The sequence below is a fragment of the Gopherus evgoodei genome, chromosome 3 (genome assembly GCF_007399415.2).
Source record: "Gopherus evgoodei ecotype Sinaloan lineage chromosome 3, rGopEvg1_v1.p, whole genome shotgun sequence".
NCBI classification, from domain to species: domain Eukaryota; kingdom Metazoa; phylum Chordata; order Testudines; family Testudinidae; genus Gopherus; species Gopherus evgoodei.
Genome location: NC_044324.1, coordinates 47,728,074 through 48,016,431, shown reverse-complemented (window position 1 = coordinate 48,016,431; position 288,358 = coordinate 47,728,074). Strand labels below are relative to the sequence as shown.

The following is a 288,358-nucleotide window of genomic DNA, read 5'->3' as shown; positions in this document are numbered from 1 at the left end:
AGGAACTGTTTGTGGGAGAACAGTGGCAGAGGGAAATGGAAGCACCAGAAACATACATAACTTCAAATTTCTTTGTGGCTTAGTGTTGTGGCATGACATATTGTTTGAAATAAATGTTGTAAGCAAGAGACTCCAAGGTGTTGATCTTGATATATCTGGAGCAATGGAACAACTGGACAAAGCAAAGTCGTACCTACAGTCTTGCCAGTCAGATGAGGGATTTCAAAACGTTCTGAAGAGTGCACAGAAGTTGTCAGAGGAACTTCACACTGATGCTCTTTTCCCACCCATTCAAGAATACAAGAGTCACCGAAGAAGAAGACATTTTGATTACAAGACCTGGGATAATCCAATAAGAGACCCCAAACAACAATTCAAAGTTGAGTTCTTTAATCAGGTGCTACATTGTGCAATACAGTCAGTTAAAGAACGTTTCATGCAGCTCAAGAAACACAGCAGTATATTTGGGATGTTGTATGATATTCCAAAACTCCTCACTATACCTGAAGAAGACCTACACCAGCAATGCAGGGCACTAGAGACAGTGTTGACACATGATGACATGCGCAATATTGATGGGAGTGATTTAAGTGATGAACTGAAAGCCCTTTCAAGATACATTTCAGCAGGATCAACTCCAAAGGCTGTTCTGGAATATATGTGCACAAATAAGATGACCACTTTCTTTCCAAATGCTTTTGTTGCTCTGTGTATACTTCTAACACTTTCTGTAACAGTTGCCAGTGGAGAACGCAGTTTGTCCAAGCTGAAGTTAATAAAAACACTTCTACGCTCCACAATGACAAAGGAGAGGCTGATCAGCCTTGCAACCATCTCAATAGAGCATGAGCTGGCCCAGACTGTGGACCTTCAGGAAGCAGTTCAAAACTTTGTAACCAAGAAGGCACAGAAAAGCACCACTTTGATTATTCAAACAGATAAAAATGCCAGTGTTTACTATGCAGACAAGAAAAGTTACATTTGCTGTTCAGGCATTTGAAAGTTAAGTCATTTTAAGTTGTTAGTTCTCCTTTATTGGAGTAAGTAGCAGAGCAGTTTCATGAGAGGAGTAGAACAGAAAGAAGGCAGAATTGAGACCTTTCAACGTTTTGGCCCAAACGAGGAGGTTTGGTGCCGTATTTGCCTCAGGTGCCAAAATGTTGTGGGATGGCCTCGGACAGAGGGTTTTTTTAATTTGTTCTCATTTGTTCACTCCACTTGACTCAGAAGATAAATTATAAGGCCTCTGATGTGTTTCCCAATAAACACAATTCTTTTAAATCCTTATCTCCTAGACGGTCTCTTATATAACGTCACCATTTTTTTAGCATCCACAGAGAGAGTACAGGTACTGTGTACTCTCTACTTGATGTCAAAGTTCAGAAAGGGGGAAATTTTGACTCTAACATGAGTCCAGGTTATTTGGCTTTATGGGATTGTCTTAGAGAGGACTTGAGGGGAAAATTAACTACTAAACAGACCAGGAAACAGAGCTGTGCCAAACTTTAGTATGGGTTCAATGTTGAAGATGACTTTGAGTAAGTGGTTTCAGTCCATGTTTGATTAATTCATGTGAAATGTTCAATTTGACTTTGACTTTGGGTACAATCTCTGAGTTTCAAATGGTTTTTATCAAAACTGGAAGTACCTTCTCAGAGACTACAAAGCACCTGAATTAGACTAACTGCAAGGCATATATGTATGTATTTAGGCAAGCTAATTTAACCAATTATACATACCTATCTAATCCTATAGCTGAAGGGGGAATATGATTCCACATGCTGGACTTCCTAATTTTTTGTTTGTTTTGCTTTAAATTTCAACATTACTTTCAAAAAAATGAAACTAAACTACATAACCATGATTTATTCCCAGAGCACTGTCCATTCTGTCACTATGTCAGGGATGGGTCCTGTGGAAAACCCATGTATGTGATCATGTAATTAAAGACTACATTCTAAAGCTGGGCAGGGTTATTAGGAATAATGTGCGGTGAGGAGAGCTGAAGATATTGAGGACAGCTTGGACCAAATCCCTCTGTGTAGGAAGAACTCATACTGGCATAAATATTAGAAGTTTTAACCAAAAACATGTTGGCATCTGAAAGACACCTAAAGCTGTTTGTTCTAGAATAACAGCACTGCAGAAGTAAAATTATCCTAGGCATCCCGGCAGTAGAAAAATAGAAAAGGCAGTAGAAAAAGTTCCAATGTCACCTTGTTTATTAGCACAAAGAATGTCACTTCTTAGGAAGAGGCAAAATGTGATGTGGTTCCTATCCTCACAGCACAGATGGGGTTAGTCATGCTATGCCCCAGAAGGAACAATGGAGGTGAATCCGCAGAGTGGCCCAGAGAGTTGCAGAGAACAACCAATCTTGGCCCATGGAGTAAGGACTGTGTCCCTGGAGGCGTGAGGGAACTGTGAGCACCTTGGACAGAGCAGTGGCTGTCTGCTGGGACTGAGCAGTTAAGGGCCTTCAGGTGAGGAGGAAGAAGGTGCTAGGACCATGGGGAAGTGGTCCAGGGAAATAGAGAAGCAGCAGGAGGCTGCTATTTACAGGGTCTCTGGGCATAGGCCTGGAGAAGTGAATGGGCCTGGGTCCCCCCCACTCACCACTGGGGAAATGGCTGGACTGTTGGACAGAGGTACCCCGCCCCTGGAAGTGGGAACATAGATGATGACATAAATGGAGGGCTGAGTGACAAAAAGGGCGCTGTGATTCTGGAAGCTGAGAGAGAAACCATAGATGGGAGCAGAGACAGAGAGGGCTTGCATATTGCAGATGATGGTGTTGGCCTTGAGCTAAACCTGAGAACAAGCAGGAGGAGATGCCAGTCTGGTGAGGAGGGCTGCACCCTGTGACACCAATCACAAAGAGCATGTTCAGATTTCAAATGTACATTATATGTTATGGGTCAGCTCCTCATCTAGTATAAATCTTTTTACACCAGAAGAGCATCTGGCCTTATATTTTTAAATATATTTCAGTCTATTTATCATGAGAAGAGCTTCTTCTCTTTTGAACTTCTGATTTCTAGGCTGAATAAATGTCAAGTTTTCTTGTAATGTATATGCATGTTAGTAACTCAAAGCTTGGTGTTCATGATTAGACATCCTGTCAAATTCTCTTCTCATTTACAATAGTATGACTCTAGAATTATTCTACTGATTTCTCTAGAGTTCCTTTGGACATATGCTTGTGCAGTTCTGACAACAGAATTTGACCTAGTGTTAGGTTTTTCCTCCAGTGCTTAAATGAATATCATATGTAATATATTTCTTTATTAAATATGCATGGCATGTGGTAGACTGAATAAACCTACTACCTATCAAGGTCCATCATTATGAAAATCATTCCTGTACTGTAGAGAACTTCCTGGGGGTGCTAGTTCAGAGCAAAGCAGAGAGCAATTTCATTTGGCTCATATTTAATTGCCTGGCTTACTCATCTAAGCCAAGCTGCGTAGGTATATTAAGCACCTGAGCCTGTTTAAATAAAAGATTGTTGACAAATCAATCTAATGCTTCCTATCTGACATTTATATGTGGCTGATAAATTGTTAGCTAAAATGTTATTAGTAGAAAAAGGACTGAGAGTCAATAATGATCATGTTAAATTAATCCCTTAGACTCTGATCCTGCACCTAACCTCACACAAGTGAACCTCTGTGCACATGTGGAGCCCTGCTGAAGTCAATGGGCCTCTGAGTAAGTGTAGAGGGCTGCCTGCATGCAGGCAATTGTAGGAATGGGCCAGATGTACTCATCCACCTTTTTGAGTACATAGAGCTTATCATCTCCTAAATATAACACTGTTGCTACTCAGTCCTTCTCTAGTGTGTTGTTGCTTTGTTTCTTGGTATGATCCAAGTAAATCCAAGTTTTGGTGATGCATTCACTGATCTCACTATGTTACTTGCCAAATGTGATCAGTTTTGGAAGACTATCACCTCAGCTCTGTTTTATACACACAGGAAGATGACTGAATGGATGTTCATTTTCGTTAGGTGGCAGAGTTTCTACCTTAATCTAGCTGAGCTCATTTTTTTCTTTCAGTTTAATAGATTTTTTAATGGATTTTAGGAAATTATGCGTAGACTTATTATACATGCTCTTTCCAAAAGTCTCTGTGGGGAGTGGAAGTGCCATGTTCAGTAATATGTAGCTGTTGTGTGCAATTCCTCATTTTTTCCTCCTCTTTATCAAGGCTTTTGTCAAATCTTGCTGGTTTTTCCTCAACAGTAGCTTCAACAATTTGTCCCTTTCTGTTTATCTCTATCACAAAAATCACAGTCCATGATGTGGACATCTTGTGCCTTGACTTCAGAAACTTCCTCCTCACTGGTCTCAAACTCTTGTATGTTACATCTCAGGCTTACTCAACATGCTGCCCTTTGCCTCAGTTTTAGAGCTGACAAATTTCTGCTTTGTTGCAGGGCTGGTATGGTTTGTGGATTACTGGGGAGGGGAAAGGGCTTTTATGTTGCACAAAACTGGAATTTCATACTGGATTCAGTTTTCTGTTATCTAATTTGGCCAGTGTCTGACATTGCAGCTGTGAATTAATGAAGTAATGTAACCTCACCTAGTCAACCATTCACTGACTTCTGTTGGACAATTACTCAGAGAGTCCATTGGTACTTAATTTGAAACCTTCTTGGTGTACTCATATGAGTAAGACAATCAAGATTTGGCCCAATACCTACTTGTAGACTAGTGGCACCAAAGACATAGGGAAAGACTAGTTGCAAGGGAGTATGGAATTAAGAATTTACTTGGGTGAATTATAAGGAGAACAGTGCAGTGTTCTTGAAACTAATCCAATTGATTCCCATGTCTTTTGATCTTTTCTGTTTTCCATGTATCAGGAAAGTCAGAGGCATAAAAATGTTTCAGGTTCAGCTCATTCCAATTCATTACTGCATTTATCTGTATTCTACAGAGTCCCAAGCAGGGAAGTTAATCTTTTATTTATCTGAGGAACATTTTATAGGTATTATACAGTAGCAGCCTTTTCTAACACTACAATATTGAAAATTCTATCATTGGTGCCATTATAAACCTATTAATAAAGATTATTAAAATGTTGAAAAAATATGTTGTGGGCTCAGACTTGGTACACAATGGCAATTGATTTTTTTCGCTTCATATTTTTGAGGGAGTAATTAAACGAAGAAAATTTGAGAAGTAGGGCTAAAAAAAAAAGACCAAGAGGGAAAGCAGAGGTGTCAAGAATAAAAGAAGCCAAGAACAGCAAGTGTCAGACATGGAGACAAGCTTGAAGGCCATTAGATTTTGAGTTTTCTGTTTGCTGGACTTTTCTGTTAATCCCTGGAAGGGGGAATGGAATGAGTGGTGACTTGGCCGAAGGGCTAGGCTATGTACAATAATAGACCACTCTGACACCAAAAGAACTACAGGGAGTGCTAGACCAGAAAGCCCTGTGACACTGCACTAAGGCATAGGGATGTGCTTTAGAGATGAGAGGTGTGATGGCAAGTTACAAAAAGGGAGTGAATTTAGCCCATTGATTGCATAACTAAGGCCCAGATTATCAATAATATTTAGGTGCCTAAGTCCCATTGAGTTCATAGGACTTAGACACCTAAATACTTTTGAGGTTCTAGGCTTAACTCCCCATCCACTCTAAGTAAAATATTTAAATCATCAGAGTCACTAAGCACCCACAACCCTCACTGAAGTGATTGAAAAGTGACTAGGAGCTATGATCTTCTACAGATGCCTCAGTGGACTCCCCTCCAACCTTGTTCGGTGTGTAAATTAAGCCAGAACCATACAGTAAATTTAAATGCTCTCAGGATGTAGATAAGATCATTATAACAAGCTCTGGCACTGGCCAGTGTGCTAGGAATAACCTCTAACACTTGTGAAACCAGCGCAATTACTTTTTTAGTGAATGATGGTGTCTAGGGTGATTTGTGATACTTTGCATTAATGATGCACGTAAAACATTTTTTCTTAAATAGGCTTTATGTGATTAATAAGTTCTCTTGGTATGTGACTTTTATTCTTTTTTGTGTGAAGAATAAGCAGCATTTGAATATCATGTTTCAAACTCAATGTGATTTTGTTGTTGTTGCTTGTATGCTATTACATTAGCAGTTTGAAATTAAAAGCTTAAACCTTATAAGCTTGATTAGCTCCAGTGCTTAGGACCTCTAGACTGGCACTTTATATAATTCCTACAGGTTTAGGAAATAAAAATCTTTGGTAACAATGCATATGGGACTTCAGTAAAACAGATACACGAAAATGAAACAACTTTTAAAACTGAAAATATGAAAAGGTTAAATACAGGCTTCTTAGCTCTCCTGAAAAATTACTATCTGCTACTAGAATCAAGCCTGGACCAGAACAGAAGATATTGGCCTATATGCCCAAATTGCAGCTCATTTTAAGGGGATACTTTGAAGAAAAGTTTCTTTCACTATATCACAGTTCATAGTTTTGCTCCTTACCAGAGCTGCTTCTAAGGCAAAATTAGTCCTGTTCTCTTTGCACGCGTGTTTGAGATGATATGGAAGAAAAACTGAAAATAAAATTAAAAAACACAACAGTAGGTACTACTGAGATACAAATACATAAAAATTAAATGTTTTAATTTACAAATCAGTAAGGAGGAATAAGTCAGTGTAATTTACATTAAAAGAGCATTGGAAGAAAAAGGAAGGAAAAAACCCTAAATCTCAGTGTGGTACAGTCATTATAGCTAATATACATCACAGAATAGATGGAGTTTGAGAAATCTTTTCAACAAAGGTTTTCAAAGCCCTCCACTATAGTGGAGTTTGCCAAATCTAATCATTTATTGCAATCAGTCATATGTTAGAACAGTTCAAAGGAATGCAGATACAGATGTCAAATGCACTGTGCTGCCTGTTTGACTATGAGTGAGCTGTGTTTCTATGAAGGACTGAATAGGTCCATATAATTTATAAGTTGCCTTACATTGTTGATACTGCTAATGGAAAAAGCTAAGTGATATTCTGTTTTATATTAAAATGTCTCCCAAAGTGAAAGACCAGGGCTTTGTTCCTTACTCCCTCAGGGTTTTGTCAATACTCCAGTACTATTTCCCTTTAAATTAACAGGTGCAGGGCCTGCACATACTAGAATCTAGGGGCTCAGCATCAGAAGGACTACTGTAATTGAAACTCATGTAACTTGGGATATGTCTACACTACTCACCGGATCGGTGGGTAGCGATCGATCTATTGGGGATTGATTTATCGCATGTAATGTAGATGCGATAAATAGATCCCTGATCGCTCTCCCGTCAACTGCTGAACTCCAGCTCAGTGAGAGGCAGAAGCAAAGTAGACAGGGGAGCCATTGCCATCGATCCCGTGCCACGAAGACACAAAGAAAATAATTCTAAGTCAATCTAAGCTACGTCAACTTCAGCTATGCTATTCTCGTAGCTGAAGTTCCATATCTTAGATTGATCCCCCCCCACAGTGTAAACCAGGCCTTAGTGTGGAATTTGGCCTCTCCTTCTTTCAATAACTCTAGGCCTGATTTTCAGAAATGCTGGACACCCTCAATTGCAGGCCCTGGGAGCTGTGGTTTGTAGAACCTCTGAAAACCAGTTCCTCTGTTGTCCAGGGAACACATTTTTGATAATGGGCTCTGAAATCTAGCAGAGAAAAGTATAACAAGATCCAGTGGCTGGAAGCTGAAGCTAGACAAATTCAGACTGGAAATAATTTTTAGCAGTGAGGGTTAATTAACGACTGGAACAATTTACTAAGGGTCATGGTGGACTTTCCATCACTAGCAATTTTTAAACCAAGACACACTCTAGTTCAAACAAGAATTATTTTGGGGGTGTTCTATGGTCTATGTTATATAGGAGATCAGACTAGAAGACCGCAGTGGTCCCTTCTGGCCTTAGCATCTATGAATCTTTTCAAATGGTTTTGTGCCTTATTTTAATCTGCACACTGCATTTGTTTTCTTCTGAATTATCTTTTCTATTGTACCTGGTAACATGGAGAAAATTTGAGGCCAATTTTATCAGTGAAATTTTTACTATTCTGCTGTATTTGGTACAAATGAATTTTTGAATTAAAGTACAAATACTGCTAAGCCTTTGATCCCAGAGCATCAGTATTGTGGAAGCAACATGCTCAACCCACTGTGGGTTAATGTTGCATTAATGTTCTCATCATGAAAAGGCATCAGGCCCACATTGGCTGGAAAGATGATCAGTTATGATTTGCAGGCCTAGGCGCTGGAATTAAATAAATTGAACAGTATGGGAAGATCCTTAGAGCACTGAAGATCCCTGAGAGTAAAAGGGAGAAACAATAACAAACTAGTTATCATTCTGAAAAGAATGGGGAATTTTGGTTTTGCAGATATGAAAATATTTATAGGGACTACAATAAATCCTAGGTTTAAAATGAACAGTTTTTTATAGGGAGGATTTAAGAAGACCTGAGCAATATATAAAGATCCAGAAGATGAAAGGAAAATACAGCTAACCTGGTAACAGGCAAACTATAGTCATGACATTCTCTCTACTGTGATGCATTTTCTTTTAGTGGAAATTGTGTTTCTTGCCAAAATGCCCCATGACATGGGCCCAGGATATCTAATAGATTTCCTAAAGCTCCAGGCTGAAGACTGGTTGACCACTTTGCTCCTCTGGCCCAAGGGAATTCTTTACAATAAGGGTAATTCTCATCTGTGCAGGAGACAGAACTTTCTCGGGAGTTGGGCTGAGACTGTGGACTGAACTCCCCTAGGAACTGAGGACCATCACAAACATCACTACTGTCTGAAGAGCTTTGACCTGGCCTTCTCTAACATAAATACAAACCAAGATTTAAAAAAAAAAAAAAAAAGCTGAAATTCTATCAAAACAAGACACTCTACTGCATTCATCTTGGGGAGAGGATGAAAGAAAAACATGTCAGATACTACATAATGAGCACAGTATAAGAACTTGAAATAGAAAAATAATAGTATAGACTACAGTCCTCTTCTGTGACCTGGACAAATGCAATCTTGCCCTGCTCATGTCCATTCAAATACTACTGCAAAGATCATTTCTGCACCCTCTTGTTTTCAGTGTGGCACTCCTCTCTTTGCAGCCATCCACTGGCTCCTCTGGCTCCATCACATCAAATATAAGCTAGCTGTGTTCAATTTCAAGACCCTTCATAGCCTAGCTGCATTCTACCATTCATTTGTCATACACTAGTGAGATGGCAATTCTTGCCCACACACACTCTGCCAAATATGCCAACCTTTATTGCCCACTTGTTAAATTTTCAAACAAGCACTCTTGCATTTTGCCCCATGCTGCCTCTTGCACAAACCTCTACAAAACTACGTCAATGTCCTCCTTCAAATCCCTCCTTTAAAACCCTCCTTTCCATGATTTCTATAAAAAACTTGACAACGATTAGGCCACTGGTGTGCTGAAATCCCTGCTTATCATGCTCACCAATATTGTCACTTTGTGCTCCCCTCTCTGTCTGTGTCCACCTATGGTCTTATACTTGTCCATATGGTCTTGTCTTATACTTCAATAATAAGCTATTAGGTGGCTACATTATATATTCAGGCTATATATAGTCCTTTTGCTCTATGCTTATACAGTGCTTATACAATGGGGTACTGGTCCAGGAGTGGGGCTCCTGGGCAGCACAGCAATAAACTAAACACATTGAGTCTAGGGAATGGTGGGGCAGGACTTCGGGTTTTTAGTCCTAGCAGTGTAGATACACTCAAAGCTCACAGCTGTGTACCTTATTACTCACGGACTGCCAGTGCTCTGAGTCAAAGGAGCTTCCAGTCACCTGGGACACGCCCCCTGCTACCTGCTTTCCCTGACAATGATTTGTTTTATTCTTTTCTTTCCAAGGTGATAGAAGCAATATAGGAGCTACATTAAATTGCTCTAACCTTGTCTCTGTAGACGTAGTCCTGACAAAGACAGACTAACAGTACTGCTCCAGGGGTGCCAAATAAACACAATAAGAGACAATTGAATTAGCAGTGAGGGATGGAGAAGAAAAGTTTGTATATAGATCTAAACTCCCACCATCAGAACATACTGAACAAAGTGCTTCCCAAGAGAAGACAATATAACTTCAGGAAAGATATGATATGCCAAACAAAAAATTACAAGATGGCCTTATCCTCCAAATAAATCTAAAGAGTCATTTTTCCCCCCGTCAGTGAGAAGCAGCTGTTTGAGAAACTGAGAGTCTGCAGCAGTAACAGCAAAATCCATCTTGATGTTCCTTTAGAGCATCCTGTTGCTTCGCATTCACCTCTCTGTAAACACAAAGCACAGCAGACTTTTTTTCACTTTAAATTGGCACTTTCTGAAGGAGTATCCAGAAAGCTTTACAAAAACATTGCCACTGCAGGCAAGAGCCCTTTGACTCTGGGCCATATAACTTGAGCATGACTATTCAAGATGTCATTCTGGACTTGGGACGCAACATGATGGCCATGGACAATAAGTTGATGGGCTCTCTTTTCTCAGATCTGCTGTCCCCTACTCCAATTGTTTTTTGGCACTTGACTGTCACTGTGAAGATTGATTCCCTTGGCTTCATATAATATTTTCCAGGTTTCCATAAATGGCTGTAACATGTGTCTGTTTCCCTCCTGGAGGCTGAGTTTGATAAATTTGGCAGACAAGGAAATAGGAGGTGAAATGAAACATGTAACAGAAAGTATCAGAGGGTAGCCGTGTTAGTCTGGATCTGTGAAAGCAGCAAAGAATCCTGTGGCACCTTATAGACTAACAGACGTTTTGGAGCATGAGCTTTCGTGGGTGAATACCCACTTCCTCAGATGCATGTAATGGAAATATCCAGGGGCAGGTATATATATGTGTGCTAGCAAGCAAGCTAGAGATAACGAGGTCAGTTCAATCAGGGAGGATGAGGCCCTGTTCTAGCAGTTGAGGTGTGAAAACCAAGAGAGGAGAAACTGGTTCTGTAAATGTAACAGAAAGTCAGGCAAAACTCAGCAGAGCCTATTGATTTTCTGTGCCTCAAGGTCCTGATCCCCACATGTAGCCCAGGTATATGGGATGTGTGAGAGGGGATCCCTGGGGTCTGTGAGGAGCCAGACTCCTCCGGGCTATAAACGTTGCAGCTGCTACATTCCTGTTTGTAGGTGGAGAAGGTTGACTGGCAGCTCAGTACAGTTGCAGATCCACTTGTAACTCCACAGTCCTTCTCAAACCCAACCCAGCCTCCCTATGCTAGGCCACAGAGAGCCCCCACAGAGCACAGATTTGGAGATGTGGAAGGGGGCATACCCAGTGCATGGAAGAAGTCTCATCAGTCTGTGACAGAAATACCAGTTCCCGTGGTTTCCAGGGCTTTTCACAGCTCATCTTGGGCTGGAGAATTTGGCTTTAAATATATATAGTTCTCCTTCTTTTGGGGAGCAGATGCCTGAGCTGTCAGCTTGGCATAGGCAAGCCAAAAGAGACCACTGTTACCGTAAACCAAAACAGAAAATTGAAGGGTAGATTGTCAGAAGTACCCAACTAATTCTGTCCCATGGAGTCAATGGGATTTGAACATTGTCTTGAAAGACTATTGGCTCAGGCGCAGAGTGACTGGCAAAAGTCACACAGACTATGACAGAACCAAAGTATATGTATATAATGATTTTTTGTGTTTTATAATCCTGCCTTACAAGATTGCTGCTTGTACTACTTATTATATTTATATTTGCATATTTTTCCATTGTATTTATTTCATTAATGATTAAAAAAACTGAATCTGGCAACTAGGAATGATCTATATTTGAAAAATGTGAAGGGTGACATTGGTGCAGAACTTTGTTGTTTCATTTTTAAACCATCCATGGTATTTAGTGACATCTAGGGGCTAACTTTAATACTACACTTTCTGAAACTTTGGTATCAAAGGTTAGTATGTACCTACAGACAGCAGTCAAAGATTTGAAACCTAGCTCTAGGGTTACCAGATAGCAACTGTGAAAAAACAGGACAGGGAGTAGGGGGACTAATAAGAAAAAGTCCCAAAAAACAGAACCGTCCCTTTAAAAATGGGACATCTGGTCACCCTACCTCAGGGGTTCTCAAACCGGGTGTCGTTATTACATGAGGGGTCGCGATGCCTCCAGCATTTGTAATGGTGTTAAATATGTAAAGAAGTGTTTTTAATTTAAAAGGGGGGTCGCACACAGAGGCTTGCTATGTGAAAGGGGTCAACAGTACAAAAGTTTGAGAACCACTGCCCCACCTAGTGTGGGCACATGTAGTCTGCAGATATACATTTCCATCTTTATGATGATTGAGAAATAAAATAGTTGATCATCCATGGGAATAAATAAATGCTCAAACATTACATTATATCTGAAATTAAGACTTCTAAGTTATTTACATCCTGAAAGTTATGACTGCAACAGGAAATTTCCCTGCGACTTTGACTATAAATTTTTTCTTCTATGAAATTACATGCCATATTCCACTTGCGGGTTACTTTTAAAGAAATGCCATAGTAATCCTAGAGACAAGGTGGGTGAGATAATGCCTTTTAATTGATCCACTTCTGCTGGTGGAAGACACAAGCTTTCAACCTGAAGAAGAGCTGTGTGGAGTTTGAAAGCTTGTTTTTTCCACCAAAAGAAGTTAGTTTATTAAAAAATAGTACTGCACGGACTTTGTCTCTCTCATATTGGGGCCCAACCCAGCTACAACAACATTGCAACTAGTAATCCTATAGTCTGACTAAGCTATTTATATTTATTAAATATTTGCAGTGGAGAATGTGTTGTTTCTCCCCATAAGTCTGTTGAACAGAAGAAATAAATACTTCCCCATACAATTCCAAACTTCTGTGACCAATCAGTATTTTCTTCTGAAGCTAAAACAGCTGTCCAGGGAATTCTGAATTGCATATATATGTTAGGTAAAAAAAAATGCAGCAGAGTACAGACTCACTGGGATGCACTATGAAAGACACCATACATGTCCATTGTAGTTGACTATGAAAAACATTTCAATTTTAGTTCAAAGAAACAAGATTTCTGTGCTTCAGAATCTTAAAATATGAATAACCTTTATGCTTATGAGTATGGATCAACTTTATTTTATTATATGAATTAGATATCAAACAACCTAAAAATATTGTTACTACTTAGGCAGCCACCACATTAATGCATAGTGACTCACAGATTGTGAAGATTATTCAATCTATTTTAATCCTCCATAGTTTAGAGAGACACTGTTATGTTAAAAAACATATTATAGAGAAGGCGAGAACTCCCTTTTGGGCTGAACACAGAGCTAAGAGCCAATTAATGATGAGAGCTAATCTCAATGATTTGCAGTGTGGCCATAAGGAAGTCATTTAATCTCTTTGGTCAAATTCTGTTCTTAATTACCCTGATGAAAATAAATTGAAGCCAGGGAGGTTGAACAGTGGGATTAAGAGAAGAATATAGCCCACTGTATCAGTGTTTGTTTAAACAGTTTCTATCATCTGTAAAATGGAACTAGTAATAATCCATTTCCTACATCACAGGGTTGAGATCAGGGTTACGTATGGTTATATCATATAGTGTTTTGAATAAATACTGTATGTGCTAAATGTTAGTGTTTAAGAAGGAGCATATATGTGTGTGTGTGTGTGTGTGTGTGTGTGTGTGTGTGTATGTATACACATTCCCTTAGTGGTGCTCCTACAACTACCTTAAATTATTAAACATAACAAATATGTCTAATTTTCTTTTCACTGTTATTTGTCTTGTTTTCCCCATCACACCACTCAGCTGGGACAATGAAAATAGCAGCTATCTTTCCTGTGTGGGTGTACTGCTTGGGTAGGGAGTGCTAGTCTCTCCCTAGAGCCTTGCTGCAGAAGTCAGCTGATATCTGGCTCTGAGAATGGGGAAGCTCAACGGGCATCAAGTACCAATTTATCCCCAACTGCTGCAAAATTTGGTGCCTAAGATTGTAGCCTGAAGGCTAGAGCTGCCATTAATGGTAATCAGCAGAGAACAGGCATTTCTGGGCAAGGCAAGACTGAGGGACTGTCTGCTCACACCCAAGTATCAGAATAGTTACACTGGAGATCCCACAGGCTACACCTGTCAAGTGTAGCAGGTGTTATGCCTCCCAGGCTCCTGGGAGCGCTAGGCCTTACACAGACATAATGTCTGCAGAGACGGATACTTGAGCTGCAGGCCTTCTTACCTTCCCAGCCAGTATGGCATAGGCTTCCAAGAGCCATAATGGAGTTCCAAATGTTTTGCTTCTACAAGACCCCCACCAGAAATGTTTTTCAGTTAAATAAATTAAAAAATGATGCAGGGATATGGGGAAATCTTTTTGAAGCACTTACATGGGAGACCTTTACCATGTGACAAGTTTTCTTTAAAATCAGGAATATCTTTCTAGGAAGCCACTTGGCCTATAAGTGAAAATGTTAGTGTGTTCAAAGCTGGCATCCGTAGTCCGTTGTGCTTGTAGGAATACCAACAATTGATTAAACAGAGAGGTGAACCACAGATGTTTCCAAGGGACAGTGCATGATCAGAACAATAATTATTTGTATCACACCTGTAGGGCCCAACTGAGATCTGGGCCCCATTTTACTGCGCACTAAACAGACACATAATAAGAGTGAGTCACTAGCCTGAAGAGTTTACTATTTAAACGGAGCCACAGACAAAGGGGAAATGGAGGCATGGAAAGGGGCTTTGTCCAAGGTCACATGGCAGAGCCAGCAATTGAAGCCAGTTCTCCTGAGTCTCAGTCCAGTGCACTAACCACTAGACAAGGCTGCCTCTTGAATTTTCAGTGAAGTGTTTTTTGTTTTCTGGACCGGTGGGGGGTGTGTGATATCTTTTGTGTTTAAAATTCAACTGTTAGAATTCTTTGAGGGTGTCAACAAGTGTGTGGACAAGGGTGATCCAGTCAATATAGTATACCTGGATTTTTAGAAAGCCTTTGCAAAGTCCTTCACAAAAGGCTCTTAAGGAAACTAAGGGTATGTTTACACAGCAAAGAGAAACTCCCAGCTGACTCAGGCTCATAGGGCTCAGGCTCCAGTGTTTCATTGCTCTGTAGACTTCCAGGCTCAGTCTGGAGCCTGCGCTCTGGGACCCTCCCACTAGAGTCCCAGGGCCCAGGCTCCATCCCAAGTCCAGACATCTACACAGCAATGAAACAGTTGTTATCTCTCAAGAAAGAGATTGTGGAGTCACTCTAGACAGGTCTATGAAAACTTCAGCTCAGTGCACAGCATCAGTCAACAAGGCTAACAGTGTTAGGAACTATTAGGAAAGCAAAAGGATAAATCATAATGCCACCATATAAATCCATGGTCTATCCATACCTCGAATAATGTATCTAGTTCTGGTTGCCTCATCTCAAAAAAGATATAATGGGTCTGGAAAAGGTTCAGAGAGGGGCAACAAAGATGATCAAGGGTATGGAACAGCTTAAACATGTGGAGAGACTAAAAAGATTAGGGCTGTTCTGCTTAGAAAAAAGAAAACTAAGGGGGGACATGATAGAGGTCTATACAATCATTAATGGTGTGGAGAAAGTGATTAGAGAAGGGTTTTTCACTCTTTCCCCAAATATAAAAACCAGGAGTCACCCACTGAAATTAATAGGTTTAAAAGCAACAAAAGGAAGTACTTTTTCACACAATGCACAATTAATCTGTGGAACTCATTGCCATGGGATGTCACGGCCAAAAGTATTAAATGGGTTCAAAAATGAACATGTAGGATAGGTCCATCAATGACTTATTAGCCAAGGTGATCAGGGAATGCAACTCCATGCTTGGGATGACCCTAAATGTCTGATGAGTGGAAGACAGGGGTGGATCTCTTCAAAATTGCCCTGTTCTGTACACTCCCCCTTTAGCTCTGGTATTGACCACCATTGGAGACAGAATATTGGGCTAGATGGACCATTGGTCTGACCCAATAGAGGTGTTCTTATGTGCCACTCATTTTCTGAATGCCTTCTGTAACAGCATACTACAATGTCGGGGCATGGGCAGTCATGCCTAGTGGTCAGAGCAGAGGGTTAAAACCAAAAACAGCATCAGGTATCACGCCAAAGTTCAGAGCCATAGACCATTGGATCTCAATCTTTCCAAACTACTGTACCCCTTTCGGTAGTCTGATTTATCTTATACACCTCACTTCAAAACTACTTACAAAAATCAGATATAAAAATACAAACGTGACACAGAACACTATGATTGAAAAATTGATTACTCTCTCATTTTTACCATATAACTATAAAATAAATCAGTTAGAATGTAAATATTGTACTTACATTTCAGTGTATAGTATATAGAGCAGTATAAACAAGTCAATGTCTGTATGAAATTTTAGTTTGTACTGACTTTGCTAGTGCTTTTAATGTAGCCTGTTGTAAAATTAGGCAAATCTCTAGATGAGTTGATGTACCCTTGGAAAACTTCTGCATACCCTCTGGGGTACGTGTATCCCTGGCTGAGAAGCATTGGTGTAGACGGTGTCAGGTGTCAAACCAAGTGTCAGAGCCAGAAACAAAATCAGGTGCCAAACCAGGGATCAGAGCTGGAAAAAATGTTAGGGGCATGGCAGAGGAGGAGGGAGATGGGAATCTTGGATAGGAAGACAGGAACCAGGATCAGGCAGAAATGTAGGGCTCAGGTGTCAGGTAAGCAGGAGACCGCACAAGTTTTCCACTAGTTGCTAAGCCTTGGTCTTGCTATAACCGCATTTGCTCCAACCCCTCAGACAGAGACCAGCACCTACAAGATCTTCACCAAACATTCTCAAAACTACAATACCCACACGAGGAAATAAGGAAACAAATCAACAGAGCCAGACGTGTACCCAGAAGCCTCCTACTGCAAGACAAACCCAAGAAAGAAACCAACTGAACTCCACTGGCCATCACCTACAGTCCTGAGCTAAAGCCTCTCCAACGCATCATCAGCGATTTACAACCCATCCTGGACAAGGATCTCTCGCTTTCACAGATCTTGGGAGGAAGGCCAGTCCTCGCCCACAGACAACTCACCAACCTTAACCATATTCTCCCCAGCAACCACACAGCACACCATAGTGACTGTAACTCAGGAACCAATCCATGCAACAAAACTCGATGCCAACTCTGCTCACATATTTACACCAGTGACACCATCACAGGACCTAACCAGATCAGCCACAACATCACTGGTTCATTCACTTGCACCAATGTAATATACGCCATCATGTGCCAGCAATGCCCCTCTGCTATATACATCGGCCAAACTGGACAATCCCTACGTAAAAGGATAAATGGACACAAGTCAAATACTAGGAATGGCAATATACAAAAACCTGTAGGAGAACACTTCAACCTCCCTGGAGACACAATAGCAGATTTAAAGGTAGCCGTCCTGCAGCAAAAAAACTTCAGGACAGACTCCAAAAAGAAACTGCTGAAATTCAGTTCATTTATAAATTTGACACCATCAGCTCAGGATTAAGCAAAGACTATGATTGGCTAGCCAACTACAAAAACAGTTTCTCCTCTTTGGTGTTCACACCTCAGCTGCTAGAAAAGGGCCTCATCCTCCCTGATTGAACTAGCCTCGTTATCTCTAGACTGATTCTTGCCTGCATATTTATACCTACCTCTGGAAATTTCCACAACATGCATCTGATGAAGTGGATATTGACCCACGAAAGCTCATGCTTCAATACTTCTTTTAGTCTATAAGGTGCCACAGGACACTGTGTCGCTTTTTACAGATCCAGACTAATACAGCTACCCCTCTGATATTAAAGTAAGTTACTCAAGGCTCAGACTGAAACTATTCTTCTTTGAACCAAGAAGGTACTGTGACAGACCCAGGCCAGTGTGGTACAGGAGTCTGGCAGAGGGCAAATATACTAGTCACTGGCTGAGTAGTTTTCTGTTCCCTGAGTGACTAGAGCAGGGGCTGCAATGGAGTAATCAGGAACCTGCTAGAACCAATTAAGGCAGACAGGCTGATTAGAACACCTGCAGCCAATCAAGGCAGCCTAATCAGGGCACCTGGGTTTAAAAAGGAGCTCACTCCAGTCAGGGAGGGAGTAGCTAGAGGAGAGGAAGTGCATGTGAGGAGCTGGGAGCAAGAGGCACAAGGAGCTAAGAGTGAGAGGGTGGGCTGCTGGAGGACTACGGAGTACAAGTGTTATTGTACACCAGGAGGAAGGTCCTGTGGTGAGGATAAAGAAGGTGTTTGGAAGAGGCCATGGGGAAGTAGCCCAGAGAGTTGTAACTGTCATGCAGCTGTTACAAGAGGCACTATAGACAGCTGCAATCCACAGGGCCCTGGGCTGGAACCCGGAGTAGAGGGTGGGCCCGGGTTCCCCTCAAACCTCCCAACTCCTGATCAGACACAAGAGGAGTTGATCCAGACTGTGGGGAAGATCACTGAGGTGAGCAAATCTGCCAATAAGCGCAGGACCCACCAAGGTAGAGGAGGAACTTTGTCACAGTACATTTTGGAATTGATTGCTGCCTTTGATTTATACCATTCTATCTTTGACATACAGACTTATTGCTTCCAGAAAAAAATGATATATCCAGTTTAAGTGACCAGACTGTGACTGGGTAGTTCCAAACCTATCTTCAGATGACTGCCAATTGTTTCAGTCTTAATCTAAGAATTTCAGGCATTAAATGACATTTGCTAGCAACTGGAGCATCTACCAACAGAGAAAAATATTAAAAACCTCCCTGTTGATGACTGGATTTAGTGTTCTTTGTTATTTTTTAAAAAATATATTGGCTAGGGATAAAAAAGTGTAAACGTTACTGTTAGGTTGCTGCTTTACAATTTTTTTTAAGCGAAAATGTGAATCTGATTTTGCATTTTTGTTTCCCATTGTGGAATTCTCCCCTGCTCCCCCCAGTAACAATGCCTCTTGTCTGTCCTGCTCTGAAGCTCAGCAATTGGAGTTCTATCCTCATCTAAGATGTTCCATATAGAGTGTCTCATTACTGAAAATTAAGTGGCTCACTTTTGCTTATATGCCAAGAAATCTAGTTCAGACCTCAGTACCTCATAGAAGCTTCTAAAACTTTGTTTCAGTGACCTATGTCAACAATTTATGTCTAGTTCTTGAAGAATTTGGCATAGTTCATTTATTTCCTCCATATGCAGGGGAAGGATTGTCCAGTGGTTAGAACACTAGCCTGGAACTCAGGAGACCTCAGGTCAATTCCCTGTTCTACCACAGACTTACTGTGTGACCTTGGGCATGTCACTTAATCTGTCTGGACTTCAGTTTCCATCTGTAAAAGGGAGATAATAGCACTTCCCTACCTCACAAGGATGTTGTGAATCTAAATACATTTGGGAGTGGAAAGCACTTAGATTCTCTCATAATGGGACTATAAAAGCATCTAGATCAGTGGTTCTCAAACTTGGGCCACCACTTGGTCAGGGAAAACCCCGGGCAGGCCAGGCCAGTTTGTTTACCTGCCGTGTCCGCAGGTTCAACCGATTGCGGCTCCTACTGGCCGGGGTTCACCGCTCTAGACCATTGAGGGCTGCAGGAAGCAGCGTGGGCTGAGGGACATGCTGGCTGCCCTTCCTGCAGCCCACATTGGCCAGGAGCGGGGAACCACAGCCAGTGGGAGCCATGATCGGCCAAACCTGCAGACCTGGCAGGTAAACAAACCGGTCCGGCCACCAGGGGCTTTCCCTGAACAAACGGCTGCCCAAGTTTGAGAACCACTGATCTAGATTGCTACTTCCCATTCTTTGGAGGTCACTAAGACCTGAATTTTTGGCTCTTCTCCTTCCTTCTGGCAGCTTCAAAGAATCTTTTCTCATGCTAATGACCAGCCTATTCATCTGCTTATGAATAAGATGGCTTGTACCCCTTCACTGAATGCTCACACTCCAAGGTTCCCTCAGAAAGAAACCTTTGCCCAGTCTCAGTGCAAAGAATTGCCCTAGCACCACTGTAATAACAAAACAATGAACAAACTCTAGACTATTGCAGTTTAGACTACCCATCTTATCTTTTTGATGGTCTGCTTTACAGTCACTGTGCGTCTACTCTGTGGAATAACTTTTTAGAATTCCTTCTCACAGAGAACGCAAATGATTGTTAAACACAAGCCACGCTATTGCAGTTACATATATTTCTTAGCTGACTGATCCCCTCCAAAGACACCCACCACCAACCACAATGGAGCAGGCTCCTGGATAATAATAGTTAGGGTATTTTTGCCAGCACTGACAATTTATAAATACCAGTCAGCTGATCAAAGATTGTATCCACTGGAAAAAATGCCAGAAAAGAGAACATGATGAATTCTTTCACTTACCGTGCAGTGCACCCAGGTGTCTGAACATCAATGATAAGATGTGCAAGAGATTTTCTTTAGCAACTTCAAAGGCAAAGTACTATTGGGCTGTCTTAAACATAAAACATCCCTGACTTTGTTTACTCCATTGCAGTTCTGCTAACAATTGGATTCTCATATTTTTCCCTTTTGACCTGACAACTCATAATAGAGAACTTAATCCCTAAGAGACAAATTGATGCTCTTACATTGTCATGAATAAAAACTAACTTTATTTCAGTCTCTAGTCTAAGAGTTGTGTTAAAAATAGCACAGAGCTCTGGACATACAGGAGATTTTGGTACAATATAAACAGGTTAATTTTGGTTGAATGCTGTTACCTCTATGAAATTTAAAAAGAAATTGGCAAAAATGAGTTCCCTTCCAGTTAATTTCAGATTCTTTTTTTTTTCTTTTGAAGACAAAAAGGTTGTATTCAAGAAATTAAATATTTATAGCAACTTTCATCAACATTGTTTAATCTGTTTGCCCTATGTTTTTAAAAAGTCTGTTTTGTTATGCTTTCAAAATTCCATTTTAAAAAATGTGAGTTCTCTGTAAAATAAGACAAATGTGAAGAGACCAGATGAGTGGTATTGTGTAAGCACACACACAGGAAAAGTATGATTTAATAATGTTAATGGTTTGTCTTAAAGATGGCAAAAACAAGCACTTTCTGTACAGACCCCAAACTTCTGTTCTTATTTCACACTTGTGACATGATATTCAGGGGCAGCAAGCAGCGGGGGGTGCTCTGCGGGAGGTCCGCCAAAGCCACAGGACCAGCAGACCCTCCGCAGGCAAGCCATTGAGGGCAGCCTGCCTGCCGCCCTCGCGACGCCGGCAGAGTGTCCCCCGCGGCTTGCCGCCCCAAGTACACGCTTGGCGTGCTGGGGCCTGGAGCTGCCCCTGATGATATTGCAGCTAGAGAGGTGTGTGAGATCATCTCCTGGTCTGACTTCTTTGCTAAAGGTACACACTAGCTGTTGCAATACGCAAACTTAAACCAGAGTGAAAATCAGGAATTTTCTGGCTTATTTTGCAGCTTAAAACAGAATTGGTGGGCTATATTTTCTCCTCAACTCTCATTGTTATTAGAGACCAGGTGGATAAGGTAATATCTTTTATTGGACTAATTTCTGTTGGTGGGAGAGACATACTTACACAGAGCTCTTCTTCTGCTCAGTGCAAAATTTGAACAGGTTGTTTAGTATAAGTAGTTAACACATATTTCAAGGGACAGTTTCCCAGACCTGAGGAAGAGCTCTGTGTAAGTCTCTCTCTCTCTCTCACCAACAGAAGGTGGTCCAATAAAAGACATTACCTAATCCACCTGGTCTACCTAACATCCTGGGACCACCACAGCTACAATACTGCTTATCCCATTACTAGAAGATAGTACATAACAGTGATTTCCTGTAGGAGGCGGCTGTAGAGGTCCAATAGTGTGGAGATTGGGGAGAACTAGTTGGGGAAAAGTTGGGAGAACTAGTTATTTACATGTTCTGTGCTGTTGACAAGTTATTTATAGATCTGTTTGCCTGTCTTTGTCTATTCAGATAATAGGCTGTTTTCTACAGGTGAACATCTGGCCCTATTGAAGTCAATGACAAAACTCCTAATGATTTCAATGACCTTAAGCTATGACTTCAATACAGCCAAGATTTCAACCTTTGTGTATAAAGGTACTAGCACAATGGGGCCCTAGCTCCTGACTGGGGTTACTGGTGCTACCAGGACATTAATATGATATAATGTATAATATAATAAATTAACTGAAAGGGAAATTGTACCTAAATTGTGTTTACATTATTTTAACAAACTATTTTGTATGGATTTTATTTCATATTTGTTTAAATAAAATAGCGAGAAAATTTGTTTTAAAAATCATTAAGAGAATAATGTTCATCAGTGGATGAAAATGGAGGCAACTTCTTGCAAACCTGTCTATAGTAAAAACATTTAAAAGTTTTTGCAGTCCATATTTGGGAAGTTTAAAAAAACCATTATTTACTGCACAGACTGAGGATTTAAGGGCTAATTCAGCTCTTTGTTAAATGCATAAATAATTAATAGATTACAAGGCTAGAAGGAACTATTATGATCATTTAGTCCAGTCGTTCTCAATCTATTTACCATTGTGGGCTGCATACGCAGCTCTCTAAGTGTTATGTGGGCTGCATCCACACAATATATATACTACATGTAGGGCCCTGAGGCTGCCAAATGGGGCCCAGCTGTGTGCTGATTGGGCCTGCAGGCAGCGAGTTGAGAATCGCTGATCTAATCCAACCTCCTACAGAACACAAGCAATAGAGCATCTCTGAATTAATTCCTGCTTCAAGCCGTATAGCTGTGGTTGAACTAGGGCTTTTCTTTTAGAAAAACATGCAGTTGTGACTTAAAAAGTGCTAATGATGGAGAATCCACCACAACACTTGGTAAATTATCCTCACTGTTAACAATTTATTTCTTATTTCCACTCTGAATTTGTCTAGCTTCAACTTCAAGCCATTGGATTGTATTAAACCTTTGCTAGATAGATGAGCCCTTTAACAAATTTTTGTTCCCTGTGTAGGTACTTAAAAACTGTGATCAAGTCACCCCTTCACCTAGTCTTTATTAAACTAAACAGATTGAGCTTCGGGAGTCTTTGGCCTGGTCTAAACTGGGGTGGGTGGGGTCAATGTAAGATATGCAACTTCAGCTATGAGAATAGCATAGCTGAAGTCGACATATCTTATTTCGACTTATTTTCCGTCCTCACGGCATGGAATCAATGGCTGCAGCACCCCTGTCAACTCCACTTCCGCCTCTCACCATGGTGGAGTTCTGGAGTTGATGGGGAGTGCGTTCAAAGATTGATTTATCGCATCTAGACAAGACGCAATAAATCGATCACCGATAGATCAATCGCTACCTGCCGATCCAGTGGGTAGTGTGGACATACCCTTTCTCTATATGACATGGTCTCTAATCTTTTTCACATTCTTGTTGCTTTTACATAGACTCATAGACTCATAGACTCATAGGTCAGAAGGGACCAATCTGATCATCTAGTCTGACCTCCTGCACAAGGCAGGCCACAGAACCCCACCCATCCAATTTTATAACAACCCCTGTCCCAGGACCGAGTTATTGAAATCCTCAAAACTGGTTTGAAGACCTCAAGTTGCAGAGAAACCACCAGCAAGCGGCCCGTGCCCCACGCTGCAGGGGAAGGCGAAAAACCTCCAGGGCCCCTGCCAATCCGCCCTGGAGGAAAATTCCTTCCCGACCCCAAATATGGCGATCAGCTAAACCCTGAGCATGTGGGCAAGAGTCACCAGCCAGCACCCAAGAAGGAATTCTCTGCAGTAACTCAGTTCCCATTCCATCCAACATCTCCCCGCAGACCATTGAGCAGACCTATCTGGTGGTAATCCAAGATCAATTGCCCAAATTAACGATCCTATTATAACATCCCCTCCATATACTTATCAAGCTTTGTCTTAAAGCCAGGAAAGTCTTTTGCCCCCACTACTTCCCTCGGAAGGCTGTTCCAGAACTTCACTCCCCTAATGGTTAGAAACCTTCATCTAATTTCAAGTCTAAACTTCCTAATATCCAGTTTATACCCATTCGTCCTCGTGCTTACATTAGTACTAAACTTAAATAATTCCTCTCCCTCCCTAACGTTAACCCCCCTGATATATTTATCTAGAGCAAGCATATCCCCCCGCAGCCTTCTTTTGGCCAGGCTAAACAAGCCAAGCTCTTTGAGTCTCCTTTCATAAGGCAGTTTTTCCATTCCTCGGATCATCCTTGTAGCCCGTCTCTGAACCTGTTCCAGTTTGAATTCATCCTTCTTGAACATGGGACACCAGAACTGCACACAGTATTCCAGATGGGGTCTCACCAACGCCTTGTATAACGGTACTAACACCTCCTTATCCTTGCAGGAAATACCCCGCCTGATGCATCCCAAAATCGCATTTGCTTTTTTAACAGCCGTATCACATTGGCGACTCATAGTCATCCTGCTATCAACCAGTACCCCAAGGTCCTTCTCCTCCTCCGTCGCCTCCAACTGATGCGCCCCCAACGTATATCCAAAATTCTTATTATTAATTCCTAAATGCATAACCTTGCACTTTTCACTATTGTATTTCATCCTATTTCTATTACTCCAGTTTACAAGGTGGTTCAGATCTTCCTGAATAGTATCCCTGTCCTTCTCCGTGTTAGCAATACCCCCCAGCTTCGTGTCATCCGCAAACTTTATTAGCACATTCCCGCTCTTTGTGCCAAGGTCAGTAATAAAAAGGTTAAATAAGATCGGTCCCAAAACCAATCCTTGAGGGAATCCACTAGTGACCTCCTTCCAGCCTGACAATTCACCTTTCAATACGACCCTCTGGAGTCTCCCCTTTAACCAGTTCCTTATCCACCTTACAACTTTCATATTCATTCCCATCTTTTCCAATTTGACTAACAGTTCCCCGTGCGGAACCATGTCGAACGCCTTACTGAAATCTAGGTAAATTATATCTACCGCATTTCCTTTATCTAAGTAATCCGTCATCTTCTCAAAGAAGGAGATCAGATTGGTTTGACACGATCTACCTTTAGTAAATCCGTGTTGCAATTCGTCCCAATTACCATTGATCTCTATGTCCTTAATTACTTTCTCCCTTAAAATTTTTTCCAAGACCTTGCATACTACAGACGTCAAGCTAACAGGCCTATAATTACCCGGATCACTTTTATTCCCTTTCTTAAAAATAGGAACTACATTAGCAATCCTCCAGTCATACGGCACAACCCCCGAGTTTATCGAATGCTTAAAAATTCTCGCTAACGGGCTCGCAATTTCACGCGCCAGTTCCTTTAATATCCTCGGATGGAGATTGTCCGGGCCCTCCGACTTCGTCCCATCGAGCTGTTCAAGTACGGCCTCTACCTCAGTTGCGGTAATATCCACTTCCATATCCACATTCCCGTTTATCATCCCTCCATCATCGCAAGGTTCCTCACTAGTCTTATTAAAAACTGAAGCAAAGTAGTTGTTTAGATGTTGGGCCATGCCTAGGTTATCCTTAACCTCCATTCCATCCTCAGTGTATAGCGGCCCCACTTCTTCTTTCTTTGTTGTCTTCTTATTTATGTGGCTGTAGAACCTTTTACTATTGGTTTTGATTCCCTTTGCAAGGTCCAGTTCAATGCGGCTTTTAGCCTTCCTCACTTTATCTCTACATGTTCTGACCTCACCAAGGTAGCTTTCCTTACTGATCCTGCCTTTCTTCCACTCCCTGTAAGCTTTCTGCTTTTGTCTAATCCCCTCTCTGAGTTGCTTGCTCATCCAGTTTGGCCTACAACTCCTGCCCATGTTTTTTTTCCCCTTTCTCGGGATGCAGGCTTCCGACAGTCTCCGCAGCTGCGACTTAAAGTAATTCCAGGCCTCCTCCGCATTTAAATCCACTAATTCCTCCGTCCAATCCACTTCCCTAACTAATTTCCTTAACTCTTTAAAATTAGCCCTCGAGAAGTAAAAAACCCTAATCCCAGATCTACATTTGTTTATCCTTCCATCTAGTTTGAACTGAATCAGCTCATGATCACTCGAACCAAGGTTGTCCCCTACCACCATTTCTTCTACGAGGTCCTCACTGCTCACCAACACCAAATCTAAAATGGCATCTCCTCTCGTAGGTACTTCAACTACTTGATGAAGAAATCCATCCGCTATCACATCCAGAAAAATTTGACCCCTATTATTATTGCAAGTACTCGTCCTCCAGTCTATATCCGGGAAGTTGAAGTCCCCCATAATCACACATTTCCCCTTTGTGTTTACTTCATTAAAGACATTAAACAGGTCTCTATCCATATCCCAATCAGATCCTGGCGGTCTGTAGCACACGCCAAGCACTATCTCAGGGGAAGCTCTAGTTGCTTTTTTACCCAGTGTGATTTTTGCCCAGACAGACTCTGTCTTATCCATTCCATCGCTTCTTATTTCGCTACAGTTAATTTCACCATTGATGTACAAGGCTACTCCACCACCTTTGCCTTTCTTCCTGTCTTTTCTAAACAGCACATAGCCTTCAATAACCGTGCTCCAGTCATGAGTACTATTCCACCAGATTTCTGTTATCCCTATAATATCCGGTTTCACTTCCTGCACCAGTAACTCCAGTTCCTCCATCTTGTTACCTAGGCTCCTCGCATTAGTGTACAGACCTTTTAATTTTCGGCGTTTGGCGTCAGTGACATTCTTTCCCCCGTCGTGCAGAGACCTTGTACCACCAGCATCACCCGTTACTCTGGTTTCTACTCCACTATTCCTCCTTGGATCAATTCTTGGGACCGCAAGGGTATCCCCTCTCACTTTGTTTACTTACATCTCCAGGTTATATTCCGGCGTGGAGATCTCCCGAACATCTCCCAACCATCTCCCCCAACTTCCTAGTTTAAAGCTCTCTTGATGAGGTCGACGAGCCTCCATCCTAGAATTCTATTTCCCTCCTTGCTTAGATGAAGTCCATCCTGAGCGAACAGTCGTCTATCCGTAAACGCTTCCCAGTGACCGTACATCCCAAAGCCCTCCTTATAACACCACTCCCTGAGCCATCTGTTGATCGCCATAATCTTGTCACTCCTTCGTCGCCCTGCTCTAGGAACCGGCAGAATCCCACTGAAGATCACCTGAGCCTCGATGTCTTTGAGCCTCTTCCCCAGTCTGGCATAGTCCTCCTTGATACAGTCCAGCGAGTAACTAGCCGTATCATTCGTTCCCACATGAAGGATAATCAACGGATTCTTTCCCGCTCCCGCTAAGATCGTATTCAGCCTGAGGTCCACATCCTGTATCTTAGCCCCTGGCAGACAGCACACCCTTCTGTTCTCCCGATCAGGTCTAGTTACAGGCCTATCTATTCTTCTCAGTAAAGAGTCTCCAATCACGTAGACTTGTCTTTTCCTGGCGACAGTGCGATTCTGCGGTCTATCCCCCACAGCAGGTGGTCGCAATTCCTTTCGATTTGTATTCGCCCTTACAATCCTCCTAGGGCTCATACTTGGTGTCGCCTCCATCGACTCCTCCCCTCCTTCTGCAGGACTAGCTGCTCGCCTCTTCTTCCTCGCCCTTTGTCCTTAAGCAGCCTGCTGTGCTCCATCTTCATTTCCCAACTCAGCAAACCTGTTCCTGAGTTCTATTTCTCCATCGCTGGCCCATCTTTTCCTCTGCCTGGTTCTCCCAGTCACATGCTTCCACCGTCCACTTTCCTCACCCAGCAGCCCCTCCTCAGAGTCCTTTGGTCCTGCTTCTATCCGCTCGTCTGAGCTTGTCCCCTGTGCCTCATCATGTCTGTGTTCCATCATCTGCTCAAATCTCCTTCTAAACTCAGCCAGAGTTTCCACTTGCATCTCCAGTCCCCTTACCTTTTCTTCCAGCAGCTCTATCAGGCGGCACTTCATGCAGATGAAACTCCTTTCAGGTGCTCCCTCTAGGACCATGTACATGCCACAGCTACCGCATCCAGTCATCCTCAGTGTGTCTGCACCTGCTACCCCTGCCTCCATCGTAGCGCTCCAACTCTGTGCCTGGCAATCCACGCCTCACACCACACCGCAGGCCACCAACAAGGGTTGGGCTGCTGGCAGACCCCTGCCTCTTCCCTAGTCTGCCTTCCTGGTTCCTCTGCCTTGGTCTCCCCTGTAACCTCCCCCTGGAAACTCCCACTGAAACTCCCCTGTTAGCCGCTCTGTTCGCCGCCTCCTGTGCCGCTGCCTGAGTGCCTGGCTCCTTATATAGGACCCCTAATCAGGTAAGCCCCGCCCCCAACTCAGGGCTCAGCCTCGCTCCCAGCACACAGCCCCTAGCAGCCTGCACACACACTCACTCACACACAAACACCACAAACTACACAAACCTGCTCCTCCAACAGAACTCACACTGAAACTCCCCTGTTAGCCGCTCTGTTCGCCGCCTCCTGTGCCGCTGCAGCTGACCCTTTCCATTTTATCAACATCCTTCTTACGTTGTGGACACCGGAACTGGGCACAGTATTCTACTATTGGTTGCACCAGTGCCAAATACAGAGGTTATATAACCTTCCTCCTCCTACTTGAGATTCCCCATTCAAAGACTGCATTAGCCCCTTTGGCCACAGCATTGCACTGGGAACACATGTTCAGCTGATTATCGAACACAACCCTGCAATCTTTTTCGAATCACTGCTTCCCAGGACAGGGAACCACATCCTGTAAATATGGCCTACATTCCTTGTTCTTAGATGTATAATTACATTTGGGTCACATTAAAATACTTATTGTTTGCTGGCACCCAGCTTACGAAGATATCCAGATCCTGTCCTCTTCATTATTGATCACCCCCAAAACTCTATGTGATCTGCAGAATTTATCAGTGAAGATTTTATGTTTTCTTCCAGGTCATTGACAAAAATGTTAAATAACGTAGGAGCAAGAACCAGTTTGATCCCTCACACAGGACACCACATCAGCACAATTATTCCCCATTACAATTACATTTTGAGAGCTGTCAGGTAGCTAGTTTTTAATTCATTTAATGTGTACAATGCTAATTTTGTATCTTTTTAGATTTTTAATCAAAATGTCATGTGGTACCAAATGCCTTACAAAAGTCTATGTATATTACGTCAACCCTATTAACTTTATCAACCAAACTAGTGTAACCCTTCTGCCCCTCTAGTTGGCAGCAACAAGGGCCGGGTTCAGTATCCAGGGGATCCGTTTCAGTAACACAATGCATAACCGGCTCGAGCCCCCACCCAGTGACCTGGGACACTCACATACCACACCCCCCTGGGCGCCTCTAGGAGGCAATACTTCCCCTCTCGCAAGCACGGAGTCTGAGTGTAGCAAAATCTTTTTTAATAAAGGAAGGAATCAATGCGGCATCCCATTGGAGAAACACCACAAACAGGGTTATAACACAAACCATAAACAAAAACCCACCTCCAAGTACGTTTACCACTGTCCTTTTTCCGCTTAGGGTTTTAAGTCCAATCACCCCAAAGTCCAACAACCCAAAAGTCTCTGGTCAATGCCACCCCAGAGTTCAAGAGTCTATCTGTAGAGGTCCCCCCCTCCCCCAGCCTGGGTAGAAAGGGGCACCTTACGTGGTCCGGGGCCAACTGCCCTGCCTCTCCGTGGGTTCTGCTTCCGCCTTCTCCACGAACTGCTCCGCTTTACCAGCTGCTCCACTCTGCTCCTCCAGCCATCCTCAGGAACTGCTCCGCTCCACCAGCTGCTCTGCTCCATGAGCTGCTCTGCAAAACTGCTCAGCTCTGCTCACTCTGTGAGCCGCTCCACCTGTCCCACAGCTACTCCGCTCTGCTGCCACCAGCTGTCCCATGATCCGCTCCAGCCATCCCCGCAACTGCTCCGCTCCACCAGCTGCTCTGTTCCACAGCATATCTTCAGGCTCCCCCACTAGTTAGCACAATGGTCAGTGCTCTCAGCTCAGTCATTTCAGCTTTTTTGTGATTTCAACTCTTAGTGATTCCAGCTCATAGTAGGGGAGCCCCAGTGCTAGTGCACCATTAGCCCAAAGTGATTTCAGCTCAGTAACCTGTATCTGGATTCTTAAGGAAATAAAAAATCAACTCTGACATTCCACAGTGGAGAGAGGAGGGGGTGCAACTGGTGCTTCTAGCTCCACAAGGTGCCTGCACCACCCAGCACAAATACCTGTCCCCAGCCTCTCTCAATTCTCTGGGTTTTGGAACCCATGTCCCATGTCTAGCCAGTACCACCCAACTGAGGGTGAGCAATTTGTCACCAAGCAATCCCACAGCTTGGGAGTCTGGGATAGGGTGGGCGTGCCTATGCAAATACACTCTCTGACATTCTTTCCACCAGATGTCAGGGTAGAGCTTATCCTGACTCTGCTTACACTAGTAATCAAAAAAGATATCAAGTTAGATAGGATCTATTTTCCATAAACTCATGTTGATTGACATTAATTATATTACACTCCTTTAATTCTTTATTAATCCAGTCCCATCTCAGCCATTCCATTACTTTAGCCAGAATCGATGAGTCTGACAGGCCTAAAATTATTCATGCCATACTTCAATTCTTTTTTAATATTGGCACAACATAAGCTTCCTTTCAGTCTTCTGGAACGTCCAGAGTGTTACAAGAATTATTGAAAATCAATATTTACTAGACCAGCAAGTTACCGGGCCAGTTCTTTTAGAACTCTCACATGTAAGTTATCCAGGCCTGCAGATTTAAAAATAGCAAAGAATCCTGTGGCACCTTATAGACTAACAGACGTTTTGGAGCATGAGCTTTCGTGGGTGAATACCCACTTCGTCATTTACCTACTTGTCAAGATGACCCCATATATCTTTTTCTGCGTATGTGCATGCACTGAGAGGAAGCAATGTGGATTAGTGGGTCCACCACTGGGCTGGGGCTCGGGAACTCTGTGTCCTGTTCCTAGTTATGCCACTAGCAGACTGGATTGCCTTAAACAAGTCACTTTGCCTGTCCATGCCTCAGTTTCTCCATCTGTAAAATTGGGATAGCAATAGTGACCTGCTGTGAAGTGCTTTGAGATCTACTGATGGAAAAGTGCTATATGAGAGCTCAGTATTATTATAGACTTGGTCACTTTTCGGCCACCATCCCACTCCTCAGTATGTCTACATTCCATTTTGCCCATCTCTTCCGTTTCTGTGTATTTCTCTGTTTCCTCCATAAGTGGAGATCAGTGGCTTTCTTAAGTAGTCCTAGGCTGATACCCTTGAAAGGACAGGGCGTGAGGCAGAAAGAGGGAGATCCTTTGTAATTCAAGACAACAGCAAGAATGAACGACTTGCTTCTCTCTCAGCGCCAGGCTGACTACAATAGGCTGACTACAGTAGTCTTTGGGAGGTGGGGGTAGAACTGGTAGAAGTTTGCTACAGGAGGTGGCTCCAATCCAGAGAACTTTGCATGCTATCTTTCTCCCTTTGCTGCACACTTTCTCTACAGTGCAATTAAATAATATGCAGAGATTATAGGTTTTCACTATGGAAGCATGTTTTTAAATTATTTCAATAACGGTGAAAGCAATTGCAGGACTATGTAATCAGTGAACGCTCCTGCACAATTCCCATTTTGCAGCAGAAGTCCGCACAGCAATGCTGCATAAATAGATGTGCAGGGGTAGTCCATTATTTTTTGTCACGGTCCAAACTTCTTGCTCAAGGTATTGTCGAAGTCCAGCTGTCAGCCCCACACCTGGCAGGGCTCCCACTCAGGGGTGCCACTTAGGAAGCTGATTGGGGCTCCAGCTGTCAGCGGGGCTCCAGCAGATGCATGGGGCTGACAATGGGAGCCCTGGGGGATGACATGAAACCCAGGGAGGGGCAGAGACTCCCCCACCCTCCCTAAATGGTGATCCTGTGACTCCCTTAGATCAAGGGCACACAAAGAATGGTTGCCACAGTTGGGTTATGCTTTGGGTGAGGCTGAGGGCGGTTGCTCCTTCTGGCCACTTAAGTGCGCTGTGGCCCCTGAGGAGCAGGCAGTTGGGCACCTTGGCTTGTGCTGTTCCTCAGTTGCAGGCCGGTGGTGGCTGGAGGATGGTGGAGGTGGCAGCAGCGGGGTAAGTGTTGGTGCCAGGCTCCTCCATCTTACCCCACAGCCCCAGCTCCCCTAAGCCCGCCAGCTCGCTGCCAGTCACCTCTCTCCCCACACTAGTCCCTTCCCTGCACTAACTGCCCCTGGCCCCCAAGAGTTTCGTGATCTAGTCAAAAGGATCTGGTGGTCTGGATTTGGCCAACAGTCTGCTTATTGACTACCCGTGGGTGGGTAGGAGAGGTGTGATTTTGTGGCATAATTTAGATCTAATGTGTCACATAGATCCTGGACCTTGTCTATGGGAAAATTAACTATCTGGAGTACCCACAGGTAGTTGGGAGGGCTCAGCAAGCCTGTGCAGGTACATCTCCAATTGTCCTTTGACAGTGAATGGCCCATTTGTTGTAGTTTGTCCCAGTTTAGGGAGAAATCAAAGGAAGTTTGTATTTGTTTAACAAATGGAGACCTGCCAAGCAATTCCACAGCTAACTATATCAGGAGTATACACAATTTCTTAAGTATTTATAAGGGATCCAAGGAGAGAGAAGTTCTATTCTTACACTCAACATGTGCCAAATGGAATTGAAATGATGGCACACTGGTGAATATGAATAAATTGCATCTGCAGTTTTGGCATTAGCCCTGCTTTTGAAAGGCCCTTCTGGAAATCAAGAACGTTTGTTTCATGCAATTTTCTTAGACATATTGTGCACAGAAAAGGAACAGAAAAACAAGCACATTCTTTCTAGACAAATGAGACTGAGAGTGAAATCTGACCATACTGAAGGCAATGGTAAAATTCTCGTTGACTTCTGTGGGTTCAGGACTTCACTCTTAATTTTTGGCAGTTCTGGGATGATTTAGCTGGAGATTGGTCCTGCTTTGAGCAGGGGCTGGACTAGATGACCTCCTGAGGTCCCTTCCAACCCTGATATTCTGTGATTCTAGGATCTGAGAACTCCCCTAGACTTCTACTGGAATTGCGGAAACCCAGCACCTAGGAAAATCAGACTATTATACTATATATGTCTATTTACTCCTTCTGCTTATAATGCTTCTAGGACCGGATCATGCAAACACTTAAAACTTACCATAATGAGTGCTCAGACTGACTTTGGTCAGGGTCCCATTCAGAGTAAGTGCTCAATGGGAATTAATAAGAGGGGAGGGCAGTTAGCACCTCATCAAAGCTGGTCCCATAATGGAAATGAGAAGCAACACATGAACTGATTTTTAGCCCTTTTTCAGTCCTGTTTTCCATTTTTTCTTTTCTTTCTCATTTGGTCCATTTATTTTTATTAGCCTTTGCCTTTTATGCTCATTTGCTTTTTGACAGTCTGTTTGTTTGTAGTCCTTTTCCATGGGTTTAACTGATTTTATGATTCCTACTTTCAAGTGGTTTTCTTTGTAACCATTTAAACAAAATTGAAAATAGGTTAACGGTTTCCTAATCTCCATTTTAAAATTTTTCTTTGTCTTTTTCAATGTTTTGAACCTGTTTGAAATTCTTTCCCTTTTTCATTTATGTGCTTTTAGAGTGTCAAACACTTTTCCATTTAGTGCTAGTTCCTATAGGCCCCAATTCAGCAAAGCACTTAAGCACATGCCGAACTTTAAGCACATGCTTATGTCCCACATAAGCACACGCGTATATGGATTTCTATATAGTGATGGACTTGAATGTGTTTGATATTTTCTGAATCAGGGCCATAGCTATTTACACTAGTACTTCCATCTGCCAATATCCCTCACTTTGCATTGATCCTTCTCCTACTGAAGTCAAAAGGACTACCATCGTGTACTTTAGTGGGGAACAACATCTATCCATTTAATACTTGTTCAATATGCATATGTTGGTGTATGGAACTCTTCTTCTGAGGAAGAAAAAATCTAACAGAATATAATACCACATGAGGAATGTTAAAATTAAAAAATAAATTAACAGAAGTGGGTCCCACCACTTATCTTCTGTCTGAATCTTAGCACGTATTTGCCTTTGTGATAAAAGAGCAATTCAGAAACTCTGCATTTTATTAGCCTTTAAAAAGATAGTACATTTATAAATTTAAGGTACAAATTTAAGTAAAAAATGAGTTTTTTTCCCAAATAAGTAATATCCCATTGTAAGTGCAGTGTATGGATACAACATCTTCAAACACACTGAAGCTCTAAAACCTTCCTTTCAAATTCAGACTTTCAGTCTGTTTCATTAGTGCAAAGTTTTCATCAGAGTAACAGTGGATAAAAAAGCTTTCAAAACTGTTTATCAATCAGAATTGATAAGGAGAGAATCCATTTACTGTGGGATAACGTGACCACCCCATGTTAGTTGCTCCTGACAGATCAGAAAGTTTAGACTGCTTGATAACAAGAATCCCACTAAAATGAACTGAGCCAATTTTACATTTTTGAATGTCAGCCAAACTATAATCAAAATTTACTTTTATTCTGAAGGCTTTGCCCTTTCCATATACTTTTTCCTTAGTAGATCTTGTTATTTTAGAATTTGAAGTACTGGCATTTTTCATTCAAAAGTTCACTAGGGCATGTAAACAATGTAGAGTATTATGAAATAATGAATCTATAGAGAGACAAAGTGGGTGAGATAATATTTTTATTGGACCAACTTCTTTTGGTGACAAGCTTTCAAGCTACCCAGAGCTCTTCTTTATGAATCTATGAAATTCATATTAAGCTCAGCTTATTGACAACATATCAAGTTACCAGAAAGGCTGTGATGCCAAAAATGGTCAGTGTAAAACAGTTATCTTCAATTTTGAGTAATTTAAGGATAATGTCAAATGCTAATATGCTCTTCAGGTTTCTGTTTGTGAAAACCTATGTCTCCAAATCAATGTTCCCTCTAATTTTTTTCCATCCATGTGCAGAATAAATTTTGTTATGTGCACTGAGGTATGTGCCAATGTGCGCCACCAGTGTAAACAACAAACCTAGATATAATATATATTTTTAAAAAGTTACCATAGGGATAATTACTCCATTCAGGACAGGTTAGGATTTTAGATCTCACTACTCAAAGAATTAAATTTAAGTGTAAGAGAAATAAAAATTAAAATAACACACTTTGAAAGAATAAAATTACAGAGAATATATATGCATTGCAGAAAGTACCAAGAAGTACCAACAACAATAATAGAAGTATGTGGTGGGAGGTGAGTGTGACACAGAGACTGTCTCTGTGTGTGTGTGTGTGTGTGTGTGTGTGTGTGTGAGAGACTGAGACAGTGTGTGTGGTGGTGCTGAGGAAAGCTGTACACTGTCGCTTTAAGAAAGGCGTTCAGCCACTCACCATTTAGACCGCAGCAGCTCCAAATTCTCCTGAGCCAGGCTGTCCCCTCTGCCCTCCTCTGCGGAGATGGGATACAGGAGAGGGGGACACTCTGACATCAGCACCCTCCTCCCTCCCCTAACCTCTCACTCTGCACAGCCAGCAGGAGGGTCCCGGGAGCAGCTGCAGGATGGAGCAATGTTGGGAGAGTGGCACCTGAACACATGTTGCTAGCTCTGGGCTCAGCTGATCAGCTGGGTGGCACTTAAATCTCTCCTGTGCAGCCGCCCAAGCACACAGCTTACAGGGAACACAGCTCCAGATACATATATAGACTCATAGACTCTAAGGTCAGACAGGACCATCATGATTATCTAGGCTGACCTCCTGAACATTGCAGGCCACAGAACTTCACCTACCCACTCCTGAAATAGACCCCTAACCTCTGGCTGAGTGATTGAAGTCCTCACATCATGGTTAAAGTCTTCACGTTACAAAGAATTCACCACTGACACTAGTGTAACCCTACAAGTGACCTGTGCCCCCTGCTACAGAAGAAGGCAAAAAAACCTCAAGGTCTCTTCCTATCTGACCCAGGGGAAAATTCTTTCCTGACCCCAAATATGGCAATCAGTTAGACCCTGAGAATGTGGACAAGTCCCAGCAGCCAAAAACCTGGGAAAGAATTCTCTGTAGTAACTCATAGCCCTCCCCATCTAGTGTCCCGTCTCCGGTCATTGGGGATTTTTGCTACTGGCAGTCGCCGCTGGGCCACATACCATCATAAGCAGTCCCATCATATCATCCCCTGCTTAAAGTTATCAAGTTCAGTCTTGAAGCCAGTTAAGTTTTTTGTGCCCACTGCTTCCCTCAGAAGGCTGCTTCAGAACTTCATTCCTCTGATGGTAGAAACCTTCACCTAATTTCAAGCTTAAACTTGTTGATGGCCAGTTTATAGACACTTCACTTAAATAACTCTGCTCCCTCTTTGGTATTTATCCCTCTGATATCAGAGGGTAGCCATGTTAGTCTGGATCTGTAAAAGCAGCAAAGAATCCTGTGGCACCTTATAGACTAACTCCAAAACGTCTGTTAGTCTATAAGGTGCCACAGGATTCTTTGCTGCTATCCCTCTGATGTATTTATAGAGAGCAATCATATGACTCCAATCACCATAGTATTCAGGCCCAGATCTGTAAAGGTACTTAGTCATTACTTCCACTCAGCCTAATCCCTAAGGGTATGTCTACATCGCAATGTAAACCCAAGGTTAGTGGGACTTGAGTCAGCTGACACTGGGTTAGAGACCCCCAGGCCTTGAGTGTCTACACTGATTGTTAACCCTACGTTAAAAATTTTCAGATCTGGGCTCGAACATGGGGCTCTGGTATTCATACTGTAGCATTTAGACCTGAGTCAAACCAGCCATATCCCAGATTCCCCTCCCAAAATGTGGCCATTCTAGCCCTTTGACTGTGGTATACAGAGGAAAAACTTTACTATCCACCCTGCCTGCTAGAGGAAGTCTGAACAGCCCACCAAGCAACATGGTGGAGGCACCTTTTAAAAACTTCTCTTGCTTGCACTTTCACTCCATACTTCATTCAGAAATTGGGTAGAGCTTCTGAGAGGCACTGGTGGATATTTTGGTGGTGTTTTCTGACCCACCAAAGACACCTGACAGAGTTTATTATGGAGCAGCAGAGAAGAACCCAGGCATGGCAGACTCGAACTGGTTGATGCTGCTCATGATACTCCATATAGCCACTGATGTTCCCTATGTATACTGGTCCCACGAAGCACAGACTGGTGGGATCACATCATCATGCAGACCTGGGATAACCAGCACTGGGACCAGAACTTTCATATGAAGAAAGCTACATTTCTGGAGTTTTATCAGCAGCCTGCCCCAACCCTCCAGAGTAAAGATACACACATGATGCCACCCTTGCCAGCCCAGAAGTGGATTGCTATGGCCATCTGGGAGTTGGCTACCCCAGACTGCTATAGGTCCATTGCCAACCAGTTGATGTTGGAAAATTGGCTGCAGGTAAAGTTGTGGTGGAGGCTTCTGAGGTAATCAGGCATGTGGTTTACCCCAATGTGGCAGGTACAACAGATATTCCTGAAGTAACTGCTGGCTTTAAGAGAATGGCGTTTCCAAATTGTTTCAGTGCCATTGATGGGACTCCATAGTTTGCCCTTCTCAAGGCACACATGAGTACAAAAACTGCAAAAAAGTACTACTTCATTGTTATGCAGGCCCTCATGGACCTCAGGAATCTCAGCACTAGCTGCACTGGGAAAGTGCATGATGCCAGGGTTTTTTGCTAATCGGGAGGCTACATTGATGGATAGATTGGGACACTATTCCCACATTGTCATAAATGGAGTTACTGTCCCCACCGCTATTCCTGGGGACCTGCATACCCCCTTTTGCCTGATTTTAGAGGTCCTGGCAAAGGACAGTTTAATTACACTCTCTGCAGGTGTAACATGGTTGTTGAATGTGCTTTTGGCAGACTGAAATCCCGTTGGATATGTCTACTGTGACTTGCTGTGCTTTTCACAATCTTTGTGAAGCCAGAGGGGAGTCATTTCTCCCTGAATAGAGCTATGACAGTGAGGGGCTACTGAATCTGCACCCTCTGCCATAGGGTGCACTTGCCATTGCTGGAGCAGGATGCACCTGCGCAACAGAAGTGAGGGCTGCTTTGTGCTCCCACATTATGGACTTGCATGGCCCAATGGAAGAAGAGGAATAGTTCATCTATAAATGTGTTTGTGTGGGGCGGGGATAAAGTTAATTGACTGTGGGGGGTTCAGTGCTTGAGGACAGGTAGGGCTTGATTGCCATGAAATATATTTATGACTGATATGACCACTTATGAAATGGGGGATGAGGCTGATTCACAGTTTGGATTCATATAAGGAAATGATTGAAGTGTGGATTGAAGTACATAACTGTGTAGAGGAGTAATATTTGCTTGCTCACTCCTAATTGTCCCTGATCATGTGTTTACCTTCATTATTTCAAATACACATTGCATGATGAAATACAGTGATAGCAATATACTTGCTTGGTTACATAAAAAGCTTTATTCTTTAACATATATTAGAAAAGTACAGCATTCACCCACTGCCAGGCAGGCTAGCTACCACTGCAACACCAAAACACCAGTAACAACAGAACCTTTTTAAAACAAAACCAAAAAAGGGCATAAGCAAGTACAAACAGTGAAACAATGTACAAGAGGGAAACCCCCTACCATTACATGTCCCCTGGCCCCCCCATTCTCCTTTCACTTCTTTTTCCATTTGCCTTGCACTTGGGACCAAGAGAGGGCAGTGGAAGCATCCATAGAGGAAGGAGCTAAGATGGGGAACTGTATGGGGCTAAGTTGCCCTGCCCAGCTGCTCATGGGGCCTGATTGTATGGGCCACCCAGCCATGGAGTTTTCCAAACTGTTTCTGGCCTGCATCCCAGAGCATGGTGCAGGAGACTCAGGATTTAGTGTGGGTGATACAGCAGGAGCAGGTACTATTTCCGCCATTATTGATAGCAGCCACTCAAAACAGTTGTCTGCTGAGCTCTGTCGTCCTCCCTTAGAGGCCATGTCTGTTCCAGAAACAGTGAAGCATGTACCTGCTCCAGTACTGAAATCCTGTTCTCAAGCTGTGCAGCCAGTCTCAGCCTTTCCTCTAACTGTAAGTGCCTCTGTCTTTTGGGTAGTGGACATGCTTGTTGGCCCTCTCCAGAACTTCAGCCATAAGTTCATCAGGGTACCTGTGGAGGTATTGCAACTTGTAGAGGTCAAGGGGCTTGGAATATGACAAGATACAGAGGGTTATTGTATCAAATACCCCAGTGCAGGAGCATGGAAAAAATACTTCGGAAATGTCAAGGACAGAAAATGTTACTTTTTAGAACTGAATTTCAGTATGTTGTGAGAGGGAGACTTCAGTCCACAGAAGCTCCTTGGGCACAGTCTGGTTAATCACAGTGAAAGAGGTACAGAGGCAGTGGCAAGTCAAAAATTGAAAGCTGATTTTAGTTTCCTACAAATTAAAGAACTACTCAGGTTGGGTTGGGGATTATGGGTGAGGCAATCAGTGGCCATGCTACAAAAGCTTTTCCTATTATTTCAGGCCTTCCACATTTTGGAGGACATAACAGGTCTTGTGGTGCCTGACTGGCAAAGGGAGATGTTATTCCAAAGTGTTGGGGGGTGCTTGATGCCTTGCTTTGCTCCAGGTCCTGTCCCAACTCCACCCATTCCCCCAAAGCCTGACCCACACCCCACCTCTTCCCATCCTGTTCCCTCCTCACCTCTTCCCATCCAGTTTCACCCCTGTCCCCCAAGCACGCTGTGTCCTTGCTCCTCTCCATCCCTCCCAAAGCCTCCTGCACATTGTGAAACAGCTGATTGCTATGGGGGGAGGGAGGAGGAGGTGCTGATCTTTGGGGCCTGCTGGCTGATGGGAAACACTGGGTGGGGGAGAGGTTGGGGAGAGCTAATGGGGGGCTGCCGGTGGGTGCTCCAGTCCCAGAGCACCCATGGAGTTGGTGCCTATGGCACCCAGGATTGGGTCAGAATTCATGAAGGAATCATCAGGATGCTGCATGAACTTCAACGTGATTTAGCTTGCTATGGCTGCATGCAAAGACAGAGAACTTCACAGCCTTCCTGCTCCTTACCCTTGGAAGATTTCTGGACAAAGGTTCAAACCTCCGTCATATTTTATCATCTATGGATTGCATGGACTACCTCTAACTGAAATGGGCTAGATTTGTAAATGGAACACATTTCAACCTCCCCCATCTCCACACAGGTCACTGTTTCCAGGCAGCTCAACAGATCATTGAATGGTTACAAAGTGGCATATTTATAGTCATGGCAATGTACGGTTATTATTATTATTATTATTAAGAAACAGGAATGGCCCTAGCAAAAATCTGTGCCGGTCCAGTAAAAATAGATTTTAAAGATGTTCTTTACTGTTTGCATTTCCCAGACGCCATTCTGAACTCCATGTGGTGGGGGAGAGAGGAGCAGGGAAAGCCAAGGAACTGGCATAAAATCCACCATTAGCAGATATACACTGCTAGATGGGGCTTCCCATAACTTTTGCGTTGGTTTACAGAGTGGAAATCCCTCCCATTACTCTATTTATAAACATTAAAATGGAGCCAGAAATGTACAGGGCTCAGGGGCAGCTTCTGTCCGTTCTGTGTTTGCTGCAGGCTTCATGGCAGTCTGTTCTTCATGGGGGGCATCAAACAGCTCCTCCCAGTATGGACTCAGACTGTGCTACTACTTCTGCTCTGATACTGGTTTCAGCAACAGAATGACTCCATTGTCCTCAGTCAGTGCCTGCAGCTGGCTCCCATTAGTCCTCATACTGGATTCTGGGGCCAGCAGGACTGTCCTGGCTGACTAGATCATTATGCACCACCATTGGCTCCGTGCTGAGTGCAGTGCTCAGCAACGGGTCAAATGCCTCATAAAATGGGCGTGATGTCAGCGAGGTGGCAGAGGTGTGGTTCTGATCCCTGGTTTTCTAGCACTCACTTGTGAGTCACTTAATCCACTCCCTGCACTGGTTGCTGATCTGGTAAATTTGCAAAGCTGCCCGCTTCTTCAATATTTACTAGTATGTGTGGTTATTCTTGGTACTCTTACTAAAATTCAGAGTTTTGCTAGCCTCACACCAGAGATATACCAAAATCTGGCTGTGATCCTGTAACCATGAAGCAGCACACTTTGCAAAAGGCTTGTTCTGGGCAATATCCATTGCAAATACAGAAGTCTCTGTGCTGCTGTGTTTGCAACTCAGGGGTGAGAAGACAATGGGAAGGTTAATGCTGACTCACTGAGCTGCTGCTGTATGCCAGTGGGGGGTCAGAAGTAGGGGCCTGTCTCAACCACGAACCATCGCCTGGAGTGAGGCACCTAAGCCAAGTCATAGCTAGCAGCCGAAACCATCTGTCTCTTGCTCATGCTTGATAGCTCTTTCACATTCACCATAAATTTTTCCCTGTACTCCCATGTGTCTCTTGTGTGGGTGCTGTGCTGTCCCTCCCCCTCATGCAGGGGCAGACAGGTAGCAGATGATCAGTCTGCTCTGCACACACCTACACAATTGGGCCTCATTTTCAGGATAGGCATTGCCTCTCCCCTCCCCCCCCAGGTTTGAGAATCCCATTTTGGGGCCTTCGAGGTGTTAGGCTGAGCTAGGGCTCCAAGCTATTCATTAGCTGTGGTGTGGCATCAGTGCTTAGGCAGCTTTGTAATGCTGACTGGTGGAAACCATGGCCAATCAGAGGAGGGGGAACAGGAGGTCCCTTTGACCTGGGCCTCAAGCTCAAAGGGGGCCTCAAATATAGACACTTGTTAATTTGTTAGCCTTTGATAAGTTCCATAACTTGTTTTTATGCACTCACTCAGCTTAGAGCTGCACATTTAAGCCAATAAGAGATGTGATTCACTAAAAGACATATTTTTTTCTGTTAACTGATCTAGATTTTGTCATATTAAAGAGTTTAAAATGTTCATAAAATTAATAAAAATATATCGGTTCTGATGGCACAAGATTAGACCGTGTGTCATCATCTATTATGTTTATTATGGCTGGATCCCCAAAAGCTAGAAGTGGCCTGGGCCTCTCTGGACTTCTGAGAGGGCCTGGTGGAAACATAGGTGCCCAGAGGTCTTAGGCCCCTATAGGGCGAGACAGCAGCTGACTGCTGGCTTTGGAAATGTCAATGGCACCTAAAAAGGCAGATGAGTGCCTAAGTGCCTTTGAGGATCTGCGCCTGAGTGTCTCACAAGTATTTAAGAATAGAAATAACAAGCCTTCTCGCTAGTCTGGAAGATAAAGGGTGTTTTTCTCTGAGGAAGCAAGCAGGTGTGTTGTGCGCAATAAGGAATTATTCAGGGAATGCCAAGTTTGAAAACAGGAATTTTATATTTAGATCTCATGGCTTGGGAAATCACAGATTTGGGGATATGTATACGAAGACCAAGAGGATAATTTCTTCACTGCGATCTGTACTTTTTCTTACTAGCATGTTCGATCACAGCTGAATGCTTTCTGTTTACTATTAATTCCATTATAGCTGGGATGCTTACTTTAGTTAAAGCTCATGGCATCTATTAATAATCAACAGAAGGCAATGTTTTGCTATTGAAAATTACAAACAGTTCTAGCTGAGACATTATTTCTCTTCAGAGGACCTCTGACTTTCTGGGTTTATGAAATGAGGATGAGCAGGAAAAGAAGGCAGTTTTATGGGATCCAAGTCCTGTATTGACCAACAGGGTTCTTTCTCTACTTAATTATTAATATATGGAAGGAATGTGACCCTATTTTTAATCAATCCAACCCCATCCCACCCCAGTAATGGAGAATGAATCCCAAAATGAAGCAAATGAGATTTCCATGCAAGTTGAAAAACACTGAGCCAAATTAATCCCTGTTATCCTTTGACAGGTCTGCAGCTGCTCCCACAAACTTGTATCTCCTCCTCTCCTCCAGCTCCAGCTCTTCATTTTCCCACCCCTTACCAGCTGGTGCACCACCCTTCTGATGGGCATGGCTGGGACACAGCTGCTGCTTCTTATTAAGGCCAGCTGATTAATCCCTGTCAGCTGGCCAGATGCTTATTAGTCTACCTGTCCATTCTGGCTGCACAAAATGCTGTTATTTCCACACCTTACTCTTCTTCTCCATCCCCTTCCATGTCTCCCATTCCACCCCATTCTGATCTGTCACAACTCTCTCTTACAATCTCCTCCAAAATACCTCGCCCTATTTATCTGGACATCTCCTTCAGGAAGTTCCCTGCTAGCATTGATTTTACTCCCCCTCTTTGCCCCTGAATTAAACAAAGTGAAGAAAAATGAAAAGCTTTACAATACTTCAAATACTAGTGCTCCACCCTTCACATTTGCTATATTGTATGCCCAGTCATCTGGCCCCTTTTGGTTAATAGAGTCTTGTCCATAAAAGGTTTTATGTGCAGAGTCCCACAGAGCTCCATCTTCTGACTCCTCTTGTGCAATGTATGTGAGGAAACAATCAGATGTTTTGTAGTGTCCTATATGCATGATACTTAGATCTACATCTGATCTGCTTCTCATGCAGCCAAGTTGTTTTCCCCATGTCTTAAGGAAGTGGAGAGATGGAGATGATTAAACTAATTTAAACTTAGGTAAAATAGTAGAGATGCTGGTAAGCAAATGAAAACCGCTAGCAGTATGGACTAGAACTGTGATTATGCATTCTGTTCTTCCTGCGGAGGCCTGATCTGTGCCAATATAGTCCATACACTTGTGTGACAAGGTGTGCATACCCCACACTGGCCCGGAAGGGGTTAACACCACACTATGGGCAGAGGAAGTCCCGCCCCTCAGACCATACTGAGCATGCTCAAAGTGCCATGCTAGTATAAAAGAGAGTGGTCTGGCTTCTTTGGTGGAGTCTCCAGTTGAGGAGCTGTCAACAGCCCTTGCTTGTAGGAGCTGAAGAATCTTAGAATTGGACTGGAGATCTGTGGCCAATGGAGCCCCAGGGAATTACCTGCATTGAGCCCAGTGATTGTGATACCCCATGGACTGCAGCTTCAGGAAGCATGGTAGGAAGTGACCCTAGGGAGAGTGAGTGAGTGGTATTGCCCACCTGTGTGAGATCAGCATATTTTAGTGGGATTCCCTGCTGACCCAGTGGCAGAGTAGTCTGCCACTGATAGGCACCTGGGTCAGGGCCTAGTGGAGTCAGGTGGGCCTGGGCCCCCCTGTTGGGGCTGCCAATCCCTTCTCCTCCAGTTTCAGCCCCTTGGGTATTGGCCACTAGGTCACACTGCCCCATATTGGAGGGCTGCTGTATTGACTCTGGCAGCTAGGCCATGCTGCCCCGAACACCAGGGCTGCTGCTTTCACTCTGACCCTTGGACCTCAGTGTGGTGGGGTCTGAGACAGTTGGGTAGATGGTAATCGCAGTCTCTACACACTCACTATCCATCCCGGCAGGAGATGGAGTGTGCATACACCACCACAATTTTAGATACTATTGAATCCTTTGCTGTTCTTCACAACATTGATGGTCTTTTACCATCTGTGGTTTGCCTGGGGCTGTGACCATTCCTTGTATTAGGATCTCATCACTATGACCTATTCTGTTTAGTTTAACAATCTATTTATCTTAACAAAAAGAAGGTTATGGTGGTAAAGATCAGTCTGTAAATACCTACATGGGTAATAAATATTTAATAATGGGGGTCACCATCTAATAGACAAACATATAATACAATCCAATGGCTGGAAGTTGAAGTTAGACAAATTCAGACTGGAAATGAGGCATACATTTGACAGTGAGGGTAATTAACCATTGGAACAATTTACCAAAGGGTTGTGTGGATTCTACCTTAATGGCTATTGGATTGGATGTTTGACTAAAAGCTATGGTCTAGGAATTATTTTGGGGAAGTTCTATGGCCTGTGTTCTACTGGTCAGACTAGATGATCATAATGGTCCTTCTTGGTCTTGGAATCTATGAACCTACAACTTTGTAAACTAAAAAGGCCAGATTAAAGTGCTTTATTTTAAAATGTTCCCTAAAATGTCCGCCTAGTGCTTAATGTAGTGGCTTGTTTCTTAAGTGGAGCATATGATTAGCAATTGATTCCAAGCCCACTGAAATCAATGAAAATGCTGCTACTGACTTCAGTGGGCATTAGATCAGGCCCTATAAACATATCACATCTGTTTTCCCTGATTCCGACCGTGCAGTTCAAGGCTTTGTTTAGGATCTGTAAAGCCCTCAGTAGCAGGCGGAGGGTCCCATCCATTTGAGAGCACATCCCTGCTTGAATACTCAATAGCAGTGGAAACTCATTTTTCTGGGTTCATGATGTTACAGCATTTATGGAGTATGGCAATTTCCTGATATCAGTTGTTTTAGGGTAGATCTTTCTATAGTAAAACAGGGTGTGCATAGCAGAGGGTTCATCTCTCTGAAAATTGCTTTCTCTTGCAGGCTGCTAGACCCCAATGTTGGCAAGCTGTAAGGTGCAATGTAAGATGCAGCTCTTTAGTCAGTCATCCCATTGGCTGTTGGACCATTTTAGTAGCAGGAATGGAGATTTGTATAGTCTTTTAAAAGGAGCTATTTATGTAGAGGTTTGTTTTACTTAGTATAAAGTGGACAAGTTTTCAGGCAACGAGTTCACCTATAAATAAATTCAGTACATACATGACTGGACTCTTTGTAGATTTTTCATATTGTTGCAAAGGAGAATTATTAAATTCACTTTCTTTTCTTTTTCCCCCTGCAGGTTCCCACAGTTTTTGATGCTTATTTTAAACTTATTTTCCTTTCCCATGTTCTTGTTTCTTTTTGATAATATCCATATAATTATGAAAATAAAAAAGGGCCAAAGGGTTGCTTTTGGAGCGATGGGTGTCTATGACAGCTAGCGTTTGCACGAGATTGCAGTTCTACTTGAGGATAAGGTTTTGTTTATAGTGTGGGAATGTAGTAATGCTGCAAATTCTGTAATGTAGAAAATGTCCTGTGAAATTTAGGTCTGCAAACATGTGATTAGTCATTGCAGGGGAGGAGTGGAGTTTTGTACAGTACCTAGTATATCTCTTTGCATCTCATACATTGGGCATCAAGTTTAGATGTACAGCATAATAGATTGACTGCTCATAAAGCCTAATCCTAAAAGATGATGAATGTCCTTACCTCTTATTGACGACATCAGTGCTTAGGGAGCTCAACGCTATATAGGATTGGACCCTAATAACGGACTTGTCAGGGGTAGTGTAGAGAGGTACTATGCAAACTTGACAAATCTTGCAACTTTGCTCTGTCATCTACACAGTAAAATACAATAATGGTTCATTACAAATAGACAGAATGAAATGATGAAATAGCAGTAATGCATTGCACATAGCAATTTTCATCTTAGTTCTCAAAGTGCTTTACAAACATGAATCAGTATTTTCCTCATTTTACACATGAGGAAACTGAGGCACACAAAGATTAAATGTCTTGGTCGACATCACACATCTTGTAGTTGGCAGTCAGAAGCTGAGGACAATGTCTAGCCCCTTTCTCTAACCATGTCACTGATCTGCAAGCACTCTGGTATTTCACTCCTAGATCTCTTGAGCAGCGCTTACCAATCATAGCCAACTGCACTGTGTTTTGGTGATGTAGATGCATTTCCCCTGGAGACTAAGATAGCAGCTCCCAATTCATTTTCACTTGTGACCAAGGCAGGATAAGACCCCAAAGTACTCAGATATGCAAAATGGTGCATTAATTCACACCACCATTTAACCCCCTGATAGGTGAAAAACATTTGTTTAAATTTTGTATTGTGAAAGGAGCCATGCTGTCAAGCCTGGAAAAATAAGTCTTTTATTTATGTATAGATCAGATATAACTTTATTAGGGGCAATATGAGTCATTACTCTTACCTAAAGGACTACCTCTATGGATAAATGAGAAGTTCATTCTCCATATCCATTCAATCCTTGATGTCGCTGCTGAGATGGCTACTGCAGTGCTAATTTGGAAAGATGTTTCACATTTGGTTAAAGTATATAGGTACTGAAATGGATTTTTGAGAATGGCAAACAAAAATCATTGGTCCAGTTCTGTCCTCGCATACACAAGTGACTCTCAGAAAGGAGTTGTGGGCTTATTCTGCCTTCAGATTTATGGGCACAACATATCAGCATCCTGAGATCATTATCATGGCAAATCCCAAAGGGATAGAACTGTCTTGCAAATCGAGTGTCACCCAGATGCAATGGTCCATTTGCAAGGTTTCTTTGGTCACTTTCATCTTAGTGGGAGAGAAACTCTTGACTGTTTGGACTACATGCTCAATTGACCAGATTGTTGCGGGCTTTAGCATAAATACCATCACAACGTAAACAGACACGAGAGGGCTGTGTTCTGAGATGTACTTGACAAATGGAAAAGTATTCTGAGAGTCATGAAAAGTGCCTCTGGACATTGAAAATAAAAATAAAGGCTTCTGATACTGTCTCATATGACCCTGTCATAAACAAACTAGGTGGGTGCATAACTGGTTGGAAAACCATTCCCAGAGAGTAGTTATCAATGGTTCACCGTCAAGCTGCAAGGTTATATCAAATGGGGTCCCACAGGGATCAATTCTGGGTCTGGTTCTGTTCTATATCTTCATCAATGATTTAGATAATGGCATGGAGAGTACACTTATAAAGTTTGCAGATGATACCAAGCTGGGAGGGGTAGCAAATGCTTTGGAGGATGGGATTAAAATTCAAAACGATCTTGACAAACTGGAGAAATGGTCTGAACTAAGTAGGATGAAATTCAGTAAGGATAAATGCAAAGTACTCCATTTAGGAAGGAACAAATCAGTTGCGCATACACACAAAATGGGAAAGGACTGCCAAGGAAGGAGTACTACAGAAAGGGCTCTGGGGCCCATTGTGGACCACAAACTAAATATGAATCAATAGTGTTACACTGTTGCCAAAAAAGAGCAAACATCATTCTGGGATGTATTAGCAGGAGTGTTGTAAGTAAGACATAAGAAGTAATTCTCCTGTCCTACTCCGTGCTGATTAGGCCTCAACTTGAGTATTATGTCCAATTCTGGGTACCACATTTCAGGAAAGATGTGGACAAACTGGAGAAAGTCCAGAGAAGGGCAACAAAAATGATTAAAGGTCTAAAAAACATGATCTATGAGGTAAAATTGAAATAATTGGGTTTGTTTAGTCTGGAAAAGAGAAGACTGAGAGGAGACATGTTAACAGTTTTCAAGTACATAAAAGGATGTTACAAAGAGGCAGGAGAAAAATTGTTTTTCTTAACTCCTGAGGATAGGATAAGAAGGAATGGACTTAATTTGCAGCAAGGGTGGTTTAGGCTGGACATTAGGGGGAAAATGTTCCTAACTGTCAGGGCGGTTAAGCACTGGAATAAATTACCTAGGGGAAAAGTGGAATCTCCATCATTGGAGATGTTTAAGAGCAGGTTAGACAAACACCTGTCAGGGATGGCCTAGATAATACTTAGTCCTGCTATGAGTGCAGGGAGCTCGCATAAATGACCTCTTGAGGTCCCTTCCAGTCCTATCAGTCTATGACAAGGATTCAAAATGTATTGATATTATTACTATATACTTTTTTAAAGGCAAGCATAATTGGTGTTTAGAGCCACACTCAAATTTTAAACTGGGTCATTAACCTTACAAATGAAGGGGCACAAGAATCCCACCACAAGATTCTTTTGTGGTCTACTTTTTTTATGAGTCAGTCTCTTGCTGACTTTCCAAGCATCTTACAGTGTAAGTTAAAGCTGAACCCTTAATCATGCAAGTAAATCAGTGTAACTACTTGTGTGAGTAAGGACATGTGATTAAAGTTTGTGTGATTAGGCCTTTAGAATTCTGATGACTTTTAACCATACAATCCCCAGACTTAACACAACTCTTCCATTCTTCTCTTTTATCCCATTACTAAGGTACATCCCCCCACATATTACAACATTGTATTTAAAACAGGCTTTTGTTTACACTGTCGTAGTAGAAATACAATTATGAAACAAAGTAAACATTAGTTCCTAATATGAGCCAGATACAATACAAACAACCAAGGATATTCATTCTGGCATTGCCTCTTTACAAAATATCACTCACAATTAAAGTGCCACACAAAATCTACCTTTTCTCCCCTGAAATCCCTCCTTACTACATACCCTTGCAGCAGAGTGTTTTTACATTAATTTAACAAATCAATTAAAAAGTGTAGTTTGAAGGACTTTACTGTTCAGTATCAGAGGGTAGCCGTGTTAGTCTGGATTTGTAAAAGCAGCAAAGAATCCTGTGGCACCTTATAGACTAACAGACGTTTTGGAGCATGAGCTTTCGTGGGTGAATACCCACTTCCTCAGATGCATGTAATGGAAATATCCAGGGGCAGGTATATATATGTGTGCTAGCAAGCAAGCTAGAGATAACGAGGTCAGTTCAATCAGGGAGGATGAGGCCCTGTTCTAGCAGTTGAGGTGTGAAAACCAAGAGAGGAGAAACTGGTTCTGTAATTGGCAAGCCATTCACAGTCTTTGTTCAATCCTGAGCTGATGGTGTCAAATTTGCAGATGAACTGAAGCTCAGCAGTTTCTCTTTGAAGTCTGGTCCTGAAGTTTTTTTGCTGCAGGATGGCCACCTTAAGGTCTGCTATAGTGTGGCCAGGGAGGTTGAAGTGCTCTCCTACAGGTTTTTGTATATTGCCATTCCTAATGTCTGATTTGTGTCCATTTATCCTTTTCCGTAGAGACTGTCCAGTTTGGCCGATGTACATAGCAGAGGGGCATTGCTGGCATATGATGGCGTATATTACATTGGTGGATGTGCAGGTGAATGAACCAGTGATGGTGTGGCTGATCTGGTTAGGTCCTGTGATGGTGTCGCTGGTGTAGATATGTGGGCAGAGTTGGCATCGAGGTTTGTTGCATGTTTACTGTTCAGTATACACAACTCCAATTGACTTGCATATGCTGCATATGCTGTATTGATTGTACAGATTTGAACTGTGGTGTATCTGAGCTAGCTCACAATCAAGACAGTAGGCAACTTCCTCTGTTTGTTCAGTCTTCAGCATACCATTAATGCTCAATAAATAAACATTAATAACTAAAGTGGCTAATGACACTGTATTGCAAGAAATGTGTAAAACTAAATCCCGCTTTAATACCTTGTGAGCTTGATTGTATTTTTCATGTACTTTTTATATTTTGTTTTGTACTACACAATATATTTCCTTCTATCTGCGTATGCTCTCCTAACGTCATTCATTGGGAGCTCTGCTGCAGTGGCATATACTCCTCCATTTCACCTTTGAGGGTCTCCTACCTGCAGTCTCAGCAGTCAGCCAAAAAGGGAGGAGAGAGGGAATAGTAATAGCTGACTTCTTGCTGGCTGAAAGTGAGGCTGCCAGCTTCTGTCTCTTAGTGTGATTGACAGGTGTAAAGCCCACTGAGTAGACCAGCGGTGAGGAGGTCACTCTGGGCATGAGAAACTGAGTCAGCAGCTCTTAGAACCAAAAAGGCAACTATGAAGAGGGTGGGAAATGCAGACGACTTCAGGCCAGGGCAAAATTCATTCTCTGATGGCTGTGGTGAGGGGGTGGGGGGATGCAATTCTGTGTGGGCAAGGAAAGGAGAAATGACTATTTGAGTTAGACAGGAAAGGGAGAAGGGGAACATGATTAGTAGCAGTTTATTTATAACCAAGTCGCTGAAGCAAATACCTAATCTAGAAACTTCATTCACTTTTCCTTTGACTACGGTTTTTTGACTTGTACTCTACACAAATCCAGAAATGCATAAAGACACAACTTGTAGCAAAACTAAACCCCATAGCTTTTATGAATGAGAATCATTGTACAGTGCTCAGTGAAAGTACTTGCATCATGCAAAAAAACCCCCAAACAAACCCAAAACTATTTAAATAACTCAGGTTTTCAGGTGAAAAATGAAACCTAAAATGAACAAATTAAAGTTTTTTCTTTGTTTTTTTGATTTTTTTTTTAAATATAAGAAAAGGTGTCAGTCACTAAAGCCTGTGAAGTAGAGCTGGAAGGGGAGGAAAGGCGAGGGGACATCTGGGAAAAATTTTCAACAAAAATGGGGGAAAAATGAATTAAAAGAGAAACTAACACTTTTTGGCTTTGTCAAAAAACAAAATATCAAACATTTTTAAATTGCTGAAAACCAAAATATTTTCAGTTTTTTGGTTAAAACTCTTATTTTATGCAAATAGATTTTTTTTAAAGCAAAAATTTCCACTTTGTTGAAAACAAATTTTCTGTCCCTCCCCAAAAATAAAAACAACCCCACCCACCACAGCCATTTTGTTCACCATTTGGACTTTGCATCCTCTTGGTTATCCAGAAATAAGGCTGTAAACTGGAAAGAAAAAAATGTTTCATACACAGTGAACCAAAGAACAAAAGATCTCACGGTTCTGAAATTGCTGAACTTTTCATACTGTACCAAACTGTGAGGTAAACTTTCAAAACAAAATGAAACTCTGTGAAGCCCACCTGCTTTCTGGTGACATTAAAAATTCAAAGCTTTGTCCAGGCTTGTCATGATGTTCATTAAGGTTTGTGAGCTTTTCAAGTGAACCCAGATCCAATTCAAAGTTAACCGGAGTAGATTTATGTTTTTACATTCAAGCCCATCTGAGATTTTTTGGTTTTCCATTATTTGGGTGCAAAACTATGTCATAATCTGCAGTTTTGTTGGAATTTTGTTTTGAGGTTTCTTTGAAATTATACATTTAAAGCAAAAATGAACAACGCCTTCTTGTGTATGCATCAGTCGATATCTACATTCAGAGCCAGTGCAAGGAAGCTTCGCGCCCTAGGTGAAACTTCCACCTTGCACCCCCCCAGCCCTGCAGCAGCCCCTGGGCCGCTGGCTGCCGGCGGCGGCGCATTGACCCAGGGGAGCTCCTGGGCTGCTGGCAGCAGCTCAGACTCCCTCTCCTTCCCAGGGCAGTGGCCGCTCAAACACTTAAATTTTTTTGGGGGGGAGGGGTGCCACTTTTTTGTGCCCCCAAATCTTGGCGCTCCAGGCAACCGCCTAGTCCGCCTAAATGGTAGCATTGGCCCTGTCTACATTGTTCAGCTATCTAACTGCTGCATCATCAAGGGCAGAATCCACTGTCAAATCTTCTAATGGTGCACTTCTCAACCACATTTGACCATCTGCATTGCTGCCCTATAGTCACACTGTGAAAATTGGGCTAAATCAAATGGTGCACTTGCCTTCTCGTGGCATTCCCCTTGAGGAGCATAAAGTGAAAGGACAGTAGACAAAATGCAGAACACAGACTTGCATTCTAAGTGAACATGGTATGCATCTGCTTGAATCAAAAACAAAGAAAAGATTTCTCTGAACCTAGCCTGCAGAGTTTCACCCAGTTTGGTTTAACTTCTCAGTGATTTAATGATCTGCATCCCACCTACCGTGCTCTCTCTGTTTTAGGATTTATAGATGCTTATAACCCAATTAAGACAACTGAAGACTTCCATACACTAGTGTCCTAGCCAATTCTTCGGATGAGCTGTCAGTTCCCTTTTAGAGTTTAATTCACCATTCTCAGATCTGCTCCCCAAGAAACACTCTGTAACATCCTGGATGGTAGCTTAGTAAATATTTAGACACTGGCAGAGTGCTTTGTGAAATTCATGCACGAGTTCTTCCATTTGCAAAGTCCATAGCACTCTGTGGAAGGATAAGGTTAGAAAGGACAATTCAAGGGCTATGTTTCCAGAAGGATCCCACATTTTCTCAAGAGGCCCCAAAATGTTGGGATTCCATCCTCCTCAGACTCTTAATATATATGTGGGTATGGTGCCCTGCATTTCTGCTTTCTTCATTCTAGACTATACTTTTTTCAGTTTATAGCCCAACCCATAGTATGCACCTACCCTCCACATCTGATACAGTTGTAATCTCCTCTATGATAGAAATTCTAAGTAATTAAGAGAAATGAGTAATTAGTGGCAAAATATATTTGTGAGGTAATCTTATTTTGCCCTGCCCCACAATGTTCTATTTGCCTTTATAATGGTCTTCAAACTAAAAATAAAATATTTTTCATGTTTGTGTAAAGTACATACGTTGATGGGGTTTCCCCTCTTTTTTTTGTTTTTAAACTTTACTGGTCCTTTACTCTGTCGTGCTTCCTCTCTTCAGACAGAAATAAGAAACAAAACCCTTCTTGCTAGCAAGTATTACCCAAATACAGCATTCTCCTTACTTCATCTTAGGGACAATGATTCTTTTGCCTTTTCCTCTGGATTCCCTCTGCCTAGTGTTAATTATTACTTCTTGGTGGGAGAGCAGAAGATGTATTCCCTTTATCAATCGGATCTTCAGTCTTCTTAGCATATGCACAACTGCCTCATGTGTCATGTAACCAGGATTCATCACTGAATTTGGTCAGTAATGGTCCCAAACAAAATACTAACACTATTGCAAGGTATAAGACGACAGACCATTTCTGTAGATTGTTTTTTTAAAAATAGGAAATCTTTGCTGCTGATTTTATGGAAAGTGATCCACAATTCCTCTGGAAGAGAGTATTGAAATAATGTAGTCAAAACTCTGCTTTCCATACCACCCACATCACATTTAGACAAGATAGGTTCCTGTCTCTCTTCTTACTAAGCAGAAAGTTTAGGTGCAAAGCAAACATGGTGACAGAAATCTAACTAAGCATCTTTTATTTAACAATATCATTAAAACTTTGTCACACTGCCCCCCTGCTGCATAATTCAGGGCAAAAACTTTACAGAAGACAATAACTGTAGTATCCTGCACCTAAATCTGGATTCACACAGAGATTCGTTAACCAAGCATCTGCCCTATATGACCTAAATTAAACAATCTGTGACATGAACCAAACAATTCTAAAAATTGGTGATAATGTATATACCATACGTAGAGGTAAAATAAAACCGCACTAGTAAAAGCAAGATTGGACAGAGTTTAGTGGCTTCAACTCTCTACAGTCATTAGAATATCAATGCATTTGATATCTCACAAGGTTGATCTATTACTGTATTAAATGGTTTTGCCTCTCTGTAATATTTGCCTTCCTTTGTAATGATCAATGAAATACAACTCCAGAACACTGACTGTGGGCAGTTAGGGCCTGATCCAAAGCCAGATATGCTCCATGGAAAGACTCCTATTGATTTCAGTAGCTTTGGGATCAAACGCTTCCATAATGCTGAAGAATGCAGTTTGTCAACCCTTACAGAAACAGTCCATTAATAAACCAAACCATTTAAGTGAATAAAGGAAATAAAATAATTTTGCTTAGGGAGTGCAGCTTGGGGTAGAAGATAATTGGAGAAAATCAATACATGTTCTATATGAATGCCTACTATGATCTTGCTTTTCTAAGTTTGTCACACTTCCTGGACTATGTCAATATACATATACTGAATAAAATACATGTATTAATAACAATTAGTGAGTAACAGATGCACAGACCAAAAAATAAAAAAACCAAGCCAATACAAAAACAAACCACCCACACCAAGGAAGCAATTCACAACCATTTCATTAATTACATTCAAGTTAGTCCAGAGACGGGGATGTCACTATTCTGGAGTACTCAATATTTTATTAAAGGCCTGCTTGCCAGTCAAATCAAAAATCTCACATCCTGAAACAGGCTTCTTTTGATCTATCTATCTAGGTGCATCTTTAGCCCCATTGTTGTTGTATCTCAGCACCCTACAGCTTTATCTCCCTCTTCAGTTCAGGCCCTCTTTTTTATATTTCATCACCATGGCCAGTCCAGTCTGGGATTAAGCTGCTCCATTTATAGCTTCCTTTAAGTCAAACACTTGCCCAAACCTTTTAACATATGTGTGAAAGATTTGTTTAAAACACATTGTCACTTTGATGAAAGTTAAATTTAAAATCAACTCAAAAACATGTGGTAATAGTCCATGTCACTATTAACATTTTATAGTCTCAGAGTGGGTTTACAAGGAAGGAACAAAGGGCCCCTTTCTGCAAGGTGCTGAGAGTTTTCAACTACCAGTTACTTCCAAAAAAATTGTGCCTTAAAGCTGAAATTTTCAAAATTACCTGTGGGATGTGGATGTGCATATTAAAATTAGAGTGAATTGGGCATCTAAATCACCTGGATGGTGTGGAGAATAACGGAGCTATTAGTACTTTTTTTTTTTTTTTTAAAGGATAGCATGAATCTCAGTTTCCCTGCTTGATATTATTCTGTCTGACTACAGCAAGTTGAATAAAAATGGTCTGTTAGGAATAGCAAGCAGGAAAGGAAACAACAGTACAGATAAGGCATATGGGGTAAACAATTTCACAGGAATTAAGTTGACAATGGCTGGACCATTAATTGGGAAGATGACGTTTTCAAGTGCCAGGACAGTTACACAGCTGTTTTGCCAAGGCCAGAGCCTAGAGATCATAAAGATCACAAGCAGTTAAAAGCACCCCCCTGGAGAGAGTAGGACTGAGGGTAGGAGTGGGGGTGGAAATTGAGTGATCAGCAGCTACTGGGGATGTAGGGGAGAGAGAGAGTAGCTGCAGTAAGGAAGTCTCTCCTACCCTAGAGAAGGTGGTATCCGGGTTAAGTGGAACTTACCAAACTTGCAAGGAAAGAATAAAGTTCAGGTAAGATGTTCTTAACCTTTTACAGGTAAAAGAGACATTAACCCTTAATTATCTGTTTATGACAATCATGAAGTCAATCTGAGAGGAGTAGGGGAGCTCTATCTGGCTCTGACTAAGCCATATGTTCCTGGATTCCCATGTGGGAGATAGTGCAACTCGGACCTCCCTAGGTCCGCTCTGTGGCTGCTGGTGTACATCTGGAAACAGATACAACCATTAAGAAGATAAGATGTAAACAGATTTTTGTTGTTTTAACTCCTTCTCTGCTTGCTACATACATTTGGATGAATAAACAATAAGTTTGTTTTGAAGTAACTGTTCTCAGCAACTTCAGCAAATTGTTAATCAGCAACTGGTCATAAGCTCCTAGGGGGAAGTTTCTTGCAGATACCAAATACAGTTGGGCCTGTCATGCGATCAGAGGTGGGGAACAAGCAGGCTGCAACCCAAGGATCCAAACTAAATGTGATAGAGTCACAGGGTTTTAGTAGCAGTACCAGACGATTAAAGGTAGCAAAATCGGATCCATGAAGGGTGCACTCAAGAGGGTCTGCAAAATGCCCAAGTGCAGCTGGCCTGTCACCATGACAGGTAGCTTTGAAAAGCTCTCCATAATTTTCATGTAAAAAATTAAATGCATGCTGGTTCCATGGACTTTCAGGACCTTTCCATCTGACCCTGCCTCCACAAGTGACACAGAGGACAGGAAGTATTAATTCCTCTTCCCTTGTGCTGCTGCTGTTTGCCATAGGGAACATTCAGAACTCTCTCTGCCAGGAAAGTCTTTGTGATATTTAATTGAATTCTTGGGCAGCCCTAAGCTCCTTTCCACTATGCAGGGCTAAGAAGAGCGAAAGAGTGAAATACAGGCTGAAAAGAAAAGGAGGGGAGGAAGAGGAACATGTGTGAGATGCAGTGGCATCCCTGCAAGCACAAAGATACTCACTTCATCATAGCATGTTCTCTTTAAAAACTGGTATATTTCATAGTGGAACTGCTGCAGGAAGTTATTGCTGCTGCTTGTAACTTTATTTCCCCCTTCTGAACTGAAGGCTCTACTTCCTGCAAAGAAGGTGAACCAATGGTACCATAGCCATGTTTCTCCATGGCTCCCTGCCAGGAGAAACAGGGAGCAGGTGCTTCTCAGTAGCGATCCAATATCTTGTATGAAGGAAACCAGATTCCCTTGTGGATCTCAGGACACATGCCTAGAGGGCCATTTCCCATACGGAAACCTGAACCAGGCAGCAAAGAGAGCCTGAAAAATTGATTATTTTCCATGAGTTAGTCTTTCATATATATTAATTAGTGAAATGAAATAAACTGTTTTGTGTTCTGTTCTCTAACAACCTATTCTATCCACATTGAAGCCCATGGCAAAGCTCCTTTTGACTTCATTTGGTATTGGGTGAGGGTCTATCTAACTGGTAACATGGATGATAATACAGTGTATACTTCATCAAATATGTAGGGACCAGGGCTGGCTCCAGGCACCAGCACAGCAAGCAGGTGTTTAGAGCGGCCAACAGAAAGGAGCTGCAAGTCCCTCTCAGAGGGAAGGGCCTGCCACCGAATTGGTGCCGAAGAATGAAGCAGTGGCAGTAGAGCTGCCACTGAAGTGCCACTGATGGTGGCTTTTTTTTTAATTTAATTCTATTTTTTTTGCTGCTTGGGGCAGCAAAAACACTGGAGCTGGCCCTGGTAGGGACCTAGTGACCTACTGTATAAGGACTTCAGCCATACTAATATTTTGGTTCACTTTCAACTAATAATTTAGTATTCTTTCAATCCAAATGGTGACCTTTAGAAACATTTTCTTAGTGAAGTATAGCATATAGATATCAATCTATAGAAAACACCTGAAATGCTGAGGTTATGTAGGTGAAAACAGTTATGTAGTTATTGAAGACAAATGGTAAAATTTTACCAAGGGCCATCTTTTTACTAAGCCTACTAAATTTATTTTTTCCTACTCTAATTTTGTTCCAACATCTACTGTTGTTTTTTAGGAAGTAACTTGCAAAATTATTTCATACAAATCTGGAAAGGAACTCATCTATTCTAAAGATAAAGAACTTTATTTTTTTAAAAGAAACAGCCTAGGATTTACTAGTGAAGAATGACTTTTTACAGTTGTGACAAAAATCCTGTTTGACAGCCTTGTTTATGTTGGAGGAAATAATGATTGCTGACAGTCTGAAGGACCACACAGTGTTTTATTTACATTTGAAACATTTGAAATCAGCTCTGTTTAGATAATGTTTACATTCTGCATCTGGCTTGCCTGCACATGTTGCTTGCACGCTGTATTAAAGTTAGTATATCACACTTGAATTGTAATCAGTAATGTCAAAATTTCACACTGTCACCTGAGAGCTATTAATGTCAAGTTGTTCAGTCTTCTGTTAAACATTTTGTTCACTTAGATCTTGGAATCTAATGGAAATCGCTTCACATTATAGAAAATAATTGTGGAGGTTTTTATTTAAGAGCATGAAATACCTACATTTTGATTTATTTCATATTCCTGCTCTAGAGAGCCAAAGAAATGTATTTATTACTGTAACAATTTGTACAGAAAGGGATTCCAAGGTACACGAATCCCTAGGATTTGGAGAGCACATTTCTGAATACATATTGTAGAAAATTAGCAGTTTAAAATTAAGTAACCCTGGGTTAAGACCATCCATTCAGCAGCACAGTACTTTTACAATTACTTAAATAAGAAAGTATCAGAGGGGTAGCCGTGTTAGTCTGGATCTGTAAAAGCAGCAAAGAGTCCTGTGGCACCTTATAGATTAACAGACGTTTTGGAGCATGAGCTTTCGTGGGTGAATACCCACTTCGTCAGATGCATCTGACAAAGTGGGTATTCACCCACAAAACTCATGCTCCAAAACGTCTGTTAGTCTATAAGGTGCCACAGGACTCTTTGCTGCTTAAATAAGAAAGATGCTTTGATGTGATCTGTACCAATGAAGAACTTATCCCTTCATTTTATATTGTTTATCTCTTTGTTTTGCCAATCAGTTCAGAAATGTTAAGTGAAGAGTAACCTGCTGCGTATTCTGGCAATCTGAATGAAAGGCTTGGACACAATTCTTCTTAACATAAAGAGCCAGGGGTTATATTTTTTCCATGCAGTTTCCATCTTAGTAACAAACAAAAAAGTAATAACTTTAATGTGTCAAAACAAGCAACAGGAATTAATTGCCAGTATCCTGTACCATTTTCTGTTACTAAAATAGATATGAAATTATTTTTCCCAATATCTTCCCCTCCACTGATTTTTTTTCTTTTTTTTCCCATTCTTCACGCTGGTTTGCACTAGTATATCAGTTTGATGTATGATCCAGCTTTGGAACTCTTGTTAGTAGGAGGACCTTGAAATGAGGTCGCCTTGAGCAACCTAGTGGGTAATGTGAAGAAGAAAGGATGGCCATGCAACCTGTACATCTGAACTGATAGAACAACATTTGTGTATGGCACTTATCATGTAGACTGATCTCTTAACTGGCTGACGAAATGACAGTGTAGAAGGGCAAGTAATCTTCAGTATTATAGGCTTTGACACTGCATGTTTCATGTAGCAGAAGTGCTCTTCTTATGATGCTTATACTTCACTTCATAGCATGAACAAAACTGAATTACATTTATTGCAATTCTTGAAATTCTTTCTCAGGTATGAGAGCACTCAGCAGTATACCAGACTAAAAGCAGCCTTTTGGATACTCACTATCATAAAGCAAACCCTTTACCTGACAAAGTGTGGAGGAAAATGGTACCTTGATTGTTTTCCCCCAGCCCTTTATGGTGAAGACAAAGAAAACACATTCTTGCTCAGAGGGCAGCTGCAGAGTGGAACGAAACTAGTCAGTATTTTTGACAGATCTTCAAGTTCTTAATCAGCTGATAAATATTTAACTGCAGAGGATAAATATCAAGCTGGGTACCTTCAAACACTTCAATGAGATGGACAGAATTTATTCTTTGGTGATGCAAGTTCCAGCCTAGAGAATAAGTAACAATTTGACAATATGGTGGTTATAACCATTCAGATAAAGGCTAGTATGTAAACATATAGTGAGGAAAAATAAATACCTTGTCTGCTACTCCATGTGAGATATTGGAAAACTAAATTAGTACACAAGGCTAGTGAGTTTGCTAGCTCTAAAAAGTATTCTGATTGGATGGGTCCTCAAAATTATGTCAACAGATATCAATGATCTTCTCTATATTCTATTTACTTGAACAGGATTGTGCTCCCATTGAAAACAGAAATAACCACAGATTCCAATGATTTAGGGTTTGTTCCAAAGCCAATGAAGTCAATGGAAAGAATCCCATTGATTCCAGCTGAGTGGGATTACATCCATACTGTTAGTTGTTTTAGTTTTGCTACAAGGAAACTTAAGATCCACATTTGAAAAGAATTAAATCAGATAGGCAAAAGAAGTGACCCAAAACATATCAGACACATTTTATGGCTGCTAAGATTTATAAAGGGACATGTTTGTCAGAATCTGATTGCTGACTAGTAAGAGTGCTGCTTTGGTTTATGGCTGAAATGTGGCCTTAATTTTGGAATTAAATATGAAGGAAGGAAATTAGGAACATTAAAATACAAAGGACACATTGAAGGAAATGCCAGACTGAGCGCAACTAATAATGCGAGTCAAATTTTAAAGTGTAATTGGCAGTCTATGTTTCACAGCAAATGAACTCTGAAGGAAGTCTCACTATAATTTAAATCAAGATCAATCCTCAAAAAGACTGCATCTCTGTTTAAAGGAAATTTGTTTTGGCTAAAACTTATAGTTAATGAAAACAATGTTCAATGGTACTCATGTATATGTGATACTTTGTAAACCCAAAATATCCCCCAGAAAGGTGTATGAACTGAGGCTGTCAATAGTAAAAATACATTTGTATCTATATATTTCCTCTTATGATGCTCAACAGTATTGCTCAGACATTTTGTGCGATTTAACTCATGTTATTAATTACTTAACCAACAATTAGACTATAAAGTGATTTGAAGTATGAGGATGAAAAACACCATGTAACTGGATAATGAAGAGGAGAATATTCTCCAAGTATAAGCAGACACTGCAAGTATCATGGAGAAAATAAATTTACAGAGCCCTATAATCTTATTGTTTATGTGCCCAATGGATGACTTGGTTTTTAAAGGCCACAGTTAGCATCTACAGATAGCCTATGTACTTCTTACCATTAGTAAGAATTTATTTATTTAACCAAACTTTTCAGGAGAACTGAGCCACTCCAATGAGTAAAAATTACCTATTCACTGCTGAGAGGGGAAAGAGGAGTAGTGTTTAACATTTATACTGGAGGCCTCAATAAAAATTGGAGCCCCATTGTGCTAGGCACCATGCCAACATGCAGTATCTAACAGCCTCTGCCCCAAAATGCTTACACAGTCTACAAGATCAAAGCTAACAGATGGCTGAGAGAACAAGTGGGTAAAAGAGAACACAGGATAACAAAAACAATAGGAGGTTTAAGCACAGACTAGCTGTGTGTAAAATTCTTAGCCAATCAGTAGTAATCATGGATAGACTACAATATATGGATGAAGTTTCAGTATTCAGCTTGTGTTATTTATACCGCTTATAGCAAAATTTCATAAGCCTAAATTCTTTCAGACCCACATCAGAGGTGACATCAAACTCACACCATCCTCAAACTTCGCAATCAAGCGATTCTCTACCATGAAGCCTGGATCTTTACTCAGCCAAAACTTTTATTGGTGTAAAATATAACTGCATATCAAAATCAAACTCTGCCTGTAACTTTCTGCATTTCTTCTTGCACTTATTATAGGGATTTGTATTTTGAACAAGATAGAGATTCTCAACCTTGGTGTTGCAAATGTGCAGGGGGCAGGGACAATCCTGACATTTCCATATGGCTAAATGAAAGAAGGGGCCCAGCTAGATAAAGGAAGATCCTGGTAGGTAAAAGGTTGAGAATCACTAAACTAAGCAGTTATACAGCCTACAATGCCTTTTAGTTGCTGAAAAGTCAGATCTAAAGACTGCCCTCACTGATGCAGATGTAATTATGGAGTAACTCCAGTGCAATCCATGAAGTTACACTGTATTTACAGCCGTGCCACTCCTTCATTTGCGCTATATACTTTAGCTATAAAAAATGAATAAAATCTATTTCAGTATTAGGATTAGAGGTAGATGAATTGGTGTGTTCTGAATAACATTCAGACCCAATATTTCCACAGAATTCCAACCAAAATTTGTGAAGGATGAAGCAGGTTAATTTTTTTGCTTACACTTAAGGCATGGACAAAAAAACCAATGAGTTAAAAACACTAAGAAGCTTTCTTTGTAATATTTTGAACTCAGCCAAGACCAAGAACCAATGGAAATCTCATCGACACACCTATTCCCATGACATTTTTGGACTGACATGTTTCTAGTAAGTGTTGGATAAGTCTGGATGCTCAGCCAAACTGTTTATAACAGGGGTTCTCAAACTAAGGGTTGGGACGCCTCAGGGAGTCACAAGGTTATTACATGGGGGGTGTCACAAGCCATCAGCCTCTACCCCAAATCCTGCTTTGCATCCAGCATTTATAATGGTATTCTTCTATATTAAATGTATTTTATTTACAAGGGGGTTTGCACTCAGAGGCTTGTCATGTGAAAAGGGTCACCAGTACAAAAGTTTGAGAACCACTGGTTTATAAAGTCATTTTGGCCAAGATTTTCAAAAATAGATGCCTAGGCATCATAAATAGGTGTTGTGATTTTCTGAAGTGCTGAGCACCCATGACTTCAATTAAAGTAAATGGAAGCTGCTGGCTATGCAGCTCTTTTGGAGATCAGACAACTTATTTATGTGCCTAGAATATGGATTGAGGAGTTTAACGAAGGGCACATTTTTTAAAATCTTGGGTTTGAGATTTGTACAAATTTAATTACAGATATGGTACACCAACACATACCAATCTACTGAAAAAATGCAATAGATGGCTCTCTGGGGAAAGGGCAAACACTCAGCACTGAAGATCTTGCCAAGTATTTTCCCTTCTCCAACATCCTATTCCTGGGGAAACAGACAGTCAGGATGTTGTTTAAAGGAACATTAAGTAGGTTTGAGCAAACCTCTATTAAAACACAATTCTTAAATAATTATTTATATGAAGAATAATTAGGAAAAGTAGATCTGAGAGTGATATTTTTGTGTAAATTCCAATAGATGGAATGCTTGCGTTGGCATGAATGTCATGGATGGGATTATTTGTTAATATGTTGCTGAAATGCAGGAGATGTTAGCCTTGTGGAAATTTAAGCCTGTATATAAGGAAGGATTTGTTATCAAGATTATGAAAAGACAAAATCTGATCAGAAGTCATGCAATGTTTATGTTGGTTTATGATTTAAAACTAATATCCAAAGAATGACAATGCTTCAACTCACTGAGGACAACTCTATGTAATTAACATACATTGCAAAGAAGAGTTTAAGCATTCTGAATGCTTTAAAATGTGTGCACACTTTCAAATGTGTTACTAATTAGCTATATATTATTATTAAGGCTACATTTTAGTCCATGAGTATTTTTAGTAAAAGTCATGGACAGGTCACAGGCAGTAAACAAAACTTCAGGGCCTGTGACCTGTCCATGGCTTCTACTATATATCCCTAACTAAATCTTGGAGGAGGGGTGGCCTGGGGGTGCTGTGGGTGGCAGTCCAGGGGCAACGTGGGTGCTGGGGGAGGGGTGCGGTGGTGGTGTGCAGCCCAGGACACCCGCTGGTGATGGGGAGTGTGTGCAGGGCTGGCAGGCTCCCTACTTGGCTCCCTGCTTCCCCAAAAGCAAGGACATCCCCTTTGCTCATCTCCTAAACTGAGGCATGACCAGGCAGCTCTGCGTGCTGCCCCCGCCCCAAATGCCGGCTTCACAGCTCCCATTGGCCAAGAACTATGGCCAATGGGAGCTGCGGGGGTGGTGCCTGCAGGTGGAGGTAGTGCACAGAGCTGCCTGGCCATGCCTCTGTCTAGGAACTGAGTGAGGGGGATGTTGCCACTTTTGGGGAGCCCTCTGAGGTGAGTGCCACCCAGAGTCCACCATGCCCCAATGCCCTGCCCCCTCCAACGCCCAAACTCCTGCTGTTGCTGGGGAAAGGGGGTGCAGTGACCTGAGATTGCCCCAGCAGTGGCCTGTGCGACTGGTGCAGGGGCTGCCTGAGCTGTCCCCAGGCCAGGCACACCGGTTGCTGCAGAAGTCATGGAGGCCACAGAAAGTCATGGAATCTATGACTTCCATGACCTCTGTGACAAACTCGCAGCCTTAACTATCAAAGGCATAGGACTTGTGACTATGACTAACAGCCTTTCCCCTCTCTCCCTGAACATTTAACTAACAATACTACAGTTGGGTAATGTAAGTATTTCTAAAGCTCCCAGTTAAACATGGCAAGACCTCAGTGTGGGACTGAGGGGCCACAGATTGTCAATTCTGTTTACCAGATCACACTATCCTGTCTATTCCTATTACTCTTTGGAGAAAGTACTTTTTGCCCTCCAAAAAAATAAGCAAAAGCAAAACCAAAACACATGCACAGATTCAACTGAACTTGAGTGTGGTGCTGTCTGAACAAATCACGAGGGTGACATTTGAAGAAATCTTCTCCAGACTAGGAAATCAATCTTTGTTTGACTTCGGTGGAAGGAAAGATTGAGATAATGAATGCTAAAATGAACTGTAGGGACAGGTTAACTCATCATGTGGCACATACTGCATACAGGGATGATTTTGTTTTTTTTTTCGTCTTAATTAGCTTCTAATATGTACCATTTAACAATAGAGAATTTGGAGGCTCTCTTTCTACCTATTGCTGGATGGTAAAGCAATCCTTATGAAGGCAGTCATTTCTGTAAATGCTGTGTGAAATATTGCGAGGATGTTTGAGTCCCAGTTTTTCAAATATTGGGGACAAGTCTTGAGCACTGCAGAGGACATGTCTATATCTTTTTTGCAGCTCTGGAGCCAGAAAACTGGAGAGCTTTTCCATCGAAGAAGCTAAATTGACAACCGGAACCCACATATTTACCTCTGCTTCCAAAATAGCAAAACTCATTGTCAGAAACAGTGAACCCAGTTGAGAGAAAGGATTATAGCAACCTTTGCAGGTGTGACTGAAATAAAATAAAAGTCCTAAGGATGAAGGAAATGATCTCTCCTTAACACATTTTTTTTGGCTGATAAAGAACAACCTATAAGGAAGTGTAATTATATCCTTTGATGCATTAGGAAAAACTTACTGTCAGGGTGGTTAAAGCACTGGAAAAAACTGTCTACGGAGCTTGCGGACTCTCCGTAGAGGGCCGGTTCCAGGCCCCAGTGCGCCAAGCGCATGCTTGGGGCAGCATGCCGCGGGGGGCGCTCTGCCGGTTGCTGGAAGGGCGGCAGGTGGCTCCAGTGGACCTCCCGCAGGTGTCCCTGTGGAGGGTCCGCTGGTCCCGCGGCTCTGATGGAGCATCTGCAGGCATGCCTGCAGGAGGTCCACCGGAGCCGCGGGACCGGCGAGCGGCAGAGCACCCCTGCAGTGTGCCGCCGTGCTTGGGGCAGCGAAATGGCTAGAGCCGGCCCTGTCTCCGTCATTGGAGTTTTAGAGACCAAGTTAGACAAACACCTGTCAGAAATGGTCTAGTCATTCCAGAGGACTGCCGTGAGTGCATGGGACTGAACTAGATAACCTATTCAGGTCCGTTTCAGACCTACACTTCCATGATTCTATGCCAGAAATTAAATAATGTTAATTCAGCATGGCCCAATGGATAGAATGCTGAATTGTTAGTCAAGACCTGAATACTATTTCCATCTCTGCCACTGACTTGCCATATCGCCTTGGGCAAATCACAATCTCTCTGTGGACAAAATTTCTTGCATCTATAAAATGGGAATTATTTTACTTACCTACCTTTGTAAATTAAGTGGAGATCTATGGATGAAAAGTGGTATGGAGATGCTACGCATTGATATTTAACAACATTACTCATACACAGGGCCGGCTCTAGGCACCAGCCCTCCAAGCATGTGCTCGGGGAGGCACCTTCTAAGGGGCGGCACTCCCCCCCCTTTATTTTTAATTTTAATTTTTTATTTTTTTGCTTGGGGCCTCATTGTCGGGAGCCAGCCCTGGCGCAGCCACTCGCCCGAGCCCGGATCTGTGCCCACTGCCCAGCCCGGCGGTGCCCTGCACAGCCCACTCGGAAACGCGGCGCCGCCGGGAGTGGCAGCGGCAGCAGGACCCCTCGGTCCCCGGCTCCTCCACAGTCCGGGAGCCCCTCTCACCGCCGCCGCAGCCCGGGCTTGGCTCCCCTCCGTCCCCGGCTCCTCACACAACCGAGCCCGGGCTGTGGTGGCGTGGAGAGGGGCTCCCGGAGTGTGTGAGGAGCCGGGGAGAGAGAGAGGGAGGTGGGGTCCCCTGGAGCCGAGCCCGGGCTGCGGCAGTGGCGAGAGGGGCTCCCAGAGTGGGGTGGCAAGTGAGGCAATTTTCCCCAGGCTCCGGGCCCCGCAGGGTATGTCGCAGGCTCCCCCCGCCTCCATCTGCCACATCCCCCGGTGTCTCAGCTGGTGAGGGGGTGGTGGCAGTGCTATCAGATCTAAGCTGGTAATTAAGCTTAAAGGATTCAGGTGCTAGTATCTCATTTTCTGAATTCTAAGGTTCAGATCTGAGAGGGAATGCTATAACATGGTTGGCAGCTGAGTGGGATAGATAAGAATCCAAAAGACAGTAAGATTATTAATTTGCTTCTCTGCTAGCTGGTTATAAGCAGAGGGAAGGGGTTTATTTTTTTTAAACTGCAGCCAGAGAATTTTTGTCTTCCTTGCTCCGTTCTAGCTGTGCATAGGGAGGGCTATTAAGGTTTAACGATGGTCATTTGTTAAACAAAGCAGCCTTAAGTGGTCAGCAACGCACTCCAGCCAGGACACATTTGTAAATGAAAGAGTTTTCTTTTGCTTTTTAACTCTTTCAGGAGAGGCTAGTAAGTTAAAAAGGACTCTGTTGCTAAGCAACCCCAGGAGGCCAGCAGAGAACCAGCATTTCAGGCAGTAAACACCAGAGGGCGCCTCAGCACAAGAAAGCAGGAAACATGACTTCCAGGGCAAAAGTGGACGCAGAGGCACAAATCAAAGAGGCAGACCACAGGCAAGACATGGAAAAAAAACTACAAGAGATGGAGCTGAGAGAAAGAGAAAGAGAGGCAGCCTACAAAAGACAGCAAGCAGCCAAAGATGCAGACTACCAAAGACAGCTGGAACTCCAGAGGGAGACCTACCAGCAGGCCCTGGAATTAGCAAAGGCTAAGCAACAGAACCCAGCCAATCCTAACAACCCTTCACCAATAATTGTTCCACAGCACAAGAAATTTCTCACCTACAAGGCAGGTGATGACACTGAGGCCTTCTTAGAAAATTTTGAAAGAGCCTGTCTTGGGTACAACATCTCTGAAGACCTGTACATGGTAGAATTGAGGCCACTGCTCAGTGGACCCTTAGCAGAGGTGGCGTCTGAAATGCCTAAGGAGAAAATGAACGATTATAAACTTTTTCAAACCAAGGCCAGATACAGTATGAGGATAACACCTGAACGTGCCTGCGGCGGTTCAGAAACCAAAAATGGAAACCAGATGTGTCATTCCCCTAACACGCCTACCACATTGCAAAGAATTATGAAGCCTGGATATCAGGAACAAAGGTTAACAATATGGAGGAGCTGCAACTCCTGATCCAAATGCAGCAGTTCTTAGATGGTATTCCTGAGGAAATAGAGGTACATCCTAGATGAGAAACCCAAAACGGTAATCGAGGTGGGGGAGATCGGAGCCAAATGGATGGAAGTGGCAGAAAAGAAAAAAGCTACTGTCAAGGGGAACGAATACCCCAGAGGGCACACCAACAATAAACCCTACAACCGAGGGCAGCCAAAGACCCCACCTACAACCCAAGGAAAGCCACAGACGCCCTATTCTTCCACCTCACCAGTCTCCAGTAACCCACCTCGACCCAGTGACCAGGCAGCTGGAAGATGCTTTAAGTGTAATGAACTGGAACATATAAAGGCCAACTGCCCAAAGAACCCCAACCGAGTGCAGTTCATTACACCACCATCACACCAAAGATCCCCAGGCCCAGATGCCTCTCAAATACCCTTGGAGCGAAGGGAAATTTTGAGAGTGGGCGGAAAGAAGGTTACTGCGTGGAGAGACATGGGGGCACAAGTGTCAGCTATCCTCCAATCCTTCGTCGATCCCAAATTCATCAACCCAAAGGCCCAAGTGACAATTTACCCCTTCATCTCACAAGCTGTAGACTTGCCTACAGCTGAACTGCCTGTCCAGTACAAAGGCTGGTCAGGAATGTGGACTTTTGCAGTCTATGACAATTATTCCATCCCCATGCTACTGGGGGAAGACTTGGCCAACCAAGTGAAGCAGGCCAAGAGAGTGGGAATGGTTACCCGCAGCCCAGCCAGGCAAGCTTCCAGACCCATTCCTGTTCCTGAGCCATCCACAGAGGCCCCGTCTGTGTTACAAGAGACCCAGACAGAGGTAGTGGACCCGAATCCCATGCCAACAACGGAAACAGCCACAGTGCTTCCAGTCCCAGACCAGGAACTGAAAGCAGCCAGCACCAGAACCGTTGCCAGCACTGATGACAGTGCTTGCAAATCCAACTTCAACCCCAATGCCAGAGGGCGCCAGCGAGCCTGAACTGGCAGAAGCAGCAGACAACTGCACCCCAGAGGCTCAGCCAGAGCCTGAAATACCCCCTGGCGCACCAGCGGAGAGCAGTTCACCAGCAACGGAAACAACCCCATCACCTACATCGCTTCCAGAGGGACCAAGCCCAAGTCCACAGTCTAAGGAAGAATTTGGTGTATCCAGCTTCAAGGGAACAGTTCCAGACTGAGCAGGAAGCAGATGACAGCCTTCAGAAAGCTTGGGCGGTGGCACGGAGCACCCCACCGCCTCTCAGCTCTTCTAATTGATCCTGTTGTAGAACAAGGACTTTTGTACAAGGAAACTCTTTCTGAAAGACTGGCATCCACAAAAACAGTTGGTGGTTCCAACTAAGTACCGGGAAAAGCTCTTAAGCTTAGCCCATGATCATCCCAGTGGCCATGCTGGGGTGAACAGAACCAAAGACTGGTTGGGGAAGTCCTTCCACTGAGAGGGGATGTGCAAGGACGTTGCCAAGTATGTCCGGTCTTGTGAGGTGTGCCAAAGAGTGAGAAAGCCCCAAGACCACGTCAAGGCCCCTCTACAGCCACTCCCCATAATTGAGGTCCCATTTCAGCAAGTAGCTGTGGATATTCTGCGTACTTTCCCAAAAAAGACACCCAGAGGAAAGCAGTACGTACTGACTTTCGTGGACTTTGCTACCCGATGACCGGAAGCAGTAGCTCTAGGCAACACCAGGGCTAAAGCTGTGTGCCTGGCCCTAACAGACATTTTTGCCAGGGTAGGTTGCGCCCTCCGACATCCTTACAGATTCAGGATCTAATTTCCTGGCAGGGACCATGAAAGAACTGTGGGACACTCATGGGGTGAACCACTTGGTTGCCACCCCATACCACTATCAAACCAATGGCCTGGTCAAAAGGTTTAATGGAACTTTGGGGGCCATGATATGTAACTTTGTCAAGGAACACTCCTGTGACTGGGACCTAGTGTTGCAGCAGTTGCTTTTTGCCTACAGGGCTGTACCACATCCCAGTTTAGGGTTTTCACCGTTTGAACTTGTGTATGGCCACGAGGTTAAGGGGCCATTACAATTGGTAAAGCAGCAATGGGAGGGGTTTATGCCTTCTCCAGGGACTAACATTCTGGACTTTGTAAGCAATCTACAAAACACCCTCCGACACTCTTTAGCCCTTGCTAAAGAAAACCTAAAGGATGCTCAAAAAGAGCAAAAGGCCTGGTATGACAGACATACCAGAGAGTGTTCCTTCAAGGTAGGAGACCAGGTTATGGTCTTGAAGGCGCAACAGGCCCATAAGATGAAAGCATCATGGGAAGGGCCATTCACGGTCCAAGAGCGCCTGGGAGCTGTTAACTACCTCATAGCCTTTCCCAATTCCTCCCTAAAGCCTAGACTGTACAATGTTAATTCTCTCAAGACCTTTTATTCCAGAAACTTACAGGTTTATCAGTTTACAGTCCTGGGAGGGGATGACACTGAGTGGCCTGACGGTGTCTACTATGAAGGGAAAAAAGACGAGGGCGTGGAAGAGGTGAACCTCTCAACCACCCTGGAACGTCTTCAGCGGCAACAAATCAAGGAGCTGTGCACTAGCTTCGCCCCATTGTTCTCAGCTACCCCAGAACAGACTGAACGGGCATACCACTCCATTGGCACAGGTAATGCTCACCCAATTAGAACCCCACCCTACCGGGTGTCTCCTCATGCCCAAGCTGCTATAGAATGGGAGATCCAGAACATGCTACAGATGGGTATAATCCGCTCATCTACCAGTGCATGGGCATCTCCAGTGGTTCTGGTACCCAAACCAGATGGGGAAATACGCTTTTGCGTGGACTACCATAAGCTAAATGCGGTAACTCGTCCAGACAACTATCCAATGCCACGCACCGATGAGCTATTGGAAAAGTTGGGACGTGCCCAATTCATCTCTACAATAGACTTAACCAAGGGGTACTGGCAAGTACCGCTAGATGAACCTGCCAAGGAAAGGTCAGCATTCATCACCCATGCGGGGGTGTATGAATTTAATATACTTCCTTTCGGGCTGTAAAATGCACCCGCCACCTTCCAGAGGTTAGTAGATGGTTGTCACAACCTAGTCCCAGATTTGGACCTTAGCGTCCAAAATATGGGGGTTAGCATGAAAACCTCCAAGCTTAGTTACCAGCTTGGACCTGGTACTGCTGCCACCACCCAAAAAATTAGTGTTTTGGGGCACTCTGGTCCCCACAAAAACCTTCCCTGGGGACCCCCAGACCCAAATCCCTTGAGTCTCACAACAAAGGGAAATAAACCTTTTCCCTTCCCTCCCCTCCAGGTGTTCCTGGAGAGATACACAGAAGCAAACTCCGTGAATCTAAACAGAGGGATTCCACCCTCCCCGTTCCCAGCCTGGAGAACAGAATTACCGAGAGTCAATCTCTCTTCCCCCCTCACCCAGAGGGAATGCAAAGTCAGGCTAGTACATCTAACACACCCAGATTCCCCCCTGACTTCTTCCTCCCACCAATTCCCTGGTGAGCTGCAGACCCAATTCCCTGAAGTTCCCCACTAAAGAAAAACTCCAACAGGTCTTAAAAGAGAGCTTTATATAAAAAGAAAGAAAAATACATACAAATGGTCTCTCTGTATTAAGGTGACAAATACAAGGTCAATTGCTTAAAAGAAATATGAATAAACAGCCTTATTCAAAAAGAATACAATTCAAAGCACTCCAGCAACTATAGACATGTAAATACAAAAACAACAAACCCTTTTTGTACTCACAGCTTAGAAACAGAAGATTAGAAAGCAGGAAATAGAAATCACTCCTCATCCGAGAGAGCATACAGGCAGACAGAAGAACCAAGAACACAAGACACACACACAACAAACCCTCCACCCAGATTTGAAAAAGTCTTGTTTCCTGATTGGTCCTCTGGTCAGGTGGTTCAGATTACTTCTTTCCAGGTGAAAGAGATGTTAACCCTTAGCTATCTGTTTATGACAATGGTCTACTAGCAGGACTGGGCGAATATGCAGTTGCCTACCTCGATGATGTGGCCATCTTTTCTGACTCCTGGCCCAAACACCTAGAACACCTGGAAAAGGTCTTTGAGCGCATCAAGCAGGCTGGACTAACTGTTAAGGGCAAAAAGTGTAAAATAGGCCAAAACGGAGTGACCTACCTGGGACACCAGGTGGGACAAGGAACCATAACCCGCCTACAGGCCAAGGTGGATGCTATCCAAAAGTGGCCTGTCCCAAAGTCAAAGAAACAGGTCCAATCCTTCTTAGGCTTGGCCGGGTACTACAGGCGATTTGTACCACACTGCAGCCAAATCGCTGCCCCACTGACCAACCTGACCAAAAAGACCCAGCCAAATGCAGTCAAGTGGACTAATGAGTGTCAGAAGGCCTTTACCCAGATTAAGGCAACGCTCATGTCGGACCCTGTGCTCAGGACCCCGGATTTTGACAAACCATTCCTAGTAACCACCAATGCATCTGAGCGTGGTATAGGAGCAGTTCTCATGCAGGAAGAACCGGATCACAACTTCCACCCTGTCGTGTTTCTCAGCAAGAAACTGTCAGAGGGAAAGCCACTGGTCAGTCAGTGAAAAGGAATGCTACGCCATTATATACGCCCTGGAAAAGCTACGCCCATACGTTTGGGGACGGCGGTTCCAGCTGCAAACCGACCATGCTGTGCTAAAGTGGCTTCATACTGCCAAGGGAAACAACAAAAAACTGCTTCAATGGAGTTTAGCTCTCCAAGATTTTGATTTTGAAATTCAACACATTTCAGGAGCTTCTAACAAAGTAGCTGATGCACTCTCTCGTGAAAGTTTCCCAAAATCCACTGGTTGAAATTTGTTCTTGAAATGTATAAAGTCTTGTAGTTTACATACTTAGTAGTACATGTAAAGGTGCATGTGTTGTATTAATCTGTTTATTTTAGAGTTCTAGGAAGAAATCGCCGGCAGTGAGGTTCCCCACTGTCTGCGATTTGGGGGGCATGTCATAAACAGATTGTTAAGGGTTAATGTCCCTTCTACCTGTAAAGGGTTACAAGCAGGGAACTGGACACCTGACCAGAAGACCAGTCAGAAGACAAGATACTTTTAAATTTGGGTGGAGGGAAGCTTTTGTGTGTGTTCTTTGTCAGTTGTGTTTTTCTTCTCTCGGAGGGTCTGAGAGAGACCAGACATTACTATAGGCTCTCTAAGTTTCTTTTCAAATAGTAAGTAAAAACAGGCGGTTTAGGCTTTTTGATTGTTTTACTCTATTTGCAGTTGTGGATCTGGCTGGTTAACTTTTATGTCTGTAGTTGCTGGGAATATTTTGATTTGTATTGGTACTAGGGGGAAAGTCTCTTTCTGGTGTAATAGTAATAGGATGAAATTTAATAGTAAAAAGTGCAAGGTCATGCACTTAGGAATTAATAATAATAACTTTAGATATAGATTGGGGACGCATCAGTTGGAAGCAACAGAGGAGGAGAAGGACCTTGGGGTATTGGTAGATCGCAGGATGACTATGAGCCGCCAATGTGATATGGCCGTTAAAAAAGCTAATGCGGTTTTAGGATGCATCAGGCGAGGTATTTCCAGCAAAGATAAGGAGGCGTTAGTACCATTATATAAGGTGCTGGTGAGACCCCACCTGGAATACTGTGTGCAGTTCTGGTCTCCCATGTTTAAGAAGGATGAATTCAGACTGGAACAGGTTCAGAGACGGGCTACTAGGATGATCCAAGGAATAGAAAACCTGTCATATGAAAGGAGACTCAAAGAGCTTGGCTTGTTAGTCTAGCCAAAAGAAGGCTGAGGGGGGATATGCTTGCTCTTTATAAATATATCAGAGGGATTAATATTAGGGGGGGAGAGGAATTATTTAAGCTTAGTACCAATGTCGATACAAGAACGAATGGGTATAAACTGGACATTAGGAAGTTTAGACTTGAAATTAGACGAAGGTTTCTAACCATTAGAGGAGTGAAGTTCTGGAACAGCCTTCCAAGGGGAGTAGTGGGGGCAAAAGACATATCTGGCTTTAAGATTAAGCTTGATAAGTTTATGGAAGGGATGGTATGATGGGAGAGCCTAATTTTGGCAATTGATCTTTGATTATTGCCAGATAGGTATGCCCAGTGGTTGGTGATGGGATGTTGGATGGGATGGGATCTGAGTTACTGCAGAGAATTATTTTCTGAGTGCTGGCTGGTGAGTCTTTCCCACATGCTCAGGGTTTAGCTGATTGTCATATTTGGGGTCAGGAGGGAATTTTCCTCCAGGGCAGATTGGCAGAGGCCCTGGAGGTTCTTCGCCTCCCCTGCAGCATCGGGCATGGGTCACTTGCTGGTGGATTCTCTGCAGCTTGAAGTCTTCAAAGCACAATTTGAAGACTTCAATAACTCAGGCATAGGTTAGGGGTTTGTTATAGAAGTGGAGGGGTAGGGTTCTGTGGCCTGCTTTGTGCAGGGGGTCGGACTAGATGATCACATTGGTTCCTTCTGACCCTAGAATCTATGAATCTATGGTGTCTGTAAGCTATAGGACCCTGTAATATTTACATCTTGAAGTTACAGAGATAATTCTTTACTTTTTCCTTTCTTTTATTAAAATATTTCTTTTTAGAGAACCTGATTGATTTTTTTTTCTTGTTTCCCTTGTTTTATTCCAGGGGATTGGGATAACTCACAGGACGGGTGGGGGAGACGGGAGGGGGGAGAGATAGACTCTCTCTCTGTTTTCCTTGAATCTGTTTGCCGCTTTGTGGAAGGGAAGGGAGATGCTTCTCTGTATGGTGATTTAAGAGGTTGGATCAGTATCTCTCAGGATAGCCCAGGGAGGGAAATTCTGGGAGGGGGAAAGGTGGGGGAATGGTTTATTTCTCCTTGTTTTAAGAACCCAAGGGATCTGGGTTCTTGGGGTCCCCAGGGAAGGTTGGGGAGGTCAGAGTGCCCCAAAACACTATATTTTTGGGTGGTGGCAGTGCTATCAGATCTAAGCTGGTAATTAAGCTTAGAGGATTCAGGTGCTAGTATCTCATTTTCTGAACTCTTAAGGTTCAGATCTGAGGGAATGCTATGACAAGTGCACACACAGTTCTCCTTCTAGGAAGAGGATGAGAGAGAGAACGAATCACATACAACAGATATTAGTCACTTATTTTTATGCACTACTGGAAAGTACTTGGATACTACAATGATTAGGGCTACATAAGAATCTGCATAGAATTATGTCCTATAACTAAATATATTGATATTAGATTTGTAAAAAAATTGTTTATCTAACCAGTACATCTTGTGATGAATGTATTGGAGATTTGTAACTAAAAACATTCTTAAAAAATGTCCAAAATGATACATAAGAAGAAAAAAGGAAATGTCTTCTATCATATATACCTTTTTCCACAATCTCCCGTGAAATAAATGTTCACACATTTTCTTAGAGTCAAGCAAAACTACAATGTATAGGCAGCTTGAATAGAGTTTATTAGAGAATATTTATTATGGATTAAGGAAAGAGAACATCAGAGACAAAATAACTTATTAAAAATCAAAGTATTCTTCTAATATCTTTTTATATTTATAATTTTTTCCATACAAAAATCAACTCTAAAAAATTTGTCATAATTGGAAGCAGAATAAAAACATTTTTATAGGACATTTTTTAAAAAATCAAATTGTAAATTGATTGTACATCATCCAATGGATAATTTCAGAAGAGAAGTTTAGAAAAAAAAACATTAAGGCCACTGAATGCATTTTAGTTACAGTTCGTGGTAACGTAATTGGCTGGGAAGATACCAGTTTGTCCTCGGATGCTTCCTTCCCACCAGTCAAACTGTGAATTTGTTTTGGTTTTGACAATGATTTTATCTCCAGCTTTGAAATTCAAGTCACCTGGTTGCTGTCCTTCAAATGAATAAAGTGCTGTCACTTCCACAGGTTTACTCCAATTCTCTAAAAAGAAAGATAAATTGAAATCTTATTTTATTTTTAAAAGATTTTATTAATATGTTGAATTTCATGTACAGTACATTCTCAAATTCAGTATCCCTAAAAGATGGAAATAATCACTAATAAGGGTAACAAATTCAGTGTATTATAGTTTTATACACACAAATTCTCTTGCTCTCTAATTGCAGATGTGATGAAGCTCATTTTCAATACATTCTCAAACTGGTCTATCATAGGGATGGTGTCTCTGGCCTCTGTTTGCCAGAAGCAGGGAATAGGCAACAGGGGATGGATCACTTGATGATTACCTGTTCTGTTCATTCCCTCTGAAGCATCTGGCATTGGGCATTGACAGAAGACAGGACACTAGGCTAGATGGACCTTTTGTCTGACCTAGTATGGCCGTTCTTTTAATAAATATGTCAAGATGCCATGAGCACAGTGAAAACAGAACTTCAATACACAGATTGCTGGTCTTCCTCTTCAAGGGATCAATCCTGCACCATAAAGTGACTGGGAGCAGGACAAAGCCCCAGGGTGTTGAACAATCTGCATTCTCTAAGACATAGCTGGACACAGTGTGGAAAATTTTAAGAGCTATTATGGAATAACATTAAGTGTCAGGTACATTTTTTCAAGCCCTGACTCCACTAATACCCAAGTAGCACCCCATCTCCCAAATAATGAATGGCTCTCATTCCCATGATATTGGGTCATTATTATACAATCAAATCTATCTATACAATAAGACAGGAGTATGTGTAAGAAGATGTACATAAGAGCTATTCCCTCTATTTAGGTGAACCTGGCAATGGAATGATATCTAAAATAAGGAATAATCCAGTAATTAAAGGAATTAAAACAAAATAATGACAACAAAAAATTATTTTGCATGCAGACCATATCACATGAATATTATCTTACCTGAAAGTCTTTGACAAAATAAAAAGAAACTGAAGGTTCTAAAGAGTCTAATTTTAAAGTAAATTATATAAAATTGTGGCCGCTAAGGCTGTCAATTAATCACAGTTAACTCAAAAAAATTAATTGTGATTACTTGCAGTTTTAATCACACTGTTAAACAAAGAATATCAATTGAAATTTATTACATTTTTTTGATGTTTTTCTACATTTTCAAATATATTGATTTCAATTACAACACAGAATACAAAGTGTACAGTGCTCACTTTATAGCATTATTTTTATTACAAACATTTGCACTGCAAAAATTATAAACAAAAGAAACAGTATTTTTCAACTCACCTCATCCAAGTACTGTAGTGCAATCTCTTTATTGTGAAAGGGCAACTTACAAATGTAGATTTTTTTTTGTTACATAACTGCATTCAAAACCAAAACAATGTAAAACTTTAGAGCCTACAAGTCCACTCAGTCCTACTTTTTGTTCAGCCAATCGTTAAGACAAACAAGTTTGTCTACATTTACAGGAGATAATGCTGCCCACTTATTTACAACGTCACCAGAAAGTGAGAAAAGGAGTTTGCATGGGACTTTTGTAGCTGGCATTGCAAGGTATTTGCCAGATATGCTAAACATTTGTATGCCCCTTCATGCTTCAGCTGCCATTCCAGTAGACATGCTTCCATGCTGATGATGCTCATTAAATAAATAATACGTTAATTAAATTGGTGACTGAACTCTTTGTCTTCGGCTCTATTTTACCAGCATTCTGCCATATATTCCATGTTAGAATAGTCTCGGATGATGACTCAGCACATGTTCATTTTAAGAACAGATCTGACAAAATGCAAAGAAGGTACCAACGTGAGATTTCTAAAGATAGCTACAGCACTTGACCCAAGGCTTAAGAATCTGAAGAGCCTTCCAAAATCTGAGAAGGATGAGGTGTGGAGCTTGCTCTCAGAAGTCTTAAAAGAGCAAAGCTCTGATGCGGAAGCTACAGAACCCAAATCACCAAACAAGAAAATCAACCTTCTGCTGGTGGCATCTGACTCAGAAGATGAAAATGAACATGCATCCTTTGGGTTGTTATCAAGCAGAACCCCTCATCAGCATGGACACATGTCCTCTGGAATGGTGATTGAAACATGAAGGGACACATGAATCTTTAGTGTATCTGGCATATAAATATCTTGCGACACTGGCTACAACAGTGCCATGCAAATGCCTGTTCTCGCTTTCATATGACACAGTAAACAAGAAGCAGGCAGCATTGTCTCCTGCAAATGTAAACAAACTTGTTTGTTTAAGGGATTGGCTGAATAGGAAGTAGGACTTAGACTTGTAGGCTCTACAGTTTTACATTGTTTTATTTTTAAATGCAGGTTTTTTTGTACAAAATTTACATTTGTAAGCTCAAATTTCATGATAAAGAGATTGAACTGCAGTACTTGTATTAGGTGAATTGAAAAATACAATTTCTTGTGTTTTTTACAGTGAAAATACTTGTAATACAAAATAAATATAATGAACACTGTACACTTTGTATTCTGTGTTGTAACTGAAATCAATATATTTGAAAATGTAGAAAACATCCAAAGTATTTAAATTATACTGTATTCTATTATTGTTTAACAATGTGATTAATTGAAATTGAAACGGGTGCCTCATTTTGTGCAACTCTGAGGAATATTCTAATGAACTTTGATAAATTGCAAGAAGTGATATCACAAATTAATAAATTAATAAAATCTTGGCAAAATCGAATACATTGAAAATGTCATGGTTAGGAATGGTGGCTACAATCAACATGGAATTTCTCCCTATACATGGCTTACTATTTCTAACTGTCCCTTTAGAAGTCCCCAGATTATTTTAAAATATCTGCTAAATACTATTTCTAACTTTGTAAAGAAGGATAAAGGCCATGAGACGTTACTCAATTTGCTTGAGCCTAACTGTGATACCCTTACACACATTTGGTAGTACCTTACTCTGCAAATAGTCCAAATGGTATCAATGGTTTTCACACCAAGTATCGTACTACTCAATGTGAGTAGGGTATCATATTCTGGCCTTTTATGGTCTGATTTTTACTGGCGGCTTGAGAGGATGCCAAGTAAGTCAAACTGGGTTTTTGATGGAAAGCAAGACAGCTTTAATTAAAGCAGCTACCACAATACATTTTAGCACACATCTCTTAAAGAATGTTTTCAGCTTTAAAATGCCCGATTGCTTTCTCATGTAGTACATGTTTGCACTGGTAATCAACAAAAGCACATTTACAATTCTGTTCTGAGAGAAACTCACCAACTTTTTCAGTCAACATTCTGCTACTGATATGACTCAAACCCCAATAACATGACATTCTTATATATTTTTTTACTTTAGAGGTTTCACATTCCTGAACATTATGGTGGTTTAAAACATTGAAGAAAAAAGGTGAGTAAAATATCTTAGAGGGGGAAAAATAGAAATGCAAGTGTCACCTAACAAATTACATTCTGAAGAATTAAAACAGTCATAACTTCTTTTTAAAGGCAGTTCACATTTAAATGTCTAATTTTGTCTATTAAATGTAACAATAACACAAACATTAAGCATTGCTTAGATGATCTACTCTTATAAATGTAGAAATCATGCTCTGAGCTGTTTCTCCAAACACAGTGTCATGTCTCATTTGCTATATATTTAATAATTTCCTCCCATTTCCCTGCTCGATCTTCACAGTTTACAGTTAAATGTGTCTTTGGCCACTGAATAGCCCATTCAGAGTCTGCTAATGGAGACAGGTGATGCTATTGGGTAAAAGAAGAGACCTCAAAGGGAATCGTTAACACCTATGTGGCCTCCACTGGGCCCCTTCATATCATTTGTGTAATCCTGCTCCCACTGTAGTCAATGGCAAGACTCCTACTGACTTCAGTAGGAACAGAATTAGGCCATAGGTTTTCTCCCTACCTGCCATTTACATCATCTAAATACTTGTGGATAATTATCATGTCTCCTCAGCCCTGTTGTCATTGTTTAGCCAACATATAAATATTTTAGTACTTTTAATTTTTCCTCATAAATTAATCCTTCCAACCTCCTAATGATTTTTGTTGCTCTTCTCTTAACTCCCTGAGCTCTGACTCTGGTCATCTTTACACAAAAAAGTTGCACTGGTTTAACCAAAATCAGTTTTTAAATTGAGTTAAAGAAACAAGTGCAAACCCTCTGTGTGAACACACCTAAATCAATACACAACTGGCTCATATCAATTAAGTTTATCTCAGGGAGTTCAGAGAAGTGCAAGAGAAATTATTAGAAGGTTGGATGGGTGGATTGACTGAAGAGGAAAGATTAAATAAACATTGACCAACCAATGACAACAGGGTTGGGAAGACATGATAATTGGCAATAAAATCTTAAAAAACATAAGCACTTAGGGAGGAAGTTCATGGCCACATCCTGCTTTCACTGAAGTTGATGGGAAGTCTTGCCACTGACTTCAGTGGGAGCAATACTCATTTCTTAGGGCTTGTCTATGTTACCCACTGGATCAACGGGCAGTGGGGGTCGACAGCTGCGTGGAAGGGACGGGGGCAAGGCTGGAGGCAGTACAGCTGTGCCGGAGGAGCTACCAGCATGGGGCACTGGCTCCTGGGAGTGGAAGCTCCACATTCTGCTCCTTTCACCACTCTGGTTCTGGGGAGAGCCCTGCAGTTCCGCGGATACTGATTTATATCTGTGGATATCCACACCTGCAGATATAAATTTGTATCTGCACAAGGCTCTACTGAAGTCTGCATTTAAAAGGACTAACATCCCTGTTTCAGACTTTACTGACTGTACCATATTCAGGGCCTAAATCAATCTCACTTTAGAAGACCATGAGATTTTCCATGTCTTTTTAAAGAAAAATATTTACTTTTGTAAAGAAAACATTTTAAAATGTTCCTTGGCAGTCCCCACTTTTAGGTTCTCATCCCTACACCACAACAGTGCCCAAACTCAAACTTCATGTACACATAGGCCACTTTTGAAACTGACTAATTAACTACAGCCTTATTCTCCATACCCATCACAACCTAGCTGATCACCACTGCCATGAGCCAGAACTGTCAAATTCTGTCAGCTACTTCTGGTTTTGCTCCCAGTCTGCCTCACCAGACCCACTCTCACAGAGCAAAGGCAGACAGGCTGAGCAGCAGGGGATGTAAAGTGGGCCTTTAAGGGAGCACAAGGGCTGAGCAGGGCTGTGAGGGGAGAGAACAGAAGGAGTGCAAGGAAGCTAAACTGTGAGAGCTATGCTGTGCAAGATGGGCTGGAGTTTATGTGCGGGAAGAGGTACTCTGGAAGGTAGAGGGGACCCAGTATGTATGCACCACTACCCCAACTCTTACAGACAAAACCATCCCTTACCTCTGCCCTTCAGAACTCTTCAATGGGCGTTTGCCCCACAACCCTCCCTGGCTGTCCCTGACACACCACTTGAGCTGGCTGCATGATATCCAGTTGGTCTAACTCCAAACTGCACCCAGAGAATGTCTGTATGTTCTCGTGCCTCATACCATCCACTTCTTTGCCCTTATGTCCTGCCCTGATACCAAGTGATGGTACCTCTTGCCACTTAATGAGGGCAAGGAACCCCAGTGGGCAAGATTGTACTCCACTCAGTTCCATGGCTCACCGGGGAAATTAGATGGCAGCTTCTCCTCAGAGCCATGAGCACAAGTGTGTACCTGGTGTGGCTTATGAACTCCACCAACAGCTGTCCCTTTTGTGATGAGAGGGAGACCGTGGAGCACATCTGTGTAGAATGCATCCGGTTGCAGTGCCTCATCTGGCTCCTCCAGAACCTTACTGAGGTTCTGGCTGCATTTCTCCCAATGTCGTGACTTATGCATACCACATCTGTGGCCCCACAAAGTATTGGGACCTCCTCATCAACCTACTTCCGGCGCTGGCCAAGGTGGCCATCCATCACATCAGGAGGAGAAAGTTGGACAGGGGTCGGGGGGTGCTCTGGTCCCTTACTCAATCATGCCTGTAGGCAGAGTTCATCTGGGCAGTATCCACTGACTCCCTAAATGCCTTTGAAGAGCAGTGGGCACTGTTGGGGGTTTTCTGCTCTGTGTCCCCTTCTGTTTTTTTTAACCTTTGACCTCACACCTTTCCTGTTTTCTCCTTTGTTGTCCCTCGTAATCAAATGGAGCTTGGACTTAGTGATTCCTCTCCCTTAGCTGAGGGGCAGGGCATTTAATTTTGGGCAGGCCTAGACTCATCCATACCAGTACTTCAAATAGTACAGACAAATTTCTATCTCCTTCAGTGTTCCTACTGTGCCTGGTACCTGAGGCAGAAGTATCTCATGGATACCTGGAAGCGTGGTGTTTCATCACTGCTGCCTCAGCTCTAGGTCAAGTCACCCAAGCAATTCAGGGGGCAGAGGGAGACAGTAATGAATGCATGTTTATGGGGAATCTGTACCTCCATTAGTTATAACTCCATTTATCCTTTCCGTCAGAGAATAAAGGCAAGATATACCTTTCACCCCCTGCACTCTTTTTTTAAACTTCTCTGTATGGGCATTCTTCCCCATACACAGATCCTCAGAGTACTACTGCATTTGGATTATTACCCATACTGCATTGCAAACTCATAGACTATTTGTTATCTGCTATCTCTCCAAAGCCTTTTGCAGCTTTATTTCTAACTCTCTCTCATACATTTAATGCAGAATTATTCTTAAATAATTTATTTCCCCTGAGCTTGCATTTTCCTAGTTCTTAATTTCATTTTATTTTTTGATAAATCTCTAATCTCACTCTTTGCCTTACTTATCTGTCCTCACTTGTTTTAACAGCACAAAAAGAAATAATTCTTGATGATATATATTTGATTACCTGCAACTCTTGCCTAAACATTGTGTTGAACCGTGTTTAAGTTCTGTGCATTTTAAGAAGTGCTATATATGATGATGTAAACTGTGAGGAAAAACAGGAAAAATCTTGAACTTGTTTTTCCTCTTCATTTCCATTAGACAGAATATGGTTGGAATACCTACTGCACTGTATATTAGTTTGCCCAATATGATATAGGCATAAAACACTGATATACTACAATGGAGAACATTTGTTTTATATTTCACAGACTCAATTGTAATAAAATATTCTAAAGTTTACTGTCAAAGTTAACACTGTTCATTTTATAGTGGAAAAATGAAGATTTCTTAATACTTGTAAACCTTTGAAACAGGGATGCATTTCTTGAAACATCAAATTTCCAGCTCACACAAGATGGTGCTACAGTGCTACAGTGAGCATAGGATGTCTAGATCCCTGAGACTTTAGGATCTAATACACTGATGGTTGCAGATGAAATAATGGCTAATTATATTACAAAAACTCTCTATTTTAATTAGACTATTTTAATGCACATACTATCCCAACAGTTCACTTTTTAAATTAGGAGTTGTTTAAGTTAATATAAGGTCCTATACCAATGGAAGAAAAAAATCCACAAGATTCAGCTTATTTTTAACTGTATAAGAAAGGAAAGACTGGAAGGCACTGTGAATGAGCAGGACACCACCTTCAGTAAAGACTTAAGGACTATGCAGATACATAGAACCCCGTGCAACCAAGAACCATGTATTTTGTTCACATAAGCCTGAAAGTCAAAAACTCATTTTAAATCAGCACAAAGAAAATATTTGCACAATGTACCAAAAACTCTGAGTTTCACACAGCTTTCCTTGTCATATATTTTCCTCATTTCTTTTAGTGCTAGAGACTAACTCAAATACTACTCATCCCCACCTAAAGTCATGATCTCTGTTTCAAATCTTTAAAGAAATAAAATAATGTTTTAAACCAGAAGAAATACAAAATTCAACACACATAGGATTGTCTTGAAGTAAGATGTTTTCTTTGAGCAGTCTGAAGGTTTTTAATGGGCAATTGTTCAAGATTTTTGGATGGCCTTTAGTATGTGTGAATAGTGTTTTGTTAGTCTTGAGAAACAGCATTCAAGTTACTAATCTCTACCTCCTCTACTGTTATGAGAGAAGAGGACTCAAATGGCTGGCCCACATGTTTAGTATGCACATTTGTGTTTAAACAAAGTTAATTGTGTCTCCAGCATCAGGATAAGAGGAGCTGTGCAGAGCACTGAACCGTACAACCTCATCCCAAAGTGTCCAGGTACAGGAAAGCTGTAGTGGAATACCCCATTAGCCAAATAGTGGCCTACAAAAACTGGAAATGTGGGACTCAGCAATCTGTGCCCTTGTGTGCCACATAAATAAATAATTTTCATAAAAGTAGACCTAATATATTAAGCCTATAGCAAGAATAATCTTTTAACTACACTAGTTCCTATTCTACTGAGCAAACAGAATTAGCAAAAAGCCCAGTGTTTTCTGATTTTGCTCTAATGTTCAAAAATTTTCAAATGGTTATCAAGCGTTATCAATTGCATTTATTGCATGAATGTGGACTTTCACAGATATCTAGTACTGTAACATGCTTTCTCATATGCCAGTATTAGGATTTAGATCTTCTGTGCACTATAACCACTAGAAGGTGATAATCACACCTATTTGAACATGTCCAACATTCTATCCAGTAGAAGATAGGGTACAAAACATTGTGAGGGAGAATAGATGGAAAACAGGCACTGTGGTAGATGTAGAGTACAAACAGACAAGAAAAAAGTTGTGCAGAGCCTTGAAAAGGAGAAAAGGATTTTAAAATCTGATAAGAAAGGTGACTGGCAGCAAGTAAAGGGAACTGAATGGCCTTTTCAATCTGGCAGACAAAAGTATAGTACGATCCAGTGGCTGGAAGTTAAAGTTAGACAAATTCAGATTGGAAATGAGATGTACATTAACAACAGTGAGGTTAATTAACCATTGGAGTAATATACCAAGGGTCATAGTGAATTCAGCACTGGCAATTTTAAAACCAAGATTGGATTTTTTTAAAGATATGTTCTTGTTCATAGATCCATAGATTTTAAGGCCCAGAAGGAAAAGACAGTTACCTTTTTCCGTAACTGGTGTTCTTCGAGATGTGTTTCTCATTCCATTCCATATTAGATGTGAGTGCTCGCCACATGCATCGGTGCCGAAGTTTTTCCCTCAGCAGTATCTGTGGGGACTGGCTCTGTAGTGTGCACATGCTGCGGTACAAGGGATGCTGCCGGCTCCCCCAGCCCTCAGTTCCTTCAACCTGAAGACGTAGGTTAGATGCGACCCTCTTCAGTAGTTCCTGGTGAGCCATGGTGTCATCCTGAGGAACTGAGGGGGCCCCATGATAGCCTTGTCTGGCGATGCCGATGCCGATGCCAGTGCCACGGGATCCTCAATGACCACTGGTGGTGCAGCAGCTTGGTCCCCTAGGTCCTCTTGGACCTGTGGGGTCTTTCCCCCTGAAGCCTCAAGCACTGAAGGGGGCCAAGATACTGAGGCTGCTGGCCTCTCTGAGGCTCCCAACACTGAACAGGCAGTCTGGAAAGGTTGGGTGAACACCCAAGGGTTCCATGGATACCATGGCGCCGGCCACTGCACTTGGGGACATGGGACAGGTTTCCGTGCTGGTGATGTGGATGGCACTGCAGGCATCGGAGCTTGTCCTGCAGTCAGGGAACCCTGCTCCGTGCTGGAGCTATAACTGGAGCAGTTGGTACCAGGCAACCAAGCTCGGGCAGAGGGTTGCTCTTGCATGACTGGTGCCGGTCACCGCACTTCGAGGTCAACCTGTCTGAGATACACAAATGTCTTAGTTGGGGCCTCAGGGACCAAGTGCATTAGGTGGATCGGCGTCAGATATCCAGCAATCTACACCTCATGCTACTCAACTGGTAACAGGACATCGAGTGGGACCAGGAGCTACCACGAGCTGGTTCCTGGGAGGATCTTCCAGAATATGGCGATCTCCGTCTCAGAGACAAATGACAACAGGTTGGTGATTGGTGGCTTTAGTCCCCTGATTGGTCCCCCGATGAAGCCCATGATCTGTACCCCCTTAGAGACACGAGGGTTCTGTGTCGGTGCTCCTGCTGGGCGCATGTGCCTTGGTGGGTCTGCGCCAGGCTACTGGCGAGGTACAACTTGAATCCCGCTGTTGGTGCCCAAGGTCTGGGGACCAAAGAAGGCTCCGCTGAGCCTCTGAGGCACGATGGCTTTGGGCAAGTGAGCAATGGCGGGGCGTCTCTTGCGATGGGCAACGGTGCTACTGAGGTGGGGATGTACAAGGTGGTCCCTAGGCGAGTTTAACCTGAGACCAAGGTACTGCTGGAACTGGTGTGTGCGGCACTGGAAGTGTCAGGATCTCCTGAGCTGTCTGTAGGGCTTCAGGCGTTGACAGCACTTGAATCTGACAAAGGCCTGCACCGCTGTCCAGAGTCTCAGGCAAGACGTAGGATGGGCTGCACCACTCGACTTGAGCTGGGGCCCGACTTCATGAAGGAGGCGTTGAGCTGCCTAGCACAGGTCTTGGCTTGCCATCAGCTCTCTCCTTTCCCTTGCGGGAAGTAGGAGATCTTCCTCTCACTGTACACTTTGGCTTCTTGGCCAGAGCCATGGAGGGGGATTGGTGCCGGCTCGTGAACGGCGCCAGCTGAGCACTGCACACTGACGCTGCGGTGCTCAGTGCCTAGTCAGACTGTTGCTCTGGTGCCGGAGTGAGTGCCGACTCCATCAGGAGCGCGTTAAGGCAGTTGTCCCTCTCCTTTTTCATCTTGAGTTTTAAGGACTTACAAATACAACACCTGTTGCTTATGTGCCCTTCTCTAAAGCACCTTGGGCAGCTACTATGTGGATCACTCATGGGCATAGGCGATTCGCAACGATCGCAGGGTTTAAAGCCTGGGGACTGGGGCATGCCCCATCCCCCGGCTGAGTCCTGTTCGGGACTAACAAAGCCTTTAAGAATCATAGAATATCAGGGTTGGAAGGGACCTCAGGAGGTCATCTAGTCCAACCCCCTGCTCAAAGCAGGACCAATCCCCAGACAGATTTTTGCCCCAGATCCCTAAATGGCGCCCTCAAGGATTGAACTCACAACCCTGGGTTTAGCAGGCCAATGCTCAAACCACTGAGCTATCCCTCCAACTACTATTAAGGGTAACTAATTCAACTACTAACTATATACAACTATATTACAGGTTTTATAAACTTCACAAGAATGGAGAACAAAACAATGTTAGCTGAAGCAGCAGACGTTTTAACCGTCACTGGCGGCAAGAAGGAACTGAGAGTTGGTGGAGCTGGAGGCGCCCCTTATACCGCGACATGTGCATGCTGCTCCAGAGGGTGCCAGAGCTGGTCCCCTACGGATACTGCTGAGGGAAAAACTTCTGGCACCGGTGCATCTGGCAAGCACATACACCTAATATGGAATGGACATGAGCAAGCACTCAAAGAAGAACCATTGTGATCATGTAGTCTGATCTATACAGCACAGGCCACAGAACTTCCCAAAAATACCCTTCCACCACAACCCTTGGTAAATTGTTCCAATGGTTAATTAATCTCCCCCATTAAAAAGTTACACCTTATTTCCAGTCTGAAACAGGAATTATTCCAAGGAAGTTCTATGGCCTGTGTTAAACAGGAGGTCAGACAAGACAATCCAACAGTGCCCTTGAGCATGGCAATCTATGAAAACGCAAATAAATAAATAAATAAATAAATAGATGCATTTGAGCCAAGGTGATCTTTTATGTTAAAAAATTCCCGTATTGTTTAGGTTTTGTCACAAGTCTTTGTTTAAATGATTTTTGATGTTTTAGGTGTTAATCTAACCAAATTTTTGGATAGAAGATTTAGAGCTCACAGTAATTGCCTTTGGTTCTTAGACTGGCATCATATAACTGTTCATAATATACTATTTAAAGATGGGGCAGAATGAGGATTAACAAAAGACTTGCTAGTAACAGATCTGTGACACACTAGTATCACTGGCCAATTTGTGAAGATAAAGACTCAAAGTATACATAACATATACTGTTATCTTTTACACTGTACTTTATACTAATTGTGAAGATAAGGTAACATACAGGCTTCTTTTATCCCTCTTGCTTGTGGATCTGTGACTCTGGTCTCATCCCACCACAGTGCTGCTGGCAATATCTCCCTTCCCCTGGCTTTGTTTGTGCCTCTAATATACTAATATAGTTCATTCAACTGCTTTAACTTCATTGAAAATTTGGTGCAGAAGCCTTTGCTGCATTCAGGACTATGAATGCAAATGATGCTACTGCTAGAACAAAATACAAGAGATAGTCTGCAGTTTTGGCGTGTACCTTTCTCATGTTGAAACATGCTGTAAAGCAGGCGGGGGAATTATTCTGTTTTAAAATTCAATTCAAATATTTAGAGATGATCTGCAACATTTTTTCTCTTTTTTTCTGATGACATTGACAAGTCTCTCTGTATTTTTTCTCAGTACATATCTAATTTATAGTCATCCTGTAGCAATTGCTGACACTGTTTTATAATGAGTCTCAATTGATGTCCCAACTTTGCTGTCTGCTTCCTTCACTCTCCCTTTCTGAAAACCCCATGTTATGTCTCTGTAGAAGAATCCTATTATAATACACAGTAGGATGACTTAGTTCAGATAAAATAAAACACTTTACCTTTGCCCAAAACCTGAACAGAACTTCCAATTTTTTAGGGTAAAAATAGTAGGGCTAGCTATTTTATTTTATTCATTTTAATTTCTGTTTAATGTACTGTAGTTAAGCATTTGATACTGTAAATTATGAAATCTTAATTGAAAGATTAATTCAAGTACACCTGGATAGGAACACTTATCTGGACTCAAAATTGGTTAAAGAACAGTACATAAAAGTTAATTATAAATGGCATCTAGCTGTAATCCTGTGGCATCAAGTTGATTGATGTGTACAGTTGGCTACTTCAGGGATCTGTGCTAGACCTTGTCTTAAATATCCCCTTTAATTATTTGAAAGAGACAATATATGGCATATTAGCTAAATATGTACATGATACTAAATTGGGAGAAGTTGCAAACACCGGACTGAGAAATAATACAAAGGTATCTAGAGACATCAGAAACATGGGCAGAATATGAACAGTAATTCAACATGGGAAAATGCAAGCTAATACATCCAGAGAAAATTAATGCATAATACTGTTATTCTGTAGGGGGAAGGAAGCCCTGAGAAACCTAGGGGCTACAATGCAGAGCAAACTTTATGTGAGATTACAGTGCCATATAGCTGCAACTTTGGGCAGAATAAGTAAAAGCATCACATCATGGTATAGAGAGGTATCAATCCTTCTGGCCAACTGCCCCTGAAATAATCTTTTTACTGTGGCCTGTGACATACAGGAGGCCAAACCAGATCATTATAGTGATCTCTTCTGGCCTTTAACTGTTTGAATAATTCTATTGTAATACAGAATTCTATAAAATTGATAAAGTATAAAGCTATTTACTTACTAAGATCTAAGTTCAAGGAATTAAAAACCTCCTTCCCCCACCACTGCGGATGACTTTTTTTTAAGAGTTAACCAGAGTATTCCTTGTCTTGCTTTTTCTATTCCATATAGGCTCTTTTACTGTGCCCATCACCACAGTATCTATATCAGTTGTTTCGCTCACTGTCACAGTTCAGAACTCAGTGAAGCACAAATTTTCAATTATAATATACAAATCTTCATTTAAAAATTACAAATAAGTAGGTTTTAAGTCTACATTTGCATTCAGTTAATTAGCCAGGATATTCAACAACTTTTTGTATTTTTTAAGATGGCATTTCAGATCACCTTTAGCAATTACTTAGCAATACTGACACCAAAAATAGCATTAAAATTTATTTTTTTCCATGACGGTAGCATCACTACTAAATATTGTGGATCTTTTCATCATAGTAATAGAGTGTAATTCAATCTCATTGACAACATCCAGGAATCCAATTATTTCAAGTATTACAAATAAGATTTCTTTTATATTTAGTTGAAAGCAAAGTGAAGAAATGCACCAAAAGTAGCTTTTAAAAGCTCAAAAGTTTACTGAAAAAGGTGATGATATTATTATAACACCTCTGGCAAAGATAAATGAAACAATCCACAGTTCTCCTTAGGATTTCAGAAAAAAATGTCAAAAAATCTCAGCCTACATAAAACCTTTAACACTGTTTTCTTGGTGTAGTTGGCAATTTAATGGATTTAAAAATGCCATTTGGGTATATACACAAGGGGTAGTGACAAAAGATTAGAGATGCTCTTGGGAATAGGGGAAATTTCTATCAGCTGTATTACTGAGGGAAGTCTAGCTAATCTTAAATACTGCTTTCCTAGGTGAAGGGAAGACTGCTTTAATTTTACCTTCTTCCTGCCCTTACTTCAGATATTTAACAAAATACAAGCTTTCCATTACATTCATGAATCAAATTTTCTAATTCTAGCATGTCCTGACCTCAATCTCTATACCTTATAATCAGCTAGCTCAGAATACTATATGTGGTTTATGAGGTATTTGCTCCAATATGACTGAGTCCCACATGTTACATATTTCTGCTCAGTTTACCACAACATAAGCCAAAAACTATTTGATTTGACGTACTGCATACAACCTAAGTGTCCTGTGATCCTAGTAAAAGTGAATCCCAAATTAAGAGAGTCTCTGAAATAGTTTCCTGGGATTTCCTACTTTACTATTAGTATTAAGATACAGTTCTTAACAGCAACAAAATTAATACCGAGGAACCATCAGATGGATGTTTATTATTCCTGTAACTAAATATAAACATGTCACAATCCTGGCCAGGAAACCACAAAAATAGATCAGGCTTGGATAAAACCTTTAAAAACTAAGTACTTTCCGGGGGTTAACTCCTGAATGTTTACTAAATTTGTACATATGTCACTAAGGCTTATGATAGATATGCCACATTATCCCACTGTGTAAGGATCTTCCAAAACAAATATCTATTAGTCACTTCGAGCTGGCTTGTTGCTTTTACAGGTTATAATCTGCTATAAATTAACCCACATATTTCTATAAAAAGGAAGAAGATACTACTGCATAGATTTGTGTGTGAACACTTTTGCTTCCATTATGATTATGAAGTGCTTCTGTTTGATTCTGACATATATTTGTTCTTTCCTTGAGGGTAGATTTATTATTCTAAAAACATTACATTTTCCATAATTCTCCTTTTTAGTCTCAATTTAATATGCAGTTTACCCAAATACAGGCATATGTCCTATTTAAGTGCCTGTGTACTTAGGTACAAATTACTGTTATGAATATCAATAATTTTATGAACATATTAAGTAGTGATACTAAATATTTGATTCAACTTTCACTGAATTATTGTTATTGTTAATCATCCTATTTCAAAAACATCTGCTCTGCTGCACCTTGAAATTATACAACAGAGATGACAAATTTATTTACAAAATAAAATGTAACCAATACATCTCCTATTCCAAAGTAAACTGTAGCCAGTGAGTAGCAACAACAGACAGGAATGACAGAAAAAGGTTTATGATAAAGTTCATATGCCTACTATATATGGCAGAATGGTTTCAGTTTTTTTATATAGCACCTATAGGCCTAAATCTAGTCTCATACTTATGTTAATCAGGAGTAAATACACTGAGATCACTAGTTTTTTACAACCAATGTAATTCTATAGTACATGAGAGAAAATTCAGACCCATCATTTCTGAAATACCTACCATCCTTGATTCTATAAATAGATACATCCTAATCATATTAACAGCCTCTTTTTGAATATTACACAGACCTAATCTTATGAATTCTCATTTACAATTCTGTTTAATGAAAATGATTGCATCTCCCCCAGCTTAAGAAAGAGATATGCTAGATTTTTCAAGCATTTTGGACTTTTCCCTAAGATCTTTAGAAAACCGGTCTTCTACCATAGTGATTACCACATGTCCGGTCCAGATAAAAATGCTTAAATCTCAAATAGTCATCTAAGCTGCACCTGTTGCCATGCAAATGCATCTGCATTTCAACTTTGACCAATCTTAGTTAGTACCGTTTGAAGCCACCATTTTAAATTTCTTGGGCCAGAATAGAGAGAGAAAAAGCCATTCCTCTCAAAATACTGCTAAACTGACTATGTTCTGTAAACATGAAAATTCTCAAGGGCATGCCTTCTCAGGATACAAGGTGAAACTCCAGATATCAGATGCTACAAAATCTGGTGCAAAACAGACAGTCCCTGGGCATTTTTTGCTTTGAGGAGGCAAAAGTCTATACTAGGCATCAGAACCTATGGCATGCAGCCCATCAGGGAAATCCGCTGACGGTCTGGGACAGTTTGTTCGCCGTTCCAGGCCAATGGGGGCTGCAGGCGAGGGATGTGCCGGCTGCTGCTTCCCACAGCCTCCATTGGCCTGGAATGGCGAGCCATGGCCAGTGGGAGCTGCAATCAGCCAAACCTCTGGATGTTGCAGGTAAACAAACTGTCCCACCAGTAGATTTCCCTGATGGGCCACGTGCCAAAGATTGCCGATCCCTGGTCTATATGCTGACTCAGGCAGAGTGGAGCTTAGCCATGTTCATGATCAAAATTCTAAAGTCCTGGGAGGAGGCTGCCAGCAACACAGAATTTGCAGACACTTGCATCTCTCCCATAGTGATCTTTGTCACAGTGAAAGTATTTGTACAATGTGGAACCAGATGACTGAGAATAAATAGATACATGCTGGATCTCTAGTTAAATCTCTTCCCAGTTGGCTCTGAAACTTGCCAAGACAGTGCCAGAGTTGTCATACATAGGTTAGGTGAGCAGAAAATAAATGCTGGAGCAAGTGAAATAAAAAGCATGCCATCTAGCCCCTTGTGGAGAAAGCCTACTTTCAAATTTCAGGAATGTGGAACTTCTGGGAAAAGAGTATTACTGTCTCTAAGGTTCAATATATAAATGTTGCCTATACCAAACTTGCAATGTACTTCATCAACACCACCAGTACATGTAATTAGAGGTATTTGTAAATGGAAGAAATACAATGCTCTCAAAGATCCACAGCACATTTGGTCTTCCCTCTGAATTTGCCCAGTGGCATCACCTAGGAGAACCATTTCAGCTTTATCCCAGATACTATGATGTCTGTGAATAGACTTGATCTTGACCAAAAAATGCAGAAAGGCTGCTGGTTTTGAAATAAAATTGGTTCAGAGAAAATTTAAAGAACAAGTGGCTACTAATTGTAATTCTTCATCAGGCTTTTCAAAATTTAAATGCCGTAACTTTGTTATGGAGAATGCCAGTGATTAGGAGCTATTTCTCCCAATATAAATGCAATTATGATTTTCACCACCCCAAGCACACTAAATACCAGAAATTTCCAATCCATGTAAAGTCATGAGCAGGATCTTATGACAATGGAGGTTTTCCTAGAAGGTTTAAGGATAACCAGACAAGTCATTTGTGAGATGCCAGAGTTCAAAATCTGAGGTGTAATTTGCTTCTGGGGAAGCTTCTGAAACCCCTCTCCTCATTTATTTTTAACTTTGTGTCTCAGGGCCTGTCTTCACAACCGGGGTAAGTTGACCTAAGTTACATTACTCCAGGTATGTGAATAACATACCTGGAGTCACCGTAGCTTAGGTAGACTTACCTCGCTGTCTTCACTGGGCTGTGTCGACAGGAGACATTCTCCGGTCGACTTACCTTAGTTTGCCTTCGATTTAGCTGGTCTTCACTAGACCTGCTAAACTGACACCTGCTGCATCGATTGCAGCAGTGTCGATCTCCCCAGTAGTGAAGATTTAGGGATATTAAAGAGAGTACTAACAGTGCTTCCCCCAAGTGACAGTGACCCCACCAGTTTCACCAAGTGCAGAGGTCTTTTAGTTCTTCTGTTGGGGCTTGTGGGCTCCTGTCTGCAGAAAACACTGAGGGCTGGTCCACACTACGGGGGGGAAATCGATCTTAGATACGCAACTTCAGCTACGTGAATAACGTAGCTGAAGTCGAATATCTAAGATCGGATTACTCACCCGTCCACACTGCGCGGGATCGATGTTCGCGGCTCTCCCTGTCGATTCTGGAACTCTGTTGGGGTTGATGGAGTTCCGGAATCGATATAAGCGCGCTCGGGGATCGATATATCGCATCTAGATTAGACGCGATATATCGATCCCCGAGCAATCGATTTTAACCCGCCGATACGGCGGGTAGTCTGGACGTAGCCTGATTGTATCTGTCCTGTGAAAGATACTCTATTACTATGTAAAACTTACAAACAAGTTAATTGACTTTGTTCTTGAAGTAAACACTATGCTAGCCTTAAGCTGTAAGTGATACAATGTAAACAAACAGATCCCCACCCTCTGTGATTAAAGGGACGGGAGTCTCATAGGAATTAACACACACCCCAAAAGTGGTGGAAACAGTAAATTAAAACATGGTTAAGATATGGAATGTATGTTGATGAATGTTTGATATACATGAATGGTTAAGGAGGTGCCAGCCTAGAAAGGATCTATCGGCTGAAGAATGTGTCAAGTGGACCACTAGACAACCCCCCGAGGGTAAACTGGGATCCACCTCAAACACCTGGAAGGAATGTGCCACTTTAGATAGTGTGGAGCGACCAGGAATGTGCCATCTGCTGATTAAGCCAGCAACAGCAGGATGAAATGGTTCCCATAGACTAACATAGGAATTAATTCCTATAAAAATGGACTCTAAAAACTGAGGACTTTGAGTCCCTAGTTCTGCTGACAGCCTCCAGGAGCATCAGGTGCATCTGACAGAGACTCGGATCCATCCTCATGACCAAGATACCTGGCCAGTAACTTGGCATGAGCAACTTCTAGGCTGGTAATTATAACATCTATACAGAACTTGAATGAGTGATTGTGTGAATGAATATATATATGTGTGTGTGTGTGTATAAGGAATAAGTAGTAAAACAACGTTTATTTTTATCTTTTGCCTTATTATTATGTTTTCAATAAATGTGGCATCTTTGCCTTATCCCTCTTAATAAGATCCTGCTGGTTTTTATTATATCGGTATAACAAAGACAAGCCCTTAGAAACAGCTAGGCCTACAAACCTTGTTGGTTTCTGTTGGCCTTAATGAGCATTGATTAGTATTAGGCAGTGTGGGGCAGCAGATTAATAAAAATAATTTGCAGATTGGGAACCTTGTATGCTGCCAATGAACTTTCTGAGACACACAGTGTTTAAGGAGACATTAAAGCCATATGTGTCTTTGCATACTCATGACATATGGACTTGAAAACACATATTGAGCCTGCATCAAATCTGGGATTTCAGAGACTACTGAAAGGCTGCTAAGAAAAGAAACAGACAGAGAAAAAAACTCTTCTAACATGATGGTCTAGTGAATTGAACTTAGGGCAGCATCGATTTCAGCATCACCAATATAACTCCATAATGAAGACATGCCCTTAGAGCAGGGGTTCCCAAACTTGGTTCGCAGCTTGTCCAGGATAAGCCCCTGGTGGGCTGCAAGACGCTTTGTATACCTGAGTGTCTGCAGGTATGGCCACTCGCAGCTCCCAGTGGTTGCGGTTTGCCATTCCTGGCCAATGGGAGCTGCAAGAAGCAGTGCGGGCCAGGCCACTGCTTCCTGCAGCTCCCATTGGCCGGGAATGGCGAACCACAGCGGTACCTGTGGATGCTCACGTAAACAAAGTGTCTCGCAGCCTGCCAGGGGCTTATCCTAAACAACCCACGAAACAAGTTTGGGAACCCCTGCCTTAGAGTCACTTCTTACTGATGCTTCTTTGGTTTCTTTTGCTTTTTTGTCAAGTCACTCTTTCTTACTTTTCTGACATAACATTTCTTTGTCCTTCTCTACATGCTCCTGTTGCAGCATGCATTGCTCTTCTTGTTGCACTACCTGGTCTTGCAGTCATCTAGCATTCCCCCAACTCCTCCCAATCAGTCTTCCTCTGATTTCAACTTCTGGTCTCTCTTCTTCTCCTCAAAATCTTCCACACTCACTCTCTGTGACACCAACTTCCATGTTGATGACCCATTCAACTCTTAGATTTCCTTGCTATCACCTCTTAAGTCAACCTGCAGTCGTGGTTCAACTTGCCCACTCACCAAAAGGGCCACTGACTTGACTTCATCTTCATCAGCTCTCTCCGATTTCTTTGTTGCTGAGTTCCCCCTCTCTAACCATAACCTGGTCTCTGTCAGAATTGCTCATTAGCCCTTTCCTTAAACCCTGTGACTCAGTCTTTCCATGACTTCCAGTCCATCAATACTGATGACTTCCGATATGCTCTGAGCCTTATCCTCACTGCCCTCTCTTCCCTTTCTTCCATTTATATGGCTGTTGGTCTCCTTGCTTCACTCTTCTGCATTCTTGCCCTCTTACACCCAAGTCCTGACTCACCGCCCACCCCCCGCCAATATCTCCTTCTTCCACTCCTGCTCTCTCACTGTGGAGAGTCTCTAGCAGAAGTCCTGTAGCCAGGCTCACTTCCTCTATTACAAATTAACTCTCTCTTCCCTCAGTTCTTCCATCTTCCTTTCTAAATAACACCACTACTCTAACTTAATTGAATCCCATGGCCACAATCCCAATCCCCTTTTTGCCATCTTTTACTCACTCCTCAAACCGTTTTTCCTCCTACCTGCACTTCTCTCTCTGCACAGGACTTGGCTGATTTATTCCAAGGGAAAATTCACAAAATAACTTCCTCCCTCCCCTCAGCTTGACTGGGCTTTCTTCTTCCTCTCCAGTCTTGCCTCCTTTGTCCCTATCAGAAACATAAACAATTCTCATCTTCTCTTCTCATCCAACTTTTCTCTTGCCCCAGTGTCCCCATCCCATCCAATCTCCTGATCTCTCTTGTACCCTCATATTCCCCCTTACTCTTCTTCTTCACTTCTCTCTCTCTCCTCTGACTCTTTCTCCTCACAATAGAAGCATGTTTACATCTCTCCTATCTTAAAAATCCCAACCATGGATCCTACTTGTCTCTTCAATTACTACCCTATTTCCCTTCTCCCATTAATCTGTAAACTCATTGGATGCATCTTCTACCACTGCTTCCTGCAGTTCCTCCCCTCCAATTCCATCCTAGACCATCTCCAATCCAGCTTCTTCCCTTTGTATTGCACTGAAACTGCTCTTGCCAGACTCTAATGACTTCTTCCTAGCCAAAGTGCAGAATCAGTACTCCCTCCTAATCCTCCAGGACCTGCCATGCACCTCCTTCAACTCACTCAGCCATGCTCTTCTTAAAATCTTGTCCTCCCTTGTCTTCTGTGACGCTGCTCTCTTTGTGTTCACTTCTCCCTAACTACTTCTTCAGCATGTTCTTTGGAGAATCCTCCTCATCCTCCATCACAGGGTGTCTGGCCTCCTAAAGGTAGATGGGCTCCAGTGCAGCCGTGACAAACAATGCACCTCCCCAGGTGTGGAAATTGGGTCATGTGACTCAATCAGGTCTCTGATAAGGGAGAGACCTGTGAAAAGAGAAAATGAAGGAAGGGAAAGACTCCTGGGTAGTCCCTGGGGAAGGGAGCTCGAGTGGGAGTGCCAGGCAGGACAGAAGTCTGGAAACTGCAGCTGGTCTGAGACAGAAGGCTGCAGGGAAGTGCAAGGCTTCTCCAAGAACCCTGAGTAACAGGAGGAGGGTCAGAAGAACAGCAGAAGGGGTTGGCTGCTGACTTATGAGTAAGAGAAACTTGGAGAAGGCTGCAGGGAGTGGCAAGGCTCCTGCAGGGACTCAGAGAAACCCAGGTCTACACTAGAGGGGGGGTCGACCTAAGATATGCAACTTCAGCTACGCGAATAGCGTAGCTGAAATCAGCACATCTTAGGTCGACTTACCTGGCATGAGGATGGCGGCGAGTCGACCGCTGCCACTTCCCCGTTGACTCCACTTCTGGCTCTAGCGAGCTGGAGTTCTGGAGTCGACGGGGAGCGCGATTGGGGATTGATTTTATTGCATCTACACTAGATGCGATGGGAGGACCAGGAGAAGGGGTTGGCCTGATGACCTCTTGTAAGCAGAGAGTTGGACGAGGCTGGCAGAGGCCTGTGGAAGGAATCCAGTCAGAAAGGGCTGGGAGGGGCTTATTTTGGAATTTTACTCTGAATATAATTTTGAACAGTTTTGTTAATAAAACTAGGCCCTCAGAAGGGCTGGTACTGTACTCATGAAAGCCTTTTTGTGAGTTACTGAGGAATCAGGAGGGAAAGTTAAGGAAGGGCACCACAGAGCCACTGAAGGCCACCAGGAGATCCTTGGGAAACAGACAGCCTTCCACTTCAACTTTCTGTGTGGAGAGGAGTTCCACAGATCTTAGTCCTTGTCCCCCTTCTCTTCTTTCTCTTTGGGTAATCTCATCTGCCAACACAAGTTCAACCACCATTTCTATGGTGACAAATCACAGATCTACCTCTCTACTCCTAACTTGTCATCTTCTGTCTAAACTCAAATCAGCTAAAGCTCTACATAGTCCATCATTTTCACCATCTACCCATCTTTTTCTATGTCTCCATTGGCTCCCCTTTCTCCATTGCATCAAACATAAACTGCATGTCTCCCCTTTCAAGGCCCTTCACAGCTTATCTCCACCCTACCTATCATCTCTCATTCACTACTGAAACATCACTCCAGCCTCTACTTGGCCCATGATGTCAGCCTACTTGTTAAATTTTCAAACAAGTACCTTCATGCCTTCTCCTATACTATCCCTCACCTTTGGGAGGAGCTCCTGGTAAACATCTGCAACACTAACTCATCATCTTCCTTGAAAACCCTCCTTAAAACTCTTTTCCATGATGCCTACAAAATAAATACATAAATAATAATAATAAAAAAACTTGACAGTGGTTAGGCTGCTGTTGTGCTGAAAACACTACATATCATGTTAACCAGTATTAGCTCATTGTTTCCTTTTACTCCCAATCTGTCTATATCCATCTGTTGTCTTGTCCTACACTAAGCTTGTCAATTAAACTGGAGAAGATGGGGATTAGTAAAATGACTAAGGAACTAGCCAAAGGAGAGATGAAAACAGGTTGTTCAGAAAGGGGGACTATCGGGCTAGAGGGAGGTTACTGGTGGAGTTTCTAAAGGCTCAGTCTTAGGGTTGATCTTATTTTTTTCACTGATGACACCAAAGGTACGTCCAGACTACCTGCCGTATCGGCGGGTAGCGATCAATTTATCGGGGATCGATATATCATGTCTCATCTAGACGCAATATATCAATCCCCGAACGCGCTCCCCATCGACTCCGGAACTCCACCAGAGTGAGCGGCGGTATTCCCGTAGCTGAAGTTGCATATCTTACATCGACACTCCAACTCTAGTGTAGACCAGGCCAAAGCAGGAGAGTGCTAATAAAATATACTGATGACACGAAGCTGGGAGGCATCATCAATACAGAGGAGGACTGGAATATTATAAAAACAGACTTGGATGACATAGAGGACTTGAGTAACAGAAACAGGATGAAATTTAATAGTGTTAAGTACAAGTTCATGCATTTAGGGGCTAACAAAACTATGCTCTAAACTGGTGGCTCATCAGCTGGAAATGACAATGGAGGAGAAAGACCTGGGGTTATTAATCAATCACAGGATGACAATGCGCCACCAGTGTAATGTGGCCATAAAAATAAAAGCAACTGTGATCCTAGGATGTATCAGGTGAGGTATTTGCAATAGATGCAGGAAGTATATTAATGCCATTGTGTAAGGCTCTTGTGAGACCTCATTTGGAATACAGTGTACAATTCTGGTCACCCATGTTTAAGAAAGATGAATTCAAACTGGAACAGAGAAGGGCATTAGAATGAACAGGGGAATGGAGAGCCTATCCTATGAGAGGAGACTAAAAGAGCGTGGCTTATTTAGCCTAAAAAAATTAAGGCTAAGGTGGAATCTGATTGTTCTCTAGAAATATATTGAAGGGGGAAGGAGGGGAGAACACACCAGGGAGGGAGAAGAGCTTTTTAAAATAAAGGACAATGTTGGCACAAGAACAAATGGGTACAAACTGGCTATGAATAAATTTAGGCTGGAAATTAGGTTTCTAATCATCAGAGGAGTGAGGATCTGGAAAGGCTTTCTAATATGAGTAGTGGGGCCAGTGGCCTAATTAGTTTTAAGATGGAGCTTGATAAATTTATAAATGGAATTATATGGTGGGGTTGCTTGAGAAACCCAAGGGACTGGACTTAGTGACACAGGAGGTCTCTTTCAGGCCTATATTGTAAGATCTTTGGGCCAGGGCACAGTGTGTGTGTGTTTGGGGGGATATTTCTCCATGTTTATTCCTCCCTCTCCCCCATTCCTCACAACTTCTTGTCAACTGCTGCAAAATGGACCATTTTGATTACCACTACAAAAAGTGTTTACAAAAAGTCTCTCTCTCTCCTGCTGGTAATAGCTCCCCTTAACTGATCACTCTCGTTAGAGTGTTTATGGTAACACCCATTGTTTCATGTTCTCTGGGTGTATATATCTTCCCACTGTATTTTCCATTGCATGCATCCAATGAAGTGGGCTGTAGCCCGTGAAAGCTTATGCTCAAATAAATTCGTTAGTCTCTAAGGTGCCACAAGTACTTCTGTTCTTTTTAATGATTCACTACTATTTCTTTGTGAAAGGCTTATAGCTAAAACAGCGTTAGGTGTTTGGATTTCTTGGATTATCTTTCACTAACACAAGTTTGCCTTTGTTTTGGCTTTTGGGGGAGGTGCACAATGTCTCTTTTCAATTTCTTCTAATTCATTAAAAAAGTTAAGAGATATTTGACAAATGCGAAAGCATAGAATTTTAAAATAGTAGCTTTGCCCTATGGTATCATTATTATAGGATTTTCATGTTCATAAGTATCCTATGAATATGAGAAATGACAAATTAAGACTGAGAGAAGGCAAAATGAATCATTAGTTCTATTCATTTTTCAGAATTAGAAACAGAAAATCAAAGGACAAGTACATAAATCATTTATGTACAAAGGACAGCTGAAAGTGATACTATTCTTGGTCACAACACTTTCTATCACGTCATTTGAAAACTACATTTTCAGACTTTGCCAGAAACAAGATTCTCCTTGGGCGTTCACAGCAGTAATCAATCAGGAAACCACCTTTCATTTTCAAGTCACTAAATATGAGATGTGTCATTTACATTACCCAGTCCTACAGTCAGAATCCTTAACTTTGAGGATCACAACAGACAGAGCCAAAATGAGGCTACTATGCCTTGGCCTTGTTCCAGTTGATCTTTGAGCTCCCTGGACTAACACAGCTTGGGGGAGAAAGGCTCTGAAATTATTCCCTTTTCTTTCCTATCCCAGCTGTTGCCTGATGGTTTCATAATTTGGAAAATAATCATTTCAGTCTGTCAAGGCAAGAGCCATTCCTCCTCAAGTAGTCTGAGTTGGAGCACAGAAGTTTAAAAACAACTCCAGCTTCAGATCCCATTCCCTGGTGGTCAGTTCCCTCCTTGTGAGTCAGTCCTCTTAAATTTCAGACCTCAATGCACTAGTGGGGACACTCGACCATCACCAGCACGAGAACCCCAGCGTGATATATGTGAAATCCTGCTCTGTTATCCTTTCCCTTGTGTGTTTCTTTCTGTCCCCATTATCTTTCTCCTGTCCTATCTCTTGGCTTTTCTCCAATGTCAGCCATATACACACCTCCTGAATTTTACTGCTGGTGGTAAAATTAAAGTGGCTTTGTCTTCACTATGTGTTTAGCTCAGGATCGCTCATATGCATTAAAAACAGATTTTTTTAGCTGTAAAGAGAAGCCCTAAGAGAGCAGAAGAAACCCATCAGATGTTGTTTGTGCAGTTGTAATAAAAAAGCTAGTGTGTAAAGGAAGATTAGAAACAGTGGTAGGTCTCTCATAAGCTCAGGAAGACAGTTGGGTGTCAAGCTGGAACACAAAGAAACTGAAAAATCCTCTCTCTACAAATCTCTGCTTCTAGTAGGGCAAGGAGACACATATGGATGTTCGGTCAGTTGGCCTATGTGCAACTATAAGATCTCTTTTCTGGTCTTATCTCAATTATCTCCAAAGTACTCTACCCTCATGGGGTGGAATAGGGTGTTAACATTTGAGGATGTGAATCAGAAACACCAAACTTCCCATATTATGACAAATGCTTCCAAAACAGACTAAGGAGGAAGTTAACGGTCTCATCATATGAGTTACAATTGACCATCATTTTTGTTTCCTAGCTATTTAGTAGAGTAAGACATGTTACTTTATGAGAGAGGAGGTATCGGTGCTTTTATTTGCAAGACGGCAAACAAGTAGGAAGACAAACAAACAAAAAAGGCAATATGTAACATTTGTCAAGAAGAACATGTTTGTTAAAAACTAAAAGGTAACAACTCACAGCTTCTTTTTAAAAAGTCAGATTAAAACTCAGTGACTTTTTCCAGTAGATGGAGAACTGGTTTATGCCAACCACAGTGGAATTTGCTAGGACAAAGAATTTCAAAGGACCCTAAGAGAGTTGTATGGCCAAATTCATGAGATTCCTTTGATAATACCAGCCTATTTAGTTAATAATGGTACTACTAATAATTCCTGGTGATTTACAACAGTTTAAAGAAACAGGCACTAAACTCTGTAATATTTCCCATTTCTGATAACCTTCAAAATCTTCCTTTGGAAACACCATTTACACTTTAGTGTATTAATCTAAGAATTACTCCTGACAGAACTGAGCTGTATAAAAACTCAGTCTGCTCTGCTTGCATATGAATCAAGTATCACAATATCAGTTTAGAGACACAGGTTTTTAATTTAATATTCTGTCTTGGACTTGAAACAGGTTATATTACTTTACTCATCAAGATAACTCAGAAGGTCTCCATAGTAGATAATTAAAAATGTCTCAAACACAAATCAAATTCTTCTTTCATGTAACATAATAGAAGTATAAAATGTTTCAACTCTTCTGTTACTTTTATCTTTTTTTTTTTTTTTTTTTTTTTTTTTTTGAGTGTGTGACAGAGAGAGACTGCTGTGCAGAGAGCCCAGGGAGGAGGCAGGGGCTGATCACAGAATCATAGAATATCAGGGTTGGAAGGGACCTAAGGAGGTCATCTAGTCCAAACCCCTGCTCAAAGCAGGACCAATTCCAACTAAATCATCCCAGCCAGGACTTTGTCAAGCCTGATCTTAAAAACCTTCCCCTCCCCCTGCCTCAGGACTGGTTGGTTCCTGCCGCTGACTGAACTTACAAGGCAGCATGTTGACACATTCTCTGTCCCTCAAAACACACTTTATGGAGGGCGGGAGACACACACACACTCTCCCTTACCACACTTCAGTTGAAAAACAGCTGGCAATGTAGTAGGATGCCCATGAAACAATGGGATTGGGAAACCTGCATCACATGACACCGTGCCTTCCCTGAGGCATTGCAAACCCTTTCCAAAGCACCCTGCTGCCAACTGCACAGTGGGATAGCTACCACAATGCATTGCTGCCTTTGCCGTTGCAAGAGTTGCTAATGTGGATGCGCTCCAGCATCACAAGGAGCACAGTGTGGCCACACAACAGTGGTTTAATTCCAGCATTTTAATAAAAGTGGTATAACTTGTAGCACAGAAACTTGCCAGCGTAGACATGCCCTAAGACAAAATATCACCTACCCTTAACTCCCTCTCGCCTTCAGAAGAGACAGAACTGAACATTCTGTTTTAGCAGCCTGACTGTGAAAAATGTTTGCCAAGTCCCAATGTTTCTAAAAAGGTTAGAGAAAGTGTGATGTTTCTGTGGGTTTCCAGAAGCCAAATATTACAGAAAAAGTTAAATTTTCCTATCTTTTTTCCACCTCTGTCTCTTTCTCTGTGTGCATTTGTCTCGTTTGATCTTCAGAAGTAGGACTGGAGATTGCCAATGAAACCTGACACCTATCTCCTAAATTGAACACTTTTCCCCAACAAGTATATGTATTACTCTCAGAAATTACAAGAAATAGCTTTTCCTTTTAAGAAACCTACAAACAAAGAGGGTACAGGTGAAGGAATAAGGAAGGTGGTTAAAATAAGGATTAAATATTTTTTTCTCTTTTTGTGTGTTTAAAAATGCATCGTGTTCATTCATTAATGATTTGTGCACATGAGATAACATATAATTGGGGTATTGGTCAGGACTTTGAGGTTAAATTAAATCATATTTAGTGGATGTTGCAAACACCACAACTAATTTGTTTTTAATGTAACTGGATCATTGTGGTTATTTTTACTTGTCATTTTTTAAACTGAAAACACGCTGAAACATTTTAGTGAAAGATTTTAATTTTGCGAAGCATTGTGTGTATGTGAGACAATGTGTAAGTTTATGCAGTGCCAAGGTTTTGGGTCTGATCCTAGCACTGACCAACACTCACTGTCTGTATAAAACTTAATGGTTGACAAGCAGGTAATGTATTTTATAGATCAAAATGTCTATCCAATTTATTTGAGGAAAATATTATATTCCACTGCCTTGCAAAATAGTTTGTGGACCTTATAATTGGTTACAAGGATCCACACAGACTTACTTTTTCCATTGGAAGGGTGAGACATACTTGGGGAAACAAAAGCCATGTGGGCTTACACATTCTCTAAGTGAATTTACCAGGTGCAGAACAAAGGCTTCAAAATTAGTTCTAATGATCTGCGATGCCAAGCTCTGACAGTACAAACTCCATAAACTACAAGTGGTGCTGGGTTCAACAGAATCATAAATGAGTTAGGCCCTCGTTTTGACCTCAAAAATTCTGACAGTCCAGACCACAGCACAAGTGATCTCTGTGTTACACCAAAAAGCAGATTTATAATCTCAAACCACTGAATAATCCTATGAAAAGATGTAAATGCAATGGCAAACTAATCTTATGATGGTTATCAGATTTGACCATCGTGGGTGTTTGTTTATATAAAACAGGATTTACACTACTTTGTGCACAGAGAAGAGAGGGTAGACTTGGAAACAGGTTGTTATGTCATAGTGATCTCTTTTGCCTCATTAAGGTGGTATCATCAGATATAGTCTGACTATTTATAGGATTGGACATGTATATTGAATAGGGAAAAAGGATTTTTGAAATGTAAGAAGTTAGGCCACAAGAAGACAGAAAGGAAGGTAAGATTCACCTGCTGTCTGAGTATAAAGCCAGGGAACAAGATACAGGTAGATGTTTATAAAACATTTCTAAAACATAAAAAAACCAGAAGGGAATCTTGATTTGTTTAACTCCTGGGATAAGTCTGGATAATAAAGATGACAAGGTGATACAAACACAGAATTTTTTTCAAAAGTATAATGTTTTCCAAAATATCCCCATGTGGTCTCACACCCATTGCATGTGGCCTTTATAAAATAAATCCGAAGTGTAGTACTTACCCTCAGTGGCATGGTAATTGGGAAGTTCAGGATAAAGTTTGGGTGGATTTTTCACAGCTGCAGAAAAATAATTTATATAATTTATATAACATCTCAATAGGTCAATTTCCTTTGTTTTCTGCTCTTGTAATATATGTTCAGTATTCACAAAATTATTGTAGTTAGCCAAGAAGTAGTGGTGGAGAGCAGAAATAGCTATTTACTGAACTAGGACTGAGGGATGGAAATCTTAATTCATGTCTTTCCCAATAGAATAGGAAAGGAGCTGCAGGGAAAAAAAATATCAGAAGGAGTGTCACATACCCTACTTGCTGTGTGGCAGAAGGAAGACTAAAATAGAGTAAGGAATTAAAACACTATCCTAGTGAAAGATTCATCTACCTATTTGAAGAGGATGATGAAAAGAGGCAGCCCACTGGACCCAGACCAGAAGAGATTAACTTCCTCCTAAAAGTTAGCAGTTTTTACAAGAAAACACTCCCCTTAAACAGGAAAAAATTCCATCATATGAAGTGGACTATTATGTACCCAATTAACTTTAACATCCCTTCTCAGCTATTACATAGCTGTAAAACTGGCACTAATTTCTATATTCAGCTGTCATCTACAATATGTAGTAGTAATACAACCAGCCATTTTGTAGTGTCTGTTTAGTAAACATTTAGTTGCATTTAGAAACTAGATAAAAGTAAATTAGAAGTTAAAAACCATAAAAACTTCACCCATTATCGTTCATGAATCTATCCCAAAATAGACTCATAGACTCTAGGACTGGAAGGGACCTCGAGAGGTCATCGAGTCCAGTCCCCTGCCCTCATGACAGGACCAAATACTGTCTAGACCATCCCTAATAGACATGTATCTAACCTACTCTTAAATATCTCCAGAGATGGAGATTCCACAACTTCCCTAGGCAATCTATTCCAGTGTTTAACTACCCTGACAGTTAGGAACTTTTTCCTGATGTCCAACCTAAATCTCCCTTGCTGCAGTTTAAGCCCATTGCTTCTTGTTCTATCATTGGAGGCTAAGGTGAACAAGTTTTCTCCCTCCTCCTGATGACACTCTTTTAGATACCTGAAAACTGCTATCATGTCCCCTCTCAGTCTTCTCTTCTCCAAACTAAACAAACCCAATTCCTTCAGCCTTCCTTCATAGGTCATGTTCTCAAGACCTTTAATCATTCTTGTTGCTCTTTTCTGGACCCTCTCCAATTTCTCCACATCTTTCTTGAAATGCGGTGCCCAGAACTGGACACAATACTCCATTTGAGGCCTAACCAGCGCAGAGTAAAGCGGAAGAATGACTTCTCATGTCTTGTTTACAACACACCTGTTAATGCATCCCAGAATCACGTTTGCTTTTTTTGCAACAGTATCACACTGTTGACTCATATTAAGCTTGTGGTCTACTATGACCCCTAAATCTCTTTCTGCCATACTCCTTCCTAGACAGTCTCTTCCCATTCTGTATGTGTGAAACTGATTGTTCCTTCCTAGGTGGAGCACTTTGCATTTATCTTTATTGAACTTCATCCTGTTTACCTCAGACCATTTCTCCAATTTGTCCAGATCATTTTGAATTTTGACCCTGTCCACCAAAGCAGTTGCAATCCCTCCCAGTTTGGTATCGTCCGCGAACTTAATAAGCGTACTTTCTATGCCAACATCTAAATCGTTGATGAAGATATTGAACAGAACCGGTCCCAAAACAGACCCCTGCGGAACCCCACTTGTTATACCTTTCCAGCAGGATTGGGAGCCATTAACAACTACTCTCTGAGTATGGTTATCCAGCCCGTTATGCACCCACCTTATAATAGCCCCATCTAAATTGTACTTTCCTAGTTTATCTATAAGAATATCATGTGAGACTGTATCAAATGCCTTACTAAAGTCTAGGTATATCACATCCACCGCTACTCCCTTATCCACAAGGCTCGTTATCCTATCAAAGAACGCTATCAGATTAGTTTGACACGATTTGTTCTTTACAAATCCATGCTGGCTATTCCCTATCACCTTACCACCTTCCAAGTGTTTGCAGATGATTTGTTTAATTACCTGCTCCATTATCTTCCCTGGCACAGAAGTTAAACTAACTGGTCTGTAGTTTCCTGGGTTGTTTTTATTTCCCTTTTTATAGATGGGCACTATATTTGCCCCCTTCCAGTCTTCTGGAATCTCCCCCGTCTCCCATGATTTCCCAAAGATAATAGCTAGAGGCTCAGATACCTCCTCTATTAACTCCTTGAGTATTCTAGGATGCATTTCATCAGGCCCTGGTGACTTGCAGGCATCTAACTTTTCTAAGTGATTTTTTACTTGCTCTTTCCTTATTTTCTCTTCTAAACCTACCCTCTTCCCGTAAGCATTCACTATACTAGACATTCCTTCAGACTTCTCAGTGAAGACTGAAACAAAGAAGTCATTAAGCATCTCTGCCATTTCCAAGTCTCCCGTTACTGTTTCCCCCTCCTCATTGAGCAGTGGGCCTACCCTGTCCTTGGTCTTCCTCTTGCTTCTAATGTATTGATAAAAAGTCTTCTTGTTTCCCTTTATTCCCATAGCTAGTTTGAGTTCATTTTGTGCCTTTGCTTTTCTAATCTTGCCTCTGCATTCCTGTGTTATTTGCCTATATTCATCCTTTGTAATCTGACCTAGTTTCCATTTTTTATATGACGTCTTTTTATTTTGTAGGTCACGCAAGATCTCGTGGTTAAGCCAAGGTGGTCTTTTGCCACATTTTCTATCTTTCCTAACCATCGGAATAACTTGCTTTTGGGCCCTTAATAGTGTCCCTTTGAAAAACTGCCAACTTTCCTCAGTTGTTTTTCCCCTCAGTCTTAATTCTCATGGGACCTTACCTATCAGATCTCTGAGCTTACCAAAATCCGCCTTCCTGAAATCCATTGTCTCTATTCTGCTGTACTCCCTTCTACCCTTCCTTAGAATTGCAAATTCTATGATTTCATGATCACTTTCACCCAAGCTTCCTTCTACTTTCAAATTCTCAACAAGTTCCTCCCTATTTGTTAAAATCAAGTCTAGAACAGCTTCCCCCCAGTAGCTTTTTCAACTTTCTGAAATAAAAAGTTGTCTGCAATGCAGTCCAGGAACTTATTAGATAGTCTGTGCCCCGCGGTGTTATTTTCCCAACATATATCTGGATAGTCGAAGTCCCCCATCACCACCAAATCTTGGGCTTTGGATGATTTTGTTAGTTGTTGAAAAAAGCCTCATCCACCTCTTCCACCTGATTAGGTGGCCTGTAGTAGACTCCCAGCATCACATCACCCGTGTTTTTTACCCCTTTTAGCCTAACCCAGAGACTCTCCACACTTCCGTCTCCTATGTCCATCTCCACCTCAGTCCAAATGTGTACATTTTTAATATATAAAGCAACACCTCCTCCCTTTTTCCCCTGTCTATCCTTCCTGAGCAAACTATACCAATCCACACCAACATTCCAGTCGTATGTATTATCCCACCAAGTTTCAGTAATGCCAATATCGTCATCGTTGTATTTATTTATTAGCACTTCCAGTTCTTCCTGCTTATTACCTATACTTCTTGCATTTGTATATAGGCATCTAAGATACTTCCACTTTTTGACAAATCAAGCTGTTATAGAGAGGTTACCAGCTCACACAAGAAAAGGGGGTTGAATAGTATAAAAACATCATACTCATAGTATTTCTAACAGTCTTCTTTCACATATATCAAAACATCTTCATACCTGCCGATGCAGCACACTTAGGTGGCTTACCTGACTGTGGCCTTGACGATGGTTTTACAGGTGGATCATTAGCCTAAAATAAATAATGTAAACAATAGCAAAATCACACCTCACTAGCAAGTACAGGTTAATATAATTGAAGGCCTGGGGATAATCCAGAAGAAATTAAGAAGCACCCATCGGATATTGCCTCTTAATGTCATTACATTTCAAACTGTAAAACCAAAGACGGATTTAGATATAGCCACACAATAATTCACCACAAAGTTATATGCGTAAATGAAAAATTTTACTGCTTGATGTTTTAACACAAAGGTGGAAAATAAATTATACATATTGTAGTCTCTCTCAGTAGCATCAGCTGTTATGTCTAGAGAGATAATGTTGCCTAGACATTGATAATGTCTTGTCACATAATTCTCAGCGTCTTCTCAGTGATTAAATACGATGGCCCAATCCAAGAGTTGTAATTTTTTAAGGGAAACAGAAGGAGCAGATAAACAACTAAAAACCCCGGTTTGTTCCAAATATTCTTAAGAATGAACATTTTTCTTGAAAATCAAGCTGCAGCTGAAAAGAGTATTTTGAATAAACTTTTCTGATTGTAGTGCGTCAAATACAGATATGTCTCTCTAAGCTGGTTGTCTTCTTGGAAACAATGTAATGAAGAATTATATTGTTAGACTGAAGTATGCAAAACTTAAGGTAATAGTAATGTTCTTCTGTGATGGAGGTTCCCATGGCAATACTGAACAGTGCACTTGTGTGAATACAGTATACCCCCCCAAAAAAGACACCCTTCCATCAGTTAGCACTCAACATATCCAATGACTTCAATGTGAGTGCCATCCACACAGCATTATTACGATTAGGTCCAATTGTAGATGAAAGGATTTCGCAACAGAAAGCCAATATGGAAAAAAAAAATGTGTGCAAACCTTCCTTTGTTCCCTTGCTGCTTTCCTTGCATTGTTTTTCTGCTCCTCATTTTCATATTGTTCAGTAAAAGAATCCAGAATTTCATGCAGATCTTCTGATTGAGTAAGAGGAGGTACATCACCAAATAAAATGGCACTAGCTCGAATATCTCGACCATAAAATCTAGCACAAAAAAAATATCAGTTGCTTTAATCATCATCTCGGCTATACTTCTAGCTTAACCTACAGTTTAAAAGACTATGTACTGCACCATTTCAACACGTTGTATAAAGAACGTTTACTTGATTTCTTAAACTGATTACCCACGAAGGAATGGCAGAAGTAGTTCTATGCTCAACATAAATTGAGAACAATAAAGTACGGGGAACAGACTTGTTTCTCTTTATTATTACTTCAGTTTAATTTTCACCAATATTTTGCTGCAGCTCATTTTCTACAGAAAAGCCTGGAGGTGTGCAAAAAATGGAACATCAGGATTTTTTGTGAGTCTCAGCTGCAGGATCACCTGCTGCATTGAAAGTCAGGATTAAACAAGAAAAGAGAACAGTGGTTTCACAGAAAACAATTATAGCTTGAACAGCTTTTAATGTGGCCTTTTTAATATCAACCACAATAACTCTGGGTAACCATAGAAAACAGCAGCAAAGAATCCTGTGGCACCTTATAGACTAACAGAGGTTTTGGAGCATGAGCTTTCGTAGGTGAATACCTACTTCATCAGAGGCATGTAGTGGAAATTTCCAGGGGTAGGTATATATATGCAAGCAAGCTAGAGATAATGAGGTTAGTTCAATCAGGGAGGATGAGGCCCTGTTCTAGCAGTTGAAGTGTGAAAACCAAGGGAGGAGAAACCGGTTTTGTAGTTGGCAAGCCATTCACAGTCTTTGCTTAAACGTGAGCTGATGGTGTCAAATTTGCAGATGAACTGAAGCTCAGCAGTTTCTCTTTGAAGTCTGTTCCTGAATTTTTTTGCTGCAGGATGGCCACCTTAAGGTCTGCTATAGTGTGGCCAGGGAGGTTAAAGTGTTCTCCTACAGGTTTTTGTATATTGCCATTCCTAATATCTGATTTGTGTCCATTTATCCTTTTCCGTAGAGACTGTCCAGTTTGGCCGATGTACATAGCAGAGGGGCATTGCTGGCATATATTACATTGGTGGACGTGCAGGTGAATGAACCGGTGATGGTGTGGCTGATCTGGTTAGGTCCTGTGATGGTGTCGCTGGTGTAGATATGTGGGCAGAGTTGGCATTGAGGTTTGTTGCATGGATTGGTTCCTGAGCTAGAGTTACTATGGTGTGTAGATCCCTGATGATGCGTTGGAGGGGTTTTAGCTGGGGACTGTATGTGATGGCCAGTGGAATCCTGGAATCATCAGGGATCTACAACCCATCCTGGACAATGATCCCACACTTTCATAGGCCTTGGGTGGCAGGCCAGTCCTCGCCCACAGACAACCTGCCAACCTGAAACATTCTCACCAGTAACTGCACACCGCACCATAGTAACTCTAGCTCAGGAACCAATCCATGCAACAAACCTCGATGCCAACTCTGCCCATATATCTACACCAGCGACACCATCACAGGACCTAACCAGATCAGCCACACCACCACCGGTTCATTCACCTGCACGTCCACCAATGTAATATATGCCATCATATGCCAGCAATGCCCCTCTGCTATGTACATCGGCCAAACTGGACAGTCTCTACGGAAAAGGATAAATGGATACAAATCAGATACTAGGAATGGCAATATACAAAAACCTGTAGGAGAACACTTCAACCTCCCTGGCCACACTATAGCAGACCTTAAGGTGGTCATCCTGCAGCAAAAAAACTTCAGGACCAGACTTCCAAAGAGAAACTGCTGATCTTCAGTTCATCTGCAAATTTGACACCATCAGCTCAGGATTAAACAAAGACTGTGAATGGCTTGCCAACTACAAAACCAGTTTCTCCTCCCTTGGTTGTCACACCTCAACTGCTAGAACAAGGCCTCATCCTCCCTGACTGAACTAACCTCATTATCTCTAGCTTGCTTGCATATATATATATATATACCTGCCCCTGGAAATTTCCACTACATGCATCTGACGAAGTAGGTATTCACCTACGAAAGCTCATGCTCCAAAACCTCTGTTAGTCTATAAGGTGCCACAGGATTCTTTGCTGATTTTACAGATCCAGACTAACACAGCTACCCCTCTGATACATAGAAAACAGGTGGTACCAACTTGCTAAAACTCTTGCTATATTGTGATTACAGATTTTATTTATTTATTTATTTAAAGAATCCTTTCACATTAGAGCAAGAAGGGAAACTGGACTCTTGGTAATGTTCAACAGTATCCGTTTTCACAAATATGCCATAAACATTTCAGTGGATGTGTTATTTGTTTCTAAGAACGTACAATTAGCTAATCACTGAGTGGCCTAATTCACAGACTCAGACTCCTTGAGTGGCCTAGTTTACAGGGTACACGAACCTTTAGGACCCACCCACTAGCATGGTCTGCCTGTTCCAAAGGGAGACATGTCCCTAACCTGTTCTTCTCCCTGCTGTATGTGCATCTTGCTTTCTGGCCTTGCCTCAGGTGTACAAGGGCAGAACCTGCTTTCATGCCTCCCCTCATATCTTCTGCATGTACTCACATAAGGGCCTATCAAAACCAAGCTTTTAATAAATATGAATTAATACCTTTGCTACTGCTCAGCTTAAAATTCATACAATACATTTGGGATTTTTAAAAACCTTTACTCTTATAAACAGCAATACTAGGATGGGAGATTTTTAGAAAAAGGAGACATATTCAATTACAAATTTTAATTGTCTCCAATTCAGACTGGTTTGATTTTAACATAATTTTCAACCAAATGGTCTGACTCAAACAAGATTTCAAACCTGTCAGAATACAGCATGGAAAACCTAATTTCTTTGCATGTTAGTGTATGTTTGGAACCATGTGTTAAAGTAAATGTATACTTTTCTTGGGAGGAGGGATGAAAAATAAAGTCTTTAGGAAAGATTTTACTTTTATCATATTATCTGTGTATAATTTTGATTTTACAATATTGCTATCATCTTAGAAAGGAACTGACAATAAAGTTAAAGAAATCTAGTATGTGTATGTTTACAACAATGGCACCAGAATGGAAAATAATTTTACGATTCACAAAAACTGGACCTAGATCTCCTATCCATTCTGACAGTTTTGATAGCTATGGGTAAAACAAAACAAAACAAAAAAAGAAGCAGGAGCTCTTGAACATCTTTAGTGAGGTTCTAAACCATAATCCCTGATTTATTTTTTAAAAGGACATTGAATCAGATATCTGCCATTCCCTGCCAAATCTAATACCTCAGAAGTTCAAAAACTCAAATTCCACCATTAATGCTTTTGGAGATACCATGGGCCGAATTCTGCTTTGGATAATCACCTGCAATTTCTACTGAAATCATTCCAAGGAAAGAATTTGTTCCACGATACCAGGTGTAGGCAACCTGCAGCCCATCAGGGTAATCTGATTGCAGGCAGCAAGACATTTTCCTGATGTTGACTGTTGGTAGGCATGGTCCCATGCAGCTGTGGGAAGTGGCAGGCCAGCACAATCAGATTACTTTGATGGGCTGCATGTCGCCTGCAGGCAGCAGGTTGCCCACCACTTCACTATACCAATATATATCAAATATTCACCTATTAACCCTGTAAATACAGAGACATTTTAAGTACACCTCTATCCCGCTATAACACTGTCCTCAGGAGCCAAAAAATCTTACCATGTTATAGGTGAAACCGCATTATATTGAACTTGCTTTGATCCGCTGGAGTGCGCAGCCCCGACCCTGGAGCACTGCTTTAATGCGTTATATTCGAATTTGTGTTATATTGGGTCATGTTATATCGGGGTAGAGGTGTATCTGAACAATGAATTACCTTACCCTGATTTGTTTATAAATTAGGGCACTGGTTGTGAACACAACACAACCAAAAGTAGTACATCAGAGCATATCAATTCTACAAAGTTCACTATAAGATTTATTTTGAATATTTTCCTAAAGATCCATCCCACTAAAATTCCAGTGTAACCCACTGGATGATAGAGCACAAAATATGGAAGAAACACACATGAACAATATAGATTAAATTTCAGGAAATACTTCCTAAATGTAAAAACAGTAGGACAATAGAACAGGACTGCCCAGCGAGGTTATGGAAGCTTCTTCACTGGACGTTTTCACAAGGAGGCTGGATAGTCATTTGTCTTGGACGATTTAGACACAACAAATCCCCCATTATGGCAGGCAGTTAGACTAGATGCCCCTTGTGGGCCCTTCTAACTCTATGATTCTATGATTTTGAACCAGACTTACTTGCGATTAGTTTCTTTCCTTTCAATTAAACATGTTCCTTCTAAAGATACCCCTGCAAACAACCCTCGTGATTTGCAGTATGTATAGACAGCAGCTGAGCTTCGTACGGCAACATCACCTTCTAAATTTCTGCAAAAAAGAAAAAAGTTTGCATAGTTCTTATCAACATGCTATTGTAACATGAACAGCAATTGACAATTGCTCATTCTAAATTTTACAATTCGCTGGCACGGTGATCAAATTATTTCTGACAATCTGCATTACTTACTGTTCGATTACTTGGCTTCTCTTTTTGCTACAACTGAACAAATGCATTCCTTGCTTATTTTCCACATCTAGATTTTGAGAGAGAGTAAAAAGTAAAAGTGCACTACAGGTGAGAAGTACCATGTGTAGTGAAATAATACAGTAATTAAATTATTCAGTCACTCAGACAATGAAATAAAGACCCAGTTTGGAAATGTGATAAAATTGTACAGAAAGATGGCCATTTTCCTTTTAAAAATATAAATTTGCAGATTTAAGCTGCAGCCATGTGTTCACCTATAATTTAAGTATTTTTTACCTATAGGTTGTAAATAGCCTTTACTCCATGTCTATCTTTTCCTTTTCCCTCTGATCAATCCTATTATTTCTATAAGAACATAAGAACGGCTGTACTGGGTCAAACCAAAGGCCCATCTAGCCCAGTATCCGGCCTACCAACAGTGGCCAACGCTAGGTGCCCCAAAGGGACTGAACCTAACAGGTAATGATCAAGTGATCTCTCTCCTGCCATCCACCTCCACCCTCTGACAAACAGAGGGGAGGGACACCATTCCTTACTCATCCTGGCTAATAGCCATTAACGGACTTAACCTCCATGAATTTATCCAGTTCTCTTTTCAATGCTGTTATAGTCCTAGCTTTCACAACCTCCTCAGGTAAGGAGTTCCACAAGTTGACTGTGTGCTATGTGAAGAACAACTTCCTTTCATTTGTTTTAAACCTGCTGCCCATTAATTTCATCTGGTGCCCCTAGTTCTTGTATTATGAGAATAAGTAAATAACTTTTCCTTAGCTACTTTTTCCACATCACTCATGATTTTACATACCTCTATCATATCCCCCCTTAGTCTCCTTTTTTCCAAGCTGAAAAGCCCTAGCCTCTTTAATCTCTCCTCATATGGGACCCATTCCAAACCCCTAATCATTTTAGTTGCCCTTCTCCGAATCTTTTCGAGTGCTAGTATATCTTTTTTGAGATGAGGAGACCACATCTGTATGCAGTATTCAAGATGTGAGCGTACCATGGATTTATATAAGGGCAATAATATATTCTCCTTCTTATTCGCTATCCTCTTTTTAATGATTCCTAACATCCTGTTTGCTTTTCTGACTGCCTCTGCACACTGTGTGGATGTCTTCAGAGAACTATCCAAGATCTTTTTCCTGATTCGTTGTAGCTAAATTAGCCCCCATCATATTGTATGTATAGTTGGGGTTATTTTTCCCAAAGTGAATTACTTTACATTTATCCACATTAAATTTCATTTGCCATTTTGTTGCCCAATCACTTAGTTTTGTGAGATCTTTTTGAAGTTCTTCATAGTCTGCATTGGTCTTAACTATCTTGAGCAGTTTAATACCCTCTACAAACTTTGCCACCTCACTGTTTACCCCTTTCTCCAGATCATTTATGAATAAGTTGAATAGGACTGGTCCTAGGACTGACCCTTAGGGAACACAACTAGCTACCCCTCTCCATTCTGAGAATTTACCATTAACTCCTACCCTTTGTTCACTGTCTTTTAACCAGTTCTCAATCCATGAAAGGACCTTCCTTTTTATCCCATGACAACTTAATTTACATAAGAGCCTTTGGTAAGGGACCTTGTCAAAGGCTTTCTGGAAATCTAAGTATACTATGTCCACTGGATCCCCCTTGTCCACAAGTTTGATGACTGATCCCTTCAAAGAACTCTAATAGATTAGTAAGACATGATTTCCCTCTACAGAAACCATGTTGACTTTTGCCTAACAATTTATGTTCTTCTATGTGTCTGACAATTTTATTCTTTACTATTGTTTCAACTAATTTGCCCGGTACTGACGTTAGACTTACCAGTCTGTAATTGCTAGGATAACCTCTAGAGCCCTTTTAAACTATTGGCGTTACATTAGCTATCTTCCAGTCATTGGGTACAGAAGCCAATTTAAAGGACAGGTTACAAACCTTAGTTAATAGTTCAGCAACTTCACATTTGAGTTCTTTCAGAACTCTTAGGTGAACACCATCTAGTCCCACTGACTTGTTAATGTTAAGTTTATCAATTAATTCCAAAACCTCCTTTAGTGACACTGCAATCTGTGACAGTTCCTCAGATTTGTCACCTACAAAAGCCAGCTTAGGTTTGGGAATCTCCCTGACACCCTCAGCCATGAAGACTGAAGCAAAGAATCCATTTAGTTTCCCTGCAATGACTTTAGCGTCTTTAAACACTCCTTTTGTATCTCGATCATCAAGGGGCCCCACTGGTTGTTTAGCAGGCTTCTTGCTTCTGACGTATTTAAAAAACATATTGTTATTACCTTTGGAGTTTTTAGCTAGCCGTTCTTCAAACTCCTCTTTGGCTTTTCTTATTACATTTTTACACTTAATTTGGCAGTGTTTATGCTCCTTTCTATTTACTCCACTAGGATTTGACTTCCACTTTTTAAAAGATGCCTTTTTAACTCTGACTGCTTCTTTTACATGGTTGTTAAGCCACGGTGGCTCTTTTTCAGTTCTTTTACTGTGTTTCCTAATTTGGGGTATTCATTTAAGTTGGGCGTCTATTATGGTGTCTTTAAAAAGCATCCATGCAGCTTGCAGGGATTTCACTTTAGTCACTGTACTTTTTAATTTGTGTTTAACTAACCCCCTCATTTTTTGCATAGTTCCCCTTTTTTAAATTAAATGCCACAGTGTTGGGCTGTTGAGATGTTCTTCCCACCACAGGGATGTTAAATGTTATTATATTATGGTCACTATTTCCAAGCAGTCCTGTTACCGTTACCGCTTGGACCAGCTCCTCCACTATTATAGAGTTCTTAATTTTGATAGCCTCTCTAATTTCCCTTAGCATTTCATTGTCACTATCACTGTCCTGGTCAGGTGGTTGATAATAGATCCCTAATATTATATTTTTATTAGAGCATGAAATTTCTATCCACAGAGATTCTATGGAACATGTAGATTCAAATGAAGTAAAAATCTTAAGCGAATCCACATTTTCTTTCACAAATAGTGCCACTCTCCACCCTTCCCCACATGACCTATTCTGTCCTTCTGATATATTTTGTACCTGGAATGATTGTGTCCCATTGATTGTCCTCACTCCACCAGGTTTCTTTGATGCCTACTATAACAATATCCTCCTTTATCGCAAGGCACTGTAGTTCGCCCATCTTAATATTTAGACTTCTAGCATTTGTGTACAAGCACTTAAAAACTTGTCACTGTTTATGTGTCTGCTCTTTTCTGATGTGTCCGATTCTTTATGTGAATGTTTCTCATCTGACCTGGCCCTTACATTATCTTCTTCCATCCTCTGCTCCTGACTATAACCTAGAGAATCTCTATCAAAAGACTCTCCTCTAAGAGAAGCCTCTGTCCAATCCACATGCTCCCCTGCAGTAGTTGGCTTTCCCTCATCTCTTGGTTTAAAAACTGCTCTTCAACCTTTTAAATGTTTAGTGCCAGCAGTCTGGTTCCATTTTGGTTTAGATGGAACCCATCTCTCCTGTATAGGCTCCCCCCATCCCAAAAGTTTCCCCAGTTCCTAATGAATCTAAAACCCTCCTCTCTACACCATCGTCTCATCCACACATTGAGACTCTGAAGCTCTGCCTGCCTACCTAGTCCTGAGCATGGAACTGGGAGCATTTCTGAGAATGCCACCACAGAGGTCCTGCATTTCAGTCTCTTCCCTAGTAGCCTAAATTTGGCCTCCGGGACATCTCTCCTATCCTTCCCTATGTCATTGGTACCTACATGTACCACGACCACCAGCTCCTCCCCAGCAGTACACATAAGTCTATCCAGATGCCTCGAGAGATCCGCAATCTTTGCACCAGGCAGGCAAGTCACCATATGGTTCTCCCAGTTATCACAAACCCAGCTATCTATGTTTCTAATGATTGACTCTCCCATTACTAACACCTGCCTTTTCCTAGTGACTGGAGTTCCCTCCCCAGAAGAGGTAACCTGAGTGCGAGGTACAGTACAGAAGGAGGGTCCCAACTATGGGAAGGTTTTCCTCTGCTCCGGTTGACTACTCTGCTTCCCTGGGCCTTTCATCCTTCTCAACAGCGCAGGGGCTGTCTGACCAGAGGTGGGACAATTCTACAATGTACTGGAAAGCCTCATCAACATGCCTCTCTTAGCTCCTCCAGTTCCACCACCCTGGCCTCCAAAGCCCGTACGTAGTCTCTAGGGCCAGGAGCACCTTGCACCGAATGCACACATACGCGAACCACCCACAGGGCAGGTAATCATACACGCTGCACTCAGCACAATAAACGGGATAGCCCCCACTCTGCTGCTGGGCTTCTGCCTGCATTGTCTCCTGCAGCTACCTAGTTACTGAAAGGGTTTAGTTTAAATCAAGAAGTTTTGAATGTAGTTTAATTTATAGGTTTTAAAGAACAGCAAGTGAACCTTGCCCCCTTCCCACTCCTCTTCCAAACTCCCTTGCGAAACTCCCTGTTAGCCACCCCGCTCGCAAAGCTCCCTGGTCACTTGCACACTGCTTTATAAAGCCCTGGCCTTCTTGATAGCCCCGCCCACTAACTAAGACTCAGCCAATTAACAGAGGCTTCCAGCTTTCAAACCTTTCTTTGAAGCTCATAGCTTCCAACTGCCAGCCACATCACGTGGTCCTTCAACCATCCAACCAAACAGACAGACAAACACAAGCTCAGCACACAGCAAGTAACCCCCAAACACAAACTACAGACAGATAATAAACTAGACAGCCACTTACCCCAAGAGTGCTATATTTGCTCCTCCTTCACCTGGAGAACTCCCTTGTGAAACTCTCTGTTAGCAGCACCTGGTCACAAAGCTCCCTGGTCGCTTGCACCACTGCTTTATAAAGCCCTGACCTTCTTGATAGCCCCACCCACTTCAATCTTCCACTGAAGATTTTTTAAAAAATGTAAGCCAATGCAATATACATTTAAATTGATGTGTTTTTTAAATATTGTCAGACAACTCAATGCTTTATACTACTTCTATTTTAAAGATAAAACAGCTATTTTCCATATATACATTGTTTGAACTGCAGTTTTTTAGAACACTGATCTTTAGACTGCTGGCATACAACATTGGTATCAATTTTCTTTTGCTATGCTGGGGAGCAGAGCAGTAAGCAGGAATTTTGTTTTGCAAGGGGGTACGTAGAAACATAGCAATGCCGTACTGTCTCTGGTCCAAGGTCCATCTAATTCAGTATCCTCTCTCCAGCAGTGGCCAGAACCAGATACTTCAGCGGAAGGTGTAAGAACCCTGCATCAGGCAAATCTGGAATAATCTGCCCCCCAAATTAGGTCTCATCTGAGTCTCTAATATTGAAAAATCACTTAAGACCTGAGGCATGAGGTTTAACATCTCTTCCCTCAAATTTACTATAATTGATAAGGTAACTCTGGATATTCTTGATATCCATTAAAAATATTCAGTTCTTCTTGAATTGGATTAAGTTTTTGACTTGAACAACTTTGCAAAGCCATGATTTCCACAGTTTAATGACATGTTAATGTATGAAAAAAAAATTACCAGTTTTGATTTCCTACCTTTTAATTTCATTGAATATCCCTTTGTTTGTGTGTTATCAGGCAAGTTAAACAAACATTCCTGATCTATCTTCTCTCTACCATTCATTATTTTATATACTTCTAATATGTTCCTTCTTATTCACCTCCTTTCTAGGGTAAGCAAACCAGTCTTTTAAGTTTCTCTTCCTATGAGAGCTCTTTTTATATCCTTGATCATTCTTGCTGCACTTTTCTGAACCCTTCTAGATCTGTGGTAGCCTTTCTGGGATTGGGGGGACCAGTACGGTAAACAGTATTTCAGGTGATGTGGCATTAGAATATTCTCTGTATTATTCATCATCCCATTCCCCATATGACCAAGCATCTTTGCTTTTTAGACCACAGCTGCAAATTAAGCAGAGGTCTTCACTGAGCTGTCAACAATGATGCCCATGTTCCTTTCCTGGATTGATACAGTTAATCCAGAACTCTGTTAATGTGTATGAGTAGTTTAGATTTTCTCCTTCAATATTTATTACGTTGTATTTATCAACATTATTTATTATTTGTATTATTGTAGCAGCCCCAGTCATGGACCAGGACCCCACTATACCAGGCTCAGTATAAGAACAAAAAGATCCCTGCCCCAAGAGGTTTACAATCTATACATAAAACAAGAGACAACAGGTGGATACAAACAGATGGACAGAGAAGTACAAGGAGACAAAATAACATTGGTCAGCATGAGACAGGGTTGCAGTCTCATTTGTTTGTACAACTTTAGCTATTTGCTTTTTGAAATTCATTTTGGCCTTCCCATTTCCCCTTGTATTTACTGCCTGCTATAATTTATGCTCCTGTATATTAGCTTTACTAGGGTCAGATTTCCAGATTTTGAAGGACGTCTGTTTGAAGAGAGTCTCAAACCTTGCAACGAAGCCACATTAGTTTAAACTCCTTGCCTAACACTGTCTTTTGGTTCAACAGCATGCATGTCTTCTGAGTGTTTGTCTTAATTTTAAAGTTAGCTCAAGGTATAGCTCAAGTTTTCCCACCTAACATGACTCCCATCCACACAAAAACATCTATAGCTCAAGTTAGGTGGTAGTTTAAACTTGAGCTAGCTGCTCTGTCAGGAGTGAGGGTTGAAGCTCACATGCTGCTCAAGCTAGTAACACAATGGCAATGCAGCAGCTGAAGTCACAACAACCCATCAGATGTTAGTCCATTCCCTCTGATAATCTAGTCACTTTGTGTAGCTCAAGTATGTTGTTTCAGAACTCAAGTCTACATGTGTGGTGGTGTGTAAAGTAAAGACACTGAACACCCATCTAGCATGGGTATAAATATCAGTGTTGATGGTGAGGCATGACTTATGCAGAGCAGACTGCCCTACACATGTAAATACCCAAGATATATACCCTACATGTTCTCTACATGTCCATGCAGTGCCTCCCATGTCTACACTGCTCTTTTTATTGGTGAAACAGCAGGGAAAGGAGGAACTCAGGTGAACAAATGATCTAACCGTTGTAGTGAAGATAAGCTGAGACTCTTATTGTGTTTTTAGTACCATCCATGCCACCTCTTGGAATTTTACCTCTTTTACTTTTAGGTTTAGGGCCTTTTTGACTAACATTCACATTTCATTTGAATCTCCCTGTGACAAGTTGTGTCAGAGAAACCCCCTTGAAACCTGATGTGCTGGGACTCCTCTGAGCTTGTTTTCCCTGGCAACTTGGGACTTCAGTACTCTGTCTTGTTCAGCCAGACATGCTTGCCTGCTACAAACACAGATCCAAGTCTGAACCACATCCCCCACAAGCTGCAGGCTTAACTGAAAACAGTTTAGGAGGTGCTCCTGTCTCCAATACCCAGTTAACTAGCTCCCAATGGGGTCCAAATCCCAAATAAATCCGTTTTACTCTGTATAAAGCTTGCACAGAGTAAATTCATAAATTATCCACCCTCTATAACACTGATAGAGAGATATGCACAGTTGTTTGCTCCCCCAGGAATTTATTTACTTACTCTGGGTCAATGAGAGGGATAGCTCATTGGTTTGAGCATTGGCCTGCTAAACCCAGTTTTGTGAGTTCCATCTTTGAGAGGGCCATTTAGGGACCTGGGGCAAAAAATTGGGGATTGGTCCTGCTTTGAGCAGGGGGTTGGACTAGATGACCTCCTGAAGTCCCTTCCAACCCTGATATTCTATGATTTCTAATAAGCAAAAAGTGATTTTATTACATATAAAAAGTAGGTTCCAAGTAACGACAGAACAAAGTAAGTTACCATGAAAAATAAAACAAAAAACAAGTCTAAGCCTAATACATTAAGAAACTGATTACAGATAAAATCTCACCCTCAGAGATGTTTCAATAAGCTTCTTTCACAGACTAGACTCCTTTCTAGTCTGGGCCCAATCCTTTCCCTGGTATAGTCCTTGTTCCAGCTCAGGTGATAGCTAGGGGATTTCTCATGACTGCAGCCCCTTTGTTCTGTTCCACCCCCTTACATAGCTTTGGCACAAGTTGGGAAACGTTTGTCTCTCTGGGTCCCCACCCCTCCTTCTAAATGGAAAAGCACCTGGTTTAAGATGGATTCCAGTACCAGGTGACATGGTAACATGTCCTGAAAGACCCCAAGCCTTCATTCTTCCTAGCCGGACTCACAGGAAGGCTTGCAAGTAAAGAGAGCTATTTACAACCAATTGTCCTAGTTGAGGGGAGCCATTAATATTCCAAACCACCATTAATGGCCCACACTTTGCATAATTACAATAGGACCTCAGAGTTATATTTCATATTTCTAGTTTCAGATACAAGAATAATACATTTATACAAATTGGATGACCACACTCAGTAGATTATAAACTTTGTAATGATACCTTAACAACGGACCTTTCGCATGAAGCATATTCCAGTTACATTATACAGTATTCACACCCATTAGCATATTTTCAAAAATCATATGGCACGCAATGTCACACTTTGGATGCTGAACCTAATTTTGTCATGGTCATTATAGCTCAGTGGCTCAGCTAATATCACTTCTTGAATTAGCTCCTGTGTATTACTTATGATGAAGTCAAAAATTGTTCCTCTTGCATGTTTGGCAAGTAGTTGTTTCAAGAAAAACTACCTAAAGCATTCAGAAATTTTCTCTCAACTTTGTCTTGTTGTGTCATTTTATACGGGGATCACTGAAAATCTTCCATTACCATAATTTTGTTAGATTTTGGCTGCCTCATTGATCTTACTCAACATTCTGCACATGGCATATGAGAGCTATTTAGTCTTTAAAATGAAGAGCAAAATTCTCACATATGTATGACTGCTGGAGCAGGAACTTTATGATTCCCGCCATCCCCACCCCACAGCAAATGCCAGCAATGCCCCTCTGCTATGTACATCGGCCTAACTGGACAGTCTCTACGGAAAAGGATAAATAGACACAAATCAGACATTAGGAATGGCAATATACAAAAACCTGTAGGAGAGCACTTCAACCTCCCTGGCCACACTATAGCAGACCTTAAGGTGGCCATCCTGCAGCAAAAAAACTTCAGGACCAGACTTCAAAGAGAAACTGCTGAGCTTCAGTTCATCTGCAAATTTGACACCATCAGCTCAGGATTGAACAAAGACTGTGAATGGCTTGCCAATTACAGAACCAGTTTCTCCTCTCTTGGTTTTCACACCTCAACTGCTAGAACAGGGCCTCATCCTCCCTGATTGAATTGACCTCGTTATCTCTAGCTTGCTTGCTAGCACACATATATATACCTGCCCCTGGATATTTCCATTACATGCATCTGAGGAAGTGGGTATTCACCCACGAAAGCTCATGCTCCAAAACGTCTGTTAGTCTATAAGGTGCCACAGGATTCTTTGCTGCTTTTACAGATCCAGACTAACACGGCTACCCTCTGATACTTGACACTATTTACCTGTTCACATTCTGTCTTGATATCCTGTTTGTCTCACCCACAATCATGTTTTATATTTTTCTAATGCTGTCCTCTCAAATGGAACAGCTCTTCCTGAGCTGGTCTACTAAGTCTCCTCATTGAAATACCTCCTTAAAACTGACTTCTGCTATTATGTTCAGAAGAAGGGTATCAGATTTATTTATTTTTAAAGAAAACTGCCCTGCCAGATTCTGTGCCATAACCTATAACTGGCCAAAACCGGGGTATGACCAAGTCGAGGGTGTAGTCAGATATCACATATGGAATGCTTCTAAGCATATGGCAGAACCAAGGGCAAAGCAAGAGTTCTAAGTTTTTACTGCACCTAAGCGCACGACTCTTAAATGTCAGAAGTGAAAAGTTATAATGCTGGACTTCAAAAGGAGGTCTTGCTTTGGTCTCCAATATAGATGCCCACAAAAAGTCAGTGTACCAAGATATTTTTTCTTGTTGCAAAATATTTCTTTGATATTAATATTTATTAAACCTACACAAGAAGTTATTCACATGCCTTTCCTGAATAACCACATATGCTTTTTCCTGTGACCCTAGTCTTTTCTCCTCTATCCAAACCCCAAGCATTGTGCTATTGCTCCTTTAGCACAGCATATGCATAAATAATCCAAGCTATCTGGGGCAGGTACCTAATACATCTCTAAGCAATGTAAAATAATAAGTAGGAGATTGAATGCTATGTATACATATTAAGAGTACTTCTGGTAAAGGGATGGAATGGCACCCTATCTAGGTCCTCAGGTAAAGGAAAGAATAAATTACATGCAGAAACTTAGTTTTGCATGAAATCTTGGTATGCAACCACTGCTGCAACCCCAAGACTTGTGTTTGTTCATTCCTTGGAGTTACTAGGTAGCTCAGAAGTAAGAAGACTTCAGAATGAACAGGCAGAAGCTGGCAAAATATAAAGTTAGTCGTTAAATTAAATTACAGTCTGACATTTATAACCACAAAAAAAAATAACCCTCATCTGTTATCAAAATATGAATTGCATTCTGATTTAACAAGCTAGCCATGGGGAAAATATAACATGTTACAGCACATATTTATGATTAATATTAATTGGTAAATCCAGTAAACCAATAAGGAAATAACAAAATCAAACAAGGAAATGGCAAAATATTCCCCATATTAACTTCTAGTATGTTAGGAAGAGAGTCTCATTTAATATTTGGAATAAAAAATGTGATGTTGTTTAAAAAGACACTTAAAATGTTTATTTGCATTATGAAAAGTGCTCTGTAATAGACCCCCAAAAAATTCTACTATCCTTTCCCTTTGGTAAATTCTTTTCACTCTTATACTGCAAAATAAAATACAACTGATTTTAAAAATACACCTTACTGTATACAATGACTTGCTATAATAAATCTTTTTGTATCAGAATCATCACTTCATGCCAGTACAGCTCCAGGAACACTGTATTATGTATTAATTTCATACTGAAATGTGTGTCATACAACCTCTGCATAGAGATATTTTAAAAAGGTCAGAAAATGTTTTTTCCCCTGGAAAAAACTGACTTTTTTGTGAAATATTTGAGTGAAAACAAACAAAAAAATTATGTGGAAATGCCGCAGTGGTGTCTCATGGGAGCTGTAGTTCAAGTGCCTTATACTCTCATTCTCTTCTATAGGTTGGACAACCTGGCTGGACTCCAACTCTCATGATGCACCACTCTCTCCCCTCTTTGGGAGTGGTGCATCATGGGAGTCTCAAGGCTGTGGTGCATTATGAGTAATGACATCTAGCTGTGGAACCTGGCCCAAAGAGGAGAATGGGGACTTGACGCAACAGAACTACAACTTCCACGAGGCAGCAAAGCATAACTGAATCAAAGTTTTTTAGTTTGGCCCCAATTTTTTTTCTTCAGTTTGTGGTTATTTGGTTTTTTGACCAAAAACCTGTGGAAAGCAGACTCTTTTCACAAAAATCATTTAATCAAAGCCAATTTTCTGTCAAAAAATGGGTTTGACAGAATTTTTTTGACTACTTTAAAACAGTCAAACATTGGTCGACCCAAACGAATGACCACACCAGAATAAAAGAATGTTCCCCACGGTCATTTCTTTCAAGCAAAAGATTGAATGAAAAAGAGTAGTCTTAAACTGGCCCAAGGCTAACAAACTTGGGGTCTGATAGACCAACAAGGTAATCTAATCATAGAACTCAGGGCCCTCCACTAAGAACTTCCCATATTAGTTCCCAGATGTTCAAATCTAGGGCCTTTCTGAACCTAGCTGATTTCATCTCTCTCAATCATACACAGAAAGAGGCAATGAATTCTTCTTTCCACCTACAAACAGTCTCTATCTAAGCTAGACTAAACTTCTATTAGGTTTCCTCTTTCCCATTGCTTTTTGTAGGCCTGGTTGAAAGAAGGACAAGACCTGACTGAGACCGCACAATCTGTATCCAATTAAAGTGGCATAATACTATGAAGACAACACTGGCCAAATGAACGATAGGTTTTCCACAAAATTACTGAGCAGTTTGTTAGAATAAACTAAATAAAATTTACAAATATATTTTAAATAGGATTATGGAAGTACTTTTTTGTTAATACGTACATTTAAAACATGTTACTTGAATTTTATATTTTAATGCTACTCACCTCCCCAAAGGCCCAATTGCCACTGTAAAGTTTCCTCCAAGTGTAAGATTGCCACCTTTTGCAAAAGCTTCAACTGCTCTTTCATGGTTCAGTATTATTACTAAATCTGACACCTAGAAATCAAGTAAAAACAACTATATTTGCTACTTGAAACAAATATTTGTAAGTTCATCTATCTCAGGAAGGAAAGAACACAAACATGCAAATCTGTAGATCAGCAAAAACATGGGAGTATATAAACCATTTTCTGGAGTTAGCCAACTTCAAGATATCCTCCCAGTGAAAAATTAGACTAAGAAACTGAGCATTTTTATTACTCTTGATCATTTAAGTATTGTGGCAACATGGCCAAGGATGCAGCTAGAGGGTTTGTTGTTGTGGCTGTTCTCTCTCTTTCCTCTTTGTCTACCATTCAGCTGTCCTGAAAGATGGAAGCAATAGGGAAAAGAAAAAAAGTAATTGAGGAAAATACCTATGATTACAGTTTCCCATTATCAATGGAAACCCATTTTCTGGCTACAGCAATGCCCAGTTATGATGCTTTGCCAACTAAATGTTACACCAGTTTGACACTGATCACAGGAAAGATAATGGAGCAGCTGATATAAGACTCGATTAATGAAGAATTAAAAGAAGGAACTATAATTAATGCCACTCAACATAGGTCTATGGTAAATAATTCCATTCAAACAAATTTGATATATTTTTTGGTTGAGATTACAAGTTTGGTAGATACAGATAATAATGTTCATAAAATATATTTAGACTTCTGAAAGACATTTGACTAGGCACTGCACAACATTATGATTAAAAATTAGAACAATACGAAGTTAACATGACACACATTAATGGATTAAATGCTGCCTAACTGATAGGTCTCATAATGTAATGGTAAACAGGGAAATGGTATCAAGGTGGTGTGTTTCTAGTGGGGTCCCACAGGGATCAATCCTAGGCTCTATGCTACTTAACAATATTATCAATAACCTGGAAGAAAACCTAAAATCATCACTGATAAAGTTTTCAGATGACACTGTGACATTATATGATTAAAATATGACCATATAGATTACTGTTGCAACCACTCTTATATATTTGCAACAAATCTTGTACAAAGATTGTCAAGTAAGGTGTCTATGGAAATGTTATGATTTGTTGAAAATGATTATGCTATTTGTATGCATTTATCATTCTTGTATTTGAAGTTCAGAGTATTGGCTCTACACCTGGATTTCAAATGTTTGTTCCTGGAGTAACACCCACAAGGTATTTAGCCTGCACATCTCGAAGGGACTATTCAAATTAAGTAGCTAATCAAAGAGCATTTAACTCACAATGGAAGATCTCTATCTATCCTGAATGGACTTTCCTGTGAATGTGATGTTTGAGATATAGGTAATGACTTCTATTGTGACTAAGGCCTGGTCTACACTACGCATTTAAACCGAATTTAGCAAAGTTAAACCGATTTAACCCTGCACCCGTCCACACAACGAGGCCCTATCGATATAAAGGGCTCTTTAAACTGGTTTCTGTATTCCTCCCCGATGAGAGGAGTAGCGCTGAAATCGGTATTGCCATGTCGGATTAGGGTTGGTGTGGCCGCAAATCGACGGTATTGGCCTCTGGGCGGTATTCCACAGTGCACCATTGTAACCACTCTGGAAAGCAATCTGAACTCGGATGCACTGGCCAGGTAGATAGGAAAAGCCCCGCGAACTTTTGAATTTCATTTCCTGTTTGGCCAGTGTGGAGTGCTCACCAGCACAGGTGACCACGCAGAGCTCATCAGCACAGGTAACAATGCAGTCTCCTGAGAATCAAAAAAGAGCTCCAGCATGGACTGCATGGGAGGTACTGAATCTGATTGCTATATGGAGAGAGGATTCCATGCTAACAGAACTCCGTTCCAAAAGACGAAATGAAAAAACATTTGAAAAAATTTCCAAGGCCATGATGGAGAGAGGCCACACCAGAGATTCAGTACAGTGCTGTGTGAAAGTTAAGGAGCTCAGACAAGTCTACCAGAAAACCAAAGAAGCAAATGGAAAGTCCAGGGCAGGGCCAAAAATATGACGCTTCTATGCTGAGCTGCATGCAATTCTAGGGGGGTACACCACCACTACCCCACCCCTGTCCGTGGATTCCGAGGTGGGGGTGGTAATCGCAGCCATGGCTGAGGATTCTGCGGATGGGGAAGATTAGGAGGAAGAGGAGGACGACGAGCTTGTAGAGAGCACACAGCACTCCGTTCTCCCCAACAGCCAGGAGTTTTTTCTCACCCTGACAGAATTACCCTCCCAGACCTCCCAAGCAACTATCCCAGATAATGAAGCCATGGAAGGGACCTCTGGTGAGTGTACCTTGTAAATACAAGACATGGTTTAAAAGCAAGCGTTTTTTAATGATTAATTTGCCCTGAGGACTTGGGATGCATTCGCAGCCAGTACAGTTACTGTAAAAGTCTGTTAACATGTCTGGGGATGGAGCGGAAATCCTCCAGAGACATCTCCATGAAGCTCTCCTGGAGGTACTCCAAAAGCCTTTGCAAAAGGTTTCTGGGCAGCGCTGCTTTATTCCGTCCTCCATGGTAGGACACTTGACCACGCCATGCATGTAGCAAGTAATCTGGTATCATTGCATGCCAAAGCCTAGCTGCGTATGAGCCTGGTGATTGCTGGCATTCAAGCAACATCCGTTCTTTAACTCGCTGTGTTATCCTCAGGAGAGTGATATCGTTCATGGTAACCTTGTTGAAATTCAGGAATTTAAGTAAGAGGACAGAGATGGCCATTCCTACTGGGCTGTTTGCCTGTGGCCTAAAAGAAATCCTTCCCTGCAGGTAGCCAAGTGGGGTGAAGGGGGAGGGGCGCTCGTTTGGCTAGCAGGGATCTTTTCTGCTACCAGCCATGCGGTTGGGGGGCGGGGAAAGGGGGGTGTTTAGCAGTGATCTTCCATGATACCAGCCACAAGGTGGTTTCTGCTGCTGCACGTTAACAGAAAAGAAGCAGCACTCAACAGGTTTTGCTTGCTATTTGGGAAAGGAGGGCGCTGAATAGATGAAGGCTGCAGTAGACGAAAGACAGTGGCTTACCATGGCCTCATGCAAGCCGAATTCTGCTGCCCAGACCTGCGTCTGTGATCTGTAACACCAAAGCAGCAGGCACTCAATATTAGGATGCAAAATGCGACCTTGTAGTGAAAACACACATGCTATGTAAGGTGAATAGTGTTGTTCACCGTGAAAGAGTATGACCATTGTTCTCTAAAATGTATCTTTTTAAATACTTCTCTCCCTTTTCTCCCTCCCTCATGCAGCTGCAAATTTTTCAAGCCTCCCTACTCTGTCCTGAAGGCTATCTCAGATAAGGCAGCAGAAAAAAAAAGAAGTGAGAAGAAATGTTTTCGGAAATCATGGAAGTGACCCACAATGAAAGAGCTCATCTGAATGAGTGGAAGGACGTGGTAGCAAAGTACAGGAAAGATGCCAGTGACCGTGAGGACAGGAGGGACGAACGTGAGGACAGGAGGGACGAACGTGAGGACAGGAGGGACGAACGTGAGGACAGGAGGGACGAACGTGAGGACAGGAGGGACGAACGTGAGGACAGGAGGGACGCTCGAGATGAGAGGTGGTGGCAGGAAGATCAGTGGTGGCGGGATGCAACTCTGGGGCTGCTGCGAGATCAAACTGACATGCTGTGGCATATGGTGGAGCTTCAGGAATGGCAGCAGGATCACAGAGTGCTGCTGCAGCCCCTGTATAACCACCCTCCCCCCTCACCATGTTCCTTAATCCTCCTCACCCACCAGACGAGTAAGAACTCGTGGGGGTAGGCTCCGTGCACCCACCCACGCCACCCCAGTGGACAGCCCAACCAAAAAGCTCTCATTATTATGAAACTTTTTTAGTGGTCTTTTCCTTCCCTACTATTCTCCTCCCAAACCCCACCTGGGCTACTTAGTCAGTTCTCTCCCTCTTTTTATAATTAAGTAATAAAGAATACATGATTTTTAAATGAGAGTGACTATTTCCTTAGAAAGCAAGCTGTGATCGAAGGGGGGGTGGCTTACAGGGAATGAGTCAATCAAGGGGGGAGAGGTTTCATCAAGGAGAAACAAACACAACAGTCACACTGTACCCTGGACAGTGATGAAACTGGTTTTCAAAGCTTCTCTAATGTGCACCGCTTCCTGGTGTGCTCTTCTAATCGCCCTGGTGTCTGGCTGTGTGTAATCAGTGGCCAGGTGATTTGCATCAGCCTCCCACCTCCCCCTTACTCTCACAGAGATTGTGGAGCACACAGCAAGCGGCAATAACAATGGGGACATTGCTGATTCTCTCAGACCTCAGCCAAACCAATGTGCACCAGCGCGCCTTTAAACGGCCAAATGCACATTCTACCACCATTCTGCACTTGCTCAGCCTATAATTGAACAGCTCCTGACTTCTGTCCAGGCTGCCTGTGTATGGCTTCATAAGCCATGGCATCAAGGGGTAGGCTGGGTCCCCCAGGATAACGACAGCATTTCAACATCCCCAACTGTTATTTTCTGGTCTGGGAAGTAATTTCCTTGCTGCGGCCGTTTAAACAGAGTAGTGTTCCTGAAGACACGAGCATCTTGAACCCTTCCCAGCCATCCCACGTGGATGTTGGTGAAACGTCCCTTGTGATCCACCAGTGCTTGCAGCACCATGGAAAAGTACCCCTTGCGGTTTATGTACTGGGTGCCCTGGTGCTCCGGTGCCAAGATAGGGATATGAGTTCCATCTATCGCCCCACCACAGTTAGGGAATTCCATTGCAGCAAAGCCATCCACTATGACCTGCACATTTCCCAGAGTCACAACCTTTCGTAGCAGCAGCTTAGTGATTGCTTTGGCTGCGTGCATCACAGCAGCCCCCACAGTAGATTTGCCCACTCCAAATTGATTCCCGACTGACCGGTAGCTGTCTGGCGTTGCAAGCTTCCAGAGGGCTATTGCCACTTGCTTCTCAACTGTGAGGGCTGCTCTCATCTTTGTATTCTGGTGCTTCAGGGCAGGGCAAAGCAAGTCACAAAGTTCCATGAAAGTGCCCTTAGGCATGCGAAAGTTTTGCAGCCACTGGGAATTGTTCCACATCTGCGACACTATGCGGTCCCACCAGTCTGTGCTTGTTTCCCGGGCCCAAAATCGGCGTTCAATGGCTAGAACCTGCCCTATTACCAGCAGGATCTCCAAAGCGCAGGGGCCCATGGTTTGAGAGAATTCTGTGTCCATGTCCTCATCACTCTCGTCGCCGCGCTGCCGTAGTCGCCTCCTCCTCACCTGGCTTTGCAAGTCCCGGTTCAGCATTGACTGCACGAGAATGTGCGAGGTCTTTAAAACATCCATCATTGCTGTCTTGAGCTCAGCAGGGTCCGCGCTTGCTGTGCTATGGTGTTTGCACAGTTCACCCAGGAAAAAAGGCGCGAAACAGTTGGCTACTGCTGCTTTCACAGAGGGAGGGGTGAGGCTGTACCCAGAACCACCCGTGACAATGTTTTTTGCCCCATCAGGCACTGGGATCTCAACCCAGAATTCCAAGGGAGGGGGAGACTGTGGGAACTATGGGATAGCTACAGGATAGCTACTCACAGTGCAACGCTCTAGAAATCGATGCTAGCCTCGGTACATGGACGCACACTGCCAAATTAATATGCTTAGTGTGACCGCGTGCACTCGACTTTATACAATCTGTTTTAAAAAAACGGTTTCTCTAAAATCGGAATAATCCCGTAGTGTAGACATACCCTAAGAAGAATCATGCATGGTCATGTGACTTGCCCATGTGACTCCAAACACTATCTTGTCACCTGTGATTTTCCACTGGCTGTGCTGAGGGCTTTGTTTGAAACAGTGGGTTTCCCTCCACATGGCAGAAGCTATAAAAGGCCCTGAAAACACCTCCATTTTGCCTCTTTCCTGCTCAAGCTTCTTCTCTGCTCCAGCCTCTGGACTATGGACTTATACTAATGGGAGCATTCTAACCAAGGGATCGAGAACCTTCCAATGATTTGGAAGCAACCAGAGACTTGACTTAAACCACCAATTTATTCCTTATCTGCTACAAGCCTGATCCAAGAACTTTGCAATTGTTGTATGTATTTGATTCCTTTAACCAATTTTAATTCTCATTTTTTCCTTTCTTTTTATAAATAAACCTTTAGATTTTAGATACTAAAGGATTGGCATCAGCGTGCTTTTTAGGTAAGATCTGAGTTATATATTGATCTGGCTGTGTGGCTGGTCCTTTGGGATCAGAAGAACCTTTTATTTCATGAAACAGGTTTTAAAGAACCACTGATCTCTAAGCCTAGTGTTTTTGGTGGGGATATGAGGAGTGGAATGCCTAAGAAAACTGCTTTTCTGACTTCTTGTTAGTCAGTATGGTGAAACAGACGTTTACTTTTTTTGCTGGCTTGGTATATCTTAAGGAAGAATGATCACAGCATTTTGGGGTGTTACTGCCCTATTTCTCAGCAGTTTGTCCTGAATTTTGTTCTCAATTGTGACCCACAAAGACACGGTTACAGACAGAAAAACTGGAGGAGTAGTAAAAAATGAAGAGGACAGATCATTGATACAAAGAGATAAACTGGGCACAAGCAGATAATACTCAGTTTAATATGGCTAAATAAAAATGTATGAATCTAGGAACAAAGAATGTAGGTCATATTTACATGATAGGGGACTCTATCTTGGGAAGCAGTGACTCTGAAAAAGATTGTGGCTTGTGATGGATAATCAGTCGAATACGAGCTCCCAGTATGATGCAGTGGCCAAAAGAGCTAATGTGATTCTTAGATTCATAAACAGGGGAAGCTCAAGTAGAAGTAGAAAGGTTATTTTACTGATATATTTAGCACTGGGGCAACCACTGCTGTTATATCGTGTGCTGTTCTGGTGCTCACGATTGAAGATGGTAGAAAATTGGAGAGGGGTCAGAAAAGAGCCACAAGAATCATTAAAGGATTAGAAAACCTGCTTTACAGTGACAGCCTCAAGGAGCTCTCTCTCTTTAGTTTACAAAGAAGTGACTTGATCGCAGTTCATAAGTTTCTACACAGGGAACAAATATTTAACAAAAGTCTTTTCCATCTGGCAGAAAAAGGTATAACATGATCCAGTGGCAGGAAGTTGAACCTAGACAAATTCAGCCTGAAAATAAGGTGTAAGTTTTTAAGAATTAGAATAATTAACCACTGGAATAATTTACCCAGGGTCATGACAGATTCTCCCATACTAACAAATTTTAAATCAAGATAGGACTTTTTTTCTAAAAGATGTGCTCTAGGAATTATTTGGGGAAGTTCTATGGCCAGAGTTATACAGGACGTCGTACAAGATGATCACAATGGTCTCTTTGGCCTGGGAATCTATGAATCCTCCTGTAATTTTTTTCTAAGTAATATCTGTAAGAAGCATTATAGAAAAAGAAAGCTTGTCTAAAACCAAGGCCTGGTTCTGACAGGATAATTCAGACTGAAAAAACTAAAAGGCAAACAGTTTAATAAGCAAAGCTAAGAAAATTAAATTTTTTTTTTTTAGGAAAAGTGGTGGAGGGGTCCTTTACTGGGTCTGGGTCCTAAATGGCAATTTCATCATATTTCAAAATGTTACAAATTTGCTTTATAACAAATCAGAGTACATAGCTTTAGTGCCAGAAAGACTGCCCTTAGCTCCAGAAATGTTGCTATGCATCTCTGTTCCTGGTTAAGAAGCTCCCTGGAAGATTTCGTGGAAATATGGGTTCTGTACTCCAGTAGGCTGGCATTCACTGGTACCTCTAAATGGAGCGAGTGTGTTAAGCAGCCATTCATTTGACTCATTTGATATCCCTGGTCATCCATCAGGTTAAGGACTTGACTGATGGTGGAGCTGGGAGAAACTTTTCCAAGTTTCTCAAGTGCTCAAGGCAGAGAAGGCAGAATGAACTGCTGGATGATTTGGGAATGAAGCACCATGCAGAACAGGAGAGAGATCAGTTCACTGGCTGGAAAGAGGAGGCCAGCAATTGCAGCTTCTGAATCATTTTCAGAGATGGAGACAATCAAGATGTTGAAGTCCACCCCTATGTTGGTGATCCTGAGCTGGGATCAAGGAGCTCTTTTCTTTGTTCACTTATAAATCTCATGAATATGAACATTTTCAGAACATAAACTACAAGTATAAACTTATTCTGAATCCATCCCAGAAAGGCCCTCTTTTATCACTTGTATAATAATATAGATACACACTTATACATGCACATTCAGAAAAAAAACAACCTAGAGAAGGTAGGACTTTTAAAAAAATAATATGCCATAAGCTGTAGTTCCCATTTACTGACTGGCAAAAACACTAAGAGAACTATGAAAAAAGATGTGCACACAGACAAATACGTACACAAAACACATGCATATAATCAGCTGTATAAATATGAAGCTGAATACCTGAAGGAGGCTGTTGCATATTCTGTAAAGTTTTCAAAAGCATCAAACTCAGGGAACAAAATTGTTCAGAATGATTGCTAAATTTTCCTCATTTTTTTCATAACTGATTATGTACATCAAAATATTTTGTGTAGAAAAATCAATAGAGAATGGTTAGATTAATTATAAGATGCCAAATATGATTAATTATAAAGATGTCTATGATCAGTCACCACATCCAGTAGTGTTGACATTTCACTCATAAAGGGAAGAAATGTAAAAAAGTAAGCCTAGCAATACCACACACATTTCTCAGAAGGTGCTGTGAAAGTAAAGTCATTAATGTCTATGAAGGACTTGGATATTATGGTGATGAGCCTACAGAAAAGTCCAGGAGGAAATTAGTAATTCTGTGTTCATGGCAGGGTTTGAACAGCATGCAGCAACAAGGTCCGAGGCCACCCACTGAACAATGAAGAAAACACAAAATACTGAATAGGTGCTTATCAAGTGACCACTGGAATACCTTGCAAAAAACACAGGCTGGTTAGCTGGCTAGGAGCATGCCAGGGGCAGGGCTTCAGCACACAGCACTGCATCCCACAGGGCAGCCCAGGGAAGCTGCAGTAATTCAGACAGGCCCCCAAAGCTCTCTAAATTACATTTGTGTCATCCCCAGTCACAACTGGCCCAGGATCAGGAAGGTAGAAAGGTTGATTAAAGCCACACTAGCCTCCCTATCCTTTGGGCTATGAATCTCACTCAAGGAAAGCAAATGTAGCACCAATACTAAAACTTTTATCCTAACTAAAATAATGGAACAAATATAAAGGGACAACAATTCTTAGAGGATGAGGCTTGGTCTACACTACAATGCTTGTGTCAACCTAATTATGTCAGTGTCTACACTACAATGCTGCTTCCGCTGAAGTAAGTTGCCCACTACGCCCAAACAACAACTCCACTTCCACGAGAAGCGTAGTGCTTATGTCGATGTAGTTAGGGCAACCCAGTAGACACTGCATTACTTACATGGCCTGTTGGCTGAGCGGGGCTGACAGCTGGAGCCCCTACACCTCCCTAGTCTGGTGCTGACAGCCCGAGATGTCAGATAGGCACCAAGGCAGGGGAGTGAGCCCAATAACTGGCTGACAGCTGGGGCTGTCAGTGCCAGGGCTGCCGGGCTCCAGCTGTCATTGTCCCATAATTCCCCACTACTGTCAGTGGAAGTGCTCCTGGTGAGGATGTGCAGCACTGACAGAAGGAGCATAGTATTGATGTGGACAACCGTTTTAATTACTGCGGTGGCAGTTATGTTGACTTAGGTCAACTTAATTTTGTAGTGTAGACAACTCCTTAGAGAACCATGACCAAAAAGCAGGGTGAGCTTTTTTTAATAACACAAATCTATGTTTAGATATCATGTTATAAAACAGTGATTTTTACCAGATAAAGCTGGTTGTTTGGGAATATTGTGTTATACAATTACATTATTATTGAAGGAACAGAATACTGTAGATGTTACATATTTGATTTTTAATCAGGTATTTGACAGAGGTTCCCAAAATGTACCCAAATATAATTCAAGTTGGATGAAAACTGCCATGGAAACTGAAAGTCTGTAAGTAAAGGAAAATGTAATAGCAATATATTGACATTGAGGAAGTTGTCTAGTGCAGTGGTTCTCAAACTAGGACCGGCGCTTGTTCAGGAAAAGCCCCTGGCAGGCCAGGCCGGTTTGTTTACCTGCCGCGTCCGCAGGTTCGGCCGATTGTGGTTCCCACAGGCCGCGGTTCCCCACTCCAGGCCAATGGGGGCTGCAGGAAAGGCGGCCAGAACGTCCCTCGGCCTGCGCTGCTTCCTGCAGCCCCCATTGGCTTGAAGCAGCAAACCATGGCCAGTGGGAGCCGCGATCAGCCAAACCTGCAGACATGGCAGGTAAACAAACAGGCCCGGCCTGCCAGGAGCCTTCCCTGAACAAGCGCCGGCCCTAGTTTGAAAACCACTGGTCTAGTAGAACCACAGGAACAGGTGTTAAGCCTTACCTAATGTAACATCTCTATTAATGATCTGAAACAGAACTAAAATCTAATAAAATTTAGATAAGATACTTAACTGAAATATGTTACCAAAAACTAATTAATTAAATAAATATAATAAATTATAATAAATGATAACAAAGAATGAATACAAAGGGACCCTAACCCTGATCAGGGAAGGCACTTAATACTGTGCATTTTAATCTGGTACCAAATAGGTAGAAATATGAACAAGAAAACTGAACAATTTGGAAAATTACAACTTTACTATATTAAGCAGAAAATATACAGAGATATTTAATTGAGGGGAGGATGGGGAGAAATCTAAGAAACACCAAAGAGGTACAAAAAAAAATTTAGGATACATTTCAGAAAAAAAAAAAAAACAAAAAACAAAAAACCTTCCTGACAGTGAAACAGTTTCCCAAGGAAAAGTATCTGAAGCCCAATCAATTGGGGCATATAAAACTAAGACTGAACTATACACCACTACATATACTCAAAGGAACAGATCAGATGATCTAATAAGTTTGTTGCCTCTCTAATGTCTTTGGTTTTAGAAGTCTAGGATCACAGAATAAATTTCTTGAACAATACACAGAGCATTTAAAACTATGGTAACAGATAAACCTTGTAAAGGTCATATCAGACTAACAGACATGAGAAGAAATATATTGACTAATTTGAAAAAAATAATAAATATTAAGGATGTTGGACTGACTACGTATATAGCAATGGAAAATGCAAATGAAAACATCACATTTTATTGAAAATATAAAAAACATGGCTCCCTGAATGACTGACTTTTAGGCAGGGCCAGTGCAACCATTTAGGCGACCTGGGTGGTTGCCTAGGGTGCTGGCATTTGGGGGGTGCCATTTTCTTTGGCAGTGACCGTGGTGGCCGGATCTCCGGCCGCCGGTCGCCAGCGGCATTTAGGCAGAGGGAGCTGGGGCAGGGGAGCGTGGGGAAGGCTGCCTGCAGCAGGTAAGGAAGGGAGGGCGGCACGCAGGGGAACTCCCAGCCCCAGCTCACCCCTGCCCCGCCTCCTCCTCGAGCACACCATGGCCGCTTCACTTCTCTCACCTCCTAGGCTTACGGTGCCTAAACTGATTGGCGCCGCAAGCCTGGGAGACAGGAGAAGTGAAGCAGCCATGGTGTGCTCAGGAAGGAGGCGGGGTAGGGGTGAGCTGGGGCAGGGGTGGGGGGGGTGGGGAGTTGCCGCAAGGGGGGCACCTCAGGGCGGAGGGGTGGAGCTGCCACGGGGTGGGCACCTCAAGGTGGGAGTGTGGGGGGGGGAAGGGCACAAGGTGGAAGTTTTGCCTAGGCTGTGAAACATCCTTGCACTGGCCCTGCCTTCAGGGAAAAAACATCTTTAAGCAATAGTCCCTTGTTTACTCCTTCATTAGTGGTAAGGATTCTATCAGGTGCAGAACTACATAACAGAAGCACATTACCGAAGAATAGAATAAACTCTTACAGATAGGCTTGGCAGAATTTGATTTTTATAATTCTGACAGATAATATTGATGTTTATTTTGAGCATATTTAAATATTTTTATTTATTTTAATTTTCACAGTTGCACGAAATTATGAAGTCCAGACAATTATTTAATGCCAAATGCTGAGATTCAAAAGCTAAAGCTTTATAACCTTTAAAACACAAATTGTCAACATCACCTCTAAATATACAAACTAAATATTCTTAAATCAACAAATCATATCTATTTGTACTACTCCATTTGCTAGTCCATTTGTAACGCCTAATTCAAAAGCCTAAATCACTGTTTTTTAAAATCTAATAAAACTTTTCAGGCAGCATTTTTCTTACTTTGGCTATCTGTAAATTTCCATGATCATCAATGGAAATGTTTTTATTTTATCATCAATGGAAAGTTTGTTTGTGTACAGTAACATTGATATTTACCACAATTAAGTGATATGAACATAAGGTGTGCCATATGAGAGGCCAGTTGCATATATGGAAAGTGTACCAAGATACTGCAGGAGCTAGGGAGAAGAAATTTCTGGAATAATTAAGTGCTATGTAGTTTAACAACTTTCAACCATAATTCAGCATTTTCTGGATTGCAAGTGCTTTGATAGAAGTAGCAAAGAGTCCTGTGGCACCTTATAGACTAACAGACGTTTTGGAGCATGAGCTTTCGTGGGTGAATACCCACTTCGACATGCATCTGACAAAGGGGGTATTCATCCACGAAAGCTCATGCTCCAAAACGTCTGTTAGTCTATAAGGTGCCACAGGACTCTTTGCTGCTTTTACAGATCCAGACTAACATGGCTACCCCTCTGATAAGTGCTTTGATGTGTCAAACTTAACATTACATTATTGTTATGGGAGGGAGGAGGACGTCTATCATGTAATTTAATCTAAAGAAGTACACATACACATTATATTGAGAATGAAAGAAAGAGCGAGTCCTGTTTGGCTACAAAAATACATACACAATATGAACAAACTAGAATTCTAACGATAAGGCATTTTTTTCTAGTCCCGATGGCTCATGTGCACCACACTTAAAAACTTGTCCCTCTGTCAAGAAATGTTATTTTTGGCACTATTCCAAAACTCAATACAACAAGTCCTGGGCCTGAAACGAGTGTAAATTTAAATCCTTGACTCTTTCAGCAGGTTTTGCAAAGCCAGTAAGACTAAGAATCAAAATATGTGGTTTTCTCTAGAGACCACTGTAAGAAACCTGACAGGTTTTATACCGAGTACCTCTCACTGTAGCAGACAATGTTTCACCAATGCCACTGACAAGTTTGTTACTTCATTTTCTAATGTTTAGAAACAGCATGTTCTATGTAAGAGCACACTTACAGCTGATATATGCTGGAGTACGTAAGTGATTTGCACATAAAACTTTTTGTTAATTAACGTAATCCATGCATCTACTGTGCTTTTAACACTGTTTTCACTTAGCTAGGTTTAACTTTAAAAGGGGCCAATGTTACCCATTTGTTTTTATGTAATTTACCTTCACTTGTATCCATCAATCCTTTTGGGGGGGAGGGGCATTATACAGTTCCTCTTACCATTTAGCACACACTGCTCATTTCACTTTATCTGCAAACACTATCTGTATATAATCCTATCGAGTCCAACTACAAAATCTTCTATCCCCTTTATCTCACTTCTTTATCCCAGGGACAATATATATATTTTTTTTTATCAAACAGGTCACTTGTTCCTACTCTTTAGACATGCATTAATTAATGCTTAATTATACTTCAGTTAATTAGCAAAGAGATCAGATAATAATGTACCAATCTTCATTGATGGATTTTCTACATCCCATTCAAAATATATCATTTTATGAAAACATGAGAAAAATGCATACTGTACATGCAATATTGTAAAATAAGTTTCAATTATAGTTCATGTACACTGAAAAACTGCGTATTTCAAGATCGATGGCTGTAGCACAGAAAACTCTACTTTTGTAAGATATTACAAATGTATTTAATCCTTACCTCAATTCCAATTTCAAATCCACCACCAAGGCCAGCTATCCCTATTGCAGAAGGAGAAGACCAACCTGACCCACACAAAATAAGATACATATTACAAAATTTCAACCATATCATCATTTAACAGTAGTAAGTTCTCCCCTTTACAGAAATTAAAGGTCAACTAATACAATATGAAAAATATTACAAGTCATTGCATTTGACATACAAATTTTGAAACTGAAGCCTAAAAAATTACAAAGCTAAATATATTTTTTCTTGTTTTTAAAATGCGCCTCAAAATTTTCAGTGCCATCCAAAACTAAGTTTGAAAGTCATGTTTTCAAAGTAAAAACTGCTTTTCATGGAAGGCACCTGAAGAATAGCAACATCAAATAGATAGCAAATGAAAAAAGTGCTGCCTGGGGATAGTTTGTTCGATAAATAATATTGCAATAGTAAAGAAAAAAACAACAGTGTACATTGGAAATTTCACTGTAATTCTGATTACCATATCAAAGGGATACTTCAGAGACAGCACCATTTACACTGAAGAACTCTTATTTTAGGCCAACTGTCTGCAATTTTTTTAATATATTAAGGTGCATGTTTTCAAAAGCATTTTTCAAACATCATATATTTAGATTCAGTTAATCTTTTGAACACCAAGGCTTGTTTCAAAAAGTATCGCAATACTTCACACAGAACATCAGAGGTTTGAACATATGAAGGTTTATGTGGTGCATCAATATAGCTAAACATTTTTGTTTGGTTACTTTTACTAGTGATCATGTATTTCTGCTAACAGTTACTTCCCATTGCTATGCCTTTGTGAGCTTCACAGCACTTTTATAAACAAACAAGAATTAGTTCTCACATTTAAACCAACCAACAGAGCAGAACTCTATTGCATACTAAATATCTTCATTAGCTAAGGAACTATTTCATAACACTGTAGTGAGCTACTGCATATTGAATTCCTAATACATATTACCTAATGTTACTTACTGTAATACTTCTACTGGTAAATATTGATTTTAAACACATACAACACTACTTCTAATTATAAATCAACAGTGACAGACAAATAAACCTTGGTAACTAACAGTATAGGAACCATGAGTTTCAGAAACATCATTGAACACTCTGAAATATTATTCACCCATGGTCATAAACAGGATTGGGCAAGTGGCAGCCACGCAGAGTGCAAAGTCATAGAGGAGGAAAAATGGGGCAGAGAAACGACCAAAAAAACAAGCAGGGGGTGCAAATATGCTTGCTTACCCCATTTCTAAAATGTCTAGTTACATCTCTGCTTCCACCATTTCAGTGTAGCTCTGCCTCTGATTTAGGATTTTGTCCTTGATAGAATTCTTGGCATTACGTAACTAAGAGTTGAACAAGCCTCTCATCTGAACATAGGTGAAGAAATATTCAGGACATGAAAATGCTTATAGTTTTAACACCCAGTAAGCAGAACCTTCAGTTCAGCACTTATTATAGCTATTTTACAGTTTCTCTTCTAGACAGGATTCCTATCTTCCCCTCAAAAAGTCCCCCAGCCAGTACATTTGGTTATTTGTATGTAAATTGTTGCATTCTGGGTAGCTTTCCCATGCCCGCTGACAGCAATTCTGGGCCCCAGGGTAGAAAAGTCAACTGTCCCCCTAGAAAGGGATGGCTGAGGTTTACGATACTACTTTTTATCCTATTGATAACACATTAGAACTCACTATGTGTAAGTTGTGGCGTTGCTTGACCTAGCTATCTTTTTTTTCCAGTTACAGCACCAGTATTAAATAAACTGTGAAACTAAATATAAGATGTAGAATTTGTTATTTTGAATTATATATTTAAATTAAATAAAAACATTACGGAATGAAATTAATTAATATATAAACATTTAAAGAACCACAAAGTAAAGAAAACACCTAAAGTATCAACTAGGCGAATAAAACACCTAATCGCGATTTATGTGTAATCTAAAGACAAGGAAAAAACTGATATAGAAGATGTAACTGAGTATGACCAACAATGTTCAAATATACAATACTTGCACTACTGGTGCTGTGGGACATCAACACCCAGAGCAATGAGGAGATGGCAGGCATAGTGCGACCACATCTATTAGGAGGCAGCCAGGGGCGAAGGCAGAGGGAAAACTTGCGCCTCGTTCCCTGGCTGAGGGGTGGAGGTGGCCCATCATAATGCGCTTGTAATAGCAGCTGGTCAGCCAGTGATGGAGGCAGTGAAAGGGGGGGGGCAGCTAGTCCCAGCTGCCTCTTGGCAAATTTAGGATGGCTCGAATGGGTGGCTGAACTTACTGGCTTGTGTTTGGTGAGGAGCTGCAGCCCTGGCGGAAGAAATCTGGTAGCACAGAGGGAACTTGTTCCTCTTTAAAGTCTCCTCAGCCTGGTAGCCAGAGAGCCAGTATGGCAGGCACAGGGGCTCCTAAGCAGCCAGAGGAGGCTGCAAGCTCCATGGTTCCCAAGCTGCTATTGCTGACGCTCCGACAGACTGCCAGACCAGCAGGGTGCAGCAGCAATCTAGCAAACTGTTACAATAAGGGATGGCGCTCTGTACAGAGCAGCAGCAGGAAACCGGATTTCTTTTTTGTAATCTTAATTTTTATTTAAAAAATACGTTATCTATCCCATCCACCTGGGCCCTTTAAAATCACCAGGCTCCTGAGCAATTCACCCCCTTTGCCCTCTCTGTTGGTAGGCCTGAGATTTCCTATAATAATAATAATAATGCGTGTGAACTCCATAAGTAGTGCTGAAGATTAGCCTGTAAAAGGTTTTCTTCCTAAGGAGGTGGTACAAGGGGCTGCAGTGAGATCTTCAAACTCAGTCCACTAAATAGTAACAAGTTTAAAACTGGATTGTTTTCCTGACACAACATATAAAACTTACCTATGAAACTCATTTTCAAAAGATCACACACAAATAATAATACGTTAAACATATTACAAGAGATATTAACCTTCATGCTTCAAAACGAATTCTAAAATTGTTCACTATGGGGATATTACACATTGTTCTGAAGGCTCTAGCACTAGCTACTGTTACACTGCGTGTGCATTAGAAAATATCATACTGCTTTCCAGCAAAGATGCTAAAAAACCTAAGTCCAGTCAATAGTAGTGCTTACAGCACTACTGCTGCAATGTTGCTGGAAAACAGATACAAAATTTTCTAATGTAAAAATCAGCCTTAGAAACAGGCTACTGGACTAGACAGATCTCTGGTTTGATCCAGTATGGCATTTCCTATGTTCTGGTTTATTAAAAGAAAAAAAAAAAGGAAGAAAGAAAAAGGAATTAAACTTATTTTGAAGTTTCCCCTGATGTAGAAAGGAAGATACACACTCTAATTCTTGGTTTGACTGAGAAAATGTCACCTTACCTCCATTAGGAAGACGCGCTAATACAATCCCACTGCCTCCTCGAGCAGTTACCAAAAATCCAGCTTTGATGACAGACAAAATTGCAAGGCCTTTAGCTTTAGCTATTACATTGGCTGAAAACAAATATTAATTACTTAAAATTAACATTTTTAAAAGAGCATAAAGAACATACTAAAACACAATCATGATTCAAAAAGCAGCCATACATTTAACAATTTTGAATAAGAAAGAGACTGAAATAAATGTATAACAAAAAAGTGAGCTAAATTAGTGAAATACAAAAAGAAATGGAGACTCAACATCCCTGCCTCAATGGATTTTTCAAGTGGAGAATTTTAACAATAACAGAGCACATGTTAATATGTGATCATTTTATAAAAATGATTAACATCCCCATAGTTATTCAATACTTGGCTCATAATAAAATGACATCAGAAAAGAAAATCTAGTTTTATTATATATCTTTTGGAACACAACTAGTATAAATTCAAATAAAACTTGGAATATAAGACAAGGAAGGAAAATTAGAACACAGAGGAAAAAAAATAGAGATGGCAGAAAAAAAAGGACAGTGGAAAACAGAGTCAGATGGCCTGATTTTCCTTTTATACCGTTTTATACTGGTGTAACTCCATTTACCTCCATTTTGATTTACAGTAGGGTCATAGGAAAATAATGTACAGAGGTTATTTTTAGCCCCGTAACATATCTTAAAAATGTGTATATTAAGGCTACAATTCTATCTTGAGGATTCTGGTGATATTAACAAACTACTACAGATGTACAGGTTTCAGTGATTATATCTGGTCCTCCCTATGTGCCAGTTTATACAGGGCAAATATGGAGCCCCCATCCACACCATGCAGATGTCCACCAACATAGCCACTCTTACAGTGACTTTTGCTAATGGGAGGAGGTGAGATGGGGTGGGGAATAAGTTGTGAGAAAGATTCAGCAGAGGACCCCTGGACAAGAATAAATTTTACCTCTTAAGAGTAAATTCCTTTCACAAAAATTATACCTGTAGGATCCAGGTCTTCATTACACTTGGAGAAAATGCACAATGAACACAGTAGGTAATCATGAAGACAATGGGAGTTTTGCCCAAGTGAGGTCTGGAGAAGTGAGCCCTTCAATTGCAACAAATTTGTATACTTACTAACCTGGTATGATCTTATCAGGTCCATTTCTGGAAGTTATTTCTGTAAATTCTCGTAATATTTTAGCTGCCTTTTTTGCTTCTGACTTCAAGCTGGAAGGTATAGGATTATTCACTGTAAAAGACAATAAAATATATATATAATGTGACTATTGAAATTATACTCTTGGAGTCACAGTTTAAAAGAGTTCATCCTTTTTTACTGTTTGTTTTTTTTAAAGTGACAAGAGCTACCTAACACAATAAACTAATGCAAGTATTTGTATGTAGGAATCCTAAAAAATATAACAACCAACTAATAACAATACAGTAAAGACAGGAAGAAATGGTCTCCACTTTCTCAATACTTTACACTACAAGCACTATTCTGTTCCTCAGAAGCCCTTTTTATTAAAAGGCCCTGAAAGTGAACAGATACAGACTATTGTGGACTAAAGGGCATGAAGGAGCAAAACTCCAAAGGAAAAAGGCTTTCACAAAAAACACCCCGTCAACAGCAACTTCTCTTTTATATCAAGAGGCATCCAGCTGAAAAACCTCTGTAAACTTCAGCTGTGGAAGTGCAACATAGGGAGAGGGACAGCCTCGCAGGAAGGAAGATACTAATTCATTTACGGTTTTAAATGTCAAACATCAGCATCAGCTCCACTCTGAAAACCCACAAAGCAGCCAATCTTTAATAAGAATGACAATTACATCCAGACCTTTCCATAAGTTAATTAGATTTGTTTCATTTAAGCAATTAATAGACAGAATATTTGTCACCTGTTTACTAGCAATTATTACTTGTTTATAGAACCCCAAAAATATGCTAAATGCTTTAAAAAAAAAAAAAGGTATCAAATCACTGACCCTACCTAAAAGATTGTAAAATCTTAGGCTCCAATCCTGTAAACACATACTTATGTGAATAACTTTTCACATATGAGTAGTACTGTTGTGTCCACACATCAAGGAGGGCCACCACTCTTACTCTTTTATCTGCCACAAGTGAAAAGCCAGCACTGGTTCTCAAAAATATTGAAGGAAGCAGGAATATTATGCTATTTTTTCCAACATGAAATATTCCTGCCTCTGACAATTTCTGCTTTTACTGACAGATAATGATCTTAGAACAAACAATCCTTTGGGCAGTACACCAGAAAAAGTTTAAACAAAAAGAAAAGAAAATCACATTTGCAGGGCAGTGACTAGGTGAACAGCTAGCCACTCTAATTAGCATGCCTAAAATTTTCATTCACTCCTTTGCTCTACATAAACTTTTTAACCCATAGCCATAGGGCAACTAGTCAAGCCTTGAATTAACAAGAAAGACATATCAATGACTCTTGAGTAGCACTTCTAAATTGGCCAAACAGTACAAGAAGTGTCCTATTATCACTAAGCCGTACAAGCATAAGGGATTGGCTACACTGGAGAGTTGCAGCGCTGGTGGTGGCTTTACAGCGCTGCAACTCACTCACCATCCACACTTGGAAGGCACATACATCGCTGTATCTCCCTGACCACACCGCTAGTTGTACTCCATCTTGACAAGAGGAATAAAGACTATAGCGCTGTTGATGCAGCACTGCTCCACCAGTGTGGCCACCAAAATCACTTATTGGCCTCCAGAGGTATCCCAGAATGCCTGTTCAGCCACTCTGCTCATCAGTTCGAACTCTACTGCCCTGGCCTCAGGTGACCCGCCCTTTAAATGCCCTGGGAATTTTAAAAATCCCCTTCCTGTTTGCTTAGCCAGGTGTGGAGTGCAATCACTGAATCTTTCCAGGTGACCATGTCTTCACGCGGCAAACGAGCCCCAGCATGGAGCAATGGCGAGTTGCTGGACCTCATCAGTGTTTGAGGGGAGGAAGCTGTGCAGTCCCAGCTGTGCTCCAGCTGTAGGAATTACGATACCTATGGGCAGATATCAAGGGCCATGCTGGAAAGGGGCCATGACCGGGACACGCTGCAGTGCAGGGTTAAAGTGAAGGAGCTGCGGAGTGCCTACTGCAAAGCCCGCGAGGGAAACCGCCGCTCCGGGGCTGCCCCCACAACTTGCCATTTCTACAAAGAGCTGGATGCGATACTTGGGGGTGACCCCACCTCCACTCCAAGGACCACGATGGACACTTCAGAGCCGGGGGAGGAGGAGGAGGAGGAGGAAAGTGAGAGTGAGAGTACTGGGGTGGGGCGAGACACCCCGGAGTCCCTGGAGGCATGCAGCCAGGAGCTCTTCTCAAGCCAAGAGGAAGGTAGCCAGTCGCAGCAGCAGCCTGTACTTGGTGGAGGACAAAGAGAGGAGTGAATTCCCGGTAAGTGGATTTTATTTTCAGGATGGAAATTTTTCGGGAGAGGAGGGAGTGTTAGGGCTGCATGCCTGCATGCCTAGATGTGGAATAGCGCATCGATATGGTCTATCACGTCGCGGTAATCGGCCTCGGTAATCTCTTCAAAAGTCTCGTCCGGTACGTGGGCAAAGTGCTTGTGCAGGTTTATTGGGAGAGCCACTGTGGTCCTTGTCCCAGGGTATGTCTACACTACGGGATTATTCCAATTTTACAGAAACTGGTTTTTTAAAAACAGACTGTATAAAGTCGAGTGCCACACTAAGCACATTAATTTGGCGGTGTGCGTCCATGTACCGAGGCTAGCGTCGATTTCCAGAGCGTTGCACTGTGGGTAGCTGTCCCATAGTTCCCGCAGTCTCCCCCGCCCATTGGAATCCTGGATTGAGATCCCAATGCATGATGGGGAAAAACAGTGTCGCAGGTGATTCTGGGTAAATGTAGTCACTCAATCTTTCCTCCGTGAAAGCAACGGCAGACAATCATTTAACGCCCTTTTTCCTTGGATTGCCCTGGCAGACGCCATAGCATGGCAACCATGGAGCCTGTTTAGTTTTTTGTCACTGTCACCGTATGTGTACTGCATTGCTACACATTCATTTGTCTTTGCAAGGTAGCAGAGACGGTTACCAGTCCTTTTGTACCGTCTGCTGCTGTCATGGGTGCTCCTGGCTGGCCTCACTGAGCTCGGCCAGAGGCGCATGGACAAAAATGGGAATGACACTAGGTCATTCCCATCTTTATGTTTTGTCCAAAAATAGTCAATCCTGCCTAGAATATGGGGCAAGTCTACTAGAGAACCAGAGAGCACAGCCGCTCTGGGTCAGAGCCCCAGAGATCCCACAGAAATGATGAGCTGCATGCCATTCTAGGGGGTGCCCCTGCAACAACCCCACCCGTTGCTTCCCTCCTCCCACACCCCTCCTGGGCTACCGTGGCAGTGTCCCCCCATTTGTGTGTTGAAGTAATAAAGAATGCACGAATAAGAAACACTGACTTTTTAGTGAGATAAAATGAGAGGGAGGCAGCCTCCAGCTGCTATGATAGTCCAGCCAGTACAGAATCTTCATTAGACATGAAAGGGAGGCGGGTGAGGAGCTCAGCCTCCAGTTGCTATGATGAGGACGGTTACTAAGCCTTTTGCACTGTCTGCCTCTCCAGGAGAAGCTTAAAGAAGGGAATGACCGGGAGTCATTCCCACTTTTGCCCAGGCGCCCCCGGCCAACCTCACCGAGGCCAGCCAGGAGCACTCATGGGATGATGAGGATGGTTTTCAACCATTTTGTACTGTCTGCCATAAGGAAAGGAAGGGGAGGGGATGCTGCTGTTCAGCGCTGCAGCACTGCATCTACCAGCAGCATGCAGTAGACACACGGTGACATTGAAAAAAGGTGAGAAACCATTTTTTTCCCTTTTCTTTCATGAGGGTGAGGGGGATGGTAAATTGATGACATATACCCTGAACCACCCGGGACAATGTTTTTGACCCTTCAGGCACTGGGAGCTTAGCCAAGAATGCAAATGCTTTTCGGAGACTGCGGGGACTGTGGGATAGCTGGAGGGGTGTGGGAACCATTGCTGCACACAAGCAAGCTGCATAAGGGCCAGGGCGGAATCCTCATTGCAGTAGAAGACCCTCCCGTGCTTCCCAGGTGTTCAGTGTAGGTGCCCCCTGCAGCTGTTTGCTTTCCCCAATGCACAGAAACCCCAGTACAGCCCTGAACAAATCAGTCCCCCTTACTCACCATTTCGGGGCTCCCGTGGGTTATGTGCACTCTCTTTGGGATGGGAAAATTATGCTATTGTGAAGACTGTTAATGTGCCCTGCTTCAATGCAGGGAATTACTCTGTCTGGTATAAACAATGCTGTCTCTGTTAAGTGTTGCATTTTGACTTTAAAGATGCAACTTTGAGATCTCGGCTGTCCGTGTTATCACCGGCTGAGAGACTACAATACCTCCGGAAGAGGCCGGGAAAAAGCAAAGAAGACATGCTGCAAGAAGTGATGCAGCAATCTCTCACAGAGAATCAAAAAGCGCAGGAGTGAAGGGAGAGGGAAAGCAGAATCCGCAGGGAAAACGCAGTGCAAAGGAAGCAATGCGCGGAGTGGCTGATAAGCATCCTGGAGCACCAAGCAGACTCCTTCTAGGTGCTTGTAGCCATGCAGGCGGAGCACTACCGCCACCGCCCCCGCCCCCACTGCCCTTGTCCCAAAGCTCTTTCCCTTATGCCCCCATGTTAGCTCCACATCTCCTTCCCCAGCATGCGAGTTCTTACCACCACCAGCTGCCTCCAACACCTGTACGTTCACCAACCAGCCCTGAGAACTATGACCCTTACTCTCTGCACTCAACCCCCATCACCATGCAGTATAGCCATTCTGAAGTGCAGCAGTCATTGCACAGCACTCCAGACAGGACATAAGCAAACCTGTGATTGTACAGTTCCTCACCCCGCCCCTTTGCCCTTTCAGATTCCAAAAAAGTTGTGTGTCTTCAATAAATGAATATTTGCCTTTGAAAACAGTCTTTATTATTGCAGAAAGTTAAAGATACCTTAGCCCAGGAAAGAAACAGGCACTGCAAATCATCTTAGCAAACACAGATTCCTACTAACATTATAACCACTGCACTTCACTCCCATGCAAGGCATCAAACATTACTGTTGGTTTGCAGCCTCAAATTTCTCCCTCAAGGCATCCCTAATCCTTGCAGTCCTGTGCTGGGCCTCTCTAGTAGCCCTGCTCTCTGGCTGTGCAAATTCAGCCTCCAGGCGTTGAACTTCGGAGGTCCATGCCTGACTGAATGCTTCACCCTTCCCTTCACAAATATTATGGAGGGTATAGCATGCGGATATGACCGCAGGGATGCTGCTTTCCCCCAAGTCCCGCTTCCCATACAGAGATCGCCAGCGCCCCTTTAAACGGCCAAAAGCACACTCCACAGTCATTCGGCACCGGCTCAGCCTGTAGTTGAACCGTTCCTTGCTGCTGTCAAGGCTCCCTGTGTACGGTTTCATGAGCTACGGCATTAACGGGTAAGCGGGGTCTCCAAGGATTACAATGGGCATTTTGACGTCCCCTACTGTGATCTTCTGGTCTGGGAAAAAAGTTCCGGCCTGCAGCTTCCTGAACAGGACAGTGTTCCAAAAGATGCATGCGTCATGCACCTTTCCGGGCCAGCCTGCGTTAATGTCAATGAAACGCCCACGGTGATCCACAAGCGCCTGGAGAACCATAGAGAAATACCTCTTCCGATTAATGTACTCGGACATTAGATGGGGTGGTTCCAGAATAGGAATATGGGTCTCATCTATCGCCCCTCTACAGTTAGGGAAACCCATTTGTGCAAAGCCGTCCACAATGTCCTGCACGTTCCCCAGAGTCACGGTTCTTCTTAGCAAGATGAGATTAATGGCCCCGCAAACTTGCATCAACACGATTCCAACGGTCGACTTTCCCACTCCAAACTGGTTCGCGACCGATCGGTAGCTGTCTGGAGTTGCCAGCTTCCAGATTGCAATAGTCACTCACGTCTCCACCAGCAGGGCAGCTCTCAATCTCGTGTTCTTGTGCTGCAGGGTGGGGGCGAGCTGCTCACACAGTCCCATGAAAGTGGCTTTTCTCATCCGAAAGTTCTGCAGCCACTGCTTGTCATCCCAGACTTCCATGACGATGTGATCCCACCACTCAGTGCTTGTTTCCCGAGCCCAAAAGCGGTGTTCCACAGTGCTGAGCATGTCTGTGAATGCCACAAGCAATTTCGTGTCGTAAGCATTACACGACTCGCTATCATCGTCGGACTCCTCACTGTCACTTTGGATCTTAAGCAATAGCTCAACTGCCAAATGTGACGTGCTGGCGAGATTCATCAGCATACTCCTCAGCAGTTTGGGCTCCACTTCCCACAGACCGAAACAGAACACAGAATTGCGCTGCACTGAAATTGTGCAAAGATGGTGCCAAATGTGGATGGAAACACAGTGATTGCTGGGACGTGAAGCGCTGCATCACGGGGCATTGGGACAGGAACCAGAATGACCTGCACCCTCCGCCCCCTTCCCACAACCCACGGCGCCAGAATGAGAAGAGGTGCTCTGTGGGACAGCTGCCCATAATGCACCACTCCCAACAGTGCTGCAAATGTGACCACACTGCAGCGCTGGTAGCTGTCAGTGTGGCCACACTGCAGCACTTTCCCTACACAGCTGTACGAAGACAGCTGTAACTCCCAGAGCTGTACAGCTGCAAGTGTAGCCAAACCCTAAGAATGAGATGGCTGCTTCTGAAAATAAAATAAAATAAAATAAAATCTTAAAGTGCTGATTTTACACACATTTTATGATTTTCAATTAAACACAAGATGTTTCTACATGAAAACTTTCTTCTTATATGACAAAACTTGTGATTAACTGGTCTGATGTCTTCATGTAAGCATCTAATTTTGAAAGATCATCATTCTTCCTTATGAATACACTCAACAGTATGAGATTATTTCCGTCATTGCATGATGCTTTTCATAGAATCGTGTTTATATCCCAGGCCCATCATTGGATGTGGAAAATACTTACATTTTGTATTAATACCAAAGCCTAAACTCTGAGGTACTTCAGAAAAGTCCACAAAAACCTTTGGCTATTGGTTCAGTTTAAGTTTTATGACATATAAGCCTGCTGTAAAAACTGCTAAAAATATATTTGGTCTGTATTTTAACCTCCCTCTATAGGCGGCACACACTATAGATTTGAAACAAACATTGAACTGTAGATAAATTAGTCAAGAAAGGTTATGTATTCTTACTATAGCTGTCAATTAGTCACAGTGAACTCATGTGATTAACTCAAAAAAATTAGTTGCAATTAAAAAATGAATCGCGCTTAATCACACTTTTAATAGAATACCAACTGACATGTATTAAATATTTCTGGATGTTTTTCTACATTTTCAAATATATTGATTTCAGCTACAACACAGAATACAAAGTGTACAGTACTCACTTTATATTATTTTTATTGCAAATATTTGCACTGTAAAAATGATAAAATAGTATTTTTCAATTCACCTCATACAAGCACTGTAGCACAATCTCTTTATCATGAAAGTGCAAGTTACAAATGTAGTTTTTTTTTTATTACATAACAGCACTCAAAAACATAACAAAGTAAAACTTTAGCACCTACAAGTCCACTCAGTCCTATTTCTTGTTCAGCACTCACTAAGAGAACAAGTTTTGTTTACATTTACAGGAGATAATGCTGCCCACTTCTTAATTACAATGTCACCTGAAAGTGAGAACAGGTGTTCCCATGGCACTGTTATAGTTGGCGTCGCAAGATGTTTACATGCCAGATACGCTAAAGATTCATATGCCTCTTTATGCTTTGACCATCGTTCCAGAGGACATGTTTCCATGCTGATGACGCTCATTAAAAAAAAATGCACTAATTAAATTTGTAACTTAATTCTTTGGGGAAAATTGTATGTCTCCTGCTCTGTGTTTTAACCCACATTCTACCATATATTTCATGCTATAGCAGTCTTGAATGATGACCCAGCATGTTGTTCGTTTTAAGAACACTTTCACTGCAGATTTCACAAAATGCAAAGAAGGTATCAATGTGAGATTTCTAAAAATAGCTACAGCACTCGACCCAAGATTTAAGAATCTGAAGTGTCTTCCAAAATCTGAGAGGGATGAGGTGTGGAGCTTGCTTTCAGAAGTCTTAGAAGAGCAACACTCTGATGCCAAAACTACAGAAACCAAATCACCAGAAGAGAAAATCAACCTTCTGCTGGTAGCATCTGATTCAGAAAATGAAAATGAACATGCATCAGTCTGCACTGATTTGGATCGTTATCGAGCAAAACATGTCCTCTGGAATGATGGTTGAAGCATCAAGGGACATATGAATCTTTAATACATCTAGCATGTGAATATCTTGTGACGCTGGCTACAATAGTGCTATGCAAATGCATGTTCTGACTTTCAGGTGACAGTGTAAACAAGAAGCGGGAAGCATTATCTTCTGCAAATGTAAACAAACTTGTTTGTCTAATCGATTGGTTGAACAAGAAGTAGGATTGATGGGACTTGTAGGCTCTAAAGTTTTACATTGTTTTATTTGTGAGTGCCGTTATGTAATTTTAAAAAACTACATTTGTAAGTTGCATTTTCATGATAAAGAGATGCACTACAGTACTTGTATTAGGTGAATTGAAAAATACTATTTCTTTGGGTTTTTTTACAGTGCAAATATTTGTAATCAAAAACAAATATAAAGTGAGCACTGTACACTTTGTTTTCTGGGTTGTAATTGAAATTAATATATTTGAAAATGTAGAAAACATCTAAAATATTTAAATAAATGGTATTCTATTGTTTAACAGCACAATTAAGTGTGTGGTTAATCATGATTATTTTTTTTAATCGTTTGACAGCCCTAGTTCTTGTATTTTTTTAATACAATTTTCTTAGTGGTTACCAATTATTAAAATATATATATTTAAAATTTCTATGAAGAGTTCTACAATGGTGGGGCCAACTCACGATCCCTGAATTAGAAAGTCTGGTTGTATTTCTATAACTTAGTGGATGGAAAACCTCCTTGAGAAGAGAGGAAGGAAAGTAGGGAATATGATCTATCTTCCATAGAATGTCTGTCTCAGGCCTTGTCTACATGGGAAAGTTTTTTCAATGAATCTGTAGTTTATTCCAGTATAAACTGTCTTGCATACACATAAGTGATTTTTTGTGTATGTATGCTTTATTTTGTATTTTATCCCGCTATAACTGCTTTGGAAGAGAGAGAACTATTTTGGAATGAGTTATATCATTATAAGAATTGTACTCCAATTTCAAATTAACTATATCACTTCAGGTAGAATAAAGCTGGAAACACACCACCATCAATGTTCACAGTAATTTTGGGAGCAAACGTTCAATTTTTCATTGCATCTAGTTGCTGAAGTTCCTAGCACCATGGACCTCTCTAGACCAACCCTCCCACATTAATTTAGTGAACTTGCCATGGTGATCAAACAAGCCCTGCATAAGCTGATAAACTCCAAGGCCTGTTTGGGGAGTGTATGGGAGAGAAGCAGGGGGACAGACAAATAGAAGACATGTGCGTCCCATCAGTGGCCTCGATACAATTCCACAACCCCAAGCATTCACCGCAGATTACTCACAAATTTGTATTGCCTTGCTTTATTATCCAGGGCAGCAACTCACATCTCTGTGACAACGGTTACGACAGTTGATTTTCAAAACCAAATGAATTAGCTAGTGATTGGTAGCAAACAAAGAAGGCAAGCTTCTCTAGGAGCACCAGTTTCTCTGCTTTGAAGGAGACTCACACGCTGGTGCTCTGTCACCACAGCACCATGGCGAGCTCTACACAGAGGCTGAGGAAAGTGGCCTTCCACATCCTAAATTACATGGATATTTTGGTCATCCTAGTGCCAATACATCTGGAGCACCTTGTCCGTATAAACAACCATCATGATTGTGGTGCTCAGCAGTGCTTCCTCCACATTGCCTGACAAGAGTTTGAAAATGTGTTCAATTATGAAAGTTTCTACTGCTACCGAGCGAGAAGGAAACAGGTGGAGTGAGCACAGGGAAGAATGGACTGAGTGGGAGTTAGGCACTACAGGGAAGTATGATCTAAATTTAACTGTTAACAAAACAGCCGGTAGACTAACAAATTAAACCTCTTAAAACTTAAACTCCTGCCCCTGAAATATTAATACACCACCAAAAAGGGAATCAGGAAGACAAGGAGGAAACAATCATAGCTAAATGGCAAGGTTTGAAATCCTATTTGAGCCACACAAAAAAAAAAAAAATAAAAGAAATCCTTCAAGATTTGGAACTCTGACCCTAGTGAAACCAAGAAACAGAAGCCTAAATTATAGAAGGCATTAAACAAGAAATTAAAGGGCCAAAATGGAGTTCAAAGAGCAAACAGTTAAAGGTATGTGATCACTGGTATGGATCTTGCCCTCCAACATCTCGCGCCTTGTTCCTGTTTTGTTTCCTGGTTCCTGTTCTTGATTAAGGCTGCATGTATGCATAGCATAGGGTGTACAGGTATTAAAGGCCCACTGCTACATATCTGCTGTTCAGACTTACGTTTTGTTTAGACTGTTGCTAATCTAACCGGTTCAGGGTTATTACATCTTTTGATTAACAACCTACCTGCAGGTCTTGCTTTTTTGGGGACGGGGGGGGGGGGGGCAGGCGAGGGGATTTGGACTGCTATTCTGGGATGCATCAGGGCATAACATTATGGTAACAAGTGTTTCTAATGTGCAACATATGCTGCCTGGACATCCTTAGGCTGATGACTAGCCAGACTTTATTCAGAATTTTGAAAACTATGTGCAGATCATGTAACTCTCTGATGCTGCTAGATTACCCTTGCTGCAGAACTACTTAGGCCATGTTGACACTAATAATTATGATGTACTCCCGGAGCCTAAGTCATCCTTTGAAGCATCTGTGCAGTGCCTCAAGTATTTCAGCACTGGAGATTCTGTTCTAATAAAAAAAATTTTTTTTGAAACTCACCAGCAGCTTAATGAAACCATATGTGAGCTTGCATGTCATTTGTGGAGTTGGCCCAGGACTGTGATTTTGGGGATGTTATGATGATCATGCTTAGTGATATTTTTGAGACTGGCACAACCAATGACCACCTGGGGGACCCGTTAATGACTGAAGATGCTAGAATGGTAACTTCTGATGCTGTGGTTGCTAAGAGCAAGGTATGGGAAAGGGCTTGGGCTGGAAGATTGTGTCTGTCAGACTGCTGCTACCTTTGTGTCTATGCTTAAACCATCAGCTGCTGCTCCTACTTCTGTAGCCCAGCCATATGACACTACTTAGTCCTGCTCCATGACCATGGCAGTAAACGTTGCCAAGTCAGCAGTTTCTGGTGTGGTAGTCATTTGGCCAGTTTCCCTCCCTGCCCAGCTAGTACTGCTATGTGTTGTGCTTGTGGAAAGGAAGAACACTATGCAGAGGTACACATGTTCACAAAGATAGGAGGCATGAAGTTAAGGTGCCCATATGTCCCAATTTTATAGGAACAATCCCGATTTTTGGGTCTTTTTCTTATATAGTCACCTATTATCTCCCATCCCAGTCCCAATTTTTCATACTTGCTGTCTGGTCACCCTACATGAAGTGCAAGTGAAGCTGCATGAGACCACCTTTACTGGGATCCCTGATGTTTCCCTGATTTTCTCATGTGGCAAGGCATTGGAGCTAGCATTTGCTATCATGGATATTAATGGCCCTTCACTTAAGTGCATAGTGGACATGGGTGCTGATGGTAACAATCTCCCTTCTGGACATGCTGGACATTTGGCTTCCTACAGTGGTTAAAAATGTTTGGGATTTGTATGCCTTGCAGACAGTGGCTGATGATGTATGTTCTGTGCTCTACAAAGGCATAGCCTTGACGGCAAAATTTTTACATTGGTCAGTGAACAGCTGTGAATGTCGTTCCATTATTGTCCTATGATCTGTGCTTACAGATTACCCATCAACTCACGCAGGACACCTCACGTGTGTTTATGTCAGCTAGAATAGAAAGCAATATCCAAAGCTATGATTCAAATACACCATGAGTTATTTAATGGTGATAGTGTTCTGTCCCTGGAATATTACTCCTGGGGGAATTTTGCACCAAAAAATTAAAGATTCTACATGCAGTATTTTAAAATTTTGCAAATTTTCTTTGTCAAAATAACACTACATCAGGGGTAGGCAATCTATGGCACGCATACCGAAGGCAGCACATGAGCTGATTTTCAGAGGCACTCACACTGCCTGGCTCCTGGACACCGATCTGGGGGGGCTCTGCATTTTAATTTCATTTTAAATGAATCTTCTTAAACATTTTAAAAACCTTATTTACTTTACATACAACAATAGTTTAGTTATATATTATAGACTTATAGAAAGAGACCTTCTAAAAACGTTAAAATGTATTACCAGCACGCGAAACCTTAAATTAGAGTGAATAAAAAAAGACTCAGCACACCACTTCTGAAAGGTTGCTGACCCCTGCACTACATAATCACATCAGTTTCAATTATTTTGGTAATTTATTTCAAAATACCTGTCAGCAACTATATCTGTAACAATACAGACACACAAGAAAATTTCCCCAGGAGTAACATGCATCTGACGAAGTGGGTATTCACCCACGAAAGCTCATGCTCCAAAACGTCTGTTAGTCTATAAGGTGCCACAGGACTCTTTGCTGCTTTTACAGATCCAGACTAACACAGCTACCCCTCTGATACTTGTCCCCCAGGAGTAGAGAGTTACAGAAACCTCCATGATAACCAGGGGTGAAAGTAACTTAAAGGACTTGCCGATACTCCGGAATCCTGCAGAGGGGCATGGCGTCCACCGGAAGAGGCGGAGCCTTTAAATCCCCAGGCCCTTTAAGTCCTGATTTAAAGGGCCCGGGGCTAGGGCTGTGGTAGTAGCAGCTGGGAGCCCCAAGCCCTTCAAATCACCCCTTGAGGTCCCAGCTGCAGAGGTGGCTGGGTGCCCCCAAACCCCAGGGCTATTTAAATGGGACAATTTAAAGGGCCTGGGGCTCTAGCTGCTGCAGGGCCCTTTAAATAGTCTCTGGAGCCCTGCTGCTGGAGGCCTGGGGTAGCGGCAGTGGGACTCCAGCGATGATTTAAAGGGCCTGGGGCAGTAGCGGCGGCAGGAGCCTTGGGCCCTTTAAATCGCCACCCGAGCCCTGCAGCTACTACCACAGGGTTCTGGCAGCAATTTAAAGGGCCCTGGGCTCCAGCCCTTTAAATTGCTGCCTCAAGAAGCCGGTCCACCCCGGTATGGCACACCAGCTCTTGCCAGCAGGGGTGGCAGGTTTGTAGAAATTTTGGTGGTGCCCAGAACTTGCCCCTGCCCAAACCCTGCCCCCCCCAAACTCCACCCCCCACCTGCTCAAGACTCTGGGAGGGAGTTTGGGTGGGGGAGGAGGTCTGGGGTGCAGGCCCTGGGCTGGGGCAGGGGACTGGAGTGCAGGAGGGGTGCAGGCTCTGGGAGAGTTTGGGGATGGGAGGGAATGTGGAGGGAGGGGAACAGGAGTGAGGGCTGTGGGGTGAGGCTGAGGATGAGGGGTTTGGGGTGTGGGAGGAGACTCAGGGCTGAGACAGAGGGTTAGGGTGCAGGGGGCATGAGGGCTCTGGCTGGAGATGAGGGTTTTGGGGTGTTGGAGAGGCTCAGGGGTAGGAAAGAGTGTTGGAGTGTGGGGTGATGAAGGTTCTGGCTGGGGGTGTGGGCTCTGGGGTGGGTCAGGGCTGGGGATGAGTTTGGGGTGCAGACAGACTGCCCTGGGACTGGAGTCAGAGAGAAGGACTTCCCCCAACCCTCTCCCTGCTGGCAGCAGCGAGTTCTGGGGTAGGGACTCCTGTTACCCCCCGGCAGCACACTCACCCCCCAACTGTCACGGCACGTGCTCGTAGGGCCCCTCTCAAGTCCAGGAATCCCCCTCGCCTCCCCTGTGGTGGGTGCCATGCCAGGGGGCGGTGTGTGTGGCTGCCATCACATGTGCGCCTCCTTCCTGCTGCTGCCGCCCCTCACTGTAGCCTCACTGGGGCTGCCCCTTGCCCAGCGTGGGGCAAGAGCAGTGACTGCAGGCAGGGGGGCGGCTGTACTGGTGGAGGGTTCCAATGGAAAATGAAAGGGTCCAAGGGAGAAGGGGAGCATACCCTGGCAGTAGTGAAGGGGGGCATAGGACCTTGCGGCGGCAGTTAATGCAGGCAGGCAGCATAGAGCTGCAGGGGACGGGGAGAGACAAACGCTCTACTCTGGGACCCAGGGAGGTGCATGGGGGCAGCAAACGGGGGCCGGGGCACACTCAGAGGCGGCGCAGGGGGGAGACCCAGCCCTGAACATTCATGGAGCTGGGCTCCTGGACCCTCAGTTTTGCTGGAGCCAGGAGGTGGAGTCAGAGGAGAGAATGCTCCATTTTCTTGCCGGTAGCTACTGCACTTTTTCTTACCAGTCCTCCGTACCGGTCCATACTGGCTTACTTTCACCTCTGATGATAACCCAGTTCCTGTTTCCTTCCCCACCCCCCTCTGCTCCCAAGGCCTGCCCAGCCACTACATCCCCCACCACCACCCCGAGCTCAGCTGCGGGACGCCCTTTTGCCCAGATACCCGCACCCCCTCCTGACCCAGAGCCCAGCTGCAGGGCCACCCTAGTCCAGATACCAGGACCCCTTTTCCCCACTCCTCCCAGAGCTTAGGGATCCAAACAGCCTGATGCTTGGTCCCAGGCTTGTGTGGAGTTGCCTGCATGCTGCCATTGCCTTCTCTCAGGGCATGCAGGGAACTACAGCTGTCAGGAATCCTCTAGTTCCCTCCCCATCCCCAGGCAGTGTTTCTAAGTGCGAACTGGGCTCTGCCGGATCCAGCAGCCCTTAGTTGCAGCCAGCAGCACTGCAGCCCATTTCTGTACACACATTAATTTCTGCAAAATTCTGCACTGCACAGTGGCACAGAATTCCCCCAGGAGTAAAATATGCACATTCTCTACAGCTGGATTTGAGTGCCAAGCCCTTTGCAGCACCTGCATGTTGTGTATTTCCTGTATTTGTGCACAAGATCCAAGCAGAAATGCATAACATGAAAGATAATGGTATATAATTCAGGAGGTGGAAGGACCTATGGATCAGAACTCATTTCTTGTTTAACCACTTTATTTGCTATTTTTGGCCTATCAGAGAGCATTATTTCAGATAATAGGACACCTTTTGTACCAAGGCAGTTTGAAGGCTGACAAGTACTGGAACAGTACATTATCAGTCTGCTGTGTACTATGCCGAAGGAAATGGGACAGTGGAGAGAATGGATGGGACTCTAAATAAGTATGTAGCTCGCATACTGGAGGATCATCAAGATGCAAGATTGCATTAAGTCATGCTTTATATAATATTAGGAGTACCCCTTATGAAAGTATTGGTGAAACCTCATTGTATCAGCACTTCAATCAACCTATGAGGATCAAGTTGTCTATGCTGATAGAAAAGGTTGATCCAATCCCTTCACTATCCTTAAAGCCAACTGAGGTGACTAGAAAATATGCAAGTTTCAACAAGTGTATCCATGCAACACTCCCAGTATTCTATCCTCAACAAACAGTGTGTTAGGTAAGGGTTTGGAAGTGTTTTCAATACTCATGACATGATCTTGCAGGCTGCCTGCAATGGAGTGTGGCAAGTGCATTTAACAAGCAAAATATATTGTCTGCAGAAAGGGGAACAGATAGGGAAGAGGATGCTGTTTCTGCATATGATTATATAATGTGGCCAGTTGGAGAAGTTGCACCATAGCAATAGCATCCACTCCTTGAGCTGCATTAGAGGTATAACTTATGGCCATAGGATCACATAGTGCCTCTGGCCAACTACTGTGAACTTCTCAGGAGAAAGGAAAGAAATTGTGATGATTGGGGTGTGTGTTGTCTTTCGGTTCCTGCTCTCTGAATTCAGTGTTCCTGTTCAAGGTTGTATGTGTGCATAGCACTGAGCGAGTATAGTTACTTAGGGCTTGCTGCTACATATCTGCTGTTCACTTATGTTTTGTTCAAACTATTCCCGACCTAACTGATTCAAGGTTATTAGATAGTTCAAAACGTATGTGTCTTCCTTCTTTTTTGGACTGTGATTCTGGGATGCATCAAAGTGTAACAAGATGTAAAAACAAACAAAAGATTTTTTAAGTATGTCAGAAGCTGGGGGCTTGCAAAAGAATCAGTGTGTCCGCTCTGGCTCACCTGGGATAAGAGGGAACAATTAAGGAAGAAAAGAATAAGGCAATGGTTTCTTTGCATCAGTCTTCAGCACTGCAAATATTAAGACAATACCTACTCTGGACCTGCCCTTTTGTGGTAATAAAGATTAGGTACTTTTAGACACTGAGGCTTCGGAAAAAGTGGACTGGACTGCTGCCTGACTAAGTATGGAAATTCCTGTGTTCCTACGTTACTGAACAAAGGCAATGCTATCAATAGTTTGAACAAGGAAAGTACAGTGAGTACCTCTGCAATCAAAATAAAGTAGTAGGTCTCTTAAAAACAGTTTTGGTTTCTGTTTGAATTCCATAATACAAGTTTGGACCACCCTTGATAACATTAAAGGTGTGCCTAGAAGAATTCTGAAAGAGGAAAGAATCCCTTGATGGTATCCTGTAATTCAGGAGAGCATAGCATATTTTCATAATGGAAAACCTCAGCGACAATCTGAGACAGAACAAAGTAATTTTACAGATCTGACTACCGGTGCACAATATGAATGATAGACAAAAGAAACAGGGAGGAAACCCAGGAAATATACATTTGTTTGTCTTATAAAAAACATCAATGTTTGTCCAAGCACTACATAGGAATCATAGAACTGAGAATTACATTGAATCTCTTTGGGACAAAAAAATGTCCTTCTATCCCATTTATACAGGGACTAGGACCAATGGGGAACCAATCCTAATTGGGACTTCAAAATGCTACTACAATGGAAATAATAATATTACATTTCTGCTCCATCTTAGTTATTATTCCCACAATTTTCATAGGACTGCATTGTAATTTGAAAACTAACAATGATTTTTCTTTGAATTTGCTCAAAGAAGTTTACAATATATTTTGCTATTTAATAAACTACAACATAATATCATGCTACTGTAACCCATGCCTGCTTGGTGTGGCACTCTGTCCTCCTGTAGTGGCAGCTAGAGATTGATGAGTTGGCTACAGCGTCAACTAAGAGAGGTGCTTCTTATAGCTCATGCAGTAGAGGCTCATGCATTAAGCTCCATAAGTCCCAGGTTTGATCCAGGCCAAACGACGACTAGGGTCTGTTGGTATTACACTACCACAGCAATTTTTGTTCCTAAATATAAATACCTTATAGTAAGAAGACTTTATAGAACGTTTATTTATTTATTTCTCTAGTCAGCATGTTGTACCATTCTGGTAGTATAATATGAATTGTACAGTAGCCCCTCTTTCCATTCCACATTCTTCACTATTAGCTTTTAAGCATGCCTTGCCTTAATAGATACATAATTGTTTGGTTTGTATTCCACCAGTGTTCAGGAATGAGACATAGCAAAAAGTAGTAAGACAATTTCCATCTAGAGGATTTACAACATCATGATCAGTGAATTCCCAATGGGACCAAGTTTCATTTACACAGTGCTTGATGATGAAGGAAGAAGACAGAGCCCATATGAGTCAGCACCACATACTGCAAAGGAGAACATCACAGGAAAATTGATAAACTACTTAATTTGCAAGCTTATAAAGCAAGTGCATCAGCCTCTCATTTAGATTCTAGTAGTAACATACTGTGTTGACTGAATATTTGAATAGAGAGCAAAACATATTCGGCACAATTGTCTGAGCGAGGTGTAGTATGTACAAAAGTTATTACATTCTTTAAAAACTAATTCTGATCTAATCCCAATTTTATGAATCTATGAACCAAAGGGTAGAAAAATATGACAGAATTCTCAAAACTTGACTGTCAAGAGAAATAAGTACAGTTTACACAGAAGATAGGAGATGTAAGAAGAGGTGCAGACAAGGTCTTGTGTGATGATCTTGTATGCACAATAAGTCAACTTTGAGGAGTATAGTTGGAAAAGTCTCTGAGTTTGGATTCAAGACACAACAGAGAAATGACCAAGTATCAGCCATCAAAAACCAAGAATTATTTAAATTTCATTAAGAACCTAGAAAAACAAGCTAACAGCATTTAGTGGAATGCGTAATTGATACTAATTCAGAGTAGTTACAAATACCAATGAGTACAGCAATAATACAAAAACTCAGAAAAATGAGCAGAAAACAATGAAATATGATAGCTTTTGGACAAGCTGAAGCTAATACAGTCAAGGAAAAAGTACTCAGAGGTATTTAATGGGAAGGAGCAACCTCAGAAGCAAGACAGAGTGATAGTGGGGAGAAAACTGACCATGTTACAATTCAATGCAGCAGTAAAAAAAGGTTCATGTGGTTTTGGTTTCACAAACACACACAATATCTCAGATCAAGACAAATATTCCTCTTATACAGATCTACTGTGATCACACCCAGTGGAAGCACTGATTTATGAGCACAGATTAAAAGAAGATTTTATGGGACAGCAAGTGCGTTCTCCCTGGCTTGTTGGAAAACACCTCACCGTACCCTTCCCATGTGTCTTTAATGAGATCGAGGGGTCAAATGGAGACAATCCTGTGGACTCTTGGGGTATCTCTGTCATGGTATATTTCCCCAATCTGAACCTTAGAGTCTAAAAAATTGGGGTACCAGCATGAATTCCTCTAAGCTTAATTACCTGCTTAGATCGGATACGCTGCCACAAACCAGGAATTCCAGTGCGTGGTACACTCTGGTCCCCCCCAAAACTTTGCCCGGGGACCCCCAAGACCCAGACCCTCTGGATCTTAACACAAGGAAAGTAAACCCTTTCCCTCACCGTTGCCTCTCCCAGGCTTCCCCTCCTTGGGTTACCCTGGAAAGATAGACAGATTCAAGCTCCGTGAATCTAAACAAAGGGATTCCCCCTTTCCCCCTCCCTTCTTTCTCCGTCTCCCACCACTTTCCCGGAAAGTACAGATTCAATTCCCTTGAGCCTCAACAAGGGGAAAAAAATCAAACAGGTCTTAAAAAGCAAAACTATTAATAAAAAGAAAGAAAAAAAAGTTATCTTTGTAATTTAGATGGTAAAAGTTACAGGGTCTTTCAGATTATAGACACTAGAGAGAAGCCTCCTCCCAGCAAAATACAATTTAAAATACTCCCAGCAAACTACAATTGCAAATACTTCCAGCAAACGACACATTTACAAATACAGAAACAATCAAAAGACTATAACTGCCTTTTTACTTAATACTCACTATTCTGAATATATAACAGACTGTAGCAGGGAGATTGGCAAGAAACCTGGTTGCACATCTAGTCCCTTTCAGGACCCAGAAAGAACAAAGCAAAACCCAAAACACACAAACAAAGGCTTCCCTCCACCGAGATTTGAAAGTATCTTGTTTCCTGATTGGTCCTCTGGTCAGGTGTTTTTGGTTCCCTGTTTGTTAACCCTTTACAGGTAAAAGAGACATTAACCCTTAACTATCTGTTTATGACAACCTCCCTGTAAGCATACAGCAGGAATGACAATAACTTGTCCAAACTTTGGCCCCTTTTCTTGGCATACATTCCCAGCAGGGATTTTAGGGTCTCACTGAACCTTTCCACCAACCCACTGGGGGCAGTCTTAAGTTGTTTCATGCCACACACCTTCAATAGCTCGTTGAATAACTGCAACAAAGTTTTCTACCCAATCAGACAAAATCTCCTTAGGGAAGTCCACTTTGCTAAATATACTGAGTAGGGCTCTTGTAACTGTCTCAGCTTCTATATTAGTGTGGCTGCCGCAGGGTATCTAATGGCAAAGTCCACCACCACTGAGATACACTTGTTCTCTCTCTGAGTGAGGCCTGGCCTGCAGTGTAAATTCCATGTGGGACTAAGATATCCAGTCTGTGTTGAAAGCCAGTCTAACTAATACTGACCATTCTAGACAGTGGTCAGCACATGTTGAGGTGTGGGATACCTCAAAAGGGTGAAAAATGAGTCATCAAGGGCCATCAGTAACTAATGATTCATCCCTACGGAAGCAATAAGTTTTCTGTCCTTGAATGACTTTCTACCAGAACTGTCTAGCAATTAAAAAAAGCAAACGTGATTTTAAAAATTAATCACGATTTATCACACTGTTAAACAATAGAATACTATTTATATAAATATTTGTGGATGTTTTCCACATTTTCAAATATGTTGATCAATTACACCACAGAATACAAAGTGTACAGTGCTCACTTCATATTTTTTATTAAAATTATTTGCACTGTAAAAAACAAATAGTATTTTTCAATTCCCTTCATACAAGTACTGTAGTGCAATCTCTTTATCATGAAAGTTGAACTTAAAAATGTAGAATTATGTACAAAAAGAACTTGCATTCAAAAATAACAAACAATGTAAAACTTCAGAGCCTACAAGTCAACTCAGTCCTACTTCCTGTTTAACCAATCGCTCCGACAAACAAGTTTGTTACATTTGCAGGAGATAATGCAGCCCGCTTCTTGTTTACAATGTCACCTGAAAGTGAGAACAGGCATTTCCACAGCACTGTTATAGCTGGCATTGCAAGATATTTATGTGCCAGATGCCCTTCATGTTTCAACACCATTCCAGACGATGTGTCCAGGCTGATGATGGGTTCTGCTCAGTAACGATCCAAAGCAGTGCAGATGAAGCTCAGGAGGGCTGAGACACTTATTTTGGGGGCCTAAAACATCTGAACTACAGAATTTCACTGCCCAAGAAGTGTCAGACACTGGGTCTTTACCTGAGAATGCACCCAAGAGCCCCAGGGCTAGGTACATTGATCAATCACTATTCAGATTCAAAGGGGCTTAGAAGCACTTTGGATCCATATACAACACTCTGGAGTCTGACCAGAAGAGAAGACCAAGGCCAGGTTGTAACAGTTAGCTTTAAAATGATTCACTGACTATAGGATTCCGGCCATTTGTTTCCCCACTCTTCTTCATTTTCAAATTTATGTTTGTAATGGCATCTGCACCCACTCTCATGGACAGCCCCTCTCTAGCAGATACGTGCCTGCAATCGCTCCTTTTTGAATGGGGCAGGACCCATCTCTTGCAGGCAACCTCTTGCTGATCAGGTTTGAGCCTGCTTTTCTTTCAGTTCTTACAATGGGGTGACAACCATCTCTTGAGAGCACCCCTCTGGCCAACGGTTGTTTGGCAGATCTTCTGCAAGTCAGCCCTCCAACCAAGTCCCACTCAATGACCCCCTTTCCAAGGTATACAGTCTCTAGTCCTTTCTCATGGCCTTGGCATTGCCTTCTTTAACAGACTAACAGGGGCCCATGTCTGTACCACTGGTTGGTGTCCTTCCGGCAGCCCTCGCCTGGGTTCAGTCTTCAACCTGACCAGCAGGACCCATCATGGTACCCTCACCTGGTCTGGATAGGTTCTGGGCTCAGTCTGCCCACACTGACCTGTCCATGGTCCTGCTGCTCTTCCAACCAGCCAGGCACCCAGTTCTCCCTCTTCGAGTTCCAAGCAGCAATTGATTGCTCTGTCTCTGCTGCTTCCTTTTAAATGGTCCTTCTGGGCCCTGATTGGTCATTCTAGCAGCCCCTCTGATTGGCTGCTCCCCTGCCACCACTCTAGGTTGCCTGGAGGACTTCTGCTTTGCTCTTTTCTGGGATGGAGTGAGGCACGTCTGGAGGCTCCATCTCAATGTTATTAATATAAATAACTTGCCTTAGTTTAAAATGATATACTAATGACACACTGGGTTCCACTGTCTGCCTTTAAAGCATTCATAATTTTAAACATTTCTTGTCCAAACAGATCTGATTCTGATCCATGCACATTTGCTATTTTATTTCCTTGCATTGTTCAAAAGCTCTTAGAACCTACTGTATAGATACTGCTAACAAACATATTCATATTTCTTTTCCCATACAGAGAAATCTGAAGGCCTGATCATCTCCCAGTGTGTAATTTGGCATATTAAATAAGGTTTTTATTTGATTTAATCAGAACTATCTGAAGAATCTTGATCTGAAGAATCAACTTCAATTTACTTAAGTCTCCTTAACAAGTCTTCAGTTCAAATGGTGGAACAGCAAAGTAGCACTATAAGTCATTAACAGTGGCCAGGCAAATCCACATTGACTATTTTTTTTTTTTAAATAAGCATTTACCATTTGGAGTTCCACTTTTACTAAAATTGCTGTCATGTATGTAATCTAGGACCCTGACACAGCATGGTACTTCAGTATATGCATAACCTTAGGCACATTCGTAATTGACTTCACTAGGGTCATTCAGCTGCTTTAAGAAATTCACATATTTAAGTACACCTTGCTGAATTAGAGCCTAGAGAACTGTTGGAAAATGTAGACCGGAGTGGGCAAACTTTTTGGTCTGAGGGCCACACTGGGGTTGCAAAACTGTATGGTGGGCTGGGTAGGGAAGGCTGTACCTCCCAAACAACCTGGTCCCCACCCCCATCTGCCCTCTCCCACTTCCCACCCTCTGACTGCCTCCCTCAGAACTGCCGACCCATGCAATCCCCCCTGCTCCTTGTCCCCTGACTGCCCCCTCCCAGGACACCCCACCCCTAACTGCCCCCCCCAGAACCCCATCCCCATCCAACCCCCACTGCTCCCTGTCCCCTGACTGCCCTGACCCCTATCCACACCCCTGCCCCCTGACAGGCCCCCTGGGACCCTCACACCTACCCCCTCTGTTCCCTGTGTCCTGATCCCTATCTACACCACCACCCCCTGGGAATCCCACGCTTATCCAACCCCCCCGTTCCCTGTCCAGGCCCCCCCCCCGAACCTCTACCCCATCCAATCACCCCTTGCTCCTTGTCCCCTGACTGCCCCCCAGGACTCTCTGCCCCTTATCCAATCCCCTGGCCCCCTTACCATGCTGCTCAGAGCAGCATGTCCGGCAGCTGCGCCGCCCAGCCGGAGCTAGACATGCTGCCACGCTGCTCGGCAGGAGCGCACCGCTCTGCTGCCTAAATTGCTGCCTGCGCAGTGGCATGGCTGCGCGGTAGAGGGGGACGGTGGAGGAGGGACTATGGGTTAGCCTCCCGGCCCGGGAGCTCAAGGGCTGGGCAAGATGGTCCCATGGGCGTAGTTTGCCCATCTCCAATGTAGACAAACATTATCCATGACAGAACGCAGTTCTGTCCAAATTTAAATGCACAGCAAAATAAACATGATTTTGCAGAAGTTTTGTTTCAGAGAAAAAACAGGAAAAAAAAAAGTTGACAATGTCAAAACATCATGTTTCAACATTTTCAGACTGAAACAATTCATTTTTTCTTTTATATTATGTTACATATTACAACAAACTAAAGTCGAAATAAAAATGAAACGTCAATCAATCTAAAGCTATGGGGTGAAGGGAATTTTCTTTTGTGGAGAACTTCAAAATTTGAGTTTATTCTGGTTTGGGACGAAGCCACATTTCAAAATCCTTTGAGATGAAATTTCCATCCTCCACACAGCTCTAGGCAAAGCAAAGCAAAACTGAAGTTCTGGTGCTCTTACCATGAATCAAACCACACACTTCAAAGAACCATAGCCAGTAGAGCCAGAAAAGTTTACACTGAGTGCCTCAAGTTACCATCTACCTTTTTTAGCACTATTCCTAATTTCCTTCCTATTAATCCATTAAGCAGAGTACCTTTTCCTTGGTAGTCTATTTCATTGCCTATTTGATCATATTATTAAGAACTTTTTCAGTGTTTTTTTTTTAAATCAGGGTATATTGCTTCTTGCCCTTACCAACTTCTCCATCTGTGAATATTCTTTTCTTTTACACTATTACCTCCTAGTTATTTTATAATTTCTTATACTATCCCTTCCCTCAGACGACTTGTTTTCCAGACTGCAGGATACAAATTCAGTTTCCTCAGTCTTGTATCTTCCAATTTTACATTGTTTTATTGGCCTCTTGTATTTTCCCTAGTTTTTCCTTCCATAGCCTTCCTAAAATGGGGCTGAGTATTGGCATGCAATGTTTCATGTAAGCAACTACAGCATTCTAAAGTTTTTGCCACTAATTATATAGTTTCTCTTTAAAAAGTATACATTACTTTAGACACAAAACTTGTATTTCTTGAAGTTTAAACCCTTTTATAATCTAGCATCCTTTTCATACAGATTTTTATTTTATATTACTTTGCTCACTGAAATTAGCTCAGTCGGATAATACATCATTTAGTTACTTGTTTTCATATTAATGTTCTGTCCCACATACTATTAGCCTTGAGAAAACTTTCAGGCAAATCTGATTGATTTTTGACAATTATAGTCCAGAGGGAAAAAGTATTACGAAAACAATTTGGTGATCTCAGCTCCTAGTGGCTTCTGCATTCAAAACAGCTTGAAACAGACCTCTAAATAAACAGACTGAATTTCCTCTTATCCTCCTAGAAAGATAATTTCTCTAAATGACAGCTGATAACAGAAGAGAGTAAAATGATACAGCTGCAGCTGTACGGGGCACTTTTGTTTTTGTTTTTTTAGAAAAAGAAAAATAATATATGTTTACAGCACATAGAGAAGTTTCAGGTATAAGTTAATCAGCTATGTGATGCTTCCTCACTTTTAATTAACTGGAATACATGAGGAAAACGGTCATCAAGTTCCTGAGGAACTAGTGAGTCAGATAGTTTGTGCTAAGAAGAACGCAGAAGCATCTGTGCAGCCCCACTGAAAGCAATGGAGCTGAGCATGTGTAACTAAAGGCCTCATCTGGCCTGCAGAACCATGTTACTGGTGATGATGTTAAAGAAGGAAAAACCCCAACTTCCCTCTAAGATCTCATGTTGACTCTGCAGCTCCGGCAGTTACAAACAGCGTATTTACTTGCAAATGCAGCATGTTTCATATGAAAATCATTACAAACACATACAACAAGCATGACCATGACATTTTTAAAAGTGAATTTTTCTGAACAGAACCACAATTGAAATCAGGCTAGAAAATTTATTTTTAAAATAAAATAAAATAAGTTTGTTGGAATTTGATTTTTTAATATAAATTAAGGCTGTTAAAAACTATTTAAAATTTTAAACTTATGACAACTTATATTAAGATCTAAGCTTACTATAATCTATTGAAATGATTAAAAACTAAATTAAAAAAATAAACTTTCAAGCAGTGCACGTTTGCTGCTAAAATTTACAACAAAGACTGTCTATACTACAGAAATTCATAGATTCCAGGGACAGAAGAGACCTTTTTGATTATCAATCTGACCTCCATTACAATACATGCCACAGAACTTTCTCAAAATAACTCCTAAGTCATATCTTTCAGAAAAACAGTCAGTCAGTCAATCTTGATTTAAAATTATCAGTGATGAAGAATCCACTACGACCCTTGGTAAACTATTCCCACGATTCATTACTCATCATTAAAATGTATGCTCTATTTCCAGTATGAATGCATCTAGCTTCAACTTCTAGCCACTGGAATTATAACACTCTCTCTGCTAGATGGAAAAACCCATTATTAAATATTTGTTCTCCGTGTAGATAGTTATAGACTGTAATCAAGTCATTCCTTAGCCTTCTCTTTGTTAAGCTAAATAGACTAAGCTCTTTCAGTCTATCACAGGCATATTGTCTGAACCCACTTATTAACATCCTTCTTGAATTGCAGGCAACGGAACTGGACACAGCACACCAGCAACAGTTGCACCAGTGCCAAATACTTCTACTTGAGATTCCCTGTTTATGCATTCCAAGATCACATTTAGCCTCTTGGCCACAGCATCAGGCTGGGAGCTCATGTTCACTTGATTATCCACTACAACCCCCAAATCTTTTTTCAGAGTAACTGCAGAGTCCCCCATCCTGTAAGTATGGTCTACATTCTTTGTTTCTAGATATATTATTTTAGCCATATTAAAACATATACACTTCTACCTCGATATAATGCTGTCCTTGAGAGCCAAAAAAATCTTACCACATTATAGGTGAAACCGTGTTATATTGAACTTGCTTTGATTCACCGGAGTGCACAGCCCCATCGGAGCACTGCTTTACCACGTTATATCCAAATTTGTGTTGTATCGGGTGATGTTATATCGAGGTAGTGGTGTAGTTTCCTTGTGCCCAGTTTACCAAGTGATTCAGATCGCTCTCAATCAGTGACCTGTCCTCTTCATTATTTATCACTCCCCTATTCTTTGTGTCATCTGCAAATTTTACCAGGGATATTTTTACATTTTCTTCCAGGTCATTGATAAAAATGTTAAAACGAGTAGGGCCAAGAACAAATCCTTTCAGGAATCCCACTGGAAACACACCTGCTTGATGATGAGTCCCTGTTTATAGTTACATTTTGAGATCTATCAGTTAGCCAATTTTTAATCCATTTAATGTGTGCCATGATAATTTATATTGTTTTAGTTTTCTAAATCAAAATGTGGATCAGTACCAAGTCAAATGCCTTATAAAAGTATAAGTATACTATGCCAACACTATTGCCTTTATCACCCAATCTTGTAATCTCATCAAATAAATAAATAAATAAAGATATCAAGTTAGTTTGACAGGATCTATTCCATAAACCCTTGCTGATTTGCACTAATAACTCTCCTTTAATGCTTTGTTTATTGAGTTCCACATCAGCCAGTCTATTATCTTGCCCAGGATAGATGACAGGCTAACAGGCCTATAATTACCCTGGTCATCCCATTTACCTTTTATAAAAATGAGCACAACATTACGCAGCAAAACAGTCTGTGATAATTACCGCGGGATCACTCTCCTATCTGTTGCTGGAAAAAAAAAAATCTTTGCTCATATCCTCCCTGAACTGACTGATTTCATCTGTCTCAGAAGCCACTGTACCTGAGGCTCAGGGCGGATTCAGGGCTTGTCTACATCAGAAAGTTGCAGCGCTGGTGAGGGAGTTACAGCGCTGCAACTTAGGAGGTGTACACATCTGCAGGGCACCACCAGCGCTGCAACTCCCTGTTTGCAGCGCTGGCCGTACTCCCGTTTTGTCTCGGGTGTAGAGGATCCAGCGCTGGTGATCCAGTGCTGGTAATCAAGTATAGACACTTACCAGCGCTTTTCTTGACCTCCGTGGAATAAGCAGGTATCGCAGCATACCTGAGGAGGCCTCTGGTAATCAAGCTGGTCTCCTTCCCCGGCTTGCTCTCGCGTTCCCCGAACCCCGAGCAAGCAGGTCTCCTTCCCTGAGGTTTGCTGGGTGGTTCCGGGAACGCGAGAGCAAACCGCGGCGAAGCTGGTCACCTTTCCCGGTTTGCTCTCTCGTTCCCCGAGCAAGCAGGTCTCCTTCCCTGCGGTTTGCAGGGTGGTTCGGGGAACGCGAGAGCAAACCGCAGCGAAGCTGGTCTCCTTTCCCGGTTTGCTCTCTCGTTCCCCGAACCCCCGAGCAAGCAGGTCTCCTTCCCTGCGGTTTGCAGGGTGGTTCGGGGAACGCGAGAGCAAACCGCAGCGAAGCTGGTCTCCTTTCCCGGTTTGCTCTCGCGTTCCCCGAACTCCCCTTGAAGCCGCCCAACAGCGCTGCAGTGTGGCCACATCTAACACCACTTGCAGCGCTGGTTGCTGTAAGTGTGGCCACTCTGCAGCGCTGGCCCTATACAGCTGTACTAATACAGCTGTAACAACCAGCGCTGCAAAATTTTAGATGTAGACATGGCCTCAGACACTTATCGTAGCACCATAGGCATGATTTTCAGTATCAGGCAAATACAAGAAAAATGTATCGAACAAAACATGGATCTGTTCAGCATCTTCACTGATCTGACAAAAGCATTTGATACAGTCAATAGAGAAGGCTTATGGAAGATCCTCAGCTAACTTGGCTGCCCACCAAAACTGATGCTCATTCAGTTTATTCCATGAGGGGATGCAAGATCAGATACTTTTTAATGGCGATCTCATGGACTCCTTTCCCATTTCAAATGGAGTCAAACAAGCCTGTGTCCTTGCCCCTGTATTGCTCAGCCTCTTCTTCTTCACCCAAATTCTCAACCATGCTATAAATAGGCTCAAAAGAGGCATATACATCAGATACAGACATGCTGGCTCAGACTTCAATATTATAAGGCTGTTATATCAAGTAGGCAAGGGACTAACAAGCTTCAGCAGGACTTCATTTTTACAGTGGAAACTCCTTTACCTAGCTGCTGCTGCTGCACTCTCTGCAACTCTCACTCAGACTCCTCAACTCCTCCCCTCTCCTTCCTGTCCTTTCAGACTCCCAACAGCCAGTGCTCCCAGTTCTAAGCATTACAAGCAACATCTAAACACCACATTCCCTCCTCTCTTAAGAAACTCTCCCAGTTAGAATAAACATTGTTGTTTTAACCACTGGAACAAATAGGAAACAAGACATTATACTATTGGCAGAAATATTACACTGGAAACACTGTAGATACTACATAACATAGTATGTCCAGATAGGTGGCCGTCTGGGTCTGACAGGCTGTCTCTCTCAAGCCCCAGTTCCAATGCAATGTCTTTTTGTGTTGGTTCTACAGTGAAGTCATCCAATGCAGACTGGGTATTAGCATAATCTCCTTTTGGGGCATAGACAGTTGCAAGATAAGAAGCATTCCATACCCACCCATCAGAAAGTCGATAGGTGTAAGGTCCCTTCTTCTCTATGATTTTAAGAGGAACTGTGAATTTATGATCCCCTTTGCGTAAAATTCCAGGTTTTCGTATTCTAACGAAGAAACCACACTCAAACTTTGGTTCCTTAGCACCCCGCCGCTTGTCTGTGAAAGCTTTGCGCTTTGCTTGGTTCTGTTCAACTGTTTTTCTCACATCATCCTCGTTTGGGGCATCAGGTTGTGCCTTTAACAATCCAGCAATGTTCAGTTTAATATTCATCTGTTTCCCATGCAGTAATTCTTCGGGTGATCTTTGCATTGTGGCATGTCGTGTAGCCCAGTATGCTTGCAAGAAATCAGTAGTGAAGGGTATCCATAATCATCCTTCCAGTTTAGCTGTTTGCAAACTCTCTTTCAAACTTCTGTTAAATCGTGCAATTTCCCCATTGGCTTCAGGGTAATATAGGGATGACCTTCTGTGTAAAATGTTCCTCTCTGCAAGAAAGGTTTCAAACTCCAGGGAAGTGAATTGATTACCATTATCGGAAACTAGTTCTTTGGGGTTACCTTCCCTGCTAAAAAATGTAGAGGAACTTAATTACCGTATCAGAAGAGATTTGCGATGTAAACGCTACCTCAGGCCATTTACTGAAATAGTCTATTAACATGATGGCATAATGACTGTCAATTGGAGCAGTATCAAAGGGTCCTGCAATGTCATCGCCACTTTTTCCCGTGGAGATTCAGGAAGAGGAACAGGCTGTAATTGAGGGGAAGCTGTCACTGCTGTCGTATCATGCATTTGGCAAGTGACACAGGGTTTTATGAGTGCCTCAGTTTGAGAGTCCATCCCTAGCCACTAATACAGATCCCATAGTCGGCGTTTGGTTCTGACAATTCCTTGATGAGTATTGTGTGCCAGGTGTATGAGTTTTGACTGTAATTCTTCTGGAACAAGTAGCTGGTGAGTACCTCATAGCACACAGCCATCAAGCAAAGAAAGTTCAACCCGAACTCTAAAATAAGGTAGGAAAACTGAGTCAAGGTTTTTAGGGTTACTGGGCCATCTCTTTGTTAGAAATTCCCATAGTGCAAGGAGAGTTCAGTTTGTCTAAATTTGCATTTGGACCTATTGAGCTTGAGGCCTGCTTTGCTGATGCAGTTTAGTACAGACTGCAAGTTATTGTCATGCTCCTCAGAAGTATTTCCAAACACGATAATATCGTCCAAACAGCACTGAACTCCATGTTGATTCTTCAGAATCAATGACATATTTTGGAAGGCACTTGGAGCTGATGCGAGACCACATGGAATACGTTTAAAATGAAATAGCCCCTCAAGTGTAATAAATGCTGTGAGGTCTCTGCTGTCTTCATGCAATATAACTTGGTGGTATGCACTCTGCAAATCAAAAGTAGAAAACACCTTTGCTCCACAGAGTTCTGCAAATACTTTTTCTATGTGAGGAAGAGGATGGCGGTCAATCACAATAGTTTTATTTGTCTCCCTTAAGTCCACACAAAGGCAAATGCCTCCATCCTTCTTCTGTGTCACTACTACAGGTGAAACCCATTCCGAGGAAATAATCTCTTCAATAATGTCCTTTTGAACAAGTTTTCTAAGTTCCTCTAAAACAGCTTCCCTGACTGAAAATGGTAAGTGCCGTAATTTCTGTCATACAGGCATCACATTATTCTACATTTTAACTTTATGCAGAAACCCATAAGCACAGCCGAGTTTCTCCTCAACCTGGTGTTGGGTCCCAGCTGAAACTGGTGTGTGTACTGCAAGAGTGCTTTGCTGAGGAAGATCAATTCGTCCATTAACTACCCTGAGATTTAAAGCAGCCAGTAAATCTCTACCAAGGATAAGAGTGCCTTTGTGGACAATGTAGAACTCTGCAGTTACACAGCAATCATCAAAAGTAACTATTGCTGGCAGGCAGCCGTGTACTAGAATATGGTTTTTCAAATAGCACACCAACTGAACTGTAAGCAGGCAAGGTACTAACAAGCTTCAACAGGTCTTTATTTTTATAGTGGAAACCTCTTTACCAAGCTGCTGCTGCACATTCTGTAACTCTCACTCAGCCTCCTCAACTCCTCCCCCTCCTTCCTGTTTCCTGTCCTTTCAGACTCCCAACAGCCAGTGCTCCCAGTTCTAATAATTACAAGCACATCTAAACACCACAAAGGCTTAAAGCAAAAAGAAAAGTAACAGAACTACTAATAAGAGAAGCACTCATTGTGGATGATTGTGCCCTCCTAGCACACAGAGGGAGATCTCTAGTACATTGTAGATGGCTTTGCCGAAGCATCCAAATTGTTTGGCCTCATAATCAGCCTGGAGAAAACTGTGGTGTTGCATCAATCATCTTCACCACTCCATGCCACATCACGTAGCATATCCATTAGTGGAACCCAACTAAAGCAAGTTGACAATTTTACCTATCTCAGCAGTAACATTTCCAATGATGGATCTCTTGACAAAGAGATCACAAATAGGATACAGAAAGCTTTTTAGTCACTAGGAAAGCTATGTAACAAAGTCCTGAAATCCCACAACACAACCCCCTCAACAAAAATAAAAATTTACAATGCTTTTGTGCTCACATCTCTTCTCTATGGCTATGAGACCTGGACACTAAAAAATGGCATATAAAACAGCTAGAGGCATTCCATATGCAGTCTCTGCATGCCATTATGCGGATCCACTGGCAAGACAAAATTACCAACCTGGAGGTTCTCCAAAAGTCAAATGCCACAAGCATCGAGGTCATGCTGATAAAGGCCCAACTACGCTGGGTTGGATGACACATCATTAGGATGCCTGAACACTGACTACCCAGAAAAATTTTCTGTGGAGAATTGGCATAAGGCCACCAGAATCAAGGCCACCCCAGAAAGCACTACTAGGACAGCATCAAGGACAGAGTACATTTCAGTGCAATAAAATCCAATGATTTTATCATAGAATTGGAAGGGATCTCAGGAGGTCATCTAGTCCAACCCCCTGCTCAAAGCAGGACCAATTCCCAACTAAATCATCCCAGCCAGGGCTTTGTCAAGCCTGACCTTAAAAACCTCTTAGAAAGAAGTTGAACTCTCAGAGTATTTCCCAGACCCCAGAACACCTCCTCTCCCTGTGGGACACACTGCGGCTCGGGGCCTCAGCCTCACTCTACACCTGCCCCTTCTCTCTTCTCTCCTGTTCTGTTCCCTTCACCTCCTTCCCTTCCTTTTTCTTTCTATTTAGCTGATCCCCTCCTAAATAAATCCACCTTAAAAAATTAGGAAACATAACATTTGCCAACATCACATTGTTCAGTTTACTTGTGTCTTATATACCTTTCCCCGTGTCTGTCTCGTCTATTTAGATTGTAATCTCTTTGGGACAGGGACTGTCTACTACTATTGTGTTTATATGGTGCCTAGCACAATACGCCCCATTCTGGGTTGCCCCTTAGGCATTACCAAAAAAAACATGATTAATAATAATCTCATAAAATACACAGACTCCAGCCGTTACCAGCAGACAACATTACCCTGGCAACAACAAATATAATAAAGATTTAATAAATTGCACTAACAAAGGCATCACTATCTTCCCCTTACATCCACTTTCCGACATCAGTCATCCACTATGCCTGTGTGTCAGGGTCAATGTTCACAAGTTACTGCATGCATTTCTTAAATTAATTACTTTCAAGATACTTCAACTAGAAGGGGGAGGAATAAGGAGCATTTTAAACAAAGGATAAGAGTAATCTAAATTGTATTTGTTCAGACTTTATTAAATTCAAGAGACAGGATTTTTATTATTTCCCCTTTCCCTAACCCTTCACACACAATGGATAAACAAAAATGAAAGATAATAGGTTTTCACATGAATGAGATTGTTTTGCAAAAGTAGCTGTAACAAATGGCTTACACAACTGGCACTAGAAAAGGTTCAGAAAAGGGCAACTAAAATGATTAAGGGTTTGGAGAGGGTCCCACATGAGGAGAGATTAAAGAGGCTAGGACTCTTCAGCTTGGAAAAAGGAGACTGAGGGTATGTCTACATCTACAATTTTGCAGCGCTGGTTGTTACAGCTGTATTAGTACAGCTGTATAGGGCCAGCGCTGCAGAGTGGTCACACTTACAGCAACCAGCGCTGCAAGTGGTGTTAGATGTGGCCACACTGCAGCGCTGTTGGGCGGCTTCAAGGGGGGTTGGGGAACGCGAGAGCAAACCGCGGGGAAGCAGGTCTCCTTCCCCGCGGTTTGCTCCAGTGTTCCCCGAACACCGCCCCCCCCCAAGCAGGTCTCCTTCCCCGCGGTTTGTTCTCGCGTTCCCCAAACCCCCGTGCAAGCAGGTCTCCTTCCCAGCGGTTTGCTCCGGTGTTCCCCGAACCCCCGTGCAAGCAGGTCTCCTTCCCCGCGGTGTGCTGTCGCGTTCCCCGAACCCCCCTGCAAACCGCAGGGAAGGAGATCTGCTTGCACGGGGGTTAGGGGAACGCGAGAGCAAACCGCGGGGAAGGAGACCTGCTTCCCCGCGGTTTGCTCTTGCATTCCCCGAATCCCCCTGCAAACCGCGGGGAAGAAGACCTGCTTGATTACCAGAGAGGCTTCCTCTGGTATGCTGGGATACCTGTTTATTCCACGGAGGTCAAGAAAAACGCTGGTGAGTGTTTACACCTGATGACCAGCGCTGGATCACCAGCGCTGGATCCTCTACACCCGAGTTTCAACGGGTGTATGGCCAGCGCTGCAAACAGGGAGTTGCAGCGCTGGTGATGCCCTGCAGATGTGTACACCTCCTAAGTTGCAGCGCTATAACTCCCTCACCAGCGCTGCAACTTTGTGGTGTAGACAAGGCCTAAGGAGGGATATTATAGAGGTACATGAAATCATGAGTGATGTGGAGAAAGTGGATAAGGAAAAGTTATTTACTTATTTGCATAATACAAGAACTAGAGGTCACCAAATGAAATTAATAGGGAAAAGGTTTAAAAGGTTCTTCACGCAGCGCATAGTCAACTTGTGGAACTCTTTACCTGAGGAGCTTGTGAAGGTTAAGACTATAACAGCGTTTAAAAGGAACTGGATAAATTCATGGTGGTTAAGTCCATAAATGACTATTAGCCAGGATGGGTAAGGAATGGTGTGCCTAGCCTCTGTTTGTCAGAGGATGGAGAAGGATGGCAGGAGAGAGATCACTTGATCATTGCCTGTTAGGTTCACTCCCTCTGGGGCACCTGGCATTGGCCACTGTCGGAAGACAGGATACTGGGCTAGATGGACCTTTGGTCTGACCTGCTACGGCCGTTCTTATGTTCTTATTTCTCAGATCAAATTGGATTCTGCTTTCTCTCTCCAGTGTAGCCCTACTTGCCACTAGTACAAACCACTACACAGGGTGCAGAACGGAGAATTTTGCCACAGAGTATCACATAGGTATGAATTTTAGTTTTACTCTTTAGACATGGATCTTATCTTACCCCAGCCTATCATCACAGAGAAGAGAATCACATAATAAATGCTTGAAATAATGGTGACCCATCACTCATATTCTGTGGCTACCCAATTAGGATATTTTGCAAACAACTTTGTCAAGAGAGATTCTCTCACACATCTCCCACATTTTCCCACTACCAGGTTCTCAAAGTGTTTTAGTCTGCAGGGCACCAGGAGAGGCTCCACAGAGCATAGTTTAAAGAAATGTTGCAATTAAGAGCAACTCAGAAGCACTTCACTGAATAAACATAGTAGTCTCAAACAGTGGTATCTGTTGCACAAAAGCAATATAGCTTTTACTACACAGAAAATATTGTGCATATGTAACCCACACACGTCCTGGGTGTGGTGTTCTGTCCCCTCTAGTGGCACCGAGACCACTTAGAGATTAACGAGTCTGCTACAGCCTTAGCTAAAAACCATGAGGCTTTTAGCTCATGCAGTAGAGAAGAGGTGGGCAAACTACGGCCCGCAGGACTGTCCTGCCCAGCCCTTGAGCTCCCAGCCGGGGAGGCTAGCCACCGGCCTCTCCTCTGCTGTCCCTCCGCCCCTGCAGCCAAGCTGCCACGTGGGCAGCATGCTGGGTGGTGGGGCTGCGTGCTCCTGCAGGCCAGCGCAGCAGCGTGTCTGGCTCCAGACAGGCAGCGTGGCTGCCAGACATGCTCCTCTGAGTGGCATGGTAAGGGGGCAGGGAGCAGGGGGTTGGATAAGGGGCAGGGGGTCCCAGGGAGTAGTCAGGGGATAGGGAGTGGTTGGATGGGGCAGAGGTTCGGGGCAGGGGCAGTCAAGGGATGGGGAACGGGGTGAGGTTGGATAAGCGTGGGAGTCCCACGGGGCCTGTCAGAGGGCAAGGGTGTGGATAGGGGTCAGGGCAGTCAGGGAGCAGGGGGGTTGGATGGGAGTGGGGTCCCCGGGGTATTGGATGGGGGGGGTCCCAGGAGGGGGTGGTCAGGGGACAAGGACCGGAGGGGGGGTTGGATGGGTCAGGGGGCTCTGAGGGGGGCAGTCAGAGGGCAGGAAGTGGGAGGGGTCAGGGCAGTCAGGGGACAGGGAGCAGGGGGGTTGGACAGGGGGTGAGATCCCAGGGGGAGCAGTTAGGGGCAGGGGGTCAGCGAGGGGGCGGTAAGGGGACAAGGAGCAGGGGAGGTTGGATGGGTCGGGAGTTCTGAGGGGGGCAGTCAGGGAGCGGGAAGTGGGAGGGGTTGGATAGGGGGCAGGGGCCAGGCTGTTTGGGGAGACACAGCTTTCCCTACCCAGCCCTCCATACAGTTTTGCAACCCCAATGTGCCTCGAGCTAAAAAGTTTGCCCACCCCTGCAATAGAGGCTCATGTATATAGCTTCAGAAATCCCAGGTTTGATCCTGCCCACTAACAACTTGGATCTATATGTGTTACACATATGCATACTGTGATGACGGGGTGTGCAAAAGTGTGTGTACTGAAAATAAACTTTCATCCATCTTCATAGTCATCATCTATTAGCAAAAATAGATAAATCATGGGCCCCCAATTACACAGAGGCACAGGAACAGGCCCATAGGTGCCCCAGTGACCTCTTTATACACCTAATATTAATCATCACGATTTGACAATTGCGGGATCTTGGTAAAAACTAAAAACTGCAGGACCTAGGCCAGTGGCGGGCAACCTACAGCCCATCAGGGTAATCAACTGGCAGGCTGCCAGACAGTTTGTTTACATATGTAGGGCCATGGTTCACCATTCCCAGCCAATGGGAGCTGTGGGAAGCAGCAGCCAGCATGTGTCTGCAGCCCGCGCTACTTCTCGCAGCTTCCGTTGGCTAGGAATGGCGAACCGTGGCAACTGGGAGCTGCGGGTAGCCACGCAAATGTAAAAAAAACTGTCTGGGAGCCCATAGGCAGATTACCCTGACGGGCCACAGATTACCCATCATTGATCTAGGCCTTCATCCCTGAAATTCCACTGCTTAAATGGAGAACAAGTTTAGCTGTTTCTATTGAACCAAAGGATTCCAGACACCACATACTAGCATAAAAGCATCTAAAAAACCTAGAGATGGCATCTAAACCTACAGAGAGTCCTGTGGCACCTTATAGACTAACAGAAGTATTGGAGCATAAGCTTTCGTGGGTGAATAGCCACTTCATCAGATGCATTTAAACCTAGTTAACTTTTGATCCCACCATCACAAATTCAGCTGCTACTTAGAAAACATCTGGATTATTCTGATGGAATGGAAGAATGTGTGCCAAATTCAGGATGTATTGATTTATATCACTGATTTTAAATCATAATTTAAATCAGCAGGCAGGAAACCTTAATTTAAAGAATCAATTTTATACTTTTGCATTTATACTTTCTATTTATTTTTCTAAAGAAAGTTGATTTTCATTGTTTGCAAAAATAAGTTCCAAATTATACCTACCAAGGAGGATACACTATAGCTATACACCCTCAAGTAATTATATAACTTAACATTTATTATGTTAGAAAATGGTGAATTATATGTTTTTTTATTTACTTGATGATTTCATTTTTACCCATCACCTGTGTCAAGGTGCATCTGAAATTCAATTAAAAATGCACAAAACCCAGCATTGTGAAATGTTTTTTTTTCTTTGTTAATTAAAAACTACCTTAAATATGCATGACAAATAAAGGAAAAAATCCTAAATTTATCAAAACTAATTAATGCATTAAACAAATAAAATACTAGCTGTAGTTAATTAATTGAATGGGTTGTTTCTCATAGACTTTAAGGTCAGTAAGGACCATCATGATCATCTAGTCTAACCTCCTGCCCGGACCAAGGAGTTTAACATGTAAACAAGTCACAGGCCCCAATAAATGCCCATAGTGCAATGAAGGTTGTTTCTGGTCAGCATGTCCTTTAAGATTTGAAATCTAGCAGATGTCATCCTCTCAGATCTCATTTTTATTCAGAGATTGGAAGAGGAAAACAAGCTTTTCTTCTCTTTCAACTCCCAAGCCATTTTTCAACTTTTAATGAATTAATCATTGAAATGAACTAGCTGAATAAACTGAAAAGAAGAAAATATTCTCTCTGCACCTGCAGAAGAGACTACTGCTGTCAAAAGCTGGCTTAGCTGTTCACCAAAACCTAGCTCTAGGTGCTTAGCCACTGATTTCCACCAGTTCAGTAACCTTTCTTTCAAACTTTAGCAGCAAGCATACTTTTTTAAAATGTAGTTGAAATGATCTTATTAGATTATAGTAACTGTAGTCCTTAATATAAGTTGCCATGTTTTCACACTTTAAATAGATTATTTTTACAAAGAAAAATGCATTTCAGATTTTTTTTTAAATCAACATTTAGCTACCATGACTAAATGTAGAAAACAACATTTGGACAAGGAGGTGCAGATCAAAATTATCTGGACCAGCACAATTACAGTTGCCAAATTAGAGTTTTTGCAGATTTCTTTTATCAGGAAGTGTTGAGGCCCAGATTGTTTTGGTTAAATAGTAGAAGCAAGCAGGGCTGCCGGGGGGGGGGGGGGGGGGGGGGGGGAGAAGAGGGGAAGATTTGCCCCAGGCCGCACAGGGGGCCCTACGAAAATATATTATTCTATAGTATTGCAACTTTTTTTTATGGAAGGGGCCCCTAAAATTGCTTTGCCCCAGCCCCCCTTGAATCCTCTGGGCAGCCCTGGAAGCAACACTCATTCTTCATTTCAATAACATAGTTATCTAGTTTGTGGCCAAAATCTGGAAGGATCGAAATGTCAGATCAGTATTTTGGGGCAGATTTTTAAAGTGCAGTAGTAGCTATGTTCTGCATTCCAACGAAAACTGAAGGCTTGAAAACCACCATGATCCCCTAAAAAAACAACAGGAGTACTTGTGGCACCTTAGAGACTAACAAATTGATTTGAGCATAAGCTTTTGTGCGCTACAGCCCACTTCATCGGATGCATGCAGTGGAAAATACAGTAGGAAGATACATATATATATATACACAGAGAGAGTGATCAGTTAAGGTGAGCTATTATCAGCAGGAGATGAAAAAGAACTTTTTGTAGTGGTAATGAAAATGGCCCATTTCCAGCAATTGACAAGGAGATGTAAGGAATTATAGGGGTGTGTGTGTGGGAGAAATAACTGATCACTCTCCTTATAGTGTGTATGGTAACACCCATTGTTTCCTGTTCTCTGTGTATATATATATTTATCTTCCTACTGTATTTTCCACTACATGCATCTGATGAAGTGGGCTGTACATTGCTTACATTAGACTGGCAGCTGATTGGTTTTGTGAGAGTAGCAAGTTGGCAACCCTAACACTCTTGCCCCGCACTGTGCCCCACGCCTCCTCTGAGGCCCTACCCCCCTCTTTGTTGCTCACTCTCTTCACCCTCACTCACTCATTTTCACCAGGCAGGCTTAGGGGGCTGGGGTGAGGGCTCTGACTGGGGGTGTGGGCTCTGGGGTGGGGCCAGAGATGAAGGATTTGAGGTGCAGGAAGGAGCTCCAGACTGGGGGGTGGAGCCAAAGGGTTTGGAGTATGAGAGGGGGCTCCAGGCCGAGGCAGGGGGTTGGGTGTGGGAAGAGGTATGGGCTGGGGCAGGGGGTGAGAGTGTGGGGAAAGGTTCCAGCCGGAGTTGCAGGCTCCGATGTGTGGCCGAGGATGAGGGATTTGGGGTGCAAGATGGGCGTCTGGGCTGGGACCGAGGGGTTCGGAGGATGGGAGGGGGATCATAGATGGGGCAGAGGGTTGGGGAATGGGGGTGGGGTGTGGGCTCAGGGGTGGGGATGAGGGGTTTGCGGTGCAGGAGGGTGCAGTGGATTGTGATCGAGGGGTTCGGAGGGCAGGAGGGGGATTAGGCTGGGGAAGGGGGTTGGGGCACAGGATGGGGGTCAGGTATCCAGGTGGCACTTACCTCTCAGAAGGAGCAGCATGTTCCCCCTCTAGCTCCTATGTGGAGGTGCGGCCAGGCAACTGCACCCCATCCACAGGCACCGCCCCCACAGCTCCCATTGGCTGCAGTTTCCAGCCAATGGGAGCTGCGGAAGCAGCATGCAGAGCCCCTGTCTGCCCCTATGTGTAAGAGCTACTGGGGGACATGCCAGCTACTTCCTGAGAGCCAGTGCTGACTGGAGCTGCCAGGATCCCCTTTTGACCGGGTGTTCCCGGAGACCTACTGAGCTAATACTCGGAATAGAGGGCCTCCGGCCGACAGCCCCAGGCTCAGGCTGCCAAGATCACCACCTAGCTGATATTTGATTGGCCAGGCTGGGCTTTTTTATGGATTTGCCAGTTGCCAGAAAAATTATTTAATCTATAGAGATTTTTTTTGTTGTTTTTTTAAACGTGAGTCTAAAGATTTGCATTATTGTCACAATACACTGGGATATCTAATGTTAAAACTTTCTCTGTTCAGCTACAGATGCTGCAGTGCTCCCACTTCCACAGTTTAAATAAGAATATGATGTTAACAATCGTATCTATAGGTGTTCTCTCTCTAGATACTATAAGTGACTGTTGAAGGTGGTGGACTGCAGAGTTGGCTTGTGATTGGGGTTGCAGAAGGCTTGCGTTGTGGAGCGGGAGAATTTTTTTTTTTTTTTTTTTTGCTTTTCAAAGGTAGTAACCCTCTCTTGCTGCCAGCCCTAGGCAGCGGGGGTATGGCTGCCAGTGCATCACCCTGCCTCACACTCACAGTTGTTGGTGTCACTAAGTAGAAATCTCCTGGCTAAAGGCCCATGTTAGGGGATAGGTGAACCAAAGTACCTCCATGTTAAAGGCCTTAATGTTAGCCTCACTAAACTTGTGTGACCTAGTGTAACCTAATGTACTAATAGCTGCAAAAATGTAGTAGTAGCAGTTAGTTTTTGATTGTAACAGCCAGTTATCTGCTGTAACACATGGAAGCTAGGCTAGAGCACGCTCAAGGCCGTTTTAAGATACTGTACACTTGTTTCAGCAACGGGGGGGGGGGGAAGGGAAAAACAAAAGATTGACTAAGAAAGGATACTGCAGCTGGATGGGAAAGTACAGGGGAGTGAAAGATCAGCTAGTCAGCATAAGGAAAGGAATACAAGAAGAGGGGTATAAATATTCCTGCCCCGCTTGTGTGCTATGTGCAGGATCTGAGATTGTTATTTCTCCCTTGCACCTTATTTGAGCTCAAATAAATTTGGTTGTTTGCTTCTCCACCCTGTTGTGTTTATTGGCGCTTAAGCACTCTGGGCAACGAACCACTGTTGCTTGCCTCTGGCACTGCTGTGTCTGCAACACAGTGAAATCAGTGCAAGCGCTCCTGGTGAGGACTCACACTGTTGACAGAAGGAGCTAGTGTGGATATGCCAAGCTGTTTTAATTACTGCAGTGGCCGTACGTCAAAGTAACTTAAGTCAATTTTGAGGTGTAGGCTAGGGTTGCCAACTTTCTAATCACACAAAACTGAACACCCTTGCCCCCCCGCCCATCGCTCGTTCTTCCCAACCTCACTCACTTTCACTGGGTTGGGGTATAGGAGGGGGTATAGGCTCTGGGATGGGGCCAGGATGAGAGGTTTTTGGTGGAGCAGGGGACTCTGGGCTGGGGCAGGAGGTTGGAGTGCAGGATCCTGGCAGCCTTCTGAGGAATCGGCTGCCAGATCCCTGCAGCCTCTAGGTACATGAGTGGCCAGGCAGTTCTGCACGGTGCATGCTGTCTTCGCACCCGCAAATGCTGCCCCTCACAGTTCCCAGTGGTTCCAGTTCCCAGACAATGGGAGCTGCAGAGTCAGCACTAGTAGCAGAGGCAGCATGCAGACCCTCCCAGTCCCCAGTCACCACAGCACCTAGGGCCGCAGGGGCCTGGTGGCCTCTTCCAGGAGCAGCACAGAACTAGGGCAGGTAGGGAGCCTGCCTTGGCCCTAGGCTCCGGCTGCGCCACCACCAGGATTTTTAACAGCCCAGTCAGCAGCATGCCGGTCAAAAACCGGGTGCCTGGCAGCCCTAGGCTAGACTTGCCCTCATTCTCCATCTAACCAGTGGAGGTTGGGAAGACAGGACCCAAGGATCCCAAAGGACCACTAGCCTTTCCCAGAAAGCACAGCACTGTCAGTACTCACTTCTTGTAACACCCGCTGAAGGCTCCTGGGTGCGGCTGGACAGGAGAGAGGTCGCTGCTAGGCCCTAACTCGACCTCTCATCACTCAGTGCCTACCAGCAAGGTGAATGAAGGACCCCTGAGAGCTGCTCACCTGGGACAGGTGCAGCTGGGAGGGGCGTGTCTACCCAAGTGCCTGATTTGTACACACACATATCCGCCAACGCCATGATGGTATATTGGTTGGACTGGCTAATCAGGCCCCGCTGCATTTGCTTGAGTCTGCGCGCACATTTTTTATTCCTTTTATCCCCCCCCCCCCCCGCACTTCCCATCAGGCATAAACAAAGGACGGCTCTAACGAGTGGCGCCGCAAAGCGCGGTGAGGTTTGCATGACAGTGCGGAGAAAAGGGAAGAAGGAAGGACCCGTCTTCCTTGGTGCTGCCCGGGAAGTAAGATGGCGGCGGAGGTAAAGTCTGTGCTCTTCGTGTGTCTGGGTAAGTGCGAGGCGGCCGCGCAGGCAGGGCCAGAGCGGGGACGCGTCCCCATGGCTGGGGTGGGAAGGGGTCAGGGGCGCCTGGGGTTGAGGCACCTATGGTGGGTGGAAGGAGAAAGGGCCGTTTCCGCCTCCCTCCGGGCCAGCCGCAGGAGAGTGGGTTGGGAATTAGCAGGATAGCTGCTGGGGACGGGGTAGAAGTGGAGTCCGTCTCCCTCGGACAGCAGCCGGAGAGGTGGATATTAGCAGGTTCCTTGCTGGGAAGGAGTTAGGAGTAGAGTCCCTCCTCCCCACCAGGAAGGAATAGACGGTGAGTAAATCAGTGGTGGGCTTTCTTGGAGGGGGAAGGGTAGATGTGCACCCTGCATAAGGGAGGAGCTCATGGCAATGTAATAAACACTTCTGGTATCTCCTATCCACCGTAATTCCCCTTCCTAATCTATTTCCTCACCCCCAACAAGCTGTTATCTCTGCCCAGAGGACTTGATACAGTGTCACAGTAAGTGTAACGCCAGGCTGTGTGTTCATGTTTAGTACCTACTTGCCAAAGTTTACAGAGAAGTTACTGGTTATGATACTACTCAGTGTTTTGATCGATGAGTTGACTAATGGGGCAGAGAGTATGCTTACAAAATGTGCATGTGACACCAGGCTTGCAGGGGTTGCAGACAAATTGGAGACTTTTCTGAAATCAACAAGATTAATATCAGTGAAGAGAAGTGAGTAGTATTTCACTTATGAAGGCAAAATTAAATTTCTGTTGCAAAATGGGGAATAACTGACTTATTGGTAGTACTGCAGGAAAGGATCTGCAAGTTAGTGGATTACAAATTGAATGAGTTAACGTAACACAGTTGTGAAAAGGGCTAATAATTTTTTGAGGTGTATTAACAGGAATGTCACATACAGGACACAGGAGGTAAGTGTTCTCCTCCACTCTGCACTGATGAGGCCTCAGCTGGAGTACTGTGTCCAGTTCTAGACTCCACATTTTAGGAAAGATGTGAACAAATTGGAGACAGTCCAGAGGAGAACAACGAAAACTAAAGAAGGTTTAGAAAATCTGACCAATGATGAAAGGTTAAAAGAAATGGGCATCTTTAGTATTGAGAAAGAGGACTGAGGGGGAATCTGACAGATGTCTTCAAATATGTTAAGGGCTGTTATAAAAAAGGACTATATCTAACTTTTCTCTATGTCCATTGATGGAAGGGCAAGAAGTAATGGGCTTAATCTGTAGCAAGGGAGATGTAGGTTAGATATTAGGAAAAACTGCCTAATATAATGGTAGAGAAGGTCTGGAATAGATTTCCAAGGGAGGTTGTGGAATCCCCATCATTGGGAGGTTTTTTAAGAACAGGTTAGACCTGTCAAAAATGATCTAGGTTTACTTGGTCCTTTCTTGGTGCAGGGGGCTGGACTAGATAACTTCTACGGTCCCTTCCAGACCTATGTTTCTATGATTCTCTGAATCTGGCTACCTGGCCCTTCAAATCTCCCTGATGCACTGGAAGATAATCCTTGAGAAGACAAGTCTTCGTTTGTTAACTTAGAACTGTGTTATGGAAAAAAAGATATGCACACAATCTGCTTTGCATGTGTAAATAAATAGATATTCATTACACAGCAAATTACAGTTAGTGCTTTGTAAGTCTTCTGTCTGCAGTAAATAAAATAGATAACCATTAATGGAACACATCTAGACTGTAAGCTTTCTGGGGCAGGGACATGGCTTACTCTGTGTCCAGTATTACATAATACTAGAGAAACTTGGGAATGGAGAGAATAAAGTTAGAAAGTACAAGCAATAGGGTAAAATCACTGTAATAAATGTCAACTTCCCTGGAATTTCCCCTCATATTAGCTGTCCAAAAGAGTTGGTGCCATATGACAACAAGGGCTGAATGAGTGGGAAACAGCTTTCTTTTTTTAATAACTGCTGACCTGTCAAAGTTTCGTTCATTTAAAGTATTTTAAGACTGCATTGAGCTTTGCTTCTGCCAGTGTTGAGTTTTGCTGTGTTTCAGCAGTTATCTAAAATTTTCCCTGTGCCCTAAAAGGTAATCTTTATATATTAGTAAAATTGTAAGTATATGTAATATTTTTTTATTAAAAAGAATAAAAACTGAGCCCAATCAATTCAAAAAAAATACAAATGTTATTTTTAACACACACTGCAAATATCTGAAACTTTCAATATTTCAAGTGTTCAGTTGTTTGAAGGGAGAGACAACTTCAGAAATGACAGGCTATCTCATATGCACTTGGGAGTTGATTCCAGAGAGTACAAGGATTCATGTGAAGTCAGGTTGTTTACTTCTATATTTGTTTTGAAAAACTAATAGTCAAATATTCACTTAACATCTGTTTGTAACAAGAGAAGCAGATATTCATTACGCAGCAAAATATAATCTAATTAATAGTTGCATAATTAGATTGCTTCTGAATTTTTTCCTACCACAGAACAATAAATGAAGCATCCAGCAACATAAATAATCTAAACACATAAAAAGGAATTGGAACTGAGAAGAGGTGAACAAGTTGCAGTTTTTATTTAAGGGAAGACATTTTTAAAAAAAAATTACTCTTTTTACACTTTTTGGTTTTGGAGCTCACCCATTAGTTTAACTAATGCTACTAACAGGCAGATAATTATACCTTAAATGCAGATTGTTAGAATATGCCTCTCTCATAGTTGACTTTGTCCAAGGGCATGCAACAAGTTAGAGCTCTTGAGTTCTAGCCTGACTTTCAGTCCCCTATCTATTAATTTTACAGAAGTTACAAACATTACATTTGACATACTGATTGAAAAGTCTCAGCCGTATGGGCTGTAGCTCACAAATATAAATTCTACTGGTCACTTCACTTGAAAGGCTTCAGTAAGAATCACTTTTGTTTTATACTTCAAATAGATTCAATTGAAGGAAGATGTCCTTGCTATTAAAAAGTGAGTGAAGAAAAAAATGTCTTTTGGAGAAAAGTACCATACATCCACTTGCTTTCTTCATACGTGAAAAATATTTTTTTTTAATTTTTATTTAAAAAGCTTTTGTAGCGTTAAGTTATGATCTCAGAAGTTCACCTAGCAAGGAAGTCAGCCCAGATGTGTATTTGAACAGAAGGTTACAGTATATTGCCAAATGTGTAGCTGGTGAAACCTTAAATGATATACTCTCCTCCGATACATATTGGAGCAGTGCCCTGTCTTAGTGCCTGTTTACATTAGAGAAAATTTGCATTAGTGTAACTACACCAATGGAAACCCTTAATGTGTATGCACTGCACCAATCTAAAGTGGGGGTTACACAGCTGCAGTTTACTCTGGTAATTCCAGATGAGTTTACATCAATGAAACTTAATCTTTATAATGATGCTGCATGTGTACATTACCAGTGCAAATTTCTATAATGTAGACAGTGGATGAGGGACATTGTGTTTCTTCATCTGAAATATCCTGATTGTAATCCTTTAAAAAATAATCCACGCACTTTTGGCAGGAGTTATTGGATGGCTTTTGTGTTCTGGTGAAATTCCAATTTATCTTATTTATTATAAAACTAGGTAATATGTTTTGCATGCTTGTATTCCCACTACAGTTTCAGTTAGATTTGTCATCCTTTACTTGTATTGAAGTAGTATATAGCAGTGTTTCTCAAACTTTTTTTTTTCACAGACCACATGAAAATTGCTGAGGGTCTCGGCGGACCACTTAATGAGCTTTCCAAATGTTATTTGTACCATTAGCTAACTATTGTAAAGCACTTTGGATAAAAGTGCTATATAAAAAACCATAATGAACTTTTTTTTGTTCTACAAATAAAAGCACACAACTCATATTTTAATATCGGTATTCTTTCCTCTCTAATGTGGTGGATGTGCCCCTCCTCCCTCTTCCGCCCCCACCCCCAGAGGCAGTCCCTGAGCTGGGGCTCGGAAGGAGGGGTGGGTCTCTCCCTCTTTCCCCCACTGCAGCAGCCCCCGAACTGGGTCTGGGAAGGAGAACCATCTCTCCCTGCCAGATGCAGCCCTGTGGCTGGGGAAAGTTGCCTCTTTCTCTGGCCACGGCAGCCCTGCATGTCCCAAATTCCCCTCACTCCATCTTCTCACCCCACTGTTCCCTCCCATCTTCCCCCTATTCCCTCCCAAGGCCACCACCTCACTTTACATGTGTGTCTTCTCCAGGGTCCAGGTACCTATTTAGTGGAGCCACGCCTATGCAGCTCCACTAATTAGGTGGGTGGCCCTTCATTCTCTTGTATGCAGCTGCCCATCCGGCACCTTAGAGGGAATTATCTGCGGACCACCTGAATGGGGCTCATGGACCATTATTTGAGAACCTCTATATAGGGTTTTCATGCAATATCACATATCCAGAAGTGTCTGCCCCCTCCTTCCCTCCCTCCACATTGCTATGAAGCATTCTGCCTATAGAAAAAGCAAGTTTCATCACTCAACCATGCTAACATTACTTCTCTCTTAGTGGAGGGACCACATCTTCTAAGAAAATAGTCCATTCTTCATATGTTTTCTATCCATGATGTCCGCTAAATCTGTCAAAAAAGGTGTCAATTGGCATCATATTATCTCTTGCCCCAGTTAATCATTGCAGGGCTGAAGCATATTGCTGGTACAATATGGGGAAGTTTGCACTTTTTTCCTGCCGTGATGCCTAGTTTGTTACTTAAGAGATTGAAGGGAAAAGTCTATTTTGTGTATATTGTCATCACTTTCTATATGGTGGCTTTTCAAATAGATTTACCAGTGTGGTGTACTTTGACATACTGTTTGGCAAATAATAAATTATATGTACTACAAAAGAACCACGTTTTTTTGCTAACTGCAGATGCACATACTATGTTGCATTTTGATTACCATAGGTTCCTTATGATCATAAAATGTGAAGACCTTATTTATTGTAATAAGATAATTTGAACAAAAGGGGTCAGAACTAAGTTGCTTCAGAGTCTTAATTCTGAATTTCTGGACATGACTGTGACAAAGTATTGAAAGTTAATGTTGCATTATATATAGTATCTGAGTTCCCCTTCCATCTCTCTTAATGAATTAAATGATTTTCACAGATGCTCTAGAGGGAAGAGAAATGTGTTAATTACTGTAGGATTACTTTCTTTTGTTCAATGACCCTTCAAAAGGTGATTTAATAAAGCATTAATTTAAACTTTTTTAAAAAACTGATCTCATCTTATTGTACCACTGTCAAAAACCACCACCAGATACTGTTCAAAATCTAAAATGGAACTGTGATTTTTGTGAGGTCAAATAAAGTGTTTTCCCTTCAACAGAAATATAAATGGAAAAACAAATATACTCTATTGATTTGAATGTGAACTAAAACATCAAAGAAGTGTAATTGTTTTATATCAAGCACTGCTGTAACAGAATATTAAATGCTAACAGTTATTGTATCAGTGAGAAGCTTCAGAATAGATTCATCTGGGTAGCAAGTATTACTGGATTGCTTAAGCTATAATTTAGTATCCACCACTCACCTGAAGGTCTATAATCATGTTATATAACTTTCCTTCAACTTATTTTAGTGTGCAATAGGCTGAAAGTGAAATGTATTTCAGGCTTATTTAATGTTGTTTCAGTTTAATTATGTGGCAAGACATTTACTTCAAACAGTGGCACACCCGCAAAATCCCATTGTCCTCTCAGTAGGTTACTATGGCCATGTCTACATCTAAAATTTTGCAGCGCTGGTAGTTACAGCTGTATTAGTACAGCTGTATAGGGCCAGCGCTGCAGAGTGGCCACACTTACAGCAACCAGCGCTGCAAGTGGTGTTAGATGTGGCCACACTGCAGCGCTGTTGGGCGGCTTCAAGGGGGGGTTCGGGGAACGGGAGAGCAAACCGGGAACCCCGAGCAAGCAGGTCTCCTTCCCTGCGGTTTGCAGGGTGGCTCCGGGAACGCGAGAGCAAACCGCGGCAAAGCTGGTCTCCTTTCCCGGTTTGCTCTCTCGTTCCCCGAACCGCCGAGCAAGCGGTTCTCCTTACCTGCTTGCTCGGGGTTCCGGGAACGAGAGAGCAAACCGGGAAAGGAGATCAGCTTGATTACCAGAGGCTTCCTCCTTCCACGGAGGTCAAGAAAAGCGCTGGTAAGTGTTTACATTGGATTACCAGCGCTGGATCACCAGCGCTGGATCCTCTACACCCGAGACAAAACGGGAGTACGGCCAGCGCTGCAAACAGGGAGTTGCAGCGCTGGTGATGCCCTGCAGATGTGTACACCTTCAAAGTTGCAGCGCTGTAACTCCCTCACCAGCGCTGCAACTTTCTGATGTAGACAAGCCCTATGTGTCCAGTAACATTCCTTTTACTTACAGGCTACTCCTTCAAACAGTTATTCACTGTTTTTGACAGGATAGGTTAATTTTAAATCACCATTTAAGTCAGCAAGCAGGAAACCTTTACTTACATTATCCATTTTAATCTTGTTTTGCATCTGTTCTCTTTGTTTTCCTAAAGACCAGTTCATTCATATTGGTTGGTCTAATCATGAAAGCATGTTGATTTGCACTTAAATATAGCCTTTACACTAAATTTTCTGGTTTTTTTGCTAACCATGAGGATGCACCATATACACATATTTAAGCAATTACACAGCTTAATATACATTTATGTGGATTCTTAATTTGTATATTTTTATTATGTTGGAAAATAGAATGGTTTTTTTTATTACTATATTTTTTGCTCATGATTTGTCAAGCTGCATTTGGAAATTTGAATTTAAATTAAACATTTTAAAATTCTATATTTAAATAAAAACTACCTTAGAGTGCTGGGTACATAAACTTTTCCTTTTTTCTTTATTAAAAACATCATTTGCATTTAAAAATAATTGATTTATTAAACAAAACAAGAAGTATTAACTGTTAGTGACTTTAATTGCTTGCTTGGTCACCATGCCCTTTGAGTTTTTAGAGCTAGTAGAGCTCATCCTCTCTCTCCTCAGTTTTATTCATGGATTGTGAAGGAAACAAGCTTTCCTACTTTTTTCAGCTCCCATTTAGTTTCTCAAACTTGAATGAACTAGTCCAAATTAAGGAAACACTCTCTGTACATCTCCAGAAGAGGCTACTGCCATCAAAAGTAGCTCAACAACCCCTAGTTCCAGATGCTGAGCCAGTGCCTTCTGCCAGATCAGTGGTTTGACTTTTCCTGAATTTTCAACAGAATGCTTTATTACCTTCCCTTTGATTCTGAAAGAATGGAAGTATAATGCTTTACTACAATGAAAGAATATCAGACTTCTTAGTTATCATGAACATAAATGGCATATCCAATAACATAACTGTGCTTTCAGTTTTCCAAAACATTTGAAGTGGGGAAAAGGTAGAATATGAAAAAGCAGACTGTGGGATGAAAGTTTTATTTATGGGGGCATCATTAAAAAGAGAAGCCCAAACAATAGCAGTGGCAGACTCTTGCTTTGGTATTAAAATTTATTTTGTTTGCGCAAGAATATGATATATTTCCAAATACGTTTAGCATTTGACAGTGTTTGTTTAGTACAGTTTTAAGGGGTAAAAAGACAACTTGTAATGGAAAGTTTTCTCTCAGCAACAATGCTGGCCATTAAGATAATACTTCAAGCAAACTTTTGCAAATCATCCAGTAAATCATAGTCAGAAGTGTATCCTGCTTGTTGCCAGTGCACAGGGAATTTGTGGGGATGGGACATCTGAAGACCCTAGAAGTTCCAGACTGTTACAAGTAAAACTATGGAAGACAAAGACAGAAAATGTCAGGATTAACATCCATTTAGATACAGCTCAAAATTCTGCTTTTTCAGTTATAGTTACAGAAAGTCTTTCTGTAGAGGGTGACAAAAAAAGCAATGTAATTACACCATACAAGAGGGTTATCAGATAATGCAGAGGATACATGACCCCTTGTGTGGCAAGCTCCATGGGGCATACCTTAACTCCCCTGGTGCAGTAAGATGGACATAAACAGAGACTGCTCCAGAGGCCTTGGCTTGACTCCACTGCTGTGGATTCACTAGGGGATATGATGAAATAAACTGTCAAAGTACTATGTGAACTAAAATCCTGTCCTATCTTGCTGCTTTTACCTTAGATAAACTTTAGTTCAATCTCTTGTTTCTTTAGGGAATATTTGCCGATCACCCATAGCTGAAGCAGTTTTTAGAAAACTTGTAACTGATGAAAGCATTGAAAATAAGGTCAGTTGTTTATTTTTACTGTTGCCAAAAATATACTTGCTTCTAGCCAGTCAGTATTACTAAGCTGTGGGAAGGAAAACATAAACATTTGAATTTGTTTTTCTGTAGTGGAGAATAGACAGTGCAGCAACATCTACTTATGAAATAGGAAACCCTCCTGATTTTCGGGGACAGACTTGTATGAGGAAGCATGGCATTACCATGAATCATATTGCCAGACAGGTACTGTACTCTTATTTCCTTTAAATCTGTATTTGTGTTTTTTTGTTGTTGTTGCTGCAGTGGATGACAGACAGTGGTGCTGTTTCTGACTGGAACGTGGGGTGCTCCCCAGATGCAAGGGCTTTAAGCTGTCTAAGAAATCATGGCATTGAGTCAGCACATAAAGCACGGCAGGTATAAAAAGAGTACATGTTATTTCTTGAAAGAACTAATAATTTTGTTCAGCCATAGTTTCTCATTTCAATTGCAACAGCTACTTGGTGAGTGTGTGGTATGTGTCAAATTGAATATTAAGAGGTTTGACTATTAAGTGAGATTTTCGAAAGCACTCAGCATTGGCTTCTCTCTTCTAGTTGAAGTCAATGGGAGGAGAGTTACTTTGAAAACCTTATCTTCAAATGTGTAATAGTCTTTCTCTGAGGCATGTTTCTTCTATTTTGAACGGTTTTGCATTGTCTTATCTTGTGAGTCCATGGCACATCCCATGCATGTGAAGGAACTGGTAGGTATTTTGGAAGGGCAGCATTTATATTGTACAGGTCCAATAGATGACCTGGCTTGTACTCTGCCCTGGTACTGCTGCTCTTAGAGTTAAAATTCTTTGAGTTGAGAGAGCTCCTGTCTCACACTAAGGAGCTCAGACCCAAGAGTGAAAATAATATCAAAATATCTTCAAAGGAGAATTACAACTAGATAATTTTTGTAAACATACCTTGGAGCAATCTCGATAAGAATCAGAGCAGCACCATTCACAAAATGAAAACAGAGGCTGAAGTTTTGGAAATGCTTACCACAGTTTTTCTTTAGTGAGTGTATTTCAGACATTGCATTCCAGAGAGAAATGCACTGAAATAAACATAACTTCATGTATTTAAATGACTTAGATGTTCAAATAAATGCACATAACTTATTTCCATTAACTATTCTCTGTGTATAGAGTATTCCTTTAGGACTTAACCTTTCCTTAGCTTGAGTTCATGCCAGTAGTTCTTGCATTTGACACAAGATCAAGTATTCTTGTTACCATCTTTTCTTTTTGTTCCTTTTAGAATTTTGGTAGACCTTATTAAGGTCGTCCTTTGTTTTCAAAGAGTACATGCTTAGTTCCTCTAACTTTTCTGACTACATTCCCTCAATCATGCTAATTGCCCTCCATTGATCTTTCCAGTCTAATTTTTATGTAACAATGCAATCCTGTCTTCTGACAGTGGCCAGTACCAGATACTTCAGAGGGAATAGAATAGATCCACCCTGTTGTCCAGTCCCAGCTTCTTGCAGTCAGAGGTTTAGACGCACTCAGAACATGGTGTTGCTTCCCTGCCCATCTTGGGTAATAGCCATTGTTGGACCTATCCTCCATGAACTTGCCTCATTCTCTTTTGAACCAAGTTATGCTTTTGTCCTTCCCAACATCCCTCAGTAAGGCGTTCCACAAGCTAATTGGGCATTGTGTGAAGAAGTACTTCCTTATGTTTTTGTTTTAAACTTGCTGCCTGTTAATCTCACTGTGACCCATGGGTCTTGTTTTATGCAAAGGGGTAAATAACATTTCCTTATTCACTTTCTTCACACCAGTCATGATTTTATAGACTTCTATCATATCTGGTCTTTGTCTCTTTTATAAATTGAACAGTCCCAGGCTTCTTAATCTCTCCTCATCTGAAAACTGTTCTTTCTCAGTCATTTCTGTTGCCCTTCTCTGTACCTTTTCCAATTGTAATATATCTCTTTTGAGATGGGATGACCAGAACTGCATGTGGTAATTAAAATATAGGCATACAACGGACTTATAAAGTGACATGATGGTATTTTCTGTTTTCTTTTCTTTCCCTTTCCTAATATTTCCTAACATTGTTAGCTTTTATGACTGCTGCTACACGTTGAGCAGATGTTTGCAGAAAACTGTCCATGATGCTTCCAAAATCTTTCTTGATTTAGCTGATTTTGACCACATCATTTTGTATGTGTGGGATTATGTTTTCCAATATGCGTTATTTTGCACTTATCAACATTGAATTTCATCTACCAATTTGTTGCCCAATCACCCAGTTTTGTGAGATCCTGTTGTAACTCTTTGCTGTCAGCTTGGGACTTAACTATCTTGAACTTTGTATTGTCTGCAAACTTTTCTACCTCACTGTCTACTTTGCCTAAGAGCCTTTGATGAGGGACCTTGTCAATGGCTTTCTGAAAATCCAAGTATGCTATATCCACTGGATCGCCCTTGTTCATGTGCTTGTTGACCCCCTCAAAGAATTCTAATAGATTGGTGAGGCATGGTTTCCATTTACAAAAGCCATGTTGACTCTTCCCCAGCATATCGTGTTCAATCTGTGTCTGATAATTCTGTTCTTTACTTACTGAAGTTAGGCCTATAAGCCTATAATTGCCAGGATTGCCTGTGAATCCTTTTTAAAAATTGGCATCACACAGACTAAATCAAGAATTGGCACTGGAGTTCACCCATCTTTGTGTTCAGACTTCTAGCATTTGTTTAGAAGCAGTTGTTGAATTTGTCAGTATTTAGTTGTCTGCATTCATGTGATGTAGCTGAATGGGACTCTTTCTCCCCCCCCCCCCCCCCCCCCCCCGCCATTTGACAGGCTTCTCTTCAGTACGTATTTTTTATCAACTTCTATCCTCTTCTCTTTGCTAGGGTATAGATTATCCCCTTTAAGTTATTCCCTAGCAGATGTCTCTGTCTGAACCTTGTACTTGTCTGCAGCTGTTGCCTTTTCCCTGCCCATAGATTAAAAACTCCTGTATTAATTTTTCATGCCAGCAATCTGGTTCTGTTTTATTTGGAGCCTATCCTTTCTGTGTAGGCTCCTCCTTTTTCAAAAAAGTTCCTGAGTTCCTAATAAACCTAAATACCTCCTCCAAACACCATCTCATTCACACAGCAAGACAGGCAAGACAATTCTGCCTGTCTAACATGCCCTAGTCTTGAAACTGGAAGCATTTCAGACAATATTACCATGGAGGTACTGGACTTTAATCTCTCATATAGCAGCCTAAATTTGGCCTCCAGGACCTCTCTCCTACCTTTCCCTGTGTCATCAGTACCTACATGTACCATGACCATTGGCATCTCCCCAACAGTGCACATACATCTATCTAGAAGTCTGGAGAGGTCTGCAACTTTCACACCCAACAGCCAATTTACCATGTGGTTCTTCAGGTTATCAGAAAGCCAACTATCTATCAGAAGTATCTATCTGAGTTACTACTCTTCAAGATCTCTTGTAATGAAGCAGTCACCTCCCCCAGTTCTGCTAAAGAGGAAATCAAACCCTCTGGTATCAAAGGAGCAGCTGAAAGCAAAGCTGGGAAAATGTTCTCACTTGTAGTGGTGCAGTACCCAAGGGATCTGCCTCTACTTCATCCTCAAGCTTTAAGGAATTGCTGAAAAGTGAAACATCTCAGGCTTCCATGGTATTGCAGCAGCGATCTAAACATAACCTGGCAGGGTCAGATGCTCCACCAGTGGGACTCCAGCAGCCTGCTTCCTCAGTATAGGCTCTGACAGCATCAGAGAGTTGAGCCTTGACAGCACTGAGAGCATCTCCTCGTGAGAAGGTGTGGAAGGCAGTTATGGAATCAGACCTTTTCCCCCCTTACAGGTGAGGCACTGGGGACTTCTTCAGCACTCTTCTTCAGAGCAACTGTGGACATCGAAATAACTCCTGAACTACTGTCTACTTTATTGTTCTTCTTTTTAACTAAGTCACCCTTAGAACAACTTGGGGTGCCCTAGCATCGTTGATAATGCTGGTCCATAACTTACTTTAAGTAGCTTCAGTTTACAGTACATCTGTCTTCATGTTAGTTTTATTTTTGTTGTCCTCAGTGCAACCATAATTGTGTAAGGTTATTTTCACTTGGACCAACATTTAACAGCAGAGAGCCATGAGGGTAAGACTGTAAAGGTTTTATTAAAGTTGCTAGAAAAACAGAGCTATTTCCACTATAAAAATATTTTTGTAGGTCAAAGGCACAGTATGAATGCAACAAATATTTTTACGTTGAAAATAAACAGATCTTCACTAGTTTTCAGTACTATCAAAAGTTCTAGCTGAGATTATATTGAGACTTCTATTCTAACTCTCTATTTTACATTTCTCATTTCCTGCAGAAAAATTCCCTATATGAGTGAAATGTTTCATCTTTGCTCTCAGCCCAGAGGTGATTTCCAAACCCCATTCCACCCCAATTTAGGGGAAGTCTAAGCATAATCCATTACAGGTTACTACTGAGGCTATTTTTTCATATGCATAATTTTTACAAGTTCACAGTCTGTGGAAAATTTGAATTTATTTTATTTCTAGGACACTTTTTCTCATATGCTTTCTTTGCTTACCCCAGTTCCTCCCCAGAAAGTACATCTACAGGGCAAACCTTCAAAGAAGCTGAATTATGCTATATATGCAACTGTGGGTAGAACTGTTTAGTATTGATGTTAGCTATTTATGTAGCTAATTCCACTGATTTGCAGTGCAAACCCCCGATATCAATGTGGTGCACCAGCACAAAGTGTGGCCTTAAAAAATGTAGGCCTTGCCTGACCTGGGAAAGCTTTTTCAGAATAACTGAAATTGTGAATTTTAAACCAGTGTGTTTATACTAGTACAGTGGTCCCCAACCTTTTCGTCTGGCAGGCACCAGACAAAGGACCACTGCAGTGGTGAAGCACCTGCCGAAATGCTGCCTAATTTCAGCAGGGATGCCTTTTGATGACACCGCTCGCTGTCAACAAGCGACGTCATCGAGAGGCGTCCTCGTCGAAATTCGGGAGCAATGCCTCTCGATGACGCTGCTTGCCGTCGACAAGTGTCGTCATCGAGAGGCATCCCCGCTGAAATTCGGCGGCATTTTGGCAGGTGCTCTCTCAGGGGCCAGGACGCAGGAACATTAAGATGCGCCTGCGGGCACCCTGTTAGGGACCACTGTACTAGTATAACCACTTACTCGGACAGTGTTGTCTGTCTGGTATAAGAGTTGCTTTTTTAGTTTAATGTATGTCAGTTGGAAATGTGTGTAAGCTAAACTAAAAATGGGCATTCTATTCTGAAACAAGAGTACATACTGGATTATATCTTTGAACTTCTGCTATTTATGCAGATGAGCCCTTGCTTTAATTGCATTAAACCCTAGTTCATGCATAAGGCTATGTTTTAGTCACAGGTATTTTAGTAAAAGTCATGGGTAGTAAACAAAAATTCACAGCCCATGACCTGTCTGTGGCTTTTACTATATACTCTAAATAAAACTTGGGCTGGGGGCCCTGAGTGCACTGCAGGGGCGGGCTGGGCCCAGGACCTGCGATGGGAAGGGGCGAGGGGGCTGGCAGCAGCGCACAGCCCAGGACCTGTGCTGGTGGGGGGTGTAGGTAGTGGCATGCAGCCAGGGACCCCTGACGGCTCTGTGGGGGAGGGTTGGTGGGCTTGGCAGGCTCCCCACTCTGCTCCTATCAGCATATTCCTGCAGCTCCTTGGGGAAGGTGCAGCCAGGGGGGCTCCACGCACTGCTCCTACCACAAGCGCCAGCTCAGCAGCGCCCATTGGCTGGGAACCGCCCCACACCCCAACCCTCTGCCCAAGCACTGATCCCCCTCCCGCACACGCGAACTGCTGCTGGCCCAGGGCTGCCCAGCTCAGGCAGCCCCTGAGCCAGCACCAAGCACTGCAGACGTAACAGGAAGTCACAGAATCTATGACCTCCACGACACACGCAGCCTTATTCATGCAGCATATGTGAAAAGGTTTGAACAAGTGTAACTAAATCAATGTAGTTTTACCAATACAAATTTTCTTACTGTGGGCAAGATTGTAGAGAATCACTCTTTCACCAGCAACTTACAAACAGTGTACATCCACAGATACCTCCTGAACTTGGCTCACTCTGTTTAATTTTCATGCTTAGGGGACACATGAGGAATGTATAGAAAGAAAAGTAATTGATAATATGATGTGAAGCCAAACGGCAAAAATTAAGATGTCTGTACACTAATGCGAGGAGCCTAGGTAACAAAATGGAGGAACTAGAGCTAATGGTGCCGGAAGTGAAACCAGATATTATAGGGATAACAGAAACATGATGGAATGGTAGTCATGACTGGAGTACAGGTATTGAAGGCTATGTGCTGTTTAGGAAAGATAGAAATAAAGGCAAAGGTGGTGGAGTAGCATTGTATATCAATGATGTGGTGAACTATAAAGAAATAAGAAGTGATGGAATGAATAAGACAGTCTATCTGGGCAAAAATCACACTGGGAAAGAAAGTGACTAGAGCCTCACCTGAGATAGTGCTTGGAGTGTGCTACAGACCGCCGGGATCTGATTTGGATATGAATAGAGACCTCTTTAATGTTTTTAATGAAGTAAACACTAATGGGAATTGTGTGATCATGGGAGACTTTAACTTCCCAGATATAGACTGGAGGACAAGTGCTAGTAGTAATAATAGGGCTCGGATTTTTCTGGATGTCATAGCTGATGGATTTCTTCACCAAGTAGTTGAAGAATCAACAAGAGGGGATGCCATTTTAAATTTGGTTTTGGCGAGTAGTGAGGACTTCATAGAAGAAATGGTTGTAGGGGACAACCTTGGTTCGAGTGATCATGAGCTAATTCAGTTCAAACTAGATGGAGGGATAAACAAAAATTGATCCGGGACTAGGGTTTTTGATTTCAAAAGGGCTAACTTTAAAGAATTAAGGAAACTAGTTAGGGAAGTGGATTGAACTGAAGAACTTGTGGATCTAAATGCGGAGGAGGCCTGGAATTACTTTAAGTCGAAGCTGCAGAAACTGTCAGAAGCCTGCATCCCAAGAAAGCGGAAAAAAATCATAGGCAGGAGTTGTAAACCAAGCTGGATGTGCAAGCATCTCAGAGAGGTGATTAAGAAAAAGCAGAAAGCCTACAAGGAGTGGAAGATGGGTGGGATTAGCAAGGAAAGCTACCTTTATTGAGGTCAGAACACGTAGGGATGAAGTGAGAGAGGCTAAAAGCCATGTAGAGTTGGACCTTGCAAAGGGAATTAAAACCAATATTAAAAGATTCTATAGTATATAAGTTAGAAGAAAACAAAGAAAGAAGTGGGACCGCTAAACACTGAGGATGGAATGGAGGTTAAAGATCATTTGGGCATGGCCCAATATCTAAATAAATACTTTGCCTCAGTCTTTAATAAGGCTAATGAGGAACTTAGGGATAATGGAAGAATGACAAATGGGAGTGAGGATATGAAGATAGATATTATCACATCCGAGGTAGAAGCCAAACTCAAACAGCTTAATGGGACAAAATCGGAGGGCCCAGATAATCTTCATCCAAGAATATTAAAGGAACTGGCACATGAAATTGCAAGCCCATTAGCAAGAATTTTTAATGAATCGGTAAACTCAGGGGTTGTACTGTACGATTGGAGAATTGCTAACATAGTTCCTATCTTTAAGAAAAGGGGAAAAAAAGTGATCCAAGTAACTGTAGGTCTGTTAGTTTGACATCTGTAGTATGTAAGGTCTTGGAAAAAAATTTGAAGGAGAAAGTTAAGGACATTGAGGTCAGTGGTAATTGGGACAAAATACAACATGGGTTCACAAAAGGTAGATCGTGCCAAACCAACCTGATCTCCTTCTTTGAGAGGGTAACAGATTTTTTTAGACAAAGGAAATGCAGTGGACCTAATTTATCTCAATTTCAGTAAGGCATTTGATGTGGTTCCTCATGAGGAATTATTAGTTAAATTGGAAAAGATGGAGATCAATATGAAAATTGAAAGATGGATAAGGAACTAGTTAAAGGGGAGACTACAACGGGTTGTACTGAAAGGTGAACTGTCAGGCTGAAAGGAGGTTACTAGTGGAGCTCCTCAGGGATCGGTTTTGGGACTAATCTTCTTTAACCTTTTTATTACTGACCTTGGCACTAAAAGCGGGAAAATGTGCTAATAAAGTTTAAGGATGACACAAAGCTGGGAGGTATTGCTAACACAGAGAAGGACCAGGATATCATACAGGAAGATCTGGATGACCTTGTATACTGGAGTAATAGGATGAAATTTAATAGTGAAAAGTGCAAGGTCATGCATTTAGGGATTAATAACAAGAATTTTAGTTATAAATTGGGGACGCATCAATTGGAAGTAATGGAGGAGAAGAAGGACCTTGGAGTATTGGTTGATCACAGGATGACTATGAGCCACCAATGTGATATGGCCATTAAAAAAGCTAATGCAGTTTTAGGATGCATCAGGCGAGGTATTTCCAGCAAAGATAAGGAGGTGTTAGTACTGTTATGTAAAACACTGGTGAGACCTCATCTGGAATACTGTGTGCAGTTCTGGTCTCCCATGTTTAAGAAGGATGAATTCAAACGAAACAGGTTCAGAGATGGGCTACTAGGATGATCTGAGGAGTGGAAAACCTGTCTTATGAAGGGAGAATCAAAGAGCTTGGCTTGTTTAGCCTGACCAAAAGAAGGTTGAGGGGGCATATGATTGCTCTTTATAAATATATCGGAGGGATTAATATTAGAGAGGGAGAGGAATTATTTAAGCTTAGTACCAATGTAGACACAAGAACAAATGGATATAAACTGGACACTAGGAAGTTTAGACTTGAAATTAGACAAAGGTTTCTAACCATTAGAGGAGTGGAGTTCTGGAACAGCCTTCCAATGGGAGTAGTGGGGGCAAAAGACATATCTGGCTTCAAGACTAAGCTTGATAAGTTTATGGAGGGGATGGTATGATGGGATAGCCTAATTTTGGCAATGAATTTGGCAATTGATCTTTGATTATCAGCAGGTAAGTATGCCCAGTGGTCTGTGATGGGATGTTAAATGGGTTGGGATCTGAGTTACTACAGATAATTCTTTCCTGGTTGCTGGTGAGACTTGCCCACATGCTCAGGGTTTAACTGCTCACCACATTTGGGGTCAGGAAGGAATTTTCCTCCAGGGCAAATTGGTAGAGGCCCTGGAGATTTTTCACCTTTCTCTGCAGCATGGGGCATGGGTCACTTGCTGGTGGATTCTCTGCAGCTTGAGGTCTTCAAACCACAATCTGAGGACTCCAGTAACTCAGACATAGGTTAGGGGTTTGTTATAGAAGTGGACGGGTGAGATTCTGTGGCCTGCGTTGTGCAGGAGGTCAGACTAGATGATCATAATGGTCCCTTCTGACCTTAAAGTGTGTGTGTGTGTGTGTGTGTGTGTGTGTGTAGGTTAAGGTAGCCCCTCAGCCTGTTTAAATTTACACCTTTTTACAAGCCAAAGAATCTGGAAAATGTTACCAGTTTATGCTCTTCAGTGCATTATGTGGGTGAAAAATAGTTTAAGGGACTATCACATTACATATTCCTTCTGAATTTAGTCTCGTATCTGAGTCTGTATCTGAAAAACCCTGTCTCTATATACAAATGTCTAGACAGTGACTGGAGAAACCAGTTACATATTATCCAGGAAAAACAATTTGTTCCTCAACTGGTAACTATTTAAAAATAAAACTTCTCTTTTTTTTAATTTAGAAGAGCAAAACATGATTGAAAAATCATAAGCAGAAATAGGAAGTGGTTTAGTTATGCTGTTTCTATGTGATGATCTAGTTTTTCAATATCTGAAGAAGAGTTCTGTGTAAGTTCAAACGTTTATCTTGCCAACAGAAGATGGTCCAATAAGAGATTACCTCACCCATCTTGTCTCTCTAATTTTCTCAGGGACATATAAAAATTATTGCAGACTTGGTTTACTTTTTATATTCACCTCTACCCCAATGTAACGCTGTCCTCAGGAGCCAAAAAAAACATCTTACCGCATTATAGGTGAAACCGCGTTATATCGAAATTGCTTTGATCCACAGGAGTGCGCAACCCCGTCCCCTCAGAGTGCTGCTTTTCCGCGTTATAGCCAAATTTGTGTTATATCGGGGTAGAGGGGTTTTTGTGAGTGGAGTGAAAAATTTTGTAATTCTGGATGAATAACTGACATAGTATGTTCACTTAGGTATGAAAATATTGGTTGGTAGCTTTTGAAAAGAAACTATTGTAAAAGTGCAACTGCATATTTTAATCATAATTTGTTCATTGTTTTGTTAAAACAGTTACTGTTGATCTGAAGGATAGCTCTTAGACTCAGAATATACTAAACAGTTTGCTGGTTCACAATTCCATTTTTATATGTACATATTTATAATTACTACGAATTGTAAAATTATAACTTCTCTTGCAATATTTTTTGTATTGTAAGCAAACACATCTTTGCTACAACAGTTAAAGCAAATCTTTTTAATTCTAGATTACTAAAGACGATTTCCTTACATTCGATTATATACTTTGCATGGATGAAAGCAACCTAAGGTAATGTATGGTAGAATGCTAAGAGAGATTCTGATTTGACTATCCGCTCCTGTAGATGATGATAAATCCAGAAGATGTGCTTGATTGCTTTAGTGCCTAATGTGCAATCTTTTGCCATTTGTTTTCTTACAAGTTATAATTAGACTTGTCAGAATTTGATTTATATATCATTTTGACAGATGAGATGTGTTTATATTTTATCTATTTAAATTTTCAGTTGTAGAAAATTATTGGAGGGGGGGTCCGAAATTATTAAATAACAGTAAACATTGAGATTCAAAATGTTAAAACTTTATAACTGTTAAAACACAAATTGTCAACCTATATCAAAATATACAGAGTAAATATATTTAAATCAAATTCTAAGTTCTTCTTTGTGTAATATCTCTATCATGCTCCACATTTGGACCCCGCGCCTTTGATCAGAGATTTTTGATAGCGGCGCCTTTTCAGCCTGTGCATGGACCGTACAGATCCTGGTTCCCTGTACCGAGACTAGATAGGGCTGTGCAGGCAAACTGCCCTCAGTTCTTTTTCAACTGCCTATCGCCTGAAATGGAGTCTAAGGTGTGCCTGCTTGTCTATTTTATTAGCATTTAGCTGTGTGATTGGTTAGTAGAGTAGGTTTAGTACCTTATAGTTGGAAAGATGGAGCACTTGTTCCCTTTTTTCTTTTCTTAAAAAAAGAAAGTGGGGGGAGGAATTAATCATAAGACTTGTTCCATCATTTAAAAGTCTGACTGTCTTTGGACCTGAGTTCAGTGAACACCCCTCTCCATACAAAGGCCACCTTTATCTGTCAGCGCCATGTCATCATCAAGATCACTGTCACCAAGAGCTTCCAAGGGGAAGAGAACATCAAAACCTCCATCTCCAACACTCTCCTTGACTGAGTTATCAATAACTGTGCCTCTGGTATTGTGAGTTTCACGCTCCAGGTATAAGGAAAGGAATAAGAGGAGCAAAACATAAGAGTTCCTCTTCAAAGAGGATCCAGTCACTAGAGACCTCAGGCCCCAAAAGGAGTACTAGTGAGTCTCTGGGTACTTCAGGTACCATGAAGCCCATTAAGACTTCAATGAAGTCCCATACCTCAGTGTTAAAGAGCTCTTTATCACTGTTACCAAAAGACTGGCTTCAGCGCAATCCTTGGTATTAATGTCAGCTCCTCACATGACATCTGCAACATCATAGGCACCGGAACCAAGTTCAATAGCACTTCCAGAATCACAGAAAGATTTTGCAGTCCCGACATCAGTACCTCTCACAGGCTCTGCAATATCATTGGCACAGTACCAAGTTCTGTTGTGCTTCTGGTATCACAGGAATTCCTAAACCCGAAAGAGCTTGTGGTACTGAATGAGCTGGAGTCTCCACTCCTTGCAACCTCTGGTCTCCTGAGTCACTTACTGCTCAGGTTTATGGGAGATGTACCTCTTCTTTAACTATCCACAAGGAGGGGTTGTCACCTCCCATACAGAATATGGAGAAGCATTCCAATTCAAAACTTTTGGTTCAAGGATCTCCAGTTCTTTCTAGCTGTTACTCTCCATTGCAAATGCAACAAAGGCAAGATACCAGAGCCCTGGCTTCCAACAGATAGGGAGACCAATGCTGGATCTCCTCCAGTTCCTTATGGTCTCATTGGCCCTACTGGGATCCATGGGCAGTGTACCAGCAACAGTTTTGAGGGACTTCCACTCAGTCCACAGGAAACAGAGAAGTCTGTGCCCTGGTACCATTCCTCTCTCCTCTCCACTCTGAGCTGAAAGTGATCTTTTAAGGAGCAAGAACAGACAAAGAGATTACCCTCCCTTACAAAAATCTCATCATCACCACCTGATGAAGCAGCAAAGGCCATCACTACCATGGCTGGCTGATGACTTTAGGCAATTCCAGGATTTGATTAAATGGATCGCTGACATCCTGCAAGTTCCCCTAGAGAAATGTCCAGGATTTTCATCACAGGTCCCTGAATGTATTGCACACATCTACCTCAGCAGAGGTGGCACTGCCAATTTAGTGAGCTGGCCAAGTTCATCTGGCAAATTCCAGCAATTCCCTCCCTCCCGGCCCCCTCCACAAATGCAGGATGGCTGATTTAAAAAAATACTTCATCCTGGCCAGGGATTCTGAGGTTTTTATTCTCTCACCTGGGACCAAACTCTCAGGTTGTGGATGCAGTCAATGAAAGGGACAAAGACCGCCCATTATAATAAAGATCGGAAATGTCTGGACCTGTTTGGCCGTAGGAGTAATCATCATCAAGACTTCAATTCAGGATAGCTATTCATCAGGCACTGATGTCAAAATATGATTACCTGAACCATGGGAAGTATGAGGCTTTTACTGACCATTTACCAGAGGAACACTGAGAACAAGTTCAGTGCCATAATGGAGTGCCCGCTTTTTTGCAAAGACTTTCACAGCATTTAGTAAAGCCTGCAATAATGCTGCAGCCAGGTCTGTTTCCATCAGAGTAGTGATGAGGTGAGCTACCTGGCTTCAGTTGTCTGGGTTTCCATGGGAGGTACAATCTGCCAGGGGGAATTACGTTTTGATGGCCTGAAGCTTTTTTCAGAGTCCACACACAACTCACTTCACACCCTGAAAGACTCTTGGGCAACACTTGGGTCTTTAGGGTATACACACCTGCATATAAGAGAGAATGTAGCAGGTCTCAATTGACAGAGAGATCCTGCCCTGCTCAGTTTTCCACCTTCCATAGCTGGTGGTTCCAGTGGTCTGGGGTCCAGATTTTCAAATAAAAATTCTGCAACTACCTCAACTGCATCATCTCAGCCTTCAGCATCATCCAGATGTCAGTTCTGATGTTTTGATTGAGATTCCAGACCATTCAATTACTAGATTCACTAAGCTACATGATAGGATCCTTCTTCCTCAATTTGGGCACTGCCTCTCTCTGTTAATAGCATGGGAGACTATTACATGAGACAAATGGGTTTTGGAGGCCATTTCTTCAGATTATACTATCCAGTACTATCCATCACTTCCTTCCAACCCCTTTCCCCATCCCTGTTCAGGGACCCTTCTCATGATCATTTGCTTACACGGGAGATCTCATTACCAGTCCCACTTCAGCACAGGGGGAAAGAGTTCTATTCATAACACTTTGATACTCAAGAAAAATGGGGATTGGAGACCAATACTAGATTTCAGACAATTGAACAACCATGTCAGACATCTGAAATTCAGCGTGGTGTTCTAGTAGTTGTAATTCCTTCTCTGGAATTGGGGGGACTGGTTTGATTCTCAACCTCAAAGATGCTTACCTCCACTTAGCATTCATCCTTCCCTCAAAAGATTTCTTCGATTCACTGTAAATCACGATCATTACCAGTACCATGTCCTACCCTTCAGCCTGTTGTCCACCCTAAGGGTATTCTAAAAAATCATGGCTGTCGTGGCTGCCTACCTCCGTCATCTAGGAATAACTGTCTTAATCTGTCTCAGTAATTGGTGCCTCAACTGTCAATCATATCAGGAGGTTGGATAGGCAGTTCAAACAATGATTTCTCTATTCAGAAGTCTAGGCCTGCAGATGAATATCAGGAAATGGATCTTGACCCCTACTCAATGAATTCTCTTTATAAGAGCACTTTTGGATTCATTAATGGGTAGAGATTCTTTCTTTTGACATTTCCTTGCTCTAAGGAACCTTATACCAAGAGTGACGCTCTGGTGAGAACCTGTCTGGGACACGTGGTGGCTTGCGTTTTTGTGACATAATGCCAGGTTACATCTTGGGTGTCTCCATGGGAGGCTCAGCATTGTTTATGTACCTAACAAAAATCTGCTTGTTCAGATCCCTAATTTCTAGGACAGTGGTTTCCCTGGTGCGGGTGGCAAGCTGATTTGCGGGAGTCTGCCAAACAGGGATGGCATTAGATTTGTTGGGGCCCAGATAGAAAGCCTTGCCACCTGGGGCTGAATCTGAATCTTGAGCAACTTTGCGTCATGGGGCCCCCTGTGGTGTAGGGCCCGAGGCAGTTGCCCTGCTTGCTACCTCCTAATGCTGGTCCTGGCTTTTATATGCAGAAAAACAGTTGTTGTGGCACAAATGGGCTGTGGAGTTTTTATAGCATGTTTGTGGGAGAGGAGTGGTTCAGAAAGAAAAATGTTGAGAACCCCTGTTCAAGGAGATGTCTTCCTCATTACATGAGCAAAAGGTCTTTTATGTATATCCTTCAACTCCATTGTTCTTAGAGGTCCATATCAAGATCAGATAGGACCAAGCAAAGTCATACTGATTGAACCAATTTAGCCATGACAAATTTGATTTCCTTACCTCATCAAACTCACATCTTACCCTCCATGGTGGCTCCCAGTCATATCTCAACTGTTGTCATAGGATGCGGGTCAGATACTTCATCCCATCTGAACATCCTGCAACTGCAAGCATGGTTCCTCAATGGTTCTCTGGACTAGAGACCACATGTTCATCAGAATTACAAAATATACTATTAAATAGTAGAAAAGAATCTACTAGACATTAATTACCTTCAGAAATGGAGACGATATCTTTGGTGTCACTGATGCCATCTTTCTCTGACCCACTCATCTTTTCTCAATACTGGACTTGAAGTGTCTCTCACACACTCTCTCTCCCTGTCTCTGTCTCTTTCTCAACTCATACTTGGTGGTGGTGGTGGTGGTGTTACTACTTGGTACTTCCTGCAATGGCACATATAGTCACTGTAATTTTATTCTTTCAAAGTGTAGTGTTTTGGTGGTCTATGCAGTTCATAAATTTTATTTTTTTACACTTTAATTCTTTAAATAGTGAGTTCTAAATTCCTAACCTGTCCAGGCTGGAGTAATTATCCCTATGGTAACTTTTAAAAAATATATATTATCTAGGTTTTTTGTTTCTACTGGTGGCACACATCTGCTCATATCTCAGAACAAAATTTATTCCACACATGGATTGGAAAAAACTAGAGGGAACATTGGCCATCCCCCTTGCTCAAAAGGTTGGGGAGATGAAGACTCTAATGGCAGATCCTCCTTTCGCTGTGTTTTTTCCCAAGGAGAAGGTGTTTTTATGACCTCATCCAAAGTTCTTACTTAAGGTGTCTTCTGAGTTTCATATTGACTGAATTATTCTCCTTAGGGTTTTTTTTTCCTAAGCTCAATCAGATTGCATAGGAGTCTGCTTTTCTGAGCATTTAAGAGAAAGTTGTCCTTTTCCTTGGACAAGACTAGGCCATTCAGGAAGACCCCTAGACTTTGCTTCTTCACAGAGGGATCTGAGGGAATGCCTGTCACCACTCAAAGATTCTCTAGATGGATCTCTGGATGTATAATTGCCGGTTTAGAGGTTAGCTCAAATTACACTTCTGCATACAGTGACTGTGTATTTTACTAGATCAGTCAATTTATGTATTCTTACTCAAAGATGTTCTGGCTGCTGAAATTTGCAGGACTGCAGCATGAACCTTGGTGCACACATTTTCCAAGCACTGTGCCATAATTCATGCTGCAAGATCAGATGTGACAGAAGGTAGTGATGGACTCATTCCAAATTCCTACCTGCTTAGAGTTACAGCTAGTGAGTCACTGAAAATGGAACACCTACAGGGACATTATTTGAAGGAGAGGTTACTCATCTTGTGAAGTAACCAGAGTTCTTCAAAATGTGTGCCCCTGTGGGTGCTCCACTTACCCAACCTCCTTCCCCTCTGCTTCAGAACTGCCTCTGTGGTCTTCATGGTAGAGAAGGAACTGATGGGGGTTCACCCATACAGCTCTATGTAACATAAGTGTTGGGTACCTGCATAGGCTGAACAGACACTCCTGACTGGAGATTTTTAGCAGAGGCATATAGGCACACATGCACCTAAAGTGGAGCATCCCAGGGATGCATATCTTGAACTCCAGTTACTGCATAAGATGAGTAACCTTTCCTCCTCAAGCAGCATTTTTTTTACTTTGCCTGTCAGTAATCAAAATTAACAATCAATGTAAATATTTTTTTTCAGTTTTTGTATGGGGAAATTGGTGTTTACAGACATTTATCAATAAAAATCAAATCCTTCCAATACTTATCGTAATCTGTGGGGAAAGGGAATTTACTTAGAATGTGTACAACCTGCGAGCTGGAATTGATAGGATTATTTACATATGGAAAAAATAATTTAGTGTGACTGAAATTATAATGGTATCAACTGGAACTCTGGTTCAGAATGAGTCTGGACTTCCAGATTTTAAGCCATGAAACTATTGATTGGAGTATCCATGCTGTGTACAAATTGGTATGTTTTAAAAGCAGTTATAAGACTTGTCTGAGAATTTGGAAAGAATTTAAGATTCTTTTTTATTTAATCAGAAATTACTTTTTTCATAGTGTGCCAGGATTGTTCAACCCACATATCATCAGCAGTAATAGGTATTCTGAACTCCAAACTTCAGACATGCGGTTTTGTACACACTGAAGCATAGCATAGATCTTTGAGTGCTTGCACATGTCCATTCCAACTTAAGTGTGTGTGCGAGCATGTCCCCCAAGCATAGCTATCAGAGATTTTTCCCCTAGCAGTATCTGCCAGCTCGGCTCTGGCACCCGTGACCACTCGCTCATAGCGCCGGTATAAGGGACCCTTCTGAGCCTCTGCTCCTCCATTCCTTCTTATCACCTGTAACGATTGTTGGAGATTCCCTCCTTTGCCTTGGCAAAGTGTGTTAGTGGGTCTCAGTTAAAAATTCTGTAGTTTTATTAGTTAGTGTAGCGTATTAGTTGTAATTAGTAGTATAGAGTGGTAGCTAGGACTCCTCTCAGTGTCTGGAGAGGGAGTCTATCTCTCCCCCATACTGAGGCATGCCTCAGTTGCCTGTGTTTAAGCACTGCTCTTTCTGTGCAAAGCCTATACCAACCAGTGACCCACACTTAAGTTGTCTTAAGTATCTGGGTGAGGGACACAGGAAAGATCACTGCGGATCTGCTGCAATTTCAAGTCGCGGACCCAAAAGGATTGGGCAGCAAGACTAAATGTCCTCCTCATGGAGGCAGCACTGAGGCCCACCTTGGAGCCAAGATCTGACTCGGCACTGAGTACGTTTGCATCTGTGCAGAGCTCACTTCTCACTCCTAAGAGCTCGTGGCATCGCTCTTCCTTGCCAGTGCCCAAGGAGAGGCACAGAGGATAGTGGGAGAAGACCAGTTCCCTGGCAGCAAAGACTGATGAAGTGAGACCTGGGGCAAGCCACTCTCCCTTGCTGACACCACAGCAGCCTCTGGCATTACCATTAGTGCTGGTACCACAAATGCCCAGGGGTGAGATGCTACCCCCATCCCAGCATCCGATGGATCACTTGGCAGTACCATTGACCCTGGATACTTATGCTGCTGCTAAAGGCTTGATGGCTCTGCCAGTACTCAGCCCCCCTAAGGTGTCTAAAGCATCACCATCTACGCTGCCTAGTGACGCTGAACCTTCCACTTTCAGGCCAGTCTCAATACCAGCCTCTGAGGGAAAGCCTCCCTTTATTACCTCACCAGAGATGTCCCCACCACCGTGAGGATCGGCACTGCCGTGGTCACCTCAATCATCTTTAGCTCTTCCTCGTCTTAAGAGTCAGATTTGGGGTCTGACATCTTGAGTCACCGTCACTGCTCCGTGCACCCATCTCCGACTTCAGGAGCCCCAGCAGCTGATGCTGCAAAGCACCAGGCCCATAGGGACCAGCACCAATCCAATGGTCCTTTTGGAACGTATGGGGGTTTCCCCAGAACCAAGGCACCAGCTTGAGGCTCCAGTTACTCAGTGTGGTCGGAGACTAAGGCAGTGCCAGGGACCCACGGGGAGACTCCTGAGCCAAACTCTGGGGTTGACACTGGAGCCGGCCCGAGTACCAGTTCTGGCACCAAGGCAGGCACCGGTACTGCCCAGCAGGTGCAAACTGGCCAGGAGGAGATTCCCCTGGATGTTGGGACAGTGCATGCCTCCTCGTCCTCACCAAAGGATGAATTAATACTTAAGGGGGCTTCTCCCTCCCTGGGATGACCTGAGAGCCCACCAAGGCCTACTTAAGCAGGTGACCTCTAATTTGAGTCTTCAGGTGGAGGTCGTTAGGGAGCAGTCTGGTGGCTTCCTAGACATTTTGATGGCCGCAGCCCTGGAAAGGGTTGCTCTTCCTTTGCACAGTTCCATTATGGGGCCAGTAAAGACCCTCTGGTAAAACCCAGCATGCATCCATCCCTTGCATCACCAAGGGAACTGAGAGAAAGTATTTTGTGCTGGTCAAGGGATATGAGTTTTTATTTTCTCACCCCCTGCATGGGGGTCTTGTCATTGGGGCTGCTACTGAGAACAACCATCAAGGTAACACAGGGTCAACTCTGAAGCCAAAGGAGCCTAACAGGATGGACTTTCGCATAGCGAACCAGCAGGGTCGCTATGACTACAACATGTGGGAAGGGATGACTAAGTTTAAGGATAAACTTCCCTAGGAGAACAAGCAGGAGTCCTCAAGCCTAGTAGAGGAAGGGAGGACAGTTGCCAGAGCCTCCTTACAGGCAACCCTTGATGCCACAGACTCAGCAGCCAGATCTATGGCCATGGCAGTCACTGTGTGCAGGAGCTTGTGGCTGCAAACATCAGGGTTCCCAGAAGAGGTCCAGCAAGCAGCAGTCCTTACTGTTTGAGGGACCCTTGCTTTTTGCTGAAAAAAATGCCAGGCTCCAGTGTTAGGAGTCTTTAAGTCCCTGGGTCTGCAGTCCCAGTCTCAGCTCAGGAAACTATATAGGCCACAACTGTTTGGCTGCTTTTATACTCACCAGAGATACGATCAGAGGAGACGAAGGAATGGAGGCTCTTGGCGCAGGCCAAATGCACTTTCCTCATTCTCCATGGGACACAAGTGCCCCCTCATCATTTGGGTGCCTCAAAGCACTCGTTTTGATGAGTTTGTGGAGGACGGCATACCAGTTCCAGTCTCACAGGATCCAGTTACCCTTATTTTCCAACCGTCTTTCCCACTTCCTTGAGGCCTGGCAATATGGATCACTTCTAGCTGCTGGGTCTTAAACACTGTGGAGGTCGGCTATACCCTCCAGTTCATCTCCAACCTTCCCCATCCCTCTTCAGGGAATCTTCTCACAAGCTTCTGCTGCAGCAGGAAGTTCAGTCACCCCTCAGGATGGGAGTTGTGGAAAAGGGTTCTACTCCTATTATTTTCTGATACCCAAGACCAAGGGAAACCTCATGCCCATCTTAGACCTGTGCCATCTCAACTAGTTTCTCAAGAAGTTGATGTTCCACAGGGTCTTTTTAGGGTCAATCATCCCGTCTTGAATCCAGGGGATTAGTATGCTGCCCTCAATTTAAAGAATGCATACTTCCATATATCAATTTCTCATGGCCATAGAAAATATTTGAGATTAGTAGCAAACCAGAGGCACTACCCAACTGCAGCCCTGACATTTGGCCTTTCAGCAGTCCTGAGAATCTTAACCAGATGTATGTTGGTGGTAGAGGCCTTTCTAAGAGGAGGAAGAGTCCACGTATGCCTGTACCTCGACGACTGGCTAATCAAGGGCAGGTCTCAGGAGCAAGTGAAGTCAGACGTTGACCTCATCCAAACAACCTTCTGGTCATTGGACCTTCTTATCAGCATAGAGAAGTTGAAACTAGTCCCCACTGGGAGAATAGAGTTCATCGGAGCAGTCCTCGATTCCCAGTTGGCAAAGGCCCTCCTCCCAGAGGATCGCTTTTAGGCAGTTTCAGAGCTAGTTTGTTATATCACAACAGTTAGGACATGCTTGAGCCTTCTCGGCCACATGGCATCATGCAGATATGTGGTTCATCACGTGAGGCTAAGACTCAGACCTCTCCAGGCCTGGCTAACCACAACATATGCTCCCTCCAGGCACCCCCTGGACAAGGTGGTTATGGTGCCTCCACACATCCTCCCTCTCATGGTGGCAAGACCATTGGGTAGTCTGCAAAGGGATTCCCTTCACAAAACCTCAATCATCAGTGCACCTGGCCTCTGACACTTTAGTGCTGGGTTAGAGAGCCCACCTGGAGGTGCTCAAGACTCAAGGGTGCTGATCCACTGAGGAGCTGGTGCTCCACATCAATGTCAGAGAGCTCAGGATAGTCTATCTCACATGTTAAGCGCTCCTGCCTCATATTGCAAACACAAGTCTCAGTCCTATCATTTTTTTTTTTTTTTTCAATTTTGAGATATATCTATCTCATAGAACTGGAAGGGACCCCGAAAGGTCATTGAGTCCAGCCCCCTGCCTTCACTAGCAGGACCAAGTACTGATTTTTGCCCCAGATCCCTATGTAGCCCTCTCAAGGATTGAACTCGCAACCCTGGGTTTAGCAGGCCAATGCTCAAACCACTGAGCTATCCCTCTCCAGTTTGGCCGAGCGATTCTACAGCGGTTCTCCAGTCATCCTCCTATATTACTGCTTGCATAAGGACATAAGAATGGCCATACTGGGTCAGACCAAAGGTCCATCTAGCCCAGTATCCTATCTTCCGACAGTGATCAATGCCAGGTGCCCCAGAGGGAATGAACAGAACAGGTAATCATCAAGTGATCCATCCCTTGTTGTCCATTCCCAGCTTCTGGCAGACAGAGGCTAGGGAACATCCCTGCCCATCCTGGTTAATAGTTAGTTACCTAAATTGGAATGGACATGTGCAAGCACTTGAAGAAAAAACAGTTACCCACCTCTTATAACTGTTCTTTGAGATGTGTTGCATATGTCCATTCTGAAATCCACCCACTGGCCCCACTCTGAGTGGTTGGTAAGAAGAATCTGAGAAGCAGAGGCTTAATGGGGCTCCTTATACTGGCGCTGTGAGCACGTGGCACCGGGGGGCACCAGAGCCAAGTCAATGACTACCGCTAGGGAAGAAATATCTGATAGCTGTGCTTGGGGCACTTGCACACACACTTAAGGACATATGCAACACATCTCGAAGAACAACAGTTACGAGGGGTAGGAACCATTTTTTCATATAAAGGGTCATTTCCAGGAAAATAAATTAGAAATCTTCTTCATTAAAGCTAGAGAGGGTAGAAAAAGCTCTGGCTTGAAAAAGCCAGTTTATTATCCTAGGGAAAATAATGCTAGTTTGCTACTATTCGCTATGATTCTGGTAACATGTCTCCCTGGGACCATGTTGAGCTTAGTAATTGTGCATGGCAATAGCTGACTAATTTTCTAATTTGGATAGCATAGCAAAATTTCTCCTTAATTGAGGGATGCATTTGTCCAGAGTCAAGTGATTAAATGGGTATGAAAGTCTAAGCAATGGCCCTTTGAAAGTTGTCAGGATTTAAAGACTAAAAAATAAAGATGAAATTGTACAAATCAGTCATAAATTTTTTCAGATGGTTGTGAATGTCCACCTTTTTTACAAGCCAGTCATGCAACAACTCTGGGTATGGCACTTGAATTGACTGATGTGTTAGTCGGTGACTAAGATATACTTAGGTGATTTACTACCAGTTTCATTTAAACTCTTAATTTTATATTGATGCCCTTTACACTTACCAAGATGTCAGTGACACAGTGAAAAGAGCTGTACTGAAGCAAGTGAAAAAACATTGTAAGTGTAGAACTGGTGTGATTTCAAAAGAGTGTAACATTACTTGGGAGAACTGAAATTCATTCTGGCTCCTGCCAGGGAAGCAGCACAACAACAGTGGGAAGAGGATGCTGTACCCAGCTGCCTCTGCCATCTACACTATCATTCTGGACCTCAGATTTCAGCCCTAGTAGTCTCCAGCTTTCCCTAGGAACAGCCCTGTGGTGCTCAAAGTTGTTCTACCACGGTGCCTGGGAGGGTAGACTAATTCTAGCTGCTGGCATAGTACCAGCAGTGGGAGGAAAGAGGACACCTTTACAGGTTTGGGAGCCTTTCATTCCACACATGCTCCAGAATCAGAGCACTCTGCTTGCTTCTGTTGAGGTGTGTTGAGAGTCCTAAAGTGAGACCGGTTAGCCATCGTGGCTGACATTGGGCCAGATTTTATATAAGAACTTTTGTTTTACAGCATAGTGCTCTCAGCATACCTCATCAACAGAAGCAAGCAGAATGATCAGAAGTGCTTGTCCACAAGTTTACAAACACTGATGGGAGGAAAGACTTTGTTTAGCACTTCAGCAATCAGTGTAATATAAATACAACAGAAGAATTTTTAAAATGAATCGAAGCAGAGCTAAGAGAATTTACAAAAACAGAAGAATTGAAGCAGCGTTTCACGGACACCTGGAAGAAGCTTACTCATATTTTTAAGAAATATATTGACTGTGTTGCAAAGAGACTTTTGTATAACGAAACCCAAAGGGGGACACTGAAAATGCATAGAATGACTGGAGAAAAAAATTGTAAGCTTTTTTTAGTGACTAAACCCAAATTAAGGTCATTGTCGAGCACCCAATTGCTTGATTTGATTTCCATTTAGTCTTCATTTTATATAGATGTCCTTGACATTTAATAAAAGTAAGCAACAACATAGCGCGTACAGCACTATGAAAGTATAGCAGCTCTTTCATCTTCCTAGTAATTATTGAATTTATAATGCTGATGCACATGGACCAGACACCACCATTGCCAAGAAAACAATGATTCAAAATTACTTCTCTTTACTTTACAGAGATCTGAAAAGAAAAAGTAATCAAGTTAAAAACTGTACAGCTAAAATTGAACTCCTTGGGAGCTATGATCCACAAAAACAGCTTATTATTGAAGATCCATACTATGTAAGTATCACAGATTGACTAGAGAACTTTTAAACATTAGTATCTATGTATGATTGTAAAACACAATTTTAAAAGTAGCCATTGAAGACTTAAATCTGGATGACTAGATATTTTTACCCTTTTTCTTATCTTTTTCCAGGGAAATGAAAAAGACTTTGAGGCTGTTTACGAGCAGTGTGTTAGATGCTGTAAGGCATTTTTGGAGAAGTCTCGTTAGTGCCACACCATTTTATTTCTAAAAGGAAATAATATTTAGCTCCTTCTTTGAAGTGGTATATAAATTTCACTAGATTAATGTATTTAAAATGTAATATTGCATCTCTTCAGGAAATTCTAACTGCAGCTTCTTTACTTTTAGTTTTGTATTGTAGCTACCCTATGGCCTAACTCAGAAGAATTTGGAAAAGTTTTAAAAATTGTATTTAAAGATCAGCTATTTTGTTGGTCGTCAGTGTAACAAAGTGTTTCATTCAGAGACCAGCAAAATAAATGTTTATGAACTCTCTTTCAGTGTCTCAGTACTATAAAATTAACATGTTTTGCATTTTTGTGTGTGTGTGTGTGTAATACAAACTTACATTCTTGTGCATATGTCCATTTAAGTATTCTTAAAAAGGGATTTGAGAAGCAGGAGCTTTAATGTTTTGACACGGATATGCTTATATTGAGCATTAACTGATGAATGCTGTATTTCTCAACTAAAATAACTGCATCCTTCAAGACTATTTCAGGCAAAGCTATGATGCTGATTTTGCTGCAGATAAGTCTGTGGATACGTAACTCCATCATCATCATCATCCTCATCAGACTCTGCAGACATCCTGGCCAGCACAAGTCCCTAGAATTGGGAGTGTACAAAAGCTGGGTAGCATTTGCGAACTTCTGCAGTCCTAAAGCTTGAGTTAACGCCCCAATACATGAACTAATGGGAACATTGACTACTTCCTTGACATCTGAGCCTCTCTTTGCCTTAGATAAATAGTTGCCTGCTCTCGAGTAAGAATTGAGGGGATTTTTTTCTCTGCAACTTTTCAAATATCTCCCCTCGGTTTCTTAATCAAAAACCAGATCACCAATCCATGTGCTAATCTCCTGCTTCAACTGATGCAATCTCTTCCTGGTCGTTTTGGATCCCCACAATGCTAGGTTTACTCCGCCTTTCATATTACACTTTCAAAGGGCTTGGGGTCATCTTTAATGCTTGGAATGCCCTGGTACACTTTCACCCAGCTGGTCCACTTTCACCCAGATTCATTCACTCCTTGGTTTGTTCAAGTTCCTCCTAAAACTCACTTCTGCTGACTAGCCTCTGGAAAATCAAAGGGGATGAAAAGTGTTAAAATAAATACTAATTTTTTTTTAAATCCTTCATGAACGATATATCCCTTTCTGAGTTACCACAAGTTTTTGATGTTCACCATTCTTCCTCTGCCCTTCCCACTTTTTGTTATGTCTCAGTTGTTGAAATTGGGCGGCATGTGTTTTGGGACAGGGCCAACATCTTAATTTGTGAAGTAGAGCACACTTTGGCATCCTCAGAAAACGAGTGACTCCCCTGACTGAAGATAAGTTGCCAGACTCCATTGTCTCCACATAGTATTTTTTGTTAGAGCGATGCGCCTGACAGTTTACAGTTAATCTTGACATTGTTTCAAAGCTCAGCCAGGCAGAGCTTTTCAAGATAAAGCAATACAATATAAAAACATAATTGAGATTCATATCTTGATCTAGCAATATTAACCTATTAAAGTGAAAACTGAGCTGAAAATGAAATCTTTCATAATCCGTGTCTCTGTTAATAGTCAATGTCACTGAATAGTGTTCAGAGGAGAGTAGGTGGCACATCAGAAGTATGCATTTGAAAGCTCAGTTTTAAACTGACGACAGGCCTCACCATAGTAGTGTGGGGTTACTCCATGGGGAGGTAGTTCTGCTCTGTCCTGAGAAAGTTCAATAAATTGTAAAAACTTACCCTTTGTGGGCATGTTTGACCATCGTCCTAGCCAGTGTTTAACACAAACTTATGTTCCAGGCTCATATGAAAGAATTAAAGGGGAAAATAGTTACTTTTACTTGTGTTATATAACACCTATGTGCATGAATTTGTAACCATGTGTTTCTGTAAAATTCAGGTTCTTAAAGAAAATTTGTATATCCAGTAGTTTAATACCAGTCCAGTACAAGGTGACTTGATAATAGAGGACCAACTAAAGTAATGCTGTAACAGAGCAACTGAAGTGCATTTGTCTGTAGCTGAGCGTGTGTGGGCCTGCAATTTTTCTCAACTTCTCCACTCACAATGCCTCCTGTCTGCTGCTGCACTCGTCGGGCAGGTCTTTGGTGACTTAGCCCTCCGGCAGAGTCACAAACAGTCAATATGCAAAACAAACACACCCATTTTGGGGTACACAGTCCAAAATGTCTTGCAGTCCAATAGGGTCCATCACGGTACCCTCTCCGCTGATGTCAGTCTGCAGTTATCCCTGGGCTCAGGCTCTTCATTAGTCCAATGGGGCCTATCGCAGTGCCCTCCTCCCCCACCCAGTTGATCTTCCTGTAGTCCTCCTGGGACTCAGTCTTCAGTCTGACCAACAGACACTATCTCAGTACCCTAGCTGGCCATTTTACATGTGAAGGTTCCTGCTCTGGGATAGAGCAAAGCCCCCTAGGCTTTCTCCCTGGAGACTCTTTGCCTGTCCTTTAGTCCTCTGACCCCAGCTCTCCAGCTGGGTCAGGCTGGGTTCAGTACCTTCGGGGGGGGGGGGTAACTGTTCCACATACAGTGCATTCCCTGGGTCCGTCTCAACTCTCTTTCTCTCAAGGCATAGCCTAGTGATTCTCAAACTTTGGAACGAGTGACGCCTTTCACATAGCAAGCCTCTGAGTGTGACACCCTCCACCCCTTATAAATTAAAGGCCCTTTTACATATATATAACACCATTATAAATGCTGGAGGCAAAGCGAAGTTTGGGGTGGAGGCTGACAGCTTGCGACCCCACCGTGTAGTAACCTTGCAACCCCCTGAGGGGTCCACTTCTCCAGTGGCTGTTTGGGAGGGAGGACCTGGGCCCCAAGCCAGGGACCATCTAAATCACAACCACGTCCCTCTAACTGTATTTCCCTTGGCCAGTTCCCTACAGCCCTTGTCTTCTGTGCGTCCTAGCAGCCAGCCCAAGAACATCTTTCTTCCTCCCTGGCCCCTGCCAGCAGCGGCTCTGTCCAGCCTTTCAACTTCTATAGCCAGCCAGGAGCTCCTCTTACTCTCCCAGTCCCTGCCAGCTGACTGAATTCACTTTGGCTCTGCAGCTCTTTTTATCCTAGCCTGCTGGGCTTTGGCTGCTTCCTGCAACCTCTTTCCTGATTAGCTGTGTTCCATGCAGCTTAGAGGATCTTTTCTACTTCCCTTTTCCTGAGGGGAGTGTGGCAGGACCTTGAGGCTTCCAGCAGAGGCCTCTGTGCCTAGTCCACCCTATCACAGTCTCTATGAAGTTTTCATTTTATATTAAATTTTCAATCATATTTTCCTTTCTGGTCTAGTCAGTTTTTTTTATATTTTTGTAAATGGGACTCTACCTTTAACTATGTATAAAATTGGAAGGCAGGACAAATATCCTGGCCCCAATTCAGGAGTGTATCCCTGTTCAGGAAGAGTGCTCAATATGCTTAAAAGCTTGCCTAAACTGGACCCCATGAGAGTAACATTGCATTTAAAAAGAAGGCTTGTTTGCAGAAGATGAAAGAATAGAAAATGGCTAGCCTTCAGGAAACAGTTGCACAATGGCATTATACAATCATACATGTGCATGATGAACTGACAGAAGGTGCACTAATAAACCATAAAGATGACTGTTACAGGTCTAAATTTTCTCAACTTTTAGGAAAATGTTGTGCCAAATGGACAAATACAGAATTTCTTCTACCTCTTTTTTTTAAAATCTGGAGCTGCTCTCCTTAAGTAGACGGAAAGATAGGTTGCTTGACTAGATCTAAATATATCTGATTGCCCTAGCCACTGCACTATAGAGTGATTCTCTCTGGCCCAATTAATATTTTAATTAATTAAAGTGGAACAGCTTCAGCAGGAGAGATTGAGACCCACACCAGAGTATCCAGTGGCTAGGGAACTCATCATACAGGTAGGGACCCCCTGTTCACATCACTTCTCATCAGGGAAAGCAATTGAAGAGTTGAACCGCCGTCTCACATTCTGAATGAGTACGTAACCACTGGGCTAAAGGTATAAGTGAGGTCCTTTTCCCCTCCCCCATTTTGTGTGGCATTAAGCAGCCTCTAAGAACGCCTATCGGATCAGATCCTGCAGGCATGATAGGTGCTCCCCAAGTTTATGGATCATTCTGGGGCTTAGCAATGAGACAGGTGTTTAGAGTGAAGCAGCATGCCCAGAAGCAGAAACGTAGGCACCTAGATAACTTTTACAGCAGATCTGAGCAAGTTTTCACACCTACAGGGTTAGGCAGCAGCCAAGCAAAGTTTTTGTGGATCTCAGTAGCTCCTAAAACTGAGACATGGGTCCCTTTGTGGATCTGGCCCTAAATGAGTTGTATAGGAGTCCATTATTCCCCCCTCTGAACTTTTTGTTACAAATGTATTAAGAACTGTCAATAACAGTTGACATGTTAATGCCTCATGAGGTCACATAAATCAATGGTTATCAACCAGAGGTATGTGCACCCCTGGGGATATGCAGAGGTCTTCCAGTGGGTACATCAGCTCATCTAGATATTTGCCTAGTGGCTACATAAAAAGCACTAGCAATTTCAGTACAAACTAAAATTTCATACAATCACTTGCTTATACTGCTTTATATACTATACACTGAAATTTAAGTACAATATTTATATTCCAATTGGTTTATTTGATAATTATATGGTAATGAGACGGTAAGCAGTTTTTCAGTAATAGTGTTCTGTGACACTTTTGTATTTTTATATCTGATTTGGTAAGCAAGTCGTTTTTAAGTGAGGTGAAACTTGAGGGTATGCAAGACAAATCAGACTCCTGAAAGAGGTACAGTATTCTGGAAAGGTTGAGAGACACTGACATAAATCACATAATATGGATTTCTCTTACTAAAAGAAGCCTGAGGAAGTTAGGTGCTCAAATCCAATTGGAATTTTGATGGGATATGGGCACCTTTAATTCTTTTACTAGAGAATACTGGGGGATATTTGCTTGGCATCTTATGTGGCCAACAACAAAATTTCCTTGGAGTTCCTAAAAATGATAGTTGAAGATTCTTAAACACAAAGTCCTGCACCCAAAAAAGGATAACTCAATATTGGACCTCATTTTGGTGGACAAAGGGTTAATTACAGATTGTTGGTAAATTGCATAGTCAATTGCTTGACCACACTTTGGTTTGTTATAAAATATACTCAAGGGACCAAATAACCAATGTCAGTCAATATAGGCCAATAATAATATACTACAGGGAAAAGGTTCTATATGATGCCTGCCTCTGGGAAGCCCTCTTGTGCTGAGATGTTACATTCACATTAGGCGAAAGATGTGCTCCCAAAGTTATACATTTCAGTTGGTATTATTTGTATGATGATTTCACAATTTACACATCTCTTTACACATCGCTAAAATCCAATCTGTAATTTTATCCCAATTCCCTAACCTATTGTTCTGTTCCTTGCTATCTTTGTTTTGGATTAGCATTCCAGGTACTGGTCCATTAAGGTACTTCCCTAGTTTGTATTAAGACATAAAATGAATGTATCTTGATTTTTGACAAGTTTCCTGTCTGCTTGTACCAAATCCTTGCTTTGGCAAATGCAAAGAGTTATGAGATACCATAATCCTATTCACTTATGATAGGTATAGGCCAGTTTATGCTATATTACTGTTACAATATTTGAGCTTAATGCATACGCATACTAATATACATGTGGGGTGGACAATACATGTTATTAATATGACATTATTTTCTAGCCAGCATACATACTCATTGCTGACCTAAAAATTAGCACTTATCATGGTATCAGTGATCATGATCTGGTTACGTGTGCTTTGTGGAGGCACCAACCAATAATGTGTATATTTGAATCTTCAAAGGGTCAGTTTTCAAAAGTTTAAAACAGTTGTAAGCATAACTGACTGGGAACATAAATTTAAGTGGGAAGTGTCAGTGGAGGTGGTGGATTCACTGTTACTTGGAGCCTTGAAGAAAGATTAGATATTTTTCTGAAAGGTATGTTTGAAGTCAGTTTCTGGGAAAAGTTTTGCAGGTTCAGGGTGTCAGGCTAGCTAGTCATGGTGATGCCATCTGGCTTTGGAATCTGTGAATCTATGAATCTCCTTGTTGTTAATATCCTTCCTTCATAGACTTTGGGGAGAACAGGCTTGCTTACATTGTCTTCAACTTGCTCATAACACTGTTGCTCTGTATTTGATAATGATTATACTCTAATCCAGGGGTCAGCAACCTTTCAGAAGTGGTGGGCTGAGTCTTTATTTATTCACTCTGATTTATGGTTTCAGTAATATTATGGTGCCAGTAATACATTTTAACCTTTAAAAAAGCTCTCTATCTATAAGTCTATAATATATAACTTAACTATTGTTGTATGTAAAGTAAATAAGGTTTCAAAATGTTTAAGAAGCTTCATTTAAAATTAAATTAAAATGCAGAGCCCTCCCCCCTGCCCTCCAGCAGTGGCCAGGACCTGGGCAGCGTGAGTGCCACTGAAAATCAGCCTACCCCTGATCTAATCTCATGCAGCACGGCTTCAGTTGGTCACCTGCATGGCTTTGGTGGCACCTTAGTCTGTCTTATTCACTGCCTGAGGCGCACATTCGTTTAGTCTCCTGAGGACTAAAATGCTTTGGTTTAATTGACTTTGTTGGGCTCAACATAGGGTATTTGGATGGAATTTAATAGTGTGAGGTATGCAGGAGGTCAGACAAGATGATCTGAAGATCCTTTCTGGCTTTAAACTCTATAAAACTATGAAAATGCTAGCCCCACTTACTTGTATCATATTCAAAGGTTTTATACCATACAGTATAATATGATTTAAAGGACTTGTGTAAAATAGATGGTTCTTTGAAAGAAATCTTAAGTGTCAAAACTTTTGTGTGTCTGGAGTGCATTTATTAGAAATGCTCCATAGTGCGTGGTTTTTGGTTTGGGTTTTTTTGGTCACAAATAAAATGACACATGCACCAAATGGGTTGGGTAGGTAATTTTAAAGAAAAGTGAAATGCATAGTGAGACCTCCTGATACAGTCTTCTTTTAGCCTTTTCACAAGTTACTTTCCTAATATAATTTTGCATTGGATTTTAATAAAATTTACGGATTATATTGCTCTGAAACACGAGTAACCACATTAAATCAATTCCAGTTTGTGAAAATCATTATTCTAAAGGGACATTTAAAGAATACACATTGAAGCTCATATAATATATCAAACACTTTATTACTCATGTTTGTTATTTACAGTATTTACATATTGCACATTAGCTGGAATGTTTACACATTGAACAGAAAACCAATGGCAGATTGTGTGTGTGTGTGTGTGTGTGTGTGTGTGTGTGTGCAAAATCGACACTCCTTTGTCTTGAGAAAACATGTTCATTTGGAATTGTGTTTTGTATTTGTCATGCAATTTGTAATTTGCACTCCAACGGTATAATGTGACCCCTCCAACACTGAAATTTTTAAATGTTTGTTTTATCCAAACTCTTTTTTAATTGCATAAGCATGAAGAATATCAAGTGAAAACCACTGCTGTGGAGTAGATTAAATAAGAGTTTGGGGTATATAAACATAAGCATCCCTCCAAGTCTCGGAATTCCGCAACAGAACATTAATTTCTTGGTGAAGGGTACATGTTCATGTAATTTTTGGCAGCACTACACATCAAATGTGGAGTGTACTTTTAAGTATGGAGCAGTACGTACTATTGGCAGTTATACTACTGTAAAAGATGTAGATCTGCAAACTACTGAAAACATACAAAACACCTTAAAAGAATTACGGGAAATAGTCTGTCAGTCTGCAAAAATAAATCCTCTTGTTCACAATGGAATATGTTATAAAGGTATTAAGTTCTATTTCCCTGTTGGTTTCCAAGGCACTTCTCCTGGTTCTTGGTGTTTCTTTTCTGTATGGTAGTATCTGTTGTGTTTAAAATAAATAAATAAATTAGTTGCCTTTTATCATTTTCATATTTTAATTCAGCTGTTTAAAATGCATTTGGCAGATAGACTAGAGTTAGTAAATAAAGATTTTTTTAACAACTGCCTCTGGAAAATCTGGTAGTACACTTCTGATCTCCTGTTCTGTTCATATTGCACTACTCACTAAAGAAACCTAACAGATTAGTGTTTTGGAAAAGCATCCTCCTTTGTGCTATTCCTATCTCTTTGATGCTCTATGGCTGAAAAACAGATTTTGAAAATTACAAAATTCTACTATTTTAAATATTTAATATTTCAAGCTTAGTTTTTTAGAATAAATCAATTTCTAAATGCAGTAGTGAAGTCAAAATATGAGTACATATCAACAATGCTATTAACATTCTGTCATTTTTGTAGTCTTAAAATCTCACTACCAATATAGTTTTGGCATAAGGTCTGCCCACATAGATCCAATGGCAAGATCAGGATTGCGGAGCCCAGGCATGCTCCCACTGAGGCAAAAAGTACCAGTAAAATTATTTAAGTACAGCAGAAGCAGGAAGCCTGCCAGTCAGGCAGTGGGACCACTAGTCACCAGAGTGTTAAAGGAGCACTCAATACAAGGCCATTGCAGAGAAGCTAAATTAACTCTTTGCATTGGTATTCACTGCAGCGAATGTAGGGGGAGATGCCCAAAAAGAATAGCTCTGGTGTGGGTAACAAATCTGAGGTACCGTCCCAAATTGTCAGCAGAAAAGGATTTAGAACAAATTGATCAACTAAACAGTAGGTCACCAGGACCAGGTGGTATTCACCCAGGAGTTCTGAAGGGACTCAAATGTGAAATTGCAGAACTAGTAACAAGTATGTAACCTATTACTAATATCAGCCTCTGTGCCAGATGACTCTATGGTGGCTAATGTAATGCTGGGCACCAGAGGAGAATCTGGAAAATGACAAGCCAGTAAGCCTAACTTCTGTATCAAGCAAACTAGTAGAAACTATAGTAAAGAACAGAATTATCAGAAACAGATGAACATGATTTGTTGCGGAAGAGTCATCAAAGCTTTTGTAAAGGGAAGTGATGCCTCACCAATGTATTAGAATTATTTGAGGGAATCAACAAGCACATGGATAAGCATGGTCTAGTTTATATAGCGTGCTTGGATTTTCAGAAAGTCTTTGCCAAGATCGTTCAGGCTTTTAAAGAAATTAAAGTAGCTATGGGATAAGAGGGAAGCTCCTTACACAGATCAGTAACTGGTTGAAAAATACGAAAGAAAAGGTAGAAATAAATGGTCAGTTTTCACAAAGAGAGGTGAACAGCAGGGTCCCCCAGAGTTCTGTAGTGCGACCTGTGCTGCTGTTCATATCCATTAATGGTCTGGAAAGGGGGTGAAATAGCAAATTTTGCAGACTATGCAACATTATTCAAGATTGTTAAGTCCAAAGCAGATGGTGAGAAGTTAGAGGGATCTCACAAAATTGGGTGACTGAGCAACAAAATGGCAGATGAAATTCAATGTTGATAAATGCAAAGTAGTGCACACTGGAAAAAATAATCCCAACTGTACATATACAGTGATGGGTTCTAAATTAGCTATTTCCAGCCAAGAAAGATTTTGGAGTCAAGATGGCTAGTTCTCTAAAAACTTCTGCTCAATGCTCAGCGGCAGTCAAAAAGGTTAACATTATGTTAGGAACTATTGGGAAAGGTACAGAAAATAAGACAGAAAATATTCCGATGCCACTATATAAATGTATTGTATGGCCACACCTTGAATAATGAGTGCATTTCTGGTCATCCTGTTTTTTAAAAAGAAAAAGGTATTTTAGAATTGGAAAAGATACAGAGAAGAGCAACAGAGATGATCAAGGGTATGGAACAGCTTAATTACAAAGAGAGAATCCCATGTTCAGAGTGACCCAAAACCTTTGACTACCAAAAGCCAGGAGTGGAATACAGAGGTGGATCACTCCCGAATTGCCCTGTTCTGTTACACTCCCCCTGAGGCTCTAGTATGGGCCACTGTCAGAGATAGGATACTGGTCAAGATGGATCACGGGGCTGGTGTGGCAGCTCTTATGATAGGAATTTTTTCACTCTGTTCAAAGGAAAGATCTGGACAGATGTCGGCAAAAAATTTAGTACTGTGTTTTGAAACCCAGTTTTACCAGTATAATCTGACTACAGCGGGACAACTCAAGTAGGAATTGTAACAGTGGGCCTTTTATTTGCTGGAAATCTGTGGCTTTTTCAGCAAATTTCACAGAATGTTAGTATTAGCCCTGCTCTGAACAGCTCCTGGGAAGTAATGACTAGTATTGAATCATTGAATCGTATTAGCTGAATAATGTAGGTATTACCTTATGGGCTAGAAATGTTAAGTCAAAAGTAGTTGAGATATGGAAGCTTATCAGAACACATTTATCTATGAGTGGTATTCATTCACCATCAGATTTAAAGTTGTAATTATGCATAGTACTGTAAAGATTAAAAAAACTGTCACTGTGAAGTTTAGCATTATCTCCATGATGCAGCTTTGCCGCAAAGCAAAAGTATGCATTTTAATGGATATTTATTACAAAATGATAAGATGTTAAATGGTGTATTCCTTTACACTGGTCCATGTTCTCTTAAGTCATTTTTATGTCTAATTTTAAGGGTCTAATATTTTAAGATTTGTCTACACAAAAACCAGGACCAAAACAACTAAATTAGTTTTAATTCACATCTTTTCATTATATTGGTGCAAGTCTGTGTTGACATGCTTATTTTCAGCTGACTATCCTATTTTGATGATAAACTCAAATCAGTAAAAAATTAACTTTGCATCAGAATAGCAGGACTGTAAACTTTTTGCAGTAAGGGCTGTCTTGTTCTGCACTGTACACAATGGAGTTTGGCCCTTGACTGGGATTTTTAGTGCTACTGTAACAGCGAAAGACCCTGGTCATTGGCGGGCAGGATCGAACTGGGGACTTTAGGGCATGGAGCTTAGTGCATGAGCCTCCAGTACATGAGCTAAAAACCAGCTGGCTGTTAGCTAAGGCTGTAGAGCAGCCTCATTTTATCTCTCGCTCTAAGTGGTCTCGGTGCCCCTAGCTGGGACAGAACACCACACCCAGAAGTTGTGTGGGTTACACTATCACAATACAAATAATTAATAAAACCCAATTTAGTTATTTTAGTTTCACTTTGTGTGTAGACAGGCCCTTAGTTACAGAAGAAACTGACTGCTCTAATTGAATGTGGCTTTTTCATTCTAATTCATTTTCAGTGGCTTATATTCAATAAATATTTTTTAGCTAAAAACGCATTCTGCTTCTAAACTCCAAAGTGATTATTTTGTGGGGGGGAGAACGGGGAAGGTGAGGTTAAAATGTTTTTTTCTAAGCATGAAAAAACTTTGTTTAATAAAATGGAGGGGTTTTGCAGTGAGAACTTGGACAGTGGAATTTAAAATGTTTAATTTGGCATATAAATTGCTAATCAGGAATTTGTGCTTTGCTAAGTTTGAAAAATAGGAAACAGTGTATAGCACACTCTTACTAATTTAAGTGTGCGTTCTGACAGATATGCCATATCCTTGGGAGACCTTACTGAATTAAGTTCAGGTATGTTGGGGTCCATTGTATTAAATGCAAATGTATTATTGTGGGCTGGGATTGCACGTAAGCTCTCTAGGGGGAAAAGTGCGATGTGAGGCTTGGGATTTCAAAGAACTATACTGAAAATGTGCCAGACAGAAATGAACTATGGGATAAATGTAAAGTGGATTTCCTTGAGAATACCTAAAGCAGGCTAGTGCAAATTCCTTACCTCTGGTTATGCAAAAACCTATCCTTTTTTGAAGCTATAAGCTGAGGAGAGGGTCACTGTCTGCTGATTACCTGTTTCTGGAAACTGGAGATCAAAGGTCTTAACAGTATAAAGAAACGTCTGAACTGCCCACCTGAATCTGAGGCAGTTATGAACTTGTAACAACAGGGAGAACCTAGTTGTGGGTTTTGAAGGACTGACATCTACTAGAGCTATAGGTTGGAGTGGGGGGTGACCTCTGGTAAACTTTTTAGCATGCATGTAGGGGGTTTTGTTCGTTTGTTTATTTTGTGTTTTCTCTGTAGTGCTTTCACCTTGAGTGTGCTTGCTTAGAAAGAGCTGTGTGCTAAGTTATAATTGCGGGCAATACACTGGGCATAGCCTCTGGAGAGAAAACAAAGCACAGATGCTAGCCTTTTACGCAGTCTGGCTTCCTGGGGATATCGTAGTTTAGGGAGGGAACTGCTGCTTTAAAGAAGTCCTGGTCAAAGAGTGAGACGCAGCTCTCTGCTCAAGAGACATGACTGCTAGGAGCCGGAAACCTTTAAGTGGGTGCAAGGCCAGCACTTGCATTTAGGCAGCTTAGGCAATCGCCTAGGGCGCCAGCATTATTAGGGGGCAGCATTTTGCTGGAGGGGGCGGCAGGCGGCTCTGGTGGAGCTGCTGCAATGGTGCCTGCGGAGGGTCCACTGGTCCGCGGCTCCGGTGGAGCTGCCGCAGTCGTGCCTGCGGACCGTCGGCTGCTCGCGCGGCTGCGGTGGACCTCCGGAGCCGCGGGCACCTGAACGTCCGCAGGCAGGACTGCGGAGCCGGGGGACCAGCGCGCGGGGCAGCGAAATGCCGGTCCTGAGTGGGTGCCCTCAGATGCTCTATGCTGAGGCACATCAGGCTTTCATTCCTGTTTCCCTTGCCTTTTCAGAAATTCACTTAAGGGGCCAAAGATTGGCTAGTAGTTACCTTTATCTTATGTCATAATGCTACAAAATTCCCACATCTTTGAACTAGTCTTCTGCAAGCAACTAAATACCTCAACTTTACTATAGACTAGGACTCTGCTAAGAGAACACTTACAACTTCTGTACACTTACAGCGCTTAGTGAAGATGCTTTTTCCACTGATGAGAGAGTTTCTCCCAATGGTTTAGGTACTTCACCTCTTCGAGAGGCGGTAGCTATGTCAGCTGGAGAAGCCCTCTTGTTAACATAGCGCTGTCTACACCGAGAGTTCATTCGGAATAACTGTATCACTCAGGGGTGTGGATTTTCCACACCCCTGAGTGACATAGTTATACTGACATAAATTTGTAAGGTAGACCAGAGCTCAGTCTGTCATTCTGCTGGAGACCCTGAATGCCATTTGACTGCAAAATCAAATAGGGCATGCTGGCACTACCACTTTCATTTCATCCTATTTTATTTCCTTTTATATTACAAGAAACTAGATTCAACATGATAGTTAAGATTTAAGAAGCACAAAAATCAAGAAATTTAAAGTTATGCTGCTATAGCATCCCATTATCCTTCCAGCATGACTGACTACACAGAACCTGGTTCAGTGATGAGCTCTGACAGATAAAACAGGATTGTGGATGTTAGAAGACCTCAGTCCAATCAGCCTGACAGCTGCATGCACAGTCTGTAGAATCCTATGCCATTGTAGGAGTCTATTTGCAACAGTGATCTAAAATCCTATTTTTCCACTGGTGTGTGCCTAGAAAACTACTTTGCTACAGGATGAGGATATAACCACAGTGGTTCACATCTTGGAGGTAACAAAGCGGTAACGGTATACATGGTATTAACCATGTATTGCCTAGCTAGTTGAGTGTCCAGTTCAAGGCTCTGGTCCTCATCTACAAAGTCTAAATCATCTGGGGCCCGTTACCTCAGCAGTTGTTTCCAAACAGCCCAGTTTGGTGGCTGTGTCCATGATACTGTATATGACAGATCAGGGTACATCTTGCAGAAATAGGTGTCATAGGTATCTTGGTAGAGGGCCCATGGCTGTGAAACAGTCTTACACTGAAGTTTATGCAAAAAGGGCTTGTGTGGGTAGATATGACCGACATTTAACTCCATTCAGTCTGAGTCTTTGAAAGAGGCTGTGTAGAGGGAAGGCTGTGCTCTCATCAGTTGAAAGTATTTTCTAATACATTTTTGTAAGAACCCCAGTACTACTCTGATTTAGAAATTTTGCAAAATAATGACTAAAACACTATATACAACCATAGAATAGGGTCAGTTGCTATAGTATTACAGATTTCCAATTTGTGCATTTAAAAATCTCAAGTATGTTGCATTTCTAACAGCTCAGAATTGATAACTTTCATGAAGATAACCAAATGTTTAACACATTAGCTAACTTTTAATAATTTTTATCTTGCATTCCTTGAGCTGTGCATCAAAAGAATACTTCTCTCATCACCCAGTTTTAAGATACTGGTAAGAAAAATACTATATACCTTATGATTTAAGGTCTATTCTTGCCCAATAGTGTATTGAACCTGCATCTTTAAGTAGGAAGTAGTGTTTCTCCTGCTATAAAATGATCTGATCTTTCTTTGAAAACTGATAGTTACTGTACCTCACTAGAAAAACTATTTCACTGGCTGATCATGATAATTCCTTGATACACAGTATTAAAGTTTATTTTTCTCACCTTAGTTTACTACTCCTTAATTCTCTAATAATTGGGACTTTTGATTTTTCTAATTTAAAAATGTATCAATTGCATTATTACTCTTGCTATGTTGTACATTTCAAGCATTTTTATTTCTTTACAACTGCCATTTAAAAAAATCTTTAGTTGTATCAAGTGGCTGGATGGAAAAAATAAAAATTGTAGCTAAAGAATGACTATAACCTTATTCTCCCTTTTTTTTATAAATTCTTATTAAATATCTTTGCTTATGAAGATAATAGTTATAACAGCTAAGCCATTAAAATAAAAAATAAATTACAGAAGGGTGTAATATTCAAGGTTTATGGCATTGTGAAGTTCAGTAGGTATTAAGAAAATTCATTATGCTCTAAAAGAGAGATGGCTAATATGATGTGCATGTTATGGTTTTACTGTGGTCAAGTAGAAAAAGCAAGCTATATATAAAATATTTAACAGGCCCCTGTCTCTGTCTGTGACTCTGCCCTAGGGAATCGTATTTTTCACCCCCAAAGTAGGATCATATTTGTATGTGTGGCAATCCCTGACTACATGTGCACATGGCTGCATGTGCACCTATCAAGCCACATGCAAGCTCTGGAGCTGGATGGGAAACTCACAGGCACAAAGGAGTTGTGCATACTGAAGAGCTAGAAATCCAGCCAAAAATCAAGCCTATTGATAATATTTAACGTCATGCTATTCTGCTTCACAATGAATAGCAATCAGACACTAGCCAAGATTTTCAAAAGTGTTTGGGGTGCCACAATTTTAAGATTCTTCACCTGACACATTAAAGGGGCCTGATTTTCAGAGAATGGATGACATACACTTTCTGATAATTGGACCTTTTTAGGGTGCCTCAGTTTGGGCACCCAAAATCACTAGTCACTTCTGAAAATCTTGGCAACAATCTCCAAGATTCACAAGGAAGGCTAGACAGCTGCGGGGCAAGTGTCTAAGACAAACAACTGAGCAAAGAACAAAGGAGAATATGTTCTCTTTGAGGATGTGGTTAAACCTATTTGGCAACTGTAAAGGAGCTCTTACTGCTCAAGATTCATTTTTGTAGTTCTGTGTATCTGCTGGCAGAGAGGGATGTTAAGAATCTTTTGTTGAAACCTGAGCGCGCACAGCCTAACTTGTGCTGGGTTTGCTAGTGAATATCCACCTTTGTTCAAGATTGTATTATGCAGAAATTGTACATAATGCCACTGAGACAATTGTTTAAATGCTGTCTTTGTGTCTACTCGTTTTATCTGCCTCTTGGAATCTGAAGCCTTTTGCCTACCTTGAAGCTGTGATAATCCCAAGCATGTTGTGAGTAGAAATCCAAAACAAATTAACCGTTTTCCAAAATAATCTCAAAACATGGACATATGTCCATGCATCTCTAAAGCAAATAAGCAAAAACGAACTGCCAGCTTTCTAAATGGTCACTAGCATTAATACATCCCTAGTCTGCTGTCAGAAATAAAAGTTTGAACTACTGAGCAAGACAGAAAATAACAAAAATAGGGATAATGAAACTTGCCTTTTCTTTGTAAAGCACTTTGAGATCTACTAATGAAAAGCACCAGATAATATAATAATCCCTAGCTCTTACTGTTTTGCCTTGTATAAACAAAATACTCCAGGCATGGAAATTGAAAATAATGTCATTTAATTAGTTTGGACCATGGGTATTTTCATGCTTAATCAGACCAGTGGTTCTTCTAGCAGTGTCCTGTCTCTGACAGGTACCAGTATCAGATGCTTCAGAGGAATATGCAAGAAGCCCTGCACTTATGGAATAACCAGCCCACATGGAGAGTTTGTTTCTATCTCCCACTAGGTAGCATGATTTAAAGATAACTAAGAACAGAACAATGCGGTCATATTAAACTTGTGGAATAAAAAGGTGTATTCATTAGCCATAGAGGGATGTGAGTGCATGCAAACAACCACTCCTCACCACTGAGAATAACAGCCTCTTTTTAAAATTGAAGAAAAATATATTGTAGATCTCGAAGTTCTCCTAAATTTTCATAATTTGACTTCTTTCCTGTGGCCCTAATTCAGGAAAGCATTGAGCATGAGTGGAAAGTTAAGCACATGCCTAAGTGCTTTGCTAGAAAGGGCCCTCAAAGTGTATGGTTTATTGGTTTCCAAATATGTGATCACTACCTATACACCACTATTTAAGTCAGCATGGCTAATGAGGAAAGGCAGCCATGTATCACTGTGCACTTTTATTAATGCAGCCATGAATTTTGTCTTCAGTTTAGGATGCAATATAAAATAAGTGGGGGGGAGAGGGAGTTTAGACAATAAATTGTGAGGGGAAAATGAGCACACATGAAACGTCTCAATGTGGCAAAATATTCCAAAGATCTATCATCATTATAACTACTATGAATTTAGAACCAAATTCTGCTTTCTTTTAGACTCATGTAAATCTGGAATAATTCCACATAAGTAACTGCTTTAGAGTGGTAGAACAAAGCAAAACTTTGTCCCTAATGTTCAATGTTTGTCTTAACCCTTGATTTACTAGTAGCTACTAAGATGACAGCAAAAGCAAGAAGTGGTTATTTTCTGTTATCTTGTATATCAGCTGTTTATTCATTAGAGATTGATTATTAGCTTAATTATCTTAGGTATATGATATGGCTTTTACAGTTTGGTATCTATATGTATTAAACTGGCATTATGTTGCAAAATTTTGAGTATCTCATAAAAGCACGCAACAGGCTGGGTCCAGCAGAAATTATCCAGAGCCTGCACAGAGATGAGTTTGACTGGCTTGTGTAAAAGAGCAAGAGAACTATTTTCCTTAGAGCTCCTTCTGTGGAGGTGATGGGACATGATGACAGCCTGTCATAAACAGATAGCTAAGGGTTAATGTCTCTTTCACCTGAAATACCTGACCAGAGGACCAATCAGGAAACCGGATTTTTTCAACTTTGGGTGGAGGGAATTTGGTGTCTGAGGTCTTTGTCTGTCTGCCTGCTTTCTCTGAGCTTTGGAGAAGTAGTTTCTGCTTTCTAATCTTCTGTTTCTAAGTGTAAGGACAAAGAGATCAGATAGTAAGTTATATGGTTTCTTTTCTTTGGTATTTGCATGAATATAAGTGCTGGAGTGCTTTGATTTGTATTCTTTTTGAATAAGGCTGTTTATTCATATTTCTTTTAAGCAATTAACCCTGTATCTGTCACCTTAATACAGAGAGACCATTTGTATGTATTTTTCTTTCTTTTTTATATAAAGCTTTCTTTTTAAAACCTGTTAAAGTTTTCTTTACTGGGAAATTTCAGGGAAATTGAGTCTGTACTCACCAGGGAATTGGTGGGAGGAAGAAATCAGGGGGAGATCTGTGTGTGTTGGATTTGCTAGCCTGATTTTGCATTCCCTCTGGGTGAAGAGGAAAGTGCTTTTGTTTCCAGGACTGGGAACGGAGAGGGGGAGTCACTCTGTTTGGATTCACAGAGCTTGTGTCTGTGTATCTCTCCAGGAGCACCTGGAGGGGGGAAGGGAAAAAGGATTATTTCCCTTTGTTGTGAGACTCAAGGGATTTGGGTCTTAGGGTCCCCAGGGAAGGTTTTTCAGGGGGACCAGAGTGCCCCAAAACACTCTAATTTTTTGGGTGGTGGCAGCAAGTACCAGGTCCAAGCTGGTAACTAAGCTTGGAGGTTTTCATGCTAACCCCCATATTTTGGACGCTAAGGTCCAAATCTGGGACTAGAGTTATGATACAGCCCCACCATGCTTTTCCACAGGAGATACCTTACATGGAAAAGTTGAACTGTACAGCAGTTTCAATGCATTATCTCTATGGGGAAGAATTTGTGGAGTGACAGGAAGAAAGGTCCACTATAGATCTTCCAAATTTGGTAGTGAAATCTATGAATCTTGAGACATCTGTGATGACAATCAGTTCTTCCCACTAAAGGAAATCACTCAAGAATTATGCTGCTATCAGTGACAACCCAGCAGAGGTTGTGCCTTATGGCCACTCTCAGGAGAGTATGAGCCCCTGGCATTATGGATTTTCTAATAAAAACTCACCAAGTTTCAGAGTGGACAGGTGCCCCTGAAAGAAGCTGCCCCTTGTCCCTTCTCACCCTGAAAACTCATAAAATGCCAATGGGAGGTGTTGATGCAGAGATACTTTCAGGAAAAGGGAAAAAGAAACAATGAATTTTAGGATGTGCTCCCCCATCTATGCTTACTGGCAGGTATTTGTAGCAATACCATTCCATCTATGTCTTGCAGTAGAATGTATGGATGATAGGTGCCAACTGGCTCCCTGAATTGCACAATTCACTACCTTGGAACTGCAGAGTTCTCTTACCTAGAACAAGGAATTTACCTCATATACTCAACGTCGGTCTCACAAGTCTAAGTGCCATATGCAATAGCTTTTGTGATTTCACCCTTAACCAGGCAAGATCTGGATAATGGAGTTGCTTCCATGACTGCATTACTGAGGGTAAATGAAGCTTTCAGAAAAGGGAGCACTTCTACAGCTATAGGACCTCAGGAACCTACAGACCTAATTTGTGGCTGGTTTGGTTTACTTCATAAATTAAAACACATACAACTGTATTTTTGTCTCAGCTGACCGGGGACAGGACATGGACTAGTGTGCAAGATGTCAACTCTTAGAGGTATAGATATTCCCTTTGTGTGCACTGAAATTCCCATTCTCTCTAAAAAGAGTTAAGCATCAAGGAAAAATAACTCCTTGGACCAGACGTTGAACACAATGGAAATCCACAGAAATCTGAGTAACATACATATTGGGGGTATATGACAACTGAATTATTCTAGGAATACCAATGACATTATTTTTTAAAAACTTACATATCTATAGTTATGTATATATTAAACCATATTAAAATGTACCCAATAAATTTAAACCTGTGGATGTGAAAAGGTAGCCATTGCCAATAAACACAATTGTACACGGAGTCAACTTGAAAAAATCAGCAATGGCTGCTGTGTTTTGTTCTATAAAAGCAAATTCACTATCTGCTAACTGCATACTGCTATGAATAATTCACAGCTGATGTCTATGGGTCTTTATAATGCCTTCCAGTAGGGAGTACCCTTTATTTATGGCCAGTATTTTCCCAGATTAAGATAGTTATGTCAAGTGCTTTGAAAAGGGAATACCTTAGCCAAAAGAAGATTGTTTTTACACTCATGAATGTTTTATGTCCACAATGCAAAATCCACAGCTTTGCTATGCAGTAGAATGTTATTACCTCTGTCAAAAAGCTTACCTTATCCTTCCATGCACATTGGACTTACTGCCAACCGAGTAAGAAGCCTGGCACATCTTTTATAGTCTGCCATGAAAAGGATCATAAATACAATAACTTAATGACACTGCTAAAGTCACAGATTTTGGTTTCAAAAAATAAAATAAAATTGATAGAGGTGCTGTTCAAACTATCATAATTAACTTTAATCAGTACTTTGATTTAAAGGCTTAGGTTATAACAGGGCAGACATTGGCCCCATATACATAAGAATTACCAGTCAATATTAGGTGCCTAATTTCTGTGCATTCTCTTTGCAAATTCTTTGATTCTGTGCACAAACAGCACAATTGTGCATGCAGACAGCCTGTGTGTATGAATATATGGCCAGTTATACATCTGACTAGCTATGGTGTGCACAGGTGTTGGATCTGAAGCTGCAATCATGGCATCTGATTGTGCAAATTAGGTGTCTGAAGTGGCACTGTCTCATCATTGAAATGCAGCTCTCCGTGAACTAATAGTACCAAGATAAATAATAGTGCAGTCCTCCAACTCATTATCCTAGAACAATTAGAAGAACAGAGCAATAGAGTCTTAGAGGCTCAGATCTTCAATGGTATCTAACTCTTATTGAAATGAATAGAAGTTAGGTGTCTAAATATCTTTGAGTTCATAGAATTAAAAAAAAAGACTAGTTACATCTTATGTTTCCTCTGGCAGTATAGGATGGTTCCCTGCACTATATTCTTTGGATCTTTGCATAGTCTTGTTACACATATAATGAGTAGTGGTGGTGTAATGAGTAAAACTGAAGCAGTCACGGTTGAAAATGTTTCATACCTACAAAGTTCAGTCAGGTGATCTGTTTTGTGTACAGTGCAATCTGTGTGCAGCACAGATGGAAAAGGAATTATTCAAAGATTGCTCACATGCTCAGTTAAAGACCTCCTGCAGTCTACAGCTAGCAGCCTGGGTTACAGTTCAAGTGTCAGTAGTTCTTGATATATAAAACCTGATCTTAAAAATCTATCCTACTACCAAACCCACAAAAAGCACTAGAAAATGTACTGGAGGAAATACTCTTGTACTGGCAGTGGGATAGGTCTTTTCCCTCTCTGACGCAGCAAACCACAGGTGCTTTATTTTTGTGTTTCATTTGTCTTTATAATAGTAGGTAGCTGTAACCAGAAATCAGAATTATAAAAGCGGTAAACTACTCACATTACCACCTAAACCAAGCTAAGGCTATTATACACTGAGAATAAAAGCACCGTATGTATTTCAAGATTCCATGAGAAGTTCTCTGAGAGACATATTGATAAAGTGACATCTACGGTTGATTATCCATTATACTGTTTGTTATCATTTCCCTAATGCTTAAGTAAGCCATGTGTTTGTGAAAGGTGCCGGATTGTCAGCCCTAGAGCCCTCTAATCATAAGACAGGTTGAGTACAAACACCACCAGTGCCAACTCTCTGCTATTTCCCACCAATATGAAGCATCTGTGGGGAAAGAGCTAATTCAGTCTTTAAGCCCTTTTGGTCTTTGGCATTGCTGCTGAATGTTCCAATTAATGCTGAATATGATGTTGATTTTTGTGATCTGGTCCCCTGGAAATTAGGTGGAGACCATCATCTTGTTTCAAATATACTACTAGATTATCCGTATTTTACAAATGGGAAGAAGGCTCACACTTCTTAATAAATGTAATATTAAAATGTACAGATTGTTTTTTCCCTGTTTGTAACATTCTTAAAGCATGGAACTTTGAGTCAGGAAGTCTTGGTTCTATCTCTAGCTCCTCAACTGACCCGCTAGGTGACCTTGGACATGTACATTTAATGTGTGCCTCTCTTCTGAAAAAGGCTTTGGGAAAAATAGCTTTTTCTTACACAACAGGTCTGCTCCCAGTTTGTATTCAGAATCTGCTGTGCCAAAAAAATAATTCCTGCTCATCTGTAGTCCTTTTCAGACTGCACTGTCAACACAGCTGAGACATGTGTTCATTCCTATACATCAGTGGATTTGTTTATTAAGTTCCAGTACAGTACACCTGCTGAAGGAAAGAGGGTTTCAAAGGTGCCATTGAGGACATAATTGGAAGACCCTGAAGTTGCCAAAATGTAACATGCCATAATTTGTCTGTAGAATATGTATTATAAGTGATGATTGTCATAAACAGATAGTTAAGGATTAATGTCTCTTTTACCTGTAAAGGGTTAACAAACAGTGAACCGGACACCTGACCAGAGGACCAATCAGGAAACAAGATACTTTCAAACCTCGGTGGAGGGAAGCCTTTGTTTGTGTTTTTGGGTTTTGCTTTGTTCTCTCTGGGTCCTGGAAGGGACTAGACGGGCAACCAGTTTTCTTGCCAATCTCCCTGCTACAGTCTCTTATATATTCAGAATAGTGAGTATTTTAATAAAAAAGGCGGTTATAGTCTTTTAACTGTTTCTGTATTTGCAAATGTGTAGTTTGCTGGAAGTATTTTAAATTGTATTTTGCTGGGGGGAGGCTTCTTTCTAGTGTCTATAAGCTGACAGACCCTGTAATATTCCATCTTGAATTTACAATGATTTTCTTTATTCTTTTTTCTTTTATTAAAAGTTAAAGAATAAAGAAAATCACTGTAAATTCAAGATGGAATATTACAGGGTCTGTCAGCTTATAGACACTAGAAAGAAGCCTCCCCCCAGCAAAATACAATTTAAAATACTTCCAGCAAACTACACATTTGCAAATACAGAAACAATTAAAAGACTATAACGGCCTTTTTACTAAAATATTCACTATTCTGAATATATAAGAGACTGTAGCAGGGAGATTGGCAAGAAAACTGGTTGCCCGTCTAGTCCCTTCCAGGACCCAGAGAGAACAAAGCAAAACCCAAAAACACAAACAAAGGTTTCCCTCCACCGAGATTTGAAAGTATCTTGTTTCCTGATTGGTCCTCTGGTCAGGTGTCCGGTTCACTGTTTGTTAACCCTTTACAGGTAAAAGAGACATTAACCCTTAACTATCTGTTTATGACAATGATGCATGAAAATTGTGTGCACTTGATTTGGAGACATGAAGAGACAATAAACCTGGAATCCTAGAAAGCAGTTTTAACAGTCATTTTACACAGTATATCCACTGGAAATTCTGTGCCTCAATTTCCTCATCTCTAAAATGGGAATGATAATACTTACCTCACAGGCAGAGGTGAAGATCGATTAATATTTATAAAGGACTCTGAACCCTTTAATTGAAAGGCACTGTACAGTTGCACAGTATTGCCACTATTATCTCCTGTAGCCACCCCAATCAACAGCTTTCTGTTTTAAAAAAGTTAGCTTTGGTTTGTGGCACTTACAAGCTGGGATGGTGCAGTCTCTTGTATTGTGATAAAGCCGATGAAAGTGTTTACTGCATTTTGGACTAAAATAGAGAGGACCTGAAATACAGAAAAAGAACAAGTCATGAGTCAATACAGCACAAAAGGCTTAACAGAAGGGGAATGGGACTTATGAGTATGAAATGATGGATACAATGCAAAATTTAAATGTACCTGTTAAATGCTTTAAAAACTTGTCTTTCATCCTCAAATCTCTAGGAACTATTTCTGTTGAGGAGGAAAAAAAGTATTCATTATACTCCACTGCAAATGTGTTTGTCAAGGATGGTAGGGCTACCACAGGAGGTGCCAAAATTTTGCTCAGCTAAGACTCAAAATAACTGTTTACTAGGAGATTGAGAGCCACAAAGTGGAACAAGTTGTAGCTGCCTTTATCTTTCATATAGAGAGACTGCTAAAAATAATGTGGAACATTGCAATGCTGGGACCAAGAGTGCCCAGGAGCCCCACAATCACATTAAAAATGAGAGTAATCATGAGTCACATTGTAGGGCTCTGTGGGCCACATTTTGGCTACCCCGTATCTAGATGTATCACTTTAAGATCACTAGTGCTTAGAAACTGTGCAGACTCTACCAGTGGTAAAGGTTCAAGGCCACACCAGGGAATGGTCTCTGGGCTGTTCTGTGGTTGTCTATGCAACATTCTCCTACAAGCACCTGCACTGTTTTGTCATAGGCAAGTGTTGACAAGCACTATCTGAAATAGCTATTGTGAACATGAGATTGAATTGTTATATTTACAGGAAATCTGGAAATAGCCCTTGTTTTATCTCTAGCATTAAATAAAATTCACAGGAATATAAAAACAATTTGCTCTTCCCAACTCTTGTGGTTTGCTTCTCTGCATTTTGTGTTCAGCAGATGCCAAAATGAAACTGGTTTACTGAAATCAATGTTAGCATCAACTTTTGTTTATGTCCTGTTGATTTACAGTTATCTTTGATTGCTTTCAGTTACTAACTCTACGCCAACAGCTTAGTGTTGATTGCGTATGATACTGTACTTTATTTATTTGACCATAAATGCCTAAATAGCCTTTTTATTCCCCTGGCACCTCTTATCACATTTAAAAGCAAAGAACATTTCCACCCAGATCTGATTCACTGGTGAGCTTAGACATTTCTCAAAAGTCATTCTTCATTTACTTCTAACTTTAGTCAGTCTGAGTAAAATTGACCATATCATATTTGACCTAATTGTGTCATGACGAGCATTAAAAGCTTACATGCTTCTCTCAGAAGTTTCCCATGGGACAGAGGCGCTGGGAAAGTGATGCTAAGACTGAAATAAAGGAGGGCTCTAAGCAATAGTTTCTTTTCAGTGGCAGCAGCTTTGCTGGGAATAAATTCTATTATAATAACAATAATAATAAAACATCCTTTTCACAAGTCAATGACACTGGTACCAACTAGTCTGTTTCTGAAGTGGTTTTCTCATTGAGCCATGTTCACCAGTTCATGCCAGATGCTTTGAACTGATTTGCTTATGCAGGACAGCCATAAACTCTGCTTAACCTCCTTGTTAAACTGAGTTTACAGCTGCTTTGCTTTGCTACAGTTGCACAGAGTAGTTGGTTACTCTGGCCCATTAAGCTTGTACCATATATTAAGAAAAAGGAACATGTTCTTATTGTACTGAGTTTATGGGGAACTGTTAAATTGTTTTATTTAATATCTTCACTAATGATCTAGCTAAGAGACTAAAATCACATTTTAATGACAGTCATGACACCAAATTAGGAGCAGTTGTGAACACCATTGAATAAAAAGAAAAGATACACAGGGGTCTAGAGAGATCAAAAGAGATGAGTAGAAAATAAGAAAATGAGATCCACCTTGGGAAAGTGTAAACTGATATATCTAGTGAAAAATAATCCCAAACCTAGATACTCAAGGGAAGGGGAAAATTGTGAGGCAGTAATTCTGTTTAGGAGAGATGGTGAACAGCAAGCTAGACATGAATTTACAATGCAACAGGGAAGCAAGAAAGACCAATTCAATTTTGAGCTGCATGCATAGAAGCAGGACATCATGAAACAGGCATACAGTATAACCATCCCTTCTCTATATCAGTCTGATGTGACTGCATCTAGGATATTACATACAATTCTGAAAAACCTTATTACAGAAACAATATTGACTGGAGAGAGCTAGGAGAAAAGCAACTCAAATTATTAGAATGATGTAGGGACTGATTTAGGAGGAAAGAATTAAAAATTGCATGGGTTGACTCTGGTGGTTAGGGACAAATGATGAAATTGACAAATATCTGAAAGGTGCAAGCACCAAAAAGCTAAAAGGATGAATAAGGTTATCAAAAAGGGGAGTGAGGCTGCCTAGCAGGAAAAACTTCCAGGTGTGAGATCTGTTAGGTTGTGGAATAGTCTCCCCAGGGAGATGGCAAGAAGGTCAAGCCCAGGGACGTTTAAAACTATAATCCACAGGACTCCAGGCCCTTGGACTAGATGACCTAGGGTAAGCAGGCCTTTTCATCCCTGATTTTTTTACCCCAGTCCATCTCACTGTTCTTCTTTATAAATATAGAATATATAAAGCCAAAGCTCATGCCGGTCTGGCTTTGAAAGTAATGCATTTCTGAAGTACACTAAACAGAAGTGAGAGTGGAGTTCTACTCTGGGATTTTCAAAGCCAGTTTCTTGTCTAGGAATCCTCTGTATTTTTGAAGCAGGTCTGCAGATCTCCTGAGGGAGTAGCACCTCCCATAAGAACTAGTATAGTGATGCCTGATCTCCCCTTCAAGGAGAGCAAAGTTGCCCGGAAAGGAAAGAAGCAGACTTACCAGCTCTCTGCTCGTCCTGGTACTCTTCATAATCAGCTACTTCTCTTCGGTCTAAAGTATAATCGTGGTTGGAGAAGTATTGCACCCCGTTGTCCTCTTCCATGTGGTGTCTTTTCAGTTCCTGAATAATCCTCATGATGAGATTGAAGAGGCTTTGCCTGTCTTTCAGGTCTATGGAGTCAGTCCTCTCTTTGCAATAACCTGCTGACAGCATTAAGAGCACCAGCCCCAGCAGCACAGGAGACTTCAGTCCGCTCATTGCAAGTTTGAACTGGAGGGTGAATGAGCAGAGGAAAAGAAATGATCCACTTTGGGGGGGACTCCTATTTCACTGAAAAAGAAAAAGGGGGGTGGGGGAAGGGAGAGTCACGGGGGTGAAATCAGAAATACTACACGGGAAGAGCAAAGAGGCTACTTTGCACATTATGTAATCAGGGTGCCTTGTTTCCTCCCTCCCTCCCACTACCTCCTTAGCTTTTAAAATGGACCAGATTCCCAACTGGTGTAAACTGGCGGGGCTCAAGTGAAGTCAGGGGATTTGCACCAGTTGAGGAGATGGCACAAGCAGCCTTTTACTTGCCCTACCAGCAGCAACTTTATTCTCCCTGCAGTGCCAACTAGCGAGCCGCTCCGCCGCCCGAAAGCTACGGGAGTCAAAGTACTTCATGCTGCCTTCACGTTTTCCACGGTGCAGCCGGGGCTGACTCCGAAGCGCGGCCCCCGGGACTCGCGTTCCTCGCGCAGGGCCGGAGGACGGGCATTCTTAACGTCACTGGAGCCCACACGCGTGGGGACAGCGCGGCTGCTGCACGGAGGAGCGCGCTCCCAGGACTCCCGTGGCCCTTCCTAGCCCGTCCCCCTGCTTATCTCTAGCGCGGCGCACAGGCCAGTCCCTGAGTGCTGACACGCAGCCCACGAGGGGCCGGCGGCGGGCGAGTGTGTAAACAGCGGCGCCCGTCTGCCCGGCTAGAGGCGGGGACCAGCCCGCAGCGGAAACTTGCCGAACACTTGCACCTCAACGCGCGCGCTGACTTCCAGCGCCAAAGCAGCGCGTGCATTGCCCGGCCATGCCCAGGCTTAGCCCCCGGCAGGCGCCCTCACTGCTTCGCACCACCCGGCGCTGGGAGGCATTGCCGAGAGGCAGGCTGCTCCCCCGGCGCGTGCACACGAGCGGCGGGCCACCAGCCGCACCGAAGGGCTGTGCCTGCTGCTCTGCCGGGCTTGGGGACCCAGCGCGGTCCGGCCCTCCTGCCCTAGGGAAGTCGAGAAGCTCCTGCCCCAGGGGCAGTTTAACCGCAGGGGCCGATGCTCGAGTCTGCCCCGAGCCTCTGGCAGGGAAGGCATGTGGGAGCCCAGCGGCGCTCCCCTCCCGCCCCCGCTCCTAAAGCGCCCGGAGAGGGGAAGGCGCCACCTTCCTCCTTGCCTCGCACCTGCCTCGCCTCTCTCGCGGAACCCTCCCGCGCCCGCAGCAGCCCAGCGGCGGATCCCTGGCGCGCCCGGCTCTCCGGGGCTGAAAGTCGCGGGAAGCGCTTGGCCCCGCCAGCCTGGCCCCGCCGTTACCTGTCTCCGGCCCCAGCGCCGGCCAGGTGCTGCCCTCACTCACTCACTCCCCCCAACGCGGTCCCGGAGTTTCCCCGTTGCCTCCCGTCCCGTCCCGGTGCACAGGCTGCATCCACCAGCTACTCCAAGGCGGCCAGCCCCGGCGCTGCAGCTTATATAGGGGACGGGACACACACGAGGCGGCGGCTCTGGCAGATGTGATCGACTCACTCGCAAGTGGGAGGAAAGCAACAAAAGTCCACTTGGCAATCCGGTGCCCCCTCCCCCCATGCAGGCTCGCTCGCTCCCCAGCGCCGCGCCGACGTAAGGAGCCGGTCCCGAGCGGGCCGTGCCCTGCCTTTAACGGAGAACGCGGCTCTGAACTAGGCATCGCCCGCCGCGCCCCGTCTGCCGGCCCCCTCGGACCCCGCGCCTCGGCTGACACTTGCCAGGGGCGCGGGGAAAGCTGCGTGGCTGCCGGGAACTTTCTGTGCCGCTGTCCGTCCGTCCGTCCGTCTGTCTGGGGGGAGGGGGCGGAGCTGGGCTGCACCTCAGTCGGGAAGCCTGCGGTTATGTGACGGTGGGAAGTAGCCAGCATGTGCCGCCGCCTTCCGTTATTCTTGTAAAGGGTAATTCTGCTGCGCTAGGAGCCGTGACTGGAAATCGCCGCGCCCCCCCGCTCCCGCAGCCAGCCCGGGAGAGAAGCGCCGCGATCCATGCGGGCTCTGTCCCGAGCGGGGCCGGTCCCCCCATGGCGGGGAGTGCCAGCTTTCCCGGTGCCTCCTGAGACACTCAGCAAAACCTTTCCCCCACGCCTGGATCCTGCCATATTATCACTCACACACACATTCTGCCTCGAAAACACACTACCAGGAGGGTAGGGGTGATGCTGAAACACGATCCGGCTGAATTTTTCTGTTTGCTTTTATTGTGTGGCTAAACCTCACCCTCGCAGCGGCGGAAAGACAAATAGAAAGTTGGATCGAGCGGTGGGATATGCTCCATGCAGGGGAGGGGACGCTCCCCAGTGCCTGTGTACTTCGATCGGTAGGTGAAACTTGGAGCTGGGAACTCAGAGCGGTCCCCTCGCCTCCCCCTTCTTCCGCTACACTCGGGAGTCGCTCAGGCAAGCAGTGAACACGGTGCCATCCCCGAGACAGGCGCTGACAACAGCGACATGTAGTGGCTGCGAATGTAATTAAGCTCCAGGGAGCGTTCTATAGAGGGGTGTCCCCCTGCAAAGTGAAAGTGACTTGGAGGGCGAGGTGAAAGAAACGGAACGAGATCAACATCAAGGGCTGCAATTAATCCGAGCCCTTGCTCCAGAAGCCATTCCTCCGAGCCTTCCTTTCTCCTAGGTGTACATTCCAGATCGCGCGTGTCAACTTCTGCAGGGCGTGCGAAACTTTACTATAAAATTGTCAGAATGGCTGAAGTACTGCTCTGCTGAAGCCCAGCAAACGTGCTTCTATGCCTGACTCCAGTTCATTTCTTTGTATCCAGTGTGTGTATGAGAGCAATAGAGTGTGCGAGCCAGAGAAAACTCCATATTTGTGTAGGTGCCTGTCAGACTTGTAGTTGGCAAAACAAGACACCGTACGAAAGAATTCTGTCTTTGTTAGTTCCTCTGTCACACACACAGCTGTCTGTATATGGGAGAACATACCTGCTTCATTTCCAAGAACAAAATGGAAGATTTATCCTAGTTCCTACTAGAGTGAATATGAAATGTGAACACATCCTGTGAAAACAATACCAGACTTTTATATAGCCCTTTTCATCAGTACAGCTTAAAGCCTTTTGCACACACACATACACACGGGGGTAGGAGAGGGGATTTTATTTTCATTAAACCCTACAAGTAGTTTATATATAGGGTGAGGCTACTACCGGGTTTGGCTGGGACAGTCCCTTTTTTAAGCCCAGTTCCAGCCTTCCTGATTTTTTGGGCATTTGTCCCATTTGCTCTTGTCAACTAAATCAGTTGATCACAAGAGCAAATGTCCACTTATGTCAAAAAAGTGGGCTGCCGAGGAATGTGCGGGGGGAAGCAGCAATGCCAGTCCCGTGCAAGGGGGTAGGCAGGGCTTTGGTGGGGGATAGGCAGGGGCTCGAGTGAGCAGTGACGCCAACCCCATCCTTGTGCGGGGGAGCAGGCAGGGCGTGAGCAAGCAGCAATGACTGCCCCAGCCTCGTGCAGGAGAGAATAGGGGCTCAGGCCAGCCTGGCATGAGGGCAGAGCTCATGTGAGCAGATTGGGCCAGTCCAGCATGGGAGGGACTGAGGGCTCAGGCTAGCCCCAGATGGTGTCCCATTTTCTCTTTGGAAAATATAGTCTCCGTATTTATAAATACATATGTTTTAGTCTAACTCCCTGTTGAACTTGATATATACTGTTGCGCAATTTCAGATTTTGGTAGGAGGGGAGGAACAACTTTAATCATGCTTCCAGGGGCTACTTGGGCACCTGAAAACTCTTGGTTTTTTTGCAGATAATAACTTAGAAATTATTATCTGAAGGTGCACTGTATCTAATTCCTATATAAAGAAAGAAAAATTAACAAATATTAGACCCACTCAGCTCTAATACTAACATGTTCTGATATCTTGTGTCAACTCACTTAAGGGACACTAGCTAGGTTTAAAATTTTAATATATAATCTTACTTTGTTACAAGAACAACAAGGAGTCTGGTGGCACCTTCAAGACTAACAGATCTATTAGGGTTTAAGCTTTCGTGGGTGAAAAACCTCACTTCTTCTTCACAAAAGCTTATGCCCAGATAAATCTGTCTTTAAGGTGCCACCAGACTCCTTGTTGTTTTTGTGGATACAGACTAACAGGGCTACCTCCTTATACTTTGTTACTAACTCTTGAATACAACAATTGAAACAGTTGTAGAAAAATCTAGATTACTTTCTATCATTTGTTTGCAGTTCACCAAGCTTGGAATAAATCATTTAACTTTTGGAAACATCCTGCTAGGGCAAGGCCCCAGGAGTTTATACTACAACTGCCTGGGGCTCTGGGGTGTTACCCGACTACAAATAGACTAGAAACCGACTTTAAACAGGAGTGAAACTTACACTTTCAGGTCACTTTCATAGTATTTCCAATCCCAAATGTTCAAAAGTCATGAATCAAGCTCACCAAAAATCATGAGATTGGCTTAAAAATAATGAGATTATGTAAAAATAATAGATCTGGTCTTCTTTTTATAGGCATTCTGCTTTTTGAGCCTTTAGGGTGCCCCAGGGTCACATTTTTAAACTTTCTCCACAGTCACAAGGGTTAGAAACTACTGAAACTCTTTCTTTAAGAATGAAGGCTGAAATCATCACATATCCACTTGACTCCAGCAGCTGGGGCTTTAAGAAAAACAATAATGATCATGACACCCATGACAAAATCATGAAAGTTGGCAACACTGCTTTCACTTCTAGTTACTTTTCAGAAGGGTCTTAAACACAACACTACAGTGATTGGGTTGCAGTTTCCGCAGGAGAATATTTAAAATTAAACACCAAGAAAATCCCTCATTTTAAAGTTGAGGAAAAAATTGAGACTTCTGAGGTATATCATGGCCACTTCAGGCAGGAAAGGAAAATAAACAGGGATAGGAGCTCTAAGCAGCCCTTCCTCATGAAAGAAAGTTGGAGGGTCAAATCTTCTAGTCTTTTATCAAGTAAAACTTCTATTGCTATCAGAGCCTCCATTCATAAATATTAACATCACAGTGAACATGTGATGGTATATGGTTAATAACTATACACTTCATATTTAAGTATCTGAGCCATCTTATCCAGAGTTACACATCTTATATACATTGGCTTAGGAACTACATTTTCTGGCTCATTCTGAACAGTGCTGAGCACAGAGCTAGTGCCCAGTGAATAATACAAATCATGACAATAACCAATGACTTTATGTACTCTGTGGATGCAATTTCTGTTCTTTGTTCTGGAATTGGCCTGAATACAGCTGAAACCCTAAGAATGTGATGTATAATCACATCTGATACTCATTCGACACTTTCTCATTCCTTCCTTTTCTCAAACTCAGAACAAAAAAATGACAAAACAAAATGGTTTTCAGTTAAAATCTAAAATTGCACAGCAGGCATTGCTCTACAAACCACGCTGGGGCAGAACCTGCCAGCCACTGGCAGGTAAGTGCTCTCCTCTCACCTGCCTCTCTTTCTCTCTCTTTCTTTCTTCATCCGTCTTGACCACTGTGTTGCTTTTCATACTGTCAACCAAGACATCCTTTCCAATCACCTGGGAACAACTGTTGGAGTTTCAGAGAACTGGCCACCTTGGTTTTGCTCCCATAGATCAGAGTCCTCTTTTTTGAATCATGCAGCAGAAAGAAAGACTGGTCCAGTGGATAGAGAACTAGCCCTGAGAGACCTGGGTTCTTCTCCCCTCCCTGATGGACTTTGTGTATAACTTGGGGACAGAGTTTCAAAGGCATTTAGGCACCAAAAGATGCAGCCAGGCATATAGTGGGATTTACAAAGCACCTAGCCTTCTAGGTACTTTTGTAAATCTCACTACATGCCTAAATACCTTTGAAAATTTGGCCTTTATTCTCTCTGTGCCTCAGTGCCCCATTACATGAAAACGTCTACTTTAGCATTTCAAACAAGCATCCATGCAAACACATTCTTTGCGAAGCAGACATTTTTTTACATTAACTTAGTACCTGGATGGACATTATCCTATTTTACAAGCACTTGTTCTTTCTGATTTTTAGTAGTCTTTTTTTAAGTGAATATCATGCAAACAAGAAATAATCTGCACCCATCTAGCACATTTCAACAGAGACTCTCCAAGTGCTTTACACATGTTAACTGAACCAAAGTCAGTTGGGTAAATAAATATAATCATATGTTTTAGAGAAATAAAAATGGAGGCAATTTGAGATTAAGGGCAAGATTCTGATTTTGTTTACACTGGTGCATTTAAAACAAAAACAAAACTGTAATAGCTCCACTAACTTCAGTTGATTTACTCCAGTTTTATACCAGTATAAATGTGATAAGAATTTAAGGGCCAGATTGGGTTATCCTTTCTCATGTTGAGTAGTACTTTACTCTGCAATTAATTTGACTGATTCAAATGGAACTATTCAAGGAGTAAGATACTATTCAATGTGAGTAAGAATGACACAATCCAGCCATATGAGATTTGAATAGAAAGTGGGAAATTACTAGTTGATGCTCTGTGGCTTGTGTTATACAGGAGGTTGGACTAGATGATCACAGTGGTCCCTTTTGGACTTAGAATATATGAATCTACACCTCTACAATAGTTAAAAACATCGCCTTTAAAAGAAATGTTCCAAATCCTCTGAATGACTACCCTGTATTGTAAGCAACCATATAAAACAACAACTGACATGCTGTTTGGTACAGTAATTCACTTGGTGGATTATTCTCCACTCTCTGGGTTGGATATGGAAACTCAATAAAGCGGTCCTTAAAGCAGAAACTAAATTTGGCATTTGGAGTTTCACTTGTCTTCAAAAACAATATGCAGGATTAATAGTCTTGTGAAATAACACATTACTCACACTTTTCTGGGTATCAACATCACTAACAAGCACTGATTCTGATAATACCATACCATGCAAGAATGTAAAGGGAAATACCTTGAATTTTGACTTAGTTGGCCTGCATGAAAACAAGAAGCAAATATGTTCTTTATGGTCCTCTCCCTTGTAAGACTGGTGACATTTTCATGCTAAGAGGCTTAGCATTTCAACCATGCTGTTGTTCCAGCTGATTATAACAGACATAAAGATTCCTATCTATATTTAATAAAAGCAAGTCTGCATCTTCTGAAGCAATTGCAGAACAGCACTGGTTGCTTGAATCAAAGTTATATCCAACATGTGAAGTGTGTGTGTGCTTAGAAGAAAATTCCCATGAGTGTCCTTATGACTAGACTATAAAAATACATTCTGGTGTCAGCTGCTCTCTACTGAACTCAGATACCCAAAACAATGCTTTAAATCCATTTTTCCTAAAACTTCATACTTGCTTGAGATTGTTTTAAAATCAAATAGTAAAACTTTCTGTTTTAAAATCAATCAAACAAACAGACTTTGCAGCACTAGCAAATAAGCAAAATTTGTCCTACTGCAGCTACAGATGAATCTGACTGAATAAGAAGGTGCTGGTAACTCTGCTTCATTGAATGGAAATCAATTGGCTGACATAACATCTGGACTTCCAAAGCATTGGCCACACCCATAATTCAGAATTTACAACCAAAAAATATTGTTTATGGCTTAGCCTCTTGTTAGATATGTAAGTTAATAGTTCTTTAAACAGAAAACATCTTAACTGATGAATAAATAAAACTTGAGTAGGTAACATACTTTTTCTTTTCTGATCAGTATAAGTTTAACCATATATGTTTATGTGTCAGTTTCTGTTAATATTCTATTCTAGCAAGCATTCAAATTGTATAAGCAATTATAATAATTGATATTAAAGTCCCGATAAATAGAAAAAATGTGTTGCATCCAACAAACATTATTCTAGGAACTCCATTCAAACTTAACAAACCACAAAATGCTTTTTTCAATATGAAACATTGTGCATACATGTAAAATAATATTTATGTTCCTGGCTCTGTCCTCTATGAGTCTCCAACTCTCAAAAGTAATGCCCACTGCAGTGACAGCTGCTGGAGTGGACAAAGATGATGAACTAAAAATTTCTCCTGAGTGGAAATCAGCCAGAGAACATACATAACTTCAACAGATGCTAGTGATTTTTAAGTCAATGGAACACATTAAGGGCTCTCCCCATTTCCTACCTGGTGCAAACGCCAAGAAGATTAAAATCCCATCAATCAGCAATGGAACCAAAACTAAAGACCTACTTCCTAAGCATCATAGTGTCACAGACTCAGCTGGTCTAGCGTTCCATTGCATATTTATAAAACAATTTTCTTTCTGTCTCAGCCTGTGAATTTAAGGCCATACACAATTCCACACCAACCTACATCTCAGCCCTTGGGCAGAGTCACGATTATGCTCCAGCTGCTTTTTACTGCTGCAGCAATGCAAAGCAAATGAAAACCCAACTCACCCAGCCAAAGCATATTGGTGAATCTAGCCTCGTTGCTCTATTAAGACAGCTTTTACACTATATTTGTTTCCTTCTCCCATTCAAACCTCCATGCATTTTGCCACATTGCTCTCATGCATGAAATGATTTCTCTCCAATCCTAGTTCACTAAACCACTGCCTTTACTTCACTCAGCTCCCCCTGAAAAACTCAGTTATTTCACTATGCCCCATGAGAAGTATAAGGGGAGATTCTCTTAAATATAAGGGGAGAGAAAGCTCCACATTATTCTATTCTCTGGATTTCTAAGTGTAAGCAGGGTCTGACTGAACTCTCCTCTGACAGCTAGCTGGGGAGGGGGAGAGACTTCAGGAGCAAACTGTATTTACATGAATATACCTACTCTTCATAGGCATCTAGCAAACAGGAGCTGTGTAGCTCCAAGTGATCAGCTTTTGCTGGCGCTGGGTTACTGATCACTTTGATACTGAATACAGTTGTTATCAATGTTATCTTTATCAAATATTGTTATCTATGTTATCTTTGTTGTATGACTAACGGGGAGCAGAACTGTGCTGAGCTTGTTCCAATTGAGGGGTCACCTTCAGCTGAAAGGAACTTGCTAAGCCAGAGGCTCAAATGCCAGTCCCCTGTGAAAGTAAGGGGGTGGGACAGGAGAGGTATTTCAGTTAGAAGATGTAGACTTTCCCTAAGAGTCTACAGTTGGTTTAACCGGTTCCTTCTCCACTGTTCAAAGATAGAGCTAAATAGGCTTCATTAGGAGCCTTTTATTTCATGTACTCAGTAAGAGCTGAAATCACTTGTGATGGGGCAGTGTTTCTGCCTAGCCTTCTGAGAGCTAAACTTCACTAAGAAACTGATCTAAAGAGGTCAAAGCAGAGAGGCAGGCAGCTGGTGAAAGTGTCAAGCAGTTGTCTGACTGGTGGGGCAGCATCTGCAGCACCAACTGCAGTGGGCAGGATGGCCAGCCAGAACAAGTGCACAGATGGTGGAGCAAGCAAGGTGCCTTCTTCCCTGTGTGGGAGGTAAACTCCCATAGATACACCTCTGAATTCTGGATCCTCACTGACCAAGGACAATCACTGTGAGTGGGGTATGATGTAGGAGCAGAGAGGTACACAGTAAAGGAAATTTGGTTGTAGAACTCAAGAATATGAAGCAGAAGGCACTGCCCCACACACTCTGGGGTGGGTGTCCTGCTCACAGTTTTATGTTTATGAATCCTGCTTGTGATATTTTCCCTAGTTAATGTTGGGTGACTTCTCTCCTTTCATTAAAAGCTTCTTTTCTACACTCAGGCTCTGAGCTTGCAAGTGGGGAAGTATTGCCTCTCAGAGGCACCCGGGGTGGTGTGTAATTTTACCAGGTTACTGGGTGGGGCTCAAGCCAGTTCAGTGCTGTATTGTTGAAAAGGAACCCCTAGATAGCCCTGGCTGCTGCTGGCTGCACCTGGCAGAAGGGTTACATAAGTGCTTCCTGCCTTCTACGGTATGTGCCTGTTTTTTAAGTTGTAAGCACTTCGGGCAGGGATGGTCTTTATTTTTGTGTATTGTACAGCACTAGAGCAAAACAAACAGAAACCAATACATATTATGTGATAATTATAGTAAAGACAGGGAAAAGATAGACATATGATTTTTCATAAAGTGTTTCCATCATGGATTTATTTGATTCAGTTGTGTGCTTTGTTGTGGCCCACTATCAAAGAATTTTATACTTTTGCCCATCACCATAGTATATGAGCCCCATCCATGTAAAATCAGTAGCACTGGTAATGTCCCTTGTGAATGTTCTCTCATCATCTGTACAGAATGGGATACAACCCCTGGCCTGCTCTGATCTCTCTGCACCGTTCTCATAGTAGAAAAAGCACGAAGACTGGCTGCAACTCCGCAGCTGAGGATTCCCTTAGTGTAAGGAGAATCCCCAATGGTTTTAGAGATAGTGTAGGTGGCTCCGACATCCCCTACACGTAGCTCTCAGCTTGCAGACTTGCCGCTGTGTGACACTACCAATCAAAATATATGACATGAATAAAGTGAATCACACCCATGTTTTTGTGGAATATAGTGCTGAAATTGACACATTATAACAAGTTTTAATGATTAAACTTATTTAAAAGGGTTCTTCTCACTGTGTGAATTAAATGAACCAGCTTTTTAAACAGAAACATTGAAAAACAGATTCTATCCTTAGCAAACATAAAGATCTCTCTACAGGGGTTATCCACAGGATTTGATGCTTTAACCTCTTGCACTGCTATCTACCACTTGAGCTAACGCAGCAACTGCAGTTTGTTTCTGTTGGTGACATGATACATTTAAGCCAGTTGTCAATATTTAAAAGTGTCAGCCCAGGGAACCAGAAAGGGTTAATCCATCATTTGGTATAACCTTAATAATCTGATCTTTTCTCTCTTGAGGTTTCAGGCATCACATTGTATTATTTCTAACAAGGCATAATCTGATAGTTGTACATTTTAATTATCATGATCTGTTTCTACAGACTCTGCTATGACATGATATCCCAACTTAAAATTCTTAACATTCTTTAGCAGAGGGACTTTCCCACACTATAGTATACAGGATGGGTCATGTTTTGGTGCCAGTCATAACCTTTTAATATATTATAGTTGCACTTAATTATTCTTTTAATGATTACTTTACATGTTTCTGTCTCATTTTAGGCTAAAAAGTCAAATTTGTCTATGCTTTTCTCATGGAAGGTTAGTGCATTGAAACTGAACATTGACTTGGATTTGACATTCACTACAAAATAGAACCAATCTTTGATTTTTCATTGTTTTTCATTTTTTTTTATTACAGTGGTATAGGACTTATAAAAACATGGTCATATATACAAGCTTTAGCTCCAGCACTGGCTGGTACTAACTAATTTTTATTTTGAGCGGATAATTGGATTAAAAACATTTTTTTAATTCTTTATGTTTTTGTATTAATAGCTTATATTACTAAAACGAAAGCTTTAAAACAGTTTAATATATCATTTACTATTTATATGGTTTCTTTAGATTTTATAGTTATCTCAGATTGAACAATAAAAATAGGCTAATTTGTTTCACTTTCTCCAGTTGTCATAATCAGTTTCAGGTTCTCATACACTAGCCCAATATTTGAGCAAAAAACATTGCAAAGGAATGTTTATTTGTCTTTGAAATTTGTTTTAAATTTCAAAAGAATATTTCTGTTGGATTCATGTTAGTAAAAACTTGTTTTTATGAAGCCAAAGGCTCCGGTCTTGTAATTGATAGCACACAGGCAGACTGCTTTGAGGGAGTCAGTGGGTTTCTGCACAGGCACAGACCTCTACCTGCAAACTGTCATTTACATCAGGGTTACAAGTTTAATGCAAATTTGACTCTGCTTAATATTTTCAGTGGATCTAATCCCCTCCTTTAATATGGGCCCCACTTCTCGGTTCACCAAAAAGATTTACAGGTTCTGTGCTATGGCCCGGCTTTTATACACTCTCCTGGGAGTAGTCCTATTAGTGTACCAGCCCTCAAGAGTAGGCCACACAGTGTCAACAACTCCTAGACTTAGCCTTCTGGCTCCAGTGGCCCTTGGTTCCTACTGTGGCTCCCAAGAGAATGTCCAGTTGAGAGAGAGGCTTTACTTTCTTAGGGAGCAATGAAACCAGCAGAGTATTTACAGTGAGCCAGGGCAGCCTTTTCAAAACAAGGTAGTATTTACCAGTCAGCTGTACTATAGCATGAGAAAGTCATTAGGTTAGCATGGAAAAGTCCAGCTCAGGACAGAGTCCATATTGCTAGAAGCAGCGGTTTCCCCAGGAATTGAAATTGGGGGGGTGTTCGAATTTACGGGATGTGTGCCAGGGCTGATGAGGGGTGAGACTGTGAGGATGAAGGTGGTCTGTCTGGCACTATAGTAAAAACTGAAAAATGTTTCATGACCATTTTATGAGATTTAACTCATGTTTTAAAATCATCACACAAATTAAATTTGGCTACTCAAGCCTTCTGTGAAGCACTACCTCTACATCCTTCTTGGTTTCTTGTTATAATTTTGCACATATCTGTTAATGAACTTCTTGAATGCAGTGTGTTCATCTTTGGTGGCTTCTCGTGTGTCCGGTACTTCCATTCCTTCAATTGATATGCTCATTAGTTCATTCACATGATCAGGTAGAAGGTGACTTCTTTCAGAACACAAAATTCTATTCAATGATGAAAAAGAACACTCAACTGTAGCTGTTGTGACTGAGAGTAGCAAGAAATGAATTTCTACTTCTTTCATCCCAGGAAACAGAACACAAAGATCGAGTCGAGCCACTAGTGATGATAAAAAAGAAGTTGAAGTCAAATCTTCATTCATTCGTCGTATGATAGTCCACTCTGTGTTCAAATTCTCTATTCTGTCCTGATCACATGGCAGCCCCATTGCTGGTAGTGCCTCACTCCACTCATCTGTTGATGTTTTATAGGACAGGCATCTGTAAAAGCTATGTAGAGGTTGAGTAGAATCTAGAAGTCGCTGTTGTAGATATTTAAGAATCAAGCCTGTGTATTTTTTCAGTTGTCTTAACAAACACTTTTTGTCTTCTTCACTTAAGGATTCAATATAAATGCCTTCATTAGTCAACTTCTGGACTGAAGTCTTTGCTTCTTCCAGTACTTTTTCAATGGAAATCTCTGACTGATCCAAATGTAGCTTCTATTGATGGACAAAGATATACTACTGTTGTAGCAGATGCCTGGATGGCATTGTTTAATGATCCAAGTGGTTTCAACAGTAGACTTACGAGAGAGAGAATGGAAATAGTCTTCTCTGAACGTAGTAGCAAAAGTAATCCACCAGCCTCACTACTTAGATCCATCCCATCTTGGTAGATACTTTCCAAAGCTAGTAATAACGGCTGGAGTAATTTTAAGACAACAGCCAAGAATCGCTCATAAGAAAGCCAGTGGGTTTTTCCACGTTGGACTAATTTGAACTTCAGTCCCAGTGTATCTTCTATATTTTCCAAGATATTCAGCCTTTTTGGACTCTTGCTGAAAAAAGAATATAATGAAGACATTACATTTATAGCTTTTTAAATGTCTTTTGAAGATTCTGCAGACCGTACTAGTGCTAGTTAGAGTAGATGGTTTCTGTGTATATAGGAGAGATTAGGGTTACACTTTTCTCTGAGCAAGGCTTGTACTCCACCATGTTTTCCAGAGAAGTTTGCAGCTCCATCAAATGCACAAGCAGCCATCTGTTTGGGGTCCAACTGACAAGCGTTTAACTCTTCTAAGATGTGGGTTGTCATAGAAGCAGCCGATGTGTCTTCTATAACTTGAACATCTAGAAATGCATCTACTGGCCTACCCCTGACATCAAGATAACGTACATAATGACTTAATACTTGATGTCCATTTGCATTGGTGCATTCATCAGCCATGTATGCAAATTTTTTGAATGTGGTGAGAGAGTTCTTCACTTTTTCAACTGTTGAGTCTTTCACTGTTACACTGCATGCTTCTAGCCAATCAGTTGAGTTTCTTGCTGAAAGATAGTGAGCATTTGCTGGTCTTGTTTGGAACCAGTGTTCCAATTCAGGATGAACAAGTGACAATGCACTTGACATTGGCCTCCAGTTTGTAGTGTGTGGTATCTCTTGCTTAAATAGAAAGTAGGATGCCATAGCCATGTTTGTTTGCATGAACTGTGTTGTGTCTCCAGCATTCTTAACAGCCTCATTAAGTACTTCTAAAATTGACTTTGGAAGTGGGCTTATAAGGCTTTTTGTATGTTGATGCACTCCAGAGGCCTGGTGTTTTGCAGCCTTTTCACGTAGTTTGTCAGCATTGGCTTTCCTGATCAGTTTGACAAACCAAGCTCCTCCACTTTTACCAATAAGAGCATTGAGAAGCTTTCCTTCTTCGTAAGCTTTTTTGCAAGAGGTGCACCAGTAGCCATCTTTTGTAACTTCAGTAAATGGGAACACTGACTGACAAACATCTGGAATTGCCTTTAGGTTTTGGAGATACTGTTTCTTCAGTAGGTAGCTGTATTTGTGCTTCGGGCTCATCGGATGTAGATATACCACTTGAACCTTCAGATGACATGTTGATATATTCTTGGTTCTTGATGTGTTCTTCACCTGGGTTAGTTTTTGAGGCCTTTAAGTGGAAAAATTGTATTTTTTTTTGTCTTTTCATTTTCACTTTGAATAAAATAAATGTTTTGTTAGGATAATGCAAATTTAACATAAGAATAATTCAAGTTACACCAAAACACATCTTGGAGAAAAACATAGTTCTCACTCTCTGGTTGGGTGCAGCAAAGTCAGATACTTTATTATCTCTAGCAATTGCGTGGAGGGAGAGAGCTAAACAGGTCTCTCTCCAGGTAAACAATTACAGCAAGCATTGATAACTTTTGTTATGTACAATAATAAGCAACAGCTGCATTTTGTTTATACATAGGTCATCCTGATACCTTATTTTTCACATCTATCTGGATTCTAGTCTACATTCCATATTTATCTACAAAAGGTCACAACAACTTCACACACAGATCTTTCCCACTCGCCTCACTCAATCCTTGCTTCTACAAGTCTCATGTTATTAGGGTAACAGCTAGCCTGACTCTTGCTCACAGAAGGGACTGTTTGCATTGAAATCCCCTTCAAACCCCTGTCAATTCTTGCTCTACTTCCACCACATAACAAGTCTAGATTTCTAAAAAAATATAAGTTTTTTTTTAAAAAGTATTTAATTTAAATTGACTTTTGAAAAGTAAGCCATCATGGGATAAGAGGGCAGTCCTCTCATGTATCAGTAACTGGTTAAAGATGGGAAACAAAGGGTAGGAATTAATTATCAGTTTTCAGAATGGAGAGAGATAAATAGTGGTACCCCTAAGGGTTGATACTTGGACCATTACTGTTCAACATATTCATAAATGATCTGGAAAAATGGGTAAACAGTGAGGTAGCAAAATTTGCAGAGGATACAAAACTATTCAAGATAATTAAGTCCCAGGCAGACTGCTAAGAGTTACAAAGGGATTTCACAAAACTGGGTGACTGGGCAACAAAATGGCAGATGAAATTCAATGTTGATAAATGCAAAGTAATGCACATTGGAAAACAATCTCAACTATACATACAAAATGATGGAGTCTGAATTAGCTGTTAACACTCAAGAAAGAGATCTTGGAGAGTTCTCTGAAAACATCCACTCAATGTGCAGCAGCAGTCAAAAAAGCAAACAGAATGTTGGGAATCATTAAGAAAGATAACACTGGTCTACAATTTTTGAGAAGTCTTCTGCTTCGTAGATAAAATGTGATATTTATTATGTATTTTGATATGCTTAATTCAAATATGACAATTAAAACAACTGATTGGCTACTGTTTCTAAGATATTTAAGTTTTTACATTTTATGTCTATGTATATTGTGTAGATAGTAGAGTTTTAATCATAAATTGTAAACCTAGGTCTTTTCATGTGTTTATGGTTGCTTTACATGATAATATTTCACCTGTCCTGTTTATGTAACACTTTAAAAATCAGCAAAAGGGTTATATAAATAAAATTTATTATGAAACAAAAGGCAAAAAACTATTATGTACATAGTTTAGTCCTATTCGGTGTCTACTCGGCACTTCTCGGCTTGTCTCTTGTATTCATTAAATGGAGCATCTCTTGTCACTGTCCAGCAATAGTCTGCAAGCATTGATGGGTTCCATTTGCCCTGATAGCCTGCCAGGAGATTCCATCGCTGTAGTCTGGAGCCCAACAGCTCTGCCTTACCCTTGGGTAGTTCCAAATCCCTGACAAGGTCATTCAGTTCACCGCGTGTTATGAGGTGTGGTTCAGAGGAGGAGGAGGATGGGAGAAAATGTGGGTCCTGTGTCATTGATGGTTCAGGACCAGAAGTTTCATCCTCTTCCTCTTCCTCGTCTGACTCAAGTGAGAATGATTCTGGTGCATCAGGAACAGCAGTCCTTCTCCGTGGGGTACTGGGCGTATAGCTGATGGAATGTTTGGATGATGCACAGTCCAATTTTTCTTCTTTGACATACCTTTCCCAACTGGAGACACCATGCAGAAGTAACAATTGCTGGTATGATCTGTTGGCTCTCTCCAAATCATTGGCACTGCAAAAGGCATAGATTTCCTTTTCCTGTTCAACCACTGGCGAAGATTTGTTGCATAAGTGTTGCAGCATATGTGTGGGGCCCACCTCTTGTCCTGATTTCCAATTTTGTAGCCAAAATAAAGGTGATAGGCTTTCTTAACCAGAGTGGTTATACTGGGCTTTTGTGATGCAAAAGTCACTTCACCACAAACATAGCAGAAGTTATCTGCACTGTTCACACAAGTATGAGGCATCTCTGCTCACTTTGGCTAAACAGAAATGTGTCCCTTTGCAAAATCAAACACTGACAAATAAGAGAGCACGACACTGTATGATTTCTAGAGCTGATATAGGGCAATTTGTTCAGCAGAGTGATGTAAGCTTTGTTATGATTGCATCATCCATGACTTCTAGGAAGAACATGATGCAATTCATATCATGTATGATGCAATACCAGCTTCAGATTGCATCATTCATTGTTTTGCCTCAAAAGCAAGTACTGTCCAAACCCAGTCATAGATTTATTCATAGATCCAATCAAAGATGTATTTTAGTCATTTCTGGTTTAAATTGAGATCCCTTCCCTTTATAACTCACTTATCCTCCGCCATTCCCAAGTCAAGGGTCGTATACACTGACCCAATAACATATCTTGAAAACTAGAGCCAATCAACAATTTTAAGCATCATTTTCGTTCTCAGTGACCCAGAATTATTACAGTTGGACTACATTTATTTCAGAAGCAATTTGGTTGTAGAGCAGTGTAATAAGACAGAAAATATCATGTTGCCTCTATATAAATCCATGGCACGTGCACACCTTGAATACTGTGTGCAAATCTGGTCACCCCATCCCCAAAAAGATATATTGGAATTGGAAAAGGTACAGAGATGGGCAACTAAAATGATTTGGGGTATGAAACAGGAGGAGAGATTAAAATGACTGGAAATTTTCAGCTTAGAAAAGAGACGACTAAGGGGTCTAAGGATATGATAGAGGTCTATAAAATCTTGACTGGTGTGGAGAAAGTGAATAAGGAAATGTTATTTAATCCTTCACATAACACAAGAACTAGCAGTCACTCAATTAAATTAATAGGCAGCAGATTTAAAAAAAACAAAAGGAAGTACCTCTTCACACAACATAAAGTCAACCCATGGAACTCATTGCCAGGGGATGCTGTGAAGACCAAAATTATAACAGAGTTAAAAAAAGAACTGCTAGGGGGCTTATTTCTTCACCCTCCTACTTCCCTGGTCCTTCTCGCATGAACAGAGAGCAACAATACCCGAAGTCCAAAGGTGCAAATAATTCAATGTTTATTGGGGTGAAATTCCAGCAAGCATGATTCCAGTTTTCTTCCTCAGTGTCCCCCTTCCCAGCTCTGACACCACAGAGCCTTGCCTGTGTCCCTATTCCTTTTCCCTGTTCCCATTTTCCCCTTTAGCAAGACATGATTTTAATTCCCTCATCTCCAGTCCCTGGTCCCGTTCCCATTCCCTCTCCCGCTTCCTGATTGACTGCAGACTATATAGTAAAACCTGCGTTTTGCTCAGCTATTTCTTAACCAATCATTTTACTGAAATTTAGCTAACCAATCCTAACATATTGTAACATGGTTATTAAACTGACTATATCCCACCACCTTAATTGGTTTACACCCAACAAATTAATTATACAGTGGACTGAAACAATTACAGAGCCAGACAGAGACCATGCAAATAAACACACAAAACAATATAGAAGTGAGGATTTCACAACTACATCTATACAGACATAAGGGTTTTCCAGCTATGTCTATTGATAAGTGAGTTCTTGCCAGACAGGATGCTATCTTCTAGGCTCTTCCCTTTCTCTGAGGGTGATAGGAATATCAGGACAGGATTGTATTCCTAACTGCCCAATAGCACCTTATTTCAATGTGACTAGTTTGGAATGTGAGGATGTGACCATAATCTTCCCAGCTTATGGCTACCTAACTACATCTTAGCTGAAGGCCTTAGCCTGTCACAGTAAGAGAAGGCCATTCCACAGACAGTGATTTTGATTCTTTCTTTTATACCTCTATAACTAGCTTAGCGATAAGAATACACCTAAATTCTTAAAGTATACGCCTGTGCAGACAGGCCTGAATATCTATATCCTAACAAGAACTAGATAAATCCCTGGAGAATACATCCATCAGTGGCTATTAGCCAGGATGGGAGGGAAGCAACACCATGCTCCGAGTGTCCCTAGCCTGTTTGCCAGAAGCTGGGATTGGGCAACAGGAGATGGATCACTTGATGATTACCTGTTCTGTTCATTCCCTCTGAAGCACCTGGCCTTGACCACTGTTGGAAAACAGGATACTGGGCTATATGGACCATTGGTCTGACCCAGTATGACCATTCTTATGTAAAAATTAATTATAATAATAAAAATGTTTAGTACAGAAACTCCCCAACATAATGACCTCTCAAGATAGCAACGATATGAGGTAACAACCTTGGCAAATAATGCATTGTAAAAATCTTGGCCTACTAGGAAATATAGTTATATAAGTTTCCATTCCCAGTCACAAATCTAGCATTCTGGAGCAAAGTCACTAAAATATAGTCCAACAAACAAATGTTTATTTAACGTGCCCCTCACTTTTTCCTCCACTGTACCCCACTCACCTGTGTTATCCTTAGTCAGCAGAGATTCAGAGTTCAGAGGTGCTTTCACGTGAGTACACCTCTCAGGTGAGGGGCAAGAAGGCACCTTGCTCCTTCCTTCAGCTGCTCACTATTCAATCTGGCCACTGCTGTTCATTGTGCCACTGTTCACTTCATCACTCTGTTGCCAATGGCCCTGCGCAGTCACCTTCTGCTGCCACCTGCTATGTGACCTCTGTGAATTGGTTTCTTGAGGTTCCACCAGATCTCAGTGATTTTCAGCTGAGCTCTCAGTGGAGGAACCTCTCTGCTAGTGCAGACTGGGCTGTGTCTTCCGCACAAACACTGTCCCCACAGGAAAACTATTCCCACAGCAGGACTAAGCACTTAGACTTGATTATCAGTGATTTCAGCTGCAGTGGTCAAAACAGAACAAAAGACTATCTATGGAGCCTAATCAGCTCTGTCTTTAAACAGGGCAGAGGGACAGGTCCCCACCCTCTCTCGATGCCCTCAATCAGCACAGGCTAAGTACAGTTCTACTGCCCTTTACTCATATAATAAGAACAACAACATTTCATTCCCTCCCCCCGTCCCACATTCAAGTGATTTGTAACCCAACCCCAGTCAAAATCTATCACTTGGGCAACACAGCTCTGTTTGCTGGATACCTAGGTAGATTAGGTGTGAATGTAAATATAATCTGGTCCTGAAGCCTTTCCCCCCAGCTCATCACTAGCTGTTAGGGACAGCTCATTTAGACTTTGCTTACAAATCATCATTTGAAATTATTAGGTTGGCCAAGATCACCAAAATGAATGCACTGACATTATCATAAAAAACAACAGCAGTATAAGGAATCTAATCCATTTTCATACTTTTCAAATCTATTATACTTTTTCAGATACACGTATTTTATCATACACAGATATGCTTTTAAAGTGAGTATTAATGTTTCAATTTCAATTCAAATTTCCAAACAGTCACTAAATTGACATGTAACTTGTTGTCAAAACTGCTGCGGGGTGGGGGGAATTCAGGGAATGTGTAGGGAAATTGCTGGCTAGAAGCAATGGCTTTTCCATGCCTTGATTCTCTCAGGTCTATCTTGGATTTCTCTGTCCCATATGCCTTTGTGTCTGAGAAAGTCCCTGAAGAGCAGAGCTCCTTTAGCACATAGTACACAGAAGATGAAGAACCTACTGCCTATGCTTCCAGTATCCTATCCTTCCATGCACTGGGACCATAGCATGACAGGGAAGATGATTATGGGCTTGCAAAGGGGAAGGCAAGATTGATACTGTGACATTATTGACATGAACTGTGACTATATAGATCATTGTTGCAACCAGGGCCCTATGGCTGCACCAGGTCTTGTACAAAGGAAGTCAAGTGGGGTGTCTGTGAAAAGGTTGTAGTTTGCTGGTTATGATTATGCTGTCTGTATGTGTTTTTTGTATTTTTGTATTTGAAGTTATGAATATTGGCTAGGTACTTGTATCTCAATGTGTTTGATTCAAAGTAGCCTCAGTGAAGCATTTGGTCAGCTTCTTGAGAAAGGACTATCCTCAGTAAGTGCCCAGTCAAGAAACACTTAGCTGACAATGGACTTTGGGAGACGCCAATTCACATCTGAGTTTTCCTGGGAATGTTCACACTAACATGTAAACAATGGTGTCGGCCTGCAAAAAGCAGAATCATTCATGGACATGTGACTTGCCCAGGTGATTACAAACTGCATTTTGTTGCTGTGACTTGCACAGAAGAACAAAGGGGTTTCTGCCCAAAAGAGAGAGAATATAAAAGGCCCTGGAAGCCTCTCCATTTTGTCTTCAGCTGGCTCAAGAGATGGCCTCTCCACCCTCAAGAGATGCCTGAAAGAAACTGGAACAAAGGACAGTAACTATGGGGGTGTGAGTGATTGCTGGACCCAGGCTAGAAAGGAGTCCAGCCTGTGAAAGAAGCTTATTGGAACATCTCTGGGGGTGAGATTTCATCTGTAATCAGTTTCTTTATGTATTAGGCATAGACTCGTGTGTTTTGTTTTATTTTGCTTGGTAAAATACTTTGTTCTTTCTGTTATTACATGGAACCACTTAAATCCTACTTTTTATATTTAATAAAATCACTTTTGCTTATTAATTAACTCAAAGTAAGTAATTAATACCTGGGGAGCAAACAGCTGTGCATATCTCTCTATCAGTGTTATAGACAATGTACAATTTATGAGTTTATCCTATATAAACTTTATAAAGACTAAACCAGATACATTTGGGGTTTGGGTCCCATTGAGAGCTGGGTGTCTGGGTGCTGGAGACAGGAGCACTTCTTAAGCTGTTTTCAGTTAAGACTGCAGCTTTGGGGCATGTGATTCAGACTCTGGGTTTGTGTTGGAGCAAACTGGCATGTCTGGCTTGACGAGGCAGGGTTCTGGAGACCCAAACTGGTAGAGAAAATTGACTTAGAGGTAGTCTGAGCACATCCCAAGGGGCAGTCCCTAGGGGGTCTCTGTGACTGATCCCATCACAGATACATACGGTTTTAGGCATTAAACCAGCTAAATAATTAGCAGCTTTTTAAAATTGAGTACATAATCCATCTGTTTTGTGTGCTTACTTAGCTTTGATACATTAGCAGTAAAAGGTTGCTATTGTACATACGTAGTGAGATATATAGATCATTTGGAGACCCTTGAGGTAGTTCCTGTAGGAGGCAGCTCCACTGAGCTAGACTCCTTACTGCAGCACAGGTAGTTTTGAGTTAAACTGCAGTAAGGTTTTCAGAGTCCCTGCTCGGAGGTCTGTTTGACGCAATCAGGTGCAGCCCAGGCTTAATTTATGCCAGGGCTGAGCTCTGGCACCGCTGGGCTTGGCAGTTTGTAGCACCGGCACCTCTGGTCTTGCCACATCAGTGTTGAAAGTAAAAACATTGCTTGAGCCCTGGCACCTCTTTCATTACAAGTTAAAGGCTGAGTGTAGCTGAGTCCAGCTGAGTTCAGAACTTTAAAAAGGGGAGATGGGAGAGGAGAGAAGGTTGAGAGACAATCAGTCATGAGCAAATAGGGGTGTTGTATGTGTATATATATACACAGGAACTGCTCTGTGTATATATAATTTGTTTGGTGACACTGCTTTTAAATTGAAGCTCCATAAAAGGAATATGGCCAGAGACTTTGCTGGTTTGTGTTACTTTTGTTAAGCAAAAGCCCCTGTCAATAACCAGCAGTTGCAGAAAAGAAGCTTTGTTTTGGTTTTAGCTTAGCTTAGGCCATCTGTGAACTCTTCCCCCCCCCCTCTTCATTTACTTTTTTTTGATTTAGCACTATACAGGGGTGGCTCTAGGTATTTTGCCGCTCCAAGCATGGCAGGCAGGCTTTCTTCGGCGGCTTGCCTGCGGGAGGTCCCCGGTCCCGCGGATTTGGAAGCGTGCCTGTGGAAGGTCCGCCGAAGCCGTGGGACCAGCAGACCCTCCGCAGGCATGCCGCCGAAGGCAACCTGCCTGCCGCCCTCGCAGCAACCGGCAAAGCACCCCCCAAGGCTTGCCGCCCAGGCACGCGCTTGGCATGCTGGTGCCTGGAGCCGCCCCTGGCACCATACTTTCATGATAATAGATACATGTCTGTAAAAGTCACTTTTTTCTTCTTCAGTTAAAGTTAATTGCATAGACTTGCAGTGTGATGACAAGAAAATAGCAAAATTAGATCAGAATATTAAACTGGTGCAGAGAATAACAAATGTAAATATCTGGGGCAGACACTATGAACAATGCTCTTGTGCCCTTTTTAAGAAAGATATCCTGTTTCGCATTTGTGATCCTGAAGTACAGTGTCTTGGTGTTTTGGAAGGACAGTAAAGTTATCTCAGACTGCGGTGATGGGGTCAAATAAGTATTTTGATAGAAATATAGATAACAGATTTCTGGACTTTCTTGAGTTCCATGTATAAGAATGGAGCCACAGTTTATTTTTCTGAGAGAATTTTCTGTGCAACCTTAATTTTCCCCCACCTCCCCTTTACATATACATTATCATACAGTCTTTAGTTACATGACCACATGCTATATTTTCCACAGGACACCTGCCTCATCTACTGCACAGAATAAATAGTCCTTACTGAATAAGCAGGTCAATATTTCTTGTTATCCTTATTGTTCTATCTGTGTTTACATGCATTATTTACTGCACACTAGTCAAACCCTGCATATTAATTTCCTCAGGAGCTTTTCTAAGGTGTTCTTGTCACATAAATTAATTAATATCTGTTAAGAACTAAGGTTATCTTAACCACACCCATCAGCTTGTAGTGGTATTATAATCTCAATTTTACACCTGGGGAATTTAAGCATAGAGGTTAAAGTCAAAATTGTCAAAAGTATCCATTAATTTTGGGTGCCCAATCTGAGAAGCATAGGACTCAATTTTCTGGAGTACTTAGCTTTATATATCACTTTGTTTGTTCAAAGCACAGCTACCATTGATTTCTTTTACAGTTCTGAGTGCTCAGTACTTTTGCAAATCAGACCCCACCATCTCAAGTTGGGTTCCCAGAAAATGAAGAACAGTATGGCCACTCAGGAAAAGCTTGGTTTAAGTGACTTGCCCAGCATCACACAAGAACTCTGTGGCAGAGGCAGGGACAGAATCCATTTCTCCAAGGCAATAGTCAAGTGCCTTAACCATGAGACCATCTTTTCTCTTCCTACAATCCCCTCTCTCATTTGCTATATGTTGTGAGGGATCACAGGCCTCCAACACTGGGCATCCTTAGGCTGTGCCTAAGGTCATGACCATCACCCAACAGCTCACCTGAGTAACCAGGGAAAGTTCCAGTGAAGGGTTAGCTCACAGAGGGCCCTGCCTCCAAGGTTCTCAACTGGGGGAACATCCAGCCCTCCCTATTGGCAAAAGAACTCTATATAAACCCAGAAGTAACAACAGGAAGTAGTTTGAGCAACTAGAGGAATCCCTGGTTTGCTGCTACTATTGACCCTCTCCTGCTTACCTGACTCCTGAGCCCTGCATTCTTGCCTGTTCTGGGTTCCTGTCTCCCTATTCCAGACTCTCATCTGCTCCCTGCTATCCTGCCCTACTCCAGGTCCCCACTTCCCTGCTTTACCTCCCAGACTGTCTCTAGCTCTGACTCCTGGTCTGCCACCTGAATTTGTTCCTGGTTCTGATGCTGCCTCTGACACTTGACTTGGCACCTGACACCATCTCCAACTCTGATATTTGGCTTGGTACCTGACAAAGTCTTTGGGTTGGACCCTTGGCTCTGACCACTAGGCCTGACTGCCCATGCCATCGCACCTTGACTGGGACTTCTAGGTGTGATGTTGGTCAATGGGAGCCAGTGCATGTCCCTGTGAGGACCTTAGCTGTGTTTCGGGGGCATACTCTGTAAGGACACCCAGGCTAGCCTTCTTTACTGAGCCTGGGCTGGATCATTTCTCAGATTCCTTCTGGACTGGATTCCTCATGGGTCAATAGCAGATAGCATGGGCTGGATTCCAACATTAGTATCACAAGTTAAGGCATTGCAGGTGCTCTTCCCCTTGAGGAGTGAGTTGCTGTCAGGTTAGGTCTACCTGCACCAGATCAACTGATTGGGTGCAATCCAATAGTGTGTGTGTCTGTGGGGGGCACAGTTGCAGTGTTCCTCTTCTTTCTTCCTGTCACTTGTGTAGACGATTGTTGATATGGATGACAAGCTTTATGAAGGCTTCCAGAGCCATTGGAGGCTCAATTTGGGCTAGTTTGTCCTTAACCTCATCCCACGAGCCCCATCGAAACTGATATAACTGGGCCACCTCATTCCATTCTGTGTCTGACATGAGATGGCTGGGCCCAACCCCTGTTGGAGATTCCACAGGGTGGCCTCAGCATTGTGGATGCAGTTAGGCTTGGAAGATCAACATCATCTGATGGAATGCATCCCATTAGAGAGAACTGGACCGTTGGCTTTCAACATGGAGGAGGACCCCCCATCTCATGCCTCCCCTGTCAGCAGGCTGACAATCAAGCCTACCTTGGTATGGTCAGAAGCGTACAAAGTAGTCAAAGTAAGAACAAAAGGCAACATTGATTCATAAAGCCTTTAAATTTGAAGTGGCTCCCATCAAAACACTCGGGTAGAGGGACAGCAGGTCCCTGCTCAGAGAACAGCACAGCTGGATGAGCCCAGAGCCCAGCGTTTTGTGTGGAGTTGATGGACTTGATCCTGCAGTGCCTGGTTCTTAGTGGCCAGCTGCACATTCTGCACCTGGAGAGTGCAGTTGTCTGTCTGGAAGCAGCTTATTTGTTGGTGCAGTACAGATGCCCCTTCTGGTACAGAGGGCTCCACTGGGTCCATCCTCAGCTGGGTCCACAGGAGAGATTAGTACAGGCCCAAGCAACCTGCAGTGAGCAGGATGTGAGTGGCCAGGCATAGTGGTTGGGCCCAGTGATTGGAGCCAAGGCTCTAAACCAAAGACAGCATCAGGTACCAAGTTGGAGAGAGAATCAGGTGCCAGGCCGGGGGTCAGAGCCGGAGACATCTTTAGAGATAAGGCAGAGGAGCAGGGATCTGGAGTAGGGCAGGACACAGGAACTGGGAGTAGATGGGAATCTGAGGTAGAAGGACAGAACTAGGATCAGGCGGGTAAGCAGGAAACAGGAGCAGGAAGGATTGCAGGGCTCAAAAGTCAGGTAAGCAGGAAGGATCTGTAGTAGCAGCCAGCCAGGGATTCCTCTAGTTGCTCAGACAACTTCCTATTGGTACTTCCTGGTTTATATATGTACGCAGAGTCAGGATGAGCTCTACCCTGACATCTGGTTGTGAAGTATGGGGAGTGTGGAAAGGAATTTTAAGTATTTGCATTGGCACACCCACCCCATCTAGCATAGCCCACGGCAGCCTGGGATGGTTATTTTGACAGCTCTGGGATCCCCAGTTTCTTTGTTATTGGGGCAGGAGGAATAAAGTGTTGTCACCCTGATTATGTGAATGAGGAACTATGAGACTGCTTTATCACAGAGATGTCTCAATATCAATGAAATAGCACTTGCTAGACAAGGGACATGGGTGCCAAAACCCATTGAAATGAGAGAGGTTGGGGATTGGTGTGTGTACCTGATGTTATGCCTCCCACCCCCTGAGGGCCTAGAACACCAATTGCACATCCTCCTCTCTCCACTGTTGAAGAGTAGAGCTAATTTTGATTCCATTAAGGAGTCCATCTAGAGGCTGCTGAGCTGAATTCACATTGGGCCAATGGTGCACCAGGGCTCCCCTACTACAAGCTGAAATCACTAAAAGAGCTAAGCTGAGATCACTGAGTGCTGTGTTAACCAAGGGGGGAGCCTGAAGATCTATCACTAAGCAGCTGGCAGAGCGGAGCAGTTTGCAGCATGTTGGAGCAGCCCAGGAACAGTGAGCGGAGTGGAGTGGTTTGCAGGGATGGCTGGAGTGGCTCATGTGTTGGCTGGAGGAGCAGCACAGCGGGTGTAGTGGATCTGGTCGTGCTGAAGGCTGCAGCAGAACTCCACAGAGAGGCACAGCAGTTGGCCCTGGCCCACGTAAGGTGCCTTTTAATACCCTGTGTGTGTGTGCCCCTCCCATTTTCACCCAGGCTGGGGGAGTAAAACTCTGCAGATAAACTTTTGAATTCTGGGGTGGCACTGACCAGAGACTTTTGGGTTGTTGGACTTTGGGGTGATTGGACTTAAGACCCTAAGGGGGAAAGGACATTGCCAAATGTACTTGGAGGTGGGTTTTTGCTTATGGTTTGTGTTATAATCCTGTTTGTGGTGTTTCTCTAATGGGATGCCGCATTGTTTCCCTCCTTTATTGAAAGGATTTTGCTACTCTCAGACTCCGTGCTTGCGAGTGGGGAAGTATTGCCTGCTAGAAGCGCCCGGGGGGTGTGGTTGTATTTGTCCCAGGTCACTGGGTAGGGGCTCAAGCCGGTTTTGAATTGTGTTATTGAAATAGAACCCCTGGATACTGAACCTGGCACTTGTTGCTGCCAACTCAGAGGGGCAGAAGGGTTACATACAGAGTCCCTCACCCAATCAGGATGAATATTTCCCCCAATCAGGAGCTTGGAGGGTGTAGGCTAGTGGGACTCACCCCTGTGGCGCCTCCTGCTGGTCATTTCAGGAAATTAGCTCTCCAGCCTCCAGAGTGCCCTCTGCAGGCCGGTGTCCCACTGCCACTTGGCCCCCGCATCCCTCTCTGGACTCAGTGCCCCGTTATCTGAGGTGCTGCCCCTTGGCAGTAACCCCTTTCTCTCAGGGTCTCCCCTCCCCAGGGAGTCCCCACCCACTATCCCCAGCTTGCCTCAGTATAAGGCTACTGCCAGTCATTGTTTAGCCCCAAAACTCTGGGGCAGACTGCAGTATCAGCCTACTCAGCCTATAGCAGTTTGGACCTGCTGCCTTTGACTACCCCTTGGCTTCACTCTGCAACCCTCAGTACCCATTGGCCTTCTGCTAGGCCACAGCTTGGGGCTTTCCAGGCTGGAGCTTCCCCAGCTCCTTTGCCTTTCCCCAGCCCTACTCCACTCAGGTATTCTGCTCAGGTCCCTTCAGCCAGGTCTGTTCCACCCTCTCAGAAGTTAGAGGGAGTCTGCTGAGCTCTTGGCTCCCAACCTCTTATATAGGGCCAGCTGAGGCCTGATTTGGGCATGGCCCACCTATGGCTGCTTCCCCCTGCAACAGACCTCTTCAAAGGCTGTTTTAAGCCTTTCAGGGCAGGAATGGGGTAACCACCCTGCTACACAGGGCAAGGCCCTTTGTGAGCTAACTCTTCACTTTCCCCTTCCCTGGTTATTCAGGTGAGCTACTGGGTGGCGGTCGTGGGCTGAGGCCCCATGTACACCTTCCAGTTTCTGCAACAAATAAAGCATGATGTTACACATAACAGCCTCATTCATCTCAGAACCCTGATTCAATCTAGAGTTGCCAAATTTCTAATTGCACAAAACTGTATACCCTTGCTCGCCCCCTGCCCCACCCATTCCCCAAGGCCCCATTCCTGCTCTGCTCTGAGGCCCTGTCTCCCACTCACTCCAGCCTCCCTCCCTCTGTTACTCACTCTCCCCCACCTTCACTCACTTTCACTGGGCTAAGAGAGGGGGGTGGGCTGCGGGAGCAAGTCTGAGATGTAGGCTTTGGGATGTGACTCAGGGGTGGGGGTTGAGGTGTGGTCTCTGGGAGGGAGTTAGGGTTTGGGATGGGGTTCTGATGGGAGGTTGGGCTCCATCCGGGCAATGCTTACATCAGGTGGCTCCCAGTCCGTGGCACAGAGGGGCTAAGGCAGGCTTCCTGCCTGCCTTGGCTCCACGCTACTCCCAGAAGTGGCAAGTATGTCTGGCCCCTAGGTGGAGGTAGTTCCCAGCCAACGGGAGCTGTGGAGTCAGTGCTGGGGGTGGGAGCAGCATGCAGAGCTTCCCTGATTATCCTTGTGCCTAAGGGCCAGACAAACGCTGCTTCCGGGGAGCTGCACAGAGCCAGGGCAGGCAGGGAGACTGCCTTAGCCTCACTTTGCTGCTGACTGGACTTTTAACGATGAGCCACCAGGATCCCTTTTCAGCCAGGTGTTCTGATCAAAAGCCGGATGCCTGGGAACCCAAATGCAGTCATAGAGCACAGTCTGTTCTCAACAAGGCAGGGATCTTGTGGAAAAAAATAATTATATGATCATGTAATTACGGACTATCATAATGCCTATCCACAAAGATGCTGAATTAAGGTTGCAAGGGAACTGGGCCAGATGGACCATTGGTCTGATCCAGTGTGGCTGTTCTTGTGGAAATAATGTTATCTTGGTATTTAAGAAACATCTTTTTTCCTTACTGCATGCATTATTCTGTCCTTGTCCCAACAGCGCTAACCTGCTATTTTAAGAGTTCCCCTGGTGCTGGTACTCCTTAATAGTCTCTGTGAGAATCCTGAAGAATTTATTAGTTCTGATTAAAAAAACAACTGTAAAAATAGCCTACAGCCATAGCTGCCTATTTATACCATTGCTTATTGTTAATACTTTTCTGGACACTAAGCAAAACACATGCTTAAAATACTCTTGTCTATTGTGATTGGGTTTAAACCACACACTGTTACTGAGAGGGTTAACAGGAGTCTGATTTTTTTTTTAAATTAAAACTCTTCATACATATTATATCAACGGGGGGGGGGAGGGGGCGAGAAGCTAACAAAATAAGAACAAAACAAAACTTTGAGCCATACACACATATACACAGACACTTACTTACAATAGGCCAAATCAACCAGTTTATAAAGTTATAAAGCACAGAAATAAGCACACATTTCTGCAATTTTGATCTTTGGCATATCAATGATGTACCGCAAAATAAACCAAGCAACCAATCATCAGCCTATCAACTGTGTTGCAGTAGGGCAATAACATCCCTAAACATAGCATGTCCTTCTGTCCCTCCTCCTCCAGAGAAAACAAATGACAGAGAGACTAGAAAAACCCAGACCCACTGAACAGTTTAGCACCCAAAGCCACATGTTCCTCCACCATTGGCATACATTTTCCTCACACCTCTTTCCCTCCTTTTGTTTTACCTGGCACAATTCAGCCCAGAGCTACCTCACACCTTATCTAGCATAAAAGTGAGAAAAATAACTATATTGATCAAAAAATAGTCTCTGTATTTCACTGCTGAAACACTGATCCCAAAAAGTCCCCCAAAGCACACTGGAACCTGTTTTGCTTCAACACCACAGGGAAGGCCTTCAACTTAGCCAGCCTCTCTGTAACTTCCCTTGCCCAGGGACAGTCCATAAGGCAATGTTCTACAGTTTCCACCACCCCTGGTCAAAGCTCATTTCTGGGATGCTGCCTTTCATGCCTTGGGTCTGTTTTCCATACCTCCCTGACTGCAAACTTCCATGAATCATGTGCCAAGCTGTCTCCTTATATTTAAAAGGCATTATTCTGGAGCTTAAGAGCCACAGATTAGAGCAGGTAGGATGGTTTCATCTGGATATTCCACCAGCTCATGTGTCATATGTCTGGTTTTCATATAATATCAGGGTTGGAAGGGACCTCAGGAGGTCATCTAATCCAAACTCCTGCTCCAAGGAGGACCAATCCCCAGACAGACTTTTTGCCCCAGATCCCTAAATGACCCCCTCAAGGATTGAACTGTTAGCTCCTGTGCTGGGTTTCAAAATAGGGGCAAGACTCCAGGGAGGCGGCCCTAGTGTGCTGGAGTTCAGCTGAGAAGCAGAGAAATGGAGAAGACTTGTAAGTGACTAATATTCAAGCCTGGGAAGGGTGGAAGTGGTTTTAAGTTTGTACTTCTGCTTTGGGGTTTGTTGGAGAACTCCAGGGAGGAATCTTGTAAGTCATGGCCATAAAGGAAGTGTGAAGCCTGAAAGGAATGCAGGTACACAGTGAGCCCAGGAAGGGCTTTGTGGAAAAAGCCTGCAAACAGACTGAGGTACAGAGAAGCCCAGGAAGGAAGCAGAAGGCCTGAATATACCAACTTTGCATGCTTATTACATCAAGGGCCAGGTTCCCCTACTGATCACTGGGAAAATGGTGATTGGGGCTGGAAAGACTGTTGAGCAGGGACTTGGGCTTGAGGTTATGGGAGTATTGTTTGGTTATCCTGGAAAGGGTGAGATTGTAAAGTGATTGGCCAGAGGACTGAGTCATAGGAAGAGGCAGACCACTGGAGTGGCTGTTGATGGGGCACTAGACCAGGAGAGTCAGCTATGCTACGTATAACTGCAGTGAGGTATGTCAGTGGTGAGTGTACTCTTCTATGCAGTCTTGCTCAGTGGTGGGCAACCTATGGCCTGCACACGGTCCATCAGGGTAATCCAGTGGCAGGTTGCGAGACTGTTTACACTGACCCTCTGCAGGCATGGGATCTCCGCCTCCCAGCTTCCAGTGGTCACGGTTCGCTGCAGGAAGCGACATGGGCTGCAGGGATGTGCTGGCTGCCGCTGCCCACAGCTCACATTGGCCAGGAATGGTGAACCTTGGCCACTGGGAGCTGCGGGAGGCTGTGCCTGTGGACAGTGAATGTAAACACTGTCTCTTGGCCTGCCAGCGGATTACACTGTCAGGCTGAGTGCAGTCTGAGGGGCCGCTGGTCTATCTGCATGCTCACACATATGGAATAGGGCCCTAATTCAGCAATGCATTTAAGCTTGTGCCTAACTTTAAATATAGAAATAAGTTGAAGTCAATCATTGGGAAATACTCCCATTCTTAAAGTTAGATGCATGCTTAAGTACCTTGCTGAATCAGGGCCTAAACCTGTTTAAAAAAAAAACAAGCTTCCATTTATCTAAAAATGGAAACAACACAAAAACGATCTTTTAATGGAATTTATCTGTTAGATTACATTTTTAGTTTACTAAATGACCGTGTTTACCAACACCACAAAAGAGCCATTTAAAAATAAATGTCATCTTAGAGGAAGAATATTTTATACAGGTTTATTTCCTTTATATGTTTCTAATGCAAATTCTTAATATATATATCTGTGGTAAGATAGCAGTTAAATTCCTAGCAAAAGCATCTGCACCTTTTACATGTTCATCTTTCTTGAATTAGAAAGGAATTCTTTGCCAAACCTGCTGGCATTAGCTAAGAATTGATAAACTCATAGCTGGAGACAAGACCAGTTCATGTATGTGTTAGTGTTGCTCAAAATAGGTATTAGTGTTATAAGAATATATTTAGTGTTTAGACAGGATGTTTGTAAATTGCTGCATGCATTAATCTTATTTGTGATATCTGTATTCCATGCTATAAAGAATATAAGTTTTGCTTTATAACTTTAAAAATGTTTGCTCAAAACTTGTGAACTTAGGTGGGAAGAATGCCCCCCACCCACCTCATCCTGAAGAACTAATCAAAATCAGATGGACCATCAAGGTACATCATAATACAAAGGATTGGCGAATGGCCCTATCACACCTTGGAAATGCTATATGCAAGGAAGCTCATCGTATAGACCTGGAGGCCAAATGAAGGAAATAGAACAAAGACACAGGAATATTTTCCATCTCTTTGCTGGTTGAACTCTCACAGGGCCAAACACATTAAACTGAAGTCAGAGAACCTTAGGGGTTATCCCTCGGTCCGCCCTGAAAGACATTTTGCATTGACAGATCACCACAACTCTGTCACTTGTAAGGTTTAGATTGCAACTCATTTGTTGGTATATGTTTTCTTGCTTTAATCTGTAAATAAGTCTTGATATTTCTTTTTCTTAGTTAATAAACCTTTAAGTTAGTGTATTACTGGATTGGCTATCGGCGTCGTCTTTGATATGAGATCTAAGATACAAATTGATCTAAGTGACTGGTTCTTGGAACTAGAAGCAACCTGAATATTTTATGGATTTTGGTGAAAGTGACTATTTATCACTAAATCCAGCTTGCCTGGGTGGCAAGATTGACTGGAGTCTCTAAGGGTACTGCCTGTGATTCCATGATACGACTGTTACAGTGATCAGGAGTTCACATTTGTCACTGGCTTGGTGAAATCTAATTATAGAACATGCCACCTGGTGTAGTGTCTATCCTGTTTTTGACAGTCTGCCCTGAGGTAGAAACTCATGGTCATGAGCCACTCTAGACAGAGTGACAAGGACATTCTGTTTCTAATATAAGACATCTGTTAAACGAGTTATAGGGAACAGGACTCCATAAGTCTAATGGAAATTGTTCCTTTCTTAGCAACCCAAAGCACCAAAATAAATTCTGTTTCTTTTCCATATGCACCATGGTATATGATCTAACTTTCTTTAGGAAGTAGTCTTTTTCAGTCACTTTTAACTTTTAAAAATCAGTTTTAACTGGCTTTAGATTGCTTTAATAAAAGGAAACAATACAGCTGTGAAAGCTCTACTTCAGTTAGCACCTTAAGATTTCTTTGTAATCAGGTTGCCTGCACTCCCAAAACAGGTATCACTTCTGCTGTTCTGAATTAGTAACAGTGGTAGAAAGGGCACAGGATGTATTAAAGACTATGTAATCCTATATATTGGGAGGTGTAGGGTGGGGATGTGCTTGAGTATGTACTTTTTGTACGAGTTGCCTGTTTACAAACTCTTTTCTTCTCTCACAACTTTCTATTTATTTTGTGAAGTACAGAATATGAAAAATCCTCTTTTAAATCACTGTTCAAATATATTAAGGATAAAACTGTCATTAAAGCACAGACATCCACTGGGGGCAATGCAAGATCAAACCCCTGAATGGAGGGATCTCAGGGAGGTGATGGGGACACTGCAGAGTACATCTATATCTCTATATGGATAGCTCAGCTGCCTAATGCAGAAAAAGGTGGGAAGGTGTAGGAGGATTCTGTCAGTGGTTCAGAGCCAGAAAACTGACTCAACATTACCTCTCTTGCAGCCTTTATTATAGGAGGTGTGGACAAGGGGAAGGGTCATAGGCATAGTACAGAAGCATCCTCTCTGCCCTGGTTTCTCTGAGAGGCATACATTCCAGATAGCTCACTTGCCACATCCTGGGTGAGGGTTGCACACATACCTTTTGGTCAGGTGGGTTGGAAAATAAATTCAAAACGTTCTCACTCTGCCAGGGATATTTGTTAAGACCTCTCCACTATTCAAGAAGAGCCCAGATCAATCCTAGACCATATGCAGGGTTCAGAGGGCCTGAAGAAGCTTGACATGTGGATTCTGCTTTAGATAAACCAACTGAGCAGATACTTAACTACACAAGCATCATTCATGGACCTTAAAATAGCCATTCCAGTCTTGTGGTGCAAAACAAGATGGGAAATTCTCTAGGAGATTGTGTGTAGGTGGTTCTGTGTGATGCAGTCAAGGATGTGGACCACAAAAACAAAGTTAGTTACAGGAAAAGTTTTCAGTGAAGTCAGTTCCAGGGTGCAATTTCCTTTCACACATCTCCTGACATGTCACGGGTGGAGTTCAAAAATGCATAAAATACATGTGCATATCCCCCCTTAATTGTTATTCAACGTGACATACAATTTCCATAAGAACAAGAGGCAAATAGAGGAGATCAGTTTCAGTTAAATAAATAGAGATATACCTATCTCATAGAACTGGAAGGGACCCTGAAAGGTCATTGAGTTCAGCCCCCTGCCTTCACTAGCAGGACCAAGTACTGATTTTTGCGCCAGATCCCTAAATGACCCCCTCAAGGATTGAGCTCAACTCTGGGTTTAGCAGAGCAGTGCTCAAACCACTTGAACTATCCCTCCCCCACTTAATGATTCACTGACAGAAGAAGATGCAGGATGTTCAGTGACCTGGCACCTCTTGCTTTTAGGGATAGAGAATTCTGAACACACTTGGCTAGTACAGGTGTGAAAATTCAGCTTGAACTGGACTGTTAAAGGGTTCACATTCCGCTTAGGAATGACTGAGAGGGAAAGGGAGCTGAGTGGGTGACACACAGAGAGAAACATTATGCAAAACTGTAGCAGCAAGTGGAAAGGGTGGAAAACACACAGAGAGACTGTGCAAAACAGAGCATAGAAGGGAGGAGAGAGAAAAAATAAATGCACTAAATATACACCCCATATCTACAAGGCACACAATTTTGAAAGTCCTGCTTTTGTAGGGAGGTTCTTCTAGATCTTTACATTGCAGACCATTTCCCCTTTTGATTTAGAATCATAGAATGGAAGGGACCTCAGGAGGTCATCTAGTCCAACCCCCTGATCAAAGCAGGACCAACATCAACTAAATCATCCCAGCCAGGGCTTTGTCAAGCCAGGCCTTAAAAACTTTGAAGGATGAGATACTACCACTTCCCTAGGTAACCCATTCCAGTGCTTCACCACCCTTCTAGTGAAATAGTGTTTCCTAATATCCAACCTGGACCTCCCCCACTGCAACTTGAGACTTTTTTTCCTTGTTCTGTCATCTGCCACCACTGAGAACAGCCTCGCTCCATCCTCTTTGGAACCCCCCTTCAGGTAGTTGAAGGCTGCTATCAAATCCCTGCTCCCTCTTCTCTTCTGCAGACTAAATAAGCCCAGTTCCTTCAGCCTCTCCTCATAAGTCATGTGCCCCAGCCCCCACAATCATTTTCATTGCCCTCCACTGGACTCTCTCCAATTTGTCCACATCCTTTCTGTAGTGGGGGGGCCTAAAACTGGATGCAACACTGCAGATGTGTCCTCACCAGTGCCAAATCATGACTGGGGAACAGTGAACATGAGTTTAAAATTACAGGAAGAAAAGTTCACAAGCTCCAACCAGTTTTTCAAACAGTTTGAGGGTCTTGTAAAATCTCAAAATGCATGGTCCCTAACTTTCATGCACATGATGTCAGATTTTAAGTGGATGCCCTCTGTTTCTTTTCAGGTGAACATCATTAAGGACATTAGACCTAAATACACAAAGTATATCATGCAAAACAGTTGATATTAGAATGATATGATGGACAAGATAGGGTATAATAAAATGACCCCATTTGCTTTGCACTTCATTATCTATAACGATGCATAGGATGTTAGCCATATGGGCATTTTAATTTTTACATATAGGGTAATCCATAAAATTTTAAGTCTGGATATTCCAGATCCTCGCTGGCCAAATCAAAGTTCCATTGTATTAAATGGAACTTCCTCAGTTCTCACCAAAGTAATGATTTAACCCCATTATCTGATGTCTCTCTCTCTCTCTCTTTCTGTGTATTAAACAAATAGGGTGAAATCCTGGTCCCACTGAAGTCAATGAGAGTTTTGCTATTGACCTTAGTGGGGCCAGAATTTCACCCATTGGGATAAATTTTGTTTCTTGTTGTTTTCAACAGAGCAAGGAACTAACAACATTGGGTTTGAACCAGATAAAAACTATTAGGATTCCTCATGCAGTTCTATCAATTTATTTTTACTATTAATGGTAACACCAGGCTGCATACTGTGTACAGTGTCACATTTTTTGATGTACACAAATACTAAATAACGTCTGTGTTGAAATTTGTAAACTCATTTTCACTGATGAACAAACCAACTCCAGAGATGAAAGGTTATTGTATTCCATCCAACCCCAAAGTCTGGAATTGAATACGGTCATCATGGTTAAGGCCAGCAGGCATCATGAGATCATCTAGTCTGATCTTCTGCATTGAAAAGTAGAGAACTTTGTCCAGTTCCTTCTGTATTGAAATAAGACTTCTTGCACATGTGCAAGAAAACAGTTTATTTTTGAGCTTTTCAAAATTTAAGCAGAGATTGTATAAATAATATCACAGTATTTTTGTTTGAGAATTTAAACATAATCAAAAATGGCTGTGTTTTCTATAAACAATATTTCATGTTGTTGTAGCCTTCTGAAGATTTTGTATTTTCTCAAGCGTTCTTTCCTTTTTATGTTAGAAAATGATTTTTGGGGGAGTCACAAAAGTTAAAGTATCATGACACTTTTCCATTTTTACACAGAACGTTTTAATTTGACAGTATGAAATTTCTTCAAGCTGATCTTTCCTCAAGCTGGGAGAGCACGGGGATTTCCAGTTCCTTGTGAAATACACAACATCGTGGCACATGCCAGTGGAACGTGCAGAAGCCTGCAAAGTAATGTAGACTAGTTCTCAAGGATTATTTACATCAAAGCTTATGTTAGTTCTAGATGAAGTTTGTATCTGCTTCCAGGATGCTTGTTGCATTGATATCTCTTCAATATTAATTTTTAAACATATGAGCCTTATGTTTCAATGAGTCATCTCTATACAGCATGCAACTGATTTTCTTATGTGCCTCAGTTTTACCTTGTCCAGCTGTCTTTCCTCCCCATTTACACTTAGGTCAGCCTTTGGCCCAGTAGTCTATCCTCTTGTTGGCAGCCAGGTCTGTTTCAAAGCCATAAGTTATTACTACTCTCCAGTTTAAGTTCAGCATGATTGTTTTCCACTTATAGAATTCAGGAGACTCTGTGCATTCACAAAGTCTCCATATGTTGTCTTTAAAGGCCTGTGGACAGCATTAGAATCAGTGGGTCACAGTTGCACAGCTATCTATCGACTGCAAAAATTCCCCTGGGAGAAGCTAGAGGTTATGGGTCTATTACAGGAGTGGGCAGGTGAGGTTCTGTGACCTGCAATGTACAGAAGGTCAGACAAGATGATCATGATGGTCCCTTCTGGCCTTAAAGTCTATGACTACAACTGGAGTCATTGATTCAAAGTCTTCTTTATCCACCCATTGGGGCGAGGGAGAGCTGTATGGGGAGACGTTGGCAAACCAGTAAAGTGCCTGAAACCATTATGGCTTATTGTTAAAGGCAGCCTAGTCAGCAAGCTGTAAATTGGCCATTCAGCAGTGTCAGCTTGACCAAGGAAGGAGGGGAGGGGGTTTTGGGTGCCACAGAATGGGCAGCTTGACCCCGCGTTCTTCCTGATAAGAATTCTGTTGAAGTTGCTGATATATGCATTTTAAAAGAGCAGGATGTGCCTCAGGAATGTCTATTGGGGTCTCAAGGCTGCAAACTCTGGAAAAACCCACACTTGGTTAATCAATAATCAGAAGGAGCCTCTTGTTTGCCCATTGGAACTCCTTGCTTAACAAGTTCTCTTCAAGGGACATGTCATTCTATTACTAATGTATAAATAAGGAGAAAAAGCTTGAGATAGTTGGACTCGTTTGGGGACTCTTTTGGACTCTTTTTGGACTCTCCCTCTGGATACATCTTGCAGTCCCCACCTGGTAGATGGAAGATTTGGCCACCAGAAGCCTGCCACTGTGTCACTCAAGAGCCACACTCAGCTTTGGTAATTATCAAGAGTTGTGGGTGTTTTACTAATCTGTTGCGGATGTATGTAAGTGCTTGAGACTAAGTAAAGTGTAGCTTTAAGTGAAAGCACTCTTGTGGTGTCCTGTTTGTGCCAGCCATCTATCGGTCAGATGACCATGTCTCCCCTGATTTATTTCCTGACACCATCTCGCACAGAGTAAAAGTTACCAACAACTTTGCGTTGAAAGAACCCCACGTAACAGAGCCAAAGGAAACTCAAGAAACAACAGTCTACCTACCTAAGCCCTCCTGAATGTTCAGTGGTCTTCAGTGTTCTTAATTCCCTAATGTAAGCTGTCTCCTAGTGTCATTCTGCTCCACAGTTGCCATGTTCGTTTCAGTGCTGGATGAAGCAATCTCTATCCATTTTCCCATGTCACAAGGACACTGCACAGCTCATTTAAATTGTCAAGTGCTTTGAGCTCCATTCATGTAGGATGCTATTCAAGCCTGTTCAAAGCTCACTGAAGTCAAAGGAAAGAATCATTGACTTAACTGGTCTTTGGCTCAGGCCACAGAAGTGTAAGGCTCTCACAGCATCCTTAAGATCACCTCCTGTGCACATGTAAAACAGTAGAGACTTTATACTCACCTCTGTCATCAGTGAAGTTGCATTAATTGAAATGATTTACTGTAGGAACTATCGCACTGACCATCATGATGAAAATCAACACATGCATAGAAAAAGTATTTTAAAAATACACAGTACACAACTCAGCTAATTTACAATCTTACTGCAGAACGTAGGAAAGTGCACAATTTCTTTCCAAACTAGTCTACTGTATTATTTGCAAAATAGTATGTTATAAACTCCAGAACAGAGGGGTGTTATAGTAAAAACACTAGCGCTGTAACATGTACATCCAGATTATATGGTTGATGTAGAGTTACCATGACACTTAAATGGAAGAAAAAAAATTATGAATCTCATACATATTCAATTGAAATACCCCCAAAGAGCATGATGGGGGAAAGAGAGATTGTAGAAAGTACAAGGAAGCTGCAAATTAGCTCAGTACTCCCACAATCCTGTTGCTTGTAGTCTCTCGGCTCAAGTGAACCAGCTACTAGTGTTGGCAGTTCTTAGGATCAAGCCCTCATCTAGCACTTAGAGGCTGAAATACCATTTTTTAACATTTGACTGAGTACTATTTCTGAGTGTACTTCCTCCAACATCACAGAGGCACTCTGCCTGCCTCTGCCATAGACAAACATAATGCCTAGGCCTTCCTGCCACTGCCCTCTGAACCCCAGCTATACAAATCACAGCTGAGACATAACTATCTTAGGTTTCTTGGGATCAAGAGGTAAAAGAGTTACTGTTGATTAAAAAATCATACAGCATGAGATTTTCACATGGTAACGCAAAGGAGACATAAGTAAGGATGAATAGTAACTCACCATGAACATTAAATTTTTTTTCCACAAACCTGACAGAAACTGTTGACTTGAGAAAATGTTTAGTTATAGGAAAACTAAGGGAGTGTTGGCTTGACAGTAAAAGGTTCCCAGAGCAATGATGGTGATCAGCAGGAAACAACCAAAAGAAATCCTAGACCTTTATCTATCTTTTGGGTGCACAATACACTGTTTAATTTTGATTCATGTGGGGCAGCCACCAAACTAATTCCATCACTAAGTATGGAAAAGGTTAAGCTTCATGCCGTAGGAGTGAATGAGTGTTGAGATAACACATTTGATTGTTATGTGAAGGGTAAGTGGCTACAGTTAACCAAGATGACTCACCACAAGACTTTGACAAGTGTAGTTGACTGCAATGTAAGTTGCTCTGAACATCTTCACAATGTCACTTCAAAATGTAAGGTGTCCACAGAATAATTCAGTTTTTCAATCCATTTTCTTTAATTCCTAAAGTACAACATAATAGTAATGTATTAGTTTTTCAAAACTCAGAATAATCCAGATAACTCACTGTACTTTACTTAAACAAAGAGGGGCCAACCCGAGCACACATGACCCTACTTGAATATATTCTTAGGCCCCAGTTCACTAAGATTCTTAGGCATGTGTTTAAATATGTGAATAATTCCACTGAAATCAATAGGATTACACATGTGCTGAAGTTTCTAGCAGAATTAGATCCTTTGTTTCTGCCCATGGTTTGTCTGCCTAAGTCCTTTTAAGGCCCACGTCATTGTGGAACTTGAGTATCTCTAATATGTTAAGGAATTTATGCTCACAATAACTTTGTGGGGCAAGAAAGTATTGTCCTTCTTTTAAAATGGGGACCTGAGGCACGGAGAAAGTGACCTGCCCAAGGTCATACAGGAAGTCTATAGTAGTGCTGGGATTGGAACTCAAATCTTCTGAGTTCTAGACCATTGTTTTAGCCACAAATCCATACTTTATATCACATTTTTGTCAAATGACCTGGATCAACAGAATTTTAAGAAAACTGTACACACTTTTATAGCAAGGCCCAATCCTGCTGCCATTATAGACAAAGGGAGATTTATCATTTTCTTCAATGGGAGAAATATTGGGTCTTAAACTTACTCTGTCTTTTTGTTATTGCAAGGTTATAAGACATGAGAGTTTGGTGGCAGCTGGAGCCTGATGGGTGGGCACTGAGTCTACCATACAGGGGAAGAAGAGCACAGCTGGAGGAGGTCACTGGAAAGTATCTTAGAGGAGAAACAGGTTGTCACAGGTTCTTCTCCTATTAGTCTCTCTTACCTTAGATACAGACCATGCTCACTCCAGGCCACCTTCACTATGCTTTATTATAGTGGTCTATCAAGCTACTTCCTATAGGACTTTTACATTTATATAAGCACCAGTCAGTTGCCCTCTTACTTCTGAGGGGAAAAGGGAGCAGCACTAGCAACAACCAGTTCTACTTTCTTTCAGGCTCTTCACCCCCTTCCAGGTCTTCCTTCCTCTCTATTTATCTGCTCCCAGCTGCTGGGGATTCTTCTCCCACTAACCAGCCCTTCAGCTTGTTAATTGATCTTCCAGTTAGATCTCAATTAACCTGTATTGTTGGAGTTTTGAGTGAGAGGTTACTGAATCAGCTGCTGATTCAGAACCCCTGTCAGAGTGTAAGAATGGGACAAGATCTCACCTAGGGAAAGGTAGAGTTTATGGCAGGAGGAAAAGAAGGTATCACTCTCACCAGCTCTCATGTGCTTGTTTCAGGTTGAATTTTTATTCACAAATAGGTGGAAAGAAAATCTTCTTGGAGGATTTGGGAAATCACATCTCAGTCATCACAAAATGTGAATTTTCTTTTAAATGTGTCTGCCAAACTTCTAGTTTTTCTTTGGTTTGTCTCATATTTGAAGTCATGAGAATTGGCATCATTGTTAGTTCAGAAAGGATGAGTTGAATCAGAATAAGCTTGCAGTGGCTGAACTGTGACTTTGCTGACTTCACTCAACACTTCAAAAAACTAAACATAAAACTTCAACATTATAAAATGGAAAATATTATTTTTATAACCTTATAAACAATGAAGCTGGAAATTGTCAAAGACTGGGGAACTAGAAAACTAAAATTCTACTTCACTGAAGAAGCACCTGGAAAATCCAGTTACTTTCATGGACAACTCTGGCAACACCAATGTGCAACAATCAGTCACAATAATCATAGTGGCAACATTGTGGAAAATCTTTTAAAATAAGTTTGAATAAGTTCTGACTCTTGGAAAATGTTCACATTTCACCAGGCAACTGTGCAGTGCCAAAGGTCTCATGCGGGTTGATATTGATAGCTTTGGGAAGGAAACAGTGGAGTTCCCATCTGGAAAATACTGAGCATGGCAAGATTATCTTAATCAATCAAGGCTCACTCCACCCCCAACAATATATTTGACAGCATGGAACATAACTTCCTGATTTGTTTGGCAAAGACTTTCTAAAGTAACTATGGGTTGTGTGTGCTTCTCTTCTGGTGTTCAACTTGAAACAATCAGCTTGGGCCCTGATTTTTTAAAAAAAGTACTGGGCACCTGCTCTCTGATGATTGGGCCCTTTTAAAGTGTGTCAAAGTAGGCAACCACAAATGGAGGTGTCATGATATTCTATCCCCAATCTGAACCTTAGAGTCCAAAAAATTGGGGTACCAGCATGAATTTCCCTAAGCTTAATTACCAGCTTAGATCTGATAGCTGCCACCAATCAGGACTTGGAGTGCCTGATACACTCTGGTCCCCCCAAAACCTTCCCTGGGGACCCCCAAGACCCAAATTCCTTGAGTCTTACAACAAAGGGGAATAAAAAATCCCCCCCCCTTTTTCTTTTCTTTCTCCCAGATCTTTCCCTCTCTGGGTACACTAGGAGATCACCGTGATTCAAACTCCTTGAATTACAACACAGAGAAATCAGTTTTTTCCCCCCCTTCTCTCTCCTTCCCAGGCATTCCCTCCCTGGGCTATCCTGGAGAGATAGACAGATTCAAGCTCCATGAATCTAAACAAAGGGATTCCACCGTTCCCTCCTCCCTTCTTTCTCCCTGTCTCCCACCACTTTCCTGGTAAGTACAGACTCAATTCCCTTGAGCCTCAACAAGGGGAAAAATCAAACAGGTCTTAAAAAGCAAAACTTTTAATAAAAAGAAAAAAGTAAAAGTTGTCTCTGTAATTTAGATGGTAAAAGTTACAGGGTCTTTCAGCTTATAGACACTAGAGAGAAGCCCCTGCCAGCAAAATACAATTTAAAATACTTCCAGCAAAATACACATTTGCAAATACAGAAAACAATCAAAAGACTATAACCGCCTTTCCTACTTAATACTCGCTATTCAGAATATATAAGAGACTGTAGCAGAGAGACTGGCAAGAAGCCTAGTTGTACGTCTAGTCCCTTTCAGGACCCAGAGAGAACAAAGCCAAACCCAAAAAACACAAACAAAGGCTTCCCTCCACCAAGATTTGAAAGTATCTTGTTTTCTGATTGGTCCTCTGGTCAGGTGTTTTTGGTTCACTGTTTGTTAACCCTTTACAGGTAAAAGAGACATTAACCCTTAACTATCTGTTTATGACAGGAGGCACCAGAAATCACCCATCATGTGTGATCTCAGCATTGGCTTTTATGTAAAAATAAGCCATAGGTTTTTTTTTCCATCCTTCAAATCTGTGTACTCATAAAAACATTTTCATTAGTGAACTTTGTTAAGTCTCACATCAGAAACTGACAACTGTATGGGTGCGCACATATGGTCCTGAAAAAAGCTGTCTGCTAAAATTCAAGAGCAGAAATTCCATTGAACGTGGGACAGTTGCCTTTGCCTTTCTAGCACACCAGATGATAGTAAGTACTTCATTTGTAATGCCTTGATGCATAGTAAAATAGCTTGCTATCCATGATTTTAACTGGTGAACCCCATCATGTAATCTGTGAAGTCTGACCTCAGCAGTTCTTCCAAGATAGTAGTTCCCAAAGCTATGAAGTGGGTAGAATGAGTAGTTTGTTCACAGAATGAAACAGAGGCTTATGTTCAAATAGTTTATAAATTGTTTAAATGAAACACTTTCCACCAAATGGATTCTTTGAAGTGTCTCTCATCGATGTCATTTTGATATTACTCATTTGCTCACCCAATGCTTGAAGACACAGGCTGCAAAGAAGTTACTAGTGGAGCACCTCAGGGACTGGTCTTGGGACCAATCTTATTTTACATTTTCTTTCATGATTTTGGCTTAAAAAGTGAGAATGTGCTAATAAAATTTGTGGATAACAAATTTGAGAGGTATTGCCAATATGGAGTAGAACTGGCATATCATACAAGATCTGAGGAACTTTGAAAACTGGAGTAATAGAAATGGGATGAAATTTAATAGTGCAAAGTGACAGGACATGCACTTAGGGACTAACAACAAGAATTTTTGCTATAAGCTGGGGATGTATCAGCTGGAAGCAACAGAGGAGGAGAAAGACATGGGCATATTGGTCAATGGTAGATCACAGGATGAATCACCAATGTGATGCAGCTGTGAAAAAGCTAACATAATCTTAGGCTGCATCAGGCAAGGTATTTCCAAAAGAGGTAGGGAAGTATTATTGCCAGTCTATAAGGCACTGTTGACTCCTCATCTGGAAAACTGTGCAATTCTGGTCTCCCATGTGTAAGAAAAATTAATTCAAACTGCAACAGGTATAGAGAAGGGATACAGGATTATCTGAGGATTGGAAAACCTACCTTACAAGAGGACACTTTAGGAGGTTCACTTGTTTAGCCTAACCAAATGAAAGCTGAGAGGAGATAGGATTGCTCTCTATAAATACATAAGGGGGATAAATACCAGGGATGGAGAGGAATTATTTAAGTTAAGGGCCAATGTTGACACAAGAACAAATGGATATTAACTGGTCATCAACAAATTTATGCTTGAAATTAGTCAAAGGTTTCTAACCATCAGAGGAGTGAATTTCTGGAACAGACTTCCAAGGGGAGCAATGGATTCAAAAAACTTAACTTGTTTCAAGATTGAATTTGATAAGTATTTGGAAAAAATGGTCTGATGAGGTTACATGCA

At 42.1% G+C, this 288,358-nt stretch overlaps 3 protein-coding genes across 8 annotated transcripts; 1 reads left to right on the top strand and 2 right to left on the bottom strand.

Annotated features, from left to right (window-relative positions):
* Window positions 1-74,727: 74,727 nt before the first annotated feature.
* SH3YL1 (SH3 and SYLF domain containing 1) lies at window positions 74,728-185,686 on the bottom strand. Its single transcript, XM_030555526.1, has 10 exons — window positions 185,605-185,686; window positions 144,463-144,573; window positions 143,299-143,412; window positions 139,916-139,980; window positions 125,944-126,056; window positions 113,567-113,695; window positions 109,191-109,353; window positions 108,283-108,325; window positions 104,515-104,571; window positions 74,728-75,223 (listed from the first exon to the last, which is right to left on the bottom strand). Coding segments are annotated over exons 1-10 (993 nt in total). The 5' UTR covers window positions 185,606-185,686; the 3' UTR covers window positions 74,728-75,026.
* Window positions 185,615-218,126, top strand: ACP1 (acid phosphatase 1). 3 transcript variants are annotated; one of them, XM_030555529.1, is made up of 7 exons: window positions 185,615-185,706; window positions 185,921-186,080; window positions 194,219-194,292; window positions 194,401-194,514; window positions 204,811-204,872; window positions 217,516-217,621; window positions 217,761-218,126. In XM_030555529.1, the coding sequence occupies exons 2-7, from the start codon at window positions 186,041-186,043 to the stop codon at window positions 217,836-217,838; spliced, it is 474 nt and encodes a 157-aa protein (XP_030411389.1). In that variant the 5' UTR covers window positions 185,615-185,706; window positions 185,921-186,040; the 3' UTR covers window positions 217,839-218,126. The 3 variants fall into 3 exon arrangements, with proteins under 3 accessions (XP_030411389.1, XP_030411388.1, XP_030411387.1); XM_030555528.1 differs by lacking the exons at window positions 185,615-185,706; window positions 194,401-194,514 and adding an exon at window positions 194,575-194,688 and having other exon boundaries at window positions 185,911-186,080; XM_030555527.1 differs by lacking the exons at window positions 185,615-185,706; window positions 185,921-186,080; window positions 194,401-194,514 and adding exons at window positions 186,618-186,798; window positions 194,575-194,688.
* Window positions 218,127-224,293: 6,167 nt separating this feature from the next.
* Window positions 224,294-245,628, bottom strand: ALKAL2 (ALK and LTK ligand 2). 4 transcript variants are annotated; one of them, XM_030555533.1, is made up of 6 exons: window positions 245,474-245,628; window positions 243,704-244,034; window positions 241,056-241,109; window positions 240,861-240,941; window positions 237,520-237,585; window positions 224,294-225,769 (listed from the first exon to the last, which is right to left on the bottom strand). In XM_030555533.1, the coding sequence occupies exons 2-5, from the start codon at window positions 243,960-243,962 to the stop codon at window positions 237,521-237,523; spliced, it is 459 nt and encodes a 152-aa protein (XP_030411393.1). In that variant the 5' UTR covers window positions 243,963-244,034; window positions 245,474-245,628; the 3' UTR covers window positions 224,294-225,769; window position 237,520. The 4 variants fall into 4 exon arrangements, with proteins under 4 accessions (XP_030411393.1, XP_030411391.1, XP_030411390.1 ...); XM_030555531.1 differs by lacking the exon at window positions 245,474-245,628 and adding an exon at window positions 245,264-245,462; XM_030555530.1 differs by lacking the exon at window positions 245,474-245,628 and adding an exon at window positions 244,289-244,592.
* Between the last annotated feature and the right edge of the window lie 42,730 nt (window positions 245,629-288,358).

Excerpts from the sequence above, each read along its gene's own strand:
- ACP1 (XM_030555527.1), top strand. The coding sequence starts at position 186,651 with ATGATACTACTCAGTGTTTTGATCGATGAGTTGACTAATGGGGCAGAG. Across the intron at positions 194,689-204,810 it reads CAGCACATAAAGCACGGCAG|ATTACTAAAGACGATTTCCT; the intron begins GTATAAAAAGAG and ends TTTTAATTCTAG. Across the intron at positions 217,622-217,760 it reads TTATTGAAGATCCATACTAT|GGAAATGAAAAAGACTTTGA; the intron begins GTAAGTATCACA and ends ATCTTTTTCCAG.
- ALKAL2 (XM_030555533.1), bottom strand. The coding sequence starts at position 243,962 with ATGAGCGGACTGAAGTCTCCTGTGCTGCTGGGGCTGGTGCTCTTAATG. Across the intron at positions 241,110-243,703 it reads CCAGGACGAGCAGAGAGCTG|AAATAGTTCCTAGAGATTTG; the intron begins GTAAGTCTGCTT and ends CCTCCTCAACAG. Across the intron at positions 237,586-240,860 it reads AGACTGCACCATCCCAGCTT|ACTATAAAAGATGTGCCAGG; the intron begins GTAAGTGCCACA and ends TTTTCATGGCAG.
- SH3YL1 (XM_030555526.1), bottom strand. Across the intron at positions 143,413-144,462 it reads ACCTGATAAGATCATACCAG|CCAATGTAATAGCTAAAGCT; the intron begins GTTAGTAAGTAT and ends ATTTGTTTTCAG. Across the intron at positions 104,572-108,282 it reads ATCGTCAAGGCCACAGTCAG|CTGTGAAAAATCCACCCAAA; the intron begins GTAAGCCACCTA and ends ATTTTTCTGCAG.